Source organism: Zalophus californianus, chromosome 8 (genome assembly GCF_009762305.2).
Source record: "Zalophus californianus isolate mZalCal1 chromosome 8, mZalCal1.pri.v2, whole genome shotgun sequence".
Taxonomy (NCBI): domain Eukaryota; kingdom Metazoa; phylum Chordata; class Mammalia; order Carnivora; family Otariidae; genus Zalophus; species Zalophus californianus.
The window spans coordinates 139,444,932-139,680,274 of record NC_045602.1 but is presented as its reverse complement, the minus strand read 5'-3'; the positions used below and the strand labels follow the sequence as shown (position 1 = coordinate 139,680,274).

The following is a 235,343-nucleotide window of genomic DNA, read 5'->3' as shown; positions in this document are numbered from 1 at the left end:
CCACCATCAAAGTTCGGCCGGGTCCGTACCCGTGGGAGGCGACTTCATGCGGCTCACCTGGTTTGCAGTTCCTTGAGTCCCGAGGTTGGACAACAACATGTGGCGCCCCCAAGACAACCCAGACTCCCTGACTCCCACGTCCAGGTCTCGCTGACCCACTTTCCCTGTCTGTGGGTATCCAAGTTTTGGGGCACTTGGCCCAAATGAGCAGAGCCGGTGGAGGCCCGTGTCTGCAAAGGGTCTGGAAGGCCAGAAGATGACCGTCCCCAGAAAGAATGGCCCCAACCCTCCCTAGGGTGCCATGGGGGAGCCAGCTTCCTGCCCCCCTTTCTGCGCCCCAGCCCCTCTTCTGTGAAGGGGTGGCCCAGGCCCCATGTTGGTGTCTCTTGTGACTCTAGACAACAGGGGGGCCCCTCACCTTCGACCTTGAGGCCCGGGGTGCAGCCTGGAGCACCCCGTGAAGACTCCAGCTGGGAGGGTTCCCAAGAGGAGGCTGGGGCTGAGGGGCAGGCAGGGTCCTCAGAGGACGGCCCCCCAGGCTCCATCCTGCACAGCTTATTCTGGGAGTGGGCTGCCAAGCTGTAATTACTTATGACAAACTCCTCATTGAATCGGAGCAGGACTGGGGTGGTGCCCATCTCTCTCCCCTTGGTGTCGCTATGGGAACAAAGGTGCAGGATGGGGGCACGAGGTGACTCCCGCGCCCGGGGGAGGTGGCTGTCTTCTTCCTTCTCGCCCAGACCAGCAGAGGGAGCACCTCCTGCTTGGCCCTCAGCCACGGGCCACCAGCGTGTCCTCACTTGGGGGCGTGGGTACCGTGGCCTCTTGGCCTTCCCTCCGGAGGCAGATTTTCCCTCTACAGAGCCCGGGCGTGAGGGCAGCCTCTCTACCTCTGGCCCGGCCAGTGGTCAGGCTCCCTCCAGACAGCCGCCTGCTGCCCCCACCCCTTTCCTACTCACCGCACCCCCCACCCGGCCGGCCGGGTCATCTGGCACTGGGCCAGCTGACCACAGCCTCTGAGACCTCACACAGCTGACGACCAGGAGGCGGGGCTTCCCTCCTGCCCAGCGGAAGAGAAGTTAGTAATGAGGAAGGGTTTGGGATCTTTTGTTCTCTTTGTTCTGAGAGTAGTGACGAACGAGAACAGGACAGAGGTGCCCACTGCGTCTAGATCCAGGTCCTGGCCGGGCCCAGGGGAAACAACACCCACCAGGCCAGGGGCAGGTGAGAGGGCACCAGGGCCACAGTCCTGGGGGGGAGACAGAGACAGGGAGACAGAGACACCTTCCACTTTGCCCGTGAGAGGCAGTGGCTCCAGGCCCACCCCCACCACATGACCAGGGTCACTGGGCCTGCGAGCCAGGCTTGCAGAGGGGGCTGGCTCTCAGGAACCCCCTTTTACTGGTGGCTGCTGAGTGCACAGGCCCAGACACCCCCACCGTGGGCCCCTTTCCCAGAGGGACCCTGCCATCAGGATGAGGACCCTGCCCCCTTGTAGCTCATCCCCCATACACATGTCGTCCTGGGCCCCCCACACGTCCCACCCCTGTGGCAGCCCTACTTGGAAGTCAGTCAGGCAGAACTATGTAGGATGCCTGGCACGCGGCAGGGCCACATTGATGTTTGAGGCCAATGGACACATGAGCGCAACTGCCATCTGTGTCTGGAGATGACCCAGACTGGAGGGCAGGTGAGGACCAGTAAGCTTGGAGGGTAGAGTACGCGGAGGGTGGCCCCAAAAAGTGTTGTTCATGTCCTGACCCCTGTGAAAGAGACTTTATTTGGAAAAAGGGTCTTTGCAAATATAATTAAGTTAAGGATCTCTAAGGGGGATCATCCTGGATTTGAGGTGGATCCCAACCCCTGTGACTGGTGTCCTCCTTAGAAATCAGCAGAGGGAGATGTGAGACACGCAGACTCCATGTGAAGGAGGAATCAGAGAATCGTCTCCAAGCACGCCAGAAGCCTGGAGCAGAGCATCCATCAAAGCCCCAGAAGGGACCTGTGACACTGGATTTCTGACTGGTCTACCAGGACTGAGGAGAAATTTCTGCTGCTTTAAGCCTCCTACTTTGTGTTTTTTTGTTACAACAGCTGTGGGAAACTAACCCAGGTGCTAGGTGTGTAGGGGTAGAGACCCTGTCTGCGCCCCTCTCCCCAGCCTGCTCCCCATCTGTGTGCATCCCAGGCTGGCCGTTCACGGAGGTTGGGTGCTGGGTGATATCACACATTCCCTACGAATGCAGGTGGACCCATGGTTAGATGTCATTTTTCTACCCCAACGTCATCTCCCTTTGAGAATTATCAGCCATTGTAGCCATTCACAAAATGCTGCAAACACCATCTACGACTTGCAAGCAAACACATCATTAGTCTGTCAGCCAAAGGTAAGGCTTCTTACCCAGCTAGTTTACTCCAGCTTGTGCAAGGGAACACGTAGGAAACAAACCACCATTTCCCTGTAATGATACCTGTATTTGGCAAAGTGCCCAACTCTGTGGAGATCCAAACAGTTTACAGGTTTGTTTACTTTCCTCTTTGCACATTTAAATTGAATTCCCCTGGCATCCATGCTGGATCACAGGAAGGAAATCGGAAAGCCATCCTTTTTATTCAATCAACGATTATTTGTTAGCCCCTACCATGTGCCCACACTGCACCAGCTTGGAGGTACCGCAGTGAACATGAGAGAACCTGGCTGTGGGAAGTGGCAGAAGCGGTCTTCTGACCAGGGAGAAAAGATGCCAGCAGGTGAGCCGATAATGCAGAGCAGATAACACCCAAGGACCCTCCATGAGGCTTCAGGTGGGACGTGATGCCCCTGCTTCCAGGCTGGGACCGAGACATAGAGGAGTGAGGAGCGCATCCCAGTACTGGTGGGGAGTCAGAGCTAGAGCCCTGGTTTCCTGCTGAGTCAGGGGATGCTTTGAGGGGGTACTCTGGCCTTAGAAAAGCTATGTCAACCCCCGCCCCCTTCCACAATCCTGGGGCCCCCAAGGACACAGCAAACCCAGCGCCAGGGTGGAAGCACACCTGGGACCCGTGGAGTCGCTGTCCGAGGTGCTGAACACGCCTCCCAGAATCCCCACCCTCTGCCCACCAGACCCTTGGCCACCCCCGACAGGGGTCTCTTGGGGATTCACCCTTGCAATTATGATACCTGCACAGCCACCTGGCTCCTCACAGGTGTGCTCACATGGGTGTGGATTCCATTGCAATGAACTCCAAGGACGTTCTCAAATGTCCTTGAAATGTGTCCTGACATTCTGTTGTGTTTAATGAAATGAGAGATGAATGGCTAACAGACTGAGAGTTGGGGTGTGTTGTACCCTGTGCCTGACTCTGGGCTACATGGGGGTACAAGCAGGAGAATTCCCAGCTGGGCCCCCAGCCTCATGGGGCTCACAGTCTAGTGGGACATTCTCTTAGTTCAAGAATGGACATGTGATTATACCTGTTATGAAGACCATGAGGGGGAGGTATGATGCATGAGGAGAGCACAGACAGGGGCACCTGGCCTGGTCTGGGTCCCAGGAAGATTTCCTTGAGCAGGTGGCACTGAGCCATGGGTGGCAGATGAGCTGGAGCTGCTGGTGAGACTTCTCCTTGGTTTTAGCATGTTACATGCCTGTGCATATGTGTGTGTTTGTCTCTGTGCATGTGTGTGTTCATCTCTCTGTGTGGGCCTGCGTGTGCATGTGTGCATGCGTGTTTGTGTGCATGTGTGCATGATGGGCATGTATGAATATGTATATGTGTCTGTGCAGGCATGTGTGTAAGGGGAGGGGTCTCTATCCACTTGGCGCTGCTGAGATGTTGAACAAGCCATTCCTACCTGGCATGATCACAGGTAGTTCACCTCGTCAACGCTAAAGGAGGCCACAGGCCTGGCTTCCTGCCAGGGGCAGAAAATAAGCCCAGAGCAGGACCACCCCTTGGTCCCTTGCTGATGCGCTTATGACAACAGAGTTTCTGGGGGCAAAGCAGCGAGTAGGGTTAGTGCCTCTGGCTCAGATCCATTCCCAGTTCTGATCCCTGAAGACACTTGATGCCTCTCGAGTGCCGATGCCTCGTCCGTTAGACTTTTATCCAGAAGCAATGTTATGTTCCAAAATATCTTTGCTCCAGTTTCCAAGTCCCAGCCACTCTAAACAAAAATACCTCAAAGGTGATCATGACAGCTTGCTTTATCTGCTAAACAGGAAAGAAAGAAAAAGAAAAATCCCACTGGAAAGAGACATGGAAATTCACCTTGAGATTGTCAGCTCCTTAATTACATAAAAATTATGAAACTATAGCTCTTTTGATTACTTTTTAATTTCTATTTTTTTAAGATTTTATTTATAAGTCATCTCTATACCCAATGTGGGGCTCGAACTCACAACCCTGAGATCAAGAGTCACCTGTTCTACTGACGGAGCCAGCTAGGAGCCCCTCAATTACTTTTTTTTTTAATAAAAAAGATTTTGTTTTTTAAGAAAAATTGTAAGTTTCCAATTAAATAAAAAATGTTTAAATAAAAAAGATGATTTTTTATAGCGGTTTACATTCACAGTTAATTACTTTTCAAAGGATCTTTGAAGATGGGTACGGGTAAGCTGAGTCAAAGGCATCTGATTGGGTAAACTAAGGCAGAGAGTGTGTGCAGTGGGGTCACAGGCCAGAAGGGCACAGCCCATCTGCCTACAAGGGGAATCAGAGATTTGGGGCAACTATTCTGACAGTTTGTGAGGCCCCACAAATCCCCCAGTCTGCTGGAAACTGGTAAATTCCTGGCCCGTCTGTGGTCTGCAGGGTGGCGCCCGTGTGGGATCACCTGGATTGAAGGGCACCTGGCTGGGGGTCTCTCAACTCCCTCTTGAGCTTGGTTCCCCTGGAGAAGCGCTGCCTCAGAGACCCTGGCTCTTCCTGACCAGTACGGCCCCAGGCACAAGGGCAGAGAAGGATGGGAGCTGGAGCCAAGGGCCAGGGCTCGAGCTCTGGTGTAGTCTGGCATTGGACACCTCCCCTGACCTCCAGCTGTGGTCCTTCCATCCTTCCAGTGAGGGGAATAGGTCACCAGGCCACCACCCAGGATGCTGAGGACAGCTGAAGACAGCCTGCAGTGTGCATGGGAGTGCTAATGAACAATGGGGGTGAACAGTTGTCACTGCTGGCTACAAAAGTCCACCTGGCCCTTCTGTAGTCCCCAACTTATCTCCCTTCCAGCTCATCCCCTCTGGCCCTGCCCTCTCCTTGTGCACCTTTGCAGCTTCCTTGCATCGGGAACCCCTTGCAATCTTTCCTCCCCCTTGCTGAGTTCCAAATGACCTGCAGGCTACTTTTAGCCTGGTCTGCATGTCTCCATGGCCCCGTCCTCCCCCTAGTCTGCACTCCCATCCCCACCAGGCCTGGACCCTCACCTGAGATCTACAGGGAAGATGGAGCGAGTGCACCCCCAGGGGCTGGGAGAAAGAAGAGCCACTCAAGGAGGCACCCGATGAACTCAGTCAAGGGACTTAGGGCTGGGCTCTGCAGCAAGCTAACAGAGGGCTAGGGCAGGACGTGAAATTGAGAGATGGAGGACAAGGATGCCGAAACTGGACCTGGCTCCCCACATGTGTCAGAGCCCAAAACGGTTCCTTGTAGAATTTCAGCTTCTTTGGAGTTGAAAACTTGGCCCACAGTATCCCTCTACCGCTCATTGCTCTGAACTTGTAAAACGCTTTGATGTGTGAGGCTTCTGTGGGTCTTTCCATCAGCTGCAGAATTAGGGGTATAATTATTAGTGGTGTGTTGTGGGTGGGTCCACTCGGGCCTGTCCTGATGAGGGTCCAACTTCCCACCAAAGCTGAGAAGCACTGCCCAAGGGACGCTTCCGGCTGGGCAATGAGTCTGTGGCAAAGACAGAGGTCCAGGATGCACCAGCTGGAGCACATCTCCCCCACCCCTGGCCTCTGCCTGGCCCACCGTGGGGCCAAGATGTCTTTAGCACAAAAATGTCCGAACCTGCCTCCCCCATCTGGTGTCTGCATCCAGGTCCCGAGGTGATGAGCTTCATAACAGCGGATCCGGTTGCTATCTGTGATGGACTTGGTGTGGCCTCCATGGGACCTACTTAAAGACATGCGCAGTCCCGAGGTCACTTTCATTACAGTGAAATCTCATTAATGCAGTTCCCTCTGCTCTGAAGTGTGTGGTAATTTGGGCAGCAGCTGGGGGAGTTTGCCTGCATGCCCTCTCTCCATTGAGGGGCTGCTGTACAAGCCATGTGGTAAACAAGGTGCAAGGGGAGAGCCCTCTGTTTCCAGAAGCTCTGGAAGCCCCCACTTACCTACAAACAATGGCTTAACTCAATACACTAACGGGCCCATAAGGGTTTTATTAACCTGGTCTCATGGATAACATAGATTTGAAAATAACAAGCATTATTTTAAAATGTAAACAGTGGTGTTGGTTGTTAGCTCACTGGGCAGTGAGCCACCCCTGGCCCATCTTGAAGATACTCAGAGTCACGAATCTCTGTGAGCATGGAGTGTCCTTGCCCAGGGCCTGGGTGCTGGGAGGGTGGGCAGAGATCTTGCCTTTCAAAATCCTTCCCTGAGGGAGTCAACCAGTCAAATTAGAAACCAGCCAAATTAGAAATCAGCAGTAAAGAGCAGTAAAGATACTCAGGAATTCAATAATGTGCTTCTGAGTCACATGAGTTTAGGAGGAAATCATAGCAGACAGTTAAAGCATTTATCACCTTAAAACAACGATGTTCCTGTCATTCTTGCTTGTAGGGTGTAGCCAAGTTGGCCACCAGATAAATTCTGAGCCTTAAATTAATTTATCAAAAGACATAAAGACAAATAGGTCGAGTGTTGAACTCAAGAAGCCAAAAGTAGAACCAGAGAATACACCCATAGAAGGTAGAAGAAGAAAATAAGAGCAAAATTAATTGTGCCAAAAGCAAAAGAGCACTGGAAAGACCAGCAAATCCCAGAACTGCCTCCTCCAATAAAACTGATCAGACAGAAAAAAATGGGAGGGGAGAGAGAAGGACTTTTTAAAATAGGATAGAAAAATTGTGACAGTGTATGTTTGAAGATACAGTAGAAATTTTTTGAACCATAAATCACACTGAGCACTTTTATATCCATAAATGTGAAACTGTGGATCAAATAAAGTATATAGAAAAACCATGGCAAAACTGACTAAAATATATAAAAGAAATGAACAAAACAATTACCACTGAAGAAATTATATCAATAATTGAGCCTTTCCTCCCCCTATGCCCCCTGCCACCACCCACACCTCTAGACCCAAGATTTACAAGCATGTTTTACTGAACATTCTAGGAATAAGAAATAACCATCTTTAGAAGTATTTCATAGAAACAGAATGAAATGATCCAAATAAGTTCATGGGGCTGGTATAATCTTGATAACAAAACAGGACAAGAACCAAAAGAAAATGCTAGCAAATTAAATCCATCAGCGTATAAAAATCAATACATCATGCCTAGGAATGCAAAGCTGGTTTAATCTCAGAAATCCTTTGTTGTCAACCACATTAACAACAGAAAGGAGAAGAACTATGTGATCATCTCAACAGAGGCAAGAAAGTGAGTCCACAAGATTCAGCATGCTGGCCAATGCTCAGCAAGCTAGGAATACAATGGGGGAAAATGTACAGCAAACATCATAAATTAATAATGGAACTTTAGAAGATTCATCATATCTTATTTGCATAAAATACAATTGCACAGAAGCTCAGGGAAATATGCAGATAAACTATGAGAACTAATCCTGCATTCAGCAATTTGCTAAATATAGGATTGGGTACCAAAATCAGTAAAATAATACCCAAAGAGGAAATAAAACAGAAAAGAAATTCAACTTGCATCAGTAATAAAAGCTATAAACAATTTGCCTTCAAGGACATATCGTGAGCTTGGTGAAGGCCACTAACGAAGACCTGGTTAAATGGAGAGACTTATCGTGTAAATAAAAGGAAAAACTGAACAGCATGAAGGTGTCCATACTACACAGATTGCCTATAAATCCATGACATTCCCAATCAAAACCCCAAGAGCCACTAAAAGTGGGTAAATTAATGCCCTCAGTTCTGTTGCAACGGAGTTGCCCCATTCCTTCACCTACAACTAAAAAGCCCTGGATGCCATACAGCCAACAGGTGTAGGAAGACTCTGTAAGAAGGGACTGCCTAGAGACCTCAGGGTGGAGGAATGACATGGCAGTCAGATCCCTGGGTTTCCTTATTGCCTCCCATACAGTGTAGAGAGAACTTCGCAAAGCCCCAACCCAGAGCTGCCAACAGGCATGGATTTAAAAAGCTCTAAGAAAAGCCTATTCCCCCAGCCAGAGGATCAAGAAAAGGATGGTTTAAAAATAAAACACCTTTCTGGCAATACTCACCCCACTCTGCCCAAACACAAATGGAAAACCACACTTCTGGGCCCTGTGATGCAGAATTCAGAGTCCAGAGATAAGCCCATGTGTCTACAGCCAACTGATTTTCAGCAAGAGCGCCAAGACCACTCAGTAGGGAAGGATAGTCTTTTCAACAAATGGTTCCGGGACAACTGGATATCCTCATGCAGAAACCTGAAGTTAGACCAGACCAGGACCTTCTGCCTCCATATGCAAAGCTGACTCAAACTGTGTCAAAGACCTAAATGTAGAAGTTAAAACTGTAAAACTTGGGACGCCTGGGTGGCTCCGTCGTTAAGCGTCTGCCTTCAGCTCAGGTCATGGTCCCAGGGTCCTGGGATCGAGCCCCACATCGGGCTCCCTGCTCGGCGGGAAGCCTGCTTCTCCCTCTCCCACTCCCCCTGTTTGTGTTCCCTCTCTCGCTGTGTCTCTCTCTGTCAAATAAATAAATAAAAATCTTTAAAAAAATTTAAAAAAAACTGTAAAACTCTTAGAATAAAACATAGGGGTAAATTTTAATGACCTTGGATGTGGTGATGGATTCTTGGATAAGACATCAAAAACATGAGTAACAAAAGGAAAAATTAAATAGGCCTTCATCAAACTTAAAAACTTTTGTGCATGAAAGAACACTATCAACAAGTGAAAAGAGAGCCTACAGACCAGAAGAAAATGTTTGTAAATCTCATGTCTGAAAAAGGACTCCTGTCCAGATATATAAAGAGCTCTTATAACTCAGCAACAAAAAGACAACCCAATTAAAATTCCTACCTGAAGAAACTAGAAAAAGGAGAAAAATAAGCCCCAAGCAAGAAAAATGAAGGAATAATAAAGACAAGAGCAGAAATCAATGAAATTGAAAATAGGAAAACAATGAAGAGGATCAACAAAAAGCTGTTTCCTAAAAAAAGAAAGAAAGAAAATCAATAAGCTTGACAAACTTCTAAGAGGTCTGACAAAGACAAAAACAAAGAGGACCCAAAGCACAGGATGAGGAATGGAACGTGGATATCGGCACAGACAAGAAAGGAATGCTGTAGACCAGACTACCAACCCGCCCAAGCTCAACCAGGATGAAAGAGAGAGCATGAACAGTCCCACTGCCATCAAAGATGAATTGGTGATTTATAAGCCGCTTAAAAAAAAAGAAGTCTCCAGAATTTTCACTAGAAAATTCTACCAAATCTTAAAGAGAATGAGCACCAACTTAACACAATCTCTTTCAGAAAACAGCAGAGGAAGAAACATTTTTTATTTTATGAACCACTGTCTCTCTGATATGAAAACCATACAAAGACAATACCCAACAAACAAAACAAGAAAAAATTACAAATCAATAGCTCTCAATAACTTAGATACAAAAACCATCAAGAAAATATTACTCAACTGACTCCAGCAATGCATAAGAAGAACTATATACCATGACCAAGTGTGATTTAGTCTAAACATGCAAAGCTGTTCTAACATTTGAAAATCAGTCAATATAATCCACCATATAACAGCCTAAAGGAAAAAAAAATCCTGCGACAATATCGATTGATGAAGAAAAAGCATCTGAATTCCACATATGCTCATGATAGAAACTCTCTGCAAAGTAGGAATGGGGGGATTCCCCATGTTGGTAAAGAGCATGGACACAAGACTGTTCACTAATACTACACTTAACGTTGAGCACTGGAGTCTCCCCTCTAAGACCGGGAACAAGGCGAGGATGCCCAGTCTCGCCTCTTACTCAACCGAGTTCTCCAGAGTCATGGTGGATGGCTCTGTTGCCGTGTTCCTGGGGGATACCAGGGGGTGGTGTTTGGGAAATTTGGGAAATGGGGTTTTCCGAGGGATCCTCACTCCCTCCCCCTCACTTCTCTGCCCCCTGCTCCCCAAAGGTTCCTTCAGGCATCAGCGTTGATCGTGAGTACTCACCCTCCAGCCCCGTCTGCTGCCCTCTGGATAGGTGGGGTCTAGAAAAGAGGAGAATGGGCTCCCAGGAACACGCAGCCCCCACCCTCCTCCTGAAAGGGCCCTTCTCTTGGATGAAGAAATGCGGTGGTCCACCACGAGGTGGCCCTCTCACATGCCCAGAGAAAGGAAGCACTGGACAAGGGCTTGGTGGCCACACTCAGGTCCCAGTGCTGGCTCCCTGCAGTCGCCCTTTCCGTCAGTGGCCAGAGGGGTCTGCCCCTGGCCCTCCATGTTCGAGTGTATGCCCAGCCCCACCTGGGCAGCATGACTTCCAGAAAGGTGGAGGGAAGCAAACCCTAAGGTAGGTGCCGTCCAGTGGGAACGCGGGCACGGCAGAGGTAGGTAGGTGAGTAATCTGGATTTTCGTAGTCTGGGGTTTCTTACAAGGGGACGCACCAGCATCTGCTCGGCCCCTATTCTGAGGGTACTTGTCACGCCTTCCTGGAAGCTGTACCCAAGCAGCCGAGACCACCAGAACCTCCCAAGGGGTGGTGACTGCGTTGTCAGGTCCAGCATCCACAACCTTGGTGTCTTCTAAGGTCAAAGGTCTCTGACCAGGTGGAGACCATCAAGAGCCTGTGACCCCGAATCAGCTCCTTTCTCCTAAGATCTCCTGCCCCCCTCACCCCGGAGCTTAGGATCATCTATTTTAGAGGGCTTGGGAGCCACAGCAAGATGCTCAGAGCTGGAGACTTGGGAGCAGCAGTGGGGCCAGGCCCCCAGACCTGCCTGGAAAGGCCTTGGGCTGGGGAGCCATCCTTCCCACCCCACCCTTCCCCCACTATTTCTTCTACTTCCAGGAAACCTGCTCCCCACCTCCCTGCTGGGGTGCAGCAGGAACCCAGATTCATTACCTGGTCTGTGGTTGGGGGCTGAGACGCTGGGGCTGGTGCGCAGGCAAGACTCTGCTCTCTGCCCCCACCTGGTTCTGCAGGCATCCCTGGCCTGCTTAACCTTCCTCAGGAGTGGCAGGTATGATTGGCCGCTGTCCTGGGCTTAGAATACCATTAATCACGGTGAATTCATTAGGCATTTCACAGGGGGCCTCGGTACCCAATTTGACATCAATTACTTTGAAATTAAGTGACAGTGCCCATGGCATGGGGACAGAGCTCTGAGCCATGTCCACCTCCCAGAGTTAATGGCCAGAGGCCAAACTGCAAGGCCTGGCTCCAGGTAGGAGTGACCTGACAGCAGGACTCAGGGCCAAGGTCAGTCCTGGCCTCCCGCTCCATGGGGGGTAGCTGGCTGGGGTCGTGCGCAGCAGTGCCCGGTTCAGGTGGGTCCTGGGCAGGGAAAGGCCCAGGCCTGAGGCCCATTCCTTGGAGCTCCTGCTACACCTGGGAGCTTGTTAGAAATGCAGAATCCAACCTCCTGCCTGAGAATCTGCACTTCAGCATGGGCTCTGGGGACTCCCAGGCCGGGGAAGGCCGTCTCGAGGGGACGTGGCTCACAGCAACAGTCTGCTCTGCCCAAAGCCCCCCGACATGCATAGCCACGGTGCAAGGAGGTGGCCGTGTGCCCCACGACCAATACCATCAGGGATCGGTGTGGCCTGTTTGTGCATCTCTGTTCATCTCTGCACAGGGAGGGGCCCCTCCTGGGGACCGGCCTGCCTGGTTCCCAGACTTGAGCCCTGACGCCCGTGAGCTGGCGGCTGAGGGAGCAGCTGTGGGGGCGGGGGGCTGAATCCCGACTGCACCACACGCGGCTGCTGGGCAATCCTGTAATCAAAACCACAGAGCTGCAGCGTCCCGGAAAATGGGATCTGCATGATTTGAAATTTGAGGAAAATCTCTAAATACTTTAATTTTGATAGAAACTGTTTCCACTGCTGACATGTGTCTACACCTATAATTTCAGTTGATAAATTGCTGTAATTTCTCCTCCATTTCGTGTTCTTTCGAGCATTAATTGTCAGTTGCAAGCTAAGACATGATAGAAAAGAGAGGCTGATGCCACAGGCCGGGCGCAGGCGCTCTTCGCAGGTGATCACGTGGCTCACAGACGTGGGTAGAAGTCTGGGCTCACACAAAGATGCTCTGTGAGGAGCGCCTCTCCCCAGCCCGCAGTCCTAGCTGAGAGGCTGAGGTCTGAGCACCAGCAGCTGCCTCCCTGACACACGTGTGCAGACACGCACGCACACACACCAGGCACGCGTACGTGTGTCACAGAAACTGTCTACATCCAGCCTGAGACACCCTGGTTGGCCCCGACTGGTGGCATCAGTGGGGGGGGGCACAGTGGACAAGGGGTTACACCCTGTCCTCCACCCACACCCCCTGCAGGAGCCACACCTGCTTCCTGCTCATTCAGCAGGTCCTGCCCACCTGAGACCCTGCCTCACAGACCTGCAGGCCCAAGTTCTCCCTGGGAGTTTTCAGGACGGCCCCCAAAGAAGGCGTGGAGTGGCTCAGGGCAGAGCTACAGCCTGGGTGGGACCAGAGGCCCCTGTCTTCAGGCCAAACTGTCTGGCAAGCCCCTGCTGGGGTACACACACCAAAACCTCCCCAGGAGTCCCACTACCCTCACTCAGGCCTCAGCGTTGGCTAAGAGGCTAACAAGAATCTGCTGGATACTCCGTGTGCAGGTGGTCCCTCCACCTTCAAGGTCAACTCACACCTGCACCTCCACCTTCAAGGTTAACTCCACACCTGCAGCTCATCCTTCAAGGTCAAGCCCACATCTGCACCTTCACCTTCAAGGTCAACTCACACCTGCATCTCCACTTTCAAGGTCAAGCCCACATGGATATGGTGTCTTACCAGAACACAAAACACTTTTCAGCTTTTCTTAGGGTATAAATAAAGAACTGGTCAGGGTTGGTCTCGAATCTAGGCCTCATTTGTTCATCTTAAAACACTCCTTGGGATTTGGTCCCCAGCCCTGTCCACCACCCTAGATGTGTTTTGGAGTCATCCATCCCTGCAGACCGCTTACCTGGTTAATGCCTGTCCCACTCAGCCCCAGGGGCTCTGCGCTGCCCACGCCACAAATCCCCTTCCCCACTCTGTTAGAACAAAGCCCACCCTTATCCGGCTGTCACATGGCACTACCAAATTATTCTATTAATTTATTATTCATGATGAAAAATTATTCTAATAACATTTTCCATGCTATTAATATTCCAAAGATGAGCTGTTTAAAGCCCCTTCCTGTGGCCCTGCTCTTGGTGAGAGCCAATCTATTTTTAACAAAGTGTATTGAAATTAAAATCTAATCATGTGCAATATGCTGCGTTGAACAAATATGCTTTCAGAGAGTCTGAGTGCCACAGCCCCCAAGAGGAGGCAGGAAGGTGGGCACCTCCCTCTGCTGGTGGGTGTTGGAGGTGACCCCGCCCAGTCCACGGAGAGCCGCTGAAGTCTCAGGGCCCCCTCTCCTCACTGGGGACTGGGGCCGGTCCACCACTTCTCCCTTCCTCCCTGTGTCCAGCGACCCTCAGAGTTTGGCTCTGGGCACAGGGTGTGTGCAGACTTCTTGAGTAGATGTGGACATCTGAGGGTGGTCCCAGGATCAGGAGAGAAGGGGAGCTTCTCCTTGCTGAGACATTCGTGGAGGCCCCCTGCCCCTTCCCTCTGACTGCCTTCTCAGTGTGGGGGTCCTTGGCCTCACCCTAACATGCACAGCAGCCCAGGGAGGGCACCTTGGCAGCTATTCTGTTCCGTTCCCTCTGCAGGTCCTTTCAGTGATGTCTCTGTCCATCAAACAGCCAGGTCTGTGCATAGAGACAGCATCCACCCTTCTGTCCAGCCTTGCCCACTCCTCCATCCACCTGGGCTGGAGAAAGAGGAATGAGATTCGAGCCCACAGTGTCATGGGAGGGAACAAATTCTGCCCAAAACCCTGAGGAAGCTGCCCAAAAAGTATCAGCTTGGTGAGGAGAAGGGTGCTGGCTAGCCTACACAGCAGGGGCCAGGGGTCTCCGTGGGGATAGGGGAGAGGCCAGAGGTCTCCCTGGGGAGAGGGGACAGGCCAGGGGTCTCCCTGGGGAGAGGGGAGAGGCCAGGGGTCTCCCTGGGGAGAAGGGAGAGGCCAGGGGGTCTCCGTGGGGAGACGGGAGAGGCCAGGGGTCTCCCTGGGGAGAGTGGAGAGGCCAGGGGGTCTCCGTGGGGAGAGGGGAGAGGCCAGGGGGTCTCCGTGGGGAGACGGGAGAGGCCAGGGGTCTCCGAGGCGGGAGGGGAGTGCGTGCTGTCTGAGCCCAATAGGCAGAAAGCACAAAAGCCCCTTCAGGCCAGTGAGGGGAATGTGCTGCTCCGAGGGGCACCCACCCCCAAGCCCACTGCGGCGAGCCCCTCAGGTGTCCAGCACATGGCCCCTCGGCTGCCCACAGAAGGAATCTCTGCCTCTCCCAGCCCCTGGGCAGCCCCACAATTGTCTAGATTGTAGTTCATTTTTGAAAAAAGATCACTGAATTCTGCTCAACAGCTTTATTGAGTCCCATACCAGGGAGCCGTATGATCAGTGGTTTCTGGTCCATTCGCAGAGCTGTGCGACCATCACATGGCCAACCTGAGAACATTTTCATCCCCCGAAGGAAACCCTGCACCTCCAGCTATGCCCCCCACCCCAGTCCTGGGCAACCCTTAACCTGCTTTCTGTCTCTGTGGGTTTGCTGTTCTGGACCTTTCCTACTGACGGGATCAGATGACACCCTGTGCTTCGTGCTGCGTGTCCTGTGCGAACAGAGCATCGTGTTCTCAGGCCCCATCGGTGTGGTAGCAGGTGTCCACCCTCATGTCGCTCCTTTTCATGGCCGGACAAGAGGGCACTGCAAGGGTGGACCCCTCTTGTTTGCCCGCCACCCGTGGATGGGCACGGGGTTGTCTGCATGTCTGGTTAGAGTGGATTATGCGCTAGGACCCTAGTCCGGTTCCTGCTCTGTCACGCCAGCCTCGGCCTCCAGGACAGACAGACCCAGGGCTTGCCCAGGCCTGGCGGCAGGAGCACCGCATGCACCCCTGCAAGAAAGCTCCTGTGCGTCCACACCGAAGGACATCCCAGGGACTGGGAACGGACCTGCCGGGATCCCCTCCCGGGCCTCAGGCTGCCCATGACTGTCAGAGCTGTGTCCCCCTGCCCTCCCCATGCCGGCCCCCAGCCAACCTTCCCAACTCACCCTCAGGACCTGCTGCGCCGAGCAGCTCTGGACTGTGACGTGTAGGGAGCCTTTCTCCGGGACCACGTGGTCCCAAATTTTCTCCCCAGTGCTGGATTTGGTAAGAAATTTTAATTAATTTCCTTTTCAGTAAAAGGCAAAGCTATTTTTAAATTGCACACCTGATTGAATTAACAAAATGTGAGACAATTGACAGCCCTCCTTTTTATATTTTCATGTCCTTTAAAATGCGTGCTGAATTTCATTTTCTCTCTCATCCTTCCCATGGGTCCTAGTTGTGAGGCCTGCATAGCTCAGCCCAGGCTGCCACAGTCATGGGACGCACGTCCCTGCCTCTCTGTGGCTCCGTGGTCAGTCCTGCTCCCCCGCTCACACAGCAGTACATTTTTGAGGGAATTCCTGTTTGCCTTCCCATAATCATCTCCCCCACAGCCTGCAGCTTGCTCCCAAAATCTTGTGCTGGGGTGGGAGCAGGGTCTTAGGGCGGCTGTCAGCTCCCCGGGGCGTGGAAGGTGGGGCAAATGGGGGGTTGGAAAGGTCAGAACTCGGGGAGCGCCTGACCCGGGTTGGCCCGGTGTGCCTCAGAAACCACCTCTGCAGCCGCAAGGCCCTGCTGGGTGGGGGGACCTGATCCTCTGGCCACAGGTGGAGCCGTGACCACAAAGCCGAGGCTGAGACAGCTTAGGGGAAGATCAGAGCAGAAGGTCGCCTTGGCAGCTGCCCCCCAGTCCTCCTCTGTGTCTCTGTCTCTGTCTCTCTATCTCTGTCTCTGTCTCTCTGTGTCTGTCTCTGTCTATCTCTGTCTCTGTCTCTCTGTGTCTCTATCGCTGTCTCTGTGTCTCTGTCTCTCTGTGTCTCTGTCTCTGTCTCTCTGTCTCTGTCTCTCTGTATCTCTGTCTCTGTCTCTCTATCTCTGTCTCTGTCTCTCTATCTCTGTCTCTGTCTCTCTGTGTCTCTGTCTCTCGTCTGTGTCTTTCTCTCACCGGGACACCTGTCATTGGATTTAGGGTCGCCCAGATCCAGAGCGGCCTCATCTCGGAATCCTTCGTTACATCTGCAAACCAGGTCCCCTTCACAGGCTCCAGGCGGACGTGTCTCTCGGGGTCACCGGTCAGTGTGCAGCAGGCACAGATTGGAGGCCCTTGCAAACACCACTACGGACTAGAAATGACGCCGATCGGCCGGGTGCTTGGAGGCAAGAGCAAGAAGTCACCAGACAGGGTTCCACACGAGAGTTGGTCTGGGGGCAGCCCTGTGCACTTCCCCACGGCTGGCGGGCTTCTCCCCGGAGAGGCTGACCCCACCTGCCAGTGGGCAGGAGTCCCCGGGGCCCCGCGGAAGCTCCCTCGCCCCGCGGATGCTGCCCGGCTCGCCTCCCCGGGAGAAGCCTGTTCTCGGGCCAGTATTCCAGCAGAAGAGGAAAAGCGGGGACAGCTCGGGGATGGTGGTGAGGCTGGACGTGCCCTGTGATGGGGATCCTGCCTCGGGAGACAGGACACCCTCTGCGGGCCATCCTCTCATGCGCTGGGCCTTGCGCCCAACTGCGGGCATCCTGCAGGGGGCTGGGGTCAAGGGGCTTCTGAGGGGTGGTGCCGACCTTCAACACCTCAGCTATTTACTGAGTTGAACCTCAGTAAATGAGCTGCTTCGACGTGAACAACTCAGTGGCATTTAGCAGGTTTGTGAGGTCGTGCAAAGCACCACTTCCTGTCTCAGGCATGTCTCTGTCCCCGGAGGGAAGCCCCAGCCCCATCAGCCGTCCCCCCGCCGCCCGCGGCCCCACCGTCGCCTCCCTGTCCCCGTGATCTGACGGGGGGGCCATGTCCGAGTGCAGCGGCTCAGCCTTTGTCCTCGTGTGACGGGCTCACTTCACCCATGTGAGGCCGCTCGCCATGGCAGGTGTCGGTCTCCTTCCCTCCCAGACAGAAGGATATTCCCGCATCCGGACCGACCCCATCTTGTTCATCCGTGCATTTGTTGAGGGGCGCTGGGTTGTTGCCACATCTCGGCGGTCATGAATGATGCTATTGTGACCCAGGGTGTGCAGACGCCTCTCTGAGATCCCGCACGCAGCCAGCTCGCTGAGCTGCTGTACAAAATACCACCTCCTGGTTGAACAGCAGATGTTTATGGTCTCGCAGTCTGGAGCCTGGGAGTCCAAGGTCCAGGCGTGGCTGGGCCGGCTTCCTCTGAGGCCTCCCTCCTGGGCGTGTAGACGCCGCCTCTCCCTGGTCCTCACCCCTCTGTGCGAGTCTGTGTCCTCCTCTCTTACAGGGACACAAGCCTGGTATGGTTAGGGCCACCCTAACGAACACATTTTAATGTAATCACCTCTGAAAAGGCCTTATCTCCACTGCAATGTCACGCTCTGAGGTCCTGGGGGTTAAGACCTCACACTTGAACTTTGGGGGAACACAGTTCAGTCCATACAAGCCTGTTTCCAATTCTTTGGGGTGTACACCCGGGAATGGAATTGCCGGGTCCCGTGGTATTTCTATGAGGACATTGCTGAGGCCGGCTAGACTGTTCCCACCGTGGCTGCCCGGTTGCAACCCTCCAGCCAAGGACGAGGGCACCAACTTCTCCACAACCTCCTTGGGTCGGCCGACCGGCTCTTCAGCCCGATGAGGGAGGGACCACCCAGACGGCGGGAGCGCTGGGAAGGGCCAGGGCCCCTCAGGAATGTCATCTTGGAAAATGCTTAAACGAGGAACGGAACACACACGAGCCCACATCCTGCCATCCTGTGGCCATGTGGCTGCGCGTCTCCAGCTGTCCATTCGCCCTCCCGGTGTGAGCTGTCCCCACAGGGAGAGCCCCTGCACCCAGCTCCCCAGTGTTCAGGCTCTGCCCGCCCCTTCCCTGCCTGGCTCGGCCTCCTACTCGGCCCCGCTCACCTGCCCTGCAGCCCCCGCAGTAGTCCCGCCTGGCCCCCGCCAGCCAGAGTCAGCCGCCTGCAGGTGTGATTTCCAAAGATCCCTGCCTGTTTTTATTACCCCCCTGGTGGAGACGCCTGACCCCCCCCCCCCCCCCCCAGTGCGAGATCGCCAGCGCCCTGGAGCCACCCACGCCCGACAGAAGGGAAGCAGTTGGTCTAATTTAGAGCAATACTCACCTTCTCTTTGTGTCTTTTTCCGACTGAATTACAGGGCACGGCTCTGGAATGTTCCTCTCACTGCCCGCAGGGCTCAGCGGACAGCCCCGCGGAAGCCCCTACACAGGCTCCTCTCTGCATCTCCCTGGGGTCTCGGGGGGGGGGCCTGTGCGGGGAGAAGGGCTGGCGGGGCCGTGGCCAGCAGAGAGGGGGCTGCGGGGGGCTGTGTGGCCCCCAGGGTCAGCCCCGGCCCCCAGGTGCTTGCTCAGATCCCCACTTGCGTGTCGGGGGACGGGTGTTCTTTCCTCGGGACCAGGGTGTCCTGTCTTGGAGGACCCAGAGAATCCAGCCCACATCAGACGCACAAGCATGCCCGAGGGGGGACATGGGGCGTGCCACACACAGTCCTCACGGTCACTGGACCCCAGGCTGGTAGGGAGAACAGTGTGTCCACAGAGAACAGACCCTGTCCTGGAGGGAGGAGCGAGTTTCCGGAGCTGGCTGGGACCTCTCAAGATCACACAGGCAGGACTTCCATCCCCCAAGTGCTGCCGGGGAGGAGAGCCCTGAGAAGGGCATTCGGGGCCGAGGGGACTGAGCGATTAGCCAAGGGGCTGGAAGAGTTGCGGCTGGTGGCAAGACCCAGCCAAGCTCCGTGCCCAGAGCCTGGTGAAAACGCACACAGCCGGCTGGTCTCTCCGAACCCCTGGGCCTTCGGGCTAAGAACGTGCTCCGCTGCTGTGGGGCCTGCCGGTCCACGAGGGCCTCCGTGGAGCACCGCGTGTGTGCGGGTCACTGGGCCAGAGAGACAGGAGGTTCGTGCATCTGTCTGGGAGAAGCCAGCCCCCACTTTGCAAGCAGAGCACGCCGCTGGGGGCTCCCACGGTGGTCTTGGCCGTGGTGCCCTGTCCGCTCCCAGATGGTTTATGAGCACTTCCTCTCCTGCTTTTTAATACATTTAATGAGTTTAAAGCATCCACTGTGTATTAGAAATAACTTAATTAGCTTATCAAACCCCTGGGTCACTCACAATCCATTTTCCAATTCCCCAGAGCTATTGGTTTCAGCTAGTAACACCCCCGTCTGGAGCAGTCTGCCACCATTTCCTGCCAGACAATAAATGTTTCACATGGTATGGGTGGCCGCTACCCAGCTCCACGGTTGTAGGCTGAAACCCACCGTAGACACCTCGTAAAGGATGGGGCCGGGATGCCAGTAAAACTTTATTCATAAAAGCAGGCGGTGGGCCAGTGTGGCCGAGAGAGGAATTCAGTGGTTCTCACCCAAACCATGTGTGTCGGGGACAAGTGGCAATGTCTGTGGTATTTTTGTGGTTACCACGGAGCCGACTGTGGAAGGGAGCCGCTCGCATGGAGCAGGTAGAAGCAGGGGTCACCAAACGTCCAGCATCGGGTCCTGGCACCATGGGGAGACAGCGGGGGATCCCTCATCGTGGGCACCCGCCGCCCAACACCACCACACTCAGGCTTCAACGTGGGAATTTGGGGTCACACGCACTCTCTGCGCGCAGTGCCTCTGGTGACCGGCGCACACAGGGAGGTGCATGGGGCACCCCGCTGGGTGTGGGCGCCAAAGGCAGGAGGTGTGAGTGAGTGAGCGAAGGGTCAGCCCACGGGCACCCACCTGCTGTGAGCCGGCCTCTTTGCAGGAACCTGGGCGCAGCGATGAACACACGGACGGTTACCTGTTGGGTCCTCATCAAGCTGCCACCACAGGTGAAAGGAACAGTCTGGGGGCTCCCAGGTGAGTAGAGGTGGGCTGGCTTTTGCCTCAGGTGTGGCAGAGACAGATGCCTTTCTGTGTCACGTCCTCCAGCTGGCAGCCAGCTCTGCCGTAATCCCTGGGTATTAGGAGGAGAACAACTTCCTGGAAATTGGCCCCATTGGCTGGGTCCACCATGGGAGGTCGCCTGCGCCTCCCGCTGGGTAAGCAGTGTTGCTCCCGGGGTCTGCTTGTGCACAGGGAAGCTATAGGGAAGTTAAAGACAGGACCCGTGTGCAAGGCCAACCATCTCCCATCAGTATATAATTACCTGCTAATAACGACGCCCTATTTGTACAGTAACTATGCATGCTATGGATTACCTGATTATTTACCCAGAGTTAGCATGTGAATCGGGGTCTAATTACCCTGCATAATTGTTCAACCTCATAGTAACACTTTAATTTGCAGAGCAGAGATAACCATGTGATCACCCTGCAATTACAATGATAGTCACTAATCAATTACTTGTACAGGGTTTGCTGGTGTTTACACACTGCCTAACGCCCACGCATACTTCCCTGATGCACTGCTCTGGGGTGCCGGTTGGCAATCACCTGCCCCAGCCTGGGTGGGCATCTGCACCGCTGCAGCCCGGCCCCGACAGCCTCCCTCGCTCCCCCACATGCGGAGGGCACAGGCCTCCTGTCTCCCCCACCTGCTAACCTCCCACCTGGAGCATCTGGGAACACTTGTTACTCAGTACTGGGAACAGTGGGGCCCCTGCTTGGAACCTGTGATGTGCCAGGTTCAGGCCAAAACTTCTCCTGGCCAGGTGTTCATCCTCACCTGAACTCGTGAGTGAGGGGCTGGGCTCTGGTGTGGGAGGAAGCCTGAATTCAAGGGTTGTTTCTGTGCTTGCTTCTTCCCAGGCCGTGAAGTGTCCAGCCTGGATCCACCCCAGAGGCACGTTGCAGTCCCCTCCCCAGTGCATCCAGATACGTCTTTGCAAACCATTTTTGATCCCAGAGTTGAGGTCCCAGCAAGGGGACGTGGCACAGGGAGCATACAGTGTTTTCTCACCTGGAGAAAAAGTGCTTCACTCCTGGCCCCGAGCAGGCCTGGACGTGGCAGACAGGGCCGTCCCCCTGGACCGTGAAGAACCCGGCTCGCCTGGGCCATCGCACTGCCCCTGGGAACTCACTGCACACAGGTAAATGACCCCTCAGCCTGTGCTGCTCCCTCATTCTGCACGTGCAGCTGGGGTGCCCTGAGTGGGACAGGGATGGGGCGATGGAGCAGCAGGGTGCTGGCCCGGCCCCTCCACCAGGAAGCAGCACCTCACCAACCCGGGGCCCTCCAGAAAGACCCCATGCCCGCTATGTGGCACGTTGTAGAACAGGCTGGGCACGTGCACACGCAGAGCCGCATCTGCTGTGGACATAGTCGGTCCACGGGAACATCCAGCCCTCCGCCCTGTTCCAGCCCAGCTGGAAGCCAGTGTGGCCGCTTCCTGGTGGGGATTGCCTGGGCTACGGGACCTCAGGCCACTCCCTGCACAGGGTGGGCAACACCCAGCACCCCAAACCTCAGCAAGTTCATGCCTTTGGATCCATCACTGAGATGGCGTCGTGCTGAGTTTTACCTGAGAGAGCCAGTCCACAGCCACCCTCCTGGGCATCCCATGCCTCACTGTACCCTGCAGGGTCACCCCACGTTCTGTCTCTGTGTGAGCTTCAACCCCCCCCTTGGCTGCCTGCTCCCCCAGCTTCATGCTTCTGCCCCTCCCCCAGCCCTGGAGGACAGCCTGCAGCTTCCTGAGACGCACAGGGCCAGATGGGTCTGCTCTGAGTGGAATAAAATCAGGATGCTGGGCTTGGTCCACCTTCTAAGGGCAGGTGAACCCAGGTGACCTGTTGCCCTGGGCTGGCCACCACACAAGGGGACACATCACAGCTCAAAGCGAGGCCCCGACACAGGGATAGCCCTTCAAGACAACAGGTGGAGGGCACGGCTCCTGCCCCCGTTAGCCCTAAAGACCTGGTCCCTGCACCCCCCATTCGGACTTCTCTTCCCAGCACCCCACTCTCGCTCCTTTCAGACAAAGGGCAGTGATGGGTGCTCTCTTGATTTCGAAGTCCTGCAGGCTGCACACTTGCTTTTCCCAAACAGTCTGAAACCCAGGAGGAGAAATAATGATCTACCTGTAGCCGACTCAAAATAAACCCCAGGATGAAACGCCGTGAACCTCATCCAGAGGTTCTGTCTGGTCATTTCCTGCTTTTGTTTCAGGGGAGGCGAGGCATAGGGGTTGCCTCTATTCCTCCTTCCACGAGCACCCGAATGCTCACACAGGCCCTACAAGTGTTTCTTCTGGTTTGAAAAGGCAGATGTTCCGTGCAGGTGGGAAAACACACACACACACAGGTGTGAACACACACAGGTGCACACAGACACACAGGTGTGAACACACAGGTGCACACACACATACAGGTGCACACACTCGGGCGCGCACAGACACACACAGGTGCACACGCACAGGTGCACACACACTCGGATGTACACACACAGGTGCACACGGACACACTCGGACTTGCACACACAGGTGCACATGGACACACTCGGATGTACACACACACAGGTGCACACGGACACACTCGAATTTGCACACACACAGCTGGGAGAGGCTGGAGGGCCTGAGATTCCAGGGGAAGCCACATCCTTAATGATACATATGATAATAAAGGAGACAACAAACACAATTAACATATGTTTTAAATAGTTTATTAGTGAGGCTTACCATAAAATCAGAAGAGAGTGCTCCAGGGTGGGTTGGAATAACAGCTTCTAATCCTTTGAGTCATAAAATCTCTGGCTTGAAGAAATGGGCATACTTGGCTGAGGGAATCGGCAGGCCGGGTGCAGCCAGCTCCAGCCCAGAGCCACACTGCGGAGGTGAAGTCAGCGGGCCTGCAGAGCCGCGGGACAGGGGCAGGGTGCTGCAGCAGGGAGGGGGCTTCTCCCCTTGGGGCACCAGGGTGTTTGCAGCATCTGGGGGGGTGCACACCCTGGTGGCAGAAGAGCCACATGTCCATGGGGGAACCAGGACACTGGTCTGGCTCCCTTTGCCAACGACCGTGAGGGTCTTTGCCAGGTTCAGCCGAGAGCAGGTTTTGGACATTTTGCCAGGTGGGGGAGAGACACAGACCCCGGATCCTTTGCCCACCCCAGAGGTGCCAGAAGTCAGTCATGGACACCACCCACAGCTGATCGGGTCTGAAGTCCATCCCCCAACCTGCTGGCCTCTCCCAGCTCCCGCCCTGGGCTGCCCGCTCTCTGTGCTCCAGGGGTCAGCTGCTCAGGTGGTCGAGCCTCGTTAAGGCACGGGGCGCTGTGTGCAGGGGCCACCAGGGTTGGTCGCGAGATTTGTCCCCAACCCAGACCAGATCAGGTGTATTCTCATCAGATGCGCTGAGCTGATGTTTGAGTGCATGTCCACGGAGAAGGGGAACTCCCGACACGAAGGATCCTTTCCATAAAAATGTGCAGGATCCAGCCTGGGCTCTTCACACACTCACCTCAGGATCTCTTGGAATTTCAGGGCTGGGGGGACGGGGGGGGGGGGTTCTGCCACCACAGTCTCAGGGCTCCCTCGGCGGAGGGGGGGCCCTGGGAAAGCCACCAGCATCTTGAACCTCATGTCCTTGGCAGAGGGCCCCTGGGGGCGGGGGCGGGAGGCACCAGTGAGGAGGGGCACGCAGCCTCCAGGACGGGGGAGAGGAACGCAAGAGTGATGTGCCCCGGTGACCGCCCCTCACTCAGATGCAGATTTCTGCCACCGCAGAACTTGAGTGGCTGCGCACGCGCCTGCCTGGGGGTGAGCGTGGCTCCGACCCGCCTGCACAGACGTGTCCCTCTGTGCCTTGTGGCCTCCCTCTCTTGCCCATGCTGGGTCTGTCTCCTTCCACCCAGTAGAACCGAGGCCTCCTGGAGGAGCAGAGAGGCTCTGACCTGGGGGAGGAGCCTGAACGTCAATGACAGGCCTGTCTCCTTGCAGGGCCCCACCTACCCCCAGGACCGTGGCTGCCCTGGCCCTCCGCCCTCCTGCCCTCTGCACGCCGCATGCTCAGAGCCCCCCTGGGGCTGCTTGTGCTCAAGAGGGCGGCCACCCTGCCACACTTGGCCGCCCCACAGGGATACAGATGTGCTTGGCACCCCCACCTCGAAGCCATACCCCTCATCCTTGCTCTGGCTGCCACGGGAGAGGGTGTTGGGCTCCCAGGCCACGTGACAAAGGGCCACAGCCTGGAGGCTTACACAACAGAACTTTATGCTCTCGGCACTGGAGGCCAGAAGCCCGAGGTCAAGGTGCTGCAGGGGTGGTCCCTGCAGGAACGCGGAGGGAGGGTCTGCTCCAGGTGTCTCTGCAGCTTCTGATGTGAGGACATGCGTGGTGACCCCCGGCTTGCAGACGGATCCTCCCATTTCTGCATCCGTCTTCACGTGACTTCTCCCCATGTGCCTCTGTCCAAATGTCCCTCTTCTAATGAGGACGCCAGTCACAGGGTTAAGGGTCCACCTACTCTAGTGTGACCTCATCTTGACTAATTACTCCTGCAAAGACCCTAGTTCCAAAACGGTTACTTTCCAAAATTCTAGGAGGGACTCTGTCCAGTCCAGTTCAGAGGGAGTATCAGCACCACCCTGTGGGGGCAGAATGGGGCAGGGAAGAAGTTGGGGTCCACTAGGGGGCTGCAAACCCCACGAGGAGCTCTGGAGCCACGATGACCTTTGGGGTCATCCCCGTTGAGGGCGTTGACTTGTCTCCCCATGCTGACAAGTCATCAGATGCAGGCTGACCCTGGGAGGTCAACCCTGGAAGGGGACTGGGCTGTGAGCTGCCAATAGACCCCCAGGCCCCCTCTGCTCTGGGCCCCTCCCCCACCCTTCCTGGGATCCTGAGTCCATTCCTCACCATTTCCCCAACCCGCAAACACTGGAGGGCCCCAGACTTGGTCCCCAAGGGTCAGGCCAGCAGACCACCCAGGGTGGATGGGGTCCCTGGAGAAGTCTGCAGGGGGGCTCCCAGGGAAGCCAAGTGGTACCCCAGTGTTCAGGAGCAACTCTGACACCACCCATCAAAGCCAAACGCCCAGTTTCCCCTCTGAACCTGCTCTCCCCACAGCCTTCCATCCCAGTACCTCCTTGTTGCTCAACCCTAGCACCCAACCCAGGCCGTGTCACTGCTCTGCTCAGAGGTGTCCAATGGGTTCCATCAACTTGGATCAAATTCTATAGGGTTCCATGGCTCTGGTTCCACTGCCTCTCCTTGTCCTGGGACATTCCAAGCACACTCCTGCCTCAGGACCTTTGCACCTACTGCTCCCTCTTCTTGGGACACCCTCTGTCCCCCGGATCTCTGTGTGATCTGTCCCTTCTCTGCCTTTATGTCTCAGCTCAGCTGTCTATGGCCATGGGCTTTTTCTATCTCTCAGCTCAGAGGGTGCCTCTGCTGTCTTTGCTCTGTCTTCCCACCGGGCCTGGCCTTACTGTTCCTCTAGCACCTGGTGCCAGTTAGCTGTCTTTGTGTCTGTTTTTCTTCCTAGTATAACGTGAGCTCCCTGGAGGCAGCAGCTGGTTTGCTTTGTGTCCAGAAGGGGAAGGTTCTTCACTCTGGGGCCCACCTGGTAGAGGGCAGCTTCCCCCAGCACCACACCTGTCCCTGGGGTGTGAGGACCGTGGGAAGAGGACCCACTCAGAACAGTTCACACCTGTTATGGGCCAGTGTCCTGCTTGTGAGCTATCATGCACAGCTCATTAACAAACAGCCTGGGGCAGCCAGGTGTGGTGCCCCCTCTCCCTGCAGCCCCCACCTCCATTGCTGGGGAAGGCCCACACAGCCAGTAGAACACATTTTTGTGTCTAGCAGCCTGGCCACAGGGCAGAACTGACACTTAGAAAAATTTTGTTGACTTGTAAATTGGGAAAATTTGGCAGGGATGCTGTGTGGGACCACGAATATGGAAGAGGCATCTCTGCTCTGCTGAGTGGCCTGGCCGGCCTGTGGCACCCAGAAGGATGGTCCCTGTCCCTGGCTCTGGACACGTGCTGGTGAGGACCTTCTTAATCAAGCCACTGATTGGTTTCCATGCTTCTCATATCAATCAGTCTCCTCCATCACCTGCAAGACAAAACTCTTGGAAAAAGGACACACCCCAGGCAGGTGCAGGTGGGGGCAGTGACCATGGTCAACTGAACATCCCCAAAGATGGGACGTGACCATGGATGTCAGCAGGACATAGAGGTGCAGAGGCCTGCAGAGTAAGATCGAACTTCAGGACCCAGCAAATGCACATTTTACACCTTTAATCAGAAAGATTCCTCTTCTGTCCTCTGGTAAAATAGCAGGCATTGGACAAGGGCCCAGGGCAAGTGGCAGGAGCCCTTGCGCTTCTTCACCCCGAGAGCCTGGGGAGCAACTCTCACATCTCTCCTTCACACAATCTGCTGTCTGGGGAGGGTGTGCACAGCACGGCTTAGCGTCTCCAGGAAATGGAGCAGCTCATTAGATGCGTGGGCAGCCAAGGGCTCCTTCGCCACTCCCTGGAGAACCCATGAATGCGTCCAGAGTCCGCGTCCCAGCAGGCCTTGCAGGCAGCCGGCTTTCCCCATTTCTGTTGCCTGCGGAGGGACAGAACTCACCTGGCAACATTCCTTTCCGTTATCCTCAGAGCCACCTCCACCTAGAGATGCACAGGCTTCTCTTTCCCACCCCTCGACTCCAGGCTGTGCACACGGCCCTTCGTGGCTGTGTGTTGGGCAGGGAGGGTGAACACCGTAGCTGAGCCGATGCAGAAGCTATTCCCTGATGACACAGGATGACATGGGAGAGGCAGCAGCTGGGCTGGGAAGGGCTAAAACCCAGAGAGGAGAGCCCAGGAGCCTCCACCTCGGGGCGCGGGCTGGCAACCAGAGCCCCTGGCTTTGTCCTACCAAGTGAGTGACAACAAACAAGTCCCTAATCCCTCTGGGCTTCGGTTTCCTGAAATAAGCCGTAAAGGGCAACATCCATGCCTGCTTTGGGCAGGACCCAGGGGACTTTCCCAGCCGCCCCCCGAAGGATCTTTGAGGGGATAAAAGAAGTGTGCTTTAGTCATAAAACACCCTTCGTATGCACATCTCCATCACCAAGTGCACAGAGTGAGCACCTGCTGAGCAGGACGGTGGTGCAGGCATTTGCTGGGCTCCAGAAGCACAGAGCCACAGATGCAGAGGGACCCAGCAGGTCCCTCCTCCCCCAGCCACATCCTTGGTTGGGGGAGGCCGGCCTCTCGGATCATTTCCAAAGAGTGGACACCTGCATGGCCCGCCCCACATGATGGCTCTTTTGCAAAAGGCAATTATTGGAAGTCTAAACTTTATAGAAGATGGCTTGTAGAATACAGATGTCAGAGACTCTGGTATAAAAAATACATGGACACCCTGAGAGCTGCTGGGGGCTCCGTCCCCCTTTCTGTGTGCCCTTGGAGAAAGCCAGACAGGAAGAGGAAACAGTCCATGCAAAGGCCCTGAGGCAAGCTGCCCTGTTCCTGCTAAAGTACCTCCAAGACCCCTTTGGGCTCTGACTGGAAGCCACTCCACGGGGTCACGTTCACAGACATCACTCTTCCTTACTCCAGTGGCCCTCCTGGAAACCAAGGCCATCTCCTGCAGGGCACAGGATGTGCAAAGAAGCTGCCCTTTCCAAGGACGGACAAGATGAAGAGCCATAGCAACCACGGCAGCCATGGCCAGCCCAAGGCCTCTCACCCCAAGGGAATGTCCAGCCCCCAGTGTCCAGCCCAACAAGGCAGCTCTTGCAGCAACCAAGAGCTCAATCACCTGAGCAGACCCATCAGAGGCTGGCTGTGCGCTGGCAGAGGAAAAGGTGTCCCTGGGGGCCTGGCTGGCTCTTCCCCATGGAAGCACCTGGGCCAGGTGGGGGACATGGGCGTGGACCCAGCTGGGCTCCCTCCACCCCAACACTGGGGACCCCTCAGGGGGAGGCTCTTCTTCTGGTATGCCCCACCACGCAGCCTCCAGGAAAGAGTTCTCAGGAAGGAACTACTTCCACTGTTGCTGAGAAGGTGCTGAGCAGACACCAGGGGTGCTGGCCAGGGTGCTGGCTGGGGTGCTAGCTGGGGGTGCTGGCCAGGGTGCTGGCCGGGGGTGCTGACCGGGGTGCTGGTGTTGACTGGGGTGCTGGCCGCGGTGCTGACTGTACTTCTGTCTGTGTAGTCAATTCAGGTGACAGGTGTCTGCCAAAGACCAAGGCTCCAGGCTCTCCGCCACACTCACTGGGCTGAGTGCCCATCTTCACAGGGACAGTGATGGTGGAGCCAGCCTCATCAGTTGGGGTGAGAGCTGAGAAAGTATTTGTGTGGTTGGTATGTTCCCCAGATGCCCTCAACACCATCTCCCATCCCATACACTGTTCTTACTGTGGGTCTCTGACCCCCTCTTGTGTGGAAGGTGACACAGTTTCTTCCCCCTCTTGGGACGCTGGCACTTAGAACCCAGCCCCCAGGTGTGAGAAGCCCCTGCAGCCCCCAGGTGGAGGGATGCTGACCCAAGTGAGGATCCAGCTGGGAAGTGGTCCTCAATTCCCACCAAGATGCCCCAGATGAAGCACCATGGGGCAAGTGTGGACCTTCCTCTCCAAGGCCCATTAGATTGCAGATCTGAGAGCTGAACAAATGGCAATTTCTTTGAGTTGCTAAGTTTTGGGCTGCCCGTCATGCAGCAATAGCAACCAGAGAGGGGTTTGTATCTGGAAGTGGACAGCACCCCAAAGCGGCTCCCTGAGGAGGTGGCATGGGCGGGGAAGGGCCTAGCAGGTGAGTGGTGGGAGTCTACCCCGCGGTGGGAAATAGGTGCCCCCTGGACAGGGAGGGCCAGTCCAGGACGTTTCCAGGCAGGGCCCTCTGTCTTCTGCCAGCCACTGTGGTGAACGCAGGAGGGCTGATGTGGAGGGGAGGGAGCCTCACAGCTCTGGGTAGACATTGCCGTGAATAAGTAGGCCAGTGCGGGGGCCAGGGGTGCAGCTGACCCTCCATCCGCTCTGCCTGACACTCAGACAGAAACAGCTCTGGGCTGTGCTCACATGAGGGTGAGCCTGGAGGACTGTCACAGCCTCAAAACAGGTTTCAGGGGTACCCCACAGAGCCCCCACCGAGGGCCTGCAAAACAGGGTGCCTCTGGGGACGTCGGGCATCGGCACTTCTGAGCCTCCCGAGGGCCCGAGACAGAGGGGCCCACCTCAGAGGGATTTGCGGGTGTAGCCACGCACCCATCGGGGGACCCTAGCAGTCTTGACAGAAGGCCTAAGATGTTTTATGAGATGCTTCTGGTGGGAGCATTGCTGGTTTGGACTGAAAGGGGCAGAGTGGACAGAGTGAACAGGGCAGGGCCGAGAGGCCAGAAGACAAGTCCCAGGCAACCAGATGGAACCCTCAGCAAGGAGCCATGTACCTGCCCGAATCTCAGGACAGATGGGGGCCTCTACCTTTGCCCCTTTTGGATGGTGGTTGCTCAGCATTTGGTCTACACCTGTCCCACCATGCTGTGTGGAAGCTCAAGCAGCCTAAAGAGAGGCCCGCATGGAGAGGACCCCACAGCCAGCCCTGCCTCTCCAGCCTTGTGGGTGCGCCACCTTGGAAGTGGGTCCTCCAGATGGAGTCCACCCGCCCCAGCTAACACCGTGAATCAGAGACAAACTGACCCCTCCAAACCCTGCCCAAATTACAGATTCCTGATCAGGATGATCATTTGTTAAGTCATTATGTCTTGGGATGGTTTGTTACACAGCAGTGGATAATTGAGGCATATATAGGACAGTTCCTGGCACATGGCTGGTGTTCAATGAATGTTAGTGGCTATTTTTATTCTTCTTATGATTATTATCCTCAACAACAGCAACATCAAAGAAGTTGGACTGGCAGAAATTATCAACTTCCAGAGATCCAAGGGCCCAAAAAATATTCTAACCACCTGGGCTACAAAACTGGACACATGGACATCAGGAGCAAAGGATGCAAATCATCTCCTCCCTGGCTTTGTGGTTTAGCTTGCTGAGACATCGAAGTTTCATGCTTTCTTAGAAAGAACAGGAATAAGTGTTGTATTTTGGTTATCACAGGCTACCTGCTGTTGTTTTTATCCTTGTCCATAATTTCTTTGCCTAAAATGTGAAAGATGGTGGACACATTTGAGGCCTCTTAGTTCCTCTGACTTAAAACTACCTGACTTAGTTTTTGCAAGTGGTGCAAATACACAACACTCATTTTTGTTTGGGTTTGAGCAAGGTGTTCTCAACACCAGCCACAACCCTGCAAATTGGCAAGTGGGATAGATGTGGCCAGTTTCAGGGCTACCCTGCAGGAAACCAGGGGCCTGAGCCTTCTCCTCAGATTTCAAACACAGGTAGGGTCATTTGGGGCCCTCAGACTCCTCCCTGCAGGTCAGGTGCGGACTGCACAGCCCCAAGTACCCCAGTCGGGTGGGACTTGGATCTGCTAGGGCCTCTCCACTGACAGATCCCCGTGGAGCAGGACAGCTCCCTGTGGGGGTGCTCCAGCCCCCTGCCTGGGCCACCCCAGAGCCGAGCCCCCTCCACACTTTCCAGGCTGGCTACCTTGGTGCCAGCCCCAGGGGTGGGGGGTGGGAGGCTTCCCAAACATCCCTCAAGCCCCAGTGCCCCATGCTATTTCAGGATTTCATCCCCCATCCCTGCGGCCCCCAATGGAAGTGTCCCCTAGACAGGGACCCTGGAGCATCCAGGGAGAACAGGCCCATCTCCCCCAGATCTTGAGGGCCTGACCCCAGGAGGCACCCATACCCCAGTCTGCAGCAGCTTGTCCTCTGCTTTCAGGGGGCCAAGGAGCCATCCAGTGGTCCCCACACAGAGCCTCCTGCAGAGGAAAAGATCAGCTGCCAGGGGAGCCCCGTGGCGGGGAGAGCCGCGTGGCCGTGAGGTAATCAGCCCGCAACGTTATTATCATTATGCTGCTAATTAATTCCCAGCTCATTACATTTCCTGTGGCTAATTTGTACTCGGGCTGATTTGATTAAACTCATCTCTATGCTAATAAATGTGTTTTCCATTTGTTTTAGTGGCTGAAGGAAAAGGGTTCGATATTTACATATTTTGACGTTTATCAGAGAAATTGCAGCATCTGAATTAATGAATTTCTGCTTTACAATTTGTAGGAAGCCTCATAGGGTCAGGCACTTCCTGTAGGCAGGCTGCCCTTCTTCTGTGGGACCCTCAGGCCCAGCCCAGTGTAGGGTCTTGTCCTTGGTCACAGCCCTCCTGGGCAGTGACCCTTCCCTCCCTCTGTGGGGTGTTGTGGTCACACCCCTCTCTGATAATAAGGAGGTGCATTTAGGAGGATAGCACAAAACCCCAGCTTTCTCCTCCTTCCAAGCAGCAGGGTGACAGGAACCTTGCTACTTCCCTTAAGCCAACGGCATCTTGACTATGGATGGGGTCCCAGCCCCTCCCCCACCGCAGCTCCCACCAGCCACACTGTGAACTCCAACCCCTGCACAGACCCCTACTGGCTCCCTAGCAGGTCGCTGTACATGCAACCCCGCCCAGTCCTAACCCAAGCCAGTGTCCCTGGGCCCCTCTGGCCTCAAGGCCTCGAGGGAAGTGGAGTGAAAGCACTACTTGAAATTTGTCCATCTGCTTTCTGCTGCCTGCCCCTGTCTGCACCCCAGCAGGTCCTGCTCCAGCCCAGCTCCATCTCCCTCCTCCCAGTAGAGTCCCCTCCCTCCCACCATGGCTTCTGCTCCACGGCTGACCCCAGTCTCCCCGGCCCCTCCCTGCAGGGCCCTGGGCTGGGAAGGACAGAGGGAATCCATAGGGCCAACCCATCCCTGCTTGGGCAGGGCTTTCCATGCCAAGCCATCCTAGACTGCATCTGGTGCCGTCGGCAGTGCTGGGGGCTGGGGAGGGTGTCGGTGGGCACAAGCCAGCCCAGGCAGGGTCAGTGGATGTGGCAGCCCCTTCTCCCCCAACCTCCCAGGTTGGAGGTTGGTGCAGGACCAACCTCCAACCTGGGCTTCCCTGGAGAAGCGTCCTCAGCCCCTTGTTGCTCCCATGAAATGCTCTAGATAAATGCAGCCCAGGAAGGACTGAATGGATGGCCCAGGGCAGGAGAACGGACACACCTGGCAGCAGGTGCGGAGGGCCTTGGGGGTCTGCGCTGACCAGTGGCAGTGAGGTCTGTGCAGTCCCACACCCACCACCCTGGCTGCCTCTGCCCAGGAGTGAGTCCTGCAGCAGATAAATAGAGAGTACCCCGCGGTCAGGGGCGGGGCCACTGGTGGGGGGCGGGGCCTCGGCGAGGAGAGCGTGGGTTCCTGGGCGCAGCATCCAGCCCTGCCTAGGACCCGCCTGTATGGACCCCGCCCCACAGTGGAGCCAGGACTTCTTCAGGATCTTTCCGCAGGGGACACTTTGGAACGAATTGCTGTTTTCTCACGCTCTGCTCTTTCTGGGCAGTGGCCTCCGACCTGCTGTCCAGTCCACTGCGGCCGTGAAGGGCCTGGCCGGACAGAGGCAGCACGTGTGGAAGGCGGGAGTGGAGGGCAGGGGGCCTTGGGAGCCGGGCAAGGACGCAGGGATGGATGCCGGGGTGCCCCCCGCCCCTGCAGCCAAGATGGGAGAGACCTGGGAAGGAGATCGGGGGAGGGACAGGGAGTGGGGGAGGGGCAGGGGAGCAGGCTGTCCAGGCCACACGGGGGTAATCTCTGGAGCTTCCTAGGAATCATCCGTGGGGCCCAGCACCGGGCTTGACACCGACTTCATTCACCCAAAACACTGTTACCCGAACCTTCGAGCTTCAGGCATTTGCACGCTCAGCTTCTTACATCCCCTTGTTGTTTCAGGGCACCTGTTTGCAGCAGGGCATGGGCATCATTTCCAAATTCTAGAACCCCAGAGTCTGCTCTGCTCACATTGCAGCTCCTACCCTGGGCCCCATCCTCCACTCTGGCGGAAGAAACACGTTGCTTGTCTTGTCTTCTCATTGTTGCTGTAACAGGTCTGACATGCGAAACTTGCCCAAATTCTGGGGGCTTTTCTGTGGCATTCTGGCCCTGGGACAAGCCAAAGACTCCCAGAGGCTGTGTTCCCCCTCAGAAAATGCCACCAGGGCCTCTCCATCCCCATTCCTCTTCCTCCTCCACTAGCTTCCCCACCCAGCCCTGGAAAGCAGACAGAGAAGCCAGCCCCTTTTTCCTGATGGAACGTTGACCCCTACCCCAAGAAGGACACTGTGGCTGCCACCCCCCCAGTAGAGCTCTGCCAAGGGGAAGGGCTGGGGGGGGCTTCTGGAGGAGATGTTGACTAAGATTCATGGTAGGAATTCAAGCACTGAGCTGCAGAGAAGGGAGGACAGCGTCACAGGCCGCTGTCTTGGAAGAGCCGGGACGCCAGGCTCGGTGCCTCCCACTGTCCCCAAGCACCACTTGATACACGCTACCCGCTGAGGAGGGGCATGAGCCCTGGCCCAGGGACCAGAATTTACAACAACAGGTCCCTGAAAATGGAAACTGAGAAATGAATAATTGTTCAAAAACAAGCCGTGTGTCTTCTCAGCTCTCCGAGGTCACACCCTCAGTGGTGGGGCCAGCATCCCTCTGCAGACAGGAGTCCAGGCCCACACCCTTGCCGACTGTGCTGGGCTCTTTCCCCTTCACCCGGCCGTGCCATCTGGGTGGGCAGCTCCCAGCAGCACGCCCCCTTCAGGCTGCCTCCATCCCCAGCCCACACTGAGATGCAGCAGCTTGCTCCCACCCCCCACACTGCATAGGTCCCCCTCAATGACAAGGCTTGGGGAAGAATGCAGTGACAGCCAGGCTCATCAGATGTGGCACTGAACGCCAGGTAACAGAACCACTCTCGCCAACACTTCTTTGCTCCCTGGCAAAGGTTCCAGGTGGATGCAAATAGCCTTGTGTTGGTATCAGAGTACGTGCAAATGGCCATTCAGCTGGATATTCGGCTTCACTAAATGGGATGGGGGACTCCATACTTCAGCATAAACTCAGTGTCAGGACCTATCAAGAGGCCAAATAACACAGGCCCCCTCCTCCTTAGTGTGTGGAGTGCGGGATTACACTGAGAGGTGCCCAGGGGAACATCTGCTCTGCACACCTGCCTGAACCCCGGCCCTCAGAATGAGCAGACACTCGGACATTTCCTAATCACTCTCTCGAGGGAGCAGGCAGAGGAAGGGTGTCCTCTGTCCCTTAGGGAGATTGCCGTCCGTGGGGAGGGAGAAAGGGAGGGGAGGGATGGGGAATGGGGGCCGGTCAAGGAGTGCGGCGGGAAGGCTCAAGGTCTGACTGAGGCTAATAAAAACACTTATGTTCCCAAAGACACGCAGGCAGAACTGTAACTCATGATGTGTTCAAGCGAGACCCCGCGGGGCTGGCGTTCGTCAGCTGTGGGAAGTTCTCCGAGCTGGCAGTTTGTCTTCAGCACCTCGGAGAGTGCCCACGCCGTCCTGCCTGCATCCCAGCACGTCGGACAGCAAGCCAGGCCAGGCCGGCCACTCCAAGAGATGGGTAGGCACAGGGCCAGGCCCTCTCCAGGCGGGAGGTGAGGGCGGCGGCTGCAGTCAGCTGCCTCCTAGGGCTGGCTGTCCTCCATGGGACTTCTGACACATGCCCCTGATGAGTGATGACAGCTCAGCTCCCTTGAGGGGAGCAAGAGACTCTTGGGGCCAGGCACAGCAATTGGCCTCTAACCAGCAGTTTTTAAAAGCCCAGAGCCCCTGAACGGGAGCAGATCAGCTACCCCTAGAAGCGGAGTGTGGATTCAGGGGAAGGGCCCCAGTACACCCCAGGGCTGCACCCCAGGGAAGGGCAGCTCCACTGGGTGGCAGGGTCCTGCTCCTCCATCCCAATCCCACACCAGCCTCCTTGGATAATGCTGGCTCTCTGCCCCATGGGCCACGAGAGGCGCCCCCCCTCCAGGGGTTGTGGCCGAGCACAGAGGTTTCCTCCTTGTTCTACTGCTGTGGTTTCCGTGCCCTGCTATCTATCACGGCAGGACAGTTAAGGTCCCAACCTTCACGTGTCATGAACCCCAACAGTGACGTCCACACGTGGCTTGGCCACCTCTAGACCCTGTGTCCAGAGACCTGGGAACAAAGCTCACCTGCTGCTCCCCTCAGAGCTTTTGTGGCGAGCCTCTCTCTTTCCCCCCTGAGGACACCATCAATGCTCCAAGGGCATGAGCCCAGGCGGGGTTGGGGTGCTTTGCTTTCCATTCCTGCGCCAGGCCAAAGGCAGGTGCTTGGGCCAGAGAGGTTTAGTTCAGGGGGACAGCCCACAGCAACATCGGTCTAGGAGTCTGGGCCACTCTCTACCTGGAGTGGCCTTCCCTACCTTGTTCACCTCAGAAAGACATCAGCTCAAATGTCATGTCTCCCCAGAGAGGAAGGAATGGTGTCGTGCACACACCTGTGTCCACTGCAAGCTGCCCTAGGGCTCCTCCTCCTTTCCCCCCGCAGGTGCTGCCACCCATGGCAGGCAATCCATTCGTGCTTCAGGACCCCACCTCTCCCACTGCATGATGTACTCTTGCTTCCCGACCTCTAAAAAACTCACTCTTCCCTGGGAAATCCCTTAACGACTTCCCAGGAGGGAGGAAGTGTGCAGACCCCTTGGGGGGCAGGAAAGAGCTAAGGCTCCTAACACCCTGGTTGCACCGTGCCCCAGGCTGCTGCTTCTGTGGAAATGTTCCATTCTGCTGTTCCTCCCACGCTGCCTGCCCCAGGAGGCCTAGGTGTGTCTGGGCTTCAGGAAAGCAGATGGTTTCAGTGGGACAGGACGTGGGTCCCAGATCCCAGGAGCTGGGCACGTGCCTCCCGTCCTGGCCACGGCAGACCACTCGCATCATCCCAGGAAGGGGCAGGAGAGCTGGAGGGAAGAGGGGGGCTGGGCTGTCTCGGTGCACGCTTCTTCTTTGTGTCTCGTTATCTAGGGTTTGTCCAGCTCCCACTCCTGCCTGTTGAGCCACCTCCAGCCACCAGGCTGGAGCCACCTTCCCAGGTGCATGGGGTGGGGCTGGGATGCAGGGCGGAGCAGGGAGGTAGATGGTGAACCAGCCAGCACTCGATCTGCGTTTGCACCACAGGCACTGGCTACACCCACCCACCCACCCACCCACACACACACCACCGGCTCACGTGGCCCCTGGGAAACAGCTCCCAGTGGGTCAAGTGTGCTGATCGATGCTTCACAAATGGCTGGTGGGGCCCTTCTCCTCCCTCCCACACACCTGAGAAGTCAGGCCGGTTTGTTCGCTGGAGAGTCAGCGTGAGTGTGGAGCTACCTGCCCCCTCCACCAGGCTGCAGGATCTTCCTAGACTGGAGCCCCGGGGCCAGGAGCAGACAATGGCCAGACAGCCCCGGGTCCCCTGCGATCCCAGCAGCCATGCTCCCCATGTCTGTCTCACCTGGGCCCCACTGTTCCTGTGCCGGGAGCCCTTGCTGCCTCCTGCCCAGAGCGGCAGCCCTCCACCCGGCAGCCTCGAATAACCCCATGTCCCACCACTGTCGGCCACCCGTGGTCATTCCCTGAGTGTCCCTCCCTTCCCCTAACGCTCCTTAAGTGCCACAGGAAGCGGGTCTCTGCCCAGACCTCCCACTGCCCCTCTGCCCCTGACACATCCTCATAGTGCAGCGTGAGACTTACCTGCCGGGCAGGTAACTCTATCCCTTGTGTGTGTGACAGCGCCACACAGGAGTCCTGGGTTTACTGAACTGGGCAGGTCAGCTTTGCTGATCCCGAACGAGCATGCTGGTACTGGCAGGTGTCCCCCTGAGAGAGGGGTCAGCACAGCACGTCCTTCTTGCTCATGGACTGCCTGACAGGGCGGTGGGGCTCAGGACAAGTGGACAAAGCTGCCACTCCAAGCACGAGGAAAGAGCATCTTCCTGCTGCCTCGGTGGGGCCCTAGCCCACCCCCTCCCCCCAGCTCTGCAGGCCCTTCCGGGGCAGTGGAAGTCAAAGTGCTATTCATTTACATCTTAAACAAACTAGGAAACCCTAAAACCCATAATTCTTGGTCCTGCTTTGCCCACAAGGTCTTGGCACGATTGGGTCAAAGCTGTCCTGTACCCAATGGACATCTAGGGCCCTGGTCAAAAGCAGGAGAAAGGAAGCTTCCATCTGCACCAAAATAGAAAGGCCTCAGCCTGGGCGGTACCAGGCAAATGAGCAGGACAATCAGTTCTGTGACCTTGGGAGCAGAGAGCATGTCAAGCATGAGGCTCTTCAAAGAACGTTTGGCGTTATCCAGCCTGAGTAAAGGCATTTCATCATGAACGTCCTTGAGGCTGGAGTAGGCACCCACTCAGTTAAGGTAACAGAGCAGCGCTCTGGGCCGCAGCCAATCCTAGCCCCCATGCTGCACTGCTCTGTGGCCTGTGTGGCTCATCAGGTGCCGCTGTGACCGAGAGGCTGGGAGAGCCTTACGGCCTCGGGAATGGGGGGCTCTTGGTCGAGACTGGCATCCCTTTCCCGGAGAGCCAAGTCACTCAACAGCAGTAGAAAACCGGTCCCTGGGGCAAACTCACACGCCAGTGCCCGTGAGGTCCAAGGTCCGAGACAGGCTGTGTCCAGAGGCTGCCCGGCCGGCCACCTCGGGGACAACAGGAGGCAGTACTGTGAATGCAGTCCATCCCTGGAGGGTTCTGGCCTCCTGCCCTTTCCCCCTGGGGCTCCACCTCTCCCCAGGTCAGAACTAGGCCTGTGGGAGAAAAGCCGCTTCAATCTGGTGAGGAGCAATTCCCCCAAAATATGTCACCCAGAGAGGGAGGGGAAAAGTAAAATCGGTCTCAGGTGTCCATCCCAGGGATGCAGAGAACGCAGTCCCACAGCGGAGCACGTTCCCATCAGTGGGGTGGCCCGAGGTCTGGGGGAGCCCACCCCTACCCTGACCCCAGGGACACACAGCACGGACCTCCTCCACCACCAGACAAAAGCCCCGGCAGGGACGGAAGCCCTCGGAGGTGGAGGACTGGGAGCCGGGAAGCGGCCACGCACATCCTGCGGGGAAGGACCAAGGAGGCGGGCTTCCTCTCGGGAGGCAGCAGCTGGGCCCATGTCCCACGTGCCCACTGGACATAAAGCCCTCAGCCCACTGCCATGGGCTCAGCACAACGGCCAGCGCCCGCCTCCTAGGAGCCCAGTGGGTCTGCAAGCCTCACTCATCTCCAGGCCCAGAGAAAGCCCGGAACAACACGCGAAGGCTGTGCAGACAGGCTGCAGGGGCTGCTGGGCTGGGAGAGGCGTGGCTGCTGCCTTTGCCCGCGATGCGGCTTGGGGTTCAGCCCGCCCCCCACGTCTGTCTGGTTCCCGGGCCGGCCTCCCTGTGGGCGGTGTCACCCCAGCACCCTCCTCTGATGACGACCGTTTGGGACTTTGACCAACCATGAAAAACAGAACCCATGATAAACAATAGCTTCTAAAATTATTTCAGTTCTGACAGTTTGGAGAAGAATTAACACCTTGGCAGAAGCTAAAAAGACTTCCCGTCTTGAAGCCAGCACCACCTCAGCTGACCCTGGACGACGGGGAGAGTCAGGCAGCTCCCCAGGGACACCCGCGGTGCCCACGGGCCGGACAGAGGCCGTAGTGTCACCTCCCAGAGGCTGAGCCAAGTGCGTGTGGGGGAGCGGCCGGCACCCCAACCAGCCCTGCAGACGCAGTCACTCCTGCAGAGGTGACCCTGAGGCATTGCAGGACGTGGGCAGACGCGTCTGCTGGTGGCTGGAAGAGGCCTCCTGTGTGAGAAAGATATAGAACAAACCGTGGGTCGGGATGCAAATCCGCTTGCCCCCTCCCACTGGCCCCAGGGTCCTGCCAAGCCCGCAGTGTGAGGGCACCATCCCTGCCTGAACAAATCCTTGATGCCTGGGAGCTCAGATGGACCCATATTCCTGCTTGCAGGTTATTTTTCCGTGGAATTAGCTATGTCACGCACCCTTGACATGTTCTTTCTAAAGGCCTGTTTTAATTCTCATGGATTTCTGTGCCTCCCTTGTGGCTGATGAATCTGGTCCTGCTGCATCAGGGTGGATGCCACAAATGCGTGGAGGACAGAGGAAGGGTGTGGGTTCAGTTTTAAATAAAACTGAATCTGATCCCGAGACTGTTTCTGGACAGATCCTGACAGGGAAACGCCCCACATTTCACGCTGGGGGAGACCACGTGAAAGTAAGTATTTTAAACCAGTTCTCATAATTGCTGTTAATGAGGCCGCAACAGGGCCTGCAGGGGTGCCTGGGTGGCTCAGGCGGTGAAGCGACTGCCTTCGGCTCAGGTCATGATCTCAGGGTCCTGGGATCGAGCCCTGCGTCAGGCTCCCTGCTCAGCGGGGAGTCGACTTCTCCCTCTCCTCCCTCCCCACCTGCTCTCTGTCACTTTCTCTGTCTTTCTCTCTCAAATAAATAAAAATCTTAAAAAAAGGGGGTCTGCGGGCCCACAGGGGGGTTTCCAGGAGGAAACCTCTGTTGGTGACCCTGCCCTGATCGCTGGGCCCCGCGGCAGTGGGAAGTCGGCGTGGAAGATGCAGCAGGTGTGTGTGCTTCCTTACTGGGGACTCCAGGCCTGCTCTGGATATCTGTGTCCTTGTAGGAAACCGCCCCGCTGAGGCGGACACAGCAGCTGAGTGCAAGTACCCCTGAAAGGTGCCATCTCCCCGCCAGCTTGGGGGGTGCCCCCGCCCCACCGCCCAGCATGTGACTGCAGGGACCTCTGACCCTCTGTGGGGCTGCTGGCCGGAGGCTGGCCACCATAGAAGCGGGGTCACCAGCCCCACTGCAGGACAGCGGCGGCTTCCTGGAGGTCTGACGCCCCTCCCTCGGCATGCTTGACCCCCAGTTGGACGCCAGCCCCATCTCTGCCCAAACCACATTTGCTCTGACACCGAGGGTCCATGTCCCTCGTGGGACCCTGGCCAATGCCAGTCAGGATGCCAAATCTACGGGCTAGCTAAAGCCAACTGGCCAACTCGAGCAGCAGGTGCCTGGGGGCTCTCTGCCCCCTGCTTCCTGGGATGCTGCAGGCACAGCAGTGGTACGCATGGCGGGCCCAATGAATCTGAGTCGAGACTCTGCCCAGAGCCGGCCGAGGAGGAACCAGACCAAGTGCCTTCCCCAGGAGGGGGCTGAAGGCCGGAAGGAGCACAGCCCTCAGCGCCTGCCATCGTCCTTGGCCGCCACCAAGTCAAGGATGTTTGGAGGCTCTGCAAAGCCTGCCCACGGCAGCCTGGCAGGCGATCCACCCTGAAAACCAGGTCAGGGTGGGGTACACTGACATCGATGCTGCTTAGAGCAAGGACCCCAGTGAGGGAAGAAAGACCCGGAACAGTGAGGTTCCAGGGCATGTGTCTGCGCATGTGCGTACGCCCCCCGCCCCCACATGCCGGGAGGAGGCTGGCCGAGATCGGGTTCATCCTCTGAGGGTCGAGCTCCCCTCCCGTGTGGCCCTTCCCTGGCACCCAGCCCACCTGTACCAGCTACTGCTGGCCTCCGTCCTGCCCTGGCCGACCCTCACCGGCCTCCTTGATGGGAAGGCCAGCTCCGTACCGGAGAGAAGCGGAACACCGTGTGGGCAGCAAGTGTAGCCTCCGTGTCCGAGCTCCGTCACGGGAGCAGGTCGGGGCAGGGGCTGCACTTGGGAGAAATGGCAATGGTTCGGTGGCCCTGGGGAGGAGCAATATGGAGGCATCTGCCATCGGACACCCAGGGGAGGGGCCCCCAGCCGGCCACACTGACACAGTGCGACTGCCTGGCTCAGAGAGAAGGGTCCACGGTGAGGAGAGGAGACGCCAGGCCCCAGACAGTCAGCACACACCCACACACCTGCACCTGCACGTGTGCACACACGTGTGCATGAACAGAACACAGGTGTGTGTGCACACACTTCCATGCATGCGACCACTCACGCAGAGCATGCCCCTGACAACACACACCTGTGCACTTGTGTGTGCACACTCATGGGCTTGTACATGTGCGCGCACACACGGGTGAGCACACGCGAGCACGCACAGGGCAGGGGGCGAGACAGTGGCCACCTGCTTTGGGGAGCAGACCTTCTCTTCTCTGGCAGAACCCCTCTTTCTGAAGCAGGGTTTGGGGGCTGCTAAACCCAGCTGAGGTTTACAAATCTGAGCAAAGCTTTATGAACACTTCCTCCCCAAACCTCACTGCAGCCAAAGCTGGAGGCCTCATCCCCACGCTCACACCTCAGAGACCAGGTTCCCTGAGCACAACTGATGTCTCCTCCTTCCTTCCTACAATATTTTCTTTCTTCTCCGATGAGTCCCTGGTACTGGGAAGAAGGTCGCAGGAATATTTTGTCTTACTTGCTGTCAGGATGTCAGATCAACCACCCCCAACCCGCTGCAGGGTTGAGTCCAGTCTAGACCCACAGGCCAGAAGCAAGACTCCTTATTTTCCCCTGTGAGCATGAGAGTGAGCCGGGGCCACGCCTGGCTGGGTCTCAGCAGCAGCGGGGGGTGAAGAAAGACCCCTGCCCGGGGCTGGGAATGGCCTGCAGACTCCGGTCCTCCAAATCCACCAAAGACAAATGCCCCGACGGGCTCAGGGCCGCATGGGTCGTAAAGGTACCAGAAGGGCTATTAGCCGTCACTCCATGCCCCTCTCTGCAGGGTGCTGGCCTCTGGACTTTGGGCGGTATATGGAGATCCCAAGACCCCAAATGTAGGGCCTGCTTGCATTGTGGTCCCCTTGCCCCCGCCCCACCCAGCGGCCGGCCTGCCACTGCCCTCTGCTGGCCACGCCGGCCACCACACTCCTGGCCCTGGACGCAGAGGGAGGAGACCACAGGAGAACTCCGCGGGTGTCAGCTCCAGTCAGTGTCAACCCCAGCCGGTTGCCGTGGCAACGGGAGGGGGTGGAGGGGCTGAGTCCTTCTGGAAAGCAGGGAATGTGCATCCTCCTCCCGTGGAGCCAAATTCTTCACGCTCTGCCTCCCTCTGCCAAACCCATGTGACCAGCCGGGCCCGGGGAGGGAGCTAGGCCCTGCTGTCCTGGGGGCCCTACCCCAGGGCCCTGGCTCCCTGAGCACCAGGAGCCCAGCTCTGCTTGAGGTGTCGTCAGCAGGAGGGAATCTCCCTCTTCCTTGCAGCCAGGGGCCCTAACGCCCTCCCAGGCCATATCCCATCCAGACAGACCAGAGGATGCCCAGGGCAGTCACTGGGGGCGGTCACTGGGGCTCCCTACCTGTCTCATGGAGAGATCAGGGAGCTCAGCCAAAAACAGAGGCTGGTAGGCCTGACATGAGCGGGGACCCGCAGGCCTCAGGCCCTGCCAGGCACACAGGCCTTTCCCTGAGCCTGCTGTGCACACACCCATCTGCAGGGTAGCTGCTGATCGAGACTAGGTGGGAGCTGGCTGCAGCACCGTTGGAAGCCAGAACCCCTGCCCTGGAAGCCCCACTGGTATGCAGCTCACAGTCCCGGGGAGGGGTACCACCCAGCATGCACTGGGCCAGGCCACAGCCTTGGGGGGCAGCGACGGTTGTCTTGCCCACACTATCACCCAGCGAGGGGTGGGCAGCTGGGCTCGGAGCCTGCATCCCAGGAGGACCGAGGAAGCCCTGACCTTGGGGAGCCACCCAGTGAGAGGCTCGGGGGGACCCAGATGTTTCTTCTGCGGGAGATGGCTCCTAGTTCTCCAGTTATTACTTTATGTAAACAAACAAGAGAGTTGCTGGTTCTAAATAAAGTTATCTGTCTGTGTAAATTAATATATCATATTCTGTCCTGAAATAGAATTATTTGTCTCTGGAGGAATCATGTTAAAGACTGACAGAGGGTATAACTGTATTCATTTGCATATGCAGATATGTCTAATTATTCAACTCGCAATTAAAGGCTTGTGTGTCAGCAAATGAGACTAATTAGATACATTTATCTATGATAATCAGCTTTTTACAAACAAAATAGATCCCCCTTCACTTTGCAGGGATGCGGTACACGGGGAGGGCTGTGGGACCGGAGCAGGGCCTGCTTGGGGGCGGTGCCTGGAGGGAGGGGCTGCGGCAGTCCCCGCCCCGTCTGGACTGGTACAGCTTGGGGACGGTGCCTGGAGGGAGGGGCTGCGGCAGTCCCCGCCCCGTCTGGACTGGTACAGCTTGGGGGCGGTGCCTGGAGGGAGGGGCTGCGGCAGTCCCCGCCCCGTCTGGACTGGTACAGCTTGGGGGCGGTGCCTGGAGGGAGGGGCTGCGGCAGTCCCCGCCCCATCTGGGCTGGTACAGCTTGGGGGCGGTGCCTGGAGGGAGGGGCTGCGGCAGTCCCCGCCCCGTCTGGACTGGTACAGCTTGGGGGCGGTGCCTGGAGGGAGGGGCTGCGGCAGTCCCCGCCCCGTCTGGACTGGTACAGCTTGGGGGCGGTGCCTGGAGGGAGGGGCTGCGGCAGTCCCCGCCCCATCTGGGCTGGTACAGCAGACACACATGGGGACCGGCAGAGCCAGGTGGATGGGGCAGTGTCCGGGACGGAGCCTGTGCCTACCTGCGGGAGGCCGGGCAGCCTCCAGGCCCTGCAGAAGCTGTGGAGCAGAGGGAGGGTTCTGGGCCAGAGAAGGTCCAGGGGAAGGGTCCAGAGACATGCAGAGGCCAGGAACTGGAAAGGAAGGGCAGATGTGCTTCTCATGAGGAAAAGAAAGCCTGCAGTGTCACTGGGAGCAACAGGGATCCCGGGATCTGGAGCCTCATGCTGGCTGGTGTTGCAACCCCGGCTCTCACCTCTAAGATCTGTCGACCTCAGGGCATGGTCCCTTTCAAGAGATCAACAAAACTGGTCCTCCAACATGCCCCACATCTTGTGCAGGGATATATACAGCAAGCCAGCCCACCAGCATCCTGATATGGTGTGATAGAGTGAGCATGGCTGGCCCATCCACATCACGGCCACCACACACCCCCGCTGCCTGGCTTGTTGGATGAGGCCAGTGTGGGCACATTCCACGCTGTCTGCCCGTGGCAGTGACCCGTTCCCAATGCCCACACCGCTCACCAGCCTCCCCATCTCACTGCCCCTCCGTGCCTCCTGGAGCAGCTACCCACAGAGTGTGTCCACCTTATCTGGAATAAGAGCCTTTGCAGGTGCGATTAAGGTAAGGCTCTCGAGAGATGATCCTGGATTCTGGTGAGCTCTAGGTCCAGTGGTGCCTCTCCTTCCAGGATGAAGGAATGCAGACACAGGAAACAGGCAAAGACGGAGGTCTGGATGTGTGTCCACAAGCCGAGGGTGTCGGACCCTCAGAGCCCGGAAGGAGCCAATGCTGCCACACTGATTTCTGACTTCTAGGCTCCAGAGCCGACAGACCAAATCTCTGTTGTTGCAAACCACCCAGTTTGAAGCACTTCGTTAGAGGGGCCCTAACACCTCTCCCACCCCTGCTTTGGGGTCGACTTCTGGGGTAGCCCAGCCCAAGACAGTTACGGAGTTTTGGCTAAATGAGTGAATGGATTTAAATACTTCTTTTAGCCTTTGGCTTGAATAGCAGAAATATCTGTAACATCATGGGCTTGATATGCTAGTTTAATATTTCCAAACACACACTCAAAATAAACCCTGTGATATTGAAATTGTCTGTTGAAGCTCTGGCCGCCTGAAATCCCCTCCAGGCCACCGGTGGTGGCCACACTCTGTCAGGAAGACTGGCTCCTTTGGCTCTTCTCAGCAGGTAGGGAAGGGGTCCCAGCATCAGAGGGACCCACTAGAGAATCCTTTTCAACAGCGGTTTTCTCTAAAGAATCCAAAACACGACTAATTTCTAAAAGAGCATTTTTTATACAACTTGGCGGGACCCGACATGCTGCTCAAGTCAGAGGATGTGGGAGCCACTGCAACGTGGACACAGCAGAGCAGGCAGACTAGGGCCAGACCACGGTCACACGGAGAAGGACAAGGCCTTCAAGGCCAGGGGCGTGCCTGTCCCAGAAGTGACCCTCTGAGCAAATGGGGCAGGTGTGAGTGGGGCGGGGCCCCCCAAATTCCCCTGGCCTGGCCTAGAGGCAGTTGGGGTTGGGAGGCATGGCAGGAGAAGCAGGGGACTTGCATTTCTGGGGGCCAGGCAAAGCACCCCCTAAGGCTGCCATTTCTGGGTGGCGAGTCTATGCTTGCTGGGGTGGGGAGAGCCTTGCAGGAGGAGTATGGACTGCCATGTTGGGGTGCTGACGGCGGCCGGCATTGCTCTGATGAGGGGGTACCAGCCTGGACACAGCAATGGCTGTCTGAGATGGGGGTGCAAAGCCCCCCACCCCAAGGCAGGACCACCTGGTGCAGCCCCCAACCTTCCTTGCCAGGGCCCCTGTCTGGGTCTGCCTTCCTACCCTGGGCCCCTCTGGTGACCCTGGTGCCCATGAGCCCAGGGGAGCTGCCCTGGGAGCCTGCGTCCAGGGGTGAGGACAGCCAGGGGAGCTGGGGCTCCACACGGGCTCCAGTCAGGCCTCGGCGTCCAGTGGGAGTGGGGCCATCACCACCTGCAAGGGTGCAGAGCCTGGAGAGGGGCTGCCTCTCCTGCCAGACTTCTCTTCACAGTCATCCATTTGGGGCAATTAAAGCCTTATTTGGAAGACATAACACCCAATTTCCTCAGCTGAGCAGCTTTTCAAGCAGCATATTATTATCTGGAGTTGTGAGAGCAAGTTGTCCCTCAGAATCACCCTGCCCGCATCCTGAAGGCTCGTCTGCCTCCCCTCTGCCCCTTGGGTGGATGCAGGAGCGAGCCGGGGCCGGAGCGGAACGGCTCGCAGGCGGATGGACAGGCAGGGCCTCCGCACCCCGGAGCCTATGCGCAGGAACAGCCCACGCCGTCCTGTCTCTCCGCAAAACGCCCGGGCTCGGAGCGCGGCCGAGGCTGCGTCAGGTTAGCTGCTGCCTCAGCAGGGCCCCCAGAGTTGATGGAAATCTAATCAGGCAGGCAGTGTGGCACCAAATGTCCTCATTTCCTCAATGCTCAAGGGACGCGAGTGTCTCTTCACTGCTGTGGCTCCCAGTCACACCTGGCCTTCGCCTCCTGCTCGTTTTGCGGGCCGACCTGCAGCTGTGTGGAAGATGAGGCCCATCGGAAACTGGCTGTTCTCGGCACCGTTACATGCATTAGGCCCCGGTCGCAAAAGTCACTTAAAATATCACTGACATGCTCCAGGAGTGTGGGCATGAGGACAGACAGAGTCCGAGCCTCCGCATGCAGCTGCAGCTCTTGGGGTCCGGGCAGAGGAAGGGGGTCCGTGCTGGCAGACGCCCTGCCGGCAGGACCTGGGCCCCGGAGAGGAGCTGCAGCAGGACTGGGGGGCCCTGGTGCAGGGATCTGTGAGAGACCCTGGCAGTATCCGCACTTGGGGGGCGAGCAAGGTCAGTGAGGATTTGCACCACTGCGGCAAGGGCGCTCCCGGTGGGGACACAGCACGGGTCGGGGTGTGGAGGGTCAGCCTCACTCTGTTCCGCCCTGGATGGACTCCCCGGAGGGGGTGAGCTCAGCACAGGCCCCCAGTGCACTTTGACCCCGGACCAGTCCCTGCTGACCCAGTGCCTGGCGTGTCCTTGAGGACTCCTACGTGCCAGCTGGCATTTCTATGCCTGGCACAGAGACCTGGGGGGCGGGCAGGAACATGGGGTTGAGGTTTCCAGCCCTGGCGCCCACGCAGGCCCCACACTCTGGTCGCTGGGCTGGGGAAAGGCTGCCGGGCCGGGAGCGCTGTGCAGAGGACAGCACCGGCTGTCAGCCCACTGCAGCCAGGACAGGTGGGGAGCCTCCACTCAGGGGTCAGGCCCACCATGTGCAAAGGCATCCAAAGCCCGGAGGACTCCAGTCCCACCAATGATCATTCGGGAAAAGCTGTGGTTTCACAACCACCACGGACGCGCCAGAGCCTGGGCTCCCCTATGCGTGGGGATCCCCGTGTGGGACGGGCACTGCCGTGGTCCCTGCCCCCACCCGTGGGTCTGCTCCCCAGGCTCTTGCTTGTTAGGGGCTGGAGTCGGGGGCCCCAGCGCCCACGTGCGTCCCCTGAGTGTAGCCATCAGCGGGAGGCCTGGCCTCAGGCTTCCTGTCCCTAAGCACCCCGGGCAGACAATTCTGGAGGCTGATCTGTGTGTTTGTCAAGAGGTCCTGGCAAACCCGGGCCCCACGGCCCCAGCTGACCTCACTGACCATCATTTCCACCTTTTCCTGTTTCTTGCCTCCTTCTTCCTGGTCTCCCCCTAGATGAGCCACTGCACATGAGCCCTTGCTCAAGCCCAGCTCAGGTGCCCCGTCCCAGCACGCTTCTCTGGGGACAAACACCTCCGGGCCGGCAGGGAGGGGCCACCGCTCAGGGTGAGCATCCTGCTGCCCTGAGGTCAGGGGCTCTACTCCCGCTAAGCCCAGGACCACCATGTGAGTCCAGACGGCAGGGTCCAGGCGTCCACCCAGAACTGAGGCTGGCCCTGTGCCGGCTCCCAGGAGGAGACCTCTGTGGAGCGTCCTGATGAGGGTGTCTCTGTTGCCTGAGGCCTTAGGCTGCGCTGGACAGTCCACACTAACAGCACTAACCACTGACAGAACCCTGGACGCTCCCTGATGGCCACACTCCACGGATGTTCACATGTGGCTGCTGGGAGAAATCAGCGCTGTCCACACAGCTCCTTGGTCGGAGGGCTCCCGGGGACACACGGGCAGAGGAAGAAGAAGGGCAGAGAGAGAGCAACTCGTTCAGCAGAGGGCGGAGATGAAATGGGCTTTGACAGCTACTTTACAAAGGAAATTGGAATCAGATTCTGGAGTTCCGACAAGAGCTTACAGTTTAGAGAAACATCACCCTAAACTCTGCTCCTAGAAAGCAAGGTGCATGCACAGCCTCTGAGCAGCATCTGCCTGGCTGAGCCCTTGAGGCCGAGTGCGGTCAGAGCCAAGGCCACCGGATCGGGAGAGCTGCCCGCATGCAGCCCCGGGGAGCTGGGTTTGGCCGCCCACTGCCAGGCCCCTGGGACCCGTCACATGCCCACACATCTCGAGCACGGCTTCTCTCCAGGAGCCCCTTGCAATCAACTGAGTTAATATGTTACCCCTAAATAAGTTAATTATATTATTACTTTCTGACACCGCAATCACAGATTTTTATGTTTTGATGCTAAATTTGGGAAAAGTTTAAATTAGGGTAATTAAATAATTAGGTTTAAGATGACAAGCTAGCAAAGAGCTTCCCTCTCTCTGACATGCCCAGTTGGCATTGCCTGCTTGGAAAATGCCAGAGGGAGAGTCTCTGCCACACCGAAGAGCCTGCACCACAAGATGGGTTGTCCCCAGCATTCCCGGCCCTGGCCGGCTGCCCTTCCCTCTGGGTCGAGGGTCCCTGGAATCGCCCATCGGCCTGGGCTCTTGTCTGGGGAAGGGGCCTGGCTGTCTCTCCACGCTCAGCAGGAAAGAGCAGAGCTGCTGAGGAGCAGTGGGGTTGCTGGTGTTTACGTCGGACAGATCTGTCCATGCAGCAAAGCAAGTGGCTCAGAGCTCAACAGAATCAAAGAGCAGCATGGGTGTGAGACGCCTTCCCCTCAGATCGGATCCTTATCCTTCCTCCTCGTCCTCATGTCCTCCAAAAATGCAATGGCTCTGAGCACTACGTCACAGATGTGCGTGGTGATGGTTGTGGAGTTTGTGGCTGTTTGAGGAGGTGCTCGGTTTCTAGGTTAATATGGCACAAAGAAACATTTAGGACCTGAGTGTTCAAGAAAGCAATATTTATAGAGCGTGTGCACCATCCGTGGCCTCGTTTCTCTCCAGGTGAATTCCCTGTCCAGGTTGGATGTCAGCAAGAAAAGGCAGAGCAGCTTTGAGCATGACACTTTCCCTTTCATTTCTAGATGTGTGTTGACATATACACTCACTTGTGCATCACCTGCAAGGTGCGGGAGCTGCCCTGGTAGGCTTGGGGGTCTCTGCAGCTGAGGCTGGCTTTCAGTGGGGGCTGCTTGCTTGGATGTGTGCATCTTTACCTGAGATGTGTCCCACCCCCACATGGGGGAGGCCAGAGCCCACAGCTCCTCTATGTGGAAGTGACAGGTGCACCTTACCCTACCGAGCAGCCATCAGCACCACGGACAGTACCGAGAGGTTGCAAGGACAGTACAGAAGTTCCTGAGCTCTTCCCAAACCTCTATCCCTGCTGAGCGCGAGGGCTCAGTAACAGGGCTCTGGAGGCCGGAGCGGACTCTGGATCAGGAGGAGTCGCCCTTATTTCTGGTGCCAGAGGGTCCCTGAGCTTGGCCCACAGCAAGTGGGAGGCCCCCGCCACACGGAATCAGCACTGGGCGTCCGGCCAGCAAATCACTCAGGCACATCAGGCTGGCCAGCCTTTGTGAGTCGGGTCCTGCCCCAGATCCTGGCCCTGGCCTGCACTCCGCCCTCGGAGTGAGGCAGGCTGCACCATTATTCACTAAACGCAGTGAAGTGTCCCCTCTCCACCCCCCACAGATGCCATCAGAACAGACCGTGCAGTGAGGAATTTGCCCAAGAGCCAAGGCTGACGGGGCCCTTGCTGGCACACCACTGGGCCACCGCAGAAGCCAGTAGCCGAGAGCGTACCTGAGCTTTCACACATCGGGGTCACAAGCCACCGAGAGTTCGAGGATAACACAGGCCCCCAGATTAGCCTCGTGGGGCCCGGCAGGAGCCACTACTATGGCTATTTCCATTTCTCAGTGATCCCTCAAACTGCGACAGCCCCCTTCCCTTCTCCTCCCTCCCCCCTTCCCTCAACCTGCACAGAAAGTCTCTGTGGTTTCTTCTCTCTCCTGTTCATGAACTTTCAGAAATGAAAACCCACCAGGAAAATCCACAGAGAAGGGGGGAGACTAGAGAAGCCCAGGAGGAGACCCCTCCCCGGGAACGCTCAGATGGCCAGGGCCTCTTGATCCATCCCCAGCCATGGTGCCCCCTTAAACACGAGAAGGGCAGGTGAGGGCTGGGGCCAAGTCACACTGACTGCAGTGATGAACGTGCCTCCTTCCAGGAGACCTCGGGGCCCAGTAGGAACTCCTGCTCGGGGACAGGCCTGGGCCCATCTGTCATCTCAGGAGAGGCTGCTGTGGGCTGGGGTTCAGAGAGCCGTGGGGGGCGGAGGGGGCACATCATGGCTTCCATCTTGACCTTGCTGTGTCCTCGTCTGGCCTCCCACTCTCCTTTGACCATGGAGGGAAGCGAAGGGAGCCCACACAGCTGAGGTGGGCTCTGGGGGAAGCGTTATCATTTGGAGTCCCTGTGAAGTCATGAACACAGAGGAGGGGTGTGGGCGGACAGGGGCAGATGCCCACGAGGCCCCTTCTAGGTCCAGAGTGAGCTGGAGTGAGCGAGAGCGATGGCCCTCCAGGAGGAGCGCCTGCCTGGCTGGGACAGTCACGGCTGTGGGGTCTGGGTCGGACCTTCCGCTTGTCCACAGGTGAAGCCACAGGCCTGGGGCAGGGAAACACCCCCAGTTCTGCAGCCCAGCATCCCAGCTGCTTCTCCCCCGGCCCAGGACAGGCTGATGCCTCAGTGGGTGTGGGTCCAGCGAGCCGCCATGTGCATGTGCGGGTCCTGCTCATGGTGACCCGAGACCTCACATGTGTCCCGCTGGAGAGCACACCACATCTGTCCATCCCTGAGGGGTCTTACTCTGGGGCTGGGGGCTGTCGGCCTTTTCCCTGCGTCTCATGCTTTGTTTCTTTCTCTCATCTCTAACCAAGGAACTCTACTCTCAAACTAAAAGAGGTTCAGAATAATGCTGGACAGACTCACATAAAATCCAGTACTTTACCCCCAAACCTCACCCCCACATTCCTTGCTTTTAGATTTCTCTTCAGAGGTTTGTTTATGCTTCCCTGAGTTTACCTGAGTTCACACACGGGCATGTCATCTCTCCTGATGTTTCCCGGCTGCTTTCTGGGTCTGAATGGAGTACAGTCTACACCCTGAGCCCACGCAGGGGACCAGCTGTGCCTGGAGCACCCCACCTGCAGGACCATCATCGCCTGGCCAACCTCCCTGCTCCCATCGGGGGGCATGGGGCTGGGGATGAAAGCATTCCACATCTTTTCCTGCCAATGACCAAATTCAAATGTACTATTTAAAAACTACACTTGCACTTTTCACGCCACCGCCTGCAATGATTGTGCCGTGATTCTTAAACCTGTCATAAATAATAATGTGACATTTTCTGATTGGGCATCTGATTAAGTAGCCGATCTTTGCAGTCTGATACCGGACAGCCGAGATTGCTGAAGACAGGACAATTTCACAGGGTCCCCAGCCCCCTGCAAGCCCCCAGGGACCAGGAGTCAAGGCCCCCAATTAAGTCTACACAGATGCATCCTCTCCAGTCCCAGGGTGAGGGCAGGGGGTGTCCTGGGCTGTATCCTTTCCGTGAGCCTGCAGCCTCCCCAGACAGGGCTGCGACCCCACCTGCCTGAGTCTGAGAGCCTGGTCCGGCCTGCTGCCTGAGGTCTGAGCCCGCTGGCCCATTTCCCAGCTCAAGGTCACTGTCCAGCCATGATCTTACCCCAGGCTCCCGCCTCTGTTGTTGCTAGGCAGACCACGGCCTCCCCGCCCCCCCCAGCCCCAGCCCATCCAGCTGTGGGTTCCTCAGTGGGGTTCAGTTCCTTGGAGAAGAGAGGAGTGGGTACACCTGAGCAGAATTCCCCATTTCCTCAGGATGGACCAGCCCTCAAGACACCAAAGAACACTCCAGAGTCCACGAGGCCTGACTGCACTGTCCCCACCCCACCTTGCTGGCTTGGCAGGGAGGTGGTGAGGCTGCATCGAGTGGGATGGGGGCTCCTGCTGTCCCCAGGTAGAGCCCTGCCACAAACCCCCGACACTGTCAGCACCTGGACACCAGGATGGCCTCAGGGCAGGCGGGAAGAGGCTTGGGGAGGGGCTGAAGTGAAGCCCCGGGTACAGGAGGTTGTACTGTGGTGTCCTCTGCAGGGCGGGCCAGCACGCAGGTGGGAGCTCGCCCTGAGGGCCGCTCAGAGCAAAGCTGCTCTTTCCCCTTGCATTCCCCCTCCCTCTCCACTGCTCAGGTGCTCTTACTTGCTATTTAGTGTGGTTCTAAGTAAAGCAAAGTTAAAATTCCAAGTTATTAGCATGAATTTTACTGTTTATCCTCGTGTTGTGCAAAACCAGCTGTAAAAGCAAATGTAAGAGCCTTAACCTCCAGGCAGAACCACAGACTTCACACAAGCATCCTTCCCGGTGCTGATGCGCCCATGGTGCTATTCTTGGGTGGGAACACTGCCCCTACCCCCCTGGTTTTGTCTCACTTCCTGGTGCATGGACAGGCCCCCCCCCACAGTCCCCCCTTCCCACGGGTGGCTCAGGAGGAGGCAGGACAGGAGCCCAGGTCTCTGTCCCTCGCCCTGCTCTGCTGATGCCACTGAGGCACGTGGCACTGACACAGGAAGCAGCAGAAACATGAGCAAGGGGACAGTTTGTGCTGCTCCGTGGCCTCGTCTCTGCATCTGCTGCAAGTTCTGGTTCAAAGGGACATGAGGCACCTGCTGCTGTCCCTGACCAGACACACTCGCTCTGATCTCGCTGGACCCCTGCACGTGTCCTTGGAATTCTGTGTCCAGGGGCCTCCTGAACACTCTGTGTGAATGCAAAAAACAACGCAGAAAAGAAAGACACACATGGCTTCTCCTCTGCTCACACTTGCTCCATCGGCCCCTCAAACGGTCACCTATGAAGCTCAAGTTCAAACATAAAATGACTAAGAATTTCGAGAGTGCTACAGTAGAGCATTACACCAAGCACAGTCCCCTCCGAGGGTGGCCCTGTGCCTGCCCAGCTTACAACCCATGAGACTGGCCTGGCCCCCAAAACACAAATGTCACCCCACACTGGGGAAGAAGTCAGGATCTAGAGCCTGTGCACACCCACACCCAGAGGCCAGCAGTGCAGGAAGGTGAGGCCCCCAGGAGGTGAGGAACCACTACACGCACACACATGCACGCATATGCATGCACGCATATGCATGCACACAGGTATACATACATGCACACATGTACACACATGCATACGGGTATACATACATGCACATAGATGCACATGCACGTGGGTATACATACATGCACACAGGTGCACACATGCTCACGGGTATGCATACGTGCACACAGGTGTGCACATGCACACAGAGGTGCACACAGGCGTGCACACATGCACACAGGTATACATACATGCACACCGGTGCACATGCACATCAGTATACATACATGCACACAGGTGCGCACATGCACACAGAGGTGCACACAGGTGTGCACACATGCACACAGGTATACATACATGCACACTGGTGCACATGCATACATGTGCACACGTGTATACATGTATACACACATGCACACCGGTGCACATGCACATCAGTATACATACATGCACACAGGTGCACATAGGTGCATGGACATGCACTTGCACACAACCACAGCATCAGAGTCCCATCATAGTGCTCCTTTCTGTGAGTGAACGGCTGCCTCACCTGGATCATCTTACAAATTTCAAATGTCCCCAAGAAGACACTGAGGTCCCTGCTCCCCAAACTCCTGCCAGGCCCACTGAGTCCTCTCCCTCTCAATCTCCTCCCAAGTCCATATCCCAAAAGGATGACTCTGGGCTCTTCCACGGAGGGTAGAGGGAAGGAGGCTGATCAGGAAAGCCTTGCCCTGTGGACAAATGAATGTTCCAGAGACTCACCGACAGGCATCTTTGATGGAAATGGGGTTTTGTTTCTTCACCCCCCATGGCAGCGCTGTGCTGGGTGCTCCTAGCTCCTTTCCCTGGATGAGGACAGTGCCGCTCAGGCACGGGAGCCTCCCCAGGTGATAGTGTGAGCCCCAAAGTCCCCACAACAACCACACTGGGACCCTCCTCCGCTCCAGCCTGCCCCCTACCCACTCCTTACAGATGACCCCAGGAGCCACCAGAGGGGCTGGGAGGGGCCACCATCCTGCCCGCTGCTTTCAGCTCCCCCAGCTGTCACAGGGCCAGCCCGTCCTTACACATCCCACCTTCCCCTGGAGATGGCAGGACTGCCCCCTCCATAAAAGACAGAGGAGCCTACAGACTCTGCTGGGCAGGATCCAGAGCTCTAGGACGTCCTCTTTGTGATCAAGGGCACGAGGGTGGTCCTGGGTGCCCTGGGTCGCTCTGCCCAGACCAGCTGCCCCAGAAGTAAACCTGAACCCTTCAACCAGCCTCGCCCCCCAGCCCCGCCTGGGCCTGCCTGGGCTGTCACTTGCCCCGCGGAGCACAGAAATGGAGGGGCCCAGGCTCAGGTCTGGGCACTGGAATGTGTGAACCGTCCTTCCCTCAAGGTGTGTTAGCTCTCACTGACCCCTCACCTGTGGCGGGAGCACCCTGACCTCCCTGAGCGGTCAGACCCCACCTGACCCAGCCCCGATGCTCACCTTCTTCCCAGCATAGGGCACACTGACAGCATGCTGCTGGTCAAAGGAGGAGTCAGCCTGATCTTTGGGGAACAGAGTGAACAGGGTGGTGGATGCCGATCGGCCTTAATAACTGGACAGAAAGCAGTAGCCATGCCTGAACCTTCCAGAAGGGCTCAAACAGGATCTCACAAGTCTCAGTCAGCAAAGCAGTTATGCCACGTGAGCTCAGCCAGGCTGAGGAGAACCTACACCGACATGCAGGAGCGGGCGCTCCCCGGCCAGGGTCTCGGTCTGTGCTGACCGGTGCCTCACTTCCTGTGGGTCAAGCCCCCAAACATGAGGCCCAGACATTTTCAGATGTCACACAGCTTCGGGGGGGCCAGGCCTGCAGTATATGCTGCCCACAGACCACATACCTGCCTGGGTCTTCCCCGGCCCCGGAACCTGATAGCAGGTCAGGGATGACAGCCGGACTCCCACCTCTGGGCCAGTGCCCCCTCCACCTGCCACACAGCCCCCAAACCTCCAGGAAGGCCCATGGCACGTGCCTGGCTTTCCGTGATTCTGCCTCCACCCAGCCCGCTCCCAGGTTGTGTACTTGGGCAGCTTGTGATTTCACTTAAAATGATGAAGGAAATCAGACATGCGAAGGCAGGACGCACTCTCTTTGGTGAGAAGCCCACACTTAATTGAGGATGTAGCTATTTATTTTCTTCCCTCACTGGTCCAGACCATGAAATATTTATTTTTCCTTATTGAGCCTCTGTGCTCAAACAGCCTCAGACCAGCTCCCTGTGGGACCAAAGAGAATTGTTAGTCGATAACCTCAAACAAGGGAGCGGAGACAGAAGCCAGAGCCTCCAGGAGAACCCAGGGCAAGGGGGAGTTTCTGTGGGAGGCTCGCCTGCCCTGCGCAGCCCCCTGTCCCCAGCCCGGGGCAGCCCTGCACATAAAGAGCTCACAGTCACTGCCCTCAGGGTGCTGTGTGCAGTGGAGGTGCGCAGGGTGGGGTGGGGGGTTAACCGCATCCTGCAGCCACTGGTCCAGCAGCTATTGCCACTGGGATGTGCAGGGGCGGGGGGTGGGTAGCAGAGCATGCGGGCTCATGTCGGGGCTGGGGACTGCACAGCCAGGGGCAAGGCCTGGGGGGTTGGAAGCGTTTGGAGCCCTTACCAGAAATGAATGAGATCATCACAAGTAGAGAGACGACATGAGTGTTTGCGTGGGACTCTGCTCAGTGTCTCCCTGTGTTTGTAAGTAGGGGCAGTTTCTTCTCCTGAACCCACTTCCCCAGCATTCTGAGAATCAAGCTTATTTTTTTTTTTTAAGATTTTATTTTATTTGGCAGAGAGACACAGCGAGAGAGGGAACACAAGCAGGGGGAGTGGGAGAGGGAGAAGCAGGCTTCCTGCTGATCAGGGAGCCCGACGCAGGGCTCGATCCCAGGACCCTGAGTTCATGACCTGAGCCGAAGGCAGACGCTTAATGATGGAGCCACCCAGGTGCCCCTGGGAAAGCAGGTTTAATGGTTTTTTTTTTAAGATTTTTATTTATTTGACAGAGAGACACAGCGAGAGCAGGGACACAAGCAGGGGGAGTGGGAGAGGGAGAAGCAGACTCTCCGCTGAGCAGGGAGCCAGACATGGGACTCGATCCCAGGACCCTGGGATCATGACCTGAGCTGAAGGCAGACACTTAACCGACTGAGCCACCCAGGTGCCCCAGAGAATCAAGCTTTTTAAAAAGGCAGAACGAGGGGCGCCTGGGTAGCTCAGTCGGTTAAGTGTTCAACTCCAGCTTTCGGCTCAGGTCTGATCTCAGAGTTGTGAGATCAAGCCCTGTGTTGGGGCCTGTCCTCAATGGGGAGTCTGCTTGAGATTCTCTCTCCCTCCCCTCCCCCTCCCTGAAACAGCCCCTTTCCTGGAGCTGCACACAGCAGGTTAGGGAAACACGTGTTCTCGGGCCATCGGAGGGGGTTTGTCATCTCTCCTGCCAACCATCATGCAGCCAACCGTCACACGTCACACCTCTGTCAGGGTGGACCCCACCCACACTCCCACCGGCCAGGACAAGGCTGGAAGGAGCCAGCTCGGGCCTGGCCAGCCCTGCCGGGCCCCTGTGTCTGCAGGTGTCTCCACACCCACACCTGGCAGGTGTCTGAGACCCCCGGAGAAGGAGGCGCCCCCAAGCAGAGCAGCGGGGGGGGCAGAAGCAGCAGGAGGTGTGGGGGCACCCCATCCCGACACCCCACGCTCCAGACCAGGCTAGCAGAGGGCTGTGTGGGCTTTCCAGAGTGCAGGAAGGAAGGGGCCAAGGGAGGAGGCCCAAACCACTCCCCACACAGGACTTCATCACGAGGCGAGGGGAAGGGGAGGAGAACAGAGATGCTGGTGCCGAGTAGCTTCCCACTTTAATTTCATGCCGCATTAGGGCAATCTGGGGGGCAGAGCCCCCTGGAGAGTGGGTGCGTGAGCCACTCCCCCAGGCCGCCAACGCCCTCACAGATTGTGAACCCGATTCAACCGTGTTGGATTAACTCCATCTATCTCCGCGAGCCAGGCCAGCAACCGAATGTGGTCCCCTCCTGGCTCTTTGGGGGTGAGCACCCCCACACACGTCCCGAGATCAGGAAAACCAAAGCAACATGAGTTTTCCCCCAGAGAAATGACCCTCTGCCTTAAAAGGGAGAACACATAGTAAGGGATGGAGTCAGTTAGCTTCCCAGGCAGCTGCCGGATGAATTACCACATTAATAAGCTGCTGTCTCGGAGAGAAGACCCTGGAATTCACCACCCTTGGCCAGCCCCACGCCGGTTGTCTGATTTGGGGTGAAAATGTTGTCGGGCCGTGTGATTCCACGTACACAAAAGGCCCAAAGCAGGCCGACCCAGGGACGGGAAGTGGATCCGAGGTGCCAGGGGTGGGGAGGGGCTGCCGGTGGGGACAGCGTCCTTTTGCGGTGATGGAATGTCTGGAACCAGACAGAGCGTTGTTGCACAATATTGTAAAAGGACTAATTGCTGACAAGTTATACACATTAGAGTGGTTGAAGTGTACGGCATGTGAGTTACTGTTAACAGCAAGACGTGCCATGTAGGCAGGTGGGAGGGTGAGGAACACCCCGAGCTCCCCGATGGGCTTCATCCCTCCTCCATCGTCCGAGCTCCGCCTGGGATGAGGCCTTGTGGTCCCGCTGCACGGGTGCTGAAGCAGGGGGTCTGACAAAGGCCCCTCCTTGGCAAGCTCCTCCACACCCCTTTTGGACCAGACCTGTGGTCCGCCAAGTTCCAGCAAGAACCCCCCGGCCCAGACCTCCTGGGCAGGCGGCTGGGCAGTCGCTCCTCGCTCCGTCACCCCGTGCTCTGAAGGTTGAATGGCTCACGGCTCTGCAGTCACTGTCAGGGACTGAGTCATCAGTTTTGAACAAAGGGCCCTGCATTTTTATTTTGTACCGGGCTGGCAAATTCTGAGCTGGTCCTGCCTCTGTGGGGGCAGATAAAGGCTGACCCCTCTCCCTGCTTTCTGGTGGGCCTGGAAGTGAAGCACAGTGGGTTCCTGGTCCCACCAGCTTCCAACAAAGTTCAACTGCCAGGAGGGCCAGCTCTGGGGACTGGACAGGTGAAGGCCAGCTATTCTGCAGGAGCAGGATCCCAAATTTCCTGGGCCCTGCCCGCTAGGCCCTGCCACCCACTGTGCTCAGCTGTCTGAGCCCCAATACCCAGCAAGGGGCCAGCACAGGCTGGGCAAGGGGAATGCGGTGTGCAGGATGAATGAATGAGTGATGGGGGGACATGTGTAGGATGAATGAATGGGGAGAGTGCACGCGGGAGGAATGAATGAATGGGGACCGTGCATGCAGAAGGAATGAATGAATTAGGGGACTGTGCATGCAGGATGAATGCAGGGACTGCGCATGCGGGAGGAATGCAGACGAGAAGCTCCGTGGAGAGCAGGGGCGGCAGGGTAACCCCAGCAGCGAAGGAACTGGTCTCCGCCCCATCGAGGGGCAGGCCTCCCCCTCATGAGCGGAATTGTGTCCCTGAAATCCACCTGTTGAAATCCTGAGCCCCAGGCCCTCAGAATGCAAGCTCATTTGGAACTCGGGTCCTTGCAGAGGGAGTTAGGCCAATGCAGTCTCCCTGCCCCAATGTGACCGTCCTGGTAGGAAGGGGACATGGGACTCATGGCGCCCACGGAGGAGGCCGGGTGAGGATGGAGGTCCAGGGCAGGCAAAGCTTCCAGGATCCGAGGCAGAGATTGCCAGCAGTGAGGAGCTGGGGGATGACCCACCCCTGCTCAAGCCCAGGGCCACTCTGACCCCCGCTGGGGGTCCTGGGGACACATGAGTGCAGGCAGCAAGCCTCTGCACTGACAGATCACGCAGAACCCCAGCTGCCCTGCATCCAGGAGCTTCCTTGCTCCAGCAGCTGATGCACTGGCTGTTGGCGGCTGCAACCCGGGCTGGGCTGAGAGCGAGATTAAGTGACCGGAGCATCACAACCCACCCGAGGTACCGTGCAAGGCGGCCAGTGGTCTCCCTCGAGGGCAGCTCCTCTGCACACAGGCTTAGCTAGCGGGTCTCCCCTCCTGGGACCACCGGGAAGCCCATGCCATGGCCAGGTTCTCCCTGCTCGCTGGGCCCCCTCAGCCCTGCCCAGCACTCTTGAGGCCCTTGGGGCTCACTCCGGAACATTCCTTCCAGAGCCACGGAGCACTGCTGTGAGCACACTGTGCCAAAGACAGAGAACATTTTCTCTTGTACTCGGAGAGCCAACAGCTTCAGGGGGAGGCCTGAGTCCCAGAAAGGAGTGCTCCCCCAGGGAGGAGGAGGAGGGAGAGGAGGAGGGGGAGGAGGAGGGGGAGGGAGGAGGAAGAGGGGGAGGAGGAAGGGGAGGGGGAGGAGGGGGAGGAGGGGAGGGGGAGGGGGAGGAGGGGAGGAGGGGGAAGGGAGGAAGAGGAGGGGGAGGAGGAGGGGGAGGGGGAGGAGGGGGAGGAGGAAGGGGAGGGGGAGGAGGGGGAGGAGGGGAGGGGGGAGGGGGAGGAGGGGAGGAGGGGGAAGGGAGGAAGAGGAGGGGGAGGAGGAGGGGGAGGGGGAGGAGGGGGAGGAGGGGGGGAGGGAGGAGAAGGGGGAGGGCGCCCAGAGCCTCGGCCGGGGATCAGCAACCCCACAGGAGGGGGGGAGGGAGGAGGAGGGGGAGGAGGAAGGGGAGGAGGGGGAGGGGGAGGAGGGGGAGGAGGAAGGGGAGGAGGGGGAGGAGGGGAGGGGAAGAGGAGGGGAGGAGGGGAGGAGCCTGGCTTTGCTAACAGCCCAGCGAGTCTGCGTTCTCTGCACACCTCCACTCTGCAGGCAGGGTGCTGTCCTGTTCCGAGGGGCTGGAATCGCTGGGCGTGGGCAGGGCAGCCGGCACCAGGGTGAGGCCACTCCCCCGGGGCCCAAGAGCGTGAGGAGGTGAGGTCTACCAAACATGGGGGTCTGGGGGCACTTGGGAACCTCACATTCTACCCAGCACGGACTGTTTTCATGGTCCAAATATTTCCATTGGTTACTCCAGTTTTTATTCATCTAAAAAAAATAAAAACTTCTCCAAGGGCACTTCGTGTTGTGTTCATCCTCAGTGGGAAAGAAAACTTTGGGGTGCCTGAGAATGCAAGTCAAATACCACTCCTTAACCACCCACCCCTCCCCACAGCCCGACCTGAGGCACCACGGCTCCCCCTCTTGCAGCACAGAAACTGCTGGGAAATGAGGGACCTTTGAAAGGAAACCGGACCAAACAGAACATTTCCAGCAACGTCCACTGACTGCCGGCGGCTCACACGCCCTCCAGGCGAGACCCCTCAGTCGCCCGCCCTGGGGCCCTGCCCAGCGTGACAGGGGGATACGGCCACCATGGAGTCCCTTACCCGGGGGGCAGTGGGGTGGGCCCACAGAGAGCCAGGCCACGAACACGCCACAAGGGCCGTGGGAGCAGAGGGTCTTGGCTCACAGGTCCCCCGGAGAGGAGCGAGGGGCAGGGACACCGAGGAGCGCATCACAGCCACCGAAGCTTTGTGATGGCCGTGTTCAGCTGAACAAGGTCAGCGCATCAGCCGCGAGGCCCGGCTGAGGGCCTGGAGCCGGACACAGTCTTAAATCAGCCACACAGCACGCGGCCTCGGCGCACAGAAGAAACTGCAGCAAATGTCTTCTTTGCCGAACTTCCAGCTCTGGGCAGCCCGGGGTGGGCTCCCTGATGGCCGATGACACCATGGTGCCCCGCGGCAGGGCGCCCAGAGCCTCGGCCGGGGATCAGCAACCCCACAGCAAGGGACCCCATGGGGCATGCACACATGTGCTTATGTGCAGTCTGGCGGCATTTCCAGCTCATTGGCATCCCTGTGCTGCGCCATCTGATTTTCACGTCGTTCTGGAGTCTCAACGCCGAAACTCTGAAAAAAGTGCTGATCTCCCACCCGTTTCGCCTAACCTGAAAACGCGCACGGAGGCGGCTGTACCCGTCCGTCCCCACCAGGTGGCGCCACCGCGGGGAGCAGCTCTAGCCTCCGTGGGGCCTCAAGGTGGGTGGGCGGCCGCGAACCGTGCTGGCCCAGGGTCAGCGGCCTCACCTCCTCCTGCAGGCTCCCGGACCCGGGCAGTCCACTGTTTTGTGCCGGAAGGTTCGCACACAGGCGCACAGCCGGCGTCTTCTCCCTTCCCGCTGAATGCAGCAGGACTTGGGCTGACACTAGAAACGTTTGCCTGGTTGACGCTGTCCCTTTCACTAGGATGGACTCAGGGAAGGGGGGGATGTAGAGCACGGGGAATGGAGCCTGGTGGCTCCCAGCATCAATGTGGGCCTGTCCCCAGCAAGACAGCAGCCCTCTGCTCAAATAGGGCGCTTCCCAATGCAACCTCCTCCAGGAAGCCTTCCTGGGACTAGCCCAGCCAAGTGACTTTCCAACCTCCCCCAGCCCTCCCCTGGGCCAGGGCCTGCCACCTTCCAGACTGGGTGGAGGGGCCTGCATGAAGGAGAGGAGGGGGACCCACAGGGGGATGATCAATCTAGGTTGGGGTAGCTCTAGGGACCAGCCTTCATGGGTGGCCTCGGCACAGCCCAGGTGCTGGTGCTCACTGGACTGGACTGAGCTGGTCTCATGTGCGGGAGGTGGGTGGGTGTCCAGCTCTCGAGTGGGGTGGGGGGTCAGCCAACCAAACCACAAGGACCAAGAGTGGGGAATGGCACTCGAGACAGAATGTCCAGGCCAAGAGAAGCAGGTGCTGGAGGGGAAAGGAAGTGCCGGCCTCCTGCTGGGTCCGCTGAGTTGGGAAGAGGTCAGGCTGCAGCTCCTGCCACTCGGGGGCCTGCCTGCCCAAGAGAGTAAAGTTAGCACAGAGCAAGGGAAAGCTGAGAGACCGGGAACAACGAGCCCTCGGGTCGTCAGGACATCTAAATCCAGCAGTGCCGGAAGCCATCCTTGGTTCGCATGACTGAAAACTCAGAGATCCCTTTTCTTTTTAAACCAGTTTGAATTAGTCAAGACTCCTTCAATTCCAAGTGGTCAGGTCCCAGATCCAAGGAAGGTCAAAGCTCACAAAGAAGCCAGACAGGTGTGCATTTGGCACGGGGCAGCTGAGGCCACCACAGAGCCATTGTCCTGCATACTGGCCTCTGGGCCCCCAACCCCCAGCCTGCTCACTCTGCTGTTGAGACCCCCTCTCCACCCCACAGAAATGGAGGAGGGGCTGTGGGCCACGTTCCTCATGTTTGTGGGTCTATTAGGAGTGAGACCCCCTCCCCTACCAGCCAACCTCACCTGATAAACAACAAACACCCACTTAAGGAACACGTGGGCTGGGCCGAGCCTCCCGCACACCCCAACCAGGGGCACCTCCCATCCTGACCCCCGAGACTCCAGCCAACACACTTCTCTAACATTTCCTTCGTTTGCTTTTTAACTGTAACATAAGCAATTGTTTGGGGGCCTGGAATATTTCTTTTTTTAATTTTCTGTGTATGAATATTTAATCTCAACCAAGTGCAGAATCATTTGTGCAGTAACATGGGAGCCACGGGAATAAGAATCAGCGACAGACACATTCAGGCTGCTCTCGGTGCATCTCAGGGGTCCCTGCCTGCTCCAGGCGTCCATGCGTTCTCAGATACGCAGGCTGCCCGGGACACTGTGGCCAGGAAGGGTGGCCAGGGAGGGACACAGTCAGGGGCAGCTTCATGGACCCAGGGCAGGGTCAAGGCCAGTGTCCCATGCCATTGGTGACATGCAGAAGGAGAAGCTGGGGTGAGACCAGCTCCTCTCCTCCACGGGCCTTCAGAAGATCCAGGCAGCCCCCTGTCCAGGTCCCCAGGCCCCCCCGAGTGAGAGTGCAGCTAGCCCCAGCCCAGGACTCTGGACTCTGGGCCCCAGGTTGCAGGCTTGGGGCTGCACTTTATCCCATCTGCATCCAGACAGATGGCAACCCAAGCCCCAGCTCTGCCCAAAGGGCCATGTGACGCTGGGCAAGCTGACGCCCCGCAGAGGAGGGGAATGAGATCACCCAGTGCCTGGCAAAGAGCTCAGTGTCAGCAAAGCTTCTCCCTCCCTTATTCCATAAATATCACGGACTCAGAAGCCCCCAGCTCCCAGGTGGTGGGCCAGTGGAAGGAAGCATGGCAAAAGTGCAGCCAGACTCCGGCCGGCACGGGGGGAGGGGCAGCAGGGAGACCAGCCCTTTCTCCATGAACCCCCACGAATGAGCAGCCCTGGAGCATCAGCTTTCCCGCACGGGACCTTGGACCGGGCAGGACTGTGCTCTTGGAGGGAGAGAAGTCATCTCGGGGCCCTTGGCTACCAGCTCTCCGGCTGGGGACAGTCCCACACTGAAGCTCAGGAAGGGCCTCTCTGAGCAGAGGATACAGGGGCCAGAACCTGGGGAACGGAGGCAATGGGAAGCCCCAGGGCCAAGGATCCAAGGCCACTGTCTGGAGGGAGCCCCAGAGATCTGCAGAGGGACCCCAAGCTTGGGGCAGATGCAATCTGCTCATGCAGCATGAACTCCCCAGGATGGGAATTGGTGGCAGGACTCACACGGGGCCGGGGCCAGCTGCACCCCTAGCAAGGGGCATTGGGTGTGGCCCCAGAGGGAATCTTGGAGGTAGATGAGCCCCACAGAGTGCTCCAGGGCGCCCCATCAACGTAAAAGGAAGCCTGGAAAGGGTCAACCTGATCCTACTGATTTAGCTGCACAACAGAGCAAGGCTCCTCACACACGGTCTAGCACCCACAAGTCAGCGTCCAGGGGAAGCCTGACCCCAGCAGGAGAAACAGGAAGCAGCCGGGGACGCATGGGCAGGTGGTGGGGACTCAGGCGGAGAGTCCACCCGTCAGCAGGAGCATGAAGGTGGTGGGAACCAGAGGAACGAGGTCTGAAGGCCCAAAGGGTCTTTTCATTCCAGGCATGAAAACTGCAGCCTCTGAAGTGAGAAACACAACAGACAAAATTAACCGCAAATTGCACGTTGCAAAGGGAAAAAAAAAAAAAGCGAATTTGAAGACATAGCAACAGAAACTATCCAAAATGAAGCCCACAGGGAGGAAAAACGCACTGAGAAAAAGGATCTCTGTGACACGCGGGCCCATACGAAGGTGGTGGGGCGGCAGGAAAAATGAGAAGAAACAATGATTAAGTTTTCCCAAATCTGTTGAAAATCCAGAGATTGAAGAAGACCACCACCCCCGCCCCCAGCAGCAGAATAAACATAAAGAAACCATGGCACAGTGATCCTAATAAGACCGTCGAAAACCAGCGACAGAGGCCTCAAGCGGTCAAGGAAACAGACGAATCCCCCGCAGCGGGACGGGCTTGGAGTACAGCGACTTCTCGGGAACACTATCCAGGCCAGACACAGCGAGGTGGCATCTTTAAAGTACCCAAAGGGAAAGAAGGTCTGTCCAGCCAAAACCCTACATCGTACAAAAATATCTTCACAGGTAAAACTTTTTAAACAAACAAAAAAATACAGAAAAGTTATCACCAGCAGGCTCTCAGGAAAAAAGAAATCAAAGTCTTTCGGGCGCCGGGGAAATGACACCAGACTGGTCCACAAAGATGGACAAGGTGGGGTGGACACGGAAAACATGCAGGTAACATTAAAATACTGTTTTATTGTTTATTTTCAGAAGATCATCGGGTGTTTAAACCGACTTCTCAGTGATGCGCCATGGGTTCATCACCGCGGGCCGAGCAGCAGTGGTGCCAAGGTGGGGGGTGCAAGCACACGGTCGCGGGTGTGCAAAGCACGCACCGAAGTAGAAGGTGCGCTCGAACCCCGGACAGAGCCGCCACCCGAGTGTGAAACCCGGAGGCACGTCTGATATGCCAGTGGTAAAGGTAAAAATGGAATCGTTGTAAACACTCAGTCCAAAGTGATCCACGGAAAGAGGAAAGGAACCAGAGGACGTGGGATGAGAGGAGGAGCCACAGCGCGTGGAAAGGGCGTGTCCTGAAGATGGCACAACGCGGCGGGGAAAACGAGCCGATGGTGAAGGTGCAGGCGCCTCGTCTGGGACTGGAGGGCTCCCTAACACAGAGGATAGGCCACAATTCTCAGGTAGATCCACGTTCTGTCCGGGAGGAGGGCCCACTCGTCGAGGATGGCAAAGGCGCACCTGCCAGACTCCACAGGGCCAGGGCCAGATGGACATCCCTTGCAGCCCAGACAACCAGCCACCGCCCAGACGGGACCAAGGAGCCACCTGCACATCCACACAGACACAGCCGCCGGTGCTGGTGACCGCTCGGCCCGCACGGGGCCCGCCGTCCGGCACGGCTCTGGAGAGGGAGATCAGACTGGCCTGTGAGCCAGCGCTGTGTCTTGTTGGCCGTGGGGGTGCCAGTGGAGGGCAGGGTCCTGCCTGCTGTCCGCGGTGGGCTCTCCGAGGCCAGGACAGCGCCCACCTGCTGTGTGCAGCCAAGGCGAGAAACGGCCACACCCACTGACCCAGTGTTGGGTGTCTGCGTCCAGACAGCCGGCCACAGTGGCAGGGCTCAGACTGAGGTCCAAAGTGGTGTGGCTAGGGCTGACGGACCAAGGAGAGGAGACACCCAGGTGGGAGGCTGACTTGCCACCATCTCTCCAGGCAACCCTCAGCCTTCCTACCCCATTTTACAGATGGGAAAGAGTGAGGCCTTCCTGGACATTTGGGCAGGGCTCCTGGATCCACACTGCAGTCATCCCAATAAGGGTGATCCACCGAAGAGCATGGGACACGTGGTGCACACCTGTCCCTACACTCACCTAAGTGCACGGCCCGCGGGAAGCAGGTGCCATGGCCGGCCCTGGTTTACCCATCTTGTAGGTGAGGAGAAGAGTTGGGGGCCCAGCGTGGGCTGCCAGTGCCCTGGCCCCAGGTTCCTGGGTGCTGACCACTGTCTTCTGAGGCCCATTCCTTCTACGCCTGGGGCCATCCTCAGCCTCCTGGGCTTAGATCCCACCTGCAGCCAGACCCCGCAGTCCTTGGGCATCGGGCTGGGCCCCCTCGGGCACTGCGGGGATGCCCCTGCCCCCTCCCCACAGCCCTTCCCTCTCCGTGGTGCCCCCTCCCAGGCCCAGAACTGCTGTTTGTGCCTGCAGTCCCTCCCCAACACACACACACCAGACCTCACCTTGACACAGAGCTGTAGGGGGCAAGGGGTGGCTGCCGCAACAGAGCGAGGTGCGGGGACCAGCGGTCGCAGGCCGGGGGCCCTCTGAGCTGTGTCCCATTTACTCCAGAGGGTTCAGGGCCTTACGTGTGGCCCAAAGCAGCCAAGGACATACTCCGACTCCATGCTTCTGCGGCCCCCAGACGTCCCCTGGAACTGCCTGCAGGACACACAAACCCAGGGGCTTGCTGCCCCCCGGAGGCCAGAAGGAGAACTGCCCCTAATGGGCCACCCCCTCAGCCCTGCCAGTCCTAGGAGCCCTGGGGGAGGGGCGGGGAAGGGTGGGGCTGTGGGAGGGAGGGGACTGGGGCGTCCTACCCTCCACCTAGGGCCCCGGACACCCAGGCTATCTTCCCATGAGCACCACAACACAGCCCCCCACTCATGCCAACACCTGTAAGGTGTTTGGCAGGGGCTCAGGGCATGGTGACTCAGGTGCCCTCAGCAAGTGCAGGACAGCCATTGCCTGATGTCCAAGTGCCTGCAGAGAGCATGGGCAAGGGGGCAGGTGGCGAGCCAGGACCAGCAGAGCTCGGCTGCTTACCAGCGTAGGGACAGGCAGGGGACACAGAAGAGAGAAGTTTGAGCAGGATGGGGGGGGCGTACAGGGGACGGCATGGGCCTTGCAAGGAAAGCTCTGCCTACAGGTAGGGGTCCAGGGCTGAGGGCCCACCTGGGCAAAGGTGGGAGTGGGCCAGGCAGGATGAGGCTGCTGTTCTCCCCAGCTCAGAGAGGTAGCCGGCAGCCATTGCAAAGGGCCAGGTGGGCCAGTTTTATTCTGAGTGAGGGGACCACGGCAGGGACTTGCCTGAGGTGCTTCACCAGGATCCCCCTCATCACTGGGGGAGAGTAAACGTGGGGGCCCCACACAGCAGCGGGAGACTGGCAGGAGGCTCTCTCGGTTACCTACTGCTGTGTGACAGGCTGCAGGGGTGGCTGGCCCCTCACAGGTGGGCCAGGGCACACCCCTCCCCAAAGAAAAGGCAAGAGATTGGGAGAAATCTCAGGACACCACTTCCCAGCGCTCCCTGGTGAAGAAAGGAAGGTGTCAGGGAGCCCAAGTGGCATTTCCATATCGTCCTATATCAGCAGCAGAGACACCTCAGCCCAGGGGCACTGATCTTGTTTCCAGTCTCTCCAGACTCTGCCTCCAGGACTCCCACACCAGCTCTGCCATCACCGTGCTCACGGCCCTCCCTTGCTGCCGTCCCTGCCAACTCCAGGTAGTATCAGGGTGGCTGAGCAAGCCAGGAACTGCACAGCTGAACCCACTGCTGTCCTTGGGCCCCAGAGCAGACAGGGTGCCAGCAGCAGTGGGGAATGCAGGCCAACTTCCGCTTCCCCAGAATTCGAGGCCAGGGCTCTGTCCATTTTTTAATCGGATTGTGTTTTTTCTATTGAGTTGTATGAGCTCTTTATATATTTGGATATTACCCCTTATCACACATATGACTTGCAAATATCTTTTTCCCATTCTGTAGCATGCCTTTTCATTTTGTTGATGGTTTCCTTTGCTGTGCAGAAGCTTTTTAGTTTGATGTAGTCCCAGTAGTTTATTTTTGCCTTTGTTTTTGGCATCAAATCCAAAAAAAATCATCACCAAGACCAATGTCAGGGAGCTTGCTGTCTGTGTTTTCCTCTGGGGAGTTTTGTGTTTTCAGGCCTTTCATTCCATTTTGGGTTGATTTTTGTGGATGGTGTAAGGTAGGGGAACAGTTTCATTCTTTTGCATGAGGCTGTCCAGATTTCTCACCATCAACTATTGAAGAGAGTGTCCTTTCTTCACTGGATATTCTTGGCTCCTTTGTCACAAGTTAATTGGCCATACATATGTGGGTTTTATTTCTGGGATCTCTATTCTGTTCCTCTGGTCCATGTGTCTGTTTTTATGCCAGGACCACACTGTTTTGATTACTTCAGCTTTGTAACATAGTTTGAAATTAGGAAGCATGATGCCTTCAGCTTTATTCTTCTTTCTCAATACTGCCTTGCCTATTCAGGGTATTTCATGGCTCCATACGGATTTTAGGATTTTTTTTTCCTGTTTCTGTAAAAAATGCCATTGGAATCTTAATAAGGATTGCATTGAATCTATAGGTGGTCTTGGACAGTATGGACATTTTAACAATAGTAACTTACAATCCATGAGCACAGAATGTCTTTCCATTTATTTCTGTCTTCTTCAATATCTTTTCATCAATGTCATAGTTTTCAGAGTACAGGTCTGTCACCTCCTTGGTTAAATTTATTCCTAGGTATTTTATTCTTTTTGGTGCAATCGTAAATGGGATTATTTTCTTAATTCTTCTTTCTGATGGTTTGTTGTTAGCGTATAGAAACACAACTGATTTTGAGGGTGCTTCGGTGGCTCAGTTGGTTAAATGTCCAATTCTTGGTTTCAGCTCAGGTCATGATCTTAGGGTCATGATCTCAGGGTCGTGAGATCGAGCCCCGAGTTGGGCTCCATGCTCAACAGTGAATGTGCTTGAGATTCTCTCTCCCTCTCCTTTGCCCCTCCCCACTTGCATGTTCTCTCTCTCTCTCTAAAATAAATAAATCTTTTTTAAAAAAAGAAACACAACTGACTTTTGTGTATTAATTTTGTATCCTGCAACTTTCCCAAATTATTTTATTAGCTGTGACAGTTCTTTAGCAGAGTCTTTAGGATTTTCAATACAGACTTGACATAATTATTTGACTTTACAATGGTGTGAGAGCAATACACACTCAGTAGAAATTGCACTTTGAGTTTTGATCTTTCCCCCAGCTAACAATATGCGGTCAGGTCCTGCCTTGCGATGCTGGGCAGTGGCAGCTCCCAGACAGCCACGTAATCAGGAAGGTCAACAACAGATACACTTACAATCCTTCTGCACCCAGTCAACCATTCTGTTTTTCACTTTCCATACAGTTTTCAATGAATCAGATATTCAGCACTTTATTATAAAATAGTCTGTGTGAGATGATTCTGCCCAATCTGTAGGCTCATGTCAGTGTTCTGAGAACGTTTAAGGTGAGCTAGGTTAAGATGTGATGTTTGGTAGGTGAAGCGTATTAAATGCATTTTCTACTTACGATACTTTGAATTTATGGCAGGTTTTTCAGAATGTGACCCCATCGTAAGTCATGGAAGGTCTCTGTGTAATACCACGTTATCTTCTAGAGACAGCTTCACTTCTTTCTGATTTGGATGGCTTTAATTTCTTTTTCATCGGGGACATTGGCCTGTAATTTTCTTCTCCTGGGGTGTCCTTACCTGGTGTCAGGGTAATGCTGGACTTGTAAAATGTGTTTGGAAGAATTCCCTCCTCTTCAATTTTTTGGAAGATTTTGAGAAGGATCGGTGTTAATTCTTTAAACATCCAAGAGAGTCTACCCTCTGAAGCCATCTTGTCCTGGGCTTTTCTTTGTTGAGAGGTTCATAATTGCTGAATCAATCTCCTTACTAGTGATTCGTCTGTTCAGACTTTCTATTTCTTTATGCCTCAGTCTCAGTAGGTTGTATGTTTCTAGGAATTTCCCCATTTCTTCAGGCTGTCCAACTTGTTGGTATACAATTGTTCATAGCAGTGTCTTACGATCCTTTGTATTTCTGTGCTATCAGTTACAAGCAGGTGGATATTTATAGCAACCTCATTGATAATTGCCAACAACTAACAGAAGAAACAGACAGAGATATTTGTAACTATGTAGACATCTTTAATGATACAATCAGTGAATTTGACCAAATTAACTTATACAAAACACTATACCCAACAACTGAGAAATGTACATGTTTCACCAAAAAGATTTTTACAAATTTTACAAAAATTAACCATAGGAGATATAGAAAGCTGGGGAAAGAGAGGGAGGGAGGGACAAATACAAATATGCACAGGGGAGGGGATTTTGAGGCCCTGTAACTATTCCGTGTGGTACGTACATGTTTTATATATCTGTTAAGACCCACAGAACGGCCAGCACAAGGAGTGAAGGCTAATGTAGGCAACGGACTTCAGTTATAATGTATCGCTGGTTCATCAGCTGGAACACATGGACTGTCCATGCACCATGTTAATAATGGGCGGGGGGAGCAGTAAGCAGAAACTAAACTTTCCCACCAGTTTTTCTATAAACTTTAAAACTGCCTTTTTTAAATTGGCCATATGCTGAATCTAAAGCAAGCTTCAAGAAAGAAAATAAGTAATCGTGGTAATGTCTTTAGGGAGCAAATTTTTCAGAGCCATCTTGACCCCCCTCCCCCGCAGAATGACTTTACCAGAGGTTGTCACTGTCCAATTTAGCTCGGGTGAGTCTCACAGTAAGATTCTGTCACAGCTCAGCAGCTACCAAATACACAAAAAATAAGAATATGAAGGATTTGAAGAACACAATACATACACTTGATTGAACTGAGGTAAATACAGATCATATATATACACATACAGCTTCATCATCTACATGAGCCCCATTCACTGACCACAATGTACTAAAATAAGAAATCAGTAAGAAAGGGAAAACCAAAAAGGTATTCATATATCTGAATATTTCACCTGAGACTTATTTACAAAATTTAAAATGGCTTCCCTATGAAGGAATCTGGCATTGCTTCAAAGAAATTTAAAGGCCATGTATCTAAATGTGAGGGGTGCAGATTGTTCTCAGAGGGAAGTGACGAGCCACAATTGAACGTCAGGAGTCTGTTGGCCAAGCTCACTGCCCCTAATAAAGCACAACAGAGGAGCATCTTGTCCAACCGGGGGCAGGCGGGATGATGTCAGGAAGGCTTCCTGGAGGAAGAGGTGCATTCAGTCCTAGGGGATGGCCAATGGTGTTCCAAGTGGGCAGATGTCTAAAGCCAAAGCTCTAAAACCATAAACTTCCCGCATCACAAATCACTGGCACCAATGCAGCGCCCCCCGCCACCCCACCGGCGCTGGGGGCAATGTTGGGATGAGGCTCACAGCATGGAGTGGGCAGGTGTGAAAGACCCAGAGCGCCCCCAAGCAGCAAGGTCTCTATCCCGCAGGTGAGTGACAGCTGCTGGACATTTTAAGTGGAAAGATCAGATCAGTCAGGCATCTGTCTGGTGATGGACAAGAGGGGGCAGAGCAGAAGAAAGTAACCCTCCCTGAGCTTCCATGCTGACTAGTTCTCTTAATGGTCAATGGCTGGGCCACCAACCAAGGAGACAGTTTGGGGAGATAAGTTCATGCTGATGCGTGCTGCACCTGCCTCTAAGACATCCTTCCTGAATAGCCAGCAGGTGCCACCTCTGTGGGGGATCTGAAGGTCCAACTGGTGGGAGTCATGAGCAACACTCGGTGGGTGGTTGGGGCCAGGGGACTGTGTTATATGCACCCCATCAAGAGGGCACAACACAGTAGCTCTATGTGCAAGTCGCCCCATGTCCCCGTCCTTGTCAATGCAGCTTCTTACGTAAAATATGCTCTTTGTTAGTGATGTTTGAAAAGAAGCTGTTGAAGCGTCCTGAGTGATATAAAGCATGAGGAATAGTCCCTGTGCTATGAGACAGGAACTCTAGCACGAAGGCTGGTTTTCAACATCGATAGGTGGAATCTTCCAATCCCGAGGCTGGGAATCCCCCAGAGGAGCCACTCGGTGTGTCCACGGTGTCCACAGCCTCTCCTGTCCTTCTCCGTGCCCTGTGTCGATGCCTGTCCATTTTGCAGACGAGGAAGTGTGGCTTACCCAAGGCCACGCCGCAGCGAGCTCTGTCGACCCAGAGCCGTGCTCCTTCCTGCTCCCCCTACCTGCTCCCCTGGCTCCCCAGGTCACTGAACTCCACGTGGACCCCCACCCACCCCACTGGCCCCCTTCCCCAAGACCCAACAGCAGGGGCGGTGGGCGCCATCCACTGGCAGGCTGTGGCATCCAATGGGACTAGACTGCAGCAGAGGGGCCAGCCGTGTGCAGGGACCACTGCTGCAGACCCAGAGTGGCTACCGGAGGGAGGAGGCACCACTGGCTTGGAGCAGCCTTCGGGTACAAACCCCATCCCCCTTCACGGATGCAGAAACAGCCCCAGAGAGGCTGAGCGGCTCCCCAGGAGACCCCACAGTCCGTGCAGAGTGGCCTCACCCTGCATTGCCCCCGCAGGGGGGAGCAAAGGGTCCACCGCTGGGAAAGCAGGACCAAGGGACACATCTGCTCATCAGGCTGAATACACCAGGGACCCCAGGACGGCGAATTCCGGGGGGAGCACGACAGGCTTCTCCACTTCATGCAGACAGCAGGAACTAGCCTCTGGCCGCGGGATCAGAAGCCCAGCGGCCAGAGAGCCTGATTCCAGCCGTGGGAGCTCCGAGCAGCCCCGGGGCCGCGGGTGGAGCGCAGTCTCCTGGGTGACCAGCAGGTGGCGGCCCCTGACCAAAAACGGTGCTTCTCCCTGAGCTTTGCGGGGATTTGTAGCTGGCTTTGCACCATCAGCCGGGTGGGCCTTCGTGAAGGCAGTGTCAGGGTCCTGCCTGCCACCCGCAGGCCCGCCCCTGCCTCCAGTCCTCCTCTGAGCTGCTGAAGGGGCTTAGTTACCTGGCCATTCAGAAAATGGCCTTGGCCTGACGTCTAGACATCCCAACCGCCATGCCCGGCCCCAGGCCAAGCCAGCTCAGGCTGCAGCAGAGGCCAGCTACACCTTAATCTCCCCAGGTGATGCCCACCTGCAGCCATGGCTGGGACGCTGCTCCAGGCCAGCTTTCTCCAGGGTTCAATCTTTTAATTTTTTTAAAGTTTTTATTTTAATCGCCCAGTGCTCATCACAGGTGCATGCCTTCATCCCCATCACCTGCTTCCCCCACCTCACCCCGCTTACCCCTCCCCTCTGGTGGCCAGCACTGTGCTCGCTGGAGCTAAGAATCTGTTTCTTGGTTTGCCTCTCTCTCTTTTCCCTTTTCTTGTCTGTTTCTTAAATTCCACATAGGAGTGAAACCATATGGTATTTGTCTTCCTCTCACTGAACTACTTGGCTTAGCCTGTAATACCCTCTGGTTCCATCCACGTCATGGCAAATGGCAAGATTTTATTCTTTTTGTGGCTGAGGAATACTCCATCGTATGCATCTATCCAGGCCACGCTTTGAAAGCCACTGTCATCCACACCTTTGCTCAGTTACTACCTAGTCTGCCGACACCCCCCTGGGTGATCCAAACGCCCCCACACTCAGTATGTCCATAGCATACTGCCCCCCCCAACCCCTTCACCTCCACCCAAACCTGAGTCCCAGAGGCAGGACATCGTCTGATGCACCGCACCTGTTAGCCTCAGGGCCTGTGCAGTGAGCCCACTTCTCTCCACGTCCCCTTTCACCCCCGGACCGCTCTGCCAGGCCTCGGGGGACACCCAGGAGGAAGTGCCCCCAAGCCCCCTGCCCACAGTGGTCTATCGAGAACACTTCCCTGAGCACATTCAATGACTGCTCCTGTTCTATCCAAGACCAAACTCCCCAGCGTGGCTGGTCCCCCAACCCTGGAGTCCCTGGCCCCACACTGGCCCCCTGCTGCTGTCCTCCAAGGTGCTCCTTCTGACGGCTGCATGCCCCCACCCCAGCCCCGTGGCCGAATTAACACCCACTCACTCTTCACACCATGGCCTCCTGTTCACAACAGGCTGTCCCCAGCGCCCGCCTGCACCTGGGCTCAGCCCAGACCCTTCTCATCCTTGCCAACCCTTGCCACCCACATTTGCTCTGAGTCAGGATGCACTGGTGGGTGAGACCTGCCCTCCTGAATGCACAGCCAGGGCAAACACGAGGCTCCAGCATGCGCAGGCAGTTAGCCTTCGTGCAGCTCCTCTCCACTCATTTCTCTGCGAGGCCCAGAGCAAGGGGGCTCTGAAGTTCTCCATGATTGCTTTCTTCTGTCTGTGTCCTCAAACACCTGCACGCAGCATAGAAGCCCTGAGAGACAGGATCCTAGTCATTGCTGGATTTCCAGAACCTTGCAGAGAGCAAATGACTCTTAACTATTCACTCCACAAAAGCGCACAGCGCCTACCCACCCTCCCTGAGCACTCAACAAAATATGGACCTCCTCTCCTTGAAGCACTCAACAAAACAGTCTCTTCTCCTTGAAGGAAACTGGAGAGCAGAGACATTAAGCCACTTTGCCAAGGTCTCATGCTGGAGGCAGGGTGACCCTTGTCTCTGGACCGAGGTGGCAAGCAAGCATCCTCGCTAGCTCCCGGGGCTCTGGGCAGCTCCCCACCTGGGAGAAAGTCTGGGGTCCTGGCTTTCACCCCAGCAGCACCTCTGGAAACTCTGGGAGAAGGCCTGCAAGCCACTGTGCACGTAGTTTTCAGCCCAAGAACAAGGAGAAGAGTCAACTGCGGAGCACTGCTAGGGCGTCAAGGCGTTAAGCCATTCCCTCAGTGTATTCTCCAAGCGTACCCAGGGTTTGAAGACAGAACCATGCTGCCCTCAGCTCCTTACCACCCCCCATTTGAGCTGTTCCTGGGGTCCTTTAACCTGTGTTAGAAACGCACGGCTCCTCAGCTCCTCTCAACCCTTCAGACAGGCCTGGCCTTAGTCCCCAGCCCCTCCCCTCAGCCGCTGGAACTTTCCCTGGCAGCCAGTTCCTCCCACTGAGGAAGCTGTGTCCGGTGACCACACAGCCCCCACCCCATTGCAGGCTGATGGGAGAACTGCAGAATCCCACATCATGCATCCCAGCTGCCACCCCCACAGGTGCTCCGGCAACACCCCAGAAAGCCCACCTGGGGATGCCACCCCAATGTCCCTGGGAGGAGACACAGGCCAGACTTACGCCCCACCCCTGCCCCCAGTCTCTCACTGGCCATCCTCCCCAACTCCACCCCGGAGGCCACGCCCTGGCAAGTAGAAAACCAGAAGATTCCCTCTCTGCTCTTGGACAAGTGTGAGAAACCCTTATACTTGAAATACCAGAAAACTGAATCAAGAGGTTTATCCTAAACAAGAAGTTTTGTCCTCAAACTCCAATCCCTGCCTTAAATCACTAAGACTTGGGGGGGGGGGGGCGCGTGGAAACCACTTCAAGACGCAGGTATCCCGGGAAAGGGGGTGGTGGGGACTGGAGGCCCAGGGAGGTAGGTCCCTGATGGTGCCTCGGTGCCTGGCGCCCCAGGGCAGGCGGCCAGAGCGAGCGGTTTGCGAACTCACTTGAACAGCTGTGCTTTGGCTCGACGAGGGCACCCACCCGGGGCTGCACGACCGAGACCCGGGCAGAGGGCCCCAGGCATGCCCTCTGCACCTGCTTGGGCCAGCATGGCACAGTGTCCCGGGTTGTGCTGCGCACTCCCCGCTCGGACCCCTGCGCTGGGGGAGCCAGCTCCTGCCAGAGGAACACAGGACAAGACTCACGTGAGGCCCGAGCGCTCTGTGGTGGCAAACCCCTGGGTGGCAGAAGGAGACAGCCGGAGAGGCCAAGGGGCCGGTAAAGCCGCAGCCACCCCATCTCCACCCAGACCTCCAGCTCCCTCCATGCCAGCGGTCCCCCCACCCCGGCCGGCCGTCGGTCTGCGCCAGCCGCCCCTGGAGCCAGGCTCCGAAGAGGCGGTCACCAAGTCCCTTCTGATTGGATGGCCGCGAAGTCCCAGCGGGCGCCCCCGCACCTTAAAACTGGAGCGGAGCGAGTGGGAGCTCGAGCCCGCCCCCGGGCCCAGCCCTGCACGCGGCGGCGGCGAGGGTGGGGGAGGAGAGGAGGCGGCGACCCGCAGGCGTGGCCGCGCCGGCCAGGGAGGCCCGACGCGCGGAGGCGGGGAGGCTCGGGGACCGACCGACAGCCGGACCGACGCGCGAGCCGGGAGCTGCACGGCGGCGGCCGCGCGGCCATGGCCGACCTCAAGTCGCTGTCGGGGGACGCGTACCTGGGGCTGAGCCACGGCTACGCGGCGGCGACGGCGGGCCTGGCCTACGGGGCAGCGCGGGGGTCCGAGGCGGCCCGCGGCTACGGCGCTTCGGGCCCGGGCGGCGACCTCCCCGCGGCGCCCGCGCCCCACGCCGTGGCCGTGGCCGTGGCCGTGGCCGAGAGCAGCGGCGAGCAGAGCGGTGACGAGGACGACGCCTTCGAGCGGCGGCGGCGGCGGCGGCGGGGGCGGGGGCGGGGGCCCGGGGGCGCAGCGGACGCGCGGCGGCGGCCCCGGGAGCAGCGCTCGCTGCGGCTGAGCATAAACGCGCGCGAGCGGCGGCGGATGCACGACCTGAACGACGCGCTGGACGGGCTCCGCGCCGTCATCCCCTACGCGCACAGCCCGTCGGTGCGCAAGCTCTCCAAGATCGCCACGCTGCTGCTCGCCAAGAACTACATCCTCATGCAGGCGCAGGCCCTGGACGAGATGCGGCGCCTCGTGGCTTACCTCAACCAGGGCCAGGGCCTGGCGGCGCCTGTGGCCGCTGCGCCCCTGGCGCCCTTCGGCCAGGCCGCTGTATACCCCTTCTCCGCGGGCGCCCCGCTGCCCTGCCCAGACAAGTGCACCGCCTTCCCCGGGACGCCCTCGGCGCTTTGCAAACACTGTAACGAGAAGCCATGAGGGCCCCGGCCGCCCCTCCTCCCGCACGCGTCCTGCATTTTACCTTGCCCCCACGACCATGTCACCCTGCCCCAACTGAACCCCGCCCACCGGAGAAGGCGGCCAGACGTCGCTTCCAGCCCGTGCGCGCTCAACCGCGGGCTAGGGCCGCGAGAAGCTCAGAGCACGTCTGGGCACAGGATTGAGCCGCAGAGCGGGGTCACTGGCATCTGCACCCCGAGCCCGCAGCGCGCCCTCTGGCCAACCTTCTGACGGGTGACAGACCCTGCTTGTCCGGGCACCGCCGCTCACCCTGAAAAAGAAAACCAGGACTACAGCCGAAGCGGGGGACCTGCGTGACCCCAGGGGAGTGGTCCTGCCTGGCGCCAGCCGGGTTCTCGCGGAGCGCAGGGAGAGCGCTTAGCTTGGCTTGGCAGCCCGGGGCCCTCGCGTTGGGCTCTGGCGGAACTGCCGGCCCGCTCCTGCTGGGTGTGTTCTGGACGAAGCATGGCGCCGGCGCCAGGTTACCTCCGGTCTCTGAGGCTCGGTGACCGTCGCCCCTGCAGCCCGGCGGTCTCATGGGCCCTGACCCAGCTTGCAACTGTCGTTTGGAAAGGAGCTGGACTGCCCATGACACCGGAAGACCCCAGGCAGTAGCTTTTCCGCTTTCCAAAGTCAGAGTGTGTTATGTTAATTTTCTTGCCTGCCTAGAGGCGCGAACCTCTAGAGGTGAGTGGAGCCAACACTGCCTCCAAGTCTGCAGAATTTGTTCCCTATACAGTCCCTGGACTCCCCGGCCCCCACCACTCACGCCCGAACGTCCCCGCCAGGATGTGGCCCGCGTGGAGTTGGATGGAGACCTGCTGCGCACCCTCTGCTTACAGGCAATTGTACCAAGGAGGGCCCCCACTTGGCCTGGGTTGTCAGGGAAGGGCCAGTCTAGCCCAGCTGACCTCCACACCAACCCCCCAACCCGTTTCCAGGGGAGGAGGCTGGGCCACGGGTGAGTAGGCTGGTGGGAGGGGTTGCTTCCTGACCTGTGGAAAGGTGACGGGTTTGTCTCTTGGTGTTGGGGTCTGTCTCTTTGATGTGGGTTCACGGCGCAGAATTCTGCCACCATAAGGGTCCACACGCTCTGCTCAGCCGGCCAGCCACCCTGGGGACCAGGCTGTCCGTGCCCATTTGCACCCCAGCCGCTCTGCTGCAATATCCAGCTTTATTAACCCAATTTCCTCGGCTGTCGGTAACGCTATGCTAATGAGGAGAGGACCTCCGCCCTACAAAGCGGCCTGTCTAAAGCATTTAACTTTAATTAATACATTTCAAAAGGCCCTTTTGTATTTGCAAAATGAAGTGTGTGATTAAGTCTTATTCATAAAGACATATGCTTAATACTGGTTTTTGCTAATTTCCATATTTATTTCTTCGCTGTCTTTTTCTCCCTAACATACTACTTTGTCAGTTTTGCACATTCAGAAAGCTGAGTGCTAGGAGCTGTGTTTCAAATCCCTTTTAGGTAATGGAAGGCAGGTCAGCCGGTCAGCTGCAAACTCCAAAGTCATTTGCTTCCAGGGTCATTTCAAAGTGATCCTGAATCAACTTCAGAAATTACTGGTCATAATCTGAAACAGAGGTGCTCATTCTGGTTAAAACCAGACACATCTAGTACATCATTTCTATTGAGAATGGAGTTATGGTTTCAACTTATTTTTTTTAAATAATATGATTAAATTTTAATATCAAATTAAATATGTTCATTTGTGACTGAACTCAGTTTCAATTTTCAGAGAATTGTGTCAACTTGGACCACATGCTTCTAAATCACTGAGTCTAGAAAATCTCTGAGGTGCAGACAGCCGATGTGTAAGCAACCACTCAGCAAATGTAGGAAATACTAAGAAAAAGGTGAAGGAGAAAATCTTTCTGCCCCTTCTTGGATGAAAAACAACATGTTTTTTAAAAGGACCATTTAACTAATCATACATTCTTCCAATTACTTGGTTTCAAAAAAATTAAATTGTGTTTTTCTTTTTAGTTGCTCAGCCATGTATCTACATGATCTACTGTTCTCCAAAACATCAGCCTGCCTCTCGCTGGGGTGGAGTGGAGTCATTTCTTAATGTGAAATTAGGCTGCCTTTTCAACAAGGCTAACGTAGCAATCTGCTCTATCAAATACAAGTCATTTGGCCTCCTCATTCTAAGAACTCCCAGCACAAAAGGTCTGATCCTCCATGGCCCCTGTGCCCAAAATACAGGGAAGCAGGCTCCTCGTTAGCAAGCCCACTACTCTCGGGAAACATCCGACGGGGGCTCTGGGCATGGACTCCCCGAACTCCTCCTGCATCTAACCCCCAGAGCTGACACTTCTCCAGCACTGGGGCGGGGAAAAGCTTTAAATAGGGAAGAGTTTTGCTAATAACTGGTGTTTGAAACAGTCTTTTTCCCAGATGCTCATTTTTAGAACCGTCTTAGGGCAAGGAAAGATGCACCTTCTAGTACATCTAGATCTGGTGCTAGGGAGTGTCCCTTTAAACCCAGCTGGCCACACAAAGAGACCGGGCCACACGTGAAATGGTAGCTTTTCTACTGGCTATGTAAAAAGAGTAAATAGATGAAATTAATTGTAATGATTTTTATTTATCCCAATGTATGTGAAAGAGTATCATTTCACAGTAGTCAGCATTTTTTAATTATTAGGGGGATATTTCACATTCCTTTTTTTGTATTAAGTCTTTAAAACCCAGTGTGTCTTGCACTTAGAGCCCCTCTCCATTCAGGCCAGCCCCGTTTCGAGTATCAGCGGCCACACATGGCTCGTGGCCACCACAGTGGACCCTGCAGCTCGAGGCAAAGCTTGTGAGGTGTCTTATTTCCTTTGCCTTCTAAGAAGCCAGAAATGCCCGCTGATTTGAGGAATAAATTCTATAGCTAGACACATAGGAAATGCCCAGTCCTTGTTACTCTTTCAAACCTGGTTCACCAAGGCTAGCTGAGGCCAGGGCAGGGGGCAAGAAATGCCATGGTCTGTTTTCTACCACCAAATGGTGACAGTTTGTCTACAGATCGACCTGTTCCAGCTGCCGCCCAGCATCACACTGGCCACCCACACCCAAGCCCGGGAGCCAGCAGCACGGTGACACCCCAGCCGAGGGGGTGTCTTGAAGCCAACACTGCCTTCTTCCTCTGTTAACCACACCGTTGGGGGGGTCTCTGCCATGCTGGCTGCTGCTGGAGCCACTCACAGACCAAGACTCATTCAAACTCAGGTTATGAGCCTGCGGAGCCCGGCTCATGGGCCCCAGCTCGTGGGGGTTCGGGGCAGCCTTCCCTGAGCCCGCTGGCTCCCCAAGGGTCCCTTGCTGGGGTCAAGAGAGGCAGGTTGCTGGGCTGAGGTCCTGTACCCGTCTACACTCACTGACCAGTGCATCCATGGCCGGTGCGGGCGCGATCACCCCTAGCTTGCCAAGTGGAGATAGAAGACACACAGGTTGCAAAACAAAAGTGGGGGGTCCGTATGGTTAAGCTAATGATTGAGGATTCCACGACAGACACCGCCTCTGCTTCCTTCCTTTCTTTAAAATGACCAGCAGCAGACATAGCTCTCCCTCTCCTTTGGGTATTTTGATGGGAACATTTTTACCTACTTGGTGAGACACCATGGCCCCAGCACTTTCTGTTCTGTTCTTGGTTTTCCTCCAGGTAGGAAATTTGCTTACCTAAAACAGCATCCCTGGTTTTCAGTAATAGGTAGCGGCATCCATACTCGGAGAGCAGAACTCCATCCTAACCCAGCTCTGCCCCCAGGGACCCGGAGTGTGGCTACATCAGGGCCGCCGGCCCACACGAGTACATCCACAGCCCCTCATGTACCAGGCACATCGGCTTCGGACTGTCTCCTTTGGTCAATTTCATTCCAAACATGGGATTTTCTCTTCACTCGTGCAGATGTCAGTTGAATCCCTGGGGAACTTTGTTTTACCTTATAAGCAAGCTAATGAGCGTCCTGGCGCAGACACCTGCTTTGCCAACTACGCATGTCTATTTCCCTTGCAGGTTGGGACATTAAAGGAAGAGGCAGCTCCTCACAAAGGACAAATATTGTTTTCCTAAAAGGATGAGTGAGACGTGCAAACTGTCATTCCTAGCAGCACGGCCTGCCTTCCTCGCCCTCGGCCGTCTGAGAGACGTCTGATTAGAACAACCAGGCCGAGGCCCCGGAGCCTGGTTAATCCAACAGACAGTGATTACAACAATTTTATCATGTGAATTTGCCTGTGATATGTCCTGAGTCTTTAATCGCTCTTGGCATCCCATTTTAAGGGATGGAGATAGAGGGATTTACAACGTATTAAATCATTTCTCCAACAATTAATTACCTCTTTGGATCATAACCCTGGAGGTTACGTTCCATACCCCAACAAAAGTCAGTTCCATAACATTAGAAAATTAATACCCATTTGCAAATTTAACTCCAAAGGAGCAAAACCCACGTTACCATAAATGCAAAAAGGCTCCAATAGGTAGCAATATCTCCTTCGAGGCCAGTGTTTTTCCTGTGTTACAAAATGAGCTATGCGGGGTTTTCCCAGTCTGAAGTGCCCGAGGCATATGTATTGATACAAATATAGAAAAGCTGTTTTAAGTGAGGCGCTCTGTGTAGGAAGACAGCCAGGTCATTTTGAAAGTGAGTTTGGATCAAATGCAGCGTGGAAGGGGGTCTCTGAATAAACCTCCATTTCTGTCCTTCTGCGGCTGGCTCTGTGGGGTCTCTGGGCTGTTGCCTGGTCAGGATGCAGAAGGACGTGTGTCTGTGTCTCCAGTGGCCGCCTCGGTCTGCATTCCCGGGAGACACGGCTGTCAGAACACAGAGCAGAGCCGTACACGGGCCTGGCCGGTGGCGCCTGTCCCCCGTGATGCTCAGGCCCCGTGGGGGTGCCCACCTGATGGGCGTCCAAGGAGCCACCTGGGACAGGACCCTAGCTCAGGGGTTTCTTAGGAGAGGCTCGCCTGCGTGCCAGACAAGGAGAGCCTTCCCGACCAGCCTGGTTTCGCCTCCAAGCCTGTTTTGTCTAAAATGATGAGGCCACCATCAGCTTACTCTCCTGGGGGCCCTGATTCGGCCTGACAGGAGCCCAACCTCCCCGCTCTGTGTGGACAGTGCTTGCTGTGCTAATGAGGCCACGGCCAGCCTGGGAATTGGCCACAAACCCCAGACACAAATGGGACCTGCAGCGCTCCCCGATGGCCACAAGGCATCTGACAGGACACATCTCACTCTGCAGCCCGGCTTGCCCGGCTCTGGGCCTGGAGTCGTATGTCCGAGGCTCTCCCAGCGCTTCCTGGCTTTTTGGCCACAGAGGCACCGAGGTTACAAAATCCCTGGGAACAGTCTCTAAGTCTCACGCACAGGCAAACCCCTGGGGCAGAGTCCAGGACCCGTCCCAGCCCGCAGCTGCCCAGGTGGTTCCAGCGCCAGCCAGACGGGGGCCCGTGGGACCCGGCCTGTCAGCTTACCGCGGTGTCGGCGGGAGACAGGTGTGCCCTGCCGAGGCCCCCGGAGGGCTCTGTCCACTGAATGCAACCTGGGAGGGAGCAGCTCATCACTCAGGAGTGGACACACCCACGATTTTTGGTAACTGAGATTCAGAAACCCCACATCTGTGAGTCAACGGATGCCAACAGGCCCCTGGCAGCCAGACGGCTGATGGAAGAAAGCGTCCAAACAGGATGATTCAGGTATAAAGATCCCTCTCCTCTGGAGCGTAATGCTAACCAACCCCGCTAGGCCGGACCAGCCCGACTGCCACCGGCCTTCCGTGGGTTCAGATGATGGAGAGACCTGTGCGGGCAGCACCTGCATTTCAAACCTCACAGACAACTGGGAAGATGATGATTTCATATTCAGGAATCTGGGATTCTAGAATGAACCCAAAGCCTTCTTGCTACAAAACACTGCCCTCTGTGTGCCCCCGAGTCTCCCCTCCGGGCTGTGGGGTCAACAATGACGTTCAGAACGAGCAGCTTCCTCCAGACTTCCTGACCTTCCTCCCTCCTTCTCCACCTTAGTGACATCGGGGTACCAGATGGGGTGAGAGCTTCGCCCCCGAATGCCCAAGGGCTGCTTCCAGAAATGCCTGTGTTCAGGGAACAGAGCATGCCCCCAGGCCCCTCTCCAGGCACACACCCTCCCTCACCCTGTCTGTCTGCCTCTTTGGCTCGTTCTCTCCTGAAGCTGCTTTTGGAAAAAAAAGAGACTACAACTCTTTCCCTCCCTCTGGGCAGCCCTGTTCCCCTAACCAGTATACATGTTCCTTAAAATACCCCAAATGTATTTTGGTGTCTCAAGACCCTGGTCACCCCCCTCAGGCGGTGCATCAGGCTTTAGGAAAAGCCCGGCCGGTCTGGAAGGTAAAGGCTGACGCAGTCGAGCACCTAGGCGGCCTGCAGCCTGGTGGACACTGTGTAAGAACAGGCCAGGGTCACCCCGTTACCCTCTGCCCAGAGTGTGTCCGGAGCTCACGTGTGTGTGTGCACACACATGTGTCACGCTACGTATGGTTTCACCTCCCATGCAGGTCCCTGGGTCCTCGGCTGCCATCGGGATACCAAACAGCTGCCCCACTGCGAGTGTCCGCCTCGCCCTAGGAGGTCTTTGCAACTCCCTGGCTTTCTGTAGACAGTCTGGCCTTGCGTGTGCTTGACTGAAGCTAGCAGGGACCCCCTTGCCTGCTCGTCAGGACTGGGGCTTTCCCTGGACACAGGTGTTCCATTTTAAGCCCTGGAAAGTCCTGGGCCAAAGGCTGAGTTGGTCACCCAGGGCTTAGGTCCTCAAACCTTTTCTGAAAACAGAAGAGAGGGTAAGCCCCATAAATAAAACCATGGGCACAGAGTCCCTGCTCTCTGCTCTCACACCTCCTGCGGCGTCCTCAGTCTCCCCAGGGATGCCGTCCCCTGCAGCCAATGCCGAGTGGTGCCGGTGACCGTGGCCTGGAGCAAACAGGGGTTAGCACAGGTGGGGGGCGCTCTGCTGCCCATGTGGCCGTTCCAGAAGTGGGGCGAGGCTGCTCGACGCAGACACAGGCAGCACCCAAGAGAGAAGTGGTTTCTGTTTGGTGAGGGAACATCCTCCCTGCAAGAGAATTAGGGAGCAAGGGCACTGGATGTGGTCACAGTCGGGGTGACTCTGCAGAGAGGGGCCAAGAGCTGGACTGGGGAGGGGGTCATTCCCTGAGCTGTGGCCACCTCCTGGAACCTGTTTCTCCCCCCCAAGATGCCTGCACCCAGCCTGGCCAGCCCCGGCACCAGACCGCCCCATCCGGGTCTGGGGAGAGGCGGTGGGGCAGGGGTGAAGGCACAGGAGATGGCCAGGGAGGAGGGACAGCCAATGGCCGCTGAGGGAAGCTGTCGGAACAGGGGAGCGGATGGGAGTCAGCGTCTCCTAATGAGCACGTTGTCGGGTGATTTTGCTCTAATTTTTTGCTTAATAAGGCTGGTTTCAAACGTAATTTTGAGGAGCCATGCCTCCCCTAATCATGTTTGTTATCGTGACGGGCCTCTCTCCGGCACGGCAGGGGACGTGGTGGCTCATTAATATCGCGTCGGAAGGTGGCTGTGCTGGCAGATGAGGGACATGGATGGACTTTCAAGGATGCTGACTTCATTAAGCAGCCTCATTACAGCTGCAGAACGCTAAGTATGTCATTTGAAAGGGAATGCTCTGCTTTCAGTCCTCCCCCGCCTCCTCCCCACCCCCCACCTAAGTGAACGAAGAATGCTTCCAAAATAATTACAAATGAACCAACAAGGTCAGAGGCCCCTCCAGGCAGGGGCCAGCAGGCATTCACCCAGCGCCCTGAGCCAGGATGGTGGAGGGCTGCGCCAAGCACCGTGGGTGGTGGGACAGGGGGCGCCGGCTCGGGCCCCGTCCCCTCCTCTGTCAAGGGATACTGCAGATGCACCAGGGGCTTCGCTCTCCCCAGGCCCGCGTGGGGCTCCGTCGTCAGCTGCCTGGCCACACGAGGTCCACGGGCTGCACACTCTGCACCAGCAAACTCAGGGGCACTTGGCTAGTGGTCCCCAGTACCCCCGCAGGGGCAGCCACTGAAGGGGCCACTCGCCATCTCCCAGTGTGACTGTCTCCTCTTGGTACTGTGGTAAGACAGACTTAACACCAAACTTACGTTTGACCATGTTGACGTATCCAGTCCAACAACGTGAAGGGCATTCCCCAGGCTGCGCCACCCTCACCACGTCTCCTTCCAGAACTCTCCCATCACCCGTAATTTCATTTGTTTCAAGTCAGGCTTATTAGGGTATAATGTACATCCGGTAAAATGCACCTGCTTAGCCGCACGGCTCTGGAGTGTGGGAAACACATGTGGCTGAGTAGCCACTGCTACGGTCGAGATAGAGAATGCCGCCATCACCCCAAAAAGCCTGCCTGTGCGTGCCCACCCCCTGACCGCTGACGGACTTTCTGGGCCTACAGTCTTGCCTTTCCCGAAACATCTCCTAGGGTGAGGGATTGCTCACACGTGGCCTCTTTCACTCAGCATAGAGCATGTGAGGTTCACCAGGGTCCCCACTGTGCCTCAGTCTTACCATCTGTAAAGTGGGGTGATAATCTCAGTAGCACATGGGGTTTTGTGAGAGCTGTATGAGGTGTCTCCATAAACCTTAGCACCACACCTGTCCCATCTCGATTTTTGCAGAAGCCCCGCCTGAGTCTCTGTGACATGAAAGAGACGCTTGGGGGTGAAATGAGCAGGCCAACCCTAGTCTTTACGGGAGGACCCGACAGGTACGTGTCGAGATTTCCAAAGATGGTTCCTGCCTGCGATTCCCAGCAAGCAATGCAGGAAGACAGGGTCCCCAGCACCATCAATGCCGACCGCTCTCAGAGGCAGCCCACCTGCCCCCACGTCTCTTCCCCTTTCCAAAGACACATGTTCTGGGTTAAAACTCACATGGCACAACTGGCTGCCGGTGGTGTTCTCTGTGACAGGAGAGAGGGGCTGAGAGTTTGGGCAAGGAGCCGCCGAGGTGGCCCGCGTTCAGGAAAGGGAGACGCAGCATGGCCGGAGGGCCCCCCGCCCACCAAATGCTTCCTGCTTGTAAAGGGCCTGGGACAGGGGACCTGCCGTGCACACCCTGTAAGCACTGATTAAATAGGACATGACAGTCGTGACCGGGGAGGGGGCCCCGGGGAGCGCTAGGCGGGGAGGGCCCCCATGGTATCACTTTCCACAAGCTCCGCACCCCAGGCTTCTGCCGAGTTACCTGTCAGCTGGCGTTAGCCCGGAGACACCCCTGACCCTCCCTGGGCACTCAGGAAGCGGTCGTGCAAAACCCGGTCACGAGACAGGAAACGCGTGCGGCGCATGAGCCGTTACAGAAATGGCCCAGACAGCCGATGCAACCGAGCCGCGCGGGGGTTACACCGCCAGGCGGGGTGTGAGGGGCTTCATCCTCCGCAGGTCTTGTGCCAACCTCCCTCTCCTGTTGTACTTTTTTGATAGAGTAAAACATGGAGAGGTCTTTAACAAGCAAAGTGAGGGTCGTCAGGGTGAGTCACTGACGTCACTCGGGGCCTGGCCGCGCGTGACCCGAGCAAGGTGGCCGGACTTACGCGTGAGGGGCCACAGACGTCACCGGGGAGCTATCTTCATAAACTGGAGGCACTCGTAATCCCCCGCGTGGCAGCTCAATTATCTGTCCGGCGGCGAGGGCATGTTACGGATGAGGGCTGTGCTTACATTTCCACATGTAGTGACCCGAAGTAAATCTTTGCAATTTTCATTTTGCGGAGATTTAATATAGATTGGTGCCCTGTTGCTGGCTCCCATTTTAATCCAAAGTCACTCATTAAATGGAGACTGGCCGATGTTGGTGGGCCAGGCCTGCAGGCTGAGCTGCGGGCTGGACACGCCGGCACCCATTCCAGATGGACAGCTGCTGCCCTCGATCCGTGATGGGCGCTAATCTGAAACCTGACCCGCTTCTCTGCACATTACACATATTAAATGCAACCTGCACACCCAGTGATGGAACGCTGTGTGGCCACCCCCAGGAACCAGGGACAGTCACACTCACAGACACAGAGTTTCCAAGATTTACCACGTAAAAAGGTGACCAGAAGCACTGTCTACAGCAGGCTATTATTCCTGTTTTAAAGGAAGGAAAATTTACACAGCTATAGAACTTTCTGGAAGGAGCCGAGATACAGCCCACTGTGGGGCTTCTGGGGAAGAGGCTCAGGGTCCAGCAGTCAAGAGGAGAGGGAGTGTGGCCTCCAGCAGCACGTCTGTACTGAGTTGTCTCACCACACCGTGAATATCTTTTATTAAACCCAGAAAGTAGGGGCACCTGGATGGCTCTGGATTTCGGCTCAGGTCATGATCTCATGGGTCATGAGATCGAGCCCTGCGGTGGGCTGCCCCGCGGCAGGCTCCTGCTCAGCAAAGAGTCTGCTTGAGGTTCTCCCTCTCCCTCTGCTCCTCCCCCACTCGTGCTCTCTCTCTCTCTCTCAAATTAGTAAATAAATAAATCTAAAAAAAAAAAAAATACCCAAAACCAGAAAGTAGCAGTTATGGGCTGAGTGGTGGCTCCAAGATATGTTCAATCCTAATCCGTGGACCTTGTGAATATGACCTTATATGGAAAACTATGTGATTAAGTTAAGGACCATCAGAAGAGGCACCTCTCCTGGATTCCCAGGCTGGGACCCACACGCCCTTACCTGCATCCGTCTGTCCGTCTGTCCATGTGAGTAGGGGCAGAGGGAGTCCGGGGAAGCTGATAGAGGGGGGAGCAGGGAGGTGGCTATAAGCCTGGATGGACAGCCACCAGCAATGCGGGAGGAGGCCAGGAAGATCCTGCCCTGGAGCCTCAGGAGGGAGGCAGCTCTGCTGCGATCTCGGGATCCCATACTCTGGCCCAACGACAGCAGGAGAACACGTTTCTGTTGTTCAAGCTCCCCGTCGTGGGGCTCAGTCTCGCAGCCACTGGGAGACTCCTGCAGGGGGAAGGTGGAGAGGTCTACAGTCGAGGACACAAAGTGTCCAAGTGCATCCACCACCGCCTCCAATTCTCCCATGTGACTTTATTCCTCCGGTGGAGACGCGGCTGTGGCAGCTCCAGGCCCCTTGCCGTGTGCGTGCGCGCACTCCCCGATCCTGTATTGTACGGATCAGCCGGCGGGACCCCAGAACCTGAGCAGCAGGGGCACTTGGATGGCTGGGCCGTCCTGCTCAGCCTGCCCAGGCGCCCTCGTCGGGGGCTGTTGGAGGGTCGGGTGGGCTTGGGTACTGACCAAACTGAGCAGAGTAGGTGCTCTCGCATGGCACACTGAAGACGCCACAGAGGAGATTTTATCATTGAGAGTTTCATGTAAGACCCAGAAGGGCCACTCCTGTGAGACAGGGGACGTCACAGTGTGGCCTTGCATGGTGTTGTCAGTCCTGGCTGGCAGGTGGCACGAGTGATGGAGACAATGGAGGGGCGGTAGCGGTCACTCACCGGGGGTGGGGGAGCCAGAGTGCAAGCCGGGGTGTCTCAGGCTCATTTCCGCCCTGCTTTCAACAAGCACTGGGGGGTCCTGGGACATGGGTGATGTCCCTCAGCGGGGACTTGAAAGGGGTCCTGAGCCCTGCAAAGGGCAGGTGAGACCAGCCTGAGCCTCTGACCGGTGGGGCTACAGGAGACCCCACTCCAGCCGGTGGGGAAGATACTTCACAATAAAAGAGCCAGCTGGGGACACGGGGCGAGGGGCCCACAGCCCACTTTACCATTTCCCTCCCACCTGGATGCCTGATTGGATGTCCCCAGGGGCCACAGGTGAGGAAGTTCCTTTCTGGATCCTTTTCCAGAGCATGTCGCTGTCCTCTGTCTCGGGGTCTTTGCTGACCGTCCTTGCAGACAGTAACCTGTGTCCCCTGGGTCACATCCGTCCCCTTGGCCCCAGCTTCAGCGCCTGGGTCGTGCTCCGATGTAAGGCACTGGATAAGCGGATAGGGCTGAGCTTCCCGGCTTTCAGCAGGATGCCTCCCCTCGGACCCCAGCGGGTCCCCCAGCTGTCTCTCTGAGTCCCTCTGTCCCCCAGTGCCCTGCCCCAGTGGTGCTGGCTGGGGTGGGGGGAGTCATGCAGATACATCGGCTGTATCAGCCCCCCGATATTATCTTTATTGGCAGTAATAAATGCCCAGGTTTAACGGCAGTCATGACTGTCCCACAGGAGTGGCCCTTCTGGGTCTTACATAAAACCCTCAAAGGTAAAATTTCCTCTGTGGCGTCTTCATTAGGTTTCCAGTGTTCTGAAATGAAGCAGAGTTATGCTAGAACGTTCTCCAGGGGCTGCTGGAGCCTCACACCCATGCTCCGCTTGGGAAACAGGGTGCGGGGGCGGGGTGTGGCACTCGGTCTCTGCCGCGGTGGCCAGGCTGGAAGTGGGGGCGGGCTGCAGATGGAGCGCTGGCACCCCCCCCCCACAGCCAAAGGCCTGGACAACCTGCTGGCCGCCTGCACTTCAGTGTCCTGTTCTGGGGGGGACGTGAGACCCTCCAGGCTGCGGGGAGGTGCGTGCCTGTCCCCCTCGGGCTCAGAGACAGACCGGCAGACACCCAGGCATGGTGCCCTCTTACAAATGACCCGCTTGGGGTCAGGGGTCAAAAGCTGACCAGGGAGGGGGCATGGACGGGGATGCAGGGGACACTAGTTTCCACCATCGCTCAACCACAGACCAGCAAGTCAGTAGCACAAACCAGAATAAGACAGGCGGGTACCCTGTCAGCAAAGCCAGCGGTCCCAACGACTGTCACCACCTCAGTACCCGCCCCCACGGCACCACTGGGAGAGCTGTTGGAATCACACCCTTGGATTTACAAAAAACGAGTTCGGGTTTCCTGTTAATTCTGATAGTTGTTCTGTCTGGTTGTTCTCAGCTTGTATATCTCTCCCTGGGCCCCACACCCCCACTCCATCCCCCATCCCCCCCATCCTTGACCCTCCTCCCATGCCCCCCACCCCCACCCCCACCCCCGCCTCCCACCCCCCACCCCCACCTCCCACCCCCCACCCCTACCTCCCATCCCCCACTCCCAGCCTCCCATAACCCCCAGGGCTTTTCCTCCACCTCTCCGTGTGGGGAGAAGTCTGCTCTCACATGAGGTCTGGCCCAACCTTTCCCTGCACCTAGGAGTGGCCTTGGCCTCTGCAGGTCCCTGTCTGTCCCTTGGATGCTTCCACAGACTTGGGAGGCAGAGTCGCCAGGAAGCAGGTACTCTTTGTCTGCTGAAGCCAAGAGCCGGGGCCACAGAGCAGCGCCCGCCCCAAGCGGCTGCTTCCTTTCTGTAAACCGCCAGGCCCAGCCCCAGCTCCAGGGCTCCCAGGGCCACCAGCAGGCCCAGCCATGAATATTGATGGTACTGCCTTTGTGACTAGCGTCCCGCTTGGGCCTCTGCAGAGCGGCCATGGCTCCGAGATCTATCAGGCTTTGTTGAGTGTCAGGACACGCGGCAGCGACAGATGGACACTCGCCTCCAAACCTCGGTGCTTCGGCCGCACCGCACAAAGGAGCCCAGGATGTTTTCAATATCACACACTAGCCTCGGGGCCTGTTTTCAATCTCATTTACCAAGGGCTAGGGCTTTTTTTTTATCAGTCAAATGCCTTAAGCACTTTGTCAACTTGGACATCTGGCCGCACGTCTAAATTTTTTTTATTTGCTAAAATATTTAATAGTGTGGCAGGGGTTTTGCTGGAGACCTGGGCTGCCGTGGCACCAGCGGGCATCCAGCGGGTCCAGCCAAGAGCCAGGGGCCTGTCGCGGTGGGCGTGGCTCTTCCCACCAGAGGAGTGAGAATTTGCTCCCCTCGCTGCCAGGCAAACACTTTGTGGTTTACCCCCCATCTGCACAGTGAGGATCTGTGAAGTCCAAAGACAGTTGAAAACGGGCTCCAATCAATCCTGGACACGCGTGTCCATGGCGGGACTAACACCACACTGTCCAGTGCTGCTCGGGACCAAAACGTAGCTGACCGTGGAATCAGCCCAAGAGCCCATCCGCGGATGAACGTGTAAACGGAATGTGGTCGGTGGTCTAGACAATGGTACATTATTCACCATAATATGGATGCAGTTCTGACACACTCCAGTGTGGATGGACCCTGAGAACGTGGTGCTGAATGAAGAGGCCAGTCACAGAAGGCCACAGAGCGTGCGACTCCGCTTACACCACATGCCCATGAGAGGCAAACCAGGAAGACAGAAGACGGATGCGTGGCTGCCAGGAGCTGGGGGTGACGTGGACAGGGGCAGGCATGGGCTGGTGTTCAGGGGAGGTGAGAAGGTTCTAGAACTAGACAGTGAGGATTGTGCAACATTAAAAACGCTTAAAGGGCACCTGGGTGGCTCAGTTGGTGAAGCGTCTGCCTTTGGCTCGGTCACGATCTTGGGGTCCTGGGATCGAGTCCAGTGTTGGGCTCCTGGCTCAGTGAGGACTCTGCTTGTCCTTCCTTCTCCCTCTGCTGCTACCCCTGCTTGTGCTCTCTGTCTCTGTCAAATGAATACATAAAATCTTTAAAAATAAATAATAATAAAAATGCTTAAAATGGTAAATTTGTCAAAGACAGTCACAAAGATGAGATGGTGCTGGTATTGATTGTAATGGCCTGAACCCTGATCATCAGAGGTCATTCATGATCAAGGGTCCCCTGAGTGCCCAGCACGGCTGTCTGCTGAGGCCATATTAATGAGCAAGAACAGTTGGCTTTGGCCCTGGCAGAATCCACAGTTGAGCGCAGCAATGGACAGCAATCGGATAAGTTAGCCTGAGATGGAGGAAGGCTTCCTGGAGGAAGTTGTGTTGGACTGAGCTCAGAACAATGGGGACCCTCCCCATTGTCCAGGTAGGGGGACAGCAGGTGTGGGGAGGCCCTGAGGTAGCAGTGTGGCTCTTGGGGATGAGAGAAGGATGACCGGCGTGGGGAACAAAGAGGTCGGGAGGGTGGCACCATGTACCCTTACCCTGTTCCTGCCCCAGGAACAGTGGGTCACCCATGTAGAAAGAAGGTGGATTTCAGGGCAGTTTGCGTGCCCCCATGGGCCTTTCCCTGAGCCCCTCCCACGTGCCAGGCCTGGTGAAGCTCTTCTCTCATGGCCCCCACACTTCCCAGGTGAGGATGCTGCAGTGCAGGGAGGGCGGGTCACTGAGAACCCCATGCACCTTCCAGGCAAGCCCTTAAGCCTGAGTCTAGGCTGCAGTGAGCCCCCTCCAAGTGTCAGCTCCAGTGAGCAACCCAAGGGATAAAGACTCCTGAGAAGTCCCAAGAACCCGGCCCAAAGTCTGTGGTGCTATAGCCTGGCCCCCGGGAAGCCGAGGTCCCCAGTGTCATCCTGAGCTCTCAGCCCTGGTGAGGACCCATCTCCAACCCATACCCTCTCCTGGGCCACCTGAAGGGGCTACCACCGGGCACACAAGTGCATCACTGCCTTGCAGGAGCAGCCAAACCACCTGTGTGTGCTTCTGCATCAGACTGGCCTCCTCTTGCTCATCAGCAGAGAGGGGCCCCCACCCCCAGGGCCACCACAGTCTGAGGACCCCATCCCCGAATGCCTGAGCATGGGGGTTGGCTCGGAGCAGTGAATGGTGCCATCTGCATCTGCCCATAGCATTCAAAGTCCACACCCAGGGCCAAGTTGGTGTGGACACCACAAAGGACATGGCGTGGAGGGCCAGATCCTGGATGCCAAGGGGAAACTGAGCCCTCTCCAGCCTGAAGTGTCTGCCCAGCCTCAGAGGCAGGGGGAGGGGGCATGGTACAGCACCTTCTGGGGACGTGGTCTGGGCCACTGCGGGTCCCGATCCTGTTCCCAGACAGGCTGGCAGTCAGTGAGCAGGGTTCCTGCACCCAGGGCCCCCCCGGCTGGCCTCAGATGGGCCCAGCCCACCCTCTTCAGTCCCATTGCCCCTCTCCGGCCTGTGCCTTCCACTGTGCTTACCGCCCCCTCCCCCACCGCTTGCCCATCTGCACTGTTTGCAGGCACCGGGAGGACAGAGATGGACGCACTTGACTCCCCCCCGCCGCAGGTTAGCTGAAGCACCTCTGCATACCTCGATCCATCCCCACCCCTAGGCCCAGGACTTTCTGGGGAGCTGGAGAAGTGAGGAAGATGCCAGAGGCTTTCACATGCCCCACAACCACTCCCGGACCAGTTCCCCCGAAATTGCCCGGAGGAGCGTTGGCCTGCAGCCCTCTGCACCCTCCTGGCTTCTGCAGCTTGTTCTCAGAGCCCCAAGTACCCTCCCATCTCTTCCCCATCACCGCCCAGGGGACCCTGCTTGGACTCCCAGCCCAGGCCAGCCCGTGTCCCCATCCCATGGAGTGCTGGGCCGGACCCCATCGTGAATGCCTGGCATCAGCACCTCGGACAGGGCCAAGGCCTGGGTCGCCCAGCAGGAACCATGGAAGGTGTTCAGGCCGTGCCACCCCAACTCCTAGAGGGCACAGCTGCCAGACAAGACTTCCCTGCGGAGGAGGGTGGCAGCAGGGGCTGTACCTGCTCAACTGGCCCTGGGCGGGGGGCATCGCAGCCTGCATGCCCACGCCGCCGTCCACTCTAGATGCTGTGTCCTCCGCCAGCTTCTTCGAACAGGGACATTTGCTCTCTCAAGGAGACCAGCTCCTTGGGACGAGCTTTCATGTCCCCACAAAGGCACCAGTAGACGTGAAATGTGCTGCCAAGGCCACCCTCATGTGGCTGAGCGTCTCAGGCTGACGCTGGGTCACCTGCGGCCCCCTGCCCGTCTCCCCCAGTTCTGCGGCTGTGTCCTCACAGGTCTGGGCCCCAGAGCCCCCTCCGCTAGCAATGCCAGGACCCCAGCCGGCTGGTTTGGGTTCTGCTTCTCCTCTTACCTTTAGATGTTCAGCAGCATGAATATTCTGATTTTTTATTTAAAACTAATTTGGAGTTCTCGCTCTCTAAGGGGCTTCTAATCACCAAAAACCGCCTACGGCAAGAGCTGATTGACAGGCCAACGTGGCCACTTCTGAAGAACAAATTGGCCATTGGCAGTGCCACAGACAAAGGGAAATGCCAAGGGCTTGTTATTTATGAGCTATTAGGGAGAATGCGATTAGCATCTGCTTCCCACATGGGCAAAAACACCTGTCAGACATCAGGAGACCATAAAACAGCGCACGTTTAATAGCTACTTTGTTTTAAAAGTCATTAAAATTGAATGTCAGCTAAAACTTAGGAAAACGTTTATTCTTCAAGCCCCTTTGAATCTTGCTGGTGAGCACCAGACAGGGCTACTTCTGTCCGGGACAGAGACACGAGTTTGTGCACAGGGAGGTGACTCCCCTAGCACAGCATCCATGACAGAGCAAGGCTGGAGGGAGGACACGTGTCCAGCAGGGCCCCCGATGAAGTCCAGGGCCCGGTGGGGTGGAGGTGCCTGCCCCCGCCGCCTCGGGGCGCAGCTGGCTGGACGGGACTAAACCTCCGTCAGGGCCATCCACTAGGTCTGGAGAGCAGCCCATCCCAAAGCTGGCCACCCTGGCTGGCCCCACGTGCCCTCCCCACTAGGCAGAGTCCTCGCTCCATGCTGACCACAGAGGAGGGGGCCTCTCCGCCCACAAGGAGACAGGCGCAGGGTCCTCGCTCTCGCCTCCACGAGAGCTGCCAAGAAGCCACCAATTAGGGCCAATTCTGGAGACGGCTCCTGATGGGAACTCATGGGCCCAACCCCAGGATCAGGTCAGAGTGGTGCGTGGGGCTGGAGCGGCCACCAACCAGGCAGCTCCGAGGGGGTCTCTGCCCCGGAAGATTGAGACAACAGTCTGCTTCCCGAGTCCCACCGCTCACAAACAACAGATGGTTCCTGGGACAGAAATTGGCCTGAGGCCCTTGCTGTCCACATTCACTATCCAATGTGGGTCAAATATTGAAGGCCAGCAAGAGGTTTGCACTGGGAATGGCAGGGGCAGGAAGCCCTGTTCCAGGCGGAGCCCACCATCACCTCAACCCCACTGGACAGAGGGGAAGGGAGACCAGGCTGGCCAGGGTCACGTCCCTGATCATCACCGAACGGATGGGAGGAACAAGGCCCGGGTTTCAAAGTCAGGTCAGGCACAGGTGGCTGGAGCAAGTGACCAGCTAGCACCGGGGACTTTTGTCCAGCTCTTCTGGCCCCAAGAAAGTTGTTCTCGCTCAGGTTTTTGGCCCATCTTTGCCCGGGGCCACTATGGTGCTGTTGGGCTTGGCTCAGGGCTTCAGACCTGCCCAGGATAATTGGACAAGGTGGACATAGAGACCCAAAGAGAGGCCGACGTTCTAGCTGGCCAGCTTTGACCACGTGGCCGATGCCGCAACGGACCAAGTAGCGAAGGCTTGTACGTTCTTCACCTTCATGAATTAACCCTGGGGAAAGTCATGTCAGCCCAAGAAACGTGGAAATGTGTGTGGCCACGGGGAATGATGACCAAGGACTTCGGCTGGCTCTGTGAGGAAACTGCAGGAAAGCCCGTCACATGATGGAAAACATCCTGGGGCCAAGGGAGTTGGGGTCTGCGGCTCTGGTGTCCTCTCGCGGAACAGCTCTCCTCCCGTGCAAAGCCACCATCCCGGGAGAAGACAGCAAGATGACAATGGGGAACGCACGGGAACCCCGAGGGCCCCACCCTGCCAAGCAGACCAGGGCCGCTCAGGGGCTCATCCCCAAACCCCTCACCCAGCTCGGCCGTGAGGACTCGGGGACTCAGGGACTCCTGAGGAACAGTGGTTTGGGAACGCAACGGGTGGTGAGCAGCATGGAGGGCTGGGTCTTCCCGTCTCTGTCCCTGTGCAGAGGGGCCTGGCAAGGGGACTCCCCAGCCCCAAATTCCCAAAATGACTTTCAGAAAATCTTTTGGACCTTATACTGTTGAACAACACTCTAATCCCTGTAGGACAGGGCCACTGTCCTGCAGGGACAGAGGAAGGAGCACCGAGGCATGGACGCTGGGGCACGGCCGGCTGGAGCCACCTGTGGTGAGCATCCAGGGGCCAGGGATAGAGACGCTGGCGAGGGACACGCACCAACACAGTCACTGCCCCGGACGGGGGACCACATGGCCCCATGCATTCTACTTTCCCAGCAGAGTGTGTCACTGCGCGAAGTCCATCAAGGAACATCCTCAAACTGTGGAAGGACAGCAAGTACGGCTCAGGGGGGCTGATGGTGCCTCACACACCCCTGTGCTGCCCGGGAGCCCAGTGACAGCAGGGCCTGCTTCCCGGGGGCTGACGCCTCCCTCGAAGGGGCTGGCCCCTCTCCCTACTCTCCAAGGAGGTTTGGCTGTTCTCAGACGCCGGGCAGGCCCCGCGACCGTCCACGGCCTCTGTCCCTCCAGACCTGAGGAGGGTGGCTTGCTCGGGGCACCTGCCCGGCCACACGCATGGGTGCGGGGGGCACGGGGGACACTGCACCTCACTGGTCTCTGAATCCCGCCTCTGCCCCCGACATTGTCGCTGAGGAGAAACTCACAGGACATTGAATTAGCCAGTGAACAACCCAGTGGCAGTGAGTATATTCGTGTAGCCACCACCTCTCTCATTCCAGAACATTCCATTACCCCAAAAGGAGGCCCTGTAATGCATAGCAGTCACTCCCTGCCCACCCCAAGCCCTGGTAAACACCGATCCATTTCCCGTCTCTGGATTTTCCCATAATGGGCTCATACGATATGTGTCCTCCTGTGTCAGGCGTCTCTCACTCCACGTCATGTTTCCGAGGCTCAGCCATGTGGTAGCAAGCGCCCCTGCTTCACCCCTTGCTGAGACTGAGTGATACGCGTGGGTGGATGGGCCGCAGTTGGGGTGCCCGTTCACCCGCGGATGGACGTCGGCGCGTTTCCCGCTTCTGGCTGCTGTGTACATTCATACCCAAGTGTCTGAACACGCTTCCATTGGTCTCGGGTGTAGACATGGCGGTGGAGTTGCTGGGCCGTTATGGTGACGTCACATGTGACCTTCGGAGGAGATACCGGGCGGCTTTTCTGGTCCGTGTAAGGGCTCCCACTCCTCCACGTGCTCGCCAACACTTTCCACCATCTGTCAGCGGATTCCAGCCGGCCTGGTGGGTGTGCGTGGTGCCCGCCCAGGTGGGCTTGTGTGTCGGCGAATGATGACGTTGTGCATCTTTCCACGGCTGTTGTGTGCCCCAGGGTTCGTGGTCCCACGGCTGCTTCGAGGTGAGCAGGACTGAGCCGTTTGTTCTTGCTGGACACGGGGCACTGGGGCATCGTGCGTTGTCTACACCGGGGCCTCCTGAGCTCTGGCATTTCTGTTTCAGAGTCTCAGACATGGAGGACGTGGGTCTCTCCCGAGCCAGGAGCGGCCGCCTTAGAGACCCCTTGGGCTGGGCCCCTGCACACAAGGCCGGGATGAAGATTTGCTGCAGAAGGTCATGGGGGTCTCGGCACCACTCTGTGGCGGGGACAGAGCAGGGGAGAAGTTGGGGTGCATCGCAGCCACGGCAGAGGTCTCCCTGACGCCACGGGAAGCTCTGGGCCTTCAAGGGGCCTCAGTACGGTCCAGCTGAGGCCAGGAAAGGGGCCTCTGCCCCTCATGCTGACACGTTTTGGGAAGCAGGCTGACTGTGGGGGTCGACCCTGGGAAAGGGGCTTGGCCTGAGGGGGGTCTGGGTGGCTCACAGCACTTACTGTGGCCTGCAGGGCAGCCTCACCTGGACTCTACGGCCCTGGACTCCGGGCGGGTGCAGAGAAACCACGCTGTTATGGCTGATTTGTGTCCCCCCAGTCCACGTGTGGAAGCTCTAACCCCCAGGACCTGGGAAATAGGGTCTTCACAGAAGTGATTAAGTCAAAACGAGGTCATTGGGGCGTGCCCTACTCCAATCTGACTGTGTGCTTGGAAAAACAGATCAGGACCCAGTCACAGAGGGAGGAGGAGAGAGGCCTTGGGAGCAGCCAACCAGCTGCTACCTTGTCCTCGGGCCTCCAGCCTCCAGAGCCTTGGGAGAAGCTGTGTGCAGCACTTTGTCCCCGAGCGAGCGTGGGACATGGACACACCACCGTCGGACCCATCCTGAGGGCACTGGGCTGCTCCCTGTGTGGGTGCCTGATGCTTGGAACGAAAAGCGTGCAAACAGGCAGGAGGAGGGGGCCGATAAAAGAGCAATGTCCCGCGGGTGCCACAGGTGTCGGGAGCGCGTGGTGCCGCACGGGCAGCCGCAGTTTCCACCGGCTTGTACGTGGGGGGCGCTGTCCCCCAGGCCTCCTCCTCACGAGGGGCCGGAGGAATAGGAAGACACTCCCAGCATGAGTGCTGGCTGAAGGCTCTCCAAGCCAGAGGAGGAGGGAGGACCAAACCCCTCACAGGGTTGCAGGACGGCGGTTAATGCTAATGTGTTAAATAATTTAATCGGACAAGCTGTATTTCATGCCGCACGTCACTGGCATTTCTAGTGGGCGTCTCCGTTGGTCTGTCCTTGGCACGGACGCTTGCCTGGCCCTTTCCCAAAGCAGCTCCTGGGTCCTCCGCCCACCTGAGCAAAGGAGGCATTGCTTCTGTGAGGGGTGGGAAGTGGGCATCGGTCAAATTCTCTCTGAACAACCATCATGAGCAAAGAGTGGCTGGGGACCCTCCAAACGTAGCTGCTGACCAGCACGGGGTGTCCTGCCGAGGGGCCCTCCTGCCGTCTCCGCAAGAGAAGAAGCCCGTCCCAGGCCCAGCTCAAATGCATCTGGACACTCCAGCGCCCACTTGGACGGGCTCACCCCTCTCCTCCTTCCCAAGAAAATCCTAACCAACCACTCCAAACCCAGGCTACTTGCTGTCCACTGTTGTACTCTCCCCGGTGGCCTCTGTGCTCGGGCACTTGCAGGGGCTCAGCTGGGCCATTCTGTCGAGGGTCCCTCAGGCAGTTAGCTGGAGGGCCTCCCCCGTGTCGCCCTCAAGGCCTGACTGGACTTCCCATAGCATGGCGGGGGCTCCAAAGACCCAGTGTCCCAGGGGAGCCTTTCCTGGCCTAATCCAGAAATCACCTTCTGGTCTTAGAGCCCACGTAGATTCAAGGTGCTCAAGGGAAAGAATTTGGGGGCCTGCATTTGAAATAGCAGATGGGCATCTTGGGGCAGAGGGGTCTCCCTGCCCTGTGCCCACTTCCCCCTGAGGTGGATGCAAAGCTGCCTGATCGTTGGGAAGGAAGCAGCCCCCAGAATTTCTGCCACAGGTGTCCCAGTTCCTCTTGATGCTGGGTATTTCTTCCCCGTGGAACAGAGGGGAGGGCAGAGCGCTCTGCACGTGGGCCGGGCCCCGTGTGCCCGACTTACACGGTGCCCTCCACCAAGGACCCCCCCGCGCCAGGCCCCAGGCGGGGGGCACGGAGGAGCACTGTTCATGAGCGCTGCCCTCGGAGCCCCTGTCTAGTGGGGAAAGCCCGCCACACCAGTGCTGTGTGTGTGTGTCTTCGTGTACACGTGTGTGCGTGTATGAGTGTGTGTGCACACGCAGGTCTGCTGGATGATGGGGTGGGGGTGATCTAGGCAGAGACAGAGGCCAGGCCAAGATCTCGAGGTGGACAATACAGGCAGGGCAAAGGGCAGGTCCATCGGAGCAACCACAGGCGCCCGGTATGAAGGCCGGGAGGGCACGCGGGGCCCGGAGTCCCAGCAGGAGCCTCTCCCGCTCCCCCCGGCCCCCTGTCTCTGTGACCTCGGCAAGAGTCATTCAGGAAGTGGTCAGGGTGACGGGCACAGGACACTGGGGGCAGAGGCAGAGACAGAGCAGGACAGGGGTGTGGGTCCCGAGCTGGCTGGCTACATCTTTGTTGGCAGGAGGCTTGTGGCCGGAGGGGATCCTGAGGTCTCTGCAGGTGATAGGGGCGGTGGGCTCAGGATCTGCCTGCTGGGCCCTGGCAGGTGACAGGAAACACCCCACCTGGCTCACAGGGTGTCAGGAGCAGGCCAAGCGTCCTCCTGTGCCAGGCACAGTTGTGGGTGAGTGTCGGCCCTGGCCTTCCGGCTGGCCACTTGGCCAGGCAGAGATGCAGAGCCTGGGGCAGGTGCAGGGTGCAGGGTCAGCACCGGCCCCAGGGCGTCTCCCTCCAGCTTCTAGCCCCTACTTGCAGGACTGGGGGCGGGGCAGCGAGGCTGCTTGGTCAGGGCCAGCAGCGCTGGCCAGGGTCCCCCCCACTGGCCTCGGACCTCACATGGCCCCATATGACCACCACCTCGGGCTCAGGAAGGTTGCCAGTCAGACTCCAAGGAGGATGAGCCCGGGGCCACCGACCCAGGAGGGGGTGGAAGGCGAAGGGGTCCAACACAGGGGAACACGGCTCCCCTGCCCCTTGCACCAGCCTCCCCAACAGCTTCTTTGAAAGTTGGGAGTGTCTTTTGTATTCCAAAGGCCAAAGGGCCACGCTTGCCTTTAATTAAAATGCACGTCCTTTAATTAAAGGCCCTGTAACACATGAAGGGCATCCACTGAAATAGGACGCGTGACACAGTCATTTCCCTGCTGTTAATTACTAATTAATGAAGCTATTTCAATTAATAGCTTCCCCACCTCACTCCCCCTTTGACAGGCCCCGCCGTGCTGGGGCGCGTCCTAGAATCAGACACCAGCTCCCGCACCAGCAGCCGTGCTGAATATTCATGCCACGACCTCAGTGCTTTTCAATTAGAGATAATAAAATAAATCCCAGTCAAAGTGAATCCCAGCATGGAGCTCATCTCTCCTTCCTCGGGCACCGGAAGAGGGTGACCGGATGGCCCACCGCAGATGGTCAGGACAGAGCATGGCCTGGGGAGGGACGACCCGCTGGGGGGATGGTGTCCAGGAGTCCCCAGGGGGCACGTGGGGACCCCCCCAGGGCACTGTAGTCCTACAACTGAAGGACAAAGCCAAAAACGGGAGGGTCAAGGAGGGGGGCCCAGAGAGGTGGGGGGCCATCCACATGTTAATTATGAATCTTAAGTGACCATTAAAGATTCTGCTTTAAAGAGACAGGGAGGGGCGCCCGGGTGGCTCAGTCCTTAAGCGTCTGCCTTTGGCTCAGGTCATGGTCCCGGGGGTCCTGGGATCGAGCCCCGCATCGAGCTCCCTGCTCTGCCGAAGCCTGCTTCTCCCTCTCCCGCTCCCCCTGCTGTGTTCTCTCTCTCTCGCTGTCTCTCTGTCTCTGTCAAATAAATAAATAAAATCTAAAAAAATAAATAAATAAAGAGACAGGGAGGGGCGCCTAGGTGGCTCAGTCGGTTGAGCATCTGACTCTTGACTGTGGCTAGGGTCGTGATCTCAGGGTCGTGAGATCCAGCCGGGCATCGGGCTCCGCTCTGAGCCTAGAGCCTGCTTGGGGTTCTCCCTCTCCCTCTGCTCCTCCCCCCACGCCCCCTCCAGCTTGCACTCTCTCTCTCTCTCCCCTTCTCTAAAAAAAAGAAAGAAAGAAAGAAGGGAAAAGTGTCTCTTATGTCTCTTATGGTGACCAGGAGGGCTCGGTCCTGCATGGTCCTGCACGTGGATGGGAGAAGAAGGGAGGGCACCGCGGGCGGCAGCCTGGACCAGCCCAGAAGGGACATCAGATGGAGGCCATTGTTCCCACAGTCCCTGCTGCTACTTGCTCAGGTGGAAGGATGAGCCCCCTCCAGGAGCCTGTGCCCCAGAGGACCCAGGGTCCCCAGCCCTGGGGAAGGGATGGAGGGGGCGAGCCCTGGAGCTGCACTCTGTGGCCAGTAAACGTGGGGGCGGGAATCCCATGTGCAGGAGTCGCCCCAGCCCCTTCCCGGCCCCGCTGTGGTGGCCCGCTGCCCGCCCGCCCTCGCTGCACGGTCCCCCGCACCTGGAACCTCCTTTCAACAGTTCCCACCAACGGAGCCGAGAGCTAGGAGCACCACGTGACACAGGCACTGAGCAGCCAGGGCCGGAGGGTCCCCGCGCATGTTAGTGGCGGCTGGGGACACTGCTCAGGACGGGCCGGCTGGACACGGCCCTGTCAGACGGCGCCCTCTGTTGGCTAGGTGTGGGCGGCAGCCGCCTAGGCCTCCCAGTGGCCTCCAGGTGCCGGCCGCCCAGGCGCACGCCTGCTCCCGCACCACGGTGGCCCGAGCCCCTCCTTTGGGCAGTAGGCGGCGAGCTGGGTTTGGTGTGTGCCAAAGGAGGTGGGCACACCTCTACGTCCTTGGCCCTGCTGCTTCTGACCCCTGTCGCCGCCCGACCCTGGCCCCGGGCCCCGTCAGCCAGTGGGACGGGCTGGAGCTGTTGCTGGGGCGGGGATGCGTCCGAGCCCGCGGGCAGCAGCTACCACACCGCCCAGAGCTGCCCTCCCACCCTGCCCAAACACCCTCTTGGCTACCAGCACCCTCCCTGCCGGCAGCCATGTGCCCCAGACTCTGTGGAGCCCTGACCGAGGCCCAACATTGGCCTTGGGAAGGGGTAGGGAGAGCACACCCAACTCCAGGATGGCATTCCAGACCAGGAACAGCAGTGCTGGGAGGAGGCCGGGCCCCTCTGCTCGGCACCAGGCCCGTGTCCCCCAAATCCCACGTGCCAGCCTCCCTCCTCCGACTTTGAGGAAGTGACCGAAGGGGGGGCTCAGCGTGGTGTCCAGGAGGCCTGGGGCCTTTGTTGACACGCATGTCTCTTAGGCTCCCCTTCTGAGCAGACCCACCATCACCTCCTGGGTCCCACATTCCTTCAGGGGCTCAAGGTCCAAGACCCTGGAAGACTGAGTAACTGCGGAAAGGGCCACCTCCTCGCTTGGGCTCTCAAAGAGTTTACGGCTCACTGTGGGTTAGAGACACCCATGTTCTCAGCAGCATTATTCCCAGCAGCCGGGACCTGGAAACAAACCAAGTGTCCATTCACAGAGGAATGGATGCACAAAATGTGACCCATCCACCCAGTGGAGTATGGCTCAGCCTGAAAAAGGAGGGAAATTCTGACACCTGCTACCACGTGGAGGACATTACGCTCCGTGAAACAGGCCAGTCACTGAAGGACATACTGCGTGAGGGACCCAGAGCCGTCACAACCACAGGGGCAGAACGTGGACGGTGGGGGCCGGCAGCTGTGGGCAGGGAGGGGGAATGCTGTTTAATGGGGACAGAGTCTCAGTTTGGGAAGGTGAAATGTTCTGGAAAGCCCGGTGGGGACGGCTGCACCGCAGTGTGGATGCGCTAGCACCCTGCTAGGCACGCGGGAAGAGCTCAGCTCCTGTGCCCGAGGACTTGACCGTGCTTGGTGCTGCAGGACGTCCGCCGCGGGGTCTCAGGAGCTGGGGTCCTCCGCCACAGGGGTCGCTCAGGAAAACCTCCAGCCGAGGAACTCGAGGGCCTTTGTGGTAAAGTGACATTCCTAGGGCACCTCCATAAACAATCGGGCCAAAGCCAGGAGGCCAGACTCGAGTTTGGTAATCAAGAATCTTTTTTTCGGGTTCTTTCTGATCCAAAGTGGGGACAGTGGAGGGAGAAACAGGGAAAGCTGCCCGCCGTCCTTGTGGAGTACACCCGGGCCCTGCGGCCCAATTCTGTGCGTGCCCGCGGCAGGGGACAGTCCACTGCAAGGCCGGCGGCTGGGTCCCGGTGGGAGAGTGGCACCGCCTGCCCCATCCCCGCTCCCCTGCTGTTCAGTCGCCTCCACCCTTCTGCAACCTCTGCCGGCTTCCTCGGCTTCCCCGCAGTGAGCCCAACAAATCTTTGCTGCATGTTATTCTTTTTAAAAAAGTAAGAGTAACAGTCTTCCTTTTCCAGTTTAATAGCCATCATTTAAATAAGTCTGGGGTGATTTTTCCACATTCTTAGATTCTTTTTTCTATGTATACATCTTGCAGGATCTTTTATTAATTCCCGAGATGACCAGATCCTCTGGTAGGAGAGAAGGACGATGCAGGAGGGCTCCCTGGTCCTGTGGAGCGCCCTGGGCAGGAGAGGGACCCACAGTCCCCTTACTGCTGGCATCAGCGGGCCCAAGGGAGGCAGAACACTTCACCAGTGCCAAGGGACCCACAGGGGATGTCGGGGGGGGGGTCCCCAAAGGTGGGCAAGGGTGTCTAGCCCACGGCCCACACACTGGACTTGGAGAAGCAGAAATGCCACTAACAGCCCCTAAAAGCCCCTAACAGCCTTCATGAGAGCTGCAGGTCCCACCCAGGGCAGCTCCCCTGGAGACATGTGGTGATGCCAGGAGCCAGTGTTGGTTGTCATGACTGGGGGGGGTCACCTAGTAGATGGGGGCCAGGGATGCAGCCCCAGTGCACAGGACAGCCCCCCTCACCCCACGAAGAATGATCTGGCCCCACGTGCTGAGAAGCAAAGCAGAGCAGGTCTGGGGGGAAGAGTCCAGCCCAGCAGTGCCCAGCCCCTGCAGTGACGGGCAAAGCTCCCACCATGGTGACCTCAGGGGCACGTGGATCTACACAGAACAGACTGTGTGTAAACAGCCACCACTAAAAACACTAACTCCACTCACCCCTGACAGTCCACGAACCCTGAGGGGAGGGCGCGATCACCCTCGCTGGAGAAAATGAGGCCCACCCAGGGCAGCCCGGCTTGGCTAGGGCTCGCCTTCCCCCTGCTCACACATCTGGGGTCAGGGGTGGGAGGGAGGCTCTCGGACAGAGCCCGTCACCCCAAGGCAGACAGCACCGAAGGAACGGTCAGGCTGGGGCGGCTAGAGGTCCTCGTGGGTGGGGCTCAGGTCCACTCGCTGGGCCTCTCCAAATAGCAGGAAGGTGCACAGCCCCAGGCTGCTGACGGCAGCCACCAGGTTGAACATGGACGTCCAGGAGCCTGTGGTCTCGATGAGGTAGCCCCCCAGGCACACGCCCACGACACCTGCAGCAGATGGGGGCAGACAGGCCGAGCGCTCCAGGGCTGTCCTGAGGGCAGTGCCAAGGAGGGCAGCTGGTGGTGGGGTTCCAGGACGGGAGGCCAGGGGCGGCCTGAGGGACAGAAGCCAAACTCAGGGGTCCAAGCCGCCAGGCAAAGGGAGGGCCGGCATCAGAGCGTCTCAGAAGGCCAGAGACCTCACGGGCTGCCCAGGAAAATGACCCCTAACAGGTCCCTCTGCACCCCGCAGGGGGAATGAGCCCCATCATTGTCATCCAGGCACTCAACCCCGGGAACCCTGGGCCTCGAGGATTTGACTCACATCCGTGGGTCAAGTGGGGGCTGGGGTACGCACCATCAGAAAAGGGAACACCATGGAAAGTGGCTGGGTTCTCGCCCTGGACCAGCTCCATGAGCTGCACTCTCCCCCTCCCCACTGGTCTGGCACTGTGGGACCCTTGATGGTGCCATGCCCACCCTGCAGGGCTGGGGTGCACAGGGGGTGGGAAGACTCAGGGGCGAGGCTGCCAGGAGGCACCCCAGCCCAGCCCACCTCTCACCTGCCAAGGCCCCAGCTGTGTTTGCCACACCTGCGAATAGGACAGAGGAAGAGAGCAAGGACTGGTCACAGGAGGCCCCCTACCCAGGGGCAGCCCTGGGGGCCCAGTTAGGGGGCAAGGCTGGGTGAGCCATGCATGGGTGGGGAACGCCACTTCCTATTCAAACAGCGACCAGCGGTTCTCACCAAACAGAAAGCCGGCACAGGATGGGGCCAGGTCCTGGATGTTGACCGAAATGCCGCTGTGGGAAAGAGGAAAGGGGTGACAATGGGGCGGCTGCCACCCCCTCAAGCCCAGGGCTGGTCCTCTGAGCACCTGGAGCCTAGAAACTGCCAAGTGGGTACTCAGAACCCAGCCCAGCCAAGGCCTGCCCGCCATGCCGGGGCACCTGCCACGCCGGGGCTCGAGACCACACCAGGGGCACAGCCCCACTTGGGCCATCGCGCCCACCCTGGCTGTCCCACTCCCACCGCGACGCAGCGCAGGAATCCAGTACCAGGACGAAACAAACGACAGCGGGCAGCATGGGGCAGCTCTGGTGGGAGGGGCGCCCAGCCCTTACCTGTGGTTGAAGGTCTGCAGGCCAATGGACGCTGATGCAAAGACCACGGACTTACAGAAGCTTGAGGTGTGACCCAAACACAGAGCAAAGACGCTGGACAGCCCGAGGCCCATCACCTGCGGGAGAGAGGGTGGGTGGCTGGGCACGGGCCGTGGTGGACACCTGGGGTGCCCTGAACAAGGTCCGGGGGGGAAAGCCCCTCCCAGCCTGCCCCGGGGATCCGTGACACGTGGCTCCAAGATAAGCCAGCCCCACTGGTTGGACTGAGAGGGAAATGCGAGTGACCAGGCCCAGACATGTGTGCCAGGGCTCAGGGACACAGAGAACCCAAAACACAGCTGGGAGAAGCGCCTAAAGTCAGCCAAGCCAGCCCCCAGCACTGACCCAGGGCACCCTCCAAATGCTTTCTGGGTTGGGTGACTGGTGACACCCCTCGGGTCCCAGGAACCAAATAGGGGTGTCCAGAGAGGCCCATCCCACCCTCTCCCTACCTGCATGAACTTCCGCACAGCGATGGTCCTGTAACCTGAGCAGAGGGAGACGGGGAGATGGTCCCATTGGCCCATTTGTGCTGAGCCCCTGAGGGCCCCTGATGGGGTCCCAGCCGGCGCTGCTGCAGAGAGGGAGCAGGGAGGGAAGGGACGGGCCCTCGGCTCAAGGTGGGGTGTCCTGTGTCGTGTAGGAGGCGTGTGTACACGCGTGTGAGCATGTACCTGCCCTGGGGGTCCTGTGTCCCGGGTGTGTGTGTGAGCGCGTGCGCAAGCATGTGTACCCTGCACTGGGCGTGCACCTAGAGGACCCTCTAGGACACAGTCACGCAGACACACAGAAGGAAGGCCTCTGGGACAGTTATGAATGTGCTCGCCTCACGTTTCTCCAAACCCTCTTTCTCCCACCATGAGTGGGTAGCAGTTTTGTAACTAGGGAAGGACTACCATCTAAGCGTGCATGTCTGTGAGCTCCTCGTCCTCGGGGCTGTTCCCTGGGGCCCTGGGCTCACACACACAGCCCACCCGACCTATGACCTCTGACCCCACCAAGTGGCCTCTCGTCCTCTGCAGAGGGTTGGGGCTGCATCCAGCCCCCGGGGAGGAGCTCCACAGTCACAGCACTTGGACCCTCTCACGGCACCCCAAGCCCCCAGGGAAACTGAGGCTGGGGGAGGCCAGCTCTGAAGGGATGGGGTCCCATGCTGACGGGAGGTCCTCGGGGGGCAAGGCGTCTCCCATCCCTGTAGAACCCCCCCGGAAGGGTGCTTCCCACCCCCCGAGTGTGGCAAAGCCGGGCTGGTTCCCAGCGGACCCTCCCCCAGGGCTCACCCTGATTGATAAGATGGTCAGAGAGAAACCCGCTGAACAGACTGGCGGGAATCGCCACCAGCCAGGGCACCACGTTGAAGACCCAACCCTGCAGGGAGGAGGGAGGCCTCAGAGGGGACAGTCTGCATGGGCCAGGTGGCTGCCCACGGCCACCGATGCCCAGGAAGGCTCTCCCCGCCCACAGACTGGGCTCTTGGGCTCGGGGGCCTCTCTGGCCCTGACTGTCCCCCACCCTGGCCGAGCTCCAGGTCCACTAGCGCTGTCTCCCTGCAGGCCGCATCTCCCTTGTGGCTCCCCACACCATGACCGGGCTGAGCTGGGGGTGCAGGCCCACCCTGGGGTTGTGCCACTTAGGGGGTCCTGGTCACCAGACGGGGAGGGTGGCCAGATGGCCGGGCTGGTGTGAGCCAAGCTGACCAGCAGGGGACACCCCTGCCTGCCCATGTCATGACCCCCGCCTGGCCCATCCTCAGAAATGACCATCCACAGACTGGCCGCTGGGCCACAGGGGCGGCCGCACGCAGTCCATCCTGGGAGTGAATGCTGTGGGGGGCGGCAGGAAGCCGCCCTGTCCTTCCCCAGCATGCACCGGCCGGAGGTGCCAGCCGTGAGCTTGGGTGGGGCCATCGCAGGGCCACGAGCCCACGGCCAGAACGGACAGATTCCAGGCGGAACCAAGGGCCCCTGTGCGTGCCAGGCACTGGCTCTGTGGCCCTCCCTCACCCTGTGAGCGCCAGGGTGGCCCACCCACCTTGGAGCTGGGGAATGTCTCCTCAAAGAAGGTGGGCAGCCAGGAGAGGAGGATGAAGAAGGAGCACGCAGCAGACAGCTGGGAGGAGATGGCCGCCCTGCGGGAGGGGCGCCGGGCTCAGGGTCCACACACCCCGGCCCCACGCACGGGACCCCCTGCGCACCGCCCCCACCCCGGGGACAAGGGCGTGCAGCTCAAGAGCTAGGATGGGGCGGGGGGACCCACGCCCGTGTAGGCTCTTGCGGGGACCGTGCCGGGGAACACCCGAGATCCGCCAGACTCCACCCCGTCCCACCGCACCCCCCACACTGTGGTCCCGAGACACTGGCTTACCAGACAGAAGGCTTTCGGAAAAGCTGTCTCCAGGGAACTTTGGTGTGCCTGGACACTGGCACGCCTTGCGCCAAGACACCCAAGGCCAGGATGAGATCTGAGGGGGGCAAGGTGTTCCCACGTGAAAGCTACTCAGAATCGGATGACAGCATCACTCACAGCTGACCGGCTTCTGGGGGCAGCTCCTGAGGGCCAGCGCCCCGACAGCCCTGTGGCCCTGCCTGGCTGTGTGTGGGTCCCGCCACGCCATCCTCCTGGAGAGCATCTTGGGTCGTCAGCATTTACCGTTGAGGGTCAACACTTGTGTTGAGTCTGAACAATGTTTCTCAGCCCTTCCCCTGCCCCCGGAGCCCCCAGGCCCTGCTTCCTGCTGTCCTCAGACCAGCTGACCCTCCAGGCAGCCTGTGCCTGGCAGACAGCTGTCCCCGTGTGCCTGCATCTGCCTGGGCACAGCTCTGAGGCCGGAACCTGGCCAGAGCCGGCCTGAGAGCAGGCGCTTTCCTCAGGCTCCAGATGGGGCAAAGCCGCAGCTCGGGGTCCTGCGTTCAGCAGATGATGAGCGGCTACTGGAGCGGATGGGCGCCAGGCCCTCGCCCCTCCCTGGCAGTCACCCACCCGACCACGGTTACCTTGTTCACTCAGCAGGTACCTGTACACGTAACACACCCACAGCAGGGTGAGCCCGCCGGAGAAGTAGAAGACACTTGGCCAGCCATACCAGTCCAGGAGCAGGGAGCCCACTGCCCCCGTCACCAGCGTCCTGGAGGACAGACAGCAGCGTGGCCATGACCCCGGGCTTCACTCAAGCAAGGCGACCCTCTGAGAACCCCCAACCCCCCCGTGGGAGCTTGTCGCCAGGGAAGCAGCCTCAGAAGCTCCAGTCTGAACATATTTTGTGAAGCATTTCAAGCATTTGGGGAGACTTCTGGATGCCTCGGACCCGGGGGGATGTGGGCACAGCCACGTGGCTGTGACGTGGAATGGAGGCCCTGCCTTGCTTTCATTTCTTGCTTCCAGGCCTTCAAGTTGGCCTCCCATTGTGATGTGGCTCCTTCTAAACTAAAAAAGGCTGCAAAGAAGAAGGGATGGTGTTGGGAACTCAAATAAAGCCTCCGTGATGTCCAGCTTCACGGGGCAGACAGGCTGAAATTCTCAGATTTCTAAATGCAGAAGCAACAGAGCCCAGCACAACGCCCGGACACCTGGCGGCTCCTTGGTCCCAGACACCCCTGTGGGGCCTCCCCTCCCGCACGCCCGGCTGTCCGCAGAGCTCCAGCCAGGACGGTTAAAGGAGAAAACAGAGGAAAGAAAGTGGGGCCAGCAGGCCTGGGGGGAGCCTTCCCCTCACAGCCTCCGTGGGCAGAGTCTTTCCCTGTGCATCTCAGCGCAAGACATGGGCCCAGGGCGCCCAGCTGAGGCGGGATTTCAGGAAAACAGCACATCCTTCTTTGTGCAAGTTTACCCCATGCAGCTTATCCAGAATTCCCGTTCCACTGGGCACCCTGGCTTTTTATTTGGGCTGCCACTGGGCCATCCACGGGCACCCCTGACCCTCTGATTTTTTGCCTACATCCTGGAGGCAGTGACGTCAGAGGCCTGAGCCCAGGGGCGGCGAGGACCCATCAGCACAGCAACATGGCCCTTCTCCCCGAGCAAGGCCTCCATGCGGGAGCACGGGAATCACGTCTGGACCACGCCCACTGCCCCATTCCCCAGCGGACGGCACCCCTCTGGCTCCCCCAGCACAGATAAAGGGGCTTCGGTAGAGTGGCCGCTGCCCCAGCCCACGTGCCGTGCCTCAAAGCCACACCACCTGCCCAGGCGCCGGGGACAGGAAACGCACAGGGAAGCACTTTGCACAGGGAAGGCAGGTCTCCTGCAGCACGGAACCAGCCGCCCGCATCACCCTGAGCCACAAATGTGCCCACACGGGCTGTCCCTGCCTGGACCCCCCGGGCACACCCTCTGTCCCCTGGGCTCCCTGGGCTGGGACTTACCCGAACTGGGAGCCAGCCCCCACGGCACTGTAGGTGAAGGCTCGCTCGCTCTCTCGTACCTTCTGGGACAGCAGGCTGGTCAGTGCCGGGAAGTACACGCCTAAAACAAGCAGAGAGCTGTGTCCCCCAAGTGTCCCCCTGTCAGCCAGGGTCAGCGAGGGTGGCCAGACAGGGCTGGGAGCCAGGCTGGGAAGCTCCCCGGGGCCCGTCCAGGATGACTCAAGTTTGGGGTGTCCTTCTTGCTCACCCCACCCCCAAGGGACCAGCAGGACTCAGCTAAAGACTCTCCGCGTGGGGGACAGCTGCGCTCATGGTCAGGCCACCAGCGCGGCCGTGGGAATGACCCTGACAGCGGCCTCGGGCCACACCGGCCCCAGCGTCCTGGCACTGATGCCCACACTCACGCCCAGTCTCGCACCCACGGCGCATGGACAGCCCTGTGCAGCCGCAGTGCCCCACGTGACCTTGCCGTGCGCGCCACCAGCCGTTGCCCTGGAGGGTGGGGAAGGGAGCTTGGCCCCTCCCTGTATATTTCCTTACAACTTCCTGTGAGTCTACAATGATTTCAAAATCTGATTTTGCGGCTCCCTTTTCTATGCTTTTCTCTAAAAGCACCAGGAAAAGCTAAGAGGCCAGGGGGTGAGACAGGGCTTGGCCTTCCCATCAGGGCCCTGTCCCCCAGCCCACACCAAGTGCCACCAGTAACCCAGAGTGATGGCTGCCCCTCGAGCCCCCGTACTGGGTCACAGACCGGCCTCCCAGGAAGATGGGTCAGGGCCACCTGGCTGGGTGCCCAGACAGCCGGCTCCTGCCCAGAAACCCCAGCCAGTGTGCGACAGCCCGGCCGCAGGACCAGCCCCAGGCCACGTGTGGGGCGCGTGGGGTGAACTCACAGGAGCCGACTGCCTGTGAGCCAGACTACTGGGGCAGGTCAGCAGATCAGTAGCAATGTGGGTCCCGGGGGGCTTGGCCGGGGAGCAGCCTCTGCCCAGCCTCATGCACACACTCAGCAAGTCCCCACCGTGCCAGGGCCAGTGGCGCCCACAGTGCCCATGCACCACGCTGGCTGCCGCCCATGCCTCTGGAGCAGCCTCTCTGGCAGAGGAGGGATCCGACATTAGAAGGTGCCAGACTTGGCAGCGTCTCTAGAGAAGGCCCGGCGCTGCGGTGTCAGACCGGCCCGGCGGCCGCCTGCACGCTCTGTGCCCCTACTCCGTGCCCGGGCCACACTGCCAGCCCGCGGCTCCGGCGACCTCACCGCGGCCACACAGAGCCGCTGACACCCTCCTCTGGTGTAAGGCGCGCCACACGTGGGAGCACACGTGAGGACACGTGTGTGCACACACGCCCGGGGACAACGCGTGTGTACTTGCCTTGCTCTCCCACGGCTGAGACCAGGTAGCCCTACCTTGGAGCAAACCTGTGAGGATGCGAGAGAAGGTCATGAAGAACAGGTGGGCGCTGCTGAGCTGGGCGAGCAGTGGGGTGGCGGCGGTGAGAATGCCCCAGGCGGAGGCGGACAGCAGGATGACCTTCTCACCACCGATCCTGGAGGACGACAGGAGGTCAGTGACGGGAGCTGTGCAGCCGGGTGGACGGGCAGGCTGGGAAGATCCTGCCCAGGGGAACCAGGGTCCGAGCCTGCTCAGAGAGGCCCCGGGCTGGGCACGGCTGCCTTGTCCTCCTCTGCCTAAGAGGTGGACGGTAGGCACACAGCTGCGCCTGTCCGTCTGTCCCAACAGGCACCCCACTGGGCTGCCGGGGGCTCCTCAGGGTGCTGGGCACCTACCCCCCTCCGACCGCTACCCCTGTGGAGCTCAGCTCTCCCAGGTGATGTCTTGTTCTGGGGGGACCCTTCCTCACACTCATTCTGTAGGAGCCACCGCCCCCGAGGGCGGCCCCAGCCCTGCATGGGGAGCAGTGCTCCTCACCGGTCCCCCAGGTGGCCGCCCACCACCTGCGTCAGGCAGTAGCCCCAGAAGAAGCTGCTGAGCACGATGCCGGCCTCCTTCTTGTTCCAGCCAAAGTCCTGGCTCATGGAGACGGTGCACACGGGCATGCTGACGCGGGCACAGTACAGCAGGCACGTGCCCAGCAGCAGCGTCCCTGTCCACACCTGGCATTCGGGCCTGCAGGACAGAAGGGGCCGAGTCAGGCCCAGAGGGGCAGCATGGCCGCCTTCAAACACCTCCGCCCCCGTCCGTGGCTCCGAGAGCATGGGCCAACCCTGGAAACAAGCCGCTCGTGGCAGCATAGGCTGGGAACAGCCGGACGGCCAGCAGAAGGGCAGGTAAAACAATCCTCCCCACACCTGGAGGACTGTACTCCGGGACTGGCTGTCAGGATCCAAGCACCCAGCTCCCATGCAGCTGACAGCTCAGCAACCCACCCAGGGGGCCCCAGGGCTGAGACCGAGGGAGGGCCTCCCACAGGGTGGGAACAGGAGAGTGGGTCCCCAGAGGGTCCCCAGGAAAGTGGTGTTTGCCCAGCAGAGGACATCAGGGCAGGCGGTGCTGGGCGGCCAGCAGGGGGACACAGCGCCGTTGGGGTGGTTGGCTCTTGGAGAACCTGGGCAGGGGTGAAGCACCACTGGCTGCCAGGGGAGGTGGCCAGGCAGGTGTGCATAGAGGGACGGTCCTTGAAACTCCTGGCCCATGCTCTGTGACTGTCCCTGAGACTAGGGAAGTCAGAAACTGCCCCAGCCAGGAGGACATGACAACCCCATGCATGTGGGACCCCAGGGGGGTCCTGGAGCATCAAAACAAACAGCAGAAATCTCAACAAACGATGGGCTTTGGCTCCTAGTGCCAGGTGGACATTCGCTGCCGGGACAAAGGCAGGACACGGACATATGTGGTGGGAGGTACGTGGGTCACAGGGGACCCCAGGCCCTTCAGAGTGACTCTGGAAATCAAGAACTATCCTCAGAGACAAAGCTGACTTTTCAACGACAAGAGAGGGAGGAGCTGTGGACATTATCCGAGCGGGTGGGAGATGGGTGGGGGCACCGCAGAGGCTTGTGATGTCTGGGGTGGCAGGCGTGGCACCGGGGGGCAGGTGCTGAGGACAGCGGAGAGGCCTGGAAGCACACTGGCGGGGAGCTCAGAGGTCCCGCCCTCACTGGACGTCCCCAGTGAGGCACAGGGGCAGGCGGCTGGCTCCTCCCCAGGGAAGAATGACCTCCAGGTCTGAGGGCACCTTCTTGCCAATGGGTGGTGCCCACGCCAGGAACTGGGTCACTGGGCCTGATAAGCTGTGCCCGCTACCCCACAGGTAGGCCCTGACCTGGCACAGGGCCCGCCTCGCTGGGGGAAGAGCTGACCAGCGGCACGTTGGGCTGCCCCCTCCCAGCAGGGTGGATGTGACCATGGGAGCTGTTCTGGGGACTCGTCAGGGGAGTGAGGGTTTGCACCTGCCATCTGTGGTGCCCTGCCACGCTGGGGGCCGCAGCAGCCACGGTGAGCCTGCGTGTGGCTCTGGTTGGGGCTGTGGACTGGCCTCTTCGAGCCCGTTTCCTCAGTGAAGAAGGGCTCATGCCCATGACATCTGCCTCCTTCCTGGATCAGTAAACAGCGGAGTGACCAGCAAGTTCCTGATGTCCCCACAAGGAGTCATTGTCATTGACCAGGAGGGAGGCAAGTCCACCGTGTCCGCGTGGGTCCACGCCCCCTTGCAAACCACCGTGTTCTTTCCCACAATCAGGGAGGACTCCCTCTGCGTGGCCGGGCCTACCCGGCCGCCGTGCTCCACGGCCAAGAGCCGTTGCCCTCGGACAGGCCACGGTCCCACCAGCAGACACAGCGGACTTGAGTTTCGACAGAATCTCTCAGGGGTCTCAGGGTTCCAACAGCCCAGCCTGCTGTCCCCCAGCAGACCCATATTTGCAGGCCGGGCCCCGTGTGGGCTGGTTTGGGAACTCCGGGCCCAGCGTGCCAGCCAGCCCTCGACGGGCTGTGTGGTGTGCTGCAGCAGAGAAATCTGCAGGCAGAGAGGCTGGGGTGCCGCCTGCGCCCGTCCCTGGGCTGCCATCCCTCCACGTGCACGGGGAAGAGGTGGGGCCAAGATTTCCGAGGGGTGCCAGGGGTGGGACTCGTGGGCACCCCTCTGTGGCTCTCTGCACTCACACAGCAGTCCAGTGGGAAATAGGGTCCCGTGCTAAAAATATACCCAGTTCTGTAATTCCAGAAGCCGGACACCAGACCCTGCTTTGGCTGAGGCTATGGGAGGGCGCTCTTCTCGGAAACTGCCCAGGGACCCCTAGTCATCATGCCCCACCCCCAAATGTTCCTGGAATGATTCAGAAGCCCGGACAGTGGGGCAGACCTGACAGGTGTCAGCGGCCTCCCCTACTGGAGATGCCAGCATGGAGGGGTAGCCCGCAGGGCAGCTCACCGGCTCTCCCTCTGGGCTAGTTTTCCTGCCAGAACTGAAGACCAGGAGGTGGTGGCAGGGCAGGGGGCAGGGGGCGGGCATCCATACTTGCTCAGTGCCCCTCCGACACGGACATGGGACCCCTGGGCGTTGAGACCACTGTGGGCTCAGGTACCCATCTCCTCCGGGATTCCAAACCTGAAGATGACACCCCCGTCTCCCTGGTGCCCATCCCTGGGCTTTGGCCAAACCTGGCCTGTGAGCACCTCACCCCAGGTGTCCATCCCCAGGTGTTCATCCCGAGGGCAGCAGGCCTGTGGGGACACTGCTCCTTCTGAGTAGACGCCCCATTGTCCTCACCAGGGAGGCACAGAGCTGTCCGAGTCAGGCCAGCTGCCGGCCTGAGCCCTGTGGCTGCGGCTGGAGCCCCTGGGGGTGTGCCTGCTTGGCGGCATCACCACGGCTTCCAGATACCCTATGCTGGGTGGCCCCCGCGGGCCCGCAGTGTTCCTGCACCCCCATGCTCAGGCTCTCTGCAAGCATCCATGTGCCTGCCCGAGGAGCTTTATTCCTTTCTGTGGTCAAAGCTGTGGAGGGTCACCTGCATCCAGCATGCCCACCTGGCCCTCGGGTGCCTCTCACGGGTGACCGCGAGAGCCTGGGTGGGAAGTCCAGTCAGAAACACTGGAAGGCCAGCTGAGGCTGACCTGCTCTGGAAGGTTGGCCGGTACCTAGAATACGGTGCTGCCCCTTGGCCTCCTTACGACCACAGGACACCAAGGAAGGCCCCTCAGCGTGCAGGCAACCAGTCTGCTCTGAGCCTGTGTGGGGCCAGGTGCTGTGTGCCTCCTCCTGGGCCCCAGAGGCCCCCCAGGTCCTGAGCTGGCGGGCATTGCCAGCTAGGCAGGCCAAGTGACTTCCTCTACAGCTGGTGGGGACACAGAACAAGGAAGTCTGGCTGCAGGCGGGGACCCAACACAGAGAGCTGCCCAAGGGCTGGTTAGCACGCCAGCCCCAGACTCCTCCATCCCACGGAGGGCTGCTTGGGAACACAGGCTACAGCAGGATGGGCCAGGAAGGCTTCATCCTGCTCACTTTGACTAGTCCTGAGCCTCAGGTCTGTGCCCCCAGCTCATCAGAATGCTTCCTGTGAACCTTCTAGAACCTTCTGCTTCCTGCCAATGGCCCTGTGCATGAAAAGCATCCATGGCTGAGCAAATGTGTGGTCACGTGCCCCTCCATTCAGAAAAGGGAAATGTGCCGGCGCTCCAGGCCAGGAGAGAACACACAGGTCCAAGGCCACTGGCTGCCCCCACCCCACAGATGCGGCTGAGGAGTGGCGGCCCTGCCTCCCGGGACCACGAGAGCAGACGTGTGGTTGTCGATGCAGAGGGCACGCCGCGTTGGCTGCAAAAAACCACCACGCTCACTGTGACTGATATGACTGTCCACTCAGGGGTGGGGTCAGCCTTGTCCCAGCTGAGCCCAGCTCCACCCAGGACCCCACAGACCTCTGGAGCTGGGGCGACCTCACCTGCCAAGGGCCTGGGGAGCTGCAGGTGCTCCTTCCTGAGCCAAGCACAGAGGGAAGAAGTTAAAGCAGGGCCAGCCAGAGCCATTGAAACAGAACCTGAGAGGGAAGTTTGCAGAACATTCCATAGCCCTGGGGCCACAACCCTCTGCCCACATGGCCGTGGAGCCTGGCCTACCACCTGGATCAGCACCTCAATAATCGGGACGGCGAGGAGGGAAGACGGGAGCAAGGCAGGCCGCAGGGCACTCCTGGACCCGGCCGTACCCTAGAGCAGAGTCCTATCCCAGTGGATGCCTGGCAAGGAGACGCCCCACTCCCCACACCCTGTCCTACAGGAGATTTCCGGCTTCTGAGGGCTACTTTGAAATGTCAGCCTCTCTCCATCTTTCCCACTAGCTTTGCCCTCATCTTGCCCCAGCCTCGGGGGGGGGGGGGGGGGGGGGGGGGGGCGGGGCGGGGGGGAGCCGCCCATTAGGAGTTTCCTGCAAGCCTGTGCCTGGACGCAGGGGCAGGAACCAGCCGTCGCCTGCAGGGAGTGGGCTCCCCGGGCTTTCGGAGCTGGTGGACTGGCCTGGGGATCCTAGGGCCTGACTTGGATCCAGGGTCCAGCTGGCTTGGCTGAAGGTAGGCAAGGGCGGAGGCACAGTGGTCTGGGAACTCCTCAGACAGTCCTACCTCATTCTTGGTTGCTGTGTGTCCCTGCCCTGGGGACTTCTGCATGTGGCAGTGGACGTGGACACAGAGTATAAAAAGGAGTGGGCGATCTGCCTAGGCCCCGCCCATGGAGACCTGTCCACACACACAGCTGGCAGGTGGGGGCAGGACTCAGCACTCCCCCTACCTCCAACGGGCTCCCTGTCAGGTGACCCTGTATGGCTCCTCCTTGCCCTCAGGTCTGGAAATTCGTGGGGTCCTACCTGGCAGGGGCCAGTTCTAGGACTCACAGCTGTGCCTGTGAGCAACCTCTCCACCACCCGGGATGATGCCCCCCACCCCCAGGCAGACATCCTGGGGTACCTCCTGCCTGCACAATCCCAGGACCCTGGAGGTCCTGGAGAGGGCTCCAGTGGCACTCGCTGGCCCTGGGACTGGACGGAAGGGAGGAGGGTCCTGGGCTGGGTCTGGGTACTTGTGCGCTGACTGCTAGGGAAGCGCGCAACCCCAGGTGGAGGGATGGTGGCCTCGCCCCCTCCCCAAGCCACCGCCCCGTCCCACACCTTGGCCCCACCTGGACCACTGGGCGTCCTCGGCCCCGTCCCTGCGGGCTTCCTCTGGCGGCGGCGGCAGCGGCTGCATGGGGGGCGGCCGTCCGTGGGCGCGGCGCGTCCAGGTCCGGCTCCTGCCTGGCTGACCCGCACAGGCAGCACCGCCCAAGGCCACGTGTCAGTCCCGGCGGCGCTTCCGTCTGGCGCTCCTAGGACGTGTCGCCCCCGGACGGCCACCGCGGAGGGCGGAGGGCGGGCGGGTGGGGCGGGGCACACCACTTGGTTCCCGCCCCCTGCGCTCTGCAGGCGGCTGTCAGGGTCCACCTCCCTGCCGCTCCTGGGGCTGCCTAGGGCCACTGGCATAGGCGGGGAGGGCGCGGGGTTACCTGCTGCAGGCTGGACAGACCTGACTGTGGAGGGGCTGTGGAGGGGCCGAGCCAGGTGGTCCTGGGTGCCCTGGCCCAGGGCATTTGACTTTGACCTTGGACACGTGCCCGTGAATTGGGGGATGGTGGTGGCTCCCCTCCACCCCCGCCCCGATCACAGGGCTACCAGCACTGGGAACAGTGAGAGTGCAAGGGCAGGAAGAGCCAAGGGGAGGCAACTTTTAAGATGAATCTTTGGAGGTGGGCTCCAGCCCTGTCACCCTGAGCCAGCCTGCGCTGGGCGGCCGAGGGGGCCGCGTCCGCGCCGCAGGTGGCTGTGGAAGGGGCGGGTGCTCCCCACAAAGGTGTACGGAGCACGCAGGCTCTGCCAGGCCCCAGGCCAGGTCCCCTCACTCATGGGGGGCTTCACGTGTCCGCACGAAGGACACAGCCAGCACGGAGAGCAGTGTAGAGCAGTGGCCGTGCTGGGCCCCAGTGATAAGGAGTGGACTCCTGGGCACACTGCACTGCCCCGCGCCCCGCCCCCGGCCTCAGTCCACCAGCCTCGCAGCAGCCTGGCCAACCTTCCCAAGGCTTCTCACTGCCCTTAGAACCAAACCTGTTATATCCCCACAGCACAGGGCCCGCCGTCCCCACCCTCCAGCCACAGGGCTGATTCCCACCTTCCCCAGCCCGCAGAGCCAGCCCCAGGGGGATGGAGCCGACCGGCAGGGTCTCCCCTGTGCCCCCCCCATGTGCACAGGAACGAAGGGAGGGACCAATCCATCTTTTGAACAGAATTAATAACTCAATGGAAGAGAAGCAATGAACTATGTAGGATTTCACTGGAAACCAGAAAGATGAGCTTTATGATAATAAATGATTTAATGCAATATCGGTTCTACATGTGGAATTCCTGAAGGTTCTGGAACAGTTCATTCTTTTCAAAGTGCTGGTGAGTTCACTATTTGAGTCTTGAAAACACTGCTGTTCAACGTCTGTTTCACACTAAAAATACGCCTGGACAGCCAGGGATTAAGGACTCGCTGGGCCCATGAGTCTGGAGCCACGCAGGGACCAGCACTGCCCCCTCCCCCTGGGTCTGTGTGCTTCTGCTGCCCCCCCCACCCCGCCCCCCGGGGACCCCTGCCACCCAGCCGGGAGTTCTTGGGAGTTCTCGATGATCCTCAGGCTTGCTTCACTTTCAAAAGCCAGTTGGGAGAATGCCAGTTGCGTGACACCTCGGTCTGCAGCAGAGGAGACCCGGCCTGCAGGTGGAGTCTGGCCGCACGGCAGGGGGAGAAGCCCCGGGCAGGCAGTGCTCCGACACCTGAGTCCAGCAGTCCCTGTAGGCTCGCCTCCTCGTCCCCCGGCTCCAGTACGGCACACAGCGTAGCACGCCCGCCTGCCTGTGCCGTGTACACAGCCGGGCAGGGGGCCTGCAGTATGACCTGCTTCAGAGTGCAGCCAGGTGGGAAGGTACGTGCAGATAAATCCACTGCCCCCACCTCTCACTCCTTCTAATGATTTTGGTTGGAGCTGAGTATAGAGGAGTCCGACAGACATTCTTCTGTGCCACGGTCAGAACAGACCCATCCACCTGGCCTTCCAGCTGGGAGACTTCCCTACGTGCAGGAGTCTCAGCCCTACCACATGCTCCCTGCAACGAGAAAGACCTCTGCCCGGCAGGTGCAGCGATATGACAACCAGCTCACCCAGACCGCCCCCCCCCCCCACCCCCGAGGACCTCAGGCTGCTGGAGCCGGGGCCTAGTGTCCTGCAGAGCAGCTCAGCCACAGACACCAAAGGCCCATCAAACCCTGTCTTCACATCTACGGCAGTCAGTCATGATGAGGATGGGAAAAGCGTCTCCATGGCATCTTGGAATTAAGGCACAACATCCAAGATAGGCAGTCCTCACGCACTGGGGACTGTGGTCCCAGCCAAACACCTCAGATGGTGTTGAGTGCAAAGCCACGTGCCAAGTGCTCTGCGTGGGGACATTCCCACGAACTGCCACACTGCCTCCTCCAAGGAGGGATGCGCTGGCGTGAAGAAGTGCTTAGATGCCGTCACCGCCTGGGGAAGAGTGCCAGGGGGCTTCCTCCCCCTCTCCAGTGTCCACAAACCTGTGGGGGCTACAGCCCGTGATGCCGCTGCTCCAGCACGAGGCACCCTCACTTCCGCACTCACTAGAAGGCACTGGAAAGCTGTCACTCCAAGTCTCCTTCACGTGTCCCACAACTGCCCTTCACACGAGGCGCTAACGGCCCCGGCTGGCCAGGGCACAAGCCTACGGGGAGAAGGGCCTGGCGCGCACTACAGCAGCCCGTCTACTTTCAAAGTCTGGACATATTCGTAAGTATTAAAAAAAATAACTTTTCAGGTTAAAATCATGCAGCAGGTGGCCCCAATCTATTTCCCTCACCAAAATGAAAGTTCAGGGCCACAGCTCTAGAGAACAGATGACAGATTTCAGAGGTGCACACGCGACACCGGACGGGGCTGGTCAGAGGGAACAGAAGAGCAGCAGAGCATAAAGATGCGTGAGACTATGTTTCCTTCCGCCAGTTCTCACAGATGGGCTTCCAGCGGAATGTGTATCATATTGAATACTTTATTCTTATTAGAATATCTTTACGGGGAAAAATACAAAAGACCTTCCAGATAACCCCTCTGAGAAAAACATAAAAGTTGTACTATGAAATTAGGAACAGACAGCAAAAGCAACCTACTCTGCATTTTTCAGAAGATGCTGTGGCGGGCACACACGCCCTCAGGAACAAAGCCGACTCGGAACCAGGGGTGCAAAGAGGCTCATACGAAAGTCACATGACCAATGCGGACAATACAATTTACTCTTAAATCTGAAAAAGCGACGCATTTCTGAAACAGAAACATACCCGCTGTAAAAACAAAGCACGTGGTGTCAGAATAACCTATCAAAATGCTGCACCATAGGGCTTCTAAGGCTGCGCAGCCTGGCCCCCGATGTCCTACTGTGCACGGCTCAGTGTCTCCGGCGGCTGGCAGGCAGCCGCCCTGATGGTTTCGGTCTGGCCTTCTGCTCCTGCTGGGACTCCACGTTAACTCCCAGAAGCGGGTCCTGCCCCATTACCCCAAAAACACCATTGCCTTTAACACAAAATGTACACAGTTCTTTCTGAAACCCCTGGCTCCACCCCTCCCCCAAAGTAACACTGTCCAAGGAAACAGACCTCACCCTGCCTGACAAAGACTGCCCTCGGAAGAGGCATCCTGACTGCAGGGAAGAGCCACCTCCTTGTCCCCAAGGACTCACACACGGGGCCTTCAGTCTATCCCAAAGACCAGTCCCAAAACACATCTGCCTTTTCTAGACCCTGGAAACCTTAATTCACACGGCAAAACATATTAGCTCTTGTTGGATTTGCAATAATCCCTATGCTGCGTAAAGATTCCAAATTAGGGGTTATTCCTCATACAACTTCATGATATCAGGAACATAGAGTACCAGAATAGTCTCAAATTTTATTTATTTCAAGGCACTTTCCACAAGAAAACGTAAAAAGAATAATCTATGTAAAACATTACATTTTAATAAACACAACGGCAAGATCCAAAGGAGACAAAGAAAAATCAAATTATACTTAATGTTCATTATCTCAAAATGGCTTAATTTAGTTTGCCGGCTGAAGACACAGAGACTGCAAAAAGGTGGCAAACAGGAAAAGTCCACAAAGCCACTCCTGCTAAAGGAGGTCCCCAGACAGAGACAGCACAGGAGGTGTAACCCCAAACCCAGGCCACAGACAGAAGCAAGGACAACAGGAGCACAGCTGAGAGTCCCCATCAGACCACACGTGGCTCCCACTGGCGGCAGCACCGGCCTGTGACGTCACTCACGGCCCCAACAGGTGGGCGTGCACCAGCACTCCGTCCTACAGCTGCTCACATTTCCTGCGCGTGACAAACCCCGTCCGGGCCCTGATGGCTCATGGGTGGCTCCCACATACAGAACTTCCCGTCACTACGCATCTGACACCCTCTAATGTGAAAAACGTGTCAGGGTGATTATATATTAATTATGCACGTAAATGATCTTATATACACGAGTAACAAAAGCTGACTAGAAACATGCTGAATTCTCTGGTGCTTTACAAACATGTAGGTTTACCCACACCTCTCTGCTGGTATTTTCTCTTCCATCTTCTGCTCTGTGTGACGATTAACTACCTGAAGACTAAAACCTTCTGCTCTTAATACCCTCAAGTCTCAGAGGAAATGGCCCCAAAGAAAGGTCACATTTGGAGAGGACTGCTGAGCCGGTCAGAGCGGAAACACGTCCGCTCCTGGGCGTCAAGAAGACCCCCTCCCCGCCCCCCGCCTTTCATCCTCACAAAACCACAAGGGCAGCAGAATGGCAGTCAGAGGCCAGACAGCCCCCAGGGCCTGCACCACCTTGCCTCTGCATCGGTGATCACCCAGGGCAGCCGACCCTGCCCCAGGCTCCTGCCCACTGGAGAAAACCACTGCTCCCAGAGTGCAGGTGGAAAGCAGACGGGGAGTGAGAGAAGAGCTGACATGACAGCCCTTCACGATGCTGCCCAGGTCTACAGGCAGGTGGGGACAGGGCCCAGCAAGCAGACGCACACCACCTGACCTACGGGCATGGCCACAAGCCTGCCCAACCCTGCCTGACGCGGGAACATGCTCCCTGCAATTCGGCCGCCATTGGTATCTACCTCCACGACGCCCCAGGTGCCAGACTCCGTCCTGGCACCGGGATCCACCCAGGGAGGACAGAGTCCCAGCCACCGCAGCAGCTGGGAGCTCCCACCAGAGGATGTGCACTCCCGGGCACCGTCACCACCACGAGACTTGGCTCTGTAACCGTCGCCCTACAGAACCTGTGCCCAGTGGCACCTGCCGTGAGTCCACACAACGTGTTGGCCCTCCGAGTCACAGGGGCACCTGCATCCCAGTACCTGCACCAGTGGCGGGACCTGGGAAAGTGCAGAATGAGGACGCCTGGGAACTCACGACCACCACGAGACAGCGAGCACACACCAACCTGCGGTGCCAGCCTCCTGAGGCAAGCACGCACTCCCAGCCAGGGAACCTGCGGCCCAGGTACAGCCGGCAGTACGGCGCTCCCTCCCCCCGCCGCATCTGCTTCCAAGCACGCGGGCCACACCAGGCCAAGGGGCCCTCCGGCCGCAGGGATGAGCTGATGCCACTGCCATCACCACCAGGACATAAGCCCCGAAAGCAACAGGTTTGAAAGCAACAGGTTTGTTTGAGATGATTAAAACTTTTTAGAGGCCATTTTGGTCATTCTTGAGATCAAAGAGAAACCTTTATTTTCAACAAAACTGCCTAGAAGAGAAGGTTCATTGATCCACTAGGAAAAGAGTCTCTCACCACAACCAGCACCAAAATATATATTTAAAAAATTAAAAAACACACAGCCCCACCCCTCACGCACACATCTCCCCAAAAGCCACACAACCCAGACCAAAAGGGAAAACAAATCAAACTCAATGCCCTCACACAGAAGAAGTCTTTGAATTAGGATTTACAAATTTATATAGTCTTTCCTATGAAAAAACAAAAACAAAAAACCAAGGGGTAAGAAAAAACTTCTGCACAAAGGCCTGACGAGTCTTAGGAGATCTGAGAAAACGTATGTTCTGCCTACAAGCTAACAGAAAGCAAAATAACGATCAGTGCTTTTCGTAGATTTGAATGGGAGGCCTCAGTTTAACAATATGCCCTCATAACCGCGCACTCCGTGGCGGGTGCGATCCTGCAGGAGCCCAACAGCAGGAGCGCGGCCCATCCACGCCTTCAGAGCACACCCCGAGCAGTCTGCATCACACTTCCAAAGAGACAGCGTCATTCATTGCAAGTTTTCCAGCGCTCAAAAGGGCCATTTTTCCCTTTAAAAAAGATGCCGGGTCAAAAAACAAAGGTGGGGGAGGGTAGAGTTCTCTACTGCAGTAAAAACGTTTCAGTCCCAGACAGCTGCTCCGAGGAGTCCGAGCCGGGGAAGCACGGGGCCGCGGGCACAGACTCTACTTGGGCTCCTCGATCACACCTTTGCTCAGGTCTGTCATTTTGGGATATTTTACTTTCTTCTGGTCCAGCTCATTCTGAGCCCAAAGGAGGAGTTTCAGTAATTTTGCCAGCTTGGGTGTTGACTCACGATTTTCATAATCTAGTACAGCTTGGTTAACCTCACTCCACACCTAGAAAATAAATACATCCAATAAAAAACACCACACACGCAGAGCACCAGCGAGAGTCTGTTACCACGTGCTTTTTATGCCTCTTGGAAGCCGTTTTTACATGATGAACTCATTATTTATTTAGACGAACATGAAGCCCGTCACCAGGAGGCACACCAGCAGATGTTAAACACACGTTTCTCGCCCAGAAGGAGCACCCGGTCCAGTCAGCAATGCTCCTATCTGGCCTGGAGAGCCGTAAAATGCCACAAGCCAGGCTCAGGGTGGCGGGGGGAGGGTGGGGTACCGGACGGGGAGAGAGAGAAGGCCGGGGCGGGTGTGACCTGTGTTCCACCGGACCCAGCCTCGAGGGACACCTGCAGCAGGCCTGCAGAGTGGCAGCCCCTCCGCCAGGAAAGGGCGCTGCCTCTGGGGGGATCACGGGCCGGCTTGGGGACTGCAGCACACAAGTACCAGCAAGGACGTGAAGAGATTCACACGCAAACAAGGGATTTGAAAAAAAAACGTTTAGGACACCTATTTCTAAGAGTCTCCAAACAGAGAAAGATTAAGATACAGGAGAAGCTGACAAAGAGGTCTGAAAATCGTAAAATAAGTCACAACGCTCCGTTCCTGGCTTCACACGGTGAAAGATTCCACATCAGGGAAGAATAGATGCTGTTGTGACCGAGCATCACTCGCCCAGACATGGCCACGCTGTGGTTCCTGAGCCGCACCCTGAACACCCATGGAGGGGAAGGAGGACCCCCTTGGCGATCTTACCTTCTGCCTCTGCATCATATGAAGCAGGTCTCCAAAAGGCGACTCCTCAGGGTTATCAAAGGCCAGCAGGGCCAGAGTGCGCTCCATCTCCGTCAGGCACTCCCTGCTCTCCTCACCTTGCTCTGCCAGCTGGGTCTGCGCGAACTCCAGCGCCGCCTCGGTCTCACGCTGGCGGATCAGCTCTATGAGGTGCTGTTGCTGGTCACCGGCAAAGGCAGACAAGCTTACACACCCACGCCCGGGCACGCAACGCCCGGTAGCGCAACACTACTTTCTAGTCAAAGGACATCTTAAAGGACAACTTCCTAGCATCCCTGAATTATTAAAATAGCATTTTTTAATTAAACTTTATTTATTTGAGAAAAAGACAGAAAACACACAAGCGGGGGAGCAGCAGAGGGAGAGGAAGAGAGAAGCAAGCAGAGCCCAACCTCACAACCCTGAGATCATGACCTGAGCCGAAATCAAGGTCTCAAGGTTGGCTGCCTAAGCAACTGAGCCACCCAGGTGCCCCTAAATTGGCATTTTTAAAGCAAGAACAGCTTCTGAAATACGAAAGACAACAGCTAAATGAAACCCCTTCCCCACGCAAACTAAAACAATACTCTATTAATGCCAGTTAGCCTTGTGACTTCTGAAATCGCCACATGTAACCTTATGGAGCATCCACAAACCAGATGCCTCTCAATGGAAACTCACTTGCAGGTGGAAGTAAAGGTACCGGTTTGTGTCCAGGAGCTCTGGATGGAGACTGTTGATCAATGCAATAGCCTCCTGGATCTGGCCTTTCAGAATCATCTCACGGATTTTAATCCGCTCATCAAGTGTTTCTAGATCCACACTAGGTTCAATCCCAGATTCCATTCGAAACTTCTCTGCTGCTTCCTTAAAGCCCTCTGTAAATAACAACCATCTTCAGTGCTCGGAAAGCTAGCAAGATATTAACGCAAAGCATTTTTATCCCTACAAAGCCCATTCATCTCAAATAAATAACCTTCAACATGACCCGCACTTTCTTAGGGATTTGGTATTAACATCTGTGACTTACTAGTACACCCCATACAGAAAATGAAAAGAATGTGTTTCACTCCTTCCCATCCCATCCAAAAAAGCTCTCACCTACCAGCCAGGGGTGAAAATGAATGTCACGAGGCCCTGTGCATTAGGGGCTCCTTAAAGAGGGCTGCGGTGCCAGGCCCAGATGCAAGGAAGCTGCAGGTATGCTCCAGGCGTGTCTGGACACACTGGCTATGCCTTCACGGCCTGCAGGGACCTGGCCACTCCTGCCTCTTCGTGAGCCCACAGTTCTCCTCAACATCCAAGTTGCATGTGTGTGTCCCCGTCCCCCGCCCCCACCCCTGCCTGCTATAGGCAGACACTTCCTCATCGCCTTTCAAACAAAGGTTGACTAATTTGGTGCAGGGGAGTACTGTGAACAATGGGAAGGAGACTCATACCTGTTTGAAACAACTGGATTTTCTGATCATGTACAGAATTACCCTTTTCCTTCCCAATATCAAGAAGAACTGTCAGTTACAGACCCCGTTTCTTTGCTTCTGTATGCTTCTGCCCTTCCCCCTTTCTCTTTCGAGTTAGGTGCACCTTCTACAAACAGTCCTGTATAATTTACCAGACTGGCCAAAAGAGATCAGTTACTAGGGACTTTCAACGTACTGTAGAACATTCTTAATTATCTTAACTGTAAAAATGTCAAAGATCAAGGAACAGGTTTTTGCCTTAGAGCTCAGACACCTGTAATACCAATCTCATCTCCAGAAGACCTTAACTTTACTCTGGTAATCCACAAAGTTATTAAATTAGCATGGTGTTTTCTACAACGCCCAAACACAACTTCACTTTCCCAAGGAACTTCGATGGTAAAGTGCTGATTGTGTGTACAAAAAGGCAGAGTTGCATCCCACAGGCAGCGTCCTCATTGCGAGCCCTTACCTGTGACCAGGTAGTTCATAATGAGGCGGTTCATGTCCGCCCGCTGGACATGCAAGTTATTGAGTTTCTCCATCCACTCATCTTTCGTGATTTCATCAGGTTTTTCTGCATAACTCATTCTGACTTATTTCTACAAGAAAAAAAAATATTTTAAAGATTAGTGAAGATCAAAGGAATGAAAGGTACGGGATAGGAAACACATTCAGTGGCACTGCAATAGGGCTGGATGGTGACAGAGGGCGGCTATACCTGTGGGCACAGCCCAACCCAGACAGTTGGCAAATCCCAACATTATACGCGAGAAACTAACCTAACACTGGCTCTCAACTACATTTCAGTTAAAAAAAAAAAAAAGAATTTTTAAGAATTCTATGACAACTGTGATCATTTCAGAAATAAACACAGCGACACAGTATGAAGTAACAGAGAATGGGAAGATTTAAATCTGGAGAACAGCAAGTGCAAAGGACCTGACACCCAAAGGCAGCTTAGGGACCAGAAAGGAGGCTGGGATGTTAGGAGACAGGATGTGTGCAAGGAAGAGCCAAGAGCCTCCGAACTGCCAGGTCAGGAGGTGGGGCGTATCATACTGAGTAAGGCCTTACAGGCTGAGGGAGGATTTTAGGTCAATTCTCTTCTAGGCACAAAGGGCAGCTGCGAGGAGCAGGAGCTGAGGAGGCGTGCACTCTGACACAGTGCCTGTGAGAAGTCCGCTGCCAGACACTCACCAGACCGACCAACGCTAAGGAGTCTGACAATACCGAGTGTCGACAAAGCCAGAGCGTTCCCTTGCATTCTCTGATGCTGCTGCCAGAGCAGACTGGAACTGCAAACATATTTGGCCTTCTCTGCACAGCTGGCACGTGCTCCTCGAAGCCCAACAACCCTACCACAAGACTGAGACCCTCAACACTCACCACTGAGCACCAGACATGTATGAGCCCACTCACAGAAATACTGCTCAAAATGGCAAAAACATGGGACCCCCCCACCCAGATGTTCATTCAATAGCAGCTGTTCATTCAATGGACAGACTGTGGTTCACAGAACCACAATCCCAGGCCCAAAACCCTTAGGCAGGTATGTTTCAGAATTAAAAGTTTGGCAGACCGTATAAAGCCTATATAGCACAATCTTACCTACATCACATGACATCCTCACTGCAGTCTGGGGCAGCACCCCACGTTAAATATTACTTCTTTGGGGAAAGGTCTGAGTACCCACACCGAGTGAAATAGAAGTTATCAAAAGCTTTCACCAAGTCAGATTTTTGCCATCAAATAGTTAAAACACACACACACAAACTTTTGGTTTTCAGAGCTATTTGGACTTCAGAATTGCTGAGAAAGGATTCTGATCATGTGGTCGCGTAAGAGAATTTACTAAAACAGTTAAAATATGAGCACAGCCACATGGATGACTCTTACAAACCAGCTGGGTGGATAAAGTGAGTTGCAGCAGAGGCCCAAGTGTGGCAGAATTTTGCAAAAAACAAAAACAGCAATAAACACGAACATGCAGTGTTTTGTTGTTTTAAGCAAAGACCTGATCCTCAAGAGGTGGTTACCATGGGAAGGCAGGGCGGACAGGTGCAGGCCCTGGGAGCACCAGCTGGGCTCTTAAGGTGGGTGGTGAGTCCACCACTACCTACTACCTACTACTTCCTATTCTTTATAAGTAACCTGTAGGTTGGGGATACTACTTCATGCCAGCAAAGTGTATGCTACATTGCTTCGCTAAATTGAAAACTTCAACAGTGGAAGTGGGGTGGTGAGCGCTGAGCAGGAAAGCCAACAAGGAGCCACCCAATAGGAGCAGTGCCAAGAGAGTCAGAGACACAGCTGGTGAAGGTTCTGTGGACGCAAGTCAATGGCTTTGCAGCTGGACTAAACATAGAGGGATTAAAAAAAGAAAAATCAGGAGCCCTTGAGGCCGGCCGAAGCTTTCAAGCTTGATACCTTGGAGGAGAGGGCCACAGAGGAAGAGGAAGGCTCGAACAGGTTTGAGGAGTAGGGCAAGTTTGGGCTGACTCTCAGGCAGCTGGAGAAGTCAAGCAGGCACCTGGATTATAGGTCCCGAGCTCAGCGCTAGAAACATTAATTAGGGAGACATCCGCCAAACAAGGACATCGAAGGCCAGGAGTTGGGCAAAGATCACCCCGGGAGACAGCGTGGGAAGGAAAGCAAAGGCACAAGACAAAGCCCTCGAGTGCTCAGAGGGAGCCGACAGACACTCAGCAGCGAAAGAGGAAGGCAGCAGGTGCGACGGACCGAGATGGTCTTCCTCCCACAAATGCCCACGTCCTGTAGCTCCAGGCAAGTGCAGACTTCACTCAGACCACCGTCCTGCTCCTAGACAATCAAGGTAACCTAAGGCAAACAAGGCGCCTCTCCCTCGGTTTCCCCGAAGCAACCCCCCATCACACCAGGACCACTGCCGCGAGAGCGACTTTGGAAAGCAACGACCCGTTCTACTCCGTGCAGGAAGAGCTCAGCAGTTAAATGTTCAACAACAGAAGTAAACCTCCCAAGTCTAAAGACGAGCAACACTTGCTTTCCTGGCGGCGTGTACGTCCTCAGCAGTTCAGCGTCTGCTCTGACGCGGCTGTCATACAAATCGTTCTCTCCGCAGGAGCACAAGAGCGGTGTTTCACGGAATTATCAATATTCGTGCGCGACCACTTCTGAACGTCGGAGCCTCCCCTTGAAACGCTCTCCCCTTAAGAGTAAACACCGGACTGCAGCGCCCAGGCGCTGTGCGGTCAGGAGCCCTCCCTGGCCGGGAGAAAGGGGGCAGTTTGACGTGCAAACCCAGAAGGCCCCGGGTCGGCCACCTGCTCGGACCTCGGACCCCGTCAGGCCCCCAGCGCCGGCCCCCTCCCGGGCCCCTCCCCGCCCTCCTCCCCGGCTTCCACCGGGCCCCCGCCCAGCTCCACCCCGGCCCGCCGCGCTCCCGCGGGGAGGCTCAGCCCGGCCGCCTGGGTCCGCCGCGGCCATCTTACCGTGCGGATCCCGCCTCCCGCGCTGCGCGGTCTCCGCGGCCGCTCGGGGGGGCCGGGCCGAGCCCGGAGGGAGGCGAGGCGCGGGGGGACAGGAGGCGGAGGCGGGAGCCGCGGCGGAGGCGGGGGCGGGGGCGGGGAACGGGAGGGCAGACGCACCGACGGCCGCCCCTTCAGGCACCTCCCGCGAGATCGCGAGAGCGCAGGCTCACGAGCCGGCAGCCAATCAAGAGCTCCCTCGAGGGGGCGGGACGCGGCGGCCGCCCGGAAGCGCGGGACCCCAGCTTCCGTCCTTGCGCAGAACTCCGCTCGCGGCGCCCTCGCTCTACGGGTTGGCGCGAGAGTCAAAAGGCGTCGGCCGACCCTGGGCAAGATGGCCGCCGTCGAGGTGTCGTTGTGGGGGAACTTCGCGCCGCGATGGCGACATCTAGACTGAGTCGGAGGCGAAGGTCCCAGCTTCCTTTCCGTCATTTGTGTGAGCTCGGAGGGTAGGGGCGGGGGGGGGGGGGGCCGGTGGTGCGCGCCGCCCCGAGGCGGGGGGCGTCCCTCTCCGCCGGGCGCCTGCCTTCGCGCGGGCCTGGGAGGAGGCGGCCGAGCGCGCCCCGGCGGGAGCTTTCCGTGCCGTCGGTTGAGGCGGGCTGCGGGGGTCGCCCGCCTGTGGCGGCGAGCGCTCGGCGCCTGATGAGTCAACAGAAACGGGCCTGCCCTCGGGGAGCCGGCCGCCCGGGGCTCGGGGCTCCGCCGGCCGCGCCGGGTCGGGCCGGGGCTGCGGGCGCGCGCGCGACGGCTGCCGGGCGCCCTCCGCGGCAGGGGTGCAGCGGGGCGCCGGGTCGGGGTTCCCGGGGTGCGGGAGCGGGGCGTCGGGCCGGAAGCCCGACGCCGTCCTGCGTTCGAAGTCGGGGTCCGGGGGAGCGTGGGGCTGCTCCCACGTGAGCGGAAGGACGCGAGAGTGGGGTCGGACTCCCCGCGGAGAGCGGAGAGCGGTGCGGTCGGGCGGTGAGGGGTGGCGGCCGTGACCGGTCGGGGCGCCTTCCCGGGCGGGAGCTGAGCCTGCGGGTCCAAAGTTCGACACGCACCTAAGACGCTAGGCGCTGCGTGTCCGTAATCACCCCCTTTGCCGCGGCTTAACCTCGTGGACCGTCCAGCTGTCAACTCTGCGGTGTGCGGCGGAGTGAGGACGTTAGGAAGTTTCACAGGGACCCAAGGAAGAGCTCGAAGGGCAGTGCCCCAAGGACGTAGACTGTTCCGGCCCAAAAGAGCTCCCGCCGTGCCTTCTCCGTGGACCACAGCTGCACGGCCCCTCCCCCCAGCGCCCAGCCAGCTCCTGGGGCGTGCGGATTCCGCCTTCCTACTCGAGGTGGACGCGGGCTGCTTTTGTTTGTAGCCCTCCCCACGGAGCGCTGAGGCCGCCCGCTCTGCTGCTGCGATTGCCCCTCCCAGGGATCCTGCACGGGCTTCCGAAGCCCACACGGCGGGCAGGGCGACCTCGCGTCGAGCCTGCCCCCTCCACGCTCTCCGGGCACTCCCTGACGGCTGTGCGAAGTGAGCACAACCGAAAAGCCTCTCCACTCCAGCCGGTCTCCCGGGGCTTTCCCCGGGCCCTCCGGCCGGGCCCCAGGCTAACTCCTCAGAATGGGGAGGCTTTCCCTCCACAGAGCCGCGTGGAGTGTGTCTTGTCCCCTAAACAACCCCTTTAGGTCCCTTTAGCACGGCATTTTTTGTCACTGAGGCCTGATTCACCCCAAATGTGTGAGCTTCACAAAAGTCGAAACCTCTATCATGTTGTAGGAGTTCCGCCGATATTTGTTGAGAATGGAAAGGAGTAAATGAGTGAATGATGACAAGGACCTTAACTGCAAGCAGTTTCCGCAGAAGTGGACGAAGGGAGAGAATGCCAGCAGTCCTCGGTGACTGAGCTCGTGGACTGAATGGCACTCAGATGTGTAGCCCGGTTGCCGAGGTTGATGGTGGTGACACCAACCGAGGAGGAGCCACCCTGACGAGCAGTGGGCTCATGGGGAGGACAGATGGGGAATCGGTGCTGCCTGTGGGGACACGGCAGAAGCTCAAGGGAGTGACGAGGGCTGCAGGTGAAGCTTTGACAGTGACACCGTGTGACATTTGATGAACATACTTAGAGAAAGACTGTAGAGAGGAGGAGCAGAGAAGTCCAGAATCCAGAAGGACAGCAACAAATGGCTATATTATCCAGAGAAGTTGTCCATTAAGTCAGCAAAGAAGCTTGATGGGGACGAGGGGGCTTAGCAGGCTCTGCGGAAGCCACGGGGTGGGGGGTTTTAGAGGACGCAGTTGAGCAGTGTCAAGTGCAGCAGGGCCGCCCCATAGTCTACTTGACAGGTGTTGGTGACAGAACAAGGAGCTCAGGGACACGGCAGGAATGGACAATGTTAGATGGCAGTGAGTTGAGGTGAAGAATAGGGTGAGGGGGACACAGATGTGTGTTTAACACTTTGAGAAGCAGTGGATGTAGAGAGCAAACAGCAGGTGAAGTCGATCCCATGAGACACTAAAGCAACAGGATTTGGTGGCTGAGGGGGAGGGAGAATCTTCAGACTTCTGGCTGGTGTGTTTGGGTTTACAGGGTGGGACCAGGGCTGAATAGGGACACCAGGGAAGGGCCTGATTGGGGAAGAGGCTCCGAAGTCAAGAGCTCACTTTGCACACGTTAGGTTTTGAGGTGCATTTGAGGCATCAAGTGAGTGGATGGACCCAGATCTGGGCAGAGGTAAAGGGAAGCACAGCCAGGAGTGCGTGAGCTCCCGAGTGGAGAGTGCACAGAAGAAAGGTAGAGGCCAGCCTGGGCCAGAGCCCTGAACACCCCATGCCCCTGGGAATCTGGGGGTGTGGGGGAAGCACAAAGGACGAGGGCTACTTTGGTCACCGCCTGGGGGCAGTGACCAGGTTGGTAGGAAAGAGGTGGGTCTGTGGAAGGGGAGCTGTGGGGTGGCCAGAGCCTCCACTGTTGTCCAAGTCCTGGTAGCAGTGCACAGAGAAGTGTAAAAAGTTTACTAGTCTTAAAAGAGCGTTAAAGTATTTTTAAAAAGGGACAAGTATTTTGGGAATAAAACAGTGCTCCCTTTACTCAAATCCTTGACTGCTCAATAACCAGGCCATGGGCCGTGTTTTACAGAACAACAGCATTTCGACGGTTGCTTTTAACTTATTCTCAACCCAAAAGCATAAAATCAAGCCCCAACGCACTGGAGGCCCTGCTTTCAAAGAGATTTGGCTAAAACAAACGTAATTCTTCAGGATAATGCATAAAGTGATCAGAGTCATTGCCACACGAGGCGGTCGACACAAAGGCCAACTGCCATAGCTTTAGCTTTTCATGGTGTGTTCTGTTTCTCCCTGAAGGTGTTGGGAGAGTCAGGAAGAATTTTATGATTGTTTAGTTCTGCTGCACACATTCAGGTGCCATGTATCTTATCTGAATTCTGAGACCCAGGAAAGCAGGTTTTTTGTGTTTTTTTTTTTTTTTTTTAAGATTTTATTTATTTATTTACTTGACAGAGAGAGACACGGTGAGAGAGGGAACACAAGCAGGGGGAGTGGGAGAGGAAGAAGCAGGCTTCCCGCTGAGCAGGGAGCCCGATGCGGGGCTCAATCCCAAGACCCTGGGATCATAACCTGAGCCGAAGGCAGACGCTTAACGACTGAGCCACCCAGGTGCCCCTGGGAAAGCAGGTTTAATGTTTTGGTTTTTTTTTTTTTTTTAAGATTTTTATTTATTTGACAGACACAGCGAGAGCAGGGACAAGAGCAGGGGGAGTGGGAGAGGGAGAAGCAGGCTTCCCGTGGAGCAGGGAGCCGGATGCAGGGCTTGATCCTAGGACCCCGCGATCATGACCTGAGCTAAAGGCACACGCTTAACGACTGAGCCACCCAGGCGCCCCTTTAATGGAGTTTTGATGTGGCCTCTACCCCTCCCTCCTCTCCTGATTGTATTTCTCTTTTGAGACTGCACCATCGAATCAGAAAGCACAGAAACTAAGGGTCTTAGTTTCTTTGCTTAGGTAAAAGCAAGAGTAGGTATTTCCTGATCCTGTAAGTGCTGCTGAGATAATATAAACTGTGCAGCATGGTGTTTCCTGAAACAGGTGGGGTGTGGGGGGCCACGCGTCCTACCACGTACACCAGTGGCACCCAGGCTGCAGGCCTGAGGGGCAGTTACTTAATTTGCCCAGTCAAGGCACTGTTTATGCACCATTTCATACGGAATTTGACTATACCCTTCAGACCTAGCTGGGCAAGAAGTTGATCTACATGTGTTGGCTTAAGATTTAGCCTTTTTTTTTTTTTAATTAAAATGAAAGCATGTAGGTAGCACGCACACATAGGTGCACAAACGTACATGCTACTTACTGTGAGCACTTATGTCTGTATGTGCTCTGAGGATGCCCGCCCCCTCCGCAAGCCCAGTCCATGATCATGTGATCGTGATCAGGCATCTGATTGGGTGGTAGAAATGCTGAATGAAGAGATTCTTCCAATTGATACCCACATTTTCTTTTTTTTTTTAAACACCCGTATAAAATTTTGGTTTTTTGTTTTTTGACTTTAAAATTCTTACATTCTTCAAATGCCTGCTTTCTGTTGGAATGAGAGGAACTATTTTTTTTCTTAAGATTTTATTTATTTATTTGACACAGAGAGAGCACAAGGAGGGGGAACAGCAGAGCGAGAGGAAGAAAACAGGCTCCCCGCCGAGCAGGGAGCCCCATGTGGGGTTCGATCCCAGGACCCTGGGATCATGACCTGAGCCAAAGGCAGACACTTAATGACTGAGCCACCCGGGCGCCCCAGAACGAGAGGAACTTTTGTACATCTGACAGACTCCCAAGATTTTTCATTTCTCTGTACACCCATAAAAGGCAACATCCTGACCTCCCACCTCTGTAGACAGATTTGGGAGATGTTACTTCTCCTTGAATCTCTTACATTTTAGCAGCAGTTGGTTCGATTTGGAACTCAAAAATAGTTGTGGTGTTGGTAGAGTAATTTATGTGTATTGATGTTGTCTAAGTTCAGAATAAAACTCTCTGGGTGTGTTATTGATGGCTTAGTCTCTGTTACTCTTGTTGGCATTTCCTTCAAATGCTCTTGTTCACCTTCAGCACTTTGGTTCCACAAGCCAGTTGAGAGGAGGAATTAATTTATACAGTATTTTTGTTCTGCACAAATCCAGAAAGCCACCGTTAGACCTGAGTTTAAGAGGTCTCTTTCACTTTTTAAGTACTTTGATTTTGGAAACAAATCTCTTCAATTATAGCCTGTACACCTGTAGGCAGAGCCCTGCTCCTGAGGGCTCCCCAGGCCAGGGTGATTGTAACAGCCTGGCACCCTGAGACTTGCTGGTGGTGATGACCACCCTCTCTCACCTCAGGGAGGCCCCCTTCTCTGTTACACGCTGTGTGTGATGATTAGCCTATGAGCCTGTGTAGGCACAACTGCTTTACTCTTAAACTGCTTTTCTGTCGAAATCTGTGACAGGCACTGCCTTGTCTGGCTTTTTTTAGTGGATGGATTTCTCTAGAGACTTAGGAGATGAAAGCAACCAGAAAGGAAATACAGTTCTCATGCTTCACACTGATTAAAACACTGATTTCTTCTGAAGTCGACTTTATTTTTCACTGAACTCACAGCGTGATGCGTCGGAGTAACAGGCACCATTCTGAAAGGTAGGAGTAATGAGCATCGTTGTATATGAACACACAACACTACTCTTGTTCAAGTAACAGAGCTAGGGCTTTGTCATAGCAGAGGAGATAAAGCACTTGCACTTGGTTTTCCGTCTGAGGACTTCTGGACAAGGGCAGGACTGCGGCGAGCACTCTGCATCAACGCCAGGTCTCATGTACGGTTCTTTGTACCTTGATTAGATACTGTCCCAAGTCCCTGTCCTTGTACCCGCCATCCCTACAAGCACCCACCTGACACTGCGCCCGGGAGTTCCAGTCTCACCTTGCAGAGACATTGCTGCTGGTTTTGCTTCCTTTAAAATCCTCAGCACGGTTCCCCCATTCCAGCTTCTGATCAGAGAGGCCTCCTATGATCGTCCCCCTTCCTCCAGCAGATGAGCCCCATTTTACAGACAGCTGGCCCAAGGTCACACTGCTTGTTCCAGGTGCTTTCCGCTCGCAACTGCCTGGCCTCTAAACTCCCCGCTCCCGTATCTGGGGACAAACTTGAAGACACAGTCATGGTGGAAGAGTGGAGACCCCCATCCCTGCCAGATTCCAGGAGGGTGGTCCTAACAGAATCACACCAGAGCAGAAACAAACTGCGTTGTATTCCCTGGGAGAAAACCGACAGGCTCTGCCAGAAACTAGCAGCTCTTTTGATCTCTGGAGGTGCCCGTTAGAGAGTACAGCTGCCCGCGGGCCCCTGGTTCTCGCGCACGGCAGCATCGGGGATGCACCTGCAGGGTCAGCTGCGCGGCGGTCCTGCGCACAGCGCACCTTCCCGCCTTTTGACAAGAGCCAAGGGGTTCCTGCTTGTGAGGACCGTGCACGCAGGCGGCTGTAGAGGCACCTACGTGGTGGGGGCTAAGGCCCGCAGCCGAGGAGTTCCTGCCCTCGGGGCAGAGGTGGGCGGCGTGCACAGGGCCCCCGCGGCGGCAGGTGCCTCCCCTCCGCGGTCTGTCTGTGCAGTATCGGGGGACGGGCCGGTGCCGGCGCGCCGAGTGAAGAACGGCTACGTGGAGCGCTGACCCTCGGCCAGAACCCCCCTTCCCCTTTCTGGACAGTGACCGGCTCCCCTTTCCTCGCAGGCCCTGCGGGGCAGTCGTGCGTCCGGGGAGGAGACGCTGAGGGCCGGCGTGCTGCGCTCCGAGCCCCGCAGGAACTTGAGAGCGCGGCTGGCGGCCGAGGACCGTTGCGCCGGCTCTCTTATCCTCGTCCCCGCCCCCTCGCCACGAAGCGGCCCAGGCCGGCGAGCGCTCCCCCGGAGGGCCGGTCCTCCTGCGGCTAGCGGCGGCCTGGGATCCCCGCGGCGCGGGGCGCGGGGCGCAGGGCGCAGGCGCGCGGGCGGGGCGGGGCCTCCTCCCTCCGCGCGGGGGCGCTGCTCCGGGCGCGGCCGGCCCTTCTAGCCCAGCGTCTCGGTGGCCGGCGCCGACCTCGCCCTCCCGCCCACTCCGCGGAGCTCCGAGGAAATGGCTGCGGGACCCCAGAGGCCTGCGACCCGCGGTGAGTGGCGTCCCGGCCGCCGGGCAGGAGGGGCCGGCCGCCGCGGGGCCGCACTCGGAGGCGGGCGGGGGTCGGCGGCGGTGGCGCGGAAGCCCGGCCCGCCGAGAGCCGCGGCGTCAGTGCCGGTCCTCGCTGCGCTCCCGCCGAGGAGAGAAGATGGCGGCGGCCGCGGGGAGGGCGGGGGGGAGAGGGGCGGCGGGGGGAGGGGAGGGGAGGGGAAGGGAGGAGGGGGGTGGGGGAGGCGCGCGGGGGGAGGTCACCTCTCCCGGCGCCTCCGCGGCCTCCACCGCGAGTGGGCGCCTGCCCGGGGCTGGATCCGCCCGAGGACGGTGCTTGCTCGGTGTGGCCTGGTCACGATCGGGACGGACCGAGAGGAGTAACGACGGCCTAGTGTTGATGCAAGTCCGCCGTGCAGGGGGCAGGATAGTTCGAGAGAAGGGAAACTGCCTTCTCCCAGAAGTTCCGAGGCTATAGCTGGCTTATGGCACAGAAATGATTGTATTTGAAGAAAGTATCTGGTTGGAGTGAATTTTCTGTTTTTTGTTTTTCAGCTCGGTTAGTTCTAGATAGCCTTTAAGGTTGTGAAGTTTCATTCTAGGATCTTTTTAGAGCGTGGGTCCTGTTCGCTCTTATTTAACTGGATGAGTTTGATTTTTAGCCAACTGCTCAGGGAGGATGATATTAGGGTAGATGTGTGATATTTGGTGCTGTAGGAAACAAGGAAGGATTTCGGGAAATCAGTATGCTGATTGACGTATACTGGCCATATTTGTGTCATATCTGGTCATCTTGAAAGTAGAAAGGGTCAGCTTTCAGCTTCCAAGGGACTTGTGCCCTTCATGATCCCTTTTGTGCCTCTCATGCCTTGGGCACTCCGATCCCCATTTGTTTTCTCCCGTTTTCCGTGTCCTGTCTTCATCCCCACCCCACCCCCACCGCCCGCGCCAGACAGCCCACTTAGAAATAAGCTCTGAGCTACTGGACAGGTTCCTTCCTTGTGCTTCAGTTTCCTGGAGGTTAGAACGGGCACAGGAGCACCTTACTCATTCAAATGAGTTACCACTCGTAAAGTGCCCAGAACAGGGTCCATGTTGGTGTAGTGCCTACTGGGAGCTGTCATTTATGCCGAATGGAGACTCGACTTACCCAGTGCTAAGCTACAGGTACTACCGAGGTCCTCAGATTTATTCAAAATTTCTTAAAGTCCACAATGCCTGTGAGACACTGGAGCTGAGGGCCAGGTTTTTGGCTTTGAATCTAGCACCTCAGTAGATGAGCTTGGAGTTGGGATCCTGGGTCACAACAGCATGTGAGTTAAGTTGAAGATGCTCTTGAAATCATCCCTTGGACGTAGATAACAATATCCGTGTCCTTTGCACACTGAAGGAATGAGATCTGAGCCTGATGTACTCGGGCATTCCGTGCAGATTCTGATCTCCAGGAAACTGAAGCACAAGGAAGGGACTTGCCCAGGAGCTCGGAGCTTGTTTCTCAGTGGGCTGTCAGGCCCACCTCAGAGACATGTTCCACAGCTTCCAGAGCCACATAGGCCCTGGCTGAAATACGCTTCCAGGAAAGGTGTTTTAGCCATGCATTTTAAGGAAATAAGATCTGTGACCTTTAGTAGAATGATTCCTCAGTTTATTCTGCAAATATTTATGGCCTCCTGTGTGCTAAGCACCCTGGCTGTGGCAGCAACCCAGAAGGCCTTCCCGGTCCTGGAGACAGGTGCAGTGGGGACTTGTGAGGACATCCCGGCTCCTTCATTGAAATCTGGGGTTGGCGTATGCACATATACGACTCCATGACCAGTCCATGGTATATCTGTTTTAAACGCAGCATAGGCAGCTCAGAAGTGTCACCTGGGAAGACCCGGCCCAAGGCCTAACGAAGCTTCCTGCCAGAAGCATGTTCCAGGCACCCTGTTTTCCTACTTGATTGCGTTCCTGCAGACTTTAACAACGAATTTAGAAATAATGCATATCTTTACTTCTGATTTTCCACTAAGAGCTCTCCCTTGTTAGTATTTGATTAAATTCAGGTTATTTCAACAAAGTAAGTTCTGTACCGATAGGAAGAAAGGGCACCAATAAAAAGTTGTGTAACTGGCTATTCTCTTCTGCTCTTGTCTGCTGGTACCCACGGTTACTGATTTCTGTCCTGTCAAACAATGACACACACAGTGTGTACGCGTGTGAGCATCACAATGGCTTGTTGAGGAAATGTGTAGCTGGGGCTTGGAGGTGGGTGCAACTTGGGGTTTCAGGTGGGCCTTGTGGTGGGTGGGGTTTGTCCGGGGGTGCGGGGGTTGGAGTAGGGACTTCGTCTCCCGTTATCTTATGGCGGTGGAGTTTTCAGGTCCTGCTGTTGACGCTGTAAGTCCTTCTCCTCCCATTGGGTGTCTAACTCACAAAGAGTCTGTTCCAAAGCAGCTCAGGGACTGGTTTATTTTCTGGTTTGGTGTATGTTTGCAAGTGTTCAAGGTTCTGGTTGTTGTCTATTTTTGTTGACATGATATGTTTTACTTTTCATTCAGTGATACTGGTGATTTCTATTTAGCTCTTGGAGAGCAGAGATGGGGCATATTTACAGGTTAGGCCAGATCACCATTGTCCTTGGGTCCCTGCGGTGGGGCACTGTCTGTCATAGAGGCCTGATTCTTACAGGCCCCGTGGACTCAGGAAGTCCATTAAGAAGGGTGTTTTCCTAGATGGAGTTTCTCGCCTGTTTCTTCTTATTTACATGGTAGGGTCCCTTAGAGTGGATATCTAATATTCCCCTTTTTCATGCTTCGTATCAAATGATGGGTGTTAATTCCATTACAAAGTCTCTGTGGTTTACAGTTACTAGAAACACAGTAATTGGGAAAGAGGGGTCAAAAAATGGTCTGAATTGAGCTCGCTTGCTCTAGGTGCCCCCACTACTGGAGAAGAGTTTCTCTTGCTTAGACCTTATTTTATTATAATGAGTAGTGATTTTGGGGGTTAGTTGTTACATGAAATTGAATAGGTAATTGTATGTATTTGAATAAGAATTCTTGTAGCCATGACTGTAAAACATGCTTAATCAGGTGGTGATCATCCTGTGTGTTACTTGTGAAGCAGATATATCTTTGGGTATCAAACTTAGATGCTGTGTTTTTGTTTTTCATATGTTGATACAGACTTTTAAACGGTGTTTAATACGCCTTTATAAGAAAGTGAATGAGCTCCTCCCTCCAGTATAACGATAGCGTTACCGTGTGTTGGGTTACAAATACATATACAGAAAATTAAAGCAATATAAGAAAAACAGCCAAAAAAAAAAAACAGCCAACACCAGAAATGGTCCCATTCAGAAGCGCATGTCACAGCTGCTCCCGTTTGTGAACATGGTGGGCGTGTGTGACCCTGTGCAGGGCTGACTTGGGACCTGTGCTCTCCACTCCCACTCAGGTGGGACTCTTGCCATGGCAGTGGCTCTGTGGTTCATCATCCTTCAATTGCGGTCTTAAAGAATTCCTTTATGTGATATTTCTTGATTTTGTTCCCCCAAACCAGTGTCCTGGTGATGGACATTGGCTTGTGTCCCTTTGTTTTTTTTGTTTTTTTTAAAGTGTGGCTGGGAGCGCTCTTATAAATGTATCTGTCCTTTCCCAGTTCTCTCAGCCAAGTCACAGTGAGGCTGTCACCCCTGGTCCATGGGAACAGCAATGTTGCCTGCTCTGCCCCATGCCAAGTACATAAGGGGATCTTGGTAAATACTTGTCACATCGACTCTCATAAGAGGACTTGTCTCCCCAAGTGCTCACCGACACGGCCATTGTCATTTTAATAGATGACATCTACCGCTTACCGCTTGCGTGCCCTGTGCAAGCACGGACTGCCACTTGACAGGGTGTAGTCTCACGTAGCCTTTTAGGAAGCTGGGAGCTCACAGTTGTCCACGTTTCCCAGGCAGGAAAGCACAGCCCAGAGGGAAGCGCGCTTGTTCAGCGTGTCTGCCTGTTAGGTGTGCCGCTGGGGGTGAAGCCTGTGTTCTCGTCATCTGCTGTGCTGTCCCCGGAGCCTCCCAACCGCAGTCTGCTTATCAGAAGAACTACCCCACTTGCACCTGGGGTGGGGGGCACTGCTGGCTGCTATGGGGAGGACGGGGATGCCCCAGCAGATGCCCCGGCCCCCCATGGAGACAACAGGGCTAGGAGACGCCGGTTGTGGACTCTCTGGGTTTGTTAGATTGTGATTTAGAGGGTCTTCCTTTTCACAGCGTGGGTTCTTGTAGTAAGAGACCCTTCCTCTTCCCTTCTCAGACGTGCAGCAGGGAGAGTCTGACGTTGCAGGACATACAAGCGTCACTCAAAATCTGCTCTGCGTGAACCCTAGTTCTATAACTTCTTTATTTAATCTCGGACCTTGTCCACTACCGCCCAAAACAAAACTAGACATTGGCCTCTGCTAATCTCAGGGAAAGAAAGGAAGGCTCCTGGTGAAACGCAGTGACTTCTTGACTTGAGGTTTCCAGTCATGATTCTTGTCTCTTGGCCAGCCTGTGGTTTGCAGTTCTCACAGCACCACTCACGAAACAGGTGCTTGGGAGACAAGGCCTGTTGTCTTTGAATTCAGGTGGCTGTGTGAGGCTACCATTTCATCATTGGAAATAAGCACCTTCTCCATAATCACTTGAAACTGTGGTTGAGGAAGGACAGGGGCAGGGTGTGGAGGTACCTCTTGGTCTTACTGGGAAAGGCCTGGAACTGCTTTTGGCCTTTCAAGAGCAGTCCTGTAAGGTTACCTGTGAACTGAAGATCCTCTTTCACACCTGTGGTTACTGGGACACTTAAGAGCTTTAGCTTCAGTTGTTACATCTGTTAGTATTTACTGGGCTTCGAATGAAAACGGACACTGGTAAACTTATTTTTAAATAATAAAACCTCGCAATGTAACAATGTAACACAATGTAACATTGTATAGAAACTGTTTTCTAAGACAAAAACAGTAGGAGAGATAGCGTCCTTTTGTTTTATGGTGGTGGTTCTTTTAGTAAATCTCCTGACTTCTGGCTAAACTGACAACAGCTGGATTCTCACATCACGTAGACTGTGGTAACATCACTGTCATTTACCTTCTGGAGAGCTCTACAGTACACTCCTGCGAGTGGCCAGGGAGAGGGGCATACGATGTCTTTTGTGTTTGTGCAGATAATTTGACCTCAGGGACCTCCTGAAAGTCCTGTGGACCACATTTTGAGAACTTCTGGTTATGATTAGAATTGCTCCTGTTGAGAAATGAGACCTTTACAAAATAGTTGACTCTAAACTTTAACAAACCTGTGGAAATAGGTTACTTTAGGAAGATGGACAATGTCTTTGAAATTTTATTGGCTCAGCCGTGTGTTTGCTTTTTGCAAAGAGTGTGGAATAAGGGTGATTTGTCGTTCCAGTGCACACCTCTCCCTCCAGTAGACCACCTGCAAGGAAGCAAGATGGCCAGGGTGCTGGCTGGGTGGGAAGGCCCTGAGACCTCTTTTGGCCTTAGGTCATGTGGCCTGACTACAGTCTGAGCATGTAAGTGGCCCTTCTCATTGATTGTAGGATATCCTTTCATTACACACAGCCTTTCACTGGCTCCTTAATTCCTGCTGCAGGGAAAATGGGGGTGAGCATGGCCTATATTGACTGTGGAACGATCCGGCGTCCCGTGGCATGAACCCGGGAAACCACAACAGGGTGCGGGGTCCTGCGGCCGTGCCCGCATTGGTGCCAGAAGGGAGTGCCAGCCAGCCACCCACATGGGCAGTTGGGCAGGGGTCTTCCCTGGAAGATCAGTGTTCTTAATTAACAGCTACAGGACTTAGAAACTCAATCTGAGGGGAAACAGCCCCCAAAGTGCTTAGCAGGGATGACTGGCACCTTAATGTCACACTGTCCTGGGAAGTGACTTATGGTGCCCTCATCCCCTCTGGGAGTGTACACACACCGCACCCTCTTCCTCCTCTCTGTTGGGGAAGCAGGGGAGGAGACTCTGGGAACCCATCCCAATGTCATTCTTGGGTATTTAGCAGTAGACAAACTTGTCGCATAGGGCAGATTTTTCAATGAGCCCAAAAACCTGTCCAGTTCAAAGGGTCACCAAGAGCCAGGCGGTGGCCTTGTCTTAGGAGCACCAGTCCCCCAAGATGTAGGATTCCTACCGTCCCTTGCAGTGCTTGAGACCATGTTTGTGTCAGAGACACAAGGGGAACTGGCTCCGTTCGCTTGGGCTACTTTAACAAAAGACCATGGACTGGGGGGCTGATAGAAAACATATTTCTTATAGCTCTGGAGGCCCACGATCAGGGTGCTAGCATGGTCAGGTCCTGGTGAGGTGTCTTCAGGGTTGCAGGGGGCAAGGGAGCTTTCTGGGGCTCTTTTTAAGAGCACTGATCCCATTCATGAGGGCTTTGAATTAACGACCTAGGCACCTCCCAAAGGCCCCATCTCCTAGTAGTGCTGTCACCTTGGGACTAGGTTTCAATGTGAATTTCAGGGGCTGGGGCACACAGTGCAGACCATGGCCAAAGCCGTCCAAGGTAGCAGTTTAGGAGACCGTCCGCACCATGAAACAAAGAACAGTGATAACCTCCTTTCCTGCTCCTTAACCTTTGTAGATGCAATGTGGCTGTTCTGGCTCCTGACGCCCGTGTAGAGTTGCCCACCAAGGTCACGAGCCTGTGTTCTGCAACAGAAACTGGACAGAGAGAAACCAGTGCCCTTTGCTCACCCACGCTGAGCTGGTGGCCCAGCTTTACACCAGGGCCTGGCTGGGCCTCAGTTCCCAGGAGGCTTTCAGGTAGCAGCTTTTGTTTCTCTCCACGTATGTGTAAAAGCAAAGGACTAAGAAATTTTAAACAGGGTGGTTTCTAGATTTCTCTTTATATTCATTTCCTGAGAAACTTAGGTTGGGGACACCTTCCCTTGATCAGAATAATTTTAACAATGACAGTGTTTTTTGGTAGCAGCAAAACTTTGAATTAGCTATAAAAGCTTTAACACAGTCAAGTCCGGTTCTGTGTACGTGTTCAAATAAATAAAAGTGGATTTCTTAGTTTACTTTGTGGACCCAAACCTCTTTTCTGTCCATGGTCAGAGCACAGTGGGGTGTTTGCTGCTGCGGTGGACCTTCAGGGTCTGTGAGGAGAGGGAGAGGCGGCTGCTGCTGGTGATTGGACAACTTTGGTGCTTGCGGGGCCGTTGCGTCGTCCGAAACTTCCGGCCAGGTGCTTGTTAGGGACGGTTCTAGTAATGAGTCTTCAGTTGGGAAATCTTCCCTTTTTTTGTAGAATTTTGCATCTTCTCAACCTTCATCATCCACAGGGAAGAGTTAGTTGTGAGACACTGGACCCTCAGTACAAAATAGAAACTTTGGCCTGGTCTGTCAGAATTTCCAATTCTCAATTAACAGAGGCAGAAACAGCGAAGGTGTGTTGTAACATTGTGTGTAATTTCTGGTGGCGGGTTAAAATTGTTCTTCTTGAATACTGCTGTGGGGTAGGAGATTTGGAGAACCGCGTTTGGCCCCCGGTGGGGCGGATGCGCCCTCCTGTGTTACCCTGGGAGGCGGTCCTGGCTGTTTCCTCCTGCTGTGGAAACAGGAGCTGCTTTATGGTTGCTCAGCTCGCGTCTTAGAGAAGCCGCCCTCAAGTGTGTAGAACCAGAGATCTTTAAATGGTGGGCACCTCAGCGTCACTTCTGGTGTGCATGCATCCTGGAAGTTGCACCTTCAGATTTATAAGGATTTAGAGTCCTGCATCACTGGCATTTAACAGCTGTTTTTTGGGGGTTTGTTTTTAAGTAATGTATTATATTTTGGGTTTTGTTTTTAAGAAACCACATCTGGCAGCTTAATATTTTGAATTTTTGGAGAATATTTTGAAAAGTTGGAGAATCCGAAGGGAGAATCTAGTGGTGTTAGAACAATTTTGTGGAAGGAAATGCTTGGCCCCTTCTGATACTGAAGCACAGAGATGTGCTATTGCTTTGCACGTATCCAGGGTGTGCTTAACTAATAGGAGTGGAATGAAGTTCTCGCAGTGTGTTTCCTGGATCCCTGGGGCTGTCACAGCTCTGTGTGGTACCAGTGATGTTGTCAGCCTTCTCACGGAGTGGACATCTGCAGTGGCCTGCAGAAGCTGGTCCAGACAGTGGCATTTCCCTGTACGGTGTGCTGTCCACTGCTCAGCACCAGTCGGTCATGTAAAATTTGCCATTTCCCCCGAGAATGTCCTTGGAGAGACAGCAAAGACCTCGTGAGCGCAGTTGAACCTCACCACTCCAGTGTCCCGTCCCTTTGCTTTAAATTCCCAGTAATGAAATGGCAAGTACCTATGAAGCACTTCTGTACCCCAAAGCAGGGTGGCTCTCCAGGAGGAGCCCTGTGCCAAACCAGCTACCCTCTCATGGAACACCCCTTGTGCTGAAAAGAATGGACAGGCTCCAGTTTTCAGACCCAGTATTTGGCAGGCATTTTCTCAGAGAGGAATGACCTGAGTTTCAGGGAAAGCAGCTGACAGTATTCCTTGCTAATGATAAAATTTGAGCTTTCAGGTGAAAATTACAATTTTGAAAAGTTCACATCTGCTGTCACGGGCTTGATGGCTTTCCAGTGATTAAAGACATTTGAGGGGTGCCCTGGTGGCTCCCAACGGGTCAGTTAAGTGTCTGCCTTTGGCTCAGGTCATGATCCCTGCTTCTTCCACTCCCTCTGCCCCTTCCCCCGCTCGTGCTGTCTCACTTGGTCTCTCTCTCAAAATCTTTTAAAAAGAAAAAGACATTTGAGGAGGTGGGTGCCGGCATTAACGACTGTGTGTCTTCTGTGTTGTGGTGAAGTGTGCTGACGTAGACTCTGTGTCAGCAACGTGACCACCACGCACGGGTAAAATGGTGCGTTCCGAGGGTGTGCAGGACAGACCGGTGGCTTCCCCGACAGAAAGCGCGGTCAGGTCTCGGGCTTCACGTTGCAGCTTTCCTTAGGAAACTACTATTTGTTGAATTTCGGCCTGATGTCAAAGAACATCCACAGTTACCTGAAAACTTTCTCAGTTTTAATTTCGAAAATACTGATCTATTCCACATAAACAGAAGCTTTTTGGAGCCCTCCGTTTTTAAGAGTATAAAGGAGCCCTGAGAGTGGAACATTTGAAAGGCTGCCTGTTCCTAAATTTCTTCCTGGCCATATGCTTGTGCTGTGAGCGGAGCAGTTGGGAGGCTCTGGCTTGTGTGTGCGTCTTTAGATGTGAGCTTCCACAGCGTCCAACTTCAGGTTAGTGGGAAATGGAGCACTTTGCAGCTGAGAAAAAATACTGCACTGAGAAATGTAGAAACATAATTTTACATTATTTCAGTGCATTCCGTGCTCATAGATTGTTCTTGTGTTCCTGGTTTCAGGGATGGTCACCTTCCTTTTCCTTCCCGGGGAAAGCGCTTCTTACCACATTGTGATTGCAGGTTCCTGAGCATATCCTTCCTGCCACGCACTGTGTGGTGTACAACCACACACCACATCCAAGTTTTGTTAGGGACTCCACATGGGTTTTTGTTCTTTTGTCTTGATACACACTCTTTTGTTGAATTGCTGAAATTTTTATTAGAATTTCAATGTTGAAGAAATTATCAAAACATCAATTTTGCAAAGATAAAGTCGAGATAAGTGAATCAGATGATCTAAAATGATTGGATCTATTCTGAGTATACTATATGTCATCCCACACACAGAAATAACTAGATTTTCCATTTTCCTTTTTAAAAAATTTATTATTCAGAACTCAAATCCAGAAATGTGTTTCTCAGGTTAATGTGTATTTAAATTTTTCATTCCTAAGTACGTTTTAATTTCTTTGCTTTTATAAATGCACAATGTTATGAAATATAAAAATAAAGTTTATTTTTAGTTTGTTCTGAGAAGTAAAGGCATCTGAACGTTGAAGCCTTGATTTGAGATGCATTTACCACATTTGAGAGATTTGGTGGCCATGATGGTGGATTTGGCTAATCAGAGTGGAATGGACGCTGTCTCTTTAAGAGGAGCCGCCTCAGAATGTTTGTCTTTGTTCTGGGGTCACTAAGGAGACCACAGCTGTAGTACCCACCCAGAGGGCAAGGGAGGTGGAGGTGAGGGCTCAGCTTGGGAGGGGCTTGGAGAGGGGCACTCGGGGCCAGAGTGTGAAACGTGAAAAGATCAGTATGGAGGATTTATCCAGGAACAGACGCCTGTTCAGTGTGCGTTTCACCTAGGTATGGTTTTTTGCAGGACTGTAATCTAAGAGAACTGTTTTTTAAATTCATGTAGATGAAGTGTAGCACATCGATGTTAAGTAATTATTAGTCTTGTGAAATCTTTTTTGGGCTTTTAACTAAATGGTGGCATATCTCCACTATTAAGAATTTTTAAATACTTCTCTTCGTGGATGATTTTGTTCAGCCTTTTCATGTTTTGTGTTTCTCTCTCTGTTTGGCTTTATCGAGCTGAGCCCATCTCAAAAGTAGGATCATAATTGGAAAGCAGCTGATACCAGCGACTGGTTTTGAAACCGCCATGCTGCTGAGGCCTCTGCACAGTTAGCGGCAGCTCCCCCCCCCCCCCCGCCAAACACACACCTGCCAGTACCTGCAGCCCCTCAGTGGCCCAGCCTGGCCACCTTCTGTTAGGGTGCAGTCACAGTGCCTTCCCTTCTGCAGAAGGGAAACTTCTTAAAGAAGGGGACTATGTTCTTTCCTTTTCTTCTTTTTTTTTTCTGACTCCCCGAGTGGGCCACATGATAACATACACTCAAGTAATAGATTTCTTGGAAAGTCTGATGCCCTTTTTTTTTTTTTTTACGGTTATTTGAATCTATAAATGATTTTTTTATTTTCTTTTAGGAGCTTACTCCGTGGGAACAGTCCTGAGATGATCTTTATTGTTACCTGTGAGCAGTGACTGACAGCAGCGGTGTCTGAGGTGGGCTGTGTTTGTGGACCAGGCGATTCCATCGTCAGGCACTTGGACCTCTGGAAAAGGTGTCCGAGCTTTCAGTGTCGGGGCAGGTAATGCAGCACCAGTGGCAACATCAGCAACACGGTTTTCTCTTAATAGGTTTGAAATTGTGTGTTCTGTTTTTGAAGTGTCATTTTATGTGACAAACATACGGTGTAACATTCATATTTGTTTATTTAGAATATTCTAAACTTTAGCCCTAAGTGTTTAGACGAGTGTTCAGCCACATGCTGAGAATTTTTACTCAAGGCACTCTTATTTTTCCATTGGCATTTTATTGGTGCGAGTACTTGACGTTGTATACTCTCTTCGGTGAGAACTATGTTTTGTTGAGGAGAGTTCTTCCTGCACAAAATCTCAGGACCAGAAAAGTGGTGTGGTCCTTGCTGGCACACATGCTGATGTCCCAGCCACTCCTGTAAGCTTCCGAATGGCCTGGGAGCATGCTGGCCAGGCTCTGGAGGGAAGGGTTGGTCGAGCCAGCAGGAAAATGGGGGACAGCACATCATGGGAAATAAAAGAAAAAACAAAAAACAATCTGGTTGTGTGTGGTTTTGAATTTTGTGTATTTTGTATTTTGAAGGTTTTCACCCCATCACTGTCCTTGCCCTACGACGGAATGTGGCGTAAAGGCTGAATCAGCATTAGTGTTTCAATGCAATTGAAGCCTGGCTAGCTTTGAAAAAAAATTTCAAGGTATATACTGTCTTTTTCAGGTTTGAAAAAAGAGTTGAGTTTTCACAAGCATGATCCTTTAATAGTCTGTCAGAAAGTGAGAAAGAACAAATGCACATAAAGCTATTCCCCATCATTATTTCCAAAGTGGCCAAGTTACCTGTTGCTGCGTAACAGCTAACCCCCGAGTCGGGGCTCAGGAATCTGGGCAAGGCTTAGCTGGGTGATCCCTTATCTCCACAAGGTGTCCATAGGGGACACTTGCACTCAGCTCGCAGCAGGGCTGGGGTGCGGGGTGCTGTTCTCTCTAGCAGGGTGGTCGGACCACTTAGCAACTCAGGGCTCCTCAGCCCAGGATGGAAGCAGCCAGTCCTCCTCTGCACCAGGCCTCGAGCCACCCTCGCACTCCACCCTCTGCCCAGGGTGTTGGGCGGGGACAGGTGCACGGCACCTCCCGGCCCTGCAGCCCTGCTCTCCTCATGCCCTTGCACCGTGTATGCTGTTCACCCGTTGGACAGGGCTTCCCTGACCCCCTTTGTGGTGGAGCCCTGTGCTGAGCAGCGAAGTGCTGGAGGGGGAACGGGTTTGAGTTGCTGGCTGCAGGTGTGCACTGAACGTTAGATGGGTGACTGTTGAGACTTCTGTCCGGAGTCCCCTCAGATCTTCTCTCATGCTACCTTTTAAGAAACCTTGATCAAGATAAGTCATTTGAATGTTCACCTTCACTTTGTGTAGGTAGAAAATCGTTGTTTATCCATGGCCATGCTCCCTCCTTTGTGTGAATTAAAGGCTGTGTGTACTTGTAGCTCAGGGATTGTTAATTATTTGCTAAGACGTGTCGCCTCGTTAACATTTCTCATGGTGTGGTTCCATTTCACCGTTAGGTATGGATGAGAAAGGTGACCCGAGCAATGATGAAGTGCCCAAGGCCATCAAGCCCACCAGCAAAGAATTCAGGAAAACATGGGGCTTTCGAAGAACCACCATTGCCAAGCGAGAGGGCGCTGGGGACGCTGAGGCCGACTGTCTAGAGCGGCAGCCCCAGCAGCAGCAGAGCCTGTCCTTGCGCCGCAGCGGGAGGCAGCCGAAGCGGACCGAGCGGGTGGAAGAATTTCTGACGACGGTCCGACGACGAGGAAGGAAGAATGCGCCTGCCTCGCTCGAGGATTCGGGTGAACCAGCATCTTGTCCCGTCACAGACGTGGAGACGGCGTCCGAAGGCAGTGTGGAGAGCACCTCCGAGGGGAAGGGCGGGCCCACGGCGGGCTCTGCGGCTGACAAGGGACGGCCTGCCGCCTCCACAAAGGCCAAAGGGGGTGAGGACGAGGACGACACCTCCGACAGCGACAGTGACGGGCTGACTTTGAAGGAACTGCAGAACCGCCTGCGGAGACAGCGGGAGCAAGAGGCGGCCGGCAGGCCCCCCAAGAGCCTCCAGAGCCGCCTGAGGAGGAAGCGCCGGGAGCAGAATGCCCCGCAGACCGTGGATGTGGAGGCGGGCGGCGCCACGGAGAGCGTGCTGCCCCACACGCAGGAGCCCGAGGCTGAGCAGGGTGCGGTGTCCCAGGCCGAGAAAGACTGTGGAGAAAGGGAGCTGGAAGGGAAGGCTCAGGGAACCGGAGACTCCGGGGACGTGGGCCGGCAGAAGCCCGAGTGTGAGGCCTACGAGCCCAATGCTCTGTACTGCATATGTCGTCAGCCACACAACAACAGGTAGGCCACAGCCTGGGGGGTGCCGGTGGCCCCCAGCTTCCAGAGAGATCCGGGCCGTGAAAACAGCAAGGGAAGGTTCTGTTCATTTTGAGGGGACGCGTTTTAGAGCTGGGCTGCATGAGTAACTTACGCAGTTGGAAAGGATGAAAGAGGAGGTGTTGATGAAAAAAGAAGCCCCAGAAGGGTAGCCATATGACTTCCTGTAGCCGTATGGGGCTCCCCATTGCCACGGGGCGGTATGAGACAGCACAGACTGAGGCGCTCCCATCCTCCTGGGGGTCTCTTGCATAGTGCCGCTCCAGACTGTCCTGGAGGAGCACCCATGAGCAAGCGGGCTGTGATCGGGCTGCAGTTTGAGCATCCAGAGCCTGTCTGGGTGCTGGGTGGTATTGGGGAGCTACCACCTGGGGTGTTTGGCAGGACAGAGGAATGTGCTGGTCTGTGGAGACGAGTGCAGGGTCTCCAGGCTGGAATGCTGGTCAGCCTGCAGCTCACTCTCAGAGTGCTCCCCTCAGGAAGAAAAAAGACACAAATTTGTTTGAATGCTAATAAAGTCAAGAGAAGGGCTTTTGAATGTTTTTCATTCTGTTCTCAATTTTTTTTTATTTTGCTTTTTTTCATAATGAGTTAAAACCAGTTCACCAATTCAGTTTTTAATCGTAAAGTTGTTAAATTGTGTTTTTCATTCCTAATGCCGGTATTTTATAATTTTAGGTTTATGATTTGCTGTGACAGATGTGAAGAATGGTTTCACGGCGATTGTGTGGGCATCTCTGAGGCCCGGGGACGGCTTCTAGAAAGGAACGGTGAAGATTACATCTGCCCAAACTGCACCATTCTGCAGGTGCAGGACGAACCAGACTCAGGAAGCGCGGTGCAGCAGGAGGCCAAGTGCGGGCCGGTGGGCGCAGATGGCACCGACTGTACGAGCATAGGGACAGTGGAGCACAAGTGCAGCGAAGACCAGGGAATTAAGGGCAGGATCGAGAAAGCTGCGAACCCAAGTGGCAAGAAAAAGCTCAAGATATTCCAGCCTGTGAGTACTTCTGTGCGAGGCCAGTGATAGAGGGTCAACAGAAGAGTCAAGCCCCAAAGAGTTGGGTTTTTCTTTTGGAGCAGGTTAGGTTCTTCCCTCCAGACGGCCTTGTGTTTGCCGCGGGCTGGGCTCTGGGAGCAGGCCGTCCCCTGCACATGGCTTACTGGGCCTCCCACACCCCGCAATCCTGCAGGACACCAGGAGGGACCTTCCTTTGTTTTGTTTTGTTTTGTTTTGTTTTTAAAAGACTATTTATTTGACAGAGAGCGCACAATCAGGGGGTAGTAGGCAGAGGGAGAGGGAGAAGCAGGCTCCCCGCTGACCAAGGGGCCCGACCCCAGGACCCCGGGGTCATGACCTGAGGCGAAGGCAGTCGTCCAACTGACTGAGCCACCTAGGCATCCTGGGACCTTTCTTTCTTTAAGTCTTATCTGCTTCCAATACTATTAGTACCGAGTTAATGTTTTCCTTAAATGGACTCATTTTTTAGTTTTTCCTTAAATGTTCTTTTTGGAATGTCGACCTTCACATACACATATTAACAAAGGAAGTACACGTTTGACCTGACCCCGTCATCCTGAGAGAGCTGGTGCTCTGAGCCTCCCGGGGCAGGGGGGCTGGGCGGGGGACACACCACTTCATCCCTGGCATCCAAGCCACTTCCCACAGCTGCTGCTGGTGTCACCCTCTGGAACAGTCTCAGGCGCTCTCTGGTAGGGGCATGGTTCTTTGTTGCATCTCTCCTGTGTCGTCAGCTTCTGATGTTGAGGAACACTGTCACAGGCTCTCATGAGCGTGCCCCCCAGCCCTTCCTGAGTCCCTAGACGGCCGTGAAGTGGAGGTCTGTGCTTTAGCAGGCATTGGGCATACAGGAGCCTTGAGGGCTGTGGGAGTCTCGAGGTGGAGGTGCTGTGGGGTCCAGACCATTGAAGCAGTAGCCTGGAGATGTCAGGAGGTACTGCGTGGGGATGTGGTGTTAACTGTTGTATCGCGTTTGGTCATTAAGAAAAATTAGTGGAAATGGGACAGTGGGCAAAGTCACCTTAATTTCATGTCTTTATTTTTGATGTTTGAGGCCGCATGAGCTTAGATTTTATTTTTGGTCAGATTTGGGTTTTGTGGGAGAAGAGCAGTTTCAGAATACCTGGAGGAATAAGACTTGGCTCAAGTACATTTGAGGATGAGTCAGGCCTCTCTGGACCCCTCTCGCTGCATAACAGTGAGCGTGTCTTAGCAGCCTCACACAACACGCGTTTATTAGATCAGCTTCCATGGGTCCAAAGCCTGGGCCTGGCTTAGCCGGGTCTCTCCATGGTTTCTTAAGAGATGGCACCCGGGTGCCATTGTAGGCTGGGGTCTCATCAGATGGCTCGGTTGGGGAGGAATCTACTTCTGAAAGGCTCCAGTGTTTTTGTGTGTAAATGTGCCCTGTGCTATGTCTGGGGCTCAGCAGTGCCAAAAGTCACCCGTGTTTTTCTGAGATGCACATTGAACGGGTATTCCTGGATTGCGTCTGGTAGCTCACCCTCAGACCCTCGCCACCGGAGCTCCCTCGCAAGGCTGCTTGCTTCTTCAAAATCAGCAGTGGAGTTTTTTCTCTATTGCAAGTCCCAGTCCCTCTTCTGACATTTTCTATTGATGAAGCAGACCCTTTCCATAGCTCAGAGTTGTCTCATTTGGAACCTTGATTACACCTGCAGAACTCCCTGTTTGCCCTGCAATGGAACCTAATTATGGATGTGAAACCCCATTGTGTTGAAAAGTCCCCAGAGCCTGTGTGCCAGGGCAGAGTCCTGGGGCCGCCTCCCAACTCTGCCCGCCACAGGTTGCGTAAAGTGTAGTTACTGTGAGTGCCTTGCCATGGGATAGAAACAAAGACATGTTTTTATTGGTATTAAAAATGCTGTTGGCGTCTCCATTAGAACTAGCGAGACCAGTAGCGTAAATAGGAATTATACGAAGTACTGACACTGCTCGAGTTGGTAAGTATGTTGTTTGAAGCCACGTGTTTTGTTCTGCAGGTTGCAGAGGCTCCTGGTGCCTCAAAGTGTATTGGCCCTGGGTGCTCTAACTTGGCGCAGCCTGACTCGGTTTACTGCAGCAGCGACTGTATTCTCAAACATGCTGCTGCTACAATGAGATTTCTAAGTTCAGGTAAAGAACAAAAACCAAAACCGAAAGAAAAGACCAAGACGAAGCCAGAAAAGCTCATTCTCCCGAAATGTAGCGTTCAGGTAAGTTGATCAAGTCCAGCCGTTTGAATTGTTGCAGTGAGAGGGACCTGCATGTTGCACCAGGTGCAGTTGATTGGTTTGTGGCGCGTGGGGGACAGCAGGCACAGACGGAGCGCCGGTGGTACCCACCCACTCCTCCAGCCTTCCACGCTTTCCCTGTTAAGAGTTCCACGCAGGCGTGCACTCTGATGCTGCCCCCGCTCTCGTGGAGGGCGTCGTTCGTGCTGACCGCAGTGCGGCAGGCGAGGGAGCCGAGCCTTCCATCCGGGACCCACAGTCCCGGGAGAAGAGGTGGGGTTTGTCAGAAATTTGCAAGCCGCCGAGGGTGGGGGGTGGGTCTTGGGTGGCCAGACTGTGTGCCTCGCCTCGAAACCTAGCTCACAGAACTCTCTCTCTCCTGTGCTAAGTGTGACCTGGGAAGTCTCTTGTTTGACCCTCGAGGCCCTCACCCAGAGTTTTAGCTCAGGTTGGTGTGGCTGCGTTGCAGCCCCCATTACATCTGTGATGAGCAAGGCGTTAAGCGGTGCTGCTCGGGAAGTCCTCTCCAGGTTTTTCTGCACTTGCTTGGCCTTTAGATGGCGTAACTTTTACGGCTGGTGATTCTGAGTTTCAGGACTCCCAGAGCAGCGGTTGCTGCTGTGCAGAGTACTGTGGCGACCACGCCGAGCGCCGGGCAGAGGCGGCGGGACACCGTGTTCCTCCAGTCTCCCAATGGCCACAAAGCTTGCCTGGCACCCAGGTCCTTGTTTGTGTCCATCCGTCCACATCTCTTGGATGTGCAAATGTAGCCCAGCCCTGCTGCTGAGCAGATGCTGAGCCCAAGGTCAGGGTGGTTGAGGGGCTTCAAATGACCCCAACTATAGAGCGTATTGTGACCTTCGTTGCGAAGCGTGAGGAGCGAAGTCTTCTCTCTGGCCTCCTTAATGATTGGGGTTTTACTGGTTATCCAGGCAGGCATTAGAATCTCTGCTATGCATAAGAGACCGGCTCCAGACAAGAAAGAGAACACCGTGAAGAAGGCAATGGTGGCCCCGTCGAGGAATGAGGTTCTCATGAAGGAAGCGACCAGTGAAGGCACACCGTCCTGGGCAAGCGACCACAATTACAATGCAGTAAAGCCAGAACAGACTGCTGCCCTCTGGCCGCCACTGTTGTATAAATGTATGTATCACCTAGGGGTAACGTCTGGACCCTTCCTGGTCTTTCTGGACAGCCGTCGCTCGGGTCTGTTCAGGACCAGGAGCTCTAGCCATATTTAATGCTGCACCTGCAAAGACAGAAGCAGATGCCTGAGCCCCACGTGCCTCGAGCCCTGTGCACCTCCTCAGTCTGTTGGCCCTTCCTGTCAGTTCAAACCTCAAAAAGCTGTACAAATCTCATTGGTAAATGTCTCACCTGGCAACCAATCTCTTTAATCTTCTTAATTTTCATTGTCGTGCTCTGGTAAGTATCTGTGTGGTCTTTGGTGAGGTCACGCTGGGTAGACGTGCTCCTGGCATCCAGACTCTGGCCACACGGCCCTTGCAGGCTTGTCTTGGCCCCACTGGCTTAGGAGTCTCTCCACCTCGTCTGCTGTCCGCACAGGGAGGCCTCACTTTCTTCTTATGGGAACCCACTTCTGCAGATAGTATCGCACCTGATACTCAACTTAAGTGTGATTTTTCAGGAATTACATTATTTTTGATCCAACAGGAATTTTTTTTGTGTGCAATTCAAATACTACACACACACACACACACACACACACACAGAGAGACATGCAAGTTTTGAAGGCTGTTTACTGCTGCTCCATATGCTCCAAGGTAAGTGAGTGTGATGTGCTGGCCCTCGGGGCAGTGCCCTCCCTGAAGGGAGAGTGCCCACAGTGACTGGGACCTGACCCTCTCCTGGAGGCTTGCACTGTCGGGCCAGACCCCCTTGCCCCCAGACAGTTCCCACAGCTGCATGGGGACCTGCTCTAGATCATGCAGCTGGGTCTTTTCTCTCCATTCTGGCTTCTCAGCCAAGCACTCCAAAATTAAATTTGGAAGTTTAAATTGATCCACAGGATACATCTTACTGTTAAGATTATTTTCACTCAGTTTTAAATCATGTTGTATTTTATGTTGTTTTGTGCCTTTTACAAAAGTATCAAAAGCCATGTAGCTTTAAATTCCAAGACCGTAGGCGTGTGCTGCCCTCTCCTGCTGCCACGCGTTCCCGCAGGTCCTTACTAGAGCTGACGGGGTTGGGAAAGTACGAGGGTGACCCCAAACCTGTGGGAGGTGGGTGCGGTGGGGGAAGTTAGGAGGGAGCTCTTCCATCGTGGGATTAGCTGATTGCTGTATTATTAAAATGAGTCCCTGCTACACCTTAGGTGGTTTGAGCTACTTCCATGCTAACAGCACGTCTCAGATCTTCAACAAAGCACTTTTACAAGTCATGCACATACCTGAGAGTAAGCATCGCGGACCAGTGAGCACTCGGGGGGCGGGGGGGAGCTGTCGCTTTGGAATACTGTGCTCCAGTGCTCTGCGTCGGTCATAGGCCAACATAACAGAATGAAACGGTGGGGCGACCACAGAAGCCCTGGGTGGCCAGCTTCAGTACAGTGCTCCATCTCTACCAGCAGACTGGGAAAGCTGCCTCGAGGCTCCCAGTGTGCATGCGGAGGGTGGGGACCTGGACGGCCCCTGTCCCTGGGTTCTTTCCCCTCACTCCATCTTTGAAGGCGAGGGAGGGGCCCAGGAGAAGGCCTGCTTCTCAGCTCCTCTTCACCCCTGCCTGCTCTTTTCTGCACATCAGCTCCTCACTGAAGCTCGACTTGCTTCAGTTGACAGAAAGCTGGGACAGATGACTGATGGCCCTTTTCACATTTACATCTCAAAGCTGATGGAGACCCAAAATGTATAGCATGCATAAGGGACATATATATTTTTTTTTTTAAAGATTTTATTTATTTATTTGAGAGAGAGAATGAGATAGCATGAGAGGGGAGAGGGTCAGAGGGAGAAGCAGACTCCCCGCTGAGCAGGGAGCCCGATGCGGGACTCGATCCCGGGACTCCAGGATCATGACCTGAGCCGAAGGCAGTCGCTTAACCAACTGAGCCACCCAGGCGCCCCATAAGGGACATATTTTTGAGCTAGTTGCTTCTGATCCTTTTTTGTTATCTCAGAAATGCCATCTTCCAGTCACTGGTAAAATACCCGACTTCAGCCTCGGTGAGTAGCAGCCTCGCCCCCAAACCACCACTTCACAGTTGGGGTATCAGGTAGCTTGCACACACACAGCAGAACCCTCTGACCCCAAAAGGACCCCCATCTGCCTTTCTGGCTGGCTGCAGAGCATGTTTTTCTGGGTTGGGGTGGCTAGATTTGGGGTACAGCTGGTATTGCCGTGGTTAGAAGTGTTCCCACATTGACCTGGGTACATGCCACGTCTGTGGGTACATCCCCCATTCCGCCCATAGTGGCCACTGCTGAGGGAGTGACACACGGCTTGGGAGGTGCCCTGGGCTTCCCTCTCCTCCCCAGGCCACTGCTGCTGACCTTAGGTCATGGGTAGGGACAGCTGTCCGTGAACAGGGTGTGAGGGGACTTCCCATTAAACAGGGACTTGGAATCTCTATCTGCTTCTCCCTACAAAAGGATCAGCAGATGCTTTGTGTCGTCCTCCAGGTGCTGCAATTCACAGATCGCAGTTCTCCCTAGTTCCCGTATGGCTGCTTTTCACGTATAGTAGCCACTGCCGCTTTATTTACTTCCCTAAATCATCATGTTTCTTTGTTTTGATAACCTTATTTTTTTCTGTTCCTTTTCAATGTTGGGTCAACCTCCCACTGTTGCCAAGGCATGAGAAGGGCTGAAAACTTTTTTCTAAAATGTCCCTGATTTATTAGCGTTTGGAAGTGGAATTCTGATACTCGTAGGCACAATCCCTGGTATCTGGGACCCCTTGAATGGCTCAGGGGACTTAAAACACGGGGATTCTGAACAGATTTTGATTGGAAAAAGATTTCTGCAGTTTCATCTAGCTTTGAGAATTAGAGTGCAAAACCCTAACAACTTATACACCCAGACTCAGATGATTTGGTCAAGCAATCTGATGCAGATAGAAGCATTTCTCCTGTAAGTTCACGGGCATGCCACACAGATGGTTCACCTGCTTGTGAAACGGAACAAGGAGAACCCGGATGGTCACGAGGATAACTAGAGGCGTGGGCTCCAGAGACACGCTTCCGAAGTCCTGAGTGGAAACCAGTTTCCTATAATAAATATGCGGGGGATACTAGGACCCAGGAATATTTTGTAGAAATGGAAATCCTTGGGTGTGCTCAGTTACAGATTTTAGCAGTTACGTGAGCCATCTTTAATCTGTCTATTCCAGAGTTGTCATTGGCAATAAAATGTGGTTGGGGACAAATCAGACCTGGTACGTCTGAACCAAGGTTCTCTCCCCCAGTTAGAGGGAAATCCCAAACATGTACTGAGGAAGGGTGATGTAGCTTGACAACTCTTGATGCTCTCCGTACGACTGGAATTTCCTTGGTGCTCAGAGATACTCTTGGTATTTCAGACTTTGACTTTTCACAAGCTTAAAAAAAACCCTGGTTAACTTCAGAAAATTAGGTCGGGGAGAGGTTTCACGTGTACACAGACTTGAACGTTGGAGATAAAACTGCCAGTAGTGCCCAGTGCTGCCCCCTTAGTCGTGCTGCAGCCACTGGAAGTTTCCAGCAGGATTGGCCTCCCTCCACCTGCCCTCCAGTGAACTTCGTGTGACCTTGGGGAACTGTGGGTCTACTGTGATGTCTAAAGACAGATGCTATGGGGCAGTCCCTTTGGTGGTGTCTCTGTTCTAGAGTCCATGGTTCTCTGCGATGATGCCACCGTAACCCCTCCAATATGGCACATGAGTTTCAAGGGGCATTTGCATTAAGTTGTAGCATTCTTGGTTTGAAGTGTGACGATGCGTCCCCGTGCACATAGCTATATTTGCTCCCGCAAACCAAAGAAGTTTTGCTGAAATGAAGGCTGGGCCCTCTTCTAGTGCCAAGAACCTGGAGAAGTTCAGCCAGCCAGAAGCACGCAAAGGTAACTGCTGCAGAGCCCCAACTCTGGTCTGCACAGGGCCAGCAGCCTTGGGCTTTTCTGCGCAATGGGACCCTTTGGGACAAGGGATGGACAGAAGGGTCAGTGGGCGCTCTAACATGCCCCCAGCCCCCTAGGTGGGTTGGGTGAACTAGTAGACAATTTGGGTACAAACAATACTGGTTAAAATCTTACCTTACTAAAACTATGGTCATGCCTGTTAACCAGTTGGAGAGATTGCAGGAAAGCAGCCGCTCCACTCCCAAGTGAGTCTCGGGCCCGGCATCCAGTCCTGCACGCACAGTGGGCCACTCACCTGGCCCCAGTCATGTAGTCGAGAGGAGGGAGGCACCCGTCTCCCCGCATGGCCTCAATCCCGTTTTGTCTGAGTGGTTCATGTGGTGGAAGGACAATCTGACCGGTTCTGTTACAGATGACCCATCCAGCCTGAATCAGGCTTTGGGTTCATTTTCAAAATACAATGTGTGGAACTATTAAATGAGGAAGGGTGACTTGCTTCCCCAGGTATATACTTGTTTTTTGTTTTGGGGGGTTTTTTTTGCCCTTTTTATTTATTTTTTTAACAAGTGGCAAGTTCTGTGTGTCTCCGTTAAGGTGTAAGTCACTCAAATACTGGACAACAGGAAGAAAAAAGCCTAGAAAAGCTTTGTGGAGTCCAAGCCATGACAGTTTGCCTGGGGATCTTCATAAAGACGTCCTTAAAATGATGTCTGATCTGAAGAGCATCAGGAATGTAGCTTATGCTTTTTTGAGTGTTAATTTGGGAATTACACGTTTTCTGATACAAAAGCAAATTGGTACTTGGTTATGCTTCCAGGAAAACTCACTTTAAAATATTCAAGCAAGGGCACAAAAAGCAAAATGGTTTTCTCTTGCTACTGTTAATTTGACTTTTCACACCAGGAGAGATCTTGCCGGTCAGCATGGAAGTGGGAAACTTCGTTACGCACGTGTCCCGCTGAGCTGAGTGTAGAACTGCCGCCCCAGCCAGCAGAACGCACGGCACAGCGCCCCACTGTGTGCCCTCTGAGCCCTGGCCTGGCCTTTCCTGCGGTAGAGCCCGTGGGGCAGTGTCTGCCTGCTCTCGGCTGCCCAGCGCATTTGGGACCCAGTGGGAGTGGGGGGCACATGGAGGTTGCTGGTGGTGGGAATCGGGCCGAGTTTTGGAGCCACTGGGGAGGGAACACGTGTGGTGTCAGTTGGGACCTTTGGGGACTCACCTGCACCGTGGACACACCCATACCTGAACCTTGTCACACCAGTTCACTGTTCTTTTTTTGGCTATTACAGCCAGTCATTGAGTGAGCCCACCTGAGACCAGTGTGATCCATCTGGGGATTTTTAGGGTAAACTGGTACTAGCTTGGGCAGGACCAGAGCACAGAAGGTTTAGAGCAATTTGCCGCCGCCCTGAGGGTTTCTCACGGGTCCCTGTAAAGGGCCATCTCCAGACGTGGGTGTCCGGGGCTGCTGGGCTGTGCGAGCTGTAGCCTCACCTGGGCAGCTGCCACTTCCTCCGGTGGACACCTGGGCTCCCGGCTCCGCGGAGGCCCGCCAGTGCCACCCAGTGGCCAGCGATGCCGCAGCACCACAGCCGCCTGGCACTGGGACAGGACCCCAGTCTCGTGCTCATTGGGAAGCGGCTGATTAGAGTGTATACACATGAACCTGCGCTCTTGGCTGGGCTTCACCCAAAACAGCTCGTCTCCATTACAGACAGGTGGCCAGATCCAGCAGAAACCGCTCCATCTGGGGCTGTGGCCTGACCCACAGGGGCAGCTTTTCATCCTGTAGCTGCTGAGGTCCCAGCAAGTTAAGTCCTGCCTGGCCCGGTGCTCGGGCAGCACTGCCCTTCCCCACAAGCAGGCCCCAGAGTGTGGGAGCTAAAGGAGGTTTTGCTGCCAGAGTGGCATAGGCTCAGCACGCTCCCGACAGGCTGTCTCTCAGCACCCTGGGCAGGTTCTGGGGGGATTTGGGGTCATCGACCATCTCCTGAAAACACCGTTGTGTGCTTTTCTATAGTGCTCTGATTGGTTACACGATTATTCCTTGCCCTTGTGTAAATTTATACACGGTGTAATACGTTCAGTGTATTTAGAGGAGGAATTTGCAAACTCGATGTTAGCTCTACTCAGAAATACTAGTGTTTCTCTCACTGTGCAGACATCGCAGGGCTGTACCGGTCAGTCACTGGCAGCAGCTAACGCAACCCTGGTTTGCAGTGGGACCAGATGCAGCTTGTGTCTGTAGCACTTGCCGGATCGGGCCTTTGGCACATTTGAAACATTTCAAAGTAAAAGAGGATCATGTCCAATTTGCTGGTGGAATCCATCAGTCTCAGAGCATTGTACTAATAATTTGCTTATTTACCTAATTGTGCCTGTTTATGTACTTCCCAAAGCGCAGGTAAGGAGTAACAGAAGTTGACTATAACTAGTAACAACTAGTTCTATAAGATAGCAATGTGATGGTCAAGGAAAGTCATCCTGTACTTTTTTAAATAGATTGTGTTTATTTACCATTAACCCATTCGTGGATAAAAGGTCACTTTAGTCACGTATTTTGGGAATGTCCTAAAAATAATCTTGACTTGGCTTTTTGCTGAATGAGTGGGGAAATACTGGTTAGACCAGTGGCAGTATTGATCTTAGATTCTGATTGGGACACCTTGCAGTAAATGTTTTTAAAGTTAAATTTTTCATCTGCAGCCACTTAAGTGTCTGGTGTCGTGGACACAGGTGTCCTGTACATGACCAGCCTCACTGGGGTTTCTGAAGTGCCTTAGGCCCGCTTTTTAAGTGTGCTCTTAAAGTACACTCAGCAGAGTTGGTCTTCCAGAAGGGCAGGGACTGAACTGGTTCCGGGCCTCACTCCTCACAGTGGCTGCTCAAGGTCCGCGTGCCGTGGGCCTTGCCATCCCGGCCCCTGTCCTTGCTGTGCCACCTTTCCCTCCCCACCCCAGCCTCCCTCAAGAAACGGGACCGCCATCCGCTTGATTTAACCCCAAACTAGCCATCCCCCAGGCAGGGTGGACCTTGCAGCCAAATCCAAGCTGGTAAGAAGTGGTTTCTGAATGCTGGGGTATGGTACCGCCCAAGGCTTAAACACTTTATGTGATGAGGTACTCCGGGGGCAACCTGTTTGCCACTGTCCCTGCCGCGTGCCTATTGTTTACTCTGTGAGGCGTTCTCATTGCTTCGTCACATGCTTTCTTTAAAACTCAAGCTCCCAGGGACACGAGACGTTGAGAGGTGTGGCCCCCGGTGACCATGGGCACGGGTGGTAGGGAGCAGAGTGGATGTGGTGCAGGAGCCAGCCTCTCCAGGGGCGGAGGGCCTGAGGCTGCCGGCAAGCCCCAGGTTCCGGAGGACGGGCCACCTGGGGCAGGGGCAGGCAGGATGCATGAAGTTGGAGGGCTTTGTGGGCTGAAGATGCAGGATTTAAAGTCCAAATTGACGCCTGGTAGCAAAGTACTCGGAGCACTGTCCCTAGCTTGGATCCATGTGGGAGTGCCGCTGTTGGAAACTTCGTGAAATGAGGAAGTTGTGTTTCTCCTGAAAGTGGGGAAAAGTTGAGGTGCCAGGGCCTTTAGCTCCCATTGCAGCGCTGGCCTCCCCGGCTGCTCGAGGACGGAGGCCCTTGAGCAGTGGCTCTGGCCCTCTGCCAAGATGGCCAAGGACCCATGGTGGCCTCAAGGGCACTGTTCGTTGGGTTGGGCTTCTCTGTAGGCAGGATCACCTCTTTTCCCTCAGATTTGAGGCCTTCTTCCTCGTTCATTAGAACAGTGACTGGTGACTGAATGATTTTTAATCCCTGGGAAAACCCGGAAGATCTCCGGAGCATATGTTGAAGCTCCTTATTTTGGTGTTTGGGAGGCTCCCTAGTACACGCAGAGTTTAAGAGAAACCTGTACTGGGGGAGGGAGTTCGTCCGGGGGTCCCTCCCGTGACTTGACTGCCACCCTAGACGGCGTCCCCACATGGTGTCCTGGCTTACTTACTGGGCCCGCTGTTCGGGTTCGCTCTGTCCTTCTGCGGGGTGTGGAGCCGCAGCCGTCTGTGGCCTTGCTGTGTGCGCTGGTGCCGCAGCTCCCTAGCCGGCTCTGTCCCTGGAGGCCCGGCTGGCCCTGGGGCCAAGAGGCTGCAGCACTGGCTCCCAGCCGTCATCTTGCTCACCCGAGACCTTGATGGAGATGGTCTGATAACAGTGTGGATATAATCAGTCCTTTACATCCTCTCTCTCTGGAGAAGAAGTATCAGCATCACAAAGATTTTTGTGCAGGTTGAGGGGTTTTGACTTATTTAGCTTTCTACTGCAGTTCTTGTTTAGACCGAAAACACTAATTTATTGTTCTACCCAAAATGGGGTCCAGGCAGAGGGCCACCGGTCACACAGCCTGGGTGTCAAGTGCCTGACCTTCCCCAAGCTGCAAATCCCCATCTGCTTTCCCTCTTTATCTGCGTCCTCATTTCCACTTGACTTTGATCCGGACGGCCATGAGCACCTGCATGCCGCCCCAGGCCCTGTGGTCCGCCCTCCCGAAGCCCCAAGAATGGGCAGGGGGCAGTTGAACGTCCATTTAGGGGGAATGTGTCTGTCTGACCTGTCCTGAGATTTCCTCAATTCGCCTTTACAAAAACTGACACTTGGAATCTTAAAGAAAGTGCTCTTCCACATCTTTTTATTAACGCACAGTTTGCCTTTCAGCTTTTAAGCTGTGTTCATGATTTAAATTAAGCTTGTCATAACTAGGGTTTGTTGCTTGAAGTAAAAGTTTTGACGTAATAATACATAGCAAAGCATGTTTTTCTGAAATAAGGTGTGGTCACGGTCATCCATATTGCTGGCAACACTTCATTGAAACACTTCTTTCCTGGACTTAATAGTTAATTATTTTAAGTTGCTCTCCCGCAGTAACGTGGCCTTGTTAAGCGTGTGCACATCTTTTTTGCAGCCACAAAGGAGGACAGGCGGGCGGAGGAGAGGACCACGGCACCCAAGAAAATGGCTCCTGCAGGCCCCTCGGCAGGCGGCAGACAACCTTTGCCCAGAAATCTCCTTCCAAAGAAGTCTCCACCCTTTGCAAACGCAGCAGCAGCCAAAGTGGCCATCAAAAAGTCACCCTCGGGTTTCAAGGGCCCTGGACCCAAGCGGCCCTGGCTCTCGGCCACCCCCTCAGCCGGCGCTCCTGCCGCCAAGCAAGCAGCGTTGGTGCCTGGGGCTGCCGCAGCTGCTTCCAAAAAGCTACCCAGCTCAGCCGCGTTGGCAGGGGCCGTCCGGAAACCAGCGGCTGCCTCTGTGCCCTTGGCTTCTCCAGCCCCAGGACGCCTGGGGACCTCAAACCCTGCCCTGTCGCAGCCAAATTCGCAAATTCGGCAAAATATCAGACGCTCCTTGAAGGAGATTTTGTGGAAAAGGTGGGCTGTTCTCCTTGATTTCTTAAAGTGGTTGAGTGTGGTCATTTTGTGACTGTCACGCTTTAAGGCCCATGCGGGCGCAGTGGTTCATATGGCCTGTTCCTGTTCCTTCTAGAGTCAACGACAGTGATGACTTAATCATGACAGAAAGCGAAGTAGGAAAAATCGCCCTCCACATTGAGAAGGAGATGTTTAACCTGTTCCAAGTCACAGATAACCGCTACAAGAGCAAATACCGCAGCATCATGTTCAACCTCAAGGACCCCAAAAACCAGGTGTGTGCAGGCGGCCCAGAGCGGGGCGTGCCGGCTCTTGGGGTCTCCCAGGCACACTTCACAGCGTTCATCTGGGACACGGCATCTGGAAGTTCTTGTCCTTGCAGTGCAAGCCAGAGGGCCATCATCACACCTTCCCTGGGCTCGGGGTGCGGGTTCACACACACTCTCTCAGGCCCGGCCTGGTCTCACCAGCTGCTTCTCTTCTAAACGTGGCTGTGAAGTTACATTCGTAACATTTCACTGGCTCCAAAGTAACATCCAGATTCTTAAGTGTATGAGTATCTCTGTATTTGGGCTTCAGACAGCCTTTTCGGCCTTCTTACCATCCCCTCAGTTGAGCGAGCCCGCCGATCTGGGCTTCCTTAGAGCAACGATAAGTGGTCTGGAACACGCCCTGCGGTGCTCCCCACTTGGGCAGGTGCTCGCACGGTGGGAGGGCCTGAGTCCTCCCAGCAGCTGTGGGTGGGCAGAGCTCGTCCAGTGGGGTTGAAATGAGAGTCCCTGGGAAAGCATGAGTCACTTGCCCATGTGGTTCCCCTGCCTCTTGCCCTCTGGGGCTCGCCGTTTTCAGGCCTCCTGTCCGATGGCCTCTCGAGCTCTTCCATGTGCTGCGAAGCAGAGTCTGACTTCCCATCTCATCGTGGTAACCTCACGGCAGAAGCTATTTTTTGCTACCTTTATTTGTAACTCTGTACCTTTTTGAGTGGATTTTGTTTTCTCTGAGATCTTTTTAGCAGAGTCGGTACAGCGCGGCGCGCTAGGGCAGCGAGCCGGCTCGTGCCGGTGGTTGTCTGGCCCCTGCTGGGCTCAGTCCTGTTCTTCAGGCCTCCGTCCCGCTGCCGCTGGGCTTCTGGTGGAGGCTTCTCACGCGGCTGTGGTTTTCTTGTATTCTCTCTAGTGTCTTAGAAGCAGACACTGAAGTGTTTTTGAGCAAGCGAACTAAAGATGTGTGTTTATAGGGGCTCTTCCATCGTGTTCTGCGTGAGGAAATCTCTTTGGCAAAACTTGTGAGAATGAAGCCAGAAGAACTGGTGTCTAAAGAGCTGTCCACGTGGAGGGAGCGGCCAACCAAACCCGTGAGTGCCATGGGGGGTGGCGCTCGGTGCTGGGCCTTCTGGGTCTCCAGGGCGTCAGTTGATGGGCGAGGCACAAGCGAGGCCCCCTGAACAAGGTTTCATGCTCTGTGCCCTTTTCATCTCAGGTGATGGAGTCCAGAAATAAGCTGCACAGTGAGAATAAGAAGACCACCACTAAACAGGAGCCTGTGCCCGACATGGAGGACTCTCCACCCGTGTCTGACTCCGACGTAAGCCTTGGGGATTTGGGGAACAAACGAGAATGGAGTAAAAGTAATCTGTTCCCAGTGTACTTACATCTCTGAGTTATCGGGCAAGACCCTGAGCTTGTGACAAGTGCTGTATGCAGCGGCCCTCCTCCTCGTCTTTGTGCCGGTGGCTGTTCCTAGCCCGGGCAGCTTCTGTGGCTGTTGCCGTGGAGACAGAGGGAAGCGTGACCTGCTCAGCTGTCCCCTCTTCGCCCTGCAGGAGCAGCAGGAGTTGGTGCGGGCCATGCCGGAGAAAAGCACCGCACCCCTCCTGGACGTCTTCAGCAGCATGCTGAAGGACACCACGGGTCAGCACCGGGCTCATCTGTTTGATCTCAACTGTAAAATCTGCACAGGTGAGCGCAGTCTGGGGTACGAACCTTCGGAGCTGAGGCTTCATTTCCTTTTGCCTCAGTCACCGATCCTCCTAATTGTGATCGTACTTTCTGAAGTTTATGGAGTTAGCCTCTATAATGTTGCTTTTGGGGCGCCTGGGTGGTTTGGTTGGTTCAGTGTCCGCCTTTGGCTCAGGTCATGATCCCAGGGTTCTGGGATCGAGCCCCCTGTCAGACTCCCTGCTCTGCGGGGCCTGCTTCTCCCTCTGCCTCTCCCTCCGCTTCTCTCGCTCGCTCGCTCGCTCACTCGCTCACTCTCTCAAGTAAATAAATAAAATCTTAAAATGTTGCATTTTTTTATTCTTATAAGAAATTATGTACTTAGAGGCAAGCTGTGCTCTTGAATGTGTGGGATTTCTCAGGAAGGCCTTCCTTATGTTCTTCAGGTCAGGTTCCTTCATCAGAAGATGAGCCAGCTCCAAAAAAACAAAAGTTGTCAGCTTCTAAGAAGGAAGAGTCAAAATCCAAGTACGAGACCTCTCTCTCTGAGCCAGTTCTTAGCTCAGCTGATGAAGCGATACCAGAAACTCTGCCCGAAAATGCCTCTGAGCCAGACCTAGAAAGTGCTTCTCACACACACTTGGAGAGAAAATATTTCCCCGTGCCGCCAGAAGACAGCCACCCAGAATCCTCCGCCCTGGAGGGCCCCTCCTGCCCAGCCACCTGTGGGGGCACGGTGCTCACCACGGTCACGGTGTCTGGCCGGGACCCCAGGACTGCGTCCAGCGGGTCGTGTACAGTCACGGCCCCTGCAGCAGCCCGCCCAGACGGTGCCCACCCAGCGGAAACCCGACAAGACGTCCTGAAGCCCGCTGTGACCTCAGTGACGGTGCCCAGGTCCATACTAGCTAAGCCGTCCCTGTCTCCTGAGCCCAGATACCTCCTGCCAGCGCCACCACCGCCGCGTGTCAGGTGCGCGCTACACGTGCAGCATGAGCAAGCCATGGGCCTCATGTCCCGTGGATTAACTGAAGGAACGGGGTGGGGGTGAGCCTGGAGTTCAGCTCCGATCCACCCAGAATACAGCTGCATTCTGATAATTTGCAGGGCATGAGAAGGCCTGGTTTTAGCATGCCTGGTCCTTATTTTAAACACACCGATCTTGAAAACTGAAACGTGGTCTTAGGATCATTCAGGTTTGTTGCCTATTCAGTTTGTTTTTTCTTGACCAGAATGTCTGTGGGATTATGGTTAAAGTAGCTAATTTGAAAAAGCTACCAAAACTTGCAGGAATTTACTCTTGCCTTTATAATTCCATAACATCTCTATACTTTGGAAATTGAGCAGAGAGAAAGATTGATCTGTTTTCTCTGGTTTTGTTTTACAGCCTCTCCGAGTCAAGGTCCCCTCCAGAAGGAGATACAACCCTCTTTTTGTCTCGACTCAGCACCATTTGGAAAGGATTTATTAACATGCAGAGTGTAGCGAAATTTGTCACTAAGGCGTATCCCGTGTCGGGGTGCTGTGACTACCTCAGTGAGGTTAGAACTGAGAGTGAGAGCGTGTGTGTGTGCACGTGTGTCTTCCTTAGCTAGCTGTTCTACCCAGTGTCGGGGTCAGATGTGTGGCAGCCTTCCAGCAGAGGGTCCGGATGCATGAGCACTTGGAAGGCACCGTAGGACTTGCTATCATGAGTAAGCAGGTTAAGCGGTTTGGACACTGGTAGAAATTCAAATGAGAAGTGTCCCAACATTTATGAAAAAGCTTGGGTCGTTTTCCTCCTCCCTCTGTTCAGTGAGGGCGTTGAGCCAGTGTGTGTGCATTCCTGGCTGAAGGCACGTGTGACTGTCTTGCTGTGGACACACAACAGCTCTTCACTTTCCCAAAATCAGCGTGAACAGCACTAGTATGTACAACCTTAGCGAGCAGAAGTAAGTCGCTTCTGGGTCGTGTCTGAGTCCTTGCTGTGCATACACGTTCACAACAGATAACCTAGAAGTGTTCTGCAAAACATACTCCCGCTTGGCAGAAGGCCATCATGCTGCGCTCATGCTTGGTGACTCGTAATCCTGGATGCTAACCAAGCAGTACTTAGTGCTAGCGTTAACCATTTTCTGTGGAGGAGCTGTGGTCTTCTTGAATCTCGCGTAGTTTGGTGCCTTGAAATTACTACATCAGTCTGAAGTGCTGCGGTTTCACTGGTCATTTACCCAGAGTACGTTTTGTCTAGGACCTGCCGGACACGATTCACATTGGCGGAAGGATCACACCCAGAACAGTTTGGGATTATGTCGGCAAACTCAAATCTTCTGTGTCCAAGGTACCTGCCGTAGTCTAGTCTCTGCACCCGCGGAGGAAGGCATTTGTGTAAATGCAAGTCTTTCTTGATGGGTTAGTACTTGCAACGTCAGCCTATAAGTTATTAAATACTGCCAGGTAAATGTTTAAAATGACACTTATGGTGGGGATGACTGTGTGTTTGGGTAACACGGTAATGGCAGTTTTATTACGGTTTCTGTTAACGTGTGTGTGATTCAGGGTTGGTGAGAAACAGGCACCATGTCTCCCCGTTGTTTCTGTGACTGAGGGAGCTGGCAGGTGCCAGAAGGTGGCCTGGCTCCCGCAAGGCCCGGGCCCTGGGTCTGGAGGCTGTGAGCCCCGGAGTTGCAGCCACAGCTGGGCATGCATGCGTGGGGAAGGGCTGCGGTTTTCCTCAGGCACACGCGGGGCTCAGACCCTCTGGTCTCGTTGAGCCTTCCCGTCATGGAGCCGCACTTGGCTCTTGTGTAGGTCACACAGCCAGGTGACCAGGACCACTGTCCTCACAGTCCGCGTCAGACTCTGCTCTAGGCCAGCACCGCAGCAGATGACGTGCGGTCCAGGGACACACAGGAGGGGCTGTTTTGGGAAAAGCGGGGCTAGGAGTAGAAGTGGTCTTCAGGAGATTGCTGCCAAAACCAAGGTTTGAGTCCAGCAGCCCGGTGCTGGGGCCCTTGCTGTCCCTCCTACTCCATCATCCTGACGCGCTGGGTGACGGCAGGACTGTGGGGACCGGGCCGAGAAGCGCTCGTTTCTCTCTTTTCAGACGGCCTTCGAGGTTTAGATGGAAGATGAGCGCGGATGCCTTCTCTGAGTAGCTGCAGGCCAATGCTCTCTCACCCTCTCTTTGTGCTGCAGGAGCTGTGTCTGATCCGATTCCACCCCGCAACCGAGGAGGAGGAGGTGGCCTATATCTCTCTCTACTCCTATTTTAGCAGCCGTGGCCGCTTTGGCGTTGTAGCTAATAACAGCAGGCACGTCAAGGACCTCTACCTGATCCCACTGAGTGCTAAGGACCCCATTCCATCCAAACTCTTGCCCTTTGAGGGACCAGGTAAGCGCCAACTTTGTGAGTGGTGACTGCGCACACCTGACCCCACACGTCCCTTTCCTGCCAACACCACGCGGGCAGATCTGCCACCTCACCCAGACTGTGGCTTTCTAGCAGCAGGAACGAGGAGTGCAGATGGAGCCCCATTTAGCTCTAGAACTCGGCTTCTGGGATACCGGAGGGCGGCGCTAGAAATACCCTTACTGTTGGCATGAATTGTCTTAGAAAAGTGACATGAAGAGGGGAAAATCCCACAGTGTCCAGCCAGCTGGTCATGGCCTCAGGTCAGTGGAGGCCAGAAAAGGGCCGGACAGGAAGGTAATCCTCATGGTGGGCTTGGGAGATGCTTGTGCTTGCCCCGCAGCTCAGGGGTGAGCAGATGCCAGGCAAGAGATACAGGAAAGCTATTCTGTGTTTGTTCATTCCTTAGAAAGCGGTACTTTTAGAAGATTACTTACAAATTAGTTCTTTTAAAAAAAAAAGCTCAGATGTGTCAAGGGGTTGAGGGTGATTCCAAAGGGGACATGGTGTGTGAGGGGCCACCTCCTGTTAAGCCCTGAGAAGTCCACGTGACTGAGTTACACAGTTGGCAGAAGATGCCCACATTGAAGTGTCTCCTTGGTCATGAAGTCCCCAAAAGATGGAGAACACCTGAGAACACATGGTGAACGCTCTTGAGGTGCTTTGTTGTTCTAGAGCCATGGCTGAATGCCAGGCCCTTGCTGGCGCTGCCTAGACCTGGCACCTCTGTGTCCCTGGCCCTGTCACCAGTCCCAGCCAGTGCTCCTGCCGCAGCCACATGCCATACTCACCTCAGCTAAACCATAGCTGGGCCCAGCAGGGCTGCTCGGGCCAGAGCACGCCACCCACGCTCACGTCCCGGGTCCTGACTGGAGCGTGTTCTTAACGCTTGAGCTGGGCTCAGTTGGTCCCTACGTGTCAGAAGCCGGCCCGCAGTGCTGTGGGCTGGTATCCGTAATTGTGGGGGTAGATGGCTGCCGGCACACTACACCGAGTCACCTTAATGCGAGTACAGTTTAAAAGCAAAGGACTTGAGGGGGGTCCTCTCGCGAACGCTTGTGGGGTGAAGAGACGCCCCCTAGCGGGTGGCAGAAAGAACCTTGCTGGAGGTTCTTGGCGAGCAGCTGTGTGCAGCATGCTGGCCCGCTCCCTGGATGACCGTGCTGAGTTCCTGAGGGTGAAGATGAAGAAGCTGGCCTCCCAGGCCCTGTGAAGAGCCTCCGGTCAGTCACCAGCGTAGAAGCTCGTGTGGAGGATGTAGCGTAAGCAGAAGCGTAGGGTTCCCTGGTAACACAGACACTGGGTGTTCACAGAGCCGCGGCTGAGATCCGCAGCCTCCCTGAAGCCAGGCTAAAGCTCCTCCCGCTGCCCCAGCTGCGAGGTCCGCAGGGGGTGAGCTTCCCAGAGACGTCACTGTCGGGAGCAAGCGGAGGCCTGTGTGGAGGCCCCGCTGGGGCAGGGCTGCAAGGAGCTGGGCTTGATGCGGAGGCAGGAGCAGGCTCCCTGCAGTGGACAGGTGAGGAGACCCTCCAGAGCTGCGGTGGGGGGACCCCAGCTGGCAGAGGGGTGGGGGTCGCAAGGGACGCTTCCAGGGTGACACAGGGACAAGGAGGGCGGTGGGGTGGGTGGCATGCGCCAGATCCGCTAAGCATGACGGGCGCTGACCACCCGGACACGCTCGGTGACCAGCCACCTGCACTCCTGAAGCTCCAACACCACCTGCAGGGGTACCCGGACGACCCATAGACTTCCATCCACAGTAAATACAGGAGGGAGGGCTTTAGAAACGTAGTGGTCAGTGAAGTTCTGCTTATAAGCTTTTAAAGATTTTTTTTAACTTAAGGGACTTCTAAATTTAACCCTATTTAGCATATATTTTTTTATTCTTCTGATACCGCTATTGCCATTAATACCTGTGTGTATTTTATGCACTTTCCCAGTAAACAACCTTGAGCCCCGGCCAGGTTCTCTGCCTGACCTGCTTCACGTACCCATAGCGTGACTTGGCGCTCTTTAGATCCAACTGTTCGTGTGTCCTGGTTTCGTGGTGTGTGTCACGTGTGAAAGGCTGGGCGCGTGTCCTGGTGTGTCGTGTGTGCACGCATCTGGAAGGCTGGGCATGGGGGTGTTTCTCCCGTCGTGGAGGTCCCTGTCCTCACAGAGTTAGTCTCTGCGTGGCATCCCGTGAAAGCGCAGGCCTGCACCCAGGGTGGCAATGGCGTCCCTCAGCAGAACACCCGGCGGACTCGAGCAGGCGCCATCCGGCGAGCACTGCCCAAGCCTGACGGGGGCGCCCTTGACTCCCACCACAGCCCAATCTTCCGGGGAGTCCCCTATGCTGCCCACAGTTGTCGCTTGCCTGAGGTTGCACACCCCGTAGTCGCTTGTGCCCGGGTCTGCACCTCCTCCGTCTGTCATGCTTGGTCTCTGCGCAGCACACGAAGCGCAGGCCTCAGCGGACACGGGGCTCCGGCTCTGACGAGCCACCTGTCTGGGTGAGGGGCCTGCTGTGCAAGCAGGAGGTGGGGATGGTGTTGCAGAAGGGTGTGACTGGCTCTACCTGAAGCTCGGTTTGTGGAGAGAAGCTACAGGTGCCCTCACCTCCTGGACTCGCGGGCCCCGTAGATGTCGTCCATGTGGGATTCTCCCCAAACTCCTGCTGTCCACACTTGAGAAGCAGGACACAGAAGGCACCTAACCTGGGGACTCCGCATGCGCCTGCCCCTCGGCCAGTGCTGAGTGTTTTCCCAGCGTCGGGCTCCTGACAGTAAACACGGAGCGTGTGTCCCCACGTAGCCGCTCCTCGGCCCACACACCAGGTGTCCACGCAGCGTGTCAGAACACACCCAGAGCACGCTCAGCTTCTCTGAGGACGTTTTCGTCCATGCGTATTTGTAGGATTTGTCCATTAGAAATACCAGGTTGTCTTGTTCCGTTCCACATGTCATTCTTAATAACCTGACGGCACAGTTTCAGAAGACACCTGGAAAGCCCAAGTTTCTGATCCAGCTGACATTGGACGTTCATCTTACAGCCCCCTGTGACCCCGACAGGCCGGGACCGAGGGACTCTGTAGGGCACAGGCTCCAGCCTGGGGCGCCTGTTGAGTGGTGTTGGGCTTCCAGGATGCGCGGGGGTGGGGGTGGGGAGGGAGGGCAGGGGCAGGGAGTCTGCCTGCCAGGTGCTTAGCGCGGAGGGCGGTTTCCATGAACCCTGTAAACCCATGGTGCCGTCTTCTGCATTCACGTCTAACTGCTTTCTAAACTAGCTGGAAACTTCTGTGAGGTGCAGTACTGCCAGGTAAGCGCTCCTCAGTTTTCCTGTGTGCGTGTGTGTGTGAGAAAGAATCCATGGCTGTGCACACGTTCTCAAAGTCAAGTATGGTATTGAATTCAATGTACCGCTTTCTCCTTCGAAATCAATAAAAATATTTCATGGAAACTGGTCACTGTTTGTTTGAATTTGAACCATTTGGTAGCTCTTGGTACCTGTTACAGGTCCACTGGGATGGAGGACGAAAGTCTCCACCTTTATTTTTTATAAGCCAACACGACCCCCTTTGGGCGTGCAGCCCGGACGAAGACAGACAACGCTCTCCTTTTACCTGAAACGCGCGCTGGGCCCAGTGGCTTTGTACGGGTCTTAGGGATTCAAAATTGGAAAGAGGGAGAGGTGCGTGTGTGTGCGTGTGCATTATGCGTGTGTGCGGTGGCGGTGGTGGTGGAGGGTTGGGGGAGGTGTATAGTGTCTCCCCTGTATTTGCCAAGTCTCTTTCTAGGCAAGTCATACTTCAGAAGTATGGCCTGTTAACTCCCACACAGTTTCTGTTTAGCAGGAGTGAAAATTTTGATGGATTCAGACTATAAGAATTTTCATTTTAAAAAATAAATAGAGTGCCAGATAGATTTGGGGGTAAGAGCATTTTGGTAGTTTTGGGGTTAAGGAGTCTGCTTTCAGGTGGTTTAAAACGAAGTTTTGTCCCATGCTGTGTCAGGCTTGAGGTGCATGGGGGCGGCCCAGGGCCGTGTTCCCAGCCCCTTCACCTTCCCTGGCCTCCCTGCCGCTCACACGCAGGAACACAAATCCTGGCTTGGGTCTGGTGTCAGGAAGTCCATTGGCACACAGCAGGGCAGATGTCCCCAGTCCCTGGGTTTGCCCACTTTTTTTGTACGGGTCTGACTCCAGCCACGGAGACTGAGACTAGAGACCTTCCACTGAGAACATGCGGGGATAACCTGCGTACAACCACAGAGGCTTGTGCGACCCATGCAGTACCCCCTGAAGACACATCTGCTTCGGCATTTTGGAGCGGGTGGGTGCCAACACCCTTGTTCCGAGTGATCACTCCTCTGGAAATGGAGGATGGCACCCTTAGCTGCAGCTCCTGTTGCAATCTCCCACCCACCTAGTTGCTTGTTTTCATCGGCTTTATGAATTACAAACCTAACAACCCTCAAAAGGGCGGTTGGTAAGTAAGCATCTCTGCTTCTAACGATGGACAAAGGGAGGAATTTTGCAAAAGCAGAGAAGCAGCCCTGTGCCCTGGGCTGGAGCCCTCGGTCTCCACGCTGCAGCCGGTGTGGCCACGGCCGCTGCTGCACCCGCTCGGACACCCTGTCTGCTCCAGGGGAGCACTTGGCAGTGGGCAGGCCTACAGAGGGCCCTGGCTGGGAGTGGGACGTTCTGGAGGAGAGCCGGCCCTCTACTGCCTCCCCAGTTGTGGGCACCCATTTGCTCTTGCCCACGGTCACCCTGCCTGCCACCTGCCCTGTGGCAGCCGAGGGCAGGGTCGAGTCGGGCACACCCTCATCTCAGTAAAGATGGATCCTAAGGCCCGAGACAGATCAGTGGATTTATTGTTCCACAAATGTCAGTTATTGCCAAGGTGCTAGTTACACATCAGATATTCATGCATCCATAACATGAACACACAATTCAGACGATAAGATCTGACTACTTCAAAACAGACGTATGCCTTTTTGTGACCACCCAGTTTAAATTTAAAATCTTGGCAAAATTCAAAACTAATGCTGCTCCGAGTCTGGAACTTTGTTAGATAACTTACAGATCTGTGCAGATGAGGTAGTTGAGAGTTGAACGCTACTTAATTACATGCCAATGCCCAGAGAGCTCGCTGCTGTCGAAACAAATGTAAATACTGAGTAATTTAACCACCATCTTGGCCTGTGATGACTAGGACAGCAAAGGTCGGAACCTACAGAGCGTTGCCGAGGTTAGGGTGTAGTGATTGTTTTCTCCGGGCAGCCCGTGAAACTGTCGAGTTTTAGTTGGAAGGGCACACTTCACCAGACCCCAGACCAGGTCTTCCTGGGTTTAACACTGACTTGCCTGTCACGCACAGCTTACTGACCTGAGACTCGACCCCCAACCACAAGCCTTGACGTTGGTGCACCAGGAGTTGGGCTTTTCCTTAAGAGGTGGCACGGCCCTCTGCATTGAGTGCAGTCGTGGGGACTTCCCCTCCACAAGGCTCCCCAGCCCTTGCTCACGCCCGCCCACCCACCCACCCACCCACCCGCGTGGCTGAGCACATTCCTTCACTCTGGCTCGCGTGTCAGGTTCCTCAGGGAGAGCCAGGCTCCAGACACTCGGTCCAGAATGGCCACGAGAGAGCCGTTTCAGCAATTGATCATACCCAAAACTGGATCTGAGTAAGCAAGTGTTCAGTAAATGGCTGTTAGAGTAAGATGTCATTCGAAGTTAAAATACCCTTAACTCATGTTAATTAGGAAATGATAGATTACCCTTCATGTCTGCTGAGCAGAAACATTTGGATAGGACACTCAGGGTGGGCTGCCTGACCTTCCAGTCTCTACTCCCTCCTTCGCCAGGCTCTTCCTTTCTTGGATACACAGCTTTTGAGGGCGGGGGGGGGGGGGGGGCGGCCAGGGAGAGGACGTTCTGGAAGCCGGGTCTCTAATGAAGGTGGTGTTCAGGTCCTGGTGTGTTAGGAGTGGATGTCTTCCATGGGCATCCCACTCACATGTGAGCCTGTGAAGCAGGCCCTTCCCAACGGGAGGGAGGGAGGGTTGCACTAGGCTGTGTGCGCAGAGGCTCCATCTCCCCACCTCACTCTGGCATACCTGATTTTCCTTCTCGGGGACTGGATGGGCCGTCTACCACCCTCGTGTGCTCCGCCTGTCAACCCAGCTCTATTGGAATTTGGGAAGATTAACAGACATTTTAGAATTATATAACGGTGTCCAAAAACAACTATTTGAAGTGACTTGTGATCATCTTTAAAACCAAAAAGAATGGGAAAACAGTACTGATTTTCAGTAAGTGAAAGGTGTACACACACAGCATAAATACCTATATACTACAGTAACATTAACTTACCAGTTGCATTTATACAATTTGATTTTAAGTATCTTACGCTGTTGACAAATTTTTGTATATCATTTCTCCCTAAAATTACTGTTTCGTGACTTGGGTTTTTTGTTCCTCTTTTGGTATTCTGGATTTCTTAATGAGCGTGGGGCGGAGAGTCATTATTGAAATATTAACATTCCTGATGTACGATTTAGAATGGAATAATCTTTTTTATTTAAGAAATGACTATGTTTAAGAGCTGTCCTGTGCCCAGAAACCCCAGGGTCTTCCGCGTGGCCAGTTTTCTGAACACCCTGCTCTTGTGTCTCCGTCCTGTGCTTACAGAGACCGTGAGCATTACTTAGCTCTTGTTAACTGAGTGTCTTTCTAAACCGAGAAGATTTATTTTAGCCATTTCAATCAGCACAGTCCTGCCCATTCACTGCGACTTGGACACCAGCAGCTAGTGAACTTACCTAATGGCATGTGCGGAGGTGAGCATCGTAACCAAGTTGTAGGACTGGCCCCCTGATTGAACCTTCAGCTTCGTATCTGTGGCGCAAATCCTCAGTGAGGACAGGACAGGCTATTGCCTTTCTGACGTGTTAGCAAAAGAACACAGCTAAGATCTGGTTGAAACACCGTCCCTGGTGCCTTGCCTCACTCCCTGTAGGTTAGCAGATGTTGATATTTGCATAATGGCCTTCCCCACCTCCTCTCACGCGGCTGCTTTCGCAGTATATCTGGTGTTTTGATCTGTAACCTGGGTGAATTTATGTGTGAGCTGGGCCCTGGGCTCTGTGGTCTGGCTCCGCAGTCTTTTGCAGTAAACTCTTCAAACTTGATTTTACTTTGCCAGTGAGTGTCTTCCACGACCGCCCTTAATAGGGTTTGCATCTGAGGAACAAAGGTTGAAATTAGATTCTAAAATTTGCACAAATATTTTGTTTTTCAGGTCTTGAGTCACCACGTCCCAACATAATCCTTGGGTTAGTAATCTGTCAGAGAATAAAACGTCCTTCAAATGCTGGAGAATTAGAGAAGGTAGAGGAGAAGCGGATCCGCCCTCAGACCCAAGAAGAAATGGAAGTTCCAGTCTATCCCAAAGTGCCTGCGGCCCCGCAGTCTGAGAGGAAGCCCCCCAAGTCCCAGGTGGGCTCCGGGGACATGGCGGTCAGCACCACACCCCCAGGGACTCCTCCACCACCGCCCCCGCTGCCGGAGCCCCCCGCTGCGCCAGCCTCGTCCTCTGTGTTGAAGATCCTGTCCTCGCTCAAACCGGGAGCCACGAGCAGCGTCCCCTCAGCCCCTGCACTGGCTGTTCCGGCGGCCGCTGCCGCCGCCAATTCCTCTGCCCCGAAAACAGCCTCGCCCCTGGAGCACATCCTGCAGACCCTGTTCGGGAAGAAGAAATCATTTGATCCCCCTGCCAGAGAGGCCGTGGAGTCCGCCCCAGCCTCCCACTCAGACTCCAAAGCCAAGGCCGACGGTGGGCTGCCCGCGGCGCCTTTACTAGATCCAATTGTCCAGCAGTTCGGTCAGTTCTCAAAAGACAGAGCTCTGGAGGACGAGGAAGACGACAGACCGTATGACCCCGAAGAGGAGTACGGTCCTGAGAGAGCCTTTGACACTCAGCTCGAGCGTGGGAGGCGCCCTGACGTGGAGAAGGCCCCCGAGACCGCCGAGCGGGAGGAGGTGGCCTATGACCCAGAAGATGAGACCATTTTAGAAGAAGCCAAAGTGGCCATTGACGACCTGCCCAACAGGATGTGTGCGGACGGGAAGGGAGGCGCCACGGAGAGGCCTGGTGAGCCCGCGGCCCCCGGAGCGGCCCCCTCCCTGGTGGAGCAGCAGAAGATGATAGAAGAGCTCAACAAGCAGATCGAGGAGCAGAAGAGGCAGGTGGAGGAGCAGGAAGCCGCGCTACGGCAGCAGAGGGCCGCCGTGGGGGCCTCCATGGCGCACTTCTCCGTGGCTGAGGCACTCATGTCTCCACCCCCAAAGTCCTCCCTGCCCCAGGCTGAGCTGTTTCCGCAAGAGCAGCAGGCCGCCGGCCGCCCCGCTGCGCTCCCTGGTGCCCCTCCAGCCGCCGGCCCCGGCTGCGACCCGCGGCAGAGTCGGGACCCCCGGCAGGCCCGGCGGCTGGCCGTGGAGCACTGCGAGAGCGAAGCCGGCTCGAGGCCCCCCACAACCCGGGAAGAGGGTGCAGAGACTGCCCTGCCAGCCAAGCCGGACGGCCCCAAGCACGAGCGCTCCTTGAGCCCGGCACCGCCACCGGCAGATGGCGGCCCACCCTCGACGGGCTTGGGTAGCATGCCCAGACCTGCCCGCAAGGTACTGTTGCCCACGCCCCCCAGCACCGCGTTTCAGCCTGGCTTCCCTTTACAGAACGACGGGCAGAGTTTCCCCTCTCCTGGAGGGAGGGACCCTTTCTCAGGCCCAGCGTGTACCTCTCAGGAAAAATCGCTTGGCTCGACCCAGTACGAGGATCCAAGAAATGTTCAGTTTGCTGAAAAAGGTGACCACTCGGCTGTTGAAGCCGAAGGAGACAGAGAGCCACAGTGCAGACCCGGTGAGGGGGCTGCCACATTCCCCACAGCTGGACAGAGAGGAGGGGCCCCTCCGCCCCCATCTCAGGGCCAGCGTGAGGCAGCACCACGCGCTTTCGGGACGTCAGGGCTTCATGGCCCCAATTTCCCAGGACCAAGGGGGCCAGTCCCTTCGTTTTCAGAAGAGAATATCATTTCTAATAGCGATGGGCCAAGGGGGCCTCCGCCGGCCAGATTCGGGGCCCAGAAGGGGCCCATCCCTTCCTTGTTCTCAGGGCCACATGGGCCCTCTCCCTACGGGGATGGCAGGGGTCCCTCCCCCTCCCACCTCGGGGGGCCCAGAGGAGCAGCACCACCCCAATTTGAAGAGCGGAAGGACCCCCATGGGGAGAAAAGGGAATTCCAGGACAGCCCGTACGATGAGATGGCCGGCCCTGCCCCGCAGTTTGAGGGACCAGAACAAGCCCAGTTCATGGGGAGTAGGAGCACGGCGCCTTTCCAGTTTGGAGGCCAGAGAAGGCCTCTGCTGTCACAGTTTAAAGGGCCCCGAGGGGGTCCCCCTCCCTCCCAGTTTGGCGGTCAGAGAGGGCCCCCCCCCGGCCACTTTGTGGGCCCAAGGGGGCCACATCCTGGTCAGTTTGAAGGACCCAGAGGCCAAGCACCAAATTTCATGCCAGGACCCAGGGGGATTCAGCCTCAGCAGTTCGAGGAGCAGAGGGTAAGCTCACCGCCGAGATTTGCCAACCCCCGGGCGCCAGCGCCCCTTCCGTTTGGTGGACCCAGAGGGTCTGTGCCCTTTCCCGAGAAGAGTGAGCCCACGCCTCCCCGCTTCCACTTCCAGGGCCCGCCAGCGCCGGGGCTGAAGCCAGGCCCCAGGCCACTGCTGGAGCTGCCCAGCCACCCACCACCGCACCGGGCGGAGCGCTGGGAAGAGGCGCCCACACAGGGCCCCGAGACTGATTTCCGTGAGGGCAAGGGCCATGAGTACAGAAGCCAGGCCTTCGAAGGGCGGCCGAGGGAGCGGTTTGAAGCCGGGCCCAAAGAAAAGCCTCTGGATGAACCCGAAGCCACGCTGCCAGAGAACCGGCCGGGCAGGGCCCTGGAGGAGCGCCGGCGGGAGCGAGGGCGGCGTTGGAGCCGGGAGCGGGACTGGGAAAGGGGCCACGAGCGGGGCCGTCACCGCGACAAGGACCCCGGGCGCGAGTGGGACCGGAGTCGGGAGCGCGGTGCCGACAGGGACCGGGGGCGGGAGCCAGAGCGGGCGGCCGAGTGGGGCCGGAGCCGGGAGCGCAGCCGGAACCGGGACCGGGAGCGCAGGCGGGAGCGGGAGCGGTCTCGCAGCAGGGAGCGCGGCCGTGACCGGACCCGTGACCACGGCCGGGAGCGCAAGGACCGCAGCAAAAGCAAGGAGGGCGCCCGCGACCCCAAAGCTGAGGCCCCTCGGGCTGCCGCCCCCGCCGCGCAGACCTAGCGGCCACTCGCCGGCCGCGCGAGCCCCTGCAGCTGCTCTGGCCCCGGCCGCCCTCAGCCGGCCTCCCGGAGAGCTGGCCCCAGCTGTGGTGAGCATGTGGTTTTGCAAAGAGCTACGAACTTAGATGCAGAATAGAATATTCTGGACTTGAAAAATTACTGTAATTTTGTGTATAGTGGTTTCTTACAAAATTTCACATCTTTACAATTCTGATGCTTTTTAAAAAAAAAAAAACTAAGAACTCAGTATTTCCATTTAAAATTACTGAAATGGGAAAGTGTCTACAGAAGCATATTGCTTTTTCAGATTATAAAGTTATCTTTTCCAGTAACTTGACCAGAGTAAATTTTAAGGGAATTTCCGTGGACCTTAGAGCCGTACCTTTACTGACATCTCTGTATCTCTGTTTCTGGAAAGCTGCTGCGAGGGGCGCCGGCCGGGGGAGAAGGCCTTCTGCTCCTCCCGGGGATGGGGAGAAAGACAGAGCTTTTACAAACGCGTTTTTCTTTTGTCACAAGGAAATGTGAATTACAAATTTCAACCAGGAAACAAAACATTTCTTAGTTTTTCTCAGTTTTTGTATATCACCTTATACGTTTTTTTTTTCCTCAAGAACAGGATTAAAAGCAACATCTGTCCGAGTAGAAACTGTTGCATTTTTTAAATAGCAATTTATTGAAAAAGGTGTAACCTTTACCAGCTTAAAGAAAATGAGAAAAGAAGCCAATTAAGTGTACTTTAAAACGGGGGTGGGGGGTGGGGGGTGACTTTGATTTGAAAAATCAGGAGCATTTTTGTTTGTGAAACTCGACCATCCCCACAGTCCTTCCTGTGGCCCAGGGAAAGTGCACCCGCCCCAGACTGCTAACCTGGCCGGTGATGCGTTTTAAAGTCTGTCATTGAAAATGGAACAGTGTTTGTGTGAAGTCTGAGACAGAAAACAGTGACAGTCGCTCGAGAACAACAAACCGGGACACTGTTGACCCAAACAGCGTCCTGCTCCTGGTCGCATAATTTCAAGTACTTCCAAAGCAGGAAATAGAGAAAACCTTGCTAATTTATTTGACTGTACAAATACACTTTCATAATTTTTTTATATTTTCATAAACTTACTTTTGCAAGTGTAAAATTAGAGAATTTCATTCATTGTTTGGAGTCTATTCCATTGTACATCACTACAGATTTTTCACTTTCTAGCACAAACGTTCAAATGATAACAACGAACACGGAGAACTTGGTGATTCGGTGTGACTGGTTCCAGACCAAGCGTCAGTAGGTTAAATTACATTGAAGTGGCGTCAAGTTCCAACATCTAATATGATGTGAAGGGTTTTTTACATGTAAAACAAATTTTTCTAATTTAAATACACAAATGTAAAAATCAAGTGTGTTTCTTTAGGGTTACTTGATAGAAATTTCTGTAAATTGTATTTTATATTGCAAAGTATGATATCACTGTACATTAAAACATGCAACTCCATAGGTTTTGTTACTTGAAGTAGAATAAATGTCTACAGAAGGTTTTCTGTCCCTCGTGTGCCGTTGCTTTTCCCTGTTGGGACTTTGGGGCTGGACGGGGGCCCCCGCTCAGCAGACGACCTCTGGCCTCGAGTCGGGTGACCCGCCCTACCGCTCTGTCTGCTCCGTGTGTGGCTAGACGCGCCCGGTGCCTGGTGCTGCTCAGGGAGCACGTGGTGGGGCGGACTGTGTGGCCGTGGCCGTGGCCGGGAGGCTGACGCGGGTGCCTTCACGATGAGGGGACCCGACACGTGGCCATGGCTAGAGCGTGGGCACAGCACAGCCCCGTGAACTGTGGCTAGTCACTGCTGCCTGTAACCGCCCTCAACCTAGTGACCCGCGCCCGAACTTCCTCAGCTTGTGCACCCCAGCGCCGCTGCGAGCAGAAGCGAAGACGTCCCCTCTGGCACAACAGGCCCCCATCCCAGCGGAGCACGCAGCCAACGCCGGGGGGCCGAGGGGGCAGCCCTGACCGTGGGGGGGCCGCTCTACGGAGAGCTGCTGCCTGCCCAGGCCCTGCAGGTCGGAACACCCCAGCTGTGCAGGACAGACGCTAAGGAGTGCTGAGCGTGGCACCCGGCTCCCAGACTCGCAAGATGAGAGGGGTTTCCCCAAAGTGTCGGAAACGGCCCCACGTTAAAATCCTCAGTCCATCGTCTACTCCTCAGATGCTTGGCCTCGTTTGTATTCATCCCAAAGCCTGGCTTTCAGAGGCTCCACGAAACCTTCCCGCGGCACCAGGCAGCGCCGTCCTCACCCTGCCACCTGTCACGCCATCACCCCTCCAACCTGTGACCCCATTTAGCCAATGTCGCCCACAATCCAGGGCGCCCCGAGCTGTGTGTGGCTCTCCAGAAGCCCGACTAGTGAGGAGTCCGGCTTGAGGACATGGCCCGGCAGGGCAGTCCCTGGGATTCGAGCTGCGGGGCCTGGCAGGGGTGCCACCGGCCTGGGAACCCCAGTCCTGGTGCTTCACCGGCCGGGCTGCGCTGTGCAGAGGTGGCCATAAGGGAGCATGAAAGGAGCCTGTTCACCAGAAAGCTGGAAGGGGCTGGGGCTCCACGGAGACAGCACCGAGGGGCTGGCACGCTCCTCAACTCCACCGCACCCCTGCTAGCCCAGGGACCCACCTAGAGGTAGGGCTGGGTAGGGGCGCAGCCACGGGGACTGTGCGGGAGGCGGGGAGAAGCACGCACCCCTTTGGGCAAGCCCTACTGGGGCCCCTCGGAGGGGAGGCAGGGACGGGGCCCCGACTGCTGGGTCTCCGTGGGACAGTGCACTGTGCGCTCACCATAGGACCCTCGGGGGAGGACAGGAGCACCGAGACAGCCCGTGACTTGACACCCAGCAGTAACTGCTGGTAACTTTTACCTGTTTTCCCTGAATCTTCTTCCCCTGTTTTTCTTTCACAGAATTGGGATTCTATACATTCTTGTGTCTTTTCTTTGTTTCTTTTATCCTGGGCGATTCCCAAAGGCATCAAGTATTAAAAGCATTATTCGTGTTTTTCACATTGTTCGAAGGGTTCATATCCTTCTAGTTTGCAGAGAATGAATGCTCCCTGTAGGTCTGTGGGGTCCTAAGTGTCCGCCCAGGAGAACAGGAAATGAAAGCAGCATATTCAGCGAACCAAGATCTGCCCCGCTCCCCACCCCCCGCCTGGGGGGCAAAAGCGGTCGTCCGGAAACAAGCATTCCTCATGGTATTTCTGGCCCCTTTTTCCTGTGCTTGCGTTGCTGATGCTCAGGGCTATATCACCAGGGAAATACATTTAGGAAACACCAATGAACAGAGATTCTAAACAGAGTTTTGTCTGCATGCCTCACGGGAACCTAGAGGCAGGCAGTCCCAAGGGGTAGAGTGGCCTCAGTGTCACTGACAGCCCATCCTCAGCCGGTCCCTTTGTCCTCATGGCTGGCATCACATCATCCTCTCCCTGTTCTAGGAGGAAGCCAGCAGGAGCAATAGAGCCTCGCAGGGCATACCTGCCCCATCTGCTCCCTGTTCACAACTTCTGGTTAGATCTTGTTGGTCGCGCCATGTCACACGACCACCCCTAGCTCCAAGGGAACAAATCCGGGACCGCCGGTAAAAACAGAGGAGGGATTGAGCCGCCGGAGACACACAGTGTGGGTCAGCACGGCATGTCAGGACCCTGGCACCTTCAAGCACAGCCGGTGGGAAGGGCAGGTGCAACCACGCCCGCCCCTGCAAGACTTGACAGTTTCTGACCAGTGACTTCAATTGCCCAGCTGGACATTTCACCCCAAAGCATGCATTAGCCACAGGGCAAGGTCACCTGCAAGGGGGCCAGAGTTGGTTCTGGGGGTACAGATCGTAGCCATTGCAGTGGTATGTGGCCTTCCAAAGGGCCCAGCGCACACACAACACACACATGGCCCATCAGAGGCACTAAAATGTCCCAGCACAGGAAAGGAGTTGAGGAACGTTAAGTCTGGAAGGGTTTCTCTGGGAGTCACCAGTTCTCAAAGGTTGGGAAACAGGACTAAACAGAAGAGGATCTGTGCACACACAAAAATCTGTAAGGAGGGGCGCCTGGGTGGCTCAGTCGGTGAAGCATCTGCCTTCAGCTCAGGTCACGATCCCAGGGTCCCAAGACTGAGCTGCATGTCGGGCTCCCTGCTCAGCGGGGAGCCTGCTTCTCCCTCTGCCCCTCACCCTGCTTGTGCTTGCTCTCTCTGTCAAATAAATAAATTCTTTAAAAAAAATAAAAACCATTACATTAAAAAATATATATCTATAAGCAAGTATTTACAGCGCCCAAACCAGGAGATCCCCCACAGTCCCCTCCACCCACACGTGGCCCCACTGCCCTCCTGGCCTCCAGATCTCAAGCAGAAGTGCCTCTGGTGATCCCCCTAATCAGGAATATGCGGAAGGGGGCATGCTGACCAAAGTGGCCCAGCGAGAGCCAGAGGCATCCTGCCCCCAGCACGGCCCCCAGCACGGGCCTCGGCACACCTCCCAAGCCTTGCTCACAGCACCCTTTAAACCCTATTTTCTAAACAAAGACAACAACAGAGTCATGCTCCCACCTAACTGGATGCGGCCATCCTGAAAACACGTGCATATGCCCAGGAGAAGACAGTCCCTCCCCGGTGTTCTCCACAGGCTCACACTCGGTGCTGCAGCTTGGTGGCAGGGATAAGGCCAGCAGCTGCTGTGGTCCTCATTTCTGCAGCTGGCCACAGGCCGCTCTGCACCATCCAGTCCGCGCTCCCTGGCTGGGACTCCCCGCCTGGTGGGAGCCCCAGAGCTTCCTTCCTGATGGGCCTGAGCTCCCAGCAAGCCCACCTGAATCGCGTCCTTGAACTTTTGCACTGACTTCAATCACAGGACTTGAGGGTACTGGGAGGCACCCCGGGGAATCCTCCTGCATTCCAGGCATGTCCTCCGGCCCTCTGCCCCTTGACAGACAGGCCCGATCAGCCTGGCCAGTACAGTCTACGTTCTTTACCTGTTGGCTCACTGGCACGAAGCGTCCTACGTGGCCAGGTGGCCGCCCCAGCCCACAGCCCAATGAGACTGGCACTGCGTCCTCTGGATGGGGCTCTCTTCCCCTTGAACTGAGCTTTCTAGAACCAGAAGTTGTGGGAACAGACAGCAGAGATTCAGCTCGTGGATCAGGAGAGGGAACAGTGAGAGGAGCCATCCCATTTTGACCCCTTGATTCCCAGGTCCATGAATCCCAGCTGTGCAGAAGGAGCACCATAAATTGGTTGCTGACTTAGAGCATATGCTGTATCCTGGAAGGCACTGCCCAGCCCTGCAAGGTGCGGCCATCTAGTGGGCGCTGTGATCGAGTCTGCAAAAGGCCGTCAAGCACACCTATCAGAACAACCAAAATCCGGAACGCTGACACCCAAGGCTGGCGAGGATGTGAAGCTGCAGGAACTCTTCATCCACTGCTGGCGGGAGCACGAAATGGGGCAGCCACTTTGGAAGACAGTTTGGTAGTTTCTCACAAAACTCTTGTAATACGATCCACAACCACACTCTTTGGTATTTATCCAAAGAAGTAGAAAACTCATGTCCACACAAAAACCTGCACGTGGATGTTTATGGCGGCTTTATTCATAATCGCCAAAACTCAGAAGCAACCAAGATGCCCTGCGGTAGGTGATTAATAAATAAACTGTGGATCATCCAGACTGCAGATATTATTCAGGACTAAGAAGAAATGAGCTCTCAGGCCATGAGAAGACAGAGAGGAACCTCAAATGCATATCACTCAGTGAAAGAAGCCAATCCGAAAAGGCTACACACTGCATGATGTCAACTATATAACATTCCGGAAAAAGCAAAATTATGCAAACACAAAGATCAGTGGCTTCCAGGGGGCAAGGGAGGGAGGGATGAGTAGGCAGAGCACAAACGATTTTTAAGGAAAATACTCAGTATGATATCCAACATATATGTCCTATACGTGTTTTGTTAAATTTGTACCTAAGCATATTTTTGCGTGATTGTAAATGGTATTGTATTTTAACCACAATGTGCACAAGTTCGTTGCTAGCGTATAGGATACGGTGATATTTGAACACTGTTCTTCTATTCTGTGACCTTGGTGAAGTCCGTTGGTAGCTTTTTTATAGATTCCATAGGTTTTTCTACACAGATTGTCATGTTGTCTGCAAGGAAAGACAGCTACACTTCTCTCTCAGTCTGGATGCCTTCTCTTCTGCTTGCTTTCTTGTGCCGAGTAGAGCCTCCAGTACAATGCTGAATTCAAGTAGTGATGGTGGAGGTCTTTGCCTATTTCCTAACCTAGGGGAAAACAGTCTCATACTGGTAATTATGATGCTGGCTGTAGTGATTTCATAGATGCCCTGTATCAGGTTGAGGAAGTTCCCTTCCATTACGGATTGCAGAGTTTTTATCAGAAATGGATGTTATACTTGGTGAACGCTTTTTTTTTTTCCTTTTTGGCCTGTTAATACAGTAAATGATGTTGGTTGATTTTCAAATGTAAACAACCCTTGTGTCACTGGAATACGATCTACTTGGTCATGACCTATTATTCCTTTTTTCAGAAATCTTTTTGGATTCAATTTGCCAAGATTCTATCAAGAATTTTTGCAGGTATTGCTCTGTGGTTTTATATTCCTGTTAATATCTTTATGCGATTTTGATATCAAGTCACTCTGGTTTCACAGAATACATGTTTGTATAACAGTTTCACATTTGACACTTACCCTCATGACACACGGCTCACACAGATGGTATGCTTTTTGTTCTCAATTGTGGGTCCAGGGTCACTAAACTGACCTTATGACCCACCATGGGTCTTCCCCTAGATGATGACCATGTGTGCTGTGCTGCCCTCCTGTCCTTGAAGGGCTAGTCCTTCATTCAGGGTCCCTCTGATATTTTATTCTCTTGCATGTTTGGGGTGGAGGCCTGGTACTCGCTCCCAAGAGCCATGGCTGGAGCCTTCCTCACTCCCTGCACACTAGGCTTGGCTCGAATTCTCAGTCAGGTTCTCAGCTCAGCCGGCTGCCTCCTGAGGGGTAGGCGGAACCACTGGGAGCTACACTGACTTTAAAAGAAAAGCATGTTTGGTATTCTGTTCATATTTTATTTAGAATGCAAACTCCAGTAAAGTCAGACCATTCTCACATTTTACGTCTAAACAAAAGAAGGTTTGAAAACTGCTATCTGCAAGAACTCCACCCAAACAAGAAACAAAAAAACACTGTAGGTGCCAATGGTCTTTATTTCCAATAAGTGAAAAGCCATATTGGACATAACCTTGATTTTATTTTCTCTTTTAACCATTGTAAATTTCACGGTACTCTGTGATTTTTCTATTCAAGTTGGGGTCCTTTGACCAGCTGCATTTGCATCAGATGGGGGCTCCCTAGAAAGGTGGGTTCCAGGTCCCCCTAGGCCTGACCTAGAATCTGCTTTTTAACAAGATCTGGCAGTTCTGTGCACACTGCGGTCCGTGTCGGTGCCGTGCTTGGAATCTACTCAAAGATTTTATCCGTGTCATTCCATGCATTTAATGGCTTGATCATTTCACTTAAGATTATGTATTGCAATCACCTACAGCTGATTTCTAATCTGGTGTGGAAATCAGTGCTCTAACTTGTTTTTTTCTATTCGTATTAATCCGCTGTCCTCAAACGTTTTACTGAGGACTTCGCCACTTCCCTCCGTTTTAAGTGGGAGAAAAGAAAAGCGTGTTAAAACCGCGTGCAGGGTCTGATCTCGCATTTGTTCCGAGAAAGGACGCGGTAAGGGAGCGCTGCACGTTCCGGGGGCACGGCTGCTGTCTGTTCTGGGACGCACCGGTCTGAGAAAGAGTGTGACCAGGCTGCACGGCCCCAGGTCACACAGGTACACGGGGTAAGGTATCTCACCTGTGAACTGCTAGGGCGCACGCGCCCGCCGGCCCCGCCCCCGACCTGCGCGCGCAGCCTGCCGCCCCGCCCCCCCCCCCCCCCACATACCTGCGCGCGCAACTCCCGTGGAGGCCGCGGGGCGCGGCGGGGCGGGGCGGGGCGGGGCGGTGGCCAGGCCGTTGGCGGGGGCGGGGCGGAGCGGGGCGGGGGCGGGGCCGCGGCGCAGGGGGTGGGGTTTCCGTTGCGGGGCGGGGCGGCGCAGGCGCACTGCGGGTCCAGCGGTTTCCCGCCCCCCAACGTCGCCCGGCGAGGCCGCGCCGGCCCGGAGCCCGCCGGCCCCGCCGCGCGCGCCCCGCCGTTGGCTCCGGCATGTCGGGCCCCGGGCCGCGGGAGCCGCCGCAGGCGGGCGGGCCGGCGGGCCCCGAGGGCGCGGACGCGGCGCCGGGCGAGGCGGGACTGAGCTTCACGACCACCGACCTGAGCCTGGTGGAGATGACGGAGGTGGAGTACACGCAGCTGCAGCACATCCTCTATTCGCACATGGAGGCGGCGGCGGCCGACGGCGAGCTCGACGCGCGCCTCAGCTCGGCCTTTCTGGCGGCCGCCGCGCCGGGCGCGGCGGCGGCGGGCGGCTTCGCGGCGGCGGGGGGCGCGGCGGCGGCGGCGGCTGGGGGCGCGGCGCCCGTGTACCCGGTGCTGTGCCCGCCCGCGCTGGCCGACGGCGGCTTCGCGGGCGCAGCGCCCTGCCTGGGCCACGTCGACTTCCAGGAGCTGCGCATGATGCTGCTGAGCGAGGCGGGTGCTCCCGCCGCCGCCGCCCCCGCCGAGAAGACGCCGGGCGCCGACTGCCCCGGTCCCGGCGCGCCGCGGCCCAAGGCGCCCGACGGCGGCGGCAAGGAGAACGCGGAGGGCGCGCCCGAGGCGCGGGCCAAGTCGGCCGTGCGCGTCCGCCTGGAGGACCGCTTCAACAGCATCCCTGCGGAGCCGCCGCCCGCTCCGCGCGGCGCCGAGCCCCCAGAGCCCGGCGTGGCGCTCAACAAGTGGGTGTCCCTCCCCCGCCACCTCCCGGGTGGCCGGGCGCGGGGAGGCGCGGGTGCGCCGGGAGCGGCCCGCTGGGGCTGCGTGCCCACGAGGCCATGCGCCGCCGAGGCCAGCAGCCTCCGCCGGGGTGCACACGAGGAGGTCCCATGGAGCGGCCGTAGTCTCTATCTGGGTGCACATGAGTCCTTCTGGTGGGGCGGCCACCAGCCTGGCTGGGTCTGGGTGTAGACAAGGTGATCCAGGTGCAGAGGCCACCAGCCCTACTACAGCTTGTGTTTGAATAGGGATGAGGCCCAAGTGGGCCTGGGTGTAGGTGAAGTCAAACCTGGAGAAAGCCACCAGCCTCCTCTGGCCGGCATCTTCACAGGGAGCAGATCCCGTTGGGTCTGGGGCCGACTTGAAAGGTTGTGTGCTCTGCAAGCGCCGATGAGCAAATACTTTTGAGTCGTGAGTGCATACCACGAAGCATGCCCTCGTGTGGTGCATACTCTGCATGTGGAAGAGAGTTCAGTTGAGATAAGTGTACAGATGCTTCTGAGGACCAAAGCTTTTGCACCAAATTGTCCACCTAAATGTCAGGAGAGGCCTGTTTCTCCCACGTTGACTCAGGTTAGGGGTGACTCCACACACGGATGAGCCTTGGTGGAAGGAAAGTGTCCTGATGACAGAACACAGCTTCGCCCTGCCGCCAGGATGCCAGCGCATCAGTCATGTCTCAGAGATAAATACTGAAGAGGAGTAGCCTCTTGTGCTGGGGGGGGCTTCTCGCTTTCTATCCCTCCCTACCCTGTGGTTTTCCCCATTTTGCCCCTAGTCATCAGAGTTTGGAGAACGGCCCAAAAAAGTGAGAGAGATTGGTGTCAGGTGACATCCAGCCATATGGTCCTCTGTGAGGAAGAAGTGTGAGCTTGTCCACTGCAGCGCTGGTTGATCCTGGTACGGTAGAGGTTTCCACGAGGAGGGGCGCGCGTCCTGCCCGATCTGAGTTGTCTAGAAGTCTTGGTGCTAGCCAGGAGAGCGTGCTGGGGATCACAGCCTTTGGCACACTTGCCTGCCACACAGTCTTCACGTGTCTCCGGGTCTCCTTTGTCTTGGCAGTTTGGTAACTCTTATCCGACATCCTTCCGAATTCATGAACGTCCCTCTTCATCAGCAACAAAACAAATGCACGACATTGGTGAAAAATAAAACTGCGGCAGCCGCCACCGCTTTACAATTTACATGCCCTCTGTTCACGGCCAATGCTTGCTCTGCTGCGGGGGTTTCGAGCCTCTCACAGACGCAGGTAAGGGAGGGACTTGTCACAGGTAAGGGAGGGACTTGTCGGGTGTTGCCCTTTTGTATCAGATGGATTTTATTTTTGTTAGGTCTGAAGGATTTGTTTTTCTTTTATTGAGCTTAATAATCTTTAAGATCAAAAGGGGTGGTTTGGGAACGTCTTAAAATCCTCAGTGTACGTGAAGTTACTCAAATGGCATTAACACCTTTGCCCTGACTTCGGTTAGAGGGCATTTGATTTGTGGGCATGCTGATAAACTTCCTGTCGCTTCATTTTTTGCAGGGTTCTGGTAACCCATGTTCTATACTCGAAGCTGCCAAGCATCAGGACATTGGATTGCCTAGAGCATTTTCTTTCTGTTACCAGCAGGAAATTGAATCCACTAAACAGACTTTGGGCAGTAGAAACAAAGCTTTGCCTGAGCAGGTTTGGATTAAAGTAGGAGGTAAGCCATAAAGCAGAGGGAGCACTGCCCTGCTGGCTTCTTGGCGGGGAGTGGGGAGGGAGAGAGGCCGAGTATAAACAGGAAGTAGTCTTTTTTTTTTTAAAGATTTATCCATTTATTTGTGAGAGAGCGAGCACGAGCACACAAGCAGGGGGAGAGGCAGAGGGAGAGAGAGAATCTCGGGCAGACTCCCTGCTGAGCACAGAGCCCACCATGGGGCTGGATCTCAGGACCTGAGCCAAAATCAAGAGTTGGCCGCTTAGCTGACCGAGCCATCCACGCTGCCTTCAGACATCATATTTATACTTAGCACGGAATCATTGAGTTTGGGGGCTGCTTTTTCTTACTGGTAATCTCCATAAACAGAAAAATGATAGACTTATGTAAATTTTCAGTTTCCTTCAAGTTGCTGAAAGCACTTAATAGTTGTTTTTTTGTTTCTTATTTTATATTTCGTGAGTGAGGCAGGAGTCTGAAATCTGCTAAAAGCTTTAGGAGACAATCTACAGATGGGCAAAGGATTGAGTTGGGAGCAAGAGGCCATAAGGTGATTCAGAAAGTTTTAGAAATAAAGAAACTGCTGAAGGCAAACTTTGCTCACCTTGAGAGTGAGCTCACAATCCCTTTCTCCTTGCAAACAAATTACTTTTCAACTTAACGCGACAAAATAACACCTAGCTTTTCCAGAGCTGATGGGGGCAGGGCGGGGATGGAGTGCTGAGCTCCTCCAGCCAGTGGGTCGTTCTCCTTGTTAGGACTTTTTATTCAAAAGTATGCGCTACCATTTGCAAAGCGAAAGGTTGATAGTAACATAAACCATGTACTAACTCCTCAGCTTCAGGAACAAAATATTCCCAGCGCTGTGAATTTCCCACCATGTCTTCCTTGCAGGTCCCATTGTGGAAGTTGTGCGTAGGGACCCTTTGGCCACAGAAACTTTGGTTTTGTTTGGCGTCTCAGGAATGTACGTCACCACACATGATGGTTAGGTGCCAGCTGTTCTGGAGGTGGTGGAATTTGCCGTGTTCCTCTAGCATAAATAAGAGCTGGGATGTGATTCCTCCTTCTGGGGGCAGAATCACTTGTCAGCTGAGGGCACATTGAACCCTAAGGCACTTAGGTTTTGTCCTCTTCTGAGCATGGCAGATAGAGTACCTGCTGTCACATTAGAGTAATTGTATAAAAGAAAATCTTTGGGAGAAAGTTTGTTTTTTCTATTCTGAACATCAGAAAAATTGAACAACCTCTTGGTTTCTCTATTCATAGATGGCAGCTAACACCTGTTGATAAAAAAAAGGGACTTCTGACAAGGTTCTATTGATCACATAATACTCAGAGTGTTTTAGTTATGGATTTATGTTCAGTTTTGTGGTTTGGAGCTTTGTGCTAATGGCTTGTACCAGTTACTGTAGTGGGTACAGCTCTTCCTGTTCAGTTCTGGGCCTTCCTTTGCCCATTCATGTATCTATTCTGGCTTGAAAAATGCCACAAAATACATTCAGCATTAATGGGGACAAGTTAAGTAAAATAAAAAATTAAAATACCACTTTTTTCTTCTTTTGCAAAGAAGAAGCGCTATGTAAGCAAGCCATAAATAAGAGGAATCGGAGTAGAATACGTCAGCTGGACACAAATGTAGAACGAAGAGCCCTTGGAGAGATTCAGAACGTGGGCGAAGGCTCAACCACCACACAGGGCGCTTGGCCGCCCGCGGAGTCCTCGCAGGCAAACCTCGGGGAGCAGACCCAGAGCGGGCCCCAGGGAGGAAGGTCGCAGCGTAGGGAGAGGCACAACCGCATGGAAAGAGATAGAAGGTAATGCGTGTGATTGCTCGTCAACACGCAAGTTTACTATAGTTACTAGCAATAACAGGCAAGTCATTCATGAAACAGTAGTTTAGTTATTTCAAAACGTGTTCAACGTGGAGAAAAGTTGGCCGGAGTAAATACTGCGTTTTGCTAGGTGGATCGGGGTCCCCAGGACCACCCCCAGGTTTGAGGATTCATTAGGAAGACTTACGGCTTTGATTGATTACAGAGAAAGGACACAGCAAACTTAGCAAAGGTGCCTGGGGAGGAGTCCAGGGAGCCAGATGCGAGCTCCCAGGTCACCTCTTCCAAGGGGCTCCCAGATGCACTCTGCTCCTGCAGCACCGGGTCCTGGGGCGGGTGAAATTGCCAGCTGGGAACGCTCATGAGAGACTCAGTGCCCCAAGATTTTATTGGCGGGTCGGGTCATGGAGGCATTTCCTACCTGGTGAGCCGCCAAACCCCAGGCCCCCAGAGGGAGAAGCAGTGCTCAGCATGAACTGCATTGTTCGTACAAACATTTTAGCACAGTTAGGCACCTCACTAATGATGCTGGGAACCCTCCCAAGATCGTAGTTCCCCAAGGCCGTCAGGAGCCAGCCTTGTGAGTGGGCCTCCGGGAGACAGCTGGGCTGCACACCAGGGCACCAGCTTCACTTGGTTCTTTTAAGAATGTTGGGGAAGAAAGGGTTAAAACTGTTTTTTAGGTCGTTTTATCTGCAGGTTTTATTTAGAATTTATTTGGATTTTATGTAGAACCAAAAGGTGGTTAATTTTTCTGTATTACAGCTGGGTTTTTACCTGATGTTTCCCTAACGTAACTAATGTAATTAACTTAATCATTTCCGGGGTCCTTCGTCCCAGTTCCCTTTCTGTAGCGCGGGGCAAGGCAGATACTCAACTCTGAGGCTCCGGTGTTGACCTGAGGCAACTTCCTTCTTTCTAAGGGATGTAGTAAAGCTAGTTAGCCCACCAGCAATCATTCTTAGACCTGTATGCACGCGCGCGCACACACACTCTCTCTCTCTCTCTCTCTCTCTCTCTCTCTCTCTCTCTCTCTCTCTCTCTCTCTCTCTCTCAAACTGAAGGACGTCTGTGAACTAGGAAGGATGGCTTTCCTACCTGACATGTCATCAGCGTTTACTGGGTACCTGCTGTGGGAGAATCCTTACCCGTAGGTTGGCACCCTGCCATTCCCTAGGGTAACACACTGCAGGTTCACTGCCTCGCATCTCTGTCTCTCGTCTGTGATGTAGAGCTGTCTCCCGCTCAGACTGGAGATAGGTGCCTGCTGTCGCGTTTGCCTTAGGAGACCCCCGTGTCTGCTCCCACGTGTGCACGTGGAAGGTGGGCAGCAGGGGTCGTGCTGCATCCACCACTCTGTGTCAGCTCCTCTGGGACCTGGCATTATGCCAAGTGTCATCTGTGAGAGCTAACATGGTCTAATCATAAGACCCAACTTGTGATTTAAGTTCTCTCTGAAAAAAAATATCTCTAAAAAGACTGGGCTTGGGGATATTAGCAGAGTGTAGTGTGTGATCCTTTTTTTTTTTTAAAAGATTTTATTTATTTGAGAGAGAGAGAATGAGAGAGAGAGAGCATGAGAGGGAAGAGGGTCAGAGGGAGAAGCAGACTCCCTGCTGAGCAGGGATCCCAACGTGGGACTCGATCCCGGGACTCCAGGATCATGACCTGAGCCGAAGGCAGTCGCTTAACCAGCTGAGCCACCCAGGCGCCCTGTGATCCTTTTTTGAACCAGGGCCCCTTTGGAGGTCAAAGCTGTGACTCTTAGCTGTGGGTCAGTTCCTTGGCACACGGAGAGCAGGGTAATAACTTGTGAGTGAAGAACGATCTACCCAGAAAAAGTGCACACACAATTTTCCTTCCAGTTTCGGGGGTTTGGCTCTGTCCCTGGTCTAGAGACTTGCTCCCGGCCCTTGAGCAGGACGGTCCTGGTGGAGCGCGGCCCCGAGCGCAGGTGGCCAGGCCGGGAGTGGCGGTATCGCTTCTGCTTCTCAGCGTGATTACTTTGGATTTTGACTGTAGGCGCAGAATCCGCATTTGCTGTGATGAGTTGAATCTTTTAGTCCCGTTCTGCAATGCGGAGACGGATAAGGCGACCACCCTGCAGTGGACCACGGCGTTCCTGAAGTACATTCAGGAAAGACATGGAGATTCTCTTAAAAAGGTCAGTATTCAGGGCAGATAGATTTTCAGAATTTTATAGACTGACAAGTGATGTTATTTTTTCCCTAAGATAGCCCCGACTGTCGTTCATTTCCTGGAACCCAGTGTCAGATGCTGAGTTCACTATGAGCAAAACTGCGCTCGTTAATGTTGTAGCTCATCGTTTATTGAAATACTAATCACAGCCCGGGTTGGTTCACTGACACGCAGCGTATGAGTGACTCAGGTATCCGTTGTCAGATTGAGCACCTGCTGTATACAGCAGGTTGTATGGGACTGGAAGGGGTGTCAGACACCTGTAAGATGTGTATTTTTTTACCCTCTGAAGACTTTGTGAAGGGATGAAGCAAGACGAATTAAGAAGGGAGAGAGAGAGAGAGGCAGATAATGCAACAGTCTGGAATTCAGATGCATTCAGAAGGTGAAGAGAGACTCTTCCATGGGCAGGGCGACTGGGGACGACTTGGGGGCTCTGGGCCCGAGCACCTGGCTCCCAATGCAGCCAGCACTGCCTTGACCCTGCCTGTCGGTTCCAGGGGCAATGCCAGTGAGCGAGCGCAGCTCCCGGGGAGGGGGGTAACCGAGCACGTGGTGTGAGTAGGAGTCCAGCCGCCCTTCCTCAGATGGAAGAACGGAGGCTCCAGGTACTGGCCTCAGCATGCTGGTGGTCAGGGTGCGTGCTGATGAGGCCATGGTGAGGCAAGCCCTGCGCACCCCGATTGGGTCCCTGTGGAAGCCATCGCGTGGCCGCCACTGTGGCTGCAGCACCTCTTAGGGACTGAGTCGAGGTTGGTGCATAAACATGGAAACCTTTTACAAAGAGCCTCCTGTGTGTAGATCCCGCGGGGCTGGGAGCCACAGGCTGTGTTTCTGGTTCCCGTTCTGTCTTGCATGGTGTTCATACCACGTGAGCTGTGCTGTCATTGTACATGTGATCATGTTTTAAAGCAGTATTTGTGTCACGTTCCTTCTGATTGGGTCGTTTATGGTTATCCTGCAGTTACTCTGTGATGGTATTTGTTAGAGGTAAACTGTTAATTTTAATAAAATAAAGCTTTTATGTATATATTTGTTAAGCTTTTTATCTTAATCCCAGCCAGTTAACACAGTGTAACACTAGTTTCAGGTGTACAATATGGTGACTCGGCACTTCCGTAGGTCACCTGGTGCTCATGAGGACAAGTGCCCTCCTTCATCCCCACCCCGTTTCCCCCACCCCCACCCACCTCCACTCTGGTCACCATCAGTGTGTTTTCTAGAGTCAAGAGTCTGTTTCTTGCTTTGTTTCTTTTTCTCTCTTTTTTCCCTTCACTCTTCTGTTTTGTTTCTTAAATTCTACATATGAGTGAAACCATACGATAATTGTCTTTCTCTACTTGACTTAGCATCATCCCCTCCAGTTCCATCCACGTCAGTGCAAATGGTAGGTATGTATCCTTTCTGATGGCTGAGTAATCTTCCCTTGTATATATGGACCACATCTTCTTTATCCATTCATCTGTTGAAGGGCATCTCGGCTCCTTCCACAGTTTGGCTATTGTGGACATTGCTGCTATGAACATTGGGGGGCAGGTGCCCCTTCTTTTCACTACGTCTGTGTTTATGGGGTAAATACCCAGTAGTGCAATTGCTGGGTCATAGGGTAGCTCTATTTTCAACTGTTTGAGGAACCTCCATACTGTTTTCCAGAGTGGTTGCACCAGCTTGCATTCCCACCAACAGTGTAGGAGGGTTCCCCTTTCTCCGCATCTTCACCAACATCTCTCGTTTCCTGACTTGTTAATTTTAGCCATTCTGACTGGTGTGAGGTGGTATCTCATTGTGGTTTTGATTTGGATTTCCCTGATGCCGAGTGATGATGAACATTTTTTCATATGTCTGTTGGCCATCTGGATGTCATCTTTGGAGAAAAGCTTTTGTATTTTTGAAAATGATTCAATGTTTGGCTTTGTGTACCTATTAGTAGTAAGTTATTGACACAATTCATTCAAATATGATGAAGGCACTTACAACAACAACAAAAAATCTGTTAACTGTCTTTGTATATACTTAGAGATTGAATAGGTTAAAACTTGTGGGTATTATATTTTGTATTTCATACATAAATATGGCTTGGGTGGGCACAGCAAGAGGAAAACTTCCCCGCAGAGACCTGGGACCAGTGCTGCTGCTAGGTGCTCCCCATGGGCTGGTCCCGCCCTTCCCCAGCTGGGGCGTCTGTGCCCGAGTCTCCGTCAGCCTTGGGTGTCCTGGCTTCTTGTCTTGTTGTTCTGCTCTGTTGGCTTTTGAGGGGGGCAAGCAGAGTTAGTGGTGGTGTTTGGGGGGTGGCAAGCGGAGTTAGTGGTGGTGTTTGGGGGGTGGCAAGCGGAGTTAGTGGTGGTGTTTTTTTCTGTTGTAATTTGCTTGTATGTTTTAAAAGCTTACCTTCTTTATTATTTTAAAGATTTATTCTTTCTGACATCTGGAGTTTAAAAGCTTTTAGTCTGTTTTACACATTTTTTTTTATTATGTTGTCATCAACAAAGATGGTCTGTATAAAGAGAGAGTTTTTGAAAGTTTGCTGAGACTTCTGTTGTGACGTGTTCTGTGGTCGGTTTTTAAAAGTTCTGTGTTTATTTGGAAAGAATGTGTATTCTCTGTTTGGTGAATTCTGTGTTTGTTAGGTTGAGATCATTAATGGCGATTCAGACTCCTCCTGTGGGGCGCCTGGGTGGCTCAGTCAGTTAAGCGTCTGTCTTTGGCTCAGGTCACGATCCCAGTGTCCAGGGATCGAGTCCCGCATCGGGTTCCCGGCTCTGGGGAGAGTCTGCTTCTCCCTCTGCCCCTGGCCCTGTTTGTGCGCTCTTACACTTTCTCTCTCTCCCTCCTTCCTTCCCTCTCTCTCAAATAAATAAAATCTTTAAAAGAAAAAATTCTTTTTCAAAAAACCTAGGCTCTTCTTGTCCTCTGCTGTCCAGCAGACCTGTTCCAAGAGGCACGGCCTGGTGCCCTGAGCACTTTCTCGGGTGCCTTGTCTGCCTGTTGTCCTCACAGCTTCCTGGCTTGGTTCCTTGACGTGCGACCGGGGCCATCGCTCTCTTTCCTATTAAGAAGAAATTTGCTTTCTTTTTTTAGTTTATTTTTACTTATGTCGGCTCCACCCTTAACGTGGGGCTCGAACTCCTGACCCCAAGGTCAAGAGTTGTACACTCTTCCTACTGAGCCAGCCAGGTGCCCCAAGAAAGACGCTTTTTATATTTGGCATTCTCACGTTTACAAATCGAATGTGAACACCTGCTTTGGCTAGATGTTCTCCCAAGGGTGTTCTGATTCGTTGTAGAACTCCCTGGAAACTCCGACATTTCACTGAGGTTTCATTGCAACAGATGCTGGTGGGGTGAGTAGGACGGTGGCTGCCGGCTTGCCTCGGGCCCGGGAGAACCCAGACCACACCCGGCTGCCCTCAGCAAAGGCGGACACCCCGCACTCTCCTCGCTGTGTGCACGTTGCTCAAGAGGTCTCTGGAGTACTTTCTTAGGTCAAAAATGACAGTTTCCTTCTTTGTGACTTTTATGTAATTATTCCCAAATTCTACCTTCTCAAATATAGGCAGATATTTTATTTTATTTTATTTTATTTTAAAGATTTTATTTATTTATTTGAGAGAGAGAGAAAGAGAGAGAAAGCACATGAGAGGCGGGGGGAGGGTGAGAGGGAGAAGCAGGCTCCTCGCCGAGCAGGGAGCCCTATGTGGGACTCGATCCCAGGACTCCAGGATCATGACCTGAGCCGAAGGCAGTCGCCTAACCAACTGAGCCACCCAGGCGCCCAGGCAGATATTTTATATTTGGGCTTTTGGGTGTCAGGATACAGGAAATTGTCAAAATGTGGCTCATCTTAAATTGCATCGAGACCCTAAAACCCTTTCTTTCAAGTTTGGGAAGAAAATTAGAGATACGTGCAGGGATAGCTCCTGAGTGCAGGTAGCAGTTACCAATGGCAGGTGGACAGGTAGTGCACTCCAGGCAATCCAGGGGTACCTAGTGCAGCACGAACTTCTGCTTCCATTTTTGGACAGGAATGCAGTATGAAGCCGCCACAACCCAGCAACAGAAAAACAACACAATTCAAAAACGGGCAAAGGATTTGAATACCTTTTTCCAGAGAAGATAAACAAATGACCATCAGGTCCATGAGCAGATCTCTGATCATCAGGGAAATGCAAATCCAAAGGCTGTGCCGCTTCCCACCCAGTAGGTGTGACTGTTACTGACAGACGGAACTGCAAGTCTGGGAGCAGAACACCATGCAGCTGCTGTGGAAAATCGGGTGACAGCTTTCAAAGGTAGAATTGTCACATGACCCGGCGGTTGCACTTGTGGGTAGAGACCCAGGAGGACACTTGGATGTGAACGTTCACAGCAGCCAGGACATGGAGGCCCCCTGTGTCCATCAGCAGATGAGTGGATAAGCAGAGCGTGTGCACAGACAGCGGAATATGGCTTAGCCATAAAAAGGAAGCGCTCGGCACCTGCCACAGCACGGATGCACCTGAGGATGCCAGTTACAAAAGGACAACTACTGTATGAGCCCACCTCTGTGTGGTCCCCGGAGTCATCCCAACTCGTAGAGACAGAAAGTGGGACGGTGGGTGGGTGCTGGGGGAGGGCGAGAGCCCACGTTCCGTGGGGACAGAGTGTCTGTGTGGGACGATGAAAGGTCAGAAACGGCGCTGATCACACAGCATCCTGAAGGTAGTTAATGCCACTGGGTAAAACCACTTAGATAAGTGGCTAAAATGGAAAACTTCACGTTACATATTTTTTACCATAACAGAAAATCTGTAAACGTAAATTTAATTGTTAAGAATGCTATGCTTTAAAAAAAAAAGAACTTATGGAAGTGTATCCGTGCACAGACGCGGGGAGAACAGAACACTGAGCTCCTGGGTTCCTTGGGCACAAGGGAGCGTCGTCAGTACCCCCGTCCTGCCTCCCTCGATGGATGGTTTAAAGCATTCCACAGATTTCTCGGTTTTACTCTCAAGGGCATCTCTAAAAATAGAAGTGTGGGGCGCCTGGGTGGCTCAGTCGTTAGGCGTCTGCCTTCGGCTCGGGTCATGATCCCAGGGTCCTGGGATGGAGCCCCACGTCGGGCTCCCCGCTCAGCGGAGATCCTGCTTCTCCCTCTCTCACTCCCCCTGCTTGTGTTCCCTCTCTTGCTGTGTCTCTATCAAATAAATAAAATCTTAAAAAAAAATAAAAATAAAAATAGAAGTGTGGTTTAAAAGCACCATCGCATCCAGATGCCCCCGATGGGCTCACAGCGGTCTTTGTCCAGCTGACTTCCTTGAATCGGGATCCAAACGCTGTCCAGCCAAACGGTTGGTAGCTAAACAGCTTTGATTCCACGATGGCTCCCCTCTCTCTTCCCTGTCCTTTATCTATTGAAGAGATGGAATCCTCTGTCCTGTAGCATTTTCCACCTTGTGCATTTTGCAGACCCCCGATCTTTGTTTCCCAGAGGCTGATGAGATCAGGCTGTCTGCTTGCACTTGCCTTCTCCTTTTGTGAGCTTGGGGCTGCCCCGTGTGCTCAGGACCAAAAACCGGGGCTTGTTAAGAGTTCCTAGAGGTAGAGAGCGTGAGCAAGGGCCGCAGGGGACAGGGCTCCGCAGGAGCCAGCTTTCAGCCTTCCAGAGCCAGCCCCTGATGCCAGGCCCACCACGGAGCACTCACCGGTGTGTGTGGGGTATGTGATGGTCATGGTGTCTGCGGGGCGATGGAAAGTTCTGCAGACGGATGGTAGCGATGCTGTGGGACAGTGTGCCTGGGCTGAATGCAGCCTAGCAAACACTCACACATGGCGAAAATGGTATCGTAGCATGCATATTGTACTTCATTGAAAAATATAAGTATGGCTGCTTGTTTTTAAATAAAGAAGGCTTTATAAAAGGGACAGGCATTATGGGAATCTATTGGAAAATTAACAGTATGTGTAAATGTGACTATTTGAGAAAAATGTTTGAATCCCTGTTTTTATGACATATACCCCCTTAAAAGAGGTGACATGAGTTCGTGGATGACACCTTTATAAATTTTGAAGTAGGTTAGCTCATAGTTTTAACCTTTGGTGTATTTTTAATTTTTTTAAATTTTATTTATTCATTTTAAGTAATCTCTATGCCCAACATGGGACTCGAACTCACAACCTGAGATCAAGAGCCTTCACTGACTGAGCCAGCCGGGTGTCCCCAGCCTTTTGTGTTTTTAAGAAAGTTTCCAAGTCTGTAAATTCACAACATTAATGGTGGTTTCTCAACTTCAGGAATTTGAGAGTGTGTTTTGCGGTAAAACTGGCAGAAGGCTCAAGTTGACCAGACCGGACTCCTTGGTGGCGCGTCCTGCGCAGGAGAGCCTACAGAGCAGCCCAGCCATGGATATCAAGTGACCAGAAGGGACCGCTAGTTCCCGGCAGTGGCGGCTGCTGCCCGGGGGCCCCGAGCGTCTGTGCAGCCCCGGAGCCCTGGCGGTCTGGCTCTGGGGGACGTGAGTCCAGTTGAGGGGCCTCTGTGGGGACGTTACAGCACGTTTTATAAAGATGTTTGTCTAGAACAAAATACTTAGCCATTCGTGTCCTCTTAGACCATTTGGGGATGAAGACATGTTGACAATTAGCAAGAAACTTTTCAATTATCTGCCTGATTCCATCATGTTTTCTTAACATGATAACTTCAAAAATTAACATCCTTTGTAATTTCCTTAGTCTTCCAAGGTACACCGCTTTTTACTTACTTTATTTACATTTTAAATATGCCCACTTAGCAATTGGAACAAGTTAAATTGTTCTTAATTAGAAGTAGTTTGGAAATTTTACTCCTTTGTTTCTCCCTCCCCTGTGCTGACTTCCAGTCACATGGGACCGCGTTGTGAAATGCGGTCCGTGTCCAGCCCTCTTGCTGGACATTTTCCAGAGACTCCCTTTGAAGCCACTTTTGTCCATAAATGAGATATTGTCACAGTGGATTCCTTCAATGCCCTCATTTTCATATTGAGAGTCATTACTTTCTGTGTAATAAACTGTAGTGTTTGGAACTGAGGTTTTCACGTGAGTGGCTTTATTTATCACAACAGGCAATAGCAGTAGACTTTCTCGCAATACAGGGTCACCTTCAATAAATACTGTTAATCGGAGACAGTCAAAAGTTTGTACACAAAAGAAGCAGGTAAATCAGACTAGACCATTGTGTGGAGGGGGTACCGTACAGGAAATCCTTTATTTATCAGACTGGGGTCGCCTGGGGTCATCTGCCGTCTTACTGATTCTTACTCCTTCCATGAGTGCTGTGTAAACAGGTTGCTATTTTAGGCCCCGAGGGATTGTATGCAGCTGTGCATACGTGTGCCCTGTACCCCCTCAGGTGTGGGGTCTAGTTGGCGCCCCCGGGGCCTGTGTCTGAGGTGCGATGTGACCGCTGACGGGCGCTTGTAAATGCGCACAGAGACAACACTGGACAACAGGTCGATGAAGGACGCTCTCGGGGACCAAGTGGCCGGTCACTGCCGTGGAGGACACAAGGGGCAGGCCAGGAGGGCCGCGAGGGCCGTCGCAGATGCCACGCTGTGCCCTCCCCCACGGAGCGCGGCTGACTCCTCGTGTCCTTCCCGAGCTCCCTGCTGGCGGCGGCACCACCTTCTCACTTCCTTCGGTTGTGTTTTAGGAGCTTCTAGAACCTGATTTTTCCCCGCCACCTCCCATCACGGCTCCTTGGCAGGCCGAGGTGTCACAGATGCCGGGGGTCCCCTGAGCACCGACAGCACCGGGGAGGCCAGGATCGCCTGGAGGCCCGGGCTCACCGTGGGCCCCATCTCGGCCATCTTTGCTAACGCCAGGCACGCCTTGCGGTCCTTGAGACGGAGCGGGAAGGTGAGTTAGATGTAAGACTAGAACATCTGTTCAGCCTGCCACCCCCAGCCCTTCTGTGTAGGGGCGTGTTCTGCACTCTGGGAGGGCTGAGGGGAGGAGAGACCATGTGGGGGAGAGGAGCAAGGGCAGAGGACAAGGTGGGGGGAGGACGTGGAGGCCAGGGGCCTGTCCCGAGCGTAGTGGCTCGGACCCGAGCAGAGCTCATGGGAGCCGAGGGACGAGAGCGTCTCCTGTGAGCCGGGGTGGCATCGGGGGGTGCGGAGTTGCTTGGTGAGCGGGGACAGAGGTGATTGTGGGCATGGCCTGCATGTGATCCCGGGGGGGGGACCCCACCTCGGGGGATGGGCCCCCTGAGCAGGGGGAGGCAGGGTGGGTCAGCTGAGGAGGGGCTGGGAGCGTGGGTGCAGCCTGGAGGGCCAGCAGAGGAGAGGGTTTCTGGGCGCTCGGAGAGGACTGGAGCAGGGCCTCTGCTCCGCCCGTGGTGCAGGGGTGCATGGAAGACCACGAGGTGACTCGCCCCTCATGTGAGGGATGGACCGCAGGGGGCAGGGGCTGGTCCTCTGTCTCCACAAAGCGTTTGTATTGGACACCAAACAGTCATGATACATGTGGCCAATTCAGAGGGAATTAGGGAATTCTGCTGAACTGAACTGACCTAGATGCTAGACTGCTTTCACCGATTGGAAATTAACTGAATCTACGGGGATAGATCCTCCTGAATCTGTTCTCACTCAAACTTGTACAAAGTCATTCAGGCGGTTCCTGACCGTTCCTGACCCTCTGAGAGGACTTTGCCAAGAGAAAGGCGTCATGATACATGTTCACCACCCAAACGCGGCCCCAGGTCAAGCCACAGCACATTGGGAAAGCGGCTGGTGACGGGCACCTACCCTGCAGCCCCTGGTCTCCGTCCGGCCCGTCCAGACCTGCGCCTGCCGAGCCTTTGTCTCCTCTGTCTCCCGAAGCCCCTGTGGGGAAGCACCGGACACGTGAGCACCTGGCTGGGGTTCGAGGAGGGACCGCTGGCGCAATGGCATGAGCCCCCACGCCAGCGTGTCACCCGCCTTGTGACGGGCAGGGCGCCCGTGTGGTGAGCCTTTTCCTGAAGCAAAACGCTCTCAGAAAAGTAACACGAGCGCCAGAACCAGGGAAGGGGATGGAGGCTAGTTGAGAACTGTATTTTCAAAAGGCTTAAAGGCCTTCAGATCCCTACTTGAAGAAACCCGCTTGGTCTGTTGGTGGAACACAGCAAGCCCTCACACCTTGTGCCGGTGCCGGAGATGCTCAGAGCCCACAGCCATCTCCAAGGCCACGCGAAGCCAGCTGACCATGAGCTTGGGACCGACACCGCGTCTGGGAAGACATGTCTGTCTCCAGGGCTAAAATTGTTCAGCCTTGAAGTTTCTTAAAAATAAGTGCGGCACTGCTCATTCTGGAATAGCCGGACTTGTACTCAAACTGTGCCTCATCGATGAAGAGAGCAAATCACAAAGTTTCCCTCAGAAACATTTTTCTTAAGCTGTTTTTCAGAAACAAAATTATTTGATCAATAAATGGGCACGGGCTGGAATCCTGAGCTTTCAATCTGGAACTGGGGCCAGGAGGCCGGCCAGTGGGGTGCGGGTGGGGACACTGCAAACTCAGGAAGTGGGCATCGGGGCCCGTTTGGGAAAAGCTCGGTGGCTGGGAGTTCACAGCTGTGTTAGCCCCGTGGCCCATCCGTGGGCCTGAGTATCTGGCTGGTTCCCGCTCAGCGGGGACCTGGACAGGGCCAGCACCTAGCATCAGCGACAGGGCGCACCCATGAGGTCATCTGGTTTCGAAATTCTACTTCCCAGTGCTTCAAAGGGAGTTCTGTTTAACTTCTGCCTTTTGCAACAGAAATGTTACGAATGTCAGTTTTTCTGAAGGCATATGCTGTTACGTGTAAACGGGCTCCTGTTTGTTTATCCCTCATATTTTTCTCTCCCCCTCCTCCCCCAAATGCTGTTCTGACGGTATTTGCGGCACCTGGGGAGATGAAAAAGGTGTTAACGGAGCTGCGCAGGGGACGGCGGGCAGCCGACTCACCTCTGGGCCCCGGGTCTCCCAGCTCTCCGGTAGGACCACGGTATCCAGGGGGCCCTCGGGCACCAGGGTGGCCGATGGAGCCCGGCGGTCCCGGGGGGCCTGGGGGCCCAGCTGGACCAGGCCGACCTGCGGATCCAGGTGCTAAAGGCTTCCTCAGGTGAGCAGCTAACTGCGCGATTTGTTCTTTTGGAAAACAAAGATGTAAGCATTTATTCGAGGAGGATTAGCAAAAGTGTTCTGTTTGAGGCGGAAAAGATCAAGCCGCCCCTAACGCACTTCTGGGCATGGAACGGAAGTACTGCTGCATTTCTCCTGTGTGCCAAGGACGGAGTCACAGGCCCAAGAGGAGGTGCTCATTTTGGGGGAACTCCTTACAAATCCTGTGAATCAAAGTGGCCAAGAGATAGATGGCCACTTCGTTGGTAAAGGCTGGAAGGGCGCAGGTCTCGGTCCCTGCTGGTGGTTTCGCAGACATCTAGAACCCCCACCGTGCCCCTGCCTGTGTTACAGCCTGGGTGGAGGGAGCCCCCCCCCCCACTGCCCCAGGTGGGGAAGAGGTGGAGGAGGCCGCGGTGTGGGTGGCCCGAGGTGTGCAGGGGTGGAGCGCACTCACCACTGAGCATCCCTCCACACAGCTCCCTGATGTGCTGCTCGCTGGCTTCTCGCCCCTGCAATTCACCCCGTGAGTCCGTCAGCAGACTGGGGGCAGGCTGGCACCCTTAGAGGCGCCCCCCCCCGCCCCGCCATCAGTCTCGGGAAAGTGACCAATGCCAACGAACACTGCCCTCAACAAAGGGAAAGACGTACCGGGACTCCGGGTTTCCCGGTGATGCCAGGCACGCCTTGTACCCCCGGGAAGCCCACAGGGCCGGGAGGGCCCGGGAGGCCCTCGACACCGCCGGTGCCATTGGGACCCTGGATGCCCTTCGGGCCCAGCTCCCCTCGACTGCCGGACTAGAGGAAGAGAGGCCGAGGTGGGTCGGAGGTGAGCAGTGCCCAGCAGCTGCCGCCCCCCACACGCCACAGGCCGGCCTGGCGTCTCCTTGGACTGTGTTGTTGGGGCGGCTGACGACCACTTACCTCTCCTTTGGGTCCAACCGGACCACCGGGCCCCTGCGAGAGAGCAGTTGTTTGGCTCTTAGTCGGGTGGGCATTCACTGCCGAAGAGCCAGGCTAGCGCAGGGGGAGTTGGGGAGGGCGGGAAACCGCCAAGAAACCACCCTCTGACTGCTTCAGGACACGGAGTGGCGACCCCCTTTCGCTCTCCCGGGTACAGTTTTCATCTCGCTGGGACTGTGTTCTGTGCACGGATGTTGTTGTGACTTATTTTCCTAAAGAGTGTTTTCAGTAACTGTTCACGTTTTGTTACACGTGTTTATTCCTTGTCTCCGTCATCATCATTCTAATAAATAATGGATGTCTGAACATCCCCGTGCCTACAGCCCCCTTCAGCTGCGTCCTCAGGGACGTGGTCCCAGCCAGAGGGGCTCCCAGGCGGCAGGTACTGCCGCCCCCATCAGATTAACAGGGACGGGGCCGGGGTCCCGCTGGTCAAGGTTGTCCAGGAATTTGCCAAAAGAACCCACGCACACGCAGCCCTGAGATTATCTTGGCTACAGTCATGGGGCCCTCGGCCCGCAGCCTCGGCCTCCCTGGGGCTTCCCACACTCCCTGGGTCTGCAGACTAACCCCCATCCCTGAACGGGACTCGTTCATTCTCAGCTGTTGATAAAAGTGAGGCCGACTTAATCCCACTCACCAGATCTCCTTTGTCCCCAGGAAGGCCATCGGAGCCTGCCACGCCCTGAAACAACACGCCCCAAGGTCAGAGCTGATCCTGCCTCCAGCTGTTCTCAAAGCTCGAGCGCTGGTGTCCGGAGCCCCAGGCCCAGGGTGGGGACCTGGCAGGGACTGGCAGGGTGCACTGAGGCTTTCTTGCCAAGCAGAATCTTGGGGGGCTGTAGATCGTTCTAGGTCCTCGGCCAATACAAAGAGGGCCTGGGGCCACCGGAGGTCACGGGCCCAGCCCCCAAGCCTTTCCCGAGACAATGTACCTTCTACAAACAGGCCTGGGGCCCAGACTCCGCTGTTACAAGGCCCCATTCCCAGGTCAGCGGGAACACAGCCTCCCTGTAAGTGGGGCCGGGTGTCCAGAGTGCCCCCCCCTCCCCGCTCAGAGTTCCTGAGGGAGAGCTGGAAATGAAGGAGGGAGAGAAACAGAACAGACCTGAGACCCCTGGGCGCCCACTCACCTGGTCTCCCTTAGGGCCGGCGGCTCCTCCCGGGCCCTGGCACAGAGAAGGTGAGTGTTAGAGGGAACCCGGGAGTCCGAGGCAGCCCCCACCAAGCTGCGAGAGCACAGGGCCCACGAGAAGCAGCCCTCCCCGGGCGTGCTCCTGGTCTGCCGCAGCGTTCTGTGCATGCCCCGTCCCGAATCTTCCTAAAGAACTGTCGTCTTAGGGTCTCTGGAGCATCCCACCAAGGGTGCCGGGACTGTTTCACAGGCCTCCTCAAATCTGGTATCGCTCCCAATACCACGGGCTGCGCGCGGGTCATTTCCCGCGGGGAACTGCTGAGTCAAAGAGCTCAAAACTATTCACCACCTTCCTGGCCGATTGTGAGACTAGGGACATGTCTGGGAACTGCAGGATCACCCGGAAAACATGGAAATAAAAATAGTCCATTTGCTCAAATAGCAGGAGTGAGAACTTGCCCAAGGGGCAGAGGTGTGGCCGCCCTGGAGATGAGGAGGGGGAATTCAGGAAGTAGCGGGCGGGCACAGCCCCCAGCAGCCTGGCCAAGTCTCCCCGCGCCTGAGATTTCCTGCCACAGGCCAGGGGTTTCCGTGCACCCCCACCACCCGCTCCCCCCGCCCCGGGATGACGGGACGTCTGGGCCGGCTCCTGGGCCTCCCCATCCGCGGTGAAGTCTGGCAGCAAGCGCGGCGGCTGTCGTGGGGCCCCGAGCAGGCATCTGAGCAGGGCTCCGTGCTGCCCGACGGTCCCTGGACGACAGGGACTCCACCACGAGACTACCTACCAACTGTCACAAGACCACCAGGAAAGGTAGAAGCAGTGACAGTAGCGCTTAGAGCCGTGCTTTTCACACTTATTTAGTGTGTTAAGCAGTCCTCGGCTAAAGCCCAACAGATGACGCTGGGGGCCCTCCCCTCGGCTCCACACCCCCCACCCGGAGCCTGGAGCACCTGACTGGGATGGCTGGCAGTGTGTGTCTACCCTGTGGGGGCTGGGGAGAGTAGGAGGGGAGGGGAGGGGAGGGGAGGAGGAGGGGGAGGGAGGGGGAGGAGGAGGGGGAGAGGAGGCGGAGGGGAAGGGAGGAGGGGAGGAGGCGGAGGGGAAGGGAGGAGGGGAGGAGGCGGAGGGGAGGAGGAGGAGGGGGAAGGGGGAGGGGAGGGGAGGGGGGAAGGGGTGAGGGGAAGGGGGAGGGAAGGGGTGAGGGGGAGGGGGAAGGGGGAGGGGAGGGGGGAAGGGGGGAGGGGAAGGGGGAGGGAAGGGGGAGAGGGGAGGAGGGGAAGGGGGAGAGGAGAGGGGAAGGGGGGAGGGGGGGAGGAGGGGAGGAGGGGAAGGGGGGAGAGGGGAGGAGGGGAAGGGGGAGAGGGGAGGAGGGGAAGGGGGAGAGGGGAAGGGGGAGAGGGGAGGAGGGGAAGGGGGAGAGGGGAGGAGGGGAAGGGGGAGAGGGGAGGAGGGGAAGGGGGAGAGGGGGAGGGGAGAAGGGGGAGGGGGGAGGAGGGGGGAGGAGAGGGGGGAGGAGTGGGGAGGAGAGGAGGGGGAGGAGGGGGGAGGAGAGGAGGGGAAGGAGGGGGGAGGAGAGGAGGGGGAGGGGAAGGGGGAGAGGGGAGGAGGGGGGAGGGGGGGAGGGGGGAGGGGGGGGAGGGGGGAGGGGGGAGGGGGGAAGGGGAGGAGGGGGGAGGGGGGAAGGGGAGGAGGGGGGAGGGGGGAAGGGGAGGAGGGGGGAAGGGGAGGAGGGGGGAGGAGGGGGAGGAGGGGGAAGGGGGGAGGGGGGGAAGGGGAGGAGGGGGGAGGGGGGAAGGGGAGGAGGGGGGAGGGGGGAAGGGGAGGAGGGGGGAGGGGGGAAGGGGAGGAGGGGGGAGGAGGGGGAGGAGGGGGAAGGGGAGGGGGAAGGGGAGGAGGGGAAGGGGGAGGAGGGGAGGGGGAAGGGGAGGAGGGGAGGGGGGAAGGGGAGGAGGGGAAGGGGGGAGGAGGGGAAAGGGAGGAGGGGAGGAGGGGAGGAGGGGGAGGAGGGGGGGAGGGGGAGGAGGGGAGGGGAGGGGGAGGAGGGAAGGGGAGGGGGAAGGGGAGGAGGGAAGGGGAGGAAGGGGAAGGGGAGAGGAGGGGAAAGGGAGGAGGGGAGGAGGAGGAGGGGGAGGAGGGGAGGGGAGGGGGAGGGAGAGGAGGGGAGGGGGAAGGGGAGGAGGGGAGGAGGGGAGGGGGGAAGGGGAGGAGGGGAAGGGGGAGGAGGGGAAGGGGAGGAGGGGGGAGGAGGGGAAGGGGGAGGAGGGGGGAGGGGGGAAGGGGAGGAGGGGGGAGGGGGGAAGGGGAGGAGGGGGGAGGGGGGAAGGGGAGGGGGGAGGAGGGGAAGGGGGAGGGGGAGGAGGGAAGGGGAGGGGGAGGAGGGAAGAGGGGAAGGGGGAGGAGGGGAGGGGGAAGGGGAGGGGAGGGAGAGGAGGGGAGACGGGGACGGGGGAGGGCGGGGGAGGGGGCGGGGGAGGGGGAAGGGGGAGGGGGCGGGCCGAGACAGCCACTCACCAGGTCACCAGTGCCACCACGGAGGCCCTGGGGGCCCGGCAGGCCAGGGTCGCCCGTGCTGCCCTTCTGGCCCTACAGACAAGGACCCAGCCGGTCGGCACCCAGGCGGGAGCCCAGGGAGACCCCGCCCCCCGCCCGGCAGGCCCCCCTCGGCTCCCTGGACCTAAACCTCACCCACCTGGAAGCCTCGGACTCCAGGGCCTCCAGGAGGGCCTTGCGGGCCCAGAGCCCCCTGCAAGAGAGGAGGAGGGAGTGAGTCCCGCTCTGCTTGCCCGGGGGACGCTCGGCAAACCCAGGAGCCAGTCCCCAGCCGTCGGGCCCAACAGAGGTGGGGGGGCCTGGTCGGGGGCAGCTGGGGGGTTGTAGAGCTCAGGCTCGCCCTCAGATCCCACGCATCAGTCTTGGGAGCCAGGCACGCACAGCTGGGGCTGCTGGGGTCCCCAGGGCTGGTGTCCTTAAGGCGTGGGCAGCTCCCACTGCCCCTCGTGGAGCCCGAGGCCGGGCCGCTGTCCTCGGCCAGGCGTGGTGACTCAGGCCCTGGGCACAGAGGTCTCACGCACAGAACGGCTGGGCCTGGCCCTCACCATCTCTCGGCTTTTGCGGGGTCAGCCCACGGATGCGTCCCAAACGCCTCCCCAGCCTGCAGAGACCCGGTCACATGGCAAGGCCTCCGGGCCCACCCCCTGGGCCACACGGCACCCCCTCACTCACCGCCGAGCCCCTGTGGCCAGCCTCACCACGCTCCCCAGGCACACCGACGTCTCCCTGCACGAGGAGAAGGGGAGTGTGGGTGTCAGCGGGGTCCGCGGACATGGGGGCGGGGGGCGGGGGGCGGGGAAGGTGGGCACACTTACTGGGGTGCCAGGCTCTCCTGAGGGGCCGGCCTCCCCCAGCTCTCCAGCTCGGCCCTGCACAGGACGGGAGAGCCCTGAGTGCCCACACGGCCCCTCCGTCCAGGCCCGGGCGCTGCCCCTGCCCGCCCCCCACAGGACCAAGAAGCCACATACCAGTTCTCCCTTCTCGCCCTTGGACCCTGCTCGTCCCGGGAGGCCCTGCGCAAGTCAGAGGTCAGGGCTGCCGAGCCCGCGGCAGAGCACCCCCCAAGGGGGCACCTCCCCCTGCACAAGCCCCCACTCGGGGACCCCAGGGGCACCGAAGGAAGCCCCGTGCCCTCACCGGCAGCCCGTTGGGACCCTTCTCTCCTAAGGCGCCGTTACGACCAGACTCTCCCTGCGGAGGATCGGGGGACAGGCTGCTGAGGCCCGGCAGGCCGAACCCCCACAGACCTCCCTGCCCTGTAGGCCGCCGGCCCAACACCAACCTTCTCGCCGTCCAGGCCCGGCACGCCATCCCGGCCGTCCTTGCCTGGAGTACCCTGGGGACAGGGGGCGGCGTGAGGCCCGGCGGGCCCCTCCTTAGCCCTTCCTCCCCGGGCCCCGGGCCGTATCTGTGGTCACACAGCGCAGCGGCCACACGGTGACCCGGGCTGGCCTCAGACTCTGCAGCCGAGGTCACTGGTGCCCGGCTGTGAAGGGCCTGTCAGGCCACGTGCTGTCCCCCACCCGCCCGCAAGGATGCTGCCCCGTGGCCTGTGTCACAGGTGAGGGAAAAGGCTGGGGAGCCAGCAGGAGTGCACACGGCCTCCCTCAGGTCCCTCCCTTCGTCCTGCTTCCCCAGGGGAGGAGGCCAGAGGGGCCCACAGGGTCCCCCCGTGCTCGAGGGCGGGTCAGGAGGGGACCGGGAGGGAGCGCAGGTGCGGGCTGAGCGTGGGATGAGGGGGCACAGTGCCCCAGGAGCCTCAGAGCCCTCCTGGCTCCACGCCCCCAGAAGGCAGAGGCACTTAAGACCCTCCACCTGTGTGTGGCATGCGCGGCCCCGTGCAGATTCCGGGGGGCCGACGGGGGGCCCCACGCCGGCCGGGGACACCCCGCAGTTGAAGGAGAAGGATTCTCCGGGGTCGGGGGGGCAGCTGCAGGTGACGGAAGCCATCAGGGCAGCAACGGCCTGCTCGCCCAGCGCGTGGGCAGCCGTGGGTACTCACCTGCTCTCCGCCCGGCCCCGCCACCCCAGGGACTCCTTTGGGACCAGATCTGCCCTGAAAGACACACAAACCACTGCATCTGGGGGGACCTTGAGGGATGCTCCTCGTGGACGATGCCCCTCGTTCCCAGGCACGCTTGGGCCGGGGACGCTGGACTCCGGGTATGTGCCCAGGGCTGGGGGACAGCTTCGTTGGCCCATCCCAACACCAGGGGAAAGGCTTGTCAAGCTGGGACCTAGCTTAGCATCCTGTGGCCGCTGGGCTCGGTCCAGGGCACAAAGAGGCCGGTTTGAAGGTGACCACAGGCAAATGACAGCTTAGGGACAGTCACCCCAGTTGCTTGATCATCTCTCAGCTTATGTTCACCCACCCAACCCAAGAGACATTTTCTCTGTTATTCCATTTCATAGCGGGACAACCCTGGCCCGAGGTCTGGCACGGCCCAGAGCGTCTCAGCTGGATGTGTGTCAGCTGCCGCCAGACACGAGCTCGTTAGAGCCCCCAGGAGACCTGCCCAGGAACCCCGCCGGCCAGGCGCAGCTGCTGTCCAGTGACATACCCCCCCCAGGAAAGGGCAGGCCCCCACCCCTGGCACGTGCCAACTGGGTGTCCCCCCCACCCCGATCAGGTTCTTTGGAGGAAGGACCCAGAGAAGCAAGGTTCTCTTACTTACAAGGTCACCCTTGGGGCCGCGGAAACCCTCTGGGCCCCTCTCGCCTCTGTCACCCTGAAATGACAGTGGGGGGTGGGGGGTGGGGGGTGGGGGGTGGGAGACGGTACAGAAAGTTAACAACTCGAGAAGGTGGGAGAGCTGGACTGACGTGAGACTGGCCAGGCTTGGCGCGCGAAGTGCTCAGAGGCAGCGGGGCTGATGCTGCTGAGGGTCACAGAGGCCAGGGGTGCTGACCGTACCTCACGCATGTCCAGAGAGAAGAATACCAATCTCCCACCAAAAACAGGGTCTTCTGGTAAACTCAACCCACCCCTCCAGGTGTGTCCCCCCCCAAGTGTGCCCACGGCCACCTGCTCAGGCGTGCCCAGGGTGTACGTGCCCTTGAGGGGACTCAGCCCCGGGAAGGGCCAGCACAGCGCAGCCCAGTGGGACGGGGGGAGGCCCCTGAGTGCGGAGGAGGAAAGGGGACAGAGAGCCTAGGCCTGCACAGGCCTGCCCTCCACCCCCAGATGTACACATACCACTCTCCCGGGGGCTCCTGGGATCCCTGGCGGCCCTCGGAATCCAACGGGACCCTGTGAAGGAAAGGGGGTGTCTGGCCAGCATCCCTCAGGGGACCTGGCTCCATCCAGAGAGAACCTGCCTCCAGCAGCCCCAACCAAACACCCCCCAGCAGGCTCCTCCCCACTGGCCACCCAGTGGTCCCAAGCCCTCCCTCCTCCCCCATTTCCCAGGGTCTCCTCTCTGGCTCCCCAGCAGCCCTCCCCATCTGGAGGTGGCCTCCCACAACGGCCTGCGCTGATGTGGGGCTGGCAGACTTACCCTGTCCCCTGGGGGTCCAGCCGGCCCTGGCAGGCCTCGAAGGCCCCGAGGCCCCTGTGAGGAGAAAGCTGGAAAGGCCGGGCCTGGGCCGGCAGCCTGCCTCCCCCCCCACCCGGGACGACATGCCCCCTGGGAGCCACTGAGGGCCCCACAGTCTTCCCTAGGAGCACCTGACCTTAGGCCAGGCCCTGGAGGGGGAGGGGGCCACAGGCCCTGGGACTTGCAGCCTGGCAGAGGCAGGACCCTGGCCCAGTACGCCGTGGCAGGCACCTGCTAGACCATCCCCTGCAGCCCCATGCAGTCCGAGGGGCTCCGATCCCACCTCCGTGCCCCGTCCAGCCCCTCCCCCTCCTCACCTGCAGCCCCACAGTGCCTGGGATGCCAGCAGGCCCCGGGGGGCCAGGATCACCCTGCAATGGAGGTCAAGGGGGTGAGCTGGGTCAGCCCAAGCTCTTGCAGCACCTCTCCGCGCCCACTGGTCCCCCACCCGAGCCCATGCAGCAGGGGCCATTGCCCTGTTCATACCGAGCCTCTGAGGCTGAGGGGTACTGGCCTCCTCTAGAGAGAGAGAGACCCCCAGCCTTTCCCAGAAGCCTCTGCCTGGCTGGCGTGGGTCCTTCTGTCAGCCCTGTTGCGACCTCACCGGCTAGAGACGTACCCAGCCTTACCTGAAGCCCGTGCGTACGGACAAACATATCCTCCACGGGCAGTGGCCACAGGGGTGGGAGGGTGGCGGGGGCCTCCCAGAGACACTTCTCCGGCCACCAGGGGGGCCCGCCTGAGCTCAGGGAACTTCACACGAGACCAGGCAGGAGGGGGTCTGTCCAGAGACCCTGCCCCAGATCACCCGGCTCTGCCCAGCCAGGCCCCTCAGAGGTCGAGTGCACAGTGTGTCCCAGACGCAGCCAGTACTCCCTCACCCCCCCACCCCCCACCTGTGGGGCCCCAGCTGTCCCCCCAGAGCCAAGCACCCGTCCCTCCTGCCAACACCCCCCCAGAGTCCGTGTTCACCTTCTCGCCGCCCTTGCCGACCTCTCCTTGCTCCCCTTTGTAGCCGGTGGGCCCCTGAAAGCCAGAGGTGAGCCATGAGTCACAGCCCATCCCCAGCAGCCCTGAATAGAGGCCTGCACGGCCACCAGCCCAGGTGGGGAAACTGAGGCCTGGTCAAGACTGGGCAGGGCCTCCCAGGCCTGGTGGCCACACCAGTGCCCGGCGGTTACCACTGTGGAACGGGGGATGGGGCCAGAGCGGGGCCTCCAGGCTGGGCCGGAAGCCAGCCCTCCTTTCTTCCTGCAACAACTAGGGCAGACCTTCTGGACCCTCATGTGCCCCCAACTCCCCTCTAGATCTCAAGGCCCACGTTGGACCAGGCTGCCTCCTCCTGCGGGGCGTGGAGGGGGCTCAGCCACCCTGTGGCCACTGCTCACCTTGAACCCTGGCATTCCTGGGGGACCGGGAGGGCCTGGTGGGCAGATGGCCGGGCACTGTTGGAAGACAGAGTGGTCAGAGCCCTCCGGACAGCCCGGGACCTGGCAGGGTTCGGCACCCAGGGGCCCTGAGATGGGCCCTTCCACCAAGCGAAGGGGGCCTCGGGCCACACCACGGCCTCCTGGGACCCCAGACAGGGCCTCATTCGGTGCAGCTGTGGGGTGCAAGGAGGCGTTGCCCGGAGCCAGCCCTCGGCTGCCTGGCCTCTCACGGCCTCCTGCTCAGAGCCGGCTCCCCTTTCTCAGCGGACGTTTAGCAACAGTGGCTGCTGGCTTCCCAGGGGGGCCTGCAGCCAATTTCAGGCCAGGCTTCTCTTCAGGGCACAGATGTGCTTTAGGACGGGTGTCCTGCAGGCGCAGACGGGATGCTCCACGCCCAGGGGCACGGTGAAACCCAAGGGACCGCACTGGGTTTTCTGGATCATTCCACAGCTAATCTGGCACAGAGCCAGGGCCATCCGTCTCCACCCTCGCCGCTCCTGCCTGGCCCGACGCCCGGGGCCCAGCCCTTCTCCTGATCCTGCAAGATCCCTAAACCCTCCCTCTGGGACACCAACGGGTCCAGTGGGGCTGGCCTCCTGCAGGAGTGCAAGACCTCTGCATGCCAGCTAGAGGCTGACCCTTCCGGGACCAGCTGCACACCGCGGAGAAAGCCCCGGGGCCACCCAGACGTTGCTTGTCTCTTTCCAGGAGTGACAAAGCTCAAGGACGAAGAGACACTAGTCCAGAGCCTTCTATGTGGCCGAGACACCATGCCTGCACCACCCAGAGTAGCAGACACTGGCCACGTGTGGCTGGGCACTCAGAATGTGGCCGCACCACGGAGGGGCTGGCCAGCTGACAGCTCCATCGCGCTCCGCTCAGATCGGCACTGCTGCACGCGGCCAGGGCGCAGGGTGGCTGTGTCCAGAGCCGGTGCCACCGGCACGGGCCCCCATCCCTGCCCTCCTGCGGGTGGGGACGGGCCCCTCTCCACATGGGTCCCGGAGGCAGTGGGTGGGGCACACCAGCCCCCTTCACAAATGGCTGCGAGCACCTACCTGGAGGTCGGTGGCGCCTTCAGGGAGGACCCCTGGGTGACCCTGGAACACGAAGACAGCTGACTTTGACGCTGCCCTTCCCCTCCCTCCCTGCCACCCGCCCCTACAGGCCTGCCAGAGGGCTCAGGCCCTGCCTCCCCTGCAGTGGCCCGTGCTGGGCACCAACGAGGACGGAGACCGCTGCCTTTGGGGCAGAGTGGCCACCGGTCCGAGCCCTGTCCCCCCCCCCCATGTCAGCTGACCCAGCCGCCGCCACCGTGGCCCTGGGCTCCGCGCACGTCTGGGAAGCGGACGGGAGTGCACATGGGCGTGGGTTCGGGGCAGGGGGCCCTGGGGGACGGGAAAGTCAAGCCCACCATGCCCGGCACTTCCCCCAGAGCAGCTCTGGCGCCCCCTGTCCCATACTTACCGGGGGTCCAGGAGGTCCCGGAGGGCCGGGGAGGCCTGGTAGTCCAGAGGGTCCCTGGGGGGCAGATTACAACGTTAGGTGGAGCAGGACCAGCCTCCACCTAAGGAGAGGTGACCAGCTACTTCCAGAGAGAAGCCTCCCTCCCCTGTGCCCTTATGGGGATACCCCACTCTGCCTGCCTCCCCCTGCCCTGGACTTGGGCTGGTGTCCACGGTGCCTCCCGAGGCCTAGTCTGTCCTTGTCCCTGAGGGTCAATCAGGGCGTCTGTCAAGGCCACCAAGAAAGGAAAGGGGGGAGGGATAGATGGGGGGAGGGGGAGGAGGCGGAGGGAAGGAGAAAAGAGGGGCAGAGCCCTTGGTGGTTGGATTGGGGGTGTCCTGACGGCCAGGGCCCTGCTCTGAGCAGTGGGGGAGGGTCAGGGGCAGCCACTCACCGGGGGGCCCCGGAGGCCCATTCCACCTGGGACACCGCTCTCTCCTGCCTCTCCCTGGGGGGGGGGTAAGGGAGTGAGACACGGGGTCTGTACCCACAGAGCTCTGAGGACCCCACGCAGTGCTGGTCTGCCCTCTCTGAAGGGACAGCAACCCCGGGCAGCCGGTCAGGTGGCTGCCCCTGAGGAGGCCCACCCCAGCCCCGGTTTGGGACCTGGCGGCCAGCTTGGCTCTGAGTGTGGTGGGTATGCTGGGACGGGGGCCGTGAGGGTGGTCAGTACTCACGGGGGGTCCGGGGAGGCCTTTGCCCTGCAATGCCAAGCACTGGGTCAGAACTTGCCAGGGACGGGATAGGTTTGCCTGCCACCCCACCCCTTCCCCAAGACAGGTGGGGCGCAGGGCGGGAGCACCTCAGGGGGTGAGCGCCGGGTGCAGGAGACCCTCCCTGGGGGAGAGAGGGCATGGCCCAGGAGCCAGCCTGGCAGGCAAGGGGGCTGGACAGGTTCCCGGAGGGCCTCCCCACCCTGGTCGGTCCCGCTGCAGGAGGACACGGTACTTACCCCCAGCCCGGGAGGCCCTGGGGGTCCCAGACTTCCCTGCAGAAGGAAACCAGGGTGTCAGGAGCGGGCTGGGCCCAGGCTCCCAGGCCTCTGAGAGCAAACCTGTTCCCCTCCCCCACTCTTGGGGGGGGCATCTCCGTTTTACAGAAGACTGAGGCCCAGGGGGGACCCCGGATGCCCCAGTGGCCCAGGACAGGTCTTCTGCCAACAGCCGTGCTGAGGAAGATCCAGACTCTGTTGGAAGTGGATGCAGAAAGCCTCACGGAGCAGGCAGGCCAGGCCGGCGGGAAGGCCCAGCACCAGGCCTCCCTGAGCCCCACAGAAGGGCCGCCACGCTTGGCTCTGGTGACTGAGGGAGCCCGGGACCCCAGGCAGCCAGGGCCTCCTGCGGCCTTGTGTCCAGAAGACATGGTCCTGGCACTGGAGGGGGCTCCTCCAGGGGCTCCCTACAGAAAGCCTGCAGCTGCCCCTCCCTCCCCTCTTCCCAGAAGGAGGCAGCACAGAAGGCTGGTCATCCCCCAACCCGACTGAACGCGAGGACAACCATGACCAGAGGCCAGTGTGGGACGGGCCACCCTGTGCCCACCTGCCTTTCTGCAGCCCTGTGCCTCCCCACAGACACGGGCCCAACAGCACAGCCAGTCTGTGGACAGAGCGCGCTCAGCCCGGCCCGCCAGCCGGGGACCCCCCGAGACGAACCCTCGCGTGCGGGGCAGCACTGACCCGCTCTCCAGGGGCGCCCTTGGGGCCGGGTGGTCCGTCCTGCCCTGTCAGGCCCTGGGGAGAGAGGCAGAGGAGGGCTCGAGGGGCCACACGGGAGGCCCCACTGAGGGCACTTCCCTAACTAAAATGGGTCCAGAGGCTGAGGAGGGCCTTGCATGTGGCCCCCCTGGCTCCAGCCCGCCCGCCGTCCACCTGCAGGGCCCGAGGCTCTGGGGGCGTGAGGAGCTGGGGGGTCCAGCAGGCCAGGGAGCTCACATCTCAGATCCCTGCTCTGAGAGTGGTCCTGGGGCCAGCCTGGGGCTCAGAGCGGCCTGGATAAGGGGCGTCTGGTCCAGGGAAGACGAGCCAGCAGCGTTTTCACCTCTGCTGTGGGCCGGCTCTGCCCTGGCCAGCCGTGGCCGGGCGCTACAGGCTTTGGGCTCAAGGCCAGCAGAGCCTGCCGGGGGACATTCGGACACTCTGGGGACAGAGCACGCACAGCTGGGGAACAGCAACTAAACTCGACTCCAGGGCTCAAACCCCTCCAGGTCCAGGCTCAGAGCGGGGCAGAGGGGCCCAGAAGAGGGGGCTCTCGGGAGGGGGGAGGGGCAGGCACACTCACGTCCGCTCCAGGCAGTCCTGGCAGCCCAGCCTCTCCCGGTTTCCCTGGCTTCCCTGGGGCCCCTTTTGGTCCCTGGAGGAAGGGGGCGGGGTGGGGAGCGGGCAGAGGCCTGAGAGCAGGTCCGGCCCAGAGCCTTGGCCTTCACCAATAAGAGAAGGGCTTTCCAGCTGGGGCACCGCCCAGCAACTAGAGATCGGCTCCTGTCCACCAGAGGCCCGGCCCTGCCTGCTCTCCTGCAGACCGGCCCCCCGCCCCCCGCCATGGGCCCCAGCCACCGCCCTCTCCAGCTGCCCCCCTTACCTGCTCTCCTGCAGACCGGCCCCCCGCCCCCCGCCATGGGCCCCAGCCACCGCCCTCTCCAGCTGCCCCCCTTACCTGCTCTCCTGCAGACCGCCCCCCCGCCCCCCCCCCCGCCATGGGCCCCAGCCACCGCCCTCTCCAGCTGCCCCCCTTACCCAATCACACCTATAGGACATTCACCTGGATGCTTTGCTCACCTGATGCTTTGGCCGCCCCAGCTAAGGGCCAGTGGGTCCCTCTGTGGGACTGCCTGTGTGCCCCCAGGACCCTCCGTTCCCAAGCCTGAACGGCTCTGGGGAAGCTCACTGTGGCACCTGGCGGGCCTGGCACAAAGGCGGCTTCCAGGCCGGACCCCACCCAGAGATACCCTGAATCCCACACACACCCCCTCCAACCACTTCCTAGCCAGGCCCTTGCTCTGAGGCCTCTGAGGCCTCCCGCCTGGCAGGCAACCCAGGGCCTGGTGTAGTGGAAAGGGGTGTCAATGACCCCTCTGTTCTAGGTCCACCCCTCCCCTCGCTGGAGCTGGGACACTCACCGAGGACCCGGGCAGACCCGGAGGCCCAACTTCTCCCTGCAGAGGGAAGACACCCACATGTGAGCAGCGTCTCCTGAAAACCCAGGCCTGGGAGGCCCCAGGAGACGATGCAAGAACACCCCCACCCCACCCACATTTAGGGGGCACCTCCCCTGTGTGGCTAGGCGCAGAGGCGGGAGTGGGGCGGGGCGGGGGAGTCGGACAGCTGGGGCTCAGCCCCTACAGGGCCCACATACCCTTTGAGGGCAGCGGGCGCACCACCTCCCGAAGCGAAAGGAACGTGTCCCACAGCCCCCCCCCCCCCCCACCAGCCCAAGAAGCTTCAGAAGGCGGGCTGTGGGCACGGAGAGGCCTCCTGCTCCCACCTGATTCAGGGCGGGAGTCTCCCAGACTCGCAGAGGCCCAAGGAGGCACCCCAGCCCCCCACCCCCCGTGGCCACTAGACCTGACACCCTTTGACTGAGGCTTGCAGGCCAGGTTTTTAAGGGGAGGCCTCCCCAGAAGGAACAATTCAACTTGACTCCTGTCAGCCCGGGAGTCCTGGGGGGCCAGGGGCCCAGCCCTGGTGGGAGGGGCATAGGGGCCAGCCTTGGGCTGTCCTGCCCCTCTCTGCCTCCACCCTGTCGCTGAGCACCCCGTGGGTCCGGGCCGGCCAGGGTTGGGGTGGGTAGGAGACTTGGGGCCATCCAGGGCCTGGGGGACTCAGAGGCTCAGGGCTAGTCAAGGTGGGGCTCCTGTGGTACATTATGGGTAAGGAGAGGCCTGGAGCAGGCCCCTACCTTTCATGGAGGTGGCTGGATTGGGGGTTCACCCCAGACAGTCCCGGGGGAGGCAAGCTGCAGGATTGGGCCACACGTGACCTGGGACACCCATGGAGGACGCCACCTCTGGGGCAGAGCCAGCCCCCAGGCCCCCTCCGAAGCTGGCTCCAGCCCCAAGCAGCCTCCAACGAGACCCACCCAGGGAGCCAGGCCCTGCACCTCCACCGCCGTGGACCCTCTGGGGACCCAGAGGCACACACCTCAGTGCCCACAGTTCTAGTCCAAAGACTACTGTGCAGCGCCCCCTCCCCCTGCTCTGGGGGCACAATCCCGGTGGGGTGAACTGAGCAGGACCCGTACCCCTTTGCCAGCCCTGGGAGGTGGGCATTGGTTTTGTCTCCATCAGGTCTGGGGCTCAGGGAAATTGGGGCCGGACTAGAACCCCACCGAACACCCCAACTTACATCAATGCCATCCTTGCCCGGCTTCCCAGGGGGCCCTTGGGGGCCAGGGGGGCCTTGGGGTCCCACTTTCTGAAATGGAGAAATGTCATTATGCAGCTGTGCTGTCCCGCCCTCACCCGTGGGGCAGGTCCCCCTGGGCAGCCTCAGGTCAGCCCAACAGAGTGTCCCCTCTCTGGGTCGGGAACAGAGCTGGGGCCTGGCTCCAGCGGCCCCCCCAAACCAAGCCTGCCTCAGAGACCCCCCCAGAGCCTGGGGCCGGCAGTATCTGCTGCCTCCATCCTCGGGCCGGGAGGGGCTGGGCCACGGCCCCACGGGAGCCTCAGGGAACAAAGGCGGCATTGTGCCTCTCTGGTGGGGGTGGTGGCACTGGCAGCAGCCGACCCAGCCAGGCAAGGACAGGGCACCGTCCTGGGCTCATCCACGATGCGTCTCGGCCGGCCATGGGCTCGAGGGCTGCGCGGCTCTCCCAGCGTCCTCGAGTTCAGGCTCACTCGCTGGCCCAGGGTGGCTGGGGGGAGGGTGGTCCCCGGGCCGCGCGGCTCGACGTCCCCCCCTCAGAGCCCCAGACTCCCACCCCGGCCGCCGATCCCCGGTGCGAGCCCAGCGCGCCGCTCCAGCCCCGCGCTCACCTGCGCCTCGCTCACCTGTGCCGTGCTCAGGGTCACGGCCAGGAGCTGCCCGAGCAGGAGCAGCAGTGTGGGGGCTCCGGCCATGGCTGCACTCGCGCTCTGAGCGGCACCAGCGGCGGCCGCCTGGGCTCTGAGCGGCGGGCGGGGCGGGCGGCGGGCTGGACGCCAGTTCCCGCCCCGCCGGCCGGGCACAAGCCCCCCATTCAGCAGGGCCCACCTGGGGCTTCCGCACCGCCCCGCGCCTCCCCGCCGAGCCGGCCCGGGCAAAGAAAGAAACCCAGTGGCAGTTTTTTGGCCAGCCTCTGAGTTAAAATTATCCCCAGACTGATGAGTTACACACATACACCTTTGAGCGAATAAGAAAGACGCTTTTTCTCCGCTTGCTCCTCAACCAGGGTATGGAGAGAGGGAACAATTCCACACTGAAGGCTTCTTTGGAGAAGGGGCAGCCTCAGCCCTAGAGACAGGGTGACCTCCCCAGGGTCCTGAGTGGGATTCAGGCTGCCCAAGGCTCAGGAAGGCCCCAGACCGGCCCCCCACAGCGCTGGCTCCGACTACCCCATCTGGCCACAGGCAAAAGTCTAGGAGCAGGCCTCTGAGGCTGGGGACACCTCCTATTCCCAGGGTCCTTGCCCCAAACTTTATCCTGAGCGGCCCATCCATGTCATCCCTCGCTGGCAAAGGCCAGTCTCTTATTCGGCTCTCCCCTCCCCGAGAGAGAGCCAATCGGTGGCGCTGGCTGAGGAAGGTAGCAGCACCATGACCACGGGGCCTGAGCAAAGCTGGTGACGGACACAGACCCCAAGGCTGGTGCTGGCTGTTCCTGTTTCTCACAAGCCTTGGGCAGCTCAGGGCTGCTGGATTTAGGCAAACTCTGTTTCACCCTGGGAAGGCGTTCGGAACAGCAGGGTGAGGGGCAGCACCTGGGGCCAGGGGCCTCCATGGCCACCCTAGGGGACTCTCACAAGTCCAGGTCACCTACAGGCCCACTGATATTTCAGGATCTCAGCCCCACCCACAGCCAAGTTTCGGAATGTTTAGAATTCCCTGGGAAATGCTGCTTTGATTTACAGTATGCTGTATGAACTTCACTTCTTTTCTTTTTTTTTCTTTCCTTCTTTCTTTTTCTTTCTTTCTTTTTCTTTCTTCTTTCTTTCTTCCTGCCTGCCTGCCTTTCACTATTTTAAGTGCAACAGTGAGAGGCGGGGAAAGAGTGCAATACAGAGTTCAATCTGTAACTCACTGAACAATTGAGAAAACTTACCACCTTTGGACCTGTCTGTATAGTATATGAGTTTCATTTCTGTGGGTGGGAACTCAGGGTTTGCGAGGTGCATGGGCTTACATGGGGCCAGCACGTGGAAAACGAAAGGGATAGAGTGGAGAAGCAACTGACTCAGTCGAGAACCTCGCCCACCATTGGGGTAGGCTGGCTGCTCACCCCCTCAGATGGGAGGGTGTGTGTGAATTCCATCAAGGCAGGCCAAGAAAAGCTCAAAAGCTCTTGCCCTTCCGCAGAGTTCAAGTCATCCTAGGACATCCTCAGACAGGCCAGCCATTCCACCCCACCCACAAGCCCACAGCCTGGGGAGCAAGACTTCTTCCCCACCAATCCCCCCCAGTCCTTCCTGCCTGGCCCCAGCACCCCACCTGGCCCACCCCACCCCCCCCATGCTAAATCAGACTCAGAGGAAGCCCAGCTGGCCTTCACCTGGGTCAAGGGAGTGACCTGGTGCCTGAAATCCGGCTCCACCCTTCGCCCCAAACCTATCCCTTGCTCCACACAGCCCCTGCCCCTGGAGAGCTGCCCCTGACTCGAAGCTCAGCCACAGGGGCCTAGAGTGGAGGACAACCTCACACCTGGTACCTCCAGGCAGAACCAAAGCATCACCCCTCTGTTTTGGGCCAACACTCTCTGTGAAGTTTGGAGGTCAGGTGGGCCAGAGCTGCCTGCCAGTCCCTAGGTCCCCACTGCTGGGCACAGGCAGCCTCCCCTAGGGTTGCTCCAAAGGTATTTCCCTCCCACTGCAGGGTTCACGCTTCCCCATCAAACCTGTGCTCCATCATGGTATAGACTGAGGATTCTCACCACTAGAGCTTCAGTGGGACCCTGCTGAAGAGTCAGCGTTGGATGCCCCACACTCATCTTGGTGCCTTAGTTTACCCTCTGTGGTAGAAAGTCCATCACGGAGGCAAACTGGAGTTCAGGCACCTGGGGTCCTTTCCTTCCAGCAGATGGGGGGTGGCGGTGGGGGAGGTGAGTCAGCAGCATAGCACATACCCTGCCCCAACTCCAGCACTGGGGAACATTAACTCAGGCGCTTGCCCTCCCCCAAAATGTCCAGTCTGTCCACCCCTCCCGCCAGGATAGGAGCTAACCATCAATGCTTTTCCTGAGAATGGAGCCCAAATCACAGTTCAGAACTCAGCGTGAACTGGGCTCCTCCTCCTCCCCCCAGAAGAGCCATGGCCTCCATCAATTCATTTGTTCAAAGGCAAGTATGTGGCCCCCTGCAGTGCCGTCACCCTGTTGTTGCTGACGTAGAAATTCCAGTGTGTCAGGGAGCAGGGGTCCTGGCCCAGGGGGACAAAGCCTGGCTGAGAGCCAACCGTGCCTTGAGGACAGGGAGGTGCACTTGGCCCATGCCAGGTTGGAGGGGTCAAGGGGGTCCTGGTGTGGAGGGTTGCTGTGGCTGCCAGGTTAGGGACAGAGAAGACAGAGCCACGGAGCATGCTGGGGAGCTGGCCCTGGGGCACAACACTGCACCCCAGATCAGGGTAGGCCAAGGCCTTGTCTAGACCCAGGGCCCTCCCAAACCGTTGCTCCTCCCACTCAGCCCACCCAAGGCGACTGTGCATGAGTCCCAGACTTACTCCTAAACCAGTGACAAAAGGCAGCCACGGGACGGAGTGCCCAGCTCCAGAGGCTCCAGGAGGCCGTGTGGTCAGGGTGCCTGGCACCGACGCATGTGTCCAGGGGACTACACACGGCTGTTTCCACAGGTGCTCACACTGGCCAAGGAGGCCAGAGCTGGGGGCTAGGCCACTTCACACCCAAGGGGAGGAAGCCCAAGGAGCAGTACCACGTGGGAAACTAGCCCCCCTTCCACCCTTCCCAGACCCTGGCCACCCACAGGGCCGCTGGCCACGCCCAAACGCTCAAAGTCAAGTGAGTTTATTCAGAAAAGGCCTTGGCACCAGACTAAGAAATTGAACCCCACTCCCACCCCCAACCCTTAAGGGCCAATTTACAAAGACGGGCGGGGGGGGGGGGGCGGGGCCGGGGGCACGGCACAGAGGAGGCCGCCGGACGGGGGTTCGAGGTAAGGATTCCAAGGTTCCTGGCTTCCAGCAGCTGCCGTGGCCACAGTGGCCATCAGGGAGGGGCCCTCAGGGAGGGGCCAGTACCGCATGGAGCAGACAACAGCCGGCAACGGGGGTCCCCAGGCCTGTGGCCGGGCCGGGATGACTGCGGGCACCGGCTTCCCTTAAGGCTCTCTGGGTTTAGCCTAAGGCCCTACCTCAGCTTCCTTATCTACCGGTGGTCCTGCGGCGGCTGAGCCCCCGGGGGCAGCCTGCTCCAGCCCTGCCCAGCCTTCTGCCTCCTCCACCCCATTCTCACCCTCTCTAGCCTCGGGGCACTCTGGCGCGGCAGGGTGCCGGGCAGGGGCTGGCTTTTCGGTCCCACCGTCCCCACCATCGCCGCCCACCGAGGCACCGTCCCAGGGGCCCTGGTCCACCTTCCTTCTCTTCCTCACCTCTTCGGCCACCTTGGCCCCTGGGGGCTGGGGGCAGGGCTGCTTGGCCTCCCCCGGGGCCTGGATGCCCAATTCCTGGGATCCCCGGCCGAGGCTGCCGTGGCTGAGGGCGCAGCCCTCCAGGTTCAGAGCAATCTTCTCCACGTCCGAGGCGCTCTGGGCGCCCGGCTCCCCTGGGGCCTGCTCCCGCCGGTTGGCCTCCAACTTCCTCTTCTTGCTCTCCTTGGGGCTCGGGGGCTCCGGGCCCTCCTCTCCACGGCCCCCTGCCTCCCCCTCCTGGTCCCCCGCCAGAGCGCCCGGCGGCGGCGGCGAGGGACCCGCGGCCACGCCGTCCCCGCTGTCGGCCCGCCCCGGCCCGCAGGTCTGTCCCGAGGCGCCGGCCTGGCGGAGGGGGTCCCCGGGGCTCCCCTCGCCGTCGGCCGGCCCGGGGTCGCGGGGCAGGGACGGGCGCAGCCGGCGCAGCTTGTCGTGGGGCCCCCAGACGAACTTGCGCCGCGGCCGGAAGTGCTCCCAGGCGAAGCGCAGCAGCCGCCGCCGCTGGCGCGGGCAGCGCACGGTGAACACGAAGTAGTCCAGCGCGCTCTGCCGCACGGCCGGCAGCTCCCCGCGCACCAGCGTCTCCTCCAGGAAGAAGCGCGCCAGCGGCGCCTGGTAGCGTTCCAGGCCCAGCTCGCCCAGGGACTTGAGAATGCGCGTGATGCGGAGGTTGTTGTGGCTGTGCCTGGGGGCGGGGGGAGTGGAGGGGCGGTGGCCGGGACGCCCTCCTCCTCCTCCCGACTGGCAGCCCTGCGGTCTCCGCCCCACCCCCTCACCCCGGCCCCAGAGAAAATGGCCTGTGGGCCCGGAGGGTGCAGGTGGGGGCTGTGATGTATCTTTTAGAAGGGTGCTTCTAAAAGTCCCGTGGAACCCCACACCCCAGCCCCTGCACCGCTGGAGGAGAGCCGGAGGGGGACCCTCTAGAGCATGGGACCTCGCCCAGGGGCCTGTGACCCACGTGCAGGGGTGCTCGTGTCATCAGCAGATTCACCCCATGCACTAACTCCCCACCCAGTGCTTCTCAGCAGGGGTGAGAGGCCCTGTGCCTGCAAGGTCGTTGGAGCTGTGGGCAACCTGACCTACACCCACGTGGATGGTGGAGCATAGCTGATGAAACTGACTGGCGTGCATTTCCCTAAGTTCTCACACCCCTAGCAGCTGGGACCACCTCCACCCTGCAAACGAGGAGGGTGCTTAGAACCTTAGTCACTTGCCCAAGGATCCCTGGAACCCTTCTCCAAAGTGCTCCCCCACACCTGTCTGGAACCTGGCACAGCCCCATCCCCCTCAGCTGGGGTGGGGTGCGGGTCCTTACCAGTTGAGATTCTGGAAGCGCTTCTGGTAGTTGTGTGCTCGGCGCACCTGCCCGGTATCTCGGTCCTCCAGCTGGATCCCGTAGAACCCCAGCATGAGCTCATAGGCCTGGACAAACCGCTCCCTGACCTCCTCGGAGCTTTTAAATGCCTGGAACACACCCCACGAGGCCAGTGGAGGCTCAGGGGCCATCATGGGTGCATCGGGCTGGCTGACGCCTCCCTCAGGCCCCGGTTTATCTAGAGGCCTGGACTTAGACTTTTGGGGTGAAGTGATAGAATGCAGGAACCCAGAGAAGAATTCATAATGTAACTCTCTTCTAGCTGCTACGAGGTCTCACTGGGGACTGAGGCATCTGCTTTAGCCCCCAGAGGAATTCTGCCAGCCCCTGGAGACAGCTCGGGGCGGGGGGAGGGGGGGGCTCCCCGGGCTGAGCATATGGCAGGAAACACACAGTCTCCTCGGTTCCCCAGACCCTCCCATCCCTCCAAGTGTCCTGTTCCAGCCCAAACCAGGTGTGACGAAGCCCCCATCACCATGACTCTGCTCACAGCCCTGGCCCTGGGCTCCCCGACTTGACGCAAACTGCTGAAGAAAATCAGATTTCTCTAGAAGCCTGTGGGGAGCACCAGGGGGCAGAGGCAAGGACCCGTCTGGAGGGAAGAGGCTTCCCAGCCTGTATAGCTCACCTCAACCTCCTGGAGCGTGAGGGGCTTGGCGTGCCAGTTCACTCCAGGTTCGCGCAGCGGGAAGAGCCTGTGAGAGAGGACAGGGCACGGGTCCCATCAGCGGCAAACGTGTGGGCTACCCGCCATGGGGCACGTGCTCACCAGCCTCTCAGGGTTCAAAGCTCAACTCTAGGAGGACCTGGCTGGATGAACCTGTGTTGTGGGCTCTCACGAGTCAAAGCCAGGGGCTGAGGGCAGGGAAGTCGCAGTGAGACTGTTCTGGACCAGGGCACAGGGGAGGGGCGCACGAGGCCACGGGAGGCTCAGCATGCACGCTCAGCAGGGCATTCCAGGCTCTCCTCTTTATGCGTTTTTTTTTTTTTTTAAGATTTATTTATTTTTAGAGAGAGAAGAGAGCGGGAGCGTGCAGAGGAAGGGGCAGAGGAAGAGAGAGAGAATGCTCAAGCAGACTCCCTGCTGAGCACAGAGCCCAAAGTGGGGCTTGATCTCATGACCCTGGGATCATGACCTGAGCCAAAACCAGAAGTGGGACGCTCAACTGACTGAGCCACCCAGGCGCCCCCTCCTTTTTATTCTTATGTTCTTTTTGTCTTGTCATTAATGCTGCAGAGCTGTTCCCCGTGATGCTCTGTGCCCAGGAGAGGCCCCCAAGATGTCATCTTCAAATGCATTCCGTTATTTGGGGGGCAGTGTCAAGGGTCCCCAAGGCAGCCATACTGGCAAGGATCACCTCAGGCTACTGTTAGAACCCTGACACTCTGAGCGTACCAGGGCTCTGCAGGGCCACACGGCCTCTTGGCACTGGGGACCCACCCGGGGAAGCCAGCCTGCTGTTCCTGTCCTCCAGGTCTGCGTTCAGCGCCCAACCTCAGAGTCTCTCTGTACCGCTGCCAAACCCACAGACTGCAGGACAGCAGCGGTGCCTGAACGGCCCCACCTGGCGCAGAGCGCAGGCCAGAGCGCAAAGCCAGCATCCGGAAAGGGGGAGGGCACCTGCTCCGTAAGCCCCGCCCCTCTGCCCCCACCCACTCACCACTGGATGTAGGAGTGATTCTCTTCCAGGAGGTCATAGTCCTCCCTCCAGTTCTGAAGAATGTCTTCAATGAAACAGCCTGGGGGCCCCACGGGGACAAGTCAGTGAGGAGCTGCTGGAAGCCGGCCCCCTCCCCCCCCCTTTCTTGAGGACCTTGGGGGCTCGGAAGCTTGTATAGGTCTCATGTGATCATGACCCCCAAGCAGAGCCCTTGATTTCTTCGCAGTCTGGACACGGGACCTCCACTGCTGACTGAGGGCAGACCCGGTTGAGAAGACCACACTGGGCTTGCTGTGCGGGAGGGCCCAAGAGGCCCCTTGGGAGACGGACATGGGGGCTCTTTGCAGAAAGGTGGCCTCACTGTCCCCTCCAAACCACAGCCTCTTGGCTGGAACCTGACCCCAAACAGAGCCTCCAGCAGAACCCCACCCCATAGCCTGGCCTCCGGTAGGGCAGCTGCTGTTTCTGCAAAGGGCCAGACAGTGAGACAGTGAGTGTGCAGTGGGTGCTGCACCAACGGGTGGGTCCCAGCAGAATCTCCCTTATGGGCACTGATGCTTGAATTTCATGTAATTTTCACAGCACAGAATATCATTCCACCATAAGTTTTTTCCAACCATTTGAAAACGTAATAATGATTCTTCCTTGTTAGCTTACGTATGCGGCTTTCCCACTACGGCGGCTGAGCTGAGGAGTGTACGAAGCCCCCATATTCACTGCCTGGTCCTTCACAGAAAACAAGCTGTGCGTTGGGGCCCGGGCGTCCCCTCCGCGGCCTCCAGGGGGCGCCGTGGGGCTAGCCGAAAACCTCCGCGCCTCGGCCGGGTCCCAGCGAATAGGAGCAGCCAGGTGGAGGGGAGACAGACAGCATGGCCTCCCCCCGACCGCCCCGGGACAGAACCACAGGCAGTCCAGCAAGCGCGCACCATTGGGCAGGAAACGGATCTCATTTCTGTAGAAACTCAGGTTTGGCATGTCACCGTTACCATCTCGTTCTATCAAATCCTGAAGAGCCAGAGAAAGGTACCCGTCAGAACATCTCCAGAAATAGGCTGCCTTCAAGGGCCCCTCACACTAGAACGTTCCTGGGGGAGGGGGCGTCTGCTCTGGGGCCCACAAACCTCTGACATGCTGAGGGCTGGCGAGGACCCCACGTACCCGGCATGGGCCCCTCACCCTGCAGGTGAGGACAGCAGCTCCCTCCGACCACCACCTTCCCCTCCTCGCCAGCGTGGGCCAGGTCCCCGTCATCTGTCCCCCCCGAGGCAGACCAGGGGTTGCCTGAAACTCAGGGTGCAGAGGGCAGGGATGAGGGCGACAGGAATGCCCCCAGCACGGGCCCCAGTGTGCGGGACCTCGTGTGGCTGTGCCTACTAGCTAGTGCTGGTCCCGTGTTTTAAAGGCCAGGGCACTGAGGCTCACCCCGCTGTGCCTGTCACCCTGTGAGGAGGGCAAGGAGCAGCCGTCCCAGGCGGGACATGGGACCTGGTCTGAGAGGAGGGGCTGACGGCCTTCCCCGGGTGGAGGACTCCGACCCGGGTGTGCCGCCGAGGTGGGAGGGCGCCAGCGGCAGCTACCTACCGGGTAGTGGTGCCGGTACCTGCGCGTGTCCCGCATGGCTCGCCAGTTTCGGGACCCCAGCATCCCGGCCTGGGAAGAGAGGAGAGGGGGTGAGACCCCCACGGGAGACCCAGCAGTGAGCAGGACCCACCCCTAGTGAGCCCCCATCACAGTAAGGGCAGCAAGGGCCTGGGTCAGCTATCAGCAAAACCAGAGCGGACAGGAGGGATGGGAGCGACGCCTGCCCCCTGCTCGGCCCCTGCTGCCCGCCCCAGCTCTCAGGACGCCCAGGCTGGCCAGCATACTCTTAGGGTGAAGCACCCTCCCCTCCAGCTCTAACTTCACTTCCTACTCCCGTATTCGCTGGTTACCTTCACTTGGACACCAGCTGTAGGACTCCCCACCCCCCCGGGGACCCACCCCACTGCTGCCTCTTTGCCCTGTGCTCTAAGCCTGTCACCAGGCTTGTGTCCCCAAAGGCAGCGGCCTTAGAGCCTACAGTCCCGGGAGGGGTCCCAAACTCCTGTCTGACAAAGAGATGAACGACCCAGGGAGCCAGTCCTGTCTCTCCCTAACCCCAGTGTTCCTGGACCAGACCGTGTGTCTCCTGGCCTCCTGGCCAATGGGGGAGCCTTCTCAGCAAGATGCAGAAGCTCCTCGCTGCCCCCTCAACACCTGCAGCCCCTATCTCTGCAGGCCAAGCACCCCGGGGTCCTGGGAAGGATGGAAGTTAACTGGCAACCAGGATGCTAGGGAAACGCAGCCTGACCCATCCTGTTATAGGGTGGGAGGCATGAGCTAGGCTGAGCCTGGCTTGAGGTCCCACAGAAGCTGGGGAGGCAGATAACGCTGCTGGGCATGACAAGAGTGGACAGCTCAAGCCAGGGAAATGTCTGGGTCCCAGGATCCTGGAAAAAGCAAAAGAGCACTGGAAGGGGAGTCAGGAGGCCAGGACTACGACCATGTCCCTTGGCTCTGACCCCATCCCCACTCCCCCACATGCTCCAAATAGTTCTGAGCTCCAGCAAGGATTGGGGTGGTGCCTCTCTGCCCGATTTATAGCCCCGGGCAAGCTGGTGATGTTTTTGCCTACCAGCCAAGGGCCTACAGAGAAACCAAAACTCAGCAGAAGCTGGCCCCACCCACCACCAGTTTCCTTTTCTCCTCTTCCCTGGGGCCAGCCAGGCTCCGCCCCAGGTCAGTGCAAGAGGGCCAGCCCCACAGGTGCACAGACGACTCAACCCAGGGCAAAGCACCAAACAGCCATGCCGGGGCTCAGTGTGGGGCAGCTGGGGAGTGCTATGGGGGGGGGGGGCTCAGGGGAAGGGGAGTGGGGAGAGGGTTAGGACTTGCGGAGGGACAGAAGCTGTAGACGGCAGAGGACTGTGGGCATCTCATGGCGTGGCCGAGGTGCCAGAGCACTGCTTTAGGAGTGGCGCCCGTGAAGCTATGGCAAGGACAGTGTCCCTTTACTCCATCCAAGTGGGCATCTGCCACAGGAAAAGAGCCGGATTCCTGCCCTCTGACTCTAGCCCCGTGACCCTGACCACGGCCCAGCCTGCTTCCTCAAGAACCGCAGCCCTGCCCAAAACACCACAGATGTGCTCAGGCTTCTGGCCTTCCTGGCAGGTCCAGGAGCCCCTCGGGGTTCCTCTCACTGACCACTCCCCAACACAGAGATAAACCCCAAAAACCAGAACTCTCATGTGTCCAACCGGAGACCCTGCAGGCTGGAACTCAGACATGATGCGAATCCACCATCCTCCACAAGCGACAGCTATCACGTCATGTCCCCTGTAACACCCGAGACCGCGGCTGGGACGGCCGTCCTTGCATGGGGAAGGATGCGCTTGCTGCCCAGGGAGTTCTAGCTCCGGGTAGGGAAGAGTAGCACTAGCAACAAAAGTAACTGGTGGTAATTGGAGAAAATCAGTGGCAACAAAAGTAACTGATAGTAAGGAGTCACCAGTGGCAACAAAAGTAACCATGGTAACGACAAGTAACCAGTGGTGACAAAAGTAACTACTGGTCACAAGTAATCAGTAGTAACAAAAGTGACAGCTCGTAATGACAAATAACCAGCAACATAACTGCAAGGAGCTGGTGGTAACCACCAGTAACCCAGCGCGCTCCAGGTGCAGGCCTGGCTCAGGCAAGTCACATAAATGTAGGCCTCCAAGGCCACCATCAGGAAGGCAGGAGGCCCCGAGTGGGTGGGTGCTGCACCCCGAGAGCAAAGGTGGGGGTGGGGCGGGCTGGTAGGGAGCAGGTGGGGCAGAAGCAGGGAGCACCAAGAGACAGAGGGCCCGCAGAAGCAGTGGAGGGCCCAGCACAGAGGCCTGGGATCTACCCAGAGGACCGAACCAAGAGCCTGGAGGTGGGAGGTGACAGAGAGGGGAGTCCAGAATGTGTCCAGGGCATCCCCTTGAGGAAGTGTCAGCACACAATTCGGTTCTGGGGACACAGATCCGAGGGGGGCCCTGGATCTCCCTGCAAGGTCCCCTGGCTGGGCCAGAGCTGGGAGGCGCAGGTCCGGGCCGATCTCAGGGTGTCCGGGGGCCTTGAGGGGGGCACGGGGAGTCTGTGGGCGGGGGAGAACGCAACACCTGGAGGGAGGGCCAGGCCCCAGGCCGGGTCTCCAGCGGGGGACGGCCTCCCCGGAGCGGGGCCTCACCCCCACCTCGCGGCGGCCGGGCAGGCCTGCCCGGGGGCGCGAGGACCCCAGCGCGCGTCGGGGCTGCACCTGGAGCGCTTCGGGCCGCGCCGCCCGCGCGTCCTCCTCATCCGCGTCCTCGTCCTCCGCGTCCGCGTCCGCGTCCCCCGGGGCGCCGGCCTCGCCATCCTCGCCGCCCCCGGCGCTCGGGCCCTCACCGTCCTCCTCCTCGTCCTCCTCCCAGGTCGAGTCGCCGTCCGGGTCGTCCATGCTCGGGCGGCGGCGAGACCCGCGCTCCGGCGGAAGCGAAAGTGAGCGAGGGAGGAAGCGCGGGGGCGGGCCGGGGCCGGGGGGGCGGGCCGGGGGGCGGGCCGGGGCCGGGGGGGCGGGCCGGGGGGCGGGCCGGGGCCGGGGGGGCGGGCCGGGGGGCGGGCCGCCGCCGCCTGCCCGGAGGATGTTCCCGCTCCGAGAACAACCCTTCCGCGCGAACGTCCCTCCGGAGGACGCCCGCCCCCTTCCCCGCTGAGATTCCTCCCTGGGTGCCCCCTCCCCGCGGCGCTTTCTCCCGGGAGGATGCCCCACCCGGGATTTCCCCCCAGGATTCCCCCACAATATCCCTTCCCCCTGGGAGAATGGCCCCCCTGAAGGATGTCTACCTGAGGTTGTCCATAGAGAATGTCTTCCCCCAGGAGAATCCCTCCCAGAATGTCCCCCGCCCCCTGCAGTATCCACCCCTGGACGCCCCCGTAGAGAATTTCCCCCAAAGTCCTCCTCTCTGAGAAAGGCCCTCCCTGGAAGATGCCCTCCCCAGGATGCGCTCTGGAGTGTACCCAGTCTAGAGGGTCCCCCTGCAGCGGATGTCCCTGCAGGACGCTCATCCCAGAGAATCACTCCCCAGAATGCCCCCCAGGACAATATTCCCCCAGAGGAAGCCTCCCCTGGAAGATTCTCTCCCGGGAGGATGCCTAGAAGGACCCCTCCTCCAGAGTGTCCCTTTTCCCAGGGGCTGTCCTCCTAGAGGAAGTCCCCCCCCAGAGGAATGTCTCTCCTGGAGGAAGTTCCTGGAGGATGTCCCTCCATAAGGATGACGCCCAGGAGGATACTCCCTGAAAGTTGTCCTCCCCCGAAGGTACCCCCAGGATATTCCCTCCTAGGTGTAGGCTGGGGCTGTGGTGTCACCAGAGGCTCCTTTGGAAGGGGGTTTGCTTCCACGACCCCCCAGGCTGGAGGCAGAAATCATTCTTGGGGGAGGTTGGAGAGCCCTGTGTCCCTCCAGTCAGTTCCCGACTGGGCAGTTTGCTTCTTGAAGGCCAGAGTCTCTCCAGTGCGCTGAGAGGCCTGCAATGTACCGTCACGGCGGGCCTGCACTCTGTCCCCGTGACCACATTCTCTCGGTGGGAGGAAAGCACGCGTGCTGCCTGCCTTCCAGGGAGGTGCACACAGGGCCAAACACCAGGATGCAGGAATGCCTGGGGGTCACCCTAAGGCCGTTCAACACGGGTAATCCCAGTTACGCACCCCCTCAAGGACCTCTCGAAGGGCTGGGGGGCGGCTGCTGGTGGATGGCCTCTCTACAACATGGGCACATTTCAGACAGCTGAAAAATCACCTTCAGCTGCAAACTTCCCAGAGACCGCGGGTCCCTTACTTAATCTCTGCCTTGACATCTGCTGGTGGTCACAGGAGCTCCAGCAAAGTTGGTGACCCACCCCTCGAAATGAAAGTTGGGGGTGGCCACCCCAGGTAACATCTGTCTTCTGTAACTAACTACTACACCACTTTATTGTTTCAAAAAGCTTAGCTAAAGCTGGAGTCTGGCTTTTAGATGGATCTGGCCATGAGGATGACTCCTGGGGTCAAGCCCCGCCAGCCCCCCAGGGACACTGACCTCTCCCAGCCCTGCAAGCCAGCTAACAGGGCCCAGGCTGCCTGTGCAGCCAGGGATAGCTGAGAGAGCTCACCAGAACTTTCCAATCTTGGCTGTGGGCACAGCTGCAGGCCTTTCTTGGGGCAGGTCCCGACTCTTTGCTGGCTTGTCGATCTTCATTAATTCTCTGGGTACACTCTCACCTGGCTGGAACCTGTGAACACACTACCTCACTTCCTAAAAGGATGATGGGGACGCCCCAAAGGTATGGACATCTGGGTTTCCTTTCTTTTTTTTCTTTCTTTCTTTCTTTCTTTCTTTCTTTCTTTTTCTTTCTTTCTTTCTTTCTTTCTTTCTTTCTTTTTCTTTCTTCTTTCTTTCTATTTTTCTTTCTTTCTTTTTTTTTTTTTTTTTTTTTAAAGATTTTATTTATTTATTTGAGAGAGAGAGAGAGAATGAGAGATAGAGAGCACGAGAGGAAAGAGGGTCAGAGGGAGAAGCAGACTCCCCGCTGAGCAGGGAGCCCGATGTGGGACTCGATCCCGGGACTCCAGGATCATGACCTGAGCCGAAGGCAGTCGCTTAACCAACTGAGCCACCCAGGCGCCCCACTATTTTTCTTTCTTTCTTTCTTTCTCTTTCTTTCTTTCTTTCTTTCTTTCTTTCTTTCTTTCTTTCTTTCTTTCTCTCTCTCTCTCTTTCTTTCTTTCTTTTTTCTTTCTTCTTTCCTTTCCTTCTTTCTTTCTTTCTTCCTTCCTTCCTTTCTTTTTCTTTCTTTCTTTCTCTCTCTCTTTTTTATTTTTTTAAAAGATTTTATTTACTTGTCAGAGAGAGAGAGAGCAAGCGCACAAGCAGGGAGAGAGGCAGAGTGAGAGGGAGAGAGAGACCCAAGCGGACTCCACACTGAGCATAAGGCCCTATTATCTCAGGACCCTGAGATCACCATCTGAGCCAAAACCAAGAGTCCAACGCTTAACCGACTGAGACACCCAGGCGCCCCCATCTGGGCATTTCTGCAAATGGTCGGCCGCCAATGGCCAGGGCAGGTTTCAGGGGGAGCAGGCAGCCCAGGCACATCTGGCGAGGCCAGCCCAAGGCAGATTGCCGACACAGGCCTGGCCTTCTGGTTGTCTGACTTACAGCTGGCCCTGGAGACCCTGGCTATGACTTCCAGGTAGATGACCCCAGGAGCCTCTGATGGTGGGGTCCGTGTGTTGGGGATGGCAGTACAAGGTTTGGCTGCTCTGAGAGGGAGGCTGTGCCTCTCTTCTGCCCCGGAAAACAGAAAAGCGTGTTGTGCAGTGGCATCTTGCTTTGTAGTCCCAGCCCATGCTCAGAGCAGCACTGAGCTGCCCCCGACCAGGGCCAAGACCACAGACTTTCCCAAAACAGTTGCTCTTAAGACATTGCCCCGTTTCTGCTTTACAAGTAACTCACACCCAATTGCATCTTTAGTTGCTTTGTGTACTGTTTGCAGGGGACTCATCTCAGGGCGTGTTAATCTGGGAGCCTAGATTCTGCTGCAGGAAGAAGCTGGAGCCCCAGTCTTGTGCTGAAGACAGTTTGCTCCCCTCCACAGCCTGGGGATGCCATGGTGGGCTCAGAGCTCTAGACAGCTTGCTGCCCAGGCTGGGCCAGGGGGTGGGCAAGGGGGCTGAGAGGAACGCCTGTCCCCATTGCTGCCTAGGACGCCACGCCCACAGGCGCGCGCACGCACATGCACTCCTGCACCTCCTCTGTGCACTAGCAGTAGGTGTTGTGCTCGAGGGTAGCCTTGCTCCTCACTGAGGGG

At 56.8% G+C, this 235,343-nt stretch overlaps 7 protein-coding genes across 25 annotated transcripts; 3 read left to right on the top strand and 4 right to left on the bottom strand.

Annotated features, from left to right (window-relative positions):
* The first annotated feature begins 76,291 nt into the window (after positions 1 to 76,291).
* On the top strand, positions 76,292 to 76,990 carry BHLHE23 (basic helix-loop-helix family member e23). The gene has a single exon (XM_027620724.1). It carries the CDS (start codon positions 76,292 to 76,294, stop codon positions 76,988 to 76,990), a length of 699 nt encoding a protein of 232 aa, XP_027476525.1.
* A 26,723-nt stretch (positions 76,991 to 103,713) lies between these two features.
* On the bottom strand, positions 103,714 to 117,602 carry SLC17A9 (solute carrier family 17 member 9). 6 transcript variants are annotated; one of them, XR_003524919.1, is made up of 14 exons: positions 117,451 to 117,602; positions 112,249 to 112,446; positions 111,726 to 111,865; positions 110,318 to 110,417; positions 108,950 to 109,080; positions 108,321 to 108,417; positions 107,988 to 108,084; positions 107,237 to 107,324; positions 106,409 to 106,443; positions 105,918 to 106,033; positions 105,541 to 105,596; positions 105,356 to 105,385; positions 104,437 to 104,801; positions 103,714 to 103,884 (listed from the first exon to the last, which is right to left on the bottom strand). XR_003524919.1 is itself a non-coding variant. In XM_027624126.2 (14 exons), the coding sequence occupies exons 3-14, from the start codon at positions 112,374 to 112,376 to the stop codon at positions 104,638 to 104,640; spliced, it is 1,182 nt and encodes a 393-aa protein (XP_027479927.1). In that variant the 5' UTR covers positions 112,377 to 112,446; positions 113,730 to 113,874; positions 117,451 to 117,570; the 3' UTR covers positions 103,714 to 104,637. The 6 variants fall into 6 exon arrangements, 5 of the variants coding, with proteins under 5 accessions (XP_027479927.1, XP_027479923.1, XP_027479925.1 ...); XM_027624126.2 differs by adding an exon at positions 113,730 to 113,874 and having other exon boundaries at positions 103,714 to 104,801; positions 117,451 to 117,570; XM_027624122.2 differs by having other exon boundaries at positions 103,714 to 104,801.
* A 1,028-nt stretch (positions 117,603 to 118,630) lies between these two features.
* On the bottom strand, positions 118,631 to 129,882 carry GID8 (GID complex subunit 8 homolog). 2 transcript variants are annotated; one of them, XM_027623134.2, is made up of 6 exons: positions 129,736 to 129,882; positions 129,288 to 129,508; positions 126,735 to 126,864; positions 125,484 to 125,680; positions 124,785 to 124,982; positions 118,631 to 124,022 (listed from the first exon to the last, which is right to left on the bottom strand). In XM_027623134.2, exons 3-6 carry the CDS (start codon positions 126,850 to 126,852, stop codon positions 123,849 to 123,851), a joined length of 687 nt encoding a protein of 228 aa, XP_027478935.1. In that variant the 5' UTR covers positions 126,853 to 126,864; positions 129,288 to 129,508; positions 129,736 to 129,882; the 3' UTR covers positions 118,631 to 123,848. The 2 variants fall into 2 exon arrangements, with proteins under 2 accessions (XP_027478935.1, XP_027478936.1); XM_027623135.2 differs by lacking the exon at positions 129,288 to 129,508.
* A 181-nt stretch (positions 129,883 to 130,063) lies between these two features.
* Positions 130,064 to 180,010, top strand: DIDO1 (death inducer-obliterator 1). Of its 9 annotated transcripts, XM_027623125.2 has the most exons (19): positions 139,225 to 139,315; positions 142,359 to 142,482; positions 143,565 to 143,746; positions 147,814 to 147,978; positions 148,512 to 148,624; positions 149,488 to 150,316; positions 151,031 to 151,352; positions 153,374 to 153,586; positions 154,537 to 154,747; positions 163,633 to 164,095; positions 164,211 to 164,370; positions 165,333 to 165,449; positions 165,575 to 165,679; positions 165,918 to 166,053; positions 166,479 to 167,004; positions 167,420 to 167,573; positions 168,263 to 168,352; positions 169,210 to 169,405; positions 176,712 to 180,010. In XM_027623125.2, exons 6-19 carry the CDS (start codon positions 149,490 to 149,492, stop codon positions 179,774 to 179,776), a joined length of 6,585 nt encoding a protein of 2,194 aa, XP_027478926.2. In that variant the 5' UTR covers positions 139,225 to 139,315; positions 142,359 to 142,482; positions 143,565 to 143,746; positions 147,814 to 147,978; positions 148,512 to 148,624; positions 149,488 to 149,489; the 3' UTR covers positions 179,777 to 180,010. The 9 variants fall into 9 exon arrangements, with proteins under 9 accessions (XP_027478932.2, XP_027478931.2, XP_027478924.2 ...); XM_027623127.2 differs by lacking the exons at positions 139,225 to 139,315; positions 142,359 to 142,482 and adding an exon at positions 136,873 to 136,940; XM_027623124.2 differs by lacking the exon at positions 142,359 to 142,482 and having other exon boundaries at positions 139,197 to 139,315.
* A 7,986-nt stretch (positions 180,011 to 187,996) lies between these two features.
* On the top strand, positions 187,997 to 201,354 carry TCFL5 (transcription factor like 5). Of its 3 annotated transcripts, none has more exons than XM_027622587.2 (6): positions 187,997 to 188,702; positions 189,802 to 189,988; positions 190,265 to 190,427; positions 191,998 to 192,241; positions 194,282 to 194,423; positions 200,728 to 201,354. In XM_027622587.2, the coding sequence occupies exons 1-6, from the start codon at positions 188,032 to 188,034 to the stop codon at positions 200,848 to 200,850; spliced, it is 1,530 nt and encodes a 509-aa protein (XP_027478388.2). In that variant the 5' UTR covers positions 187,997 to 188,031; the 3' UTR covers positions 200,851 to 201,354. The 3 variants fall into 3 exon arrangements, with proteins under 3 accessions (XP_027478388.2, XP_027478387.2, XP_027478389.2); XM_027622586.2 differs by having other exon boundaries at positions 191,995 to 192,241; XM_027622588.2 differs by lacking the exon at positions 200,728 to 201,354 and adding an exon at positions 198,480 to 199,612 and having other exon boundaries at positions 191,995 to 192,241.
* A 155-nt stretch (positions 201,355 to 201,509) lies between these two features.
* Positions 201,510 to 220,769, bottom strand: COL9A3 (collagen type IX alpha 3 chain). Of its 3 annotated transcripts, none has more exons than XM_035728987.1 (32): positions 220,642 to 220,762; positions 220,013 to 220,081; positions 218,788 to 218,823; positions 217,950 to 218,021; positions 217,349 to 217,402; positions 216,626 to 216,661; positions 216,351 to 216,374; positions 216,068 to 216,121; positions 215,635 to 215,688; positions 215,226 to 215,267; positions 214,126 to 214,182; positions 213,710 to 213,763; positions 213,055 to 213,108; positions 212,699 to 212,752; positions 212,398 to 212,451; positions 211,877 to 211,930; positions 211,204 to 211,257; positions 210,484 to 210,537; positions 210,339 to 210,392; positions 210,170 to 210,214; positions 210,017 to 210,070; positions 209,874 to 209,927; positions 209,341 to 209,394; positions 209,163 to 209,234; positions 206,649 to 206,684; positions 206,156 to 206,200; positions 205,477 to 205,509; positions 205,204 to 205,350; positions 205,010 to 205,064; positions 204,397 to 204,579; positions 203,217 to 203,294; positions 201,510 to 202,307 (listed from the first exon to the last, which is right to left on the bottom strand). In XM_035728987.1, the coding sequence occupies exons 1-32, from the start codon at positions 220,723 to 220,725 to the stop codon at positions 202,117 to 202,119; spliced, it is 2,061 nt and encodes a 686-aa protein (XP_035584880.1). In that variant the 5' UTR covers positions 220,726 to 220,762; the 3' UTR covers positions 201,510 to 202,116. The 3 variants fall into 3 exon arrangements, with proteins under 3 accessions (XP_035584880.1, XP_035584881.1, XP_035584882.1); XM_035728988.1 differs by having other exon boundaries at positions 202,098 to 202,307; positions 220,657 to 220,769; XM_035728989.1 differs by lacking the exon at positions 216,351 to 216,374 and having other exon boundaries at positions 202,098 to 202,307.
* Positions 220,770 to 223,800: 3,031 nt separating this feature from the next.
* On the bottom strand, positions 223,801 to 231,979 carry OGFR (opioid growth factor receptor). Its single transcript, XM_027623577.2, has 7 exons — positions 231,775 to 231,979; positions 229,053 to 229,121; positions 228,398 to 228,476; positions 227,472 to 227,550; positions 226,439 to 226,505; positions 225,751 to 225,899; positions 223,801 to 225,120 (listed from the first exon to the last, which is right to left on the bottom strand). The coding sequence occupies exons 1-7, from the start codon at positions 231,952 to 231,954 to the stop codon at positions 224,151 to 224,153; spliced, it is 1,593 nt and encodes a 530-aa protein (XP_027479378.1). The 5' UTR covers positions 231,955 to 231,979; the 3' UTR covers positions 223,801 to 224,150.
* Between the last annotated feature and the right edge of the window lie 3,364 nt (positions 231,980 to 235,343).

Excerpts from the sequence above, each read along its gene's own strand:
- BHLHE23 (XM_027620724.1), top strand. The coding sequence starts at position 76,292 with ATGGCCGACCTCAAGTCGCTGTCGGGGGACGCGTACCTGGGGCTGAGC.
- SLC17A9 (XM_027624122.2), bottom strand. The coding sequence starts at position 117,518 with ATGCAGCCGCTGCCGCCGCCGCCAGAGGAAGCCCGCAGGGACGGGGCC. Across the intron at positions 111,866-112,248 it reads GGCGGCCACCTGGGGGACCG|GATCGGTGGTGAGAAGGTCA; the intron begins GTGAGGAGCACT and ends GTCGTCCTCCAG. Across the intron at positions 108,418-108,949 it reads GTACCTGCTGAGTGAACAAG|ATCTCATCCTGGCCTTGGGT; the intron begins GTAACCGTGGTC and ends TGCCCCCCTCAG.
- GID8 (XM_027623134.2), bottom strand. The coding sequence starts at position 126,852 with ATGAGTTATGCAGAAAAACCTGATGAAATCACGAAAGATGAGTGGATG. Across the intron at positions 125,681-126,734 it reads TATGAACTACCTGGTCACAG|AGGGCTTTAAGGAAGCAGCA; the intron begins GTAAGGGCTCGC and ends TGTTATTTACAG. Across the intron at positions 124,023-124,784 it reads ATATGATGCAGAGGCAGAAG|GTGTGGAGTGAGGTTAACCA; the intron begins GTAAGATCGCCA and ends TTTATTTTCTAG.
- DIDO1 (XM_027623131.2), top strand. The coding sequence starts at position 149,490 with ATGGATGAGAAAGGTGACCCGAGCAATGATGAAGTGCCCAAGGCCATC. Across the intron at positions 151,353-153,373 it reads AGCTCAAGATATTCCAGCCT|GTTGCAGAGGCTCCTGGTGC; the intron begins GTGAGTACTTCT and ends TTTGTTCTGCAG. Across the intron at positions 154,748-163,632 it reads GCCGCCACTGTTGTATAAAT|CCACAAAGGAGGACAGGCGG; the intron begins GTATGTATCACC and ends TCTTTTTTGCAG.
- TCFL5 (XM_027622586.2), top strand. The coding sequence starts at position 188,032 with ATGTCGGGCCCCGGGCCGCGGGAGCCGCCGCAGGCGGGCGGGCCGGCG. Across the intron at positions 188,703-189,801 it reads CCCGGCGTGGCGCTCAACAA|TTTGGTAACTCTTATCCGAC; the intron begins GTGGGTGTCCCT and ends TTGTCTTGGCAG. Across the intron at positions 192,242-194,281 it reads CGCATGGAAAGAGATAGAAG|GCGCAGAATCCGCATTTGCT; the intron begins GTAATGCGTGTG and ends TTTTGACTGTAG.
- COL9A3 (XM_035728987.1), bottom strand. The coding sequence starts at position 220,725 with ATGGCCGGAGCCCCCACACTGCTGCTCCTGCTCGGGCAGCTCCTGGCC. Across the intron at positions 210,538-211,203 it reads CGGGGCCGGGCGGAGAGCAG|GGTACTCCAGGCAAGGACGG; the intron begins GTGAGTACCCAC and ends CCCTGTCCCCAG. Across the intron at positions 205,510-206,155 it reads CTGGGGACAAAGGAGATCTG|GGGCCCGGTGGTCCGGTTGG; the intron begins GTGAGTGGGATT and ends GCTCTCTCGCAG.
- OGFR (XM_027623577.2), bottom strand. The coding sequence starts at position 231,954 with ATGGACGACCCGGACGGCGACTCGACCTGGGAGGAGGACGAGGAGGAG. Across the intron at positions 228,477-229,052 it reads GGTACCGGCACCACTACCCG|GATTTGATAGAACGAGATGG; the intron begins GTAGGTAGCTGC and ends CTGGCTCTTCAG. Across the intron at positions 227,551-228,397 it reads GATCCGTTTCCTGCCCAATG|GCTGTTTCATTGAAGACATT; the intron begins GTGCGCGCTTGC and ends TGGGGCCCCCAG.